General features: G+C 45.3%; 1 protein-coding gene across 1 annotated transcript; it reads right to left on the reverse strand.

The window, feature by feature from the left end:
* Positions 1–638: 638 nt before the first annotated feature.
* Positions 639–186426, reverse strand: EBF2 (EBF transcription factor 2). Its single transcript, XM_020282567.2, has 16 exons — positions 185715–186426; positions 183071–183227; positions 181963–182026; positions 181674–181729; positions 181103–181176; positions 174074–174142; positions 55964–56045; positions 40324–40441; positions 38655–38785; positions 37587–37713; positions 19428–19516; positions 18015–18080; positions 17755–17932; positions 15151–15336; positions 7764–7931; positions 639–3568 (listed from the first exon to the last, which is right to left on the reverse strand). The coding sequence occupies exons 1-16, from the start codon at positions 185843–185845 to the stop codon at positions 3537–3539; spliced, it is 1728 nt and encodes a 575-aa protein (XP_020138156.2). The 5' UTR covers positions 185846–186426; the 3' UTR covers positions 639–3536.
* Between the last annotated feature and the right edge of the window lie 101932 nt (positions 186427–288358).

Genomic DNA, 288358 nt, shown 5'->3' on the forward strand with positions numbered 1-288358 from the left:
ACCATTCACTCTATTCCAAAATTTCTACCATTTGTAGGAGGCCTGGTCCAGCCCTGCCTTCCCTGTAAAGAAGGAACCTTCTGTGACCACCACGACTCCCTCTGCTGTCTCCTCTGAGCTTCTACAGGTACGAGCTACCTTGTGTGTGTCGTCTCCTTCCCCGGGCCAGGTGTCTTGCTCCTTCCTTGTGATGTAAAAATAGGTGCCAAGTCTTCATGCCCCAGCCTGCAATTCTGTACCCAGTGTCTGACGAGTCAAATGAGAATATGTGTTCATTGAGCAGTTTCAAATCAGAGTAGACTGCCCACCTCGCTCAAGATTCCACACAGCCAAAATCTAACATAGCAAAAAGCATCCTTTGAGTTTTGGGTTTCCAATGAAGGAATTTGAACAGATGGATATATAGAGATGAATATATACAGAAAAATGAACTGAAGTCATATGTATTCCCTCCTTTAAGTGAATACCTTAGTAGGCTTTCCATGTAAACAAAAGTTACGGCAAGATTTCCTTAATCAGAGCTTGGGTCCCAGCAGTGATACGAAAATCCCCAAACTTAAGAAACAAGTCCCAAATTGAATTCCTACCACTTGAAAAAATAAAATAAAAAAAAAAAAAAAAACAGCAAGGCTCTAATCCTTTTTACAGTACAAAAATTTTATTTTTTTGTTAGGATAATTTAAAGTTTAAAACTGAAGTAGACATATTCATTTTACAAACAAGATATTCTTTAAGTAAGACCGTTAAAAACAGTAAACAAAAAAGCTGTCTTTACAAAAAGCTCTGTGCATAGCAACTTTATACTGTATATAACTGACAAAGCAAAACAATTAAATGAAACTATACAGTTTGAAAATGAGACCTTACTGTACAAAAGGTAGAGAAGATAATGGTTTTTAAACCATGCATATTGAAATGTGCAAAGAAAAACTGAAAAGAATTACAATGCTATAACAACAAAAAAATGAGATAAATAATGAAGTAAATTGTCCCTTTAAATGAAAAATCTTACACAGCTCCTCTTACAAAGATAGGATAGAATTTGTAGTTACCTATAGAAATACTCGTATTCCAAGTGGCACAAAAATAACCCGGGACTGGAATGATTCAATAGCAATGACTAAAGAGGACAGGGTAGCTTTCTTTTTAATTTATTAGTACACTAAAAATAATCCTTACACACATTTGTACAATTAAATAGATCTGTCGCTGCCAGGGTTCTAGCTGAATGGTCAAGGACGTCTGGGATTTAGTGACACGCATTTTTCGGTGTAAAGCTACCAACAAAGTCTACAATCATTTTGAAGACAGTACTGCACTCATCTTCATGCAAGAGCAAAATTCACAGGTTCTAAAAGCAATGCTACTTAAAAAAACATTTCCTTATGTTGGATTGGCTCAAATCCAGGTCTCTAAACATGCTTAATTTTGATCTGCCTTCACTTTTGGACGGTAATGTTTCTATTCCTCACCTTCTTCCCCTTCCATCGGGTTTTTCACTGGGGAAGTTTTTCCTTGTGTGTTTCTGTGTATTTTGGCGCTTTAAGCCCTGACAATGAGGGATTGTCAGCAGTAGTTACAAGCATGCCAGGTTTCCAAAACCTCGGATTCTCGTGCATAGAAAGGATATAGGTCGTGTTGAGTAATTCCAGAATGGATTAAAGGCAATAAGACAGTTGGAGGCTGGATAGTTGTGGGTATATATCAATGGGGCAGAAGAGAAGCAATGCTGAATTAATGAAGTTTTGCAAAATTGGCTCAGATGCGCTAAAGATGTTTTTCCATGAGTGCTGCGTCAACTTCTAACGTTGGAACCCCAAACCCAGTCTGTGTATAGAGTATACTGTGGTGCCAATGAGCCAACACGGAGAACCCTGACCTGGAAAAAAAATGGCATTCGTGTTGGCAATCCTAGTAAGTCTGCATACGTCTCTAGCATCACACAGGCTCTCAAGAATCCACCACCGTTAGCATCTACAGCAAGGTTTTCCCCCACAAAGAGCTAGTTGCAGAAGCACCAAGTGCCCATCAGAGGGCCCGGCAAGTGCACTGCTTAGAACGCAGATGCTCCTGATCTCCAAATCTCCCAGGAACCTGGATCTCCATTTCTTTGAACATCAGGAGAGGGGGTTTAGGGCTTTTAACATTCCTCTTCCACACCCCATCTCATTCTTGCCCGGAAACAGTGTCAAGTGGGATGCATATGTTTTGTTTTTTCAAGAGAGTCGAATGCCATGAAAGGGGAAATTTACAGAGAGAGGAAAGGACTTGGACATTCGAAGACCGACTTCTTAGGAGTCCATGAAAACAGAGGCATCTTCTCCAAATCCTGTCTCTCAAGTTCTGTGGGGCTTTATACCTCTGTACCGAACCAGGCAACCAAAGAGGAGGGGAGTGTATGGCTCTGTCAAGGACAAATTCCAAAGGGGCCCCTTGGTTAAGAAAGTCACGTGGCTTTGGCTCTTCCTGAAGGTGAGATACTTCTTCCTGGGGATGCTCAGAGCCTGAGACACACTAAAACATGGGAGTTCTCTGCATGGCTCAGGGGAGAATGTTGAAAGCTAATGTGAATTTTTAAAAAATATTCCCCAAGAGTGAATACCGAAAGGGACACATATGTTCAGACAGCAGCTGAGAATGAATTGATGGGTTTGAGTATTCACGTACATGCATGTACTGTAGTCTTAAGTTACATGTTCTTGCCCATGGGTCAATAAAATGATGGAAAAAGATGGGGATGTAGGATGGGGGATAAGAATCTAGGTAAGTAACTGCAATAATAATCACACACCTTTATAACTCGTTACTACAGGTTTGCATCATTTTCATTTTACATCAGGAAGAGAAATTCTTCCCTTCCAAAAAAAAGGGTCTTAATTTCTACCTCAACTTCTACTTACAATAAGTTACACGTTTATTTATTTAAATAATTGTAAAACATTTTAAAATTTTTCCCTTTTTTTGTTCGTTTTTTTTCTTTTAAAGAGATTAAACTATAAGCAAACACACATACAACATTTCATCATTCAATTCAGGTTTCATTTTAAGAAAGTCTTCCATGCTGGTACCCTGTTTTGTTCAATTTTTTTTTCTGCATAAACTAAATTGGTATCTGAAAGGCTTCATAGAAAATAGAAACTTTCAACATTTTTTTTCCTACAAACAAAAACAAATAGTATCCAAAATATTAAGCATTAATCGTTTGCCAATTTTTTTTCTTAAATATTTTACAAACATAGGAAGGTGGTTTTCATAATGTTCATAACAAAGAATTGCATTTCTGCTCTGAGCACTGACTACGTCAATGACATGTTTTGTCCTTGTCCCCAGGAGGGTCAGTTTGTGCAGCCACCATCAGAGCTACCAGGGGACGTGAGACCGAGTGAGACGCCGGCTCCTTGCCTACCCAAGTGTGTCCATCGTGTTCGTTTGGCGGGCAACACTCCCCCCCTGCAAAGAGCTCATAGTGCTTTCCTCGTTATTGGTCCATCAGAGTAAGTAGTTTTGTGCTATAACAAAGCAGTTCTTCCTCTTCTTTACATCGGTGGGACGACAAGTCCAGTCATGGCTGCAAGGAGAGAGTGACACAGGAATGAGCCTTGGAGACCTTGTACGTTAAAGGCTACCACATAGATTGGGAGGCAGGGAATGGGTAAGGGCAGATGTGATCCAGAGAGAGGGTGCCCTCAGCTTATGTAGGAACCGATTTTCCCCAGGGATAGCCTAGGAGAGGAAATCACTGAAATGCAAACATTGTTGAAGTTTCGCGCGGGAGGCCAAGAGTGCTTGTTTTGTTTCATATTAATGGGTTGTATTACAATTTAGTTTGCATCTATTATCTCATCTATACATGTGGGATATATTTTTATTAGACTAAAATAATTTCCAGATTATACTGTTGCAGATCACTTAGTTGGACCAGGAAAGGAAACTCTAGGTGCTGACTTTTGGGCATCAATGTAACAAATCAAACCTTCTTCTTCCCATCCTAGATTTCTTTATATTCATTCTAGCGTAAATTTGTTTTGTTTTTAACTAGTTCATCTTCCTTTGGCACTAAAATCTGCAGTTCTCCAGCACGCAGCAGGTATCTTGTTCTTCAAGCAGCCCTTCCCTTTCATTAGCTCCTTGGGTACTTCTTAGCCACCCAGGAAGGAAGGGGCTGAGGAGTTTTAAATGCAATAAACAAAGTTAAGAAGCTGAGTCCAAATTCTACTGCCTGAGAGCTACACCCACATTCACTAATGAATCCTGACCCACTAGCATAGGAGACTTTAGTTCCTAATCTGGGAGTCTCCCCCATCCCCAGCCTTCATCCTCTCTCCAAGTGCAGTAATCTACCGTCTCCTCTCTCTAGTAAGAGGATGCAGACAATGCCTGTCTGGGTGGAATCATGTCCAAGGTGTTCCCTCGATGTGACAAATGAACACACAGCTGAATGTATTCCTCTGGCCTTGGCTTTCAGAGGACGGGCCCATAGAATTTTCGCCTCCTTGGAAAATGGCAGAATAGTTTCCTTACATCTAGGGGTTCTCAAATATCATAGAAGCATTTTGCTGAGTGGTGCTTACTAAATTTACAAGCAAATGGCTAAAATTCTCTCTCCCCTACTCCACACCAGCCAGACCTCTCAGGCAAAATTGTCAGCCATCTATTTCCCTGCCCATACAGCCTTTATTGAATGTTTGTGAGATCTGGATTAAGGTCTTACACAGCTAGCAAAGCCTTAATTATTTTTGCCTGTATTACTATATATTGAATCGATGTAACTTTTCAATAAAGGTGGTTCAATTCCGGACACTCCCCGATGACTTAGAGATATAGCAACCCTAGTAATTATCCCAGAGTGTAGGAGTTTTTTCATTTTATTTTTTCTCCTGGAGGGAGCTGGAAAATGAATCAGACACACAGCGTATGATATTATCTCGACAATCTATACTCATCAACTGTAAGTGCCTGATTGACGAGGCAGAAGGCGGGACCGTGAATGTGGGTGTAGCTCTCCGGCAGTAGAATTTGGACTTGTTTATTGCATGTAAAACTCCTTAGCCCATTCCTTTTCATGGGGGCTAAGAGAAAAGTACCAAAGAAGCTAATGAAAGGGCAGAGCTGCTAGAAGAACAAGACCCCCTGTGTGCTGGAGAACTGCAGATTTTAGATATTTCTCCTCTTCCTAGTCCCACATCCAGACTAGGGGGTGGGGGGCAGATCTCTGCTGGGTGGTGACCCTGACTTTTCACTTGTAGAAACCACAGCCAAGAGGCAGAGAGCAGATAATTAACTGGAGGTAAAAGTAAGCATTTTCATTGGGGGATGAGAGATACTTAGCTGCACTTTGTCCATTTCCTTTATCTTTGGCATTTCATGGGAAAGCAGTAATCAGTCTTTGGCCCAGGGGAGAAGTAGGTACGGGTAAATGGGCAGTGGACAGTCAGAGCACAGGCTCTGGAGCCCAAACGTCTGGGCTTCGGTTCAAGTCATCGGCCACTTGTTTGGCCTTGGACAAACTGCTTAACTAAAGATGGTGATGCTGGCATGCCATGAAAGGAATAGTTCGCGAAAGGCCGTGTTCAGCGCGTTGCCTGTAGGTAAGGGCAAGTCTTTGTCGTGTCCTCTGCAGAGGAGTGAGACTGTCTCGCCTTCCGAGGGTGTGCAGAAGCCCTCCCCCCCGTGATCTCATTTTGGCTCTCACCGCCTGTCCCTGCAGAGGGGGAGCTCCCAGCTCGTCAGGCCCCTGCCATCCCGGGACTGTGGAGGGTGCGTTAGACCTCAGCTTGGTTTCCTCCTAGGACGGGACATTGAACTTCCGTTCACCTGGCCCAAAGTGGGGAATGGTAGAGGGCAAGACCTCTGAGGATAGCCTCATCCCTGCCTAGTTCTTCACAGCCACCTGTGGGGAGAGCTAGCGATTCTCTAGACTGAGCAGATTCACAGGGCCTGGAAGAGCCCGTCCAGGGGTTCAGACTCTAAGGTTTTACTCAGCGTCACTCTTTTGTTTCTCTACATATCACTTGACATTTTCACAGTTCTTTGCGAACTTGTTTAAGGCTACAGCCCTAAATCGGCAGGTGATTCTTTTCCTTCTCTACCTTCCCCTCCTCCTTTTAAAGGTTCAAATCACCAGAGAAATGTGGAGGGAACTGCGGGATCCCAAAGGGGGTTGGGACGTCGCAGTGACTCCACAGCAATGAAGCTAGAGCCGCTGCCTTCGTGGAGCTGAGTCGCGGCTCCTGCAGCCACACCCCCAGCCGCCTGACCAGAAGTTTGCATGGTTGGGGACCCTGGAGGAGGTCTTCTGGCTATTACCAGGTACAGCTGCCTTCCAGCTCTTCAGGCTGATTCAAACCTGACTTTGGTAACACGCAGGGAGCCCTGGGCATGTAGCAAGATGCAGAGTGAGGGTTACTGGCTGTGGGAGCCCATGAAAAATCTGTCCTGGCCGCCCTGGAGGGAGTCCCCCTAGACGGGACAGATGGAGAAGAGCTGAGATGACCCTCTCTGCTTCCTCATGACAGAGGCGGAAGGGAGGGCTGGCAAGTGGAGGTTTAAGTGAAACTGAACATGTTTGCCAGGAGTGAGGATAGGGCTGCATCCCTCCTGCCGTGCCCCCTCACCGAAACGGTTATGGGGAAGGCAGAGGCAGTGGATGTTCAGCCTTGTGAGAAAGTTCTGGGCTCATCCCCTAATGATGGGAGGGAAACCACTGGCCTCTGACGAGACACTTAGCTGCAGGCTGAGCCTGCTTCTTCATGGGTTAGACATGTGGATAGAAACCACTGCATATTTGATGGCTTTTTTGTTTCTAACTACCCCCACACATTGGGTGGCATGTAGAGCCAACAGCTGTGTCCACTTGGAAGTAAAGCGATTCTTCCAAGTGCTGGGTTTTCAGCTCTGGTTTTGACAGTTTCTGTTAAGTCGGTTAACTTCAAGGAGATGCCGTCGTCTCCAACAGGAGGATGGGACAGGACCCTAATGGGCCTCCCAAGCCACCAGGCAGATGCCGTCCCAAGGACAGCACAGCCCCCTCCCCCTCTGCTGACCTCACAGGCTTTAACCGAACTTCTGCCTTTCCTGGTTTATCCAATGCTGCTCGTCGTGAATGTTTTCATCTCGAGATATGAGGAACAGCCTAAAAATAACATGGGGTGCCACTGCTCAGCAATCTGCTCCTCTGCCGTGAGCTACCTCCCCTCTACCACAAGATGATCAGATTCTCATGTACTCAGCACATTTGTGTTACGTCATGTCATTTTATATTTTAGGACATTGCTCAAAAATGGGTGTGACGGGTGATATTAATTTTCATCCTCAGAAACAGTGTGCCTTTTTCTCTCTCTTTCCTCCCCTACCGCTGATCAGGCACCTGCTATCCACTTGACCAGCGTGCAACCAGAATTCTTGGAACTCGCTGGTCTCTGTCTGTACTTGCCAAGGGAACGTGCATGCACTGAGGATGGAAACCCGATCAGGGGAGCAGTCATCACTGTGTGGCATCTGATGGGGTAACAGGGCAAGTTCTGGGAAACAGCATAGAGCTAGGAATCCTGACCCTCCTGGATTGTATGCATGCCTCTGCGACCCGTGGGGTTTCCCCCCATCTTGCTCTTAGAGCACTAGCCCAGTTGCACTCCATGCCTCAGGATGAAAATGCCGGGGCATCTCTTTGCAGGGGAAATGGCTGGGGCTACGACCTGATGCTGTTTACTCTTGCTTGGTGGCCCATGGGCCCTGCTTACTCTCGCAGTGTTACCTCCGCTTACCTCTGAATCCGTTTCCATTGCCGCTGGAGCAGGCGGGGGAAGGGGAGCCCTGGGGCCTGATGACAGGGGCAAAGGCACTCTTCTGTTTGACAGCAGGAAAAACTGAAGAGGAAAACGGGAGGATGGAGGACGTGCTGGAAGATCCGACGGTGGGACTCGATGACATGACTGGAAAGCAAATGCACAATCAATCCTCCTTTAGTGACGGGGCTGGTCCGAATGTTAAGGTCTTTCTCCAGTATGCACATTTGGCACACGGTTACCGAAAAATTATTAATTTCCAGGCATTGATCCAGATTGCAGAGATTAAAAAATTGCAACAACATTCCCACCCTGTCCAGTGGGAGGAACAGACACAACTAGTACAGTAATGATCCTATTAGAGGAGTGTACACAATGCTAAGGCGATGGGCATCAGCAGTGACACTGGAACAGGTCTTAATTCATGAGTAGAAGTCTGGCAAGAGAAGACAGAGACCCAACGTGCCTGAAAAAAAAAAATCATCCTATCTACCCAGCAATGAAAACTGCTTAGTCACCCTCAAAAGAAGTCCTATCTGGGAGCTATGTGCCTCCCCGGTAACTCCTGTGACTCTGGAGGTTTGGCCTGGAGGGTTAATATCTTCTCTGAAAGTGCCATCTCTGTGGGCCACTTCCTCATTAAATGTAAAAGTTTATTAACATGTAGAGGATTGTTTCTCTCCCCCTGTACTTTCAGGGCTCTTGGGAAATAAAACTACAAGTCAGCCTCCCCTGACATAATCTTTAGGGGGGAAGAAAACACCAACATTAACATTAAAATGACTTAAGGGAAGCCAAAAGCTAAATGTCACAATTTCCAAGAAAAATAAAAGCAATGAAGTGCCCCACCGAGTTACATCATGAGAGAAGATAATTCTGTCTTCTATGTTCAACTTGCTCAAGAAAGGGGTAAACTAGAGTTCACAAGGGTAAAAGTCTTAGCACCTTATAGTACAAGGTCAAGTTTTAGGGACTCATTTGACCATAATTCCCAGAATTCAGAACTGTCCAAGTCCCATGACTTGGTAAAAGAATTATCGGAGGCTAACGGCAAAGCCCAGGATGAAGGTTTGCAGTGCCGCTGACTCCAGAGGACCAGCTACCCCACCAAATAAATTTTGAACGTGAGACCCTGAGTGAGCCTTAGGATTGAAACACTCCACCCTCGTTCACCTCTCCCCAGGAGGACATAAAAGAATTGTTGTTTCAGAGTTGAATAAGCCCATGCCCATTTTAAATGTTTTGCAAAAATTTTGTAAAAATGACATCCAAATTAATTTAAAATTTAATGCAGTTATTATAAAAATCCTAAAAGGAACTTTAATAATTTGCGTATTTCAACAATTTGTGTTTACCTGTTTTGAAAAACAGTAACTATGAAAGAGCTATAAAGTTTTCAGATATCAAAATGATAAATTTACACTAGTGAACCCAGTGTTGTACTTGCATAGAGACAAATCTTTAGAGCAAAACAGAGTCCAGACACAGACCTGCATGTAAATGAGAATTAATACTTAATAAAGGCAATATTTTATATTAGTGGGCAAGTAAATGCATGGAAAAATACACTAACCATTTGGAGACTAAATTTAGAGTACTTCCTTATGTTAAACACCAAAGTAAATCTAAGTAGATTAAAGAGTTGTTTGTAAAAGCAAAATTATAAAAGTGCTGGTAGAAATATTAGGACAGTTATAGAGTTTGTATAATCCTTTTAACCTCAAAGCCTAACTAGAAGCTCACAGATAGATTTGCCACATAATGGAAAGCTTCTGTAGCACATACAAAAAAGGTAAATGACAAATTAAGAAAAATATTTGCAATCCTTTAGATATGTTCATATCCTTAATAGCTAATAAGTTTTCATAAGTTAATTAGAAAAAGAGTAGCACCCTGATAGAAAAATAGACAAAGGACACAAAAAGTCTGGAAAAAGAGAAATGAAAATGTCCAAGAGACCCATGCAGAAACACTCAAACCGATTATTAATAAAATGTTAATTAAAACAGTAACAAGATGTTATTTTCCACTTACTAAATGGATAAAGATTAAGAAAAAATTAACAGGGCGGGGAAACATACTCTTTCTTTTCTGAGGGGAGAATTAACCTCTCTAGAGGGACTTTGGCAATATATATCAAAGTATTTTAAAATGTGCATATCCTTTGACCCACTAATTTAATCTCTAGAAATTAATTCCAAGGAGATAATCATGAATCTGCCAAAAATAATAGATTCAAGGGCATTTTTATAATAATGAGAAATTGGAAAATAACTTAAGTGACCCACAATAGGGTAAATTATATTATGCCTGTACAATAGAATGCTATGCAAACATTAAAACTAACATAATATTGTAAACTAATATTTAATCACATGGAAATATGTGCCCCCTCATATGAAAAGGGTGGATTACATAATAACATACGTCAATCCCATCTGTATATTTAAAAATGCACATAGCAAAAGTCCAGAAGAATGGGACACATATCTAAACTTTCAGTGATGGTATCTCTGGCTGATGTGATTATGAATATCCTTAAATTTATTCCTTTTATCCCTATTTTCAAAATTTTCTACAATGAATATGTAGGAGAAACCAGTAAAAGCCATTACATTTTTCAAAAGAGAAGAAATAGAAACAATAAATATAATCCTTAGCACTGAGCTTAATAGTTTTTGGGGTTTTTGTGACAGGGTCTCACTCTGTCACCCTGGCTAGAGTCCAGTGGCATCATCATAGCTCACTGCAACCTCAAACTCCTGGGCTCAAGCCATCCTCCTGCCTCAGCCTCAGCTGGTACATACCTGTAGCTGGCACTACAGGTACGCACCACCACAACTGGCTAATTTTTTTATTTTTTGTAGAGACGGGGTCTACCTCTTGCTCAGGCTGATCTCGAACTCCTGACCTCAAGCAATTCTCCCATCTTGGCCTCCCAGAATGCTAGGATTACAGGCATGAGCCACCACACCTGCCCAGTGTTTTTGAATCATTTTTCCCTCTACCATTTTACTGCCTATAAACAAAGTTGTTTGCTAACCCTTCTGATACAAAAAAAAAAAAAAAAAAAGACTAATAAATTCTCAAATTCCTAGGAGCTTGATGACTGTGGTCAACTTTGAAAGCAAATGTCATTCCTAATATTTGTTCTCCATTCTTAGGACGTGAGTCTTGCAGCACAGGATTTTATGGAGCCTGGCTTCCTACCTATGGCTTGGGAATTTTACCACTTCCACCCTGTCTTTCATTGGTCTCATGGAAGAATGTCATTGGTTGTGCATCACAGCAGATGCTGAAGCTTTCGAAATGTATCTATCCATGTCTCGAAGGCTATCCTAAAGTTAACAATGGCTCTCTCTGCATAAAAATAGAGTGCACCATTTTTTTCTTTTTACCTACACACACTTTGCAAATTGTCTGTCATGCAACTATGAACTATAGTAATAGGATTTTTTTCCCCAAAAAAAGTGCAATCAAAATGTTAAAAAGAGATTTCTTTCAATGAGAGCATGCTTTCTTTTAAAAATTATTTTCCTATGTTAATCCATTATATATAGCACATTATTTTCATATGTGCTATATTTTCTATAATCATTTAATCTTTTATAATAGAAAGTATCTTGCTATTTATTTTTGAAAATATAAAAAAATGTCAAAGCCCAGGGCATTATATCTCAGACTCTGTAAGTGAAGTAGGAGCCCTTGAGGTCGGGTCACAGGTTGGATACCTGCCTGCATGGACTCTGTCCAAACTGTGCATTGGCTTGGTGGCTGTTCTGCTTTGGAAGAAGTGGTCCCCGCGGGTGCTGCAGGCTTGTGGAGTAGACCGTCTTTGGGGACGGCAGAGCGCACCATTTTAGGAAAGTTGATCACACATATTTCCAATTGAGAATTTCTCTGGACATCTCTCTATGGACAGAGGCCAAAGGCAAGGCGAGCACATCTGGCCCAGAAATCTATGTGAACACGGGGAGTTAAGGAAAAACCACTTTTCTTCTTACAAGGATTGATTGGCTTACACGGTCCCAGCTGGAAGTCACCGGGCACATATCCTCCTTTGCATTGAGCCATTGCATTTGTTGGCGCTAAGGGGTCTGTCAGCATTTCATTATAACCCCCTATTGTCAGGGGTTTAGAATTCAGCCATAAAAAAAACTTGCACTGAGCTGGAACTTGGCACACACTGCTACCGCCAGGAAGTGAAGTTTGTATGTAAAATTGAAAAAACATCTGTTTGGCCATTTTGGAAATAGTGTGAGAGCAAAAGCAGTCAAGATGCAGGTTTTTGATACTCTACGTTGGCCGTAATGCAAGTCGAACTTGACCGAGAGGCTTGGCTCTATTTCTTTTTAAATGTGTCTGGCAAGTGATGGCTCCGTGGCATGGTCCGGGCGTATCAGACGCGTTGCAAACATAATATGAAAAGTCACAGGAATGTGTTTTCAGACACAAGCAGCAGAACTGACACGAGGTTTTCCCCTGGGCTTTTTAAAATATTTTCCGGAGAAGTTAAGACTTTGCTGGGTAGAAATATGGGTCAGGTGCTATTGTAATGAACTCCACCGGGTATTCAGTAGGAGAATTTGACTGTAATGAATGCACTGTTTGGAATCCCGTTCCCAGTCTGCAACTCCTGCAGACCCTACCTCCCATTGGAAAGTGCGAATGATCACACCAGATATGGTAGGAGCCGGGGAAGGTCCTCTGCCATCTTTCCCTCTCCCGGTTGGGCAGGGCGTATGCCCCTTCTCTTCTTTTTCCTATTCTATCTATGCTGTCTTGTTTTAAATGGTGATTTGGAGATTTGGCGTGTTGTTATTTTTCTTGCGGCAGTAGGTTTAGGTGGCCGTGAAAGCAGAGTGGAAGGAAATTGTCACCTGCTAGAATGAGAAGGGGTTCCTCCCTGCCCAATGAATTATCTAGTAAGAAACATTAAGCAATTAACACCCGAGTGCACATTTTCATTCATCTTTTCTCCCTGCCCCCTTCCTATCACACTTCATACTGCATTACTAAAACTTACCATTTTTGATCTACAACTATTTCATGTGGTTCAAACTAATACATACATAAAGGTGTGATTGGACCATATGAAACTGCCATTTTCGTAGATCAAAAAATAGTCAAATAGAGGAAATTTCATATGGTTCAGCTTAATAATACATTGTAAACATATTGAATGTTTCTTCTATTATCAAATAATTTAAAAACATGGTATTCCAAGACTGATGACATGTGTTCGAGTCCCATTTTTACTATTTACTGCCTATGAATCCTTAAGTCATTTAATAACTTCACCTCTTACAAGGAAACATGACAATGGCAATTATATCCATGTCACAAGTTTGTTATGAGGATCTGGCTGGACTCTGGAAGTGAACATGGTTTTAAGTTGTAAAAGAGAATGCAATTTTTAATCAATCTTATTGTCGACACCATTATGTAACATTATTTATGCTACGGATCTCTCTCTACGGCATCACTTATGGGGTTGTTGAAAATGTGGCCCCTTTACCACACCGGGCACCCTCTCCATGGGTCAGCAGGGAAAAGACCTCCCCAAGATGCCAGCAACAGAAGCATCCACATTTCGGAGCTACTTAAATAACATGTGGACATAAAACCTTATAACAAATAGTGTCTCTTTCTTTGCTTCAGTATCTTGTAAATCCAGAACCACATTAATGGCCACCTTGAATAGATCGAATGGCATTTGTGCTTACTCTTGGATTTATCTAATTTTCTTAAAAATATTTTTTCCTTTTGTCTATTTCTTATGAGATTCTGTTTTATAGATTCACATTCCCCATTTGACTATGATGATTCCCCCAAAACATTTTTGAAACATGTTAAGGTGAAAACAAGTAAAGAAAGAAATCAAGCAATCGTTTCTCTAGACCACGCTGGTCTAATTCATCTGGGCCACTGACGAGACACAATACGGAACTCATGTCTTTATAGTAACAAGATTGTAGTTGTATTAGAACCTCTACTGCCCTTTGCTACTTGGTACTGTATCTTTATCACAGTGTTTAGCGTTGAGTGCATGAATTGAACCAATAACCCAGAAATAACTCCTGGGCGTTTGGCCCCTGGGAGCCACAGGGCCAAAGGCAGCCTCTGTGCTGTTGCTTCCTGCGCCTGGCAGACACGGCTATCTGCTGCCCTTGACAAGTCCTTGTTCCTGGCAAGTGGGGACCACTCTGGGTGAAAGGTGCACAAGCCGCAGAACCTTGCAACAAGACCTAGCATTTCAAGAGCACTCCACTCAATCACCCAGACTCTCCATGTCAGCTTGGCCCCTGGCCCCAAGTATTCCCTACGTAGGTTTAAAAAACACATACTCTCTCAGGCTCCTGGGACCATTGTGTAAGTTCCTGGCGTAGCCCCAAAGCAACCCCAAATGAGTTTTCCCAACTTCCCAGAGCAGGAACTTTGCCGCTAGACCATAGATTAAGATGGAGAGGTTCTGTCTCAATATATCGCACGATTGCACGAAGTCAACTTCCACCTCTCTGGAGGTGCTGGAGGGAGGGGAGAGCCAGGTCACCAAGAAAAAAAAAGGAACATGGTGTGATACACAAAATGACTCAAAGGCATCAATTCTGTGCCCAAATTACTGCACTGCTATGTTCTAACTCAACGATCATGGGTAAGTCAGTTAACTGTCATGCACTGCAACTTTCTCGACTAGAACATGGAGATGACACTGCTGGCCTTGTTAAGTTCTTAGGAAGATGAAATATTACATCTGAAAGTGCCTAACGAAGGGTGCACATATTGTTAACTGAAACGGAATCTTAATTTATCACTCCTGTCTGCACGAACTACATATCCTTCTTTCTCTATAAGAAGACAGTCTGACTTTGTTGCCCAGGCTAGAGTGCCGTGGCGTCAGCCTAGCTCACAGCAACCTCAAACTCCTGGGCTCAAGCAATCCTGCTGCCTCAGCCTCCCAAGTAGCTGGGACTACAGGCATGCGCCACCATGCCCGGCTAATTTTTTCTATATATATTATTTGACCAATTAATTTCTTTCTATTTATAGTAGAGACGGGGTCTCGCTCTTGCTCAGGCTGGTTTTGAACTCCTGACCTTGAGCAATCCGCCCGCCTCGGCCTCCCTGAGTGCTAGGATTACAGGCATGAGCCACCGCGCCCGGCCATCCCAGAAGTCCTTAAGTAACCACACGAGCCAAAGTCCAGCTAAGGGAAAAGAAGGCAAGGCAGGAAGGACTTCCCGTCAGGAAATTACGGTGCTCCCTGACCACGTTAGGAAGATCTAAGAATGCAGTGTTCCCCTGCAAAAGCTGAAGAGTAAACCCTGGAGACAGACAAGCGTGGCGGGGCAGAGGCAGCACTTACTTCCGTAGGGGGACCCCGTGGGTGAGCCGTTGAGGAATCCCGGAGAGCCTGGCACGCCCAGGTTGGCCATGGGGACGTTGCTGTAGCCGTTCATGCTGTTGCTGGAGGTGCTGTAGTTGGACTGCTGAGGCGTGGAGCTGGAGGAGTAGCCCCGCGGGGAGATGCTGCTCGTGTTGCGGATGTACCCTTGACGACAGAGGGAAAGCCAGGTGACTCAGCTGGACCACGCAGGCGGCTGGCGCAGGTCCACACGCACCCAGGCTATAGGACAGCGCCCGCTGCCCCGGGCATGGGTGGCAAGTGTGCAATCCGCCGTCAGCCTTTCACATCCACCCACGCGAGGCCTGTCCCTCACATCTGCCCCTCCTCCTCTTTCAAGCCTGCACTCAGCACCAACAGCTCACACGGACCGTGTTTCCCCGAAAATAAGACCTGCCCATAAAATAAGCCCTAGCAGGATTTCTAAGCATTTGCGCAATAGAAGCCCTACCCCGAAAATAAGCCCTAGTGACGGGCGTGGCTACGCAGCGCATCTGCACAACCCATGCGTGTCGTCCCAGAGCGGGAAAGACGACGAGCAGCCCTTCTCATCTGCCCCGTGAGAGCTCTGTGGCTCCACATGAGAGACTGGGGCCAATGGTTCTAAAGGAAATAGAGTCGCAAGAAATTCAGGATGGAATTCAGGGTTTGGAGAGTTATGATGATGTTCTGGAAGAAGATGACTTAACTCTATTTGAATAAATGTAGATTGTTGCACCGTACTTAAAAAAAATAACACATCCCCTGAAAATAAGCCCTAGGTCATCTTCTTGAGGAAAAATAAATATAAGACCCTGTCTTATTTTCGGGGAAACACGGTAGGAGTGAATGACCAATGGCAGCGTGCAGTGCCAGCTCCCAAACTGTATTTCACGGGGCGCTAAGGTCCTGTGACATATAATTGGTGTCACTGAGAATAGCATTCTGCCATCACGTTTAGCTGGGCAGATATCATGCGCCGTAGCCATTTCTTGAAGATTCACATGGGAAAGGCCTAGATTTTCAATAAACTGGTTTCACTTTGCTAACCTAGTCTTTCACAAATTTCACCTACCATAGCAACTTTGAAGGGGGGACAGCAAAGGGAAATATCACTAGGGCCACTTGTAGTTTACGAAACACAGTTTTGGAAATGTTAGTTCAAAGTCACTGCCATGTGCTATGTGGGAGTGAGGGTCATTTTCATGTAAAAAGTATTGATGAGGTCGTCTCAGTGTGCTGTTCCTTGACCCAGGACTTTGAGACATCAGCGATTGAGGGGAGGGGACACTATGACTGGGACGGGAGAAGGAGTAATGTCTTCCCCATACTTCTGAAACCCCAGCACAGACACAGCGCCTAATCTATCCTGAAATAAATCACTCTGGACAACTGTTTCTAACACTATTTAGGAAACAACCCAAATTTATTGCCAAACGAAAAAGAATTTGATATATGGTCCATGGGTCAGTCCCATGTCTACCAAAAAAAAAAAAAAAAGTAATAATATGTTCCACCTACTCTTTTGTAAGAACAACTCACCCTGCACAAAAGAGTGAGGAATTTTCTTCCAGTGAATGAGTGAAATTAAACTATTCCAAGGCTAGGGACATAATTAGGAAGACTTGCTCCTTTTAAAAAATGTTTTATGATAGACATAGACTTTAATGATAAAATCAACCTCAATGAAAAAATTCTTTACATGATACTCTTTATATATATGTGAAAGCACAGTTGACTGTGTAAGTTTGTTGCTATGTATTTGTCTATGAGATAATATAAAATGGAAGACACCAGATAAAACCAAGCCATTCACTCTCGGTTACAGAGAGGGAGAGTTGAGTATAGTAACAGCAATAATCAGCCTCTTTCCATTATTCAACCTGATTATCACGACAGCAGAAGTATAAATTTTTTTCAATTACTACCTGTAAGCCTAGTTTCCCTAAGCCTAAACCATTCTAAATTCATAGTATTCAGTCTTATCCTTAAATATTTCCAGTCAATGAGATTCTACCTAAAAAGCTCAAAATCCAATATGGTATCATCTAGAGCAGGCGTTCTCAAACTACGGCCTGCGGGCCACATGCGGATGTTTTTGCCCGTTTGTTTTTTACTGCTGTATAATGTTGAAATAATCCAAACTACGACTGGATTGCTTGTGTGGAAACATACTCTGTGATGGCATATGACTCAGACTCTGACTCCTTCCATTCCGTGTGTGTGTGTTTGTGAATTTTTTTTTCAGATAGGGCCTCATTGTCACCCAGGCTAGAGTATAGCGTCATCATCATAGCTCACTGCAACCTCAAACTCCCGGGCCCAAGGGATCCTCCTGCCTCAGCCTCCCGGGTAGCTAGACTACAGGCACACACCACCATGCTTGGGTAATTTTTTCTATTTTTTTTGTAGAAACACGGTCTTGCTCTTATTCAGGCAGGTCTCAAACTCCTGACCTCAAGCAATCCTCCCACCTCGGCCTCCCAGAGTGCTAGGATGACAGGCGTGAGCCACCGCGCCCCGACCAGAACCAACCTTTTAAATACATAAGACGCATTTGGATGTGGACTCTGAGAAAGGTGGTACCTTGGTTATTTCCTTGTGTGGACTCTGAGATGCTGACCCCGAGCTGGCTGCCGTAGGAGTTGATGCCCATCATGCCCCCATGCGCTGGGGAGCTGGACAGAGCTGGGATCTGGCTGGGATTCCTGGGGACGCTGTAGAGGGCTTCGGCGATGTCTGCGGCTCGCTTCAAAATGATGTCCTGCAAAACGGCAGGCGGGGGTGAGCGTTTTATCCAGCCCGAAGGGCCAAAGGCAACAGGGTGCAAGATGTGAGCATCTCACCTGGTTATTGTGTGGTGTGCCGTAGAGAGCCTCCACGAGGTCTGCGGCTCTTTTCAACAGCATTTCCTGGGAAAGAAAAGAGAGGAAGGGGGTATAACTAAAGGCAAAACCCAAAATGGCAAGCAAAAGAAAATTACCAATAAAAACCAGGAGTCCACACACCCTCCTTCCCCCAAATGTAAATAATTAGCCAAGAGGTTCTATATTTGGTTTGACAGGTAGAATATAATATACATCTTTTTATAAATATGTATCTACATGAAATTCCCCTCTATAAAATAGCTCCATAACTGGGTGAGCTGCCAAAGCAAAAAAACAACCAAATTGAGGGTGAGGTTAAAATTAATAATGTCATGGAAGTCCTATTAAAAACTGCTTTCAGACCATTCTATTAAAAAATCCAGTACTCTAATTAACCAAATATTCTTAAACTGACTTGCTTTTAGCTGCTTGCCAAGGAGTTGTCCAGAGTACTGAAATTATCTTGGCAATGCCTTCTGCAAAATTTTCTTCTAATAAAGATGAATTCTTTCAATAATATTTCCCCCTGTTCACTTTAACCAGAGAGAATTAGTAATCACTAATCCCTTCCCTCTCATTTTGTCTTTTCCACCTCCTGTTTTTTACAGCCTTTTAAATTGCTATTAACCTACTTTCCAGATATCATCTAATTTAATGGTGGGGCTGGGGATTTTTCCAGGAAAAAAATAAAGGTGTGATGTAGAAGCAGCCGCGGTACTTAAATTTTATGCACAGTGCCGAAAAGAGAACACGGAGTTTTTATAATTTGTGTCTGTAATGTGCAAATATAAATGTAAAAATTAATAGTTTCTCATTAGTTGAATGACAATTAATAAATTGATGTACCTTTTAAATAAAGAAAGCTGACATCATGGGCTAGATTAATAATGTAATTTTCACAAGCAGGTTCATTTAAAACTCATGCATTTCATAAAAATCTCACAGAAATTTCATGTCATAATGGCATTTTCCTCTTCATTAAATACCTATGTACATAGTAGGCCCTCAATGAATAATTAATTGATTGTAGATTAATGGGCCCCTGTGATTATGGGTAAATAAAATCATATTTAAATACAAAGGAATAGAAGCTTCCAGGTCTAAGCAATTATGCAAATATTTATTTTTATAAAGTTGGCAATGTTTTATCAGCTGAATATGCCTATAGTATATCGGTTTTATAGGCCCAGGTTTTCAGACTTCCCATTCCCTCAGAGATTAATCATAATATATTTCATAGTTAGTAGGTATTTTATGTGCGTTTTGTATCTAAAACTTAGCCAAATTGCAAGGCCTAATTAATTTTAATGGGACTTAAATGGCTGAATTTGTCTAAGTTTGCTGAAATTCTACAGACAGGTTTCCCACATGTCAGTTTCCAAAGCCTTTTACCTTAGCTAATCTCTCAGGATCTCCAGGGTGCCTTGGGATGACTTTCTGCAGTCTCTGGAAGCCATAGTCTATGGTGGGTTCATTTAACGCTGAAAGATAAAAATCTTCTCCTTGAGTATATATCCTGGCCATAAAGCAAACCTGCTAATTAAGTCTTCCACAAGTAATAGAAAAAAATCTGATATTATCTATTTAGAATCAATACATAATGGGTGCAGTCACTTAGGGTTTTTGCTGTTGACATTAATTCACAGATAAATTTGGAATTCATAATAATTTCATGTTTTTCCATTAGAATAACATTTCGACATTTCAGGATTATTACGATTCTCTTATCATTTCTGCCTAAGTGCACACACTCGTAATTCGCTGCTCAATTTCAAATAATTAAAAAAAAAATTATATAATCAACTGTATCCCAATTGCTTATGAAGATAATAAACTACCTGTATATTATTTTCTCTCCTTCTCTCTCTTCTCTTGCCCATGTATGCCTTTATCGTCTATTAATTCTTCTAAATCTTACTTTTCATAATAATACTCAAATATATACATTTATACATATGCAAACCCTCTTGGAGCTTATTCTCATAAAACACTGTGCATATGCATAATGCTCTTTCACAATTGTAATTATATTGCGTTACACCTCCATTTGTAATAGGCCCTGCCACTATTCTGCAAGGTCCATGGGAGCAGGGCTCAAATTTTGTTTCACTGTTCTGTTCTTGTTAAGATAGGGCCCGGCACAGAGTCGGCAATTAGCATCAGTAATTGTACAACTAGTGAGTGAGTGAATGAAGGACATGCTTCAACTTTTCTACTATTCCAAAGAGTTTTCAGAGTTGATTCTTTTATTCTTTCTCCTTCTTCCTCCCTTTTTTTAAAAAAAAGTTTGTTGTTTAAATGTTATGGTTTCAAATTAATGCATGATCAAAGTAAAGAAAAAGAAATGAATAATAATCACCTGCATTCTTGTTATGCAGCAATAAACACAGAAGTGCGTATTTCCTTTTTAATCTTCCTTTTTGCATATACTCCTATAAATATCTGTTGCTATTATTCTATCAAAACAATACCTTTTAAGAAATTATTTAAAACATTAAATATAGAAGTAAAAAAATCACCCCAAAATCCCCCACTTAAGAGATGGCTTGGATTAACATTGCTGCTTATGTTCCAGATTTGAACACACACACACACACATATTTAAAATTGTTCAGAGACAGACCATTAGCACTGTTACATAACCTACTTTTTATCCACCTAACAATATATCATAAACTTTCCCCAGGTTATTAAATATTCCTTCATAACATTATTTAAAATTCCTGCATATTTTTCCATGACATGTTCTATAATTTATTTAAATAGCTTCCTAATGTTGGGTATTTAATGTGATCATAATTTCTCACTTTTATAAAAATCAGAGCAATAATTATCCTTTGCACATAACTTTAATTATTTCAACCAGCAAATTCCAACAGTTAGAATTACTGGACCAAAAATTATAATTTATATTTAAGGCCTTTTCCGCATTCTGTCAAATCACTCCTCAGGAGAATGTGTGGATTTATGCTTCCTCCAGCAATGCACGTGGCCATTTGAACTTACATTTCTTTACTCACTAATGAGGTTGAAGAATTTTCTCTTTTATATTTGCTGATCATTTTAATTTCTCCTTTTATAGATGGCTTATTAATACTCTCTGCACTCTTTTCTTTTGGGGATTAGTCTTTGCCTTTCAAAACTATTTTATGTATTAATTTTTTTAACACTGTCAACATGTTACGACGATATCACATCCCAATTTATCCTCAGGTGTTATATATAGAAAGGCCATGCTAAATCCTCTATCGGATAAGTACACTCACACACACACACAAATGTTTAGACATACATATGTGCATTCTTAAATTATTGAACCTATCTGGATTTATTTTGTTCTATAACATTATATATTTACATTTGCCACAACTTTATATTACAATTTTTTGAATGGTTTGTAGACATTCTGTTGTATTGATTTATGTTTCTATTTTGGGTGAGCATCATACTATTATGGTTGTAATACATGTTTAATATTTGATAGTATAAGTGTCCTTCCACAAATACACAATCTTTTTAAACTACATTTTCTCAGCTATTCTTATCCTTTTATTTTTCCAGATTAACCCTAAGGAAACTTCAAAAAATATTACAGTTGCATTAAACTTGTAGCTAGAGAGAAAACAGATGGTTTTGCAATACCAATATCCCGCCTTCTTTAAATTCTCTATTGAAGTGCATGTTACTCATCATCATACAGGTGCTACACTTTTTGTTTTTCATTTTTATTTTTTGCTATGTATTTCATTTTATTGCAAATATAATTACTCCATCGTATTTTCAAAGAGTCTTATTCGCGTCTAGAAACAGTTCTGCATTTTACGTATCTGTGCCAACAGTACATGCCAAGGTAGTATGTGGGCTCCTATGGTATAGTCATTAAGAGAATCGGCTTTAGAGTCGAGTACATCAAGCTGGGGTTGAATTCCAGCTCCACAATTTCTGTGAGCTGTTTAAAAATCCATCTCATGGGCTGGCTGTCAAAATGAAATAAAACCATTTATATAATGCTCCCTAGCACAGAGCTTAGCATAGAAAAGATCTTCACCAAAGGTAGTTCTTAGTTTGTAACCAAACCCCTGACAGATGTCACACAATTTTTTTTCTATCCATTTTCTTAGGCTTGTGTCTTCCTATAATATACACGTAATGATCATCTTATCTCCTTTCGCTAGATATGTTCATCGCATCTAGTTTTCTTAAGCCCGTTCTTGCATTGGTTAAAACTTGCCAAACAATGTCCCTGGGAAGAACACTAACATTTCACTGTCAAATGTGGCGTTGATGATTTGAGATAGTATTATTTATCACGCTTCATGAAGGGTTTTTATCAGGACTTGTTGGAATTTTAGAAAATTATAATCACATGAATTTTCTTTTTTGACCAGTTTATATTGTATTTCATCATATACTTTCTAATGTTTCACAATTAAACATTAAGTCATAGACGTGGTATATAATTTTCTTGGTATATCTGTGAATTCAATTTGTTAATATTTTCTTAAGACTACTGGTGTGAGGATTAAATAAATTAAGTTACTAAGAATAGTTTCTGGCACATGGGAACCACTCAACTGTCAGTAGTTATTGTTGATAGGGATTTATGTGCTCATATTAATAACTAGGAATGTGCATAGCTCTGTCCAACTTATGATTGGTTTTTATATTATACTAGCTTTGAAAAATAAATTTAGAAATTTTTTATATTTTATCCTATATGGTCTATAAAATTTATATAGCATGGGTAGTATCTCTTGGCTAAAAGTTTCAAAGAACTCTGGTAAAATTGCTCTTGTTGAGGTTACCAATAATATTTTAACCGAACCAAGAGGAACTTTTCCATTCTTTTCTTAACCCCAAATTGGCATTCAGTACTGCTCAGGTTCTCGACTTCTGGAAATACTCCTAACTACCCACTGGCTTTCCTGGACTCATACTGCCCACTTTTCCTCCTACCTCCCTGACCACGCCATCTCAGCCTATGTGGAGGACTGGTCTTTCTCTGCCCACCTTGTAAAAGTTAATGCTCCTCAAGTTTATTGCCAAGGCAGTCTTCTGCTCTGCTACACATTCTCCTGGACGATTTCATCAATGCCCCGCCATTTCCATGGCAAGCTACATGCGGATCATCACTAATCTTTAGTCCACATAGCCTGCTCTAGATTCAACCTTATATATCCAGCTGTTGGCTGGAAAATTCCATGCAGATGTCCTATAGATTCTTACCATCCAAGCACATGAGATTCTCAGTGAACAGCACCATCATCCATCTGACTACCAGTCAGAAACCTGTATTCACTCTCTCTCAATAGGATTCGCATTTTTCTAGAAAAATCATCCAGTTCAAGATTTTAAATGTTTTAGCATATATTCTATATAGTATGTGATTGAAATTTCTAACCTTCTATCTATAGTTCTATTCCTCCACCCCTTTTGTTGTAATTTTCTCAATAATCACGTTTCTAATTTTGACTTCCTTTAGTTCTAAGAAGAATATCCTAAAGTTTCTAGATAGTCAAATATTTAATTGTTACTTGCTCATTCTAGTCAAGTGCACTGGATTCAAAAAGGTAGTCTGCACAGTATCTGCTTTTTGGAATTTACTGAGTTTTTTTGTGAATTAATACATATTAGTCTTGTCTGCATTCTACGGGTAATGCTTTCATGTTTTATTTAAGATACTTTTGGATCACATTATTTAACATTCATGTTTGCTACTATAAATTTGTTTTTCCATGTTCTCCTTGTATTTCTAATATATATCTTTTTCTCTAGTAATTTGGAAGATATAGAACCTATTTTAAGAAGTACCTTTAGATTTCTAAAGGTACTTTAGAAATAAAATAAAAATATTTTTTCTAATTATTTGAATCTGTTGAGTTCCTCCAGATAAAAGCAATCTTGCTTACCTTCAACTTTCCCACCTCATTCTCTCCACTTTCACCTATTTGTTGACAGTGTATCATCCTGAGCTGATATTACTATTTATTAAATTTTTCTCTGTATTTTTTAGAAATGAATTTTCATATTAAGTATCATTTCCATATCAACAATAATATAGACACTCAATACTGAACGGCTTTCTCTGCTGACCACCAATCCCGTGATGCCCCAGCTTTCCCCTTCTTGCAATTCTACATGGATTCAGTTCACCAGCAGTCAGGTGGCGACAGTACGAACAAGTTAGATTCTGCCTGGGATCTTGAAACAGGAGAGTATCTTCCTGTCGTTCTCACACAGAAATGACAAGTACTGTGGATACAGAATTGGTAAGCACACACACATTCTTTTCCGTCCAAGATCCAGTTTCCGCTTATACCACTTATTCTCGCCCCTCAAGGTGGGGACAGGGGAAACTCAGGGTTCTTTTCTGAGTCTCCTCTGTCACATCCTACCATGCTGTTTTTTCTCTGGGGGAGAATGACGAGGCCAGCTGGAGTCCACAGGTCCTCCAGGACAGCCCTGTCTGCTCGCACCAGCACCATGGCGCAAAGTATCGCCATATTGGTGACACCAGCCTAGTTCCAAGCATTAATACCAGATTTCCTGTATTTCCTTATTTTTGTGTTTTCCTGACAATATCCACAGATATATTCTGGGGTTGGGGGGGGCAGATTAAACACTTGCACTTATATTACCATCTTACCCAGAAACACATGGAAGAATAGCTGGAATAATAATTGGAATCATTCTGTAACCTTTTTTTCTCCCATTTAGTGTTATAATGTCAGCAATTCTGAAAGCCTTTTGCTTTAGTAACAGGACTTTTAGTGGCTATAATATGCAACAATGAAACCTGCTATAACCACTGTTAGGATTTGCTGAAGGTTTACTATGTTAAGGGCACTTGGCTAAACCTTTTACGTACAGTGGCTCATTTAATTCCAATTATCATCCTGTGATGTGGGTTTTTATCCCCAGTTTCAATGCAGTTCAAGGTAGCAGAAGGCGGGGTCTGTGCCTGCTTCTCTAACTCCAAAGCCTCCACTCTTAACTTTTTCTGCTGCGGTTGTTCCTTCCACCCCATGTTCCCTCCCCACCTCCATGCAAAGAGCCGCAGACACAGCGGAGGGTGAAGCCCTGCCTGGGCCTCCTGATTTCTCAGCTGCTGAGAGCTGAAGGCCCCATGTGGTATCAACCAGCAAACGCAAACAGCTGCCGGGTACTGCCGGGCAAATACACTTGGTGACAGAACTCTCCAAATCCGTCACTGCCTCGTTTTTGTTTTTTAATATGCACTGTGTCATTACCCAAAGTGCGGATTTTCTTAGATGGAGAAAACTGAAAAATTATAGGTATGAATATGTTCGCAACAGGCTGAATGCAAATTAAAGAAATATCCCATAAGGTGGAAGATCTAACCCCTCCCTGTCTCCGCTGTCCTTGTCACTTCCTTTCCACGGGCACAGCTGCTTCCCCAGGCAGGCGCTGTGTCTCACCGAGCACTACGGGGAGTCCACCCATGGGCCCCCGCCATTGCTGCCATCCTCACCCTTTAGTCCTTCCACTGCTCGCAGGGCGACTCTCTGAAGCTGGGCTCTCACCAGCACACGGAGTGGGATGCAGGGGGCAGATTTCTTTAATGGAATTTATCACACGTCTGTACCCATTGTTCTCCTGATCGGTTGAAAACCTCTAGGACACAAGGATTGTGACGGGTGTATCTGCCCTCCTGTCCCCAGTCTCTAGCTCGTAACTTAGACATAGCAGAGTATCTTGGCCACACTGGGTGAGCGATTCATATTTTAAACTGAATAAGTAGATGAGGCACAACCGTCTATTTTGACATTGGTTGCTTTTCGGCAGGTCCCTGTCAGCCTTTGTGGGCACAAACCGTAGGATGGGTCCTGTCTGTATCCAAAGGGGAACAAGGACAGTGGAACTGTCATCTGTATGGACAGGGAATCATCACTCTCTCTCTCTCACACACACACACACACACACACATTTCATTTAATCAAGTCCACTTTTGAAATCGAAATCAGGAAGCTGAAAGCACCCGGGCTCTGTTTAGCCAACGCCAAACCATCAGAGGAACATCAGCCTGCAACACAAAAACCTCAGGGCTTGGCCACGACCTTTCCTCTGGTTCCAGGCTGACTTCCCCAAGGACCAGTTGTTTTTGCATCTTAAAGATCCAGCTCCACCTGGAATCCCGGCTTCCACCTCCCCGCCTCCCTGGGTGTTTTCTGGCTTTTCAGGCCTGGTGCGAACCGAGCAAACCTCAATTAGCTAATGAGGTGCCCAAGACCGGCACCAAGACGGTCTCCAAGGGCCGAGCAGGTCATTACCCGCCATCATCAGTGCAAATTTACGACCTCGCCTACCACACGGAGCGCGGGGCGCCGTGAGGTTCTGCCAACCCTTTGGCTGACACGGACACGCAGAAATGCTGGCAGGGCAAAAACAGAAGTAAATTAAAAATAGACTTCAATCTATAGGCTCTATTTATCTATGTCTTTCTTTAGCAATGTAACATTAAGGTAAAAGGTCATATCCCCACTGAAATATAATTTATATTTACCTTTTATTAAATAATTATGGCATGGCATGAAGTTAAATATTACAGAAGCTAATCAAGAGGGAATTCAATAGAGAAAACTCAGACATGAGAATTTCGTCTTTGCTATACATAGAATGTCTTAATCCTCCACTGGGAGTCATTCGGGTTTGCTTAAGGAGTTTAATAATACACATTTCAACTGCCACAGAATCTAAATCCCATTTGGATCAGCCTTGAAAAACTTTCATCAATACCCTGAGATTTCATAATATTTCTCCTGAGAGCCCGGATCTGATGTGTCATTTCTCACTTTGATTGCGGGTATAATATATGAGGTTACTTACATATCTTGGACCCAACAAATGGATACAAACTATAAGCAACGTGTGAATAGTTTCTTTCTTTTTTTTTTAAGTAAATAGTATTTAACTAAAAATATCTACTGGGAACCACTCATTTAAAAAAAAAAAAAAGCTGGCTGGTGCTCAATATTAATTTTCCCAAAGGATTGGTGAGACATATACATTCTATATAATTTTTGTTTTCTTTCCTTAAGAGGAGGCATGGAGACTAGATCACGCGTACCCCCACCTTATGCTTTTACTTCTATTCCCCCAAAATATAGAGGACACTGGCTAACATGGACAGGGCGCTCTTCGTTAGGGTTCTCGTCAGACCTCAACAGCTTTGGCACTGCAGGCAAGAGGTCACTTTGCCTTGGCCGACACAGGCACTAACCACAAAGATGGCAACATCAAGACCTGACTGATTTTCTTTGTAGAAATTTGAGAGGAGGAGAAGAAGATGACAGGGGGAGGAAGGTCCAATGAGGCCACTACCCCAGGGATGTTGGCGGATCCCACTGCTGGCCTGGGTTTCAGCTCTACTTGCCACGAAATATCCACGTGGCTCCTAGGATTCCCGTGGATCCTGCCAGTGGCCTTCAAGAGGCCGATGAATGTGGAAGCTCTGAGCCCAGCTGTTGGTTTGGGCACGTGCATTCATCTGCAGAAAGGGATCTTCGCTTTTATCACATGTTCGCAGAGGCCGAGGTCCACGAAGGGCGACAGCCCACGGAACCGATGATCCCCAGCATCCTAACCCTAAACCCCAACTTTCTTCCAGAAGAAAGGAGACCACTGAAAAGAATCACGCTCTTTGCATTCTAAAACCCAAAGTAAACAGAACAAAATAAAACCCTAAATTCTATATGATGTGACCGACAGATAAACACCAGATCAGAAGACAGACTCTGACATGCCACGGAGGAGAAAACCAGTCAGGAATGTCTGCCACGTGGCTTCGGTCAGTGAGTGACTCTGTCCGAGGGGCAAGAAGGCAGGGAAGCAGCCTGGCTTTGGGAGGAATTTAGATAAACACAGACAAGCTTCTGCCCTCGGGCCACTTTTAGGACTGCTCTTCCCTGACACAGTACTTTGATCCTACTTGTTAATTCCCACGAGGTCTGTCTTCCACGTGCAGTGAAGTTGGTTCCTCGCTCTCTCTCCCTCCTCCTCCTCCAAATTTTCTCATCTCATCGATGGTCTCCCTACTGCCCTACCCCTCAGGTGTCCAATATCGAAAGGCTACATGACATTAGCATTTTAGTGCTGGTAAGTGACATTTTTTTCATAGCATGCAATGGTGTGGCAGAGAGAAAGCTGGCCCTGGCTTGAGATCTGCCTTAGATCCCAACGCGGACGAATGATGCCACCTTCAGCCACTTGGCAAGATGGGGCTTTGGTTCATTTCTCTGCAGAGACAAAGGGTTGGGCTAAATGGCCTCCAAGCCCCCTTGCAAGCTCTCGCATTTTGTAATTCTAAGGCTATTATCTATTTGGAGTAGTGCCATTCTTTTCCGAGTAGGGATGGGTGGGGTTGAAGTCACAGGCTGTTGAATTAAGTTGTCTTTAAATTAAGTCGTCTTTAACCTCTGCTACATCGAAACCTCTCCCCACATCCATTTGTTTCAATGTAGCCAAAGTTCAGTGATACCAATTTAAAAACAAAAAGGAACAAAGATAATATAGGAACACCTTATTAAGGGGCAGTACCTGCCTTTGTGGACACAGGAGCAAGACTACGAGGAGAGAACCAACAGTACACAAGCGAAAGATTAGACCGAAGCCACTGATATTTAATTTTAAATGAAATATTAATTTAATATTTAATTATGCTTTGGTTTCCAGAAAAACTGCGGCAGCAAGACAGATTGTTTGAAGAAGGGAGTAATATTCGTGGTTAAGGAGACAACTGTAAAAAATTAAAGATAAATTTCAAGGGTAAATCTAAATGCCACAATGGAGCAGTTATGAATACGCTCCTGCTCTCTGTAATTTGTATTTAGAATATTATAGCCCAGAGCAGCAGTCCATTAAGGGGCCGGGACGTCTCTGGGGCTAACAACGGAGACATCATTCCTCACACTCAGCTGAAAGATGTATCTGAATTTCACAAGAGGTGTGGGCAGAGGCAACTTCGGTAGAAGTGCAAGGCTACCAGGAGGGCTGTTCACGCAACCTGTTTCCAGTTTAAACAGGCAACGATTGTGCTCGGGCCAGTTTCTGATGTCTGAATTGGGTATTTTTAACTAAAAATCAGATTCATTTCTTCAATGGGATTTTTTTTCAGGATAATGCTATATGGCGGGGGGTGGGGGGGAGGACAAAAGAAATGTGAAGTGGATGAGCTATTATCATTTGGAATACAGTTTGCACATCTACTCAGAGCCCCTTTATGAAGGCAGGACCCCTCCCCCTGTGCAGAGCCTGGGGGAGGAGGCTGTTTGGGGTGTGATTTGGGGGTCTGTGGAAAAATCTAGGCCCCCATTTTCTCCTCTCACCTGCTGCCTGTTCTTGGCCATTTCCCTGCTAATGAACACATTCTCTGAAATAAAGAATACTAAAACAAAAACCACGCATTTGTTCTTTGCTAAAGTAAAACATAAGAAATATTTTGGGAAAGGAGGTTACTTAACATGAATTCTTGGGTTTCTCAGCATCCTGTCTCCATTATAGACAGACTGTCTTTGTCAACCTTTAAGATCTACCGCACACCTTGCACACCACCTACGCTGCGTGCACCTGGGCCAGCTGGGTCTCTTCCCCTTTTAACACCTGCTTCCACCTGACCCCACTCCCACCTATGGAGTCCCTGTTCTTGGGCTGCTTTGGCCTTCTCTGCCTCCTGCAAAACTCTAATTTCTAGCCTAGACCCAGATATTAAGGACATAACGTGGCAGGTCTTTCAAGAAGAATCTACATTTCCCAGAAGGGAAGACACACAAGTCCACCGCTGACCCTGCAGCAGTGGCAGAGGAAGCCACTTAGAAGTCACCACAGCTGCCTGTATCCTCCTGCCAGATGCTCACGACATTTTGCTCACATTTTTATACTCATACCCATAAATGCTTTTGCATATGTATATAATTTTATCTTCCCAGTAAAGTAAGTATATCCCCATCTTTGAGGTTACAAAAATATGGTACAAAGAATAATTAAGTGATTTCCCCAGAAGCTGGAAGGCAAATCTCAGCCTCTTCGCTCTGTCATTGTCTTTCTTCTACACCGTGACAGCCTCCCAGGGCTGTCACTTCCCCCCACCCCAGTGCCAAGCTCTCCCGGGTTTAATAACAACGTGGTGTTCATAATCCTTTGCTTTCTGTAGCTTCAGTTATTCACGAGGAGGATAATTTCTATCACTTCTGAGGAACCCGAGGCACTTCACAGGCCCAAGTCTACTGCATCATGCTGAGATCATGAGAAATGTTCCCATGTTGCGATCTAGAAAACCGGAGCCCAGGTGAGGCATCCCCTATGCTCTTCATGCCCACCGGCCATGGCCTGTGTCCTGCGCAGCTCCCCGGAGCAGCAGCCACAGAGACGAGGCATCTGCCAAGGAGAACTAGCAGGCGAGGCAAAGCAGATGGGCTTGGTATCATTTCCTCTAATAATCTGCCCAGTGCTGGGAAGTCACACGGGCTAGTGGTTGAGGGCTGAACTCTGAAATAGGACAGGTAGGACTGAACCTAGCTTGGTGACCTTAGGGAGGTGACTTAATTTCTCTAAGCAGCAGGAACCTCAACTCTGAAATTTGAGATGCTCATGGGACTGTGGTCACGGACAAAGGTGGCAATGCTCACAGCTCATAGGACAGGGTCTGGCTCTATGTGCTCAGGAGAGGACAGATGTGATTACTGAATTGCTGTCATTTTCCTGACTAGTTTTGCCTTATGATAGAAGTTATAGGAGACTTCTTAACCAGCAAGTAGGAAGCACAGCAGCAACAGTGAGGTGCTCTGTTCCTCTGTGCTCGTACCCACATGCGTCATGCTTTGCCCTGGGTGCTGTGGGTGGTGCACATTTAGATGACAGCAATTCCACTCCCAAATGCCATGCTCTGACACCCTCTCCCTGCACACTCACCACTGCCTGACATCAAGATAGCCAAGAAGAAACTGTGCAACCTATCACTGTCATGCCACTGGGTGCCCCTACTAGGATAATTTTCCTGCACTACCAGTTCTCTGTGGAAAAGTCTGGAAGGAGAGCAGAGGAAAGCTCTCCTCTCCTCTCAGCCTCACCCGGCATGCCACCTCTACGTCTCCAGCCAGACAGAGGCAGCTGGACTTTTCCTGATGCGCTCTGCCCTCACGTGGCTCACCCAATTCCACAGCAGCAAGCTGCACATTCGCGACCCACGGTGGGGAGAAAATAGACCTGAAAAGTCACATGTGCAAAGAAACTGTGTTGTTTTTTAGAGCCCTGGTGTTGTCTGTGCTGTACATGGCAGCAGCAACCACAGGGAGCTGATCATTGCATTCTGGTTAATTACACCAGGTACCACCGATAGGCTTGGGTTCCTCATGGCAATGATGTCTCCTTGGCTACAGAAACTACTGACAGTCGGACTCTGGACCGCAGGGGGTATGTGGGGGTCAGGGGAGGAAGGAGAAGAGCTTCCCCAGAACCTCCCTTCCTGCCTCTTGTTTTCTGAATCTCCTTCTAGAAAGTTCTACCTAAGAGTGAACACTATGCTTGTGTTCATGGCGAAATGACCCAGTGTCAGCTAAGAATCCCGCCATGGTGTGCAGTGTTTTCTGAGCCAGAGAGTCTCTGCAACAGCCTCGTGAATAGAACTCGGGTCTCCCAAACTCATTTCTGTTTAAAACACAGACTCCCATACAACTCCCCCCCCCAAGAAGAGCAGGATGGGGGGGGGGGGCGGCGCCAAACATGTTTCTCATGCTCAGCCAAATTAGGGAAACGTCTATGGGTAATAGTATAATTAGCACCAGAGCTTTACACATGGAGAAAATGAGGCTCAGAGAGGCCAGGTGAGTTGACAAAGACAAACAAGCAATGGACAATATGGCCAGACCCCTTATTGTCCACAGAGCTCACTCTGCCCCACTAAAGCTCTCTAGCTTTCCTGCTTAATGTCATATGGAAAAAAATAAAAAAGAAAAAAAAAAAAATAAAGCTCTCTAGCTGTCAAGTTTTCCTTTTTCTCTGGAATCAAGATGATTTTCTCCACCTTGCTCTTGGAGCCGAGTATGTTGTTGAGGACAACAGTGGCCTTGGAACCTGCAGAGAAGCCCCAAGGTGTGGTTTATGTTTCAATTCCAGCCTTCCAGAGGCTGGGCTGGCTGGAAAGACAAGCACCCTTGTCCATCTCCCCTCCCCCCAGGGAAGAGGCCATGGCGGCCCAGGAGACCAGGTGGAGGGAGGGCTCAGCTCCAAGCAGAGCGGTCCCCCTTCAGTCACCTGCGAAGCCACTGCCTTTTCAGCCAGCGAACTGAGACTGAGTTGGCTCTTCAGGTCAGGGACTGCCTATTCAGTGGGAAAGGCCAGACCAGGCCACCAGCCCATCTCCTGTGGGCTCTGGAACCCTCCATGGATGACATTAGCTTCCTGTCTCCACCAACTCAAGCTGTACTTGGCCGGGTGATCTCAGGGCAGAAGTGTTTCTAGAGAGCGACCAGCCTCCTGCAGCAGCCTAGATGTCATCTGTATTTCCGGTTTCTTCTCTATTTATGAAAGAACAGACTACTGGGTCCCTGCCCTCCTCACTCCTAACCGCTGCCCAAGGTCCTTCCTTCTCAAAGGCGGTGCTCTGGAAGCAGCTTCACTGCCTGCCTGCCTGCCTCGAAATACTTTCTTTGTGCCTAAGACAATCAAATTTACTAGTGTGTGCTGTTTCAGTAGTTAAACATGTGAGACACTATTTTGTATCCTATATTTTATTATTTCAGTTTTTTATTAAAATTAATTTTATTAGAACATAATAGATATAAGCGACATGAAAAAACTTTAAAAAAATACCAACACCCAGAAACCATCATTGTTAACACTTTGGTAAGCAGGCTTCCATACCTTACTTGCGTTGTTTTGTACAACCACTCATTTTTCATATATATGTAAAATTAGATCATACTAAGCATACTGTTTTTAAGCTTTTGTTAAGCTTGTATCATAGCTGTCTTTCATGTAAGTAACTATCCATCCATAGGATTGTTTTTAATGTCTAAAAAGAACAGAGATGCTCCAGACATGGTGGCCCACGCCTGTAATCCCAACACTTTGGGAGACAGAGGCAGGAGGGTTGCTGGAGACCAGGAGTTCAAGACCAGCCTGGGCAACCTAAGTGAGACCACATCTCTCCCCAAAATTTAAACAATGAGCTGGGTGTGGTGGGGCACACCTGTAGTCCCAGCTACTCAGGAGGCTGAGATGGGAAGATTGCTTGAGCCCAGGAGTTTGAGGCTGCAGTAAGCTATGATTGTACCACTGCACTCCAGCCTGGGCAACAGAGCAAGACCCTGTCTCAAAAAAAAAAAAAAAAAAAAAGAGGGGGGATAAAGATGTCCTATTATTTATTTAAGGAATCCCTTCATGGACAGTAGGGATGATTTTTAATTTTCCACTACTATAACCAGTGTTCCAGTGAACAGCCTTCAGGCAAACTCAATTATTTCCTAAGTATACATTCCTAAAGGTAGACTTGCTGGGTCAAAGGGTACATACATTTTTATAGCTAGTACCATGCAAGTGCTCTCCTATAACCGTTTATATCCCTAGAGTGTGTTAGAAAGTCCCTACTGTCTTCTAATTTTGCCAAGTTGTATATTTTCATTTGCTTAAAAAAAATCTTTGCCAACTTGATAGGGAAAAATGTGATCTTCTTGCTGCCTTAATTTGCATTCATTTGGTTACTAATGTGGTTGAAATTTTTCTATGTTTATTGCTTAATTGTATTCCTTCCTGAATTAACTCTATTTGGGCATTTGTCTTTTCTTTTTTAATTTATAAGATATCTAATACCCACCTCTTTATCCACAATGTAAAACATAGTGGTTGACAAAGAGTAGGCATAAATTTTTCCTGAACAAATGAATGAATCTTTTTATACGTAGGATAATATGTCATAAACAGAAAATATGTTCCCAATTTGTCTTTTTCTTTTTAATTCCTGGCACCCTGACATGCAAACAATTTCCTTTTATGGAATCACATCCTCTTGTTGATGGTATCTGTCTTTACTGTCAATGTTAGTAAGGCTCGAGACTGTAGTTATTTTTTAGATCTATAATCTTTGAAGTTTTCTACATTTTTAATTAAAAATATTTAATTTGAATGTATTTTAGTTTATGATGTGAAATTATAAATCTAACTTTTTCTTCTAATGCTGAACTAGTTGGCCTAACACATTTGTTAATCATTCCCATCTTGTCCACATCAACCTGACCTAGCTCCTCCCTACACTAATACTTAAGTATTTATACACATAATGTGTGCAAAATCAGTGCATTTTTTAATTTTCTCTTCTGTTGCACGACATTTCTGTATGTTCCCACAAAGCCTCATATTCTTTTCATTACTGAAACTTAAAGTAGGTTTTAATATCTGCTAGGGCAAGGCTCTCTCCATTTTTCAAAATCCTATTTTAGCACCCTTCCTTTCCAGGTGAACTTTTGTAAAGTTTCCCCAAACATTTTGTTGGTATTTTGATTGGCACTGTGCTAAATTTATTCACTAATTGGCATCTTTACAATATTAAATCTTCCCACCTCTCCACCAGCTGGAAGTATTTTGTCCTTCCTCTGAACTCCCTTAGCATGTTATACCTTTAAAAAAAAAAAATCACTTTCTCAACTATACCCACCCAATTTTTCAAATCTGAAACCTGAGAGTTGTCCCCTTCCCTCCCCTCCCCAACCTTCACCCCATCCAATCCATCATCGAGTCCCGTCAGTGCTACCTCCTAAATTTTACCCACTGCAACCTGTCCCCACCGTGGGCACTCTGCTCTGAGCTACCATCATTCTGGCCCGGGCCACCACGTTGGCCTCCAGGTGACCTCCCTGCACCTACCCTGGCCTCTGAGTCACTCGGGGACAGCCCACGCTCCTGGTCCCTGTTACCCTGACCACTCCTTCTCAGTCTCCTTCACAGCCCTTCCTCATCCTCCTGAACCCCACACACTGGTGTTCTCAGGGTGCCATATTTAGGCTTCTTCCACCCTGTAGCTACACGTGCTTCCATGGCAACCCCCTCCAGCCCCATGGCGCTAAGTCCCGTCTACAGGCTGCCTGCTCCTCTGCCCAGCACCCTCCTGTCTTCCCACCCAACCCCCCTGCCCCACCTGCCTCATCTCCCATCATGCTCTCGGCTGACTCCATTCCAGCCACGCAACATCCTCACTCTTCCCAGCTGCGATAGGCTCAGGACAGAGCTGAGGATGGAAGGGGGACAGATTCCCACAGCTGGTCCCTTCCTGGGATTCTGGTCTCTGTTTGATGTCCCTTCTACAGAGGGGCTTTTCTGACCGCCCTACCTAAGGCCCTCCCTCACTCTCTTCCCTTACTGCTCACTACCTGAAATTACATCAGTTATTTTCTCAATTGTCTGTCTTCCCTCTATAATGTAAGCTTTATAAAGATGGGGAACTTTCCCTCTGTCACTTCTATATCCCAGAGCTGTGCCCACCCATGGCAGGCGTATAATAAATCCTAGAATAAATGAACTGTGTCCCTTTGAGAGCTAGATCAGTAACTTTTTCTACTGTGACTTCCATAGAATCTCCCACAGAGCCACAAAATTAAAAACAAATACACCAGAGATGTGCTTATCTCAAGAGAGAAAATTCAAAAGCAAAATTTTAAATACCTAAAAATCACCTGCTTCCTTCTACTCCTCGCTGACAACTAACCAGAGGTTTGCACTTTAGCAAGAGTAGGAATCCGAGTCCAAATGAGAGAACAGACTAGATATAAAATAACATTATTAAAAATCTGTAATATTCCAGATATACTTTCTTGGTTTATGTATTTCTTTCTCTTTGTCCCTCATGTCTATTTCAAAATACAACACTCTCACTGGTCTTTCCGCCTTTGGTTGTTCCCCCAATTAACTCAGTCTTTATATCAATAGCATTCATTTATCCTGAGATAATGCCTTTCAGTTACTCTCCCTCACACAGAATTCCTCAATGCCTTTTTATTTCTTGCCAAATCAAGTCCAAGACTCCCTTATCAGGTTTGTTTTCCTTCATTTCAAAAAAATTGCAGTAAAATACACATAATATAAAATGTATCATCTTAATCATTTTAGGAGTTCAGTCGTGTTAAGTATTTCACACAATTGTTACGCAGCCATCACCACCACCCACCTCTAGAACTCTTTTCATTTTGCAAAACTGCAACTCTGTACCCACTAAACAATAACTCCCAATTCTCCCTCCCCCCAACCCCTGGTACCGACTTTCTGCCTCTGTGAATTTGACTACTCCAGGTACCATACAAGGCTCTTAAGCTGTTTTATATTCCTGCCCTCCTGTGCCTAGCTCTTCTAGCTTCTAGGCTAAGTTCTGCCAAAGTGCTGCTATTGCTGTTGAGGCAGCTCTCTGTCCCTGTCCCAGAGGTGTGGCCTCGCCTCACACTGTGGCCCTTGAACATGGGATTCCCACAGCCTGAATATTCTTCCTTTTTCTCTTTACCCATCCAAATCCTCCCTATCCTTTCATACAGCCTACATACAGTCTTCAGTTTCTGGTTTTGGTTGTTTTTTTTTCCTATTGCCCAGGCTGAAGTACAGTGGCATGATCCTAGCTCAGTATAATCTCCAACTCCTTGGGTCAAGTGATCCTCCCACCTCAGCCTCCCAGGTAGCTGGGATTACAGCTGTGTGCCACCATACCTGGCTAATTTTTTTCTTTTTTCTCCTTTTTCATTTTTTTTTTTAGAGACAGGGGTCTCACTATATTGCCCAGGCTGGTATCAAACTCCTGGCCTCAAGTAGTCCTCTCACCTCAGCCTCCCAAGATGCCGGGATCATAGGTGTGAGCCATCATGCCTGGCCAGTCTTCAATTTCTATCTCCTTCTTGACACCCCACTCCTCTACTCTAGTCCGCACTAAACTCTCTCTTCTTGACACTCATATTCCATTCATTGGAAAAACCAAACATTTCAAACTGATGAATTTTCCAGCTGTTCTGTGCAATATAACATTGTCTCCTCCAAAAGTTTCCAAACTCCCACATAGGGAAGGGACCGTGTCTTAGCTATCAGCTGTACCCTCCACCTAGAAAAAGCCGCAGATACAAGTGGACACTCCAGAAACACTGAACTGATATGCAATTTTTTACTTTCAAAAAGTTTTAAAATATTTTGAATCATTCTGCAATGTCACTGGGAAACTTTCTTGAATCTTTTCAAGAAAATTTAGTGACAGCCAATGACCTTGGCTAATTTTTTTTTATCTGATTGCTTGCATAAAAGACTGGCCTGGCCTCGTGCCAGCAGAGTTACCTTGGGACAGGTGTGCTCCTGCAATGAGTCACCGTGACTACCTCTCAGATGATGCAGAAGTTGTTAAATTAAAATACAAATTCAGAATCGAGTCTACGCTTCTGCATTCAATGTCTATCACTTGGTCCACTCTTCCCATACTAGGAGAAAGATCTAGAAATCCGGGATGGTGATAAAGTGGGAAACAGAGCACAGGTGGACCAGAAAGCCAGCATCTCTTGGAATCCTTTTCCGACCTACCTGTGTAAATGAATCTTCCTGGGGCTCCTTTGCAGAACTGTTTGGATTTGTAAGATAATGTCACCTCCACTACTCCGGGGATGTGCCGGGGAGGGGTCTGCACTCTGATGGCGTGAGGAGTTATTAGCTGCAGAAGGGACACGCAGGGAAATAAAGGACCCATGAGACAAGCTGTCACTGCGGACACAGGACAGAGCAGCTCCCACTGCTGCTCCCTGGGGCTTCTCTCTGCTGTAGCCTCACGGTGTCCAAATGTGCCCCCCCCACCAAAGGGCCCCGTCCCCATGTCTCTCCTCTCTCTCTCTCACCCTGGGATCTCCTCCCAACCTGACCTTCCTGGGTCCTTTCCTTCCCGCAAGCCCAGCTCAAGTCCCTCCCGCCTCCTGCTGCCCACCCTGCTCCCACCCCTGGAATCGTTCCCTCCACGGAATTCCTATGCTGCTTTTGACCTCAAATAATTGATTTTGCCAAGCCCAACTTAGCACCGTTACTTTTCTTTTTGTCATGTGTTTTATGTGATTGTGAAAGTAAAATAAATCCAATTTACAAAATTTGGAAACTACAGAAAAATATAAAGAACAATACAAACACGACAAAGAAAACCAGGATTAACATTTGCTATGTTTCCAGTACTTTTCACACTGGATTTGTGTTACATAATGAGATTTTACATCCACAGACTGTGTTGTCCTGATTTTTTTTTCCCCACTTAGCACTACAGAGTAAACATATTCTTTTTCCTGTATCATTAGAATTTTATCAAAACATAATTTTTAATGGTGGAATGGTATTTCATCATTTATTTTATCATTCTCCTATTGTCCCACATCTAGGCTACTTCTAGTTGTTCACAATTTTAAACAATACTGCAATGGGTATTTATGTTTTTAAGGAATATGTCTCTGCAATTGTAATGACATCTATGTCTTTTTATATTTGGGGATAAAAAGTAGTAGGTACTCGATAACATGTGTTTGTGCCACCAGTGATCTAGGAATGACTAGTTTTCCCACATCCAAACAATCTTTGGGCCAAAGGAAATCAAGGAAACAAGTGGCCTTTGCCTACCTCGCTCCAGACAAGCATGGTCCCAAACACCACTTGGAGACCATCAAAGAAGTTGTCCCCAATGATAATGACCATGGCTCCTCCCGTGGTCCAGCCTTCACTTGGGCTGATGGCTTTGATGCAGGGGGTAGCTGAGAAGACAGGAAAGAAAAAGTCAGGTCTATTCTTAGGGCGTTGAAGTCGGGAGTTTTGGGGATGGGCTGCTCTCGAAAGCTGTTGGTCATTGCAAGAAGTCCAAGCTGAGCTTTGCTCACCTGCCACCATTCCCTAATTGGTTGTTGGTTTTCACCAAGCCATTAAAGCCTAATGAGTTGACCGTTACATACGAGAAAGCAAAACACTTAGCTAATTGTGCAAAGGGTGTTTTTAAAGCTCTGTTGTTTTTGCCCATATTTTTATAAGTTGATCACACTGGAAACGTGTAAATCCCTTTTCTCTCCCCACCTCCTCTGCCCCGAGATGTTAAGATTTACAAGGCCCATTAATGTGCTACAGAAAGAGAGAGAGAGAGACAAGGAGAAAACAAAATCCATCATAGTGGAAGGTTTTTTTTCCAGCTCTACCAAGAGATAATTTCTCATCACTCTCCTAACTTTGTAGGAAGGATTTTTCTCCCCTTCGCCCATATGTTCGAGGCCTCTGGACTTTGCATCCCAACAGGAACCCAATATGGTTTTCAGGCCATAACTAAAGTCAATCCATCACTCCATTTCCAAAGTTGACAGGGTCGAAGGTGGAGGAGAACTTTGGCAGGACTCCAAAAACATGAGCCCCCTTTGAACAGCCCGTCAATCACATCCAATCAGTCAAAGGAAACTGGATGGGTTCCTAGTTCTGAACCCTGGGATTTTCTTCTCCCCTTTCAGTGCCCACTGTGGGAGAATTAACACCACTCCAAATTCTTTACTGATTCAATCATTTTCTTTCAGTTCATTAATTCCTATTTAAAACGATACAAGATACATTTTAAGGGCAGAGTTGGGGTGGGGGGTTGGAGGGCACTCTATAGCAACACATCACGCTGAAATAGTAGCCTAATTTGACCATTCATTCTATATTACAAGGTCTTCCTGCACCAGTGAGTTGGGGAGCATGGAAGGAGGGGGGATAACTCACATGGAATTTACTGAGGTTTGTCAGTTATCCTCATCGATATACTTTAATTTTTTGGACAACTTGAAGTTTAACAGTGACCAGTATTTCTAATTACTTTAATGCACTTGGAAAACTACACAGAGCAGACCATGATTTCTTCTTGTCCAAGCAAACAAAAATCAATTAGTGTCAGTTCCATTCCGCACATTGTTTTGTTTCGCCCACAATCTGTTTAAGGGCACATCTGACACTTATTCATACATGTCTGGCACTGTAATGTTCCTGTTTAACTAAGATGTCATGGGCCTGTATTTGCCTGGAGTGCCCGTCTAGCAAAAAGAAAAACACAGAACCGAACGGAAGAGGCAAGAGAGGACGCAGCACCGGCTGGGAGACATGTGGGACTTATGACGACAACAGCATGGGCCGGGGTCCATGTTTACAACTTCATTTCGAAACCCACATGGTTTTGTGTCCTTTCTCCACTCCGACTCCAAGACATAAATTTGAAATTCCAGCAAGGAGGTGCGTGGAGACCTCACTTATCTACCGTGCTCGGCATGCACGGTCCTACCTTCCGAAGGGTCCAGTCTCCTTGCCCTCCGTCCGTGCTTGGAGTTGTTATGCACAAACATGTTGTCGGAAACAGCCAGGACGTGCCCATCCACGTTCACCGTCGTTGACAACACAACCTGCGTATTTGAAGCAAAAAAAGAGGGAGGGGTGCGGTGGGGTTAGTTTCACACAAAGTAGCAAATGCACCCAATTGCTGTTCTGCCGCACCTCCCCATGGCAAATGGGGGGGACAGGATGGAGCTTGGGGACGGGCAAGGGTCTCAGTCACCCAACAGGTTCTTCTCCTCCTGTAATTACAGCAGAGCTTTCCAGAAAAAGAGGCTGCCCTTCACCCGTGCATTGTTTCGTATCTGTGGTTCAAACCACGACCGTGTAGTGAAGTGGGGAAACTACCCACCCGCCTGCTGGGTCCAGAAACCTGGTTCACTATCAAAGAACCTGGACTACCCTTCCTGGCGGAACCGTCACCACAGGAAGCTGAGAGTGTGCCAGCCAGAAGCTAAGCTCTGAACAGCAGCTGCAAGGTCACTTCTCCAAGCTTGGGGACGGGGTCCTGCACTTCAGACCTGTCCTAACGTCACATTGGGCATCGAGATGCTGGCTGGTGAACTGTCTGTGGGTCTCCGCCCACTAGAGAGCAGCGGCAGAGATGCTTATAATTTGGTGAGAAGGCAAGATTGCTAGAATTCAGTGCTGAAAACGTAGGGCACGTAGTATCTAACAGGACGGGGGGATGGAAGGGGAAGAGCTTGGATTTGAAGTCAGAGGGAAATGAATTCAAATCCCAGGCCTGCTGCTCTTTTTAACTTGTAACCATGGACAAATTACTTAACCTTTTCCAATCTCAGGTTTTCCTATCTTTAAAACCTAAATAACAATGCCTACATCACAGGGCTGAATGAGATAAAATGAGGATAAGATGAGACACAGGTTGAGCATCCTTAATCCAAAAATCTGAAATGCTCCAAACGCCAAAACTCCCTTGAGCGCCAACATGACACTCAAAGGAAATTGCTCATTGGAGCATTTCAGATTTCATCCCACGGATTAGGGATGCTTATCCAGTAAGTATATAATGCAAATATTCCAAAATCTGAAATCTGAAGCATTTCTGGTCCCAAGTATTTCTGATAGGGGATTCTCAACCTGTAAATATATGTAAAGCATTTAAGCATGGCGCTTGGTGCACGCTAAACGGGGACAAATTTGTGTCCTAACTGCCTTGCCCCTGCCTTGTTTGACCAGTTCATAGACAGATGACATCACACATTGAGATTCTCCCATGGTCAGTTCTGGAGAAGGTTCTAGAAAGGACATAAGACTAGATACCAACAGTTAATAAGGCATGACCCCTAGCCTCAAAGAGCTTACTTTCAGGCTGGAGAAACACAGGTAACACGTGAAACACAAGTAGCACGCAGAATGGTATTAAATTGAACTCCACCACCACATGTGCCGCAGACCGGGGGTGTGGGAGAAGTCCAAAGAGCTGGAGATTAGCAAAGGCCGCCAACCGTAGCTGAAGAGAGCGGACCTGTGTGTACCTACCACCGACTTCCTTGGCCGGGGAAGATGAGCCATCTCAGATTGAGTCTACTTCTCAGCTCATGTCAGTTACGCACGGCAATTATTTTTTGAGAAAGGAACTTGTTATATACATATTCATGCATATGTATAGACCTATTGAGGAAGGGCATTGAATAGGTACATAATGAGGAGCCGTGTTTAAAAATGACTCTTGCTGCCTGCCCCCAAATTAAATTGGTTGATATTCTACTTGTAATTGTCCTGCCACTCCTTCCTTCCTTATTAAATAAAGGGGGTTAGGGGGGAGGGGTTGGTCCTGCCTTACCTCTTAATATGAAAGAATTAAGTGGCATTTTTATTATGAATCATTTCAAGCAAACAGAAGAAACAGGATAGCACAATGAATGCTCAGTACTCGCCATCCAGCTTCAAGAATTATTAAAATATTGCCATTTTCATTTCAAGCAGTCCCCTTATCTGAGGGGGGTACACCCCTAGTGGATACCTGAAACCTCGGATAGTGCCGGACCCTACCTACACTATGCTTTTGCCTACACATACCTATGATAAAGTTTAATTCATAAATTAGGCACAGTAAGAACAATAACTGATAATAAGAGAACAATTATAACAATATATTTCAATAAAAGTTGTGTGCAAGTGGTTTCTGTCTCTCAAGATCTTACTGTATTGTACCTTGGGTAACTAAAGTAGGGGACAAAACTATGGACAAGGGGGGACCCACTGTATACCACCACCCACTCCCTACCCCCTACTCAATCATGATGAAAGTCATAGGTTTGGGGTGGTTTTGTAGATAAAATTCGCATGCATTGAAATGCCCAAATGTTAGCTCTACAGTTTACACAATATAGACTATTTCCATGTCCCCAAACAGTTATCTTGTGTCCCATCCTAGTTAATCCTAGCCCTACTACTACCAAAGCAACGCTGTTCAGATTTTTTTTTCCCTAAAGAGAGTTTTTAGATGGTATCCAAAAATACTAAAATTTTTATATATTTTTAATGTAATACATTTGGGGGAATGCCTAAATCTCATAAGTCTACAAATCATCTCATATAGTCTCATGCCACGGGCACAGTAGCATATGCAAAATTTTAGAGGGACATGAGTGAGTTTCAAGCATCCAAGCCAATGGAAACTCACTGAGCTTCTACTCCACATCAGGTATTATGGACAGGCCCTGAGGATTCAAAGGATAAACTCAAGGGAACGTCAGCTGCCATTTCAAAAAATTATCAATATAATTGTTCACTATTCAGGGGTGTAGCCTGTCTAGCTCTGGGTCTGTTTCCAATTGTGTCCATGTTAACGTGTTAGAATCTGGGAAAAGTCCTTCCAGAAAGTTCCTATCATGTGGCAGCAGCCATAAGACGGAAGCATCCATCTCTCTCTGCAAGGGCACCAAAGCACACGTCCTTATCAGAGCCATCTCAGCAAAGCACAAGATCATATCAGAGTCGAGGGTTAAGGCAGAGCCTCCCGGTGACAGGGTTGTTCACCCTCCAAAAATGGTAGCAGAAAGGGGAAAAGAAAAAGAACTCCAACCATTCTTAGAGATTGTGTGTGTGAATGCATTTTCCAAGACATGACTGTCATATCTGGGAAGGAGCAAAAAGCAAAACAACAAAATCAGGAGGATATTTTTGGCTTTAATTGTTAATCAGCTGTGGTAGGCATGGTGGGGCAAACCCAGGAAGTCTGAGAATTATGTGGATGGAAAGAGCCTCCTCTCCGAGGCTGCTCTAATTCATTCCACAAGCTCCTTGTCATTCTGTCCATTAATACTCCTCATGCATTCCTGCCACAAAATATAGGGCTTTCTCGAGCCAGCTGATTTCATCATTGTCCGTTTGGGTGGAGTGAGACTCAGTTCCAAAGTGAACATTTCCCGAATGACATACCCCTGATGGTTCAGATGCACTTCATTATTTTCTATTAACAATGGAAATAAATTTTAATCTCTCCCTGGCTCGAGCTGGCCTCTCATGACAGCAAGGGAATTAACCTGAATTATTTCAGCGTCTGCAAAATTTATTACAAGATTTTAAATTATGTCCAAATGTATATATGCGTGTGCATGTATACATATAGATATGAGGCAAGTTCCAAGATTTAATATTCCAAGTATCTTAGACAGTGAGGTAGCTAGAAGAGCCTGCCAATTAAAGTGAGTTTGCAAAACGTAATGGATTCAATTCACAAACTCTGCAACATAAACTCAAGACGTATTTGGTGGTTGTTCCCATACATGAAGAGACACACTTAAATACTGAATTTACATGCCTTTCCTCTACTTCTGGAGAAATAAACTATGTTATGCAGGTGAAAATATATTTGGTAGAGTCAAAGCTTCAAATTTAACTTCCTTCACTGTTTTCTGATGAACGATGACAACACTGATATTATTCTATTCGGAGAAGTTAAAATTTCTGAATGTTTTAAGACTAAAGGAAGTGGAATGTGCATTCCAACATCATCACACTCCCAGGCCTTCCCCTTCCACAAGCCAACTTCTTTCCCCTAGTGAGTATTTCCTGGGTCATGAAGGCTGACCCTTTCCATCTGGAATCAATCAGTCAACCCCTGACAACTTCCTGAAACACCTCACTCCATTTCCTGTTCTCTCCCCCTTCCCGCTTTCCCCCTGGTTTGCTTCACTCTTCAAAACTGCAGGCCACAGCAGCTTGATGTTAGAGGGTCAGGCACAGTTAGACTCCAAAACACTACACAAGGACACCTTTGACCTTCAAAAATCTTTACATCTTAGCTAAACAAATCAAGGTCAACATTTCTTACCATTACCTTGTTAACTATTTGTGTGCATCTTTGCCAACGGTCTTCTAATCATATAACCATCAATACTACTTGTTCTCCTAAGATCAGAAAGTGATCTGCTTTAAAAGTAGCAAATTTAAGATGGATAAAAGGTGCCATGCAGTGGTGCCTTGAACTAAAAATTGCCAGCATTATAACAAACACATGGAGAATATTCCATACGAAAGAACTTCTCTGCCCCATCAACAACTCTCATCACCTAGACTTGTTACCTTCTCTTTTCTAAGGCTGTCAGACTCTCTTGGCACTGCCAGTCTGCTGGCACAGCCCTAAAGAATGCCAATTAAGAATACAGATGTCCACAATTTGTGTGGGATGGACCCCCAGTTTCTGCCGCTGACACCGGTGACAGTTTTCATTTATTTCTCAGAGTTGATATATCTGTATTTCAGCTCAAAGCTGTGATAGGAAAGCCTTTACTTCTGAAAACTAAGTCATGGTCGATGATAGCTCTCCTCCCCTGATTACATTTGAATTCAATGCAAAAGCAACAACCAGTTTATTTATGACAAGGTACCTTAGAGCCAAGGTTCCAAGAAAGAGAAGTCAGGATCGACTGAAATGGCTTGCATTTTTTTTTTTTAAGCGAAAATGTGGTTTGCACTTTTCATCATTTTTTATTTTGCTTTGATGGGGTCTCTAATCTTTGGTGAGGCCAGCTCAGTAAACACAGATGAAGTGGTAGGTTTCATTTTGAATCATTTCATTATACGGCAGCGTTCGTTGGTTATACAGACATAGAGACGTGAATAAAAAGTCTGCATCTCCCCTTGAAAAACACAAGGAAGTTTTTAAGCATGAAATCTACAAATATGTTAGCCGGTCTTCTAAAAGGACTCATGACATGGACTGGGCTTTCCCCAGTTCTATTTTTCTTCCTCATTACCCCAAAGTTCTCCCACGTCCCTCACGCCAATAATTTATACAAAGCAGGAGCTGAGTTGTAAAGAACTCTTTCCTGCTCATAAAAGGCCACTATGGGAGTTACCCTTCAGGTGGACACATCTGTTAATCTGCCTGTACAGCTAATTTTCCAGCAGGGGAGCTGTTTCTTTGGTATCAGAAAATGACAGCATGTGGCATAGACACTTTTACCAAACGCACTTATTCCTACCCCTTGGGTTATTTTTACACCTCATTGTAAAATGCCCTTGGCTTTTTGGAACATCACAGTTTGGGGGGTTTCATTTTTAATTTTTTTTATGTTTATCCTTCTCAAAGCTCTAGCTGCATGATTTAGACGAGTTACACAAGTCAGAGGAATGGTCAACTTGGGCTCTAGCCCGGCTATCCGTTTCCAGCTCACAACCAGGTGTTCCTGCAAAGACCTTAAGTCTCAAACAAGGAAGCTAAGAAGAAAAAGAGAAGTCAAAATGAAAAATGTGTGGAATGACCAAATGATCTGCTCCTTGAAACAGACGACAATTCCAGTGTCTGCAGTCACTAGAGAATAATTGCACCGGTTAGAAACCTCCCCATATGGACCAGAGCTCTTGCTTTGAAAACATACCAAATTCTGTCATTAGTCAGACACAGTTCCCCACCGTTTCGAAGAGGGTCGTGCACCCCCCGGCTGAATGTGGGGCCTTCGGTCGTCTAATCTCAGTAAAGCCATAATACGTAGCATTTATAGCACACTTGACGTTGAAGACTCTGATACCGTACTTATGAACATGCGTACACCCCGCTAAATAAAATGGTCTTGAAAATTCCTGTTATTCTGCCAAGTATGGAAAAAAATTCTTTATGACATTTTACATCTGGAAATGGAATTAAATTCATGATGTGCTTTTCCCTTATAACTGTTCGGTTGCTCTATATGTTATTTCAGCTTTACCAAAGCATAACTGTTATGTGGGATTTTATTTTCCACCTGTGGAAGGAGGAAAGGGACATGGAGACCATTAAAGGGACAGAGAATAATCGAGACAGACTTGTTGGCTATGGTAGGCAACCAAGCTGGGAGTCCCCCTATTATGAGAAGAAATACACACACACGTTGGGTTTTTATACACCCACTAATTCTCATAATTGGCAAGGTGAATCTAAGGGAACTATTCTGTCTAAGCCTCCATGAATTCAACCCAGGCTAACAACAAACAAATCAGCCACTGCAATTGGTTTCGCCCTACCACTTTATTCTTGGCACGTATCCTATTTTCAAGGCAGATTTAAAGCCCAGATTCTTCTTTCTTACTGGACTCCAGAGTCCTCAAAATTACCTTTAAACACCTACCCCACAAGCATGGGTTTTGTCTTTAAAAAAAAAAAAAAAAAGGAATTCCCAGAATTCTTATCGATGACTGTTGTTTCATACTCCCTAAGGCTAAATTTTCTGTTAAGTATCGAGTCCAGACAGGAGAACGCAGAGTGGACTGCCACGGAGACAGGTGTGGGGCGTTCTGGATTGTTCACGCCGAGGGAGTGGGGACTGTGGGGTTAAGGATATAACTCCCGAGAAAATACTTTCTTAAACAGCCAGACAGCGCTGTGTTTCCACCAGTCGTCCCAGGCACTGTGCCACATGCCGTGGAAGCTTCCAGAAAACAGTGTCCCCACCTCAAGGAGCTCACCACGCAGTTGATGACGCATAACAAACTCAGACATAACCTAAAATAGTACCATATCGCAATATGTCACTGGGGACTCCGCTGTGTGGCCATTGTATATGCTAGGGCCCAAGGATGACAAGAGTCGGCCTGAACAGAAGCAGACACAGTTTCATTAAGGAAGTAGGATTTGAGAGAGGCCTTGAAGAACTGAAAAACATCAAGTTATACAACTCGGAGGTACTGAGATGATGATTCTGGATTCTAAAAAATTTTTAAAAAGAAAAAATTTTTAAAAAATTCTAATCAGCACGAGTGGAGTAGTACACTCAAGAGCTTTCCAGCTGGTGTGTTTTGGCGAATTTGTCCTTAAGGTGAACACCTTTATGAGTTTGCTTTTAAATATCGAGTTGAAAATGTATGGAAATCAAGGGGCCGTTTTTGAAAAACAGGATTTTCATGTCATGGAGGAGCCTGAAGATCTTTCGTCTGCTCCACAATGCTCTGTGTCCCTCCATCTTGAAGGACATAGACACCTGAAACTTCCACCCCGCCTCATTTTATTCCACTGAATCCATCGCTTGTCCCTTCTAAAACGTGTGCCAAGTGGGCTGGTTGTGGTCAAGGAGCCGTATTTTACTAGCAAAAGCTTTGAGAGCCACAGGTGACCCTGACATATTTGACGCAGTTCTTTGGCTTGGCCAATCTCTTCCACCAAACTCTAGCCCCAGGGCACCACCACCCTCCTCCAATCACCTGTGCTCCGTCAAAACTCAGAAGCAGGCCAGGCAAGGTGGCTCATACCTGTAATCCTAGCACTCTGGGAGGCCAAGGCGGGCAGATCACTCAAGGTCAGGAGTTCGAGACCAGCCTGACCAAGAGCGAGACCCCGTCTCTACTAAAAATAGAAAGAAATTAATTGGCCAACTAAAAATACATAGAAAAAATTAGCCGAGCATGGTGGCAAGCCCCCGAAGTCCCAGCTACACGGGAGGCTGAGGCAGGAGGATGGCTTGAGCCCAGGAGTTTGAGGTTGCTGTGAGCTAGGCTGATGCCACGGCACTCTAGCCCAGGCAACAGAGTGAGACTCTGTCTCCAAAAACAAAAACTTGGGAGCTCAAAGGGCCGGGAAGCAGCTGAGGAACCACACACTCTTACTGCAGAAATAAGCAAGCTCTGCTTTGCAGGAAGTCCTGCATCTGACTGCTCCAGAATGGGTTCCGGTGTAGGTTTCAGTGAACACATTCCAGTCCCCCAAAATAATTGAGCATTTAGATTTCGTTTCCAGGTAACTGAAGTCTGACCTATTCTTTCCCGAAAGTTATTTAAGCAACTACCTGTTTTCATGCCCCTCTCTTCTCTCTCACAAACAACTCAAACCATGTTCCCCAGGTGAGTTAGTCAAAATCTGTATCACCCCTATTCCTGTCGCCATTCAAGACACAGAAGGTCAGGGGTCAGGGGTCAAAGTGGCAGAAGGTTGCAATGCCAGAGAAAAGCTAGAAGCAGCCCCAGAAAGCCCTCCTCGTGCTTAAAGCATCAGAACAAGTGAAAGATCCTCTGACCCTCGGAGTTTTGTGTTTTTTTTTTCCTGACTCCAAATAGATAATTATGATTTCTTAACTTGCACTCTCTGGTTTGTTTTGCCACCAGATAATGGACTCACCTGTTGATCAGAGAGGCCAGAAGTCGAGTGATTTTCATTACGTGCTTTACGAGCGCGGCTCGGTAGCACCGCACATTTCAGACGGGGACGAGCGCCCCGAGCAGCTGGAGTGGCTCTCGAACGGGGAGGGGACTTGAACTGAAGAAACCTGCAGGCAGCTGGAGCTGTACTAACTTTTACCATTTGGAGTTAATTTAAACTCTCGTTTCCCTCTTCCACGGGTGTGAGAGAAACATTCAACATTTTTTTATTTAAGGAAAATAGATGGTGGTGCCATTAAAAAGTTTTATATAAGAGCCGGGGGTTTAAAAATCATAAGGGGGTGCTGGCTGGGTGTTGGCCCCGTTCCAAGACGTGAGTAGCCGTGCCCTTTGCTCTCGCGCCACTTAGTGACACCGCCTGTCGGTGCGTGCCCAGCTGCGTGGACTGGGTGTCTTTGTCAGGGACATTCATTTCCCCTTCGCTCTTGTGCAGTGGCTGCGTCCCGCATGTCGCAGTGACAGGCACTCGGCCTCTCCCGAGAGCCAGCTACCCCGTGCATGTCAGTCCGTCCCAACACGGTCTCAACCTGCCTTCCTTCTGATCAGATCCTTGTGCCTTCAGCTCCCTTCTCTCCTGCACCGTGCCTCGATGGACAGGCCACGTGGTGTCCCCACAAGCTCCAGTCCCTTCCCTGATCTCTTTCAAATCCCCATCCAGGTGCCCTTCCAGCAGGCCCATCCTGGGCTTGTGTGCAACCTGGAGCCAGCCCAGCACCAACGCCTCTCCCAGCCCGGCCCCTGGAATGACTTTCCGTTCACCAGACACACACATGTCCTTCCGTACCTGCCGACGTCATATCCGGGGATGGGACCACCTGCGCATGTATCTCAGTCCTCTCCCCAGCATCACTGTGTAAATAAAAAATGGGCCGGGAATGGTGGCTCACGTTTGTAATCCTAACAATTCTCAAAGGCTGAGGCCAGAGACTCGCTTAAGGCCAGGAGTGAGAGACTCCCATCCTCTACTAAAAGTAGAAAAATTAGCTGGATGTCATGGCATGCACCTGTAGTCCCAGCTACTTGGGAGGCTGAGGCAGGAGGATCGCTGGAGCCCAGGAGTTTGAGGTTGCAGTGAGCTGTGATGATGCCACTGCACTCCAACCTGGGTGACAGAGCAAGACTCTGTCTCAAAAAAACAAAACAAAAAAAAAACCCCGATGATTTTGGTGGACCTAATCTATAAAGGAAGTGATTTAGGGGGTGAATTTGAGACACCCATGAGTCTCATAGAAAAGTTCAGCAAATGGCGGTGAGAATGTTTATTCTAACTACACGCAAATGCTAAGTTGGAAAGGAGGAGTTCATTAAAAAGGGTTTTGGGGTTGGAGATGCATCAAGGCATCGGGGCTACCAACTCCCGAATGCTAAGTCTGAATGACCTAATGCACAAGCCCGTGCTTCCTGCAGGACGGAAAACACCCCAGCCTGCTACCACAATCATGTCTTTTTAAAATAAAATCCTTTGGAGGCAGAGGGTAGAAACCTGGCACCCAGGCCTCTAAGCTCCCCAACCTCAAGTAAAAGATCCACCGACATTTGTGTCCTGTTGTAGAGGCTGGTGCGGGAAGCTGTGCAAGCTATCTGCAAGGGTGTCTACACTTGCTATTACTACCACAGTGGGCATCGCCTCGCGGCACACCACCCGCACCTGACCACACTGCTGAGTTCCGGCAGGACCCACAAACACAACTGGCACTGGGCAGGGGACTGTCCCGGCTCCCAGGACAGTCACTTGGAGACCACAGAGCAGCAGATCTAAGCTATGCAAACGGCTCGTTTTAGTTTGTGTATCTCCCCACTGGGATGAATGGAAGCCCCTCGAGGGCAGGAATGTTATCTGATTTGCTCCCTGCTGTATCTCCTGCACCTCGGATAGTGGCGTAGTGGCGGGCGTGGAATGTCCAATGGACACGTGCATCTGCGTTCTCCCTGTGCCCTGGAGCAGACCCAGCCAGTGAATGAGCAATAATAATTCTGTTAATAATAATCCTGTTTTTTTTAGAAAATCTGAATGTGGCGAATGACAGTGTGCCTAGCTGCCTTTTTCTGGCTTGATTTTCTTCGCATTTTACAACCGCCTGCTCTCCACCCACAATGCAGAGAAATAAAGAATGGGGTTCATTATGTCTTAACTGGCCTGTCAGCTGAAACTAGACATAAATTTCTTTCCCTCTCCTTCATTGAGCTGTTAATCTGGGTGTTTCACCTAATTGTTCCATTTTAAGGAGGGCAGAAGTGGTTTTGTGCATGCACAATTCATGCATTTAGATACTTTGGGAGTTCTGGAAATCATAACGTTTTCTTCCTTCTCTTTTTCTTCTTCCTCTCTCTTACAAATTTATTTAATAACAGTTTACGGAGCCCTATGGAGTACTGATATTGTGCTAGACATTGGAGAGAAATAAAAAAAATAAATAAAACATACCAATTACCCTCAAGCAGCACAGAGTCTATTGGAGAGACAAGAACTGCAAGACGCTGTGACAAGTGGCAGAGTAGAGGCGGGGGGGGGGGGCAGAGTGCATTGGCACAGACGAAGGAGCCAACAGCTCTGCTTGGAAAAAGTCAGAAAATGCATCACCAAGGAAGTGACACTCAGGTGTGGTCTTTAGTATGAGAAAGTGTCCCAATTTGGAGAGGGGTGAAGGGTGCCCAGGCAGAGGGGCGAGCATGTGGAAATGGCCCAAGATGGAATGGAAATCAGTGACGGGTGCGTGGTGGGAGTTGGGCAGGTGGGGGCTCCGGGAGATAGGTGTGACCGACGATTTGCTAGTATGGAGATACTGAGCTTTTAAAATCTGAGCTCTGTGTCCACAGATAGCAGATATTCAACGACATGTTTTAAAAGATAACTCTGGCACCGGTGGTGGGATGGGTTAGACAAGGAAGGAGTAGAAGTAGGAGCCCAGTGCAGCTTCTCAGGAGAGAGGGATGGACTTAGCAGACACTTAGGAGGCGGCAGCGATGCTCTGACAATGAAAGAGGAGGGAATGAATCAGGGAACAAGTACCGACTTCTGTTTTGAACATGTGCTCATTAGTCATCCGAGGGAAGATGCCCAGGAGGGAGGCAGAGCTATGTGTCTGCAGCTCCAGAGAAAGGTGAAGTCTGAGGCCACGGATCCAGGAATCATCCCAGAACAGATGGCACTTAGAGCCGAGAGAGCATCAGAAACGTTCTAAGTGGACAGACCCCCGTCGCTCGGGGTTAATTCACATTACAGATGCCTATCGGTGCTAGATGAATTTCATTTATTTTGATTAGGGATCCACGGAAGCTTAAGAGATGTTTCAAGAGCTTTGGGGACCCCTGAAATTTTAATTAAAACTTTGTTTAAATGTAGTCCTTTTTGTCAGGACAAAGACTACAGCTTTTACCAGATTCATAAAGGGGTCTGGGCCAAAAGGGGGTTAAAACCCACCGTGTTTCAGAAGTATTTTTCATGTCCTAATTCAGTTCAGGACTTGAAGTGAATTAAAGAGAGGGTTGGTTCAGGCTTGGAAACAAGTTTGATATCACAATTTTGTTCTCATTAGATCACTTTTAGAAAAATAGCCCAGGTTCTACCAGTGTTTTAGGGATGGGGAAGGAGGAAAGATGAAAGAGTTTGGTTGAGTTCACAAATTGGTTAGGAACGTTTCATATTTCTATCCCATTCATGGTAAATTCTCACAAGAGAATCCTTCATAGTAAATCTATGTTTGATCGTGTAATAAAAGCAGAGAATTGAAGAAATTATCCATATGGTTTAAAATGATTACCTCTGTCATTCGGAATGAGAAATACATTCCAGAGTTCCTGAAAGTCGCCATGCCTTCAGATGGGTCTTGCCCACCATGATTACATACTAGCTCTGGTCTTGTTTCATATTTGGAACCTGATCTAAGTTTCTTAATGGACCATGAGGGCACACAGCCAAGCCCATCTTCATAGTAGCCTTCTCCACGTGAGAGAGTTTTCACTGAAGGTGAAAGCAATATTCTTAAGAGAGTCTATGTATAGTATAAAAATTTCCAGGACACTATCAAGAAAGTGAAAAGACTTGTAACCACACCTAAACAGATTTAAAATAATAGAAAGAAAGTGAAAAGATAACCCATGGAACAGGAGAAAATATTTGCCAATCACATATCTGATAAGGTGTCTATAACCTGAATATATAAAGAGCTCTTATAACTCAACAATAAAAAGACTAGTCATTCAATTTAAAAATGGGCAAAGGCCTTGAATAGACATTTCTCCAAAGAGATACAAATGAGCAGTAGGTCCATGAAAAGATGTTCAACATTCATTAGTCATTGGGGATCAACACATCAAAACCACAATGAGATACCTCTTCACACCCATAGGATGGCTAGAATTTTTTTTTTAATGGAAAAAAGTAAGTGTTGGCAAGGAATTAGAGACATTGATACCTTCATACATTACTGGTGGGAATGTAAAATGGTGCAGCCACTGTGGAAAACAGTTTGGAAGGTCCTCAAAATGTTAAAGAAAGAGTTACCATATAACCTAGAAATTCCACTCTCAGGTGTACTACTCTAGAGAATTAAAAACATAAGTTCACAAAAAAAACTTGTACATGATTATTAACAGTAGTATTATTTATAACAGCCAAAATGTAGAAACAACTCCAGTGTTCATTAACTGAATAATGAATAAACAAAATGCCATATATCCACACAATGGAGTATTATGCAGCCATGAAAAGGAATGAAGTCTTGATATATGCTACAACATAGATGAACCTTGAAAACATTATGCTAAGTGAAAGAAACCAGACACAAAAGGCCACATATTGTATGATTCCATTTATATAAAATTTCCAGAGTAGATAAACCCAAGTAGATTAGTGGTTACCGGCAGCTGGGGAGAAACAGGAATTTGGACATATGGGGTTTCTTCTTGGGCTGATGGAAATGTTCTGGAATTATATAGGGGTTAGGATTGCACAACACTGTGACTATACTAAAAGCCACTGAATTGTACACTTTACAATGGTTAAAATGATAAATTGTATGTTATATGAATTTTATCTCAATAAAAAATGTAAAAAAAAAATTATCAGTTGACCAGAGAAATAAGACAATCATAGAATCCACAAACTTTAAAAATATAAATATTTTCCCTTGTCTTTGCAAAAGTCAAATACTTTCACATAGAATGAGAACTCCATAACTCTTTGAGATCAACAATATTTATTCTAAGCCAGTTAAATACTCAGGCACAATAAAAGTTGTAGTAAATAACTGAAGAAGGGCAGGGAGTATTAGCATGCGCTAGCTTTATGAAGGTACTTCTAAAAGTTGGGAGAAATAAAATGACGAGGCATTCTATCAGACAACACTTCCCATTTACACGAAAATTTAAAACTCTCTGGATGTGGTGGCAGAGAACAGGAAGGGATGAGAATCCAACCCGCCCACTTCTTTGCCCTGCCTCTGTTTCTTCTGGAAATGAAGCTGAGCTTCGGTCTTGCAGGCCCCTTTGGAATTCTTTTGAATTTCACTTTTCTTTGGACTGAAATTATTTACATTTCTATTTGGAATAAATACTGAATACAGTGAACAGTGAACTTCCATTGTGCGGGACCTTCCTGTTTGACCCCAAGAAGGCTGATTTTATTTGTCTTCCTACCACGCAGTAGGGGAAGAATCTACCTGAGAGAGAGGAGGGCTTCAACTTTTTAAGGGAGGCTGGTAAGAGTGTTAAATATTGTTAAAAAAATGTCCTGATCATAGCAAGACTATTTGATAACAATGATGGGGTTAAAAAAAAAATTTTTTTTTTTCAAAGTAACTCTCACTGGCCTTGCATGTGCCCATCTCCCTATTAACTCTTGAGTGACTCTGCTCTTGGACATTTGTCTATGGCCAAACCACAGGCGCTGCCTAAGACACCGACAGGACCAGCTACGTGATTTGCGGAGGCCAGTGCAAAATGAAACATACATGCTCCTTGTTCTGCAATTATTAAGACTTTCAGGAAGGCAAGAGCGAGGCATAAAGCGTGAAGCTGCTGCACACGCCACACGCCACACCCAGGGCGTGGTGGGAAGAGTTTGATCAAACGAGTCCTTCCAGCTCCCGGCTCCTGGCTGCACCCACCTCGTGCTGCAATTAGGGGCAAGTTACTTAACCTTCCAGAACCCCACTTCCCTCACTCGAAACTCAAGGCTAATAATCCCCATCTCTCGAGTTGCTGCGGGGATTTTTTCCAAATCTCAAGCTTGAATACTATTGTTTAACATGTTCTTCATTTTCCTATGGAGAAAGGGGGGTGCCAGGTATTTAGCCAGGGCGTGAATGGCACGAAAGCCATTTGGTGAATTAAATAGGGGCCCTTCCAAGCTCAAGGAAGGGAGCCGAGGGGGGCTGTTCTTGCCCTCGTCTCCGGCCCAAGACTCTTGCCTCGGTCTGTTTTTATTAGCTCGTATCCTCAGTCTATCCTCAGCAAGGGCGATGAAACCGGGGGCAGATTTAACTGCCAGGCAGCTGGGTCACAGTCCCGTGGGTCTTGTTGTCATGCTACGATCTTAAAGTGACCACGGATGCCTGGGCTGCTGCCTTCCCGAAGGCTCGGAGAGAGACCACTGAATAGTTAATCGGTGAAAAGGGGAAGACGGAGGCTGTTGCTTGCAGAAAACACAGAGAAGCTGCTTTGAAAAATCCCAAGGTGGCTGAATATCAAGAACACGGTTCCTGCTGTGGGCAGCTGTGTGTGCAGTGTGCAGCCTCGGGGCTTAAAATCAAATCTCCAGCATGGCTTGGTGCCTCTCCCCGTGGGCCTCTGGCATTGGAGAGAGCCTAAGCACTGCAAAATGCAGAAGCCCTCAATGCTAGTGGATGAGGGTTATCATTTACAGTCATCTTTCATATTGTTAGCAGTATCGGTGAATAATGGCGTTTAATAAAAAAATATGAAAGGAAAAGAGTGAGAAAGAGAGCAAAAGCAGGAGGACTTATTTACCGGGAGAGATCTGCAGGGCCCCTTACCTGAAACCGTCTCATGTCTCTCGGGTTTCCTGCTGTTTTCAAACAATTCTGATTGCACTTGAGGAAAAATTTTAAAAAGAATCTGCGAAGAGAAAGCAATGTGTTACATTTTTTTCAGTAAACATATTTTAAGGGAGACTATAGCTGCATTCTATTAGATTTGATTTGGAAGCGATTGTATTTCAGATCTGGGGAATTTCAACCTGCCCTGCCTGGGAAGGAACATTGCTGACCCCGTGCAATTTGCAAATTTGGATGTTTTCAGTCACCAAGCCCAGCACCCCCCCCCCGCCCCCCGCACCCAGGCCCCATCCCTGTGGGGGATTGTTAAGCAGTTCGAAAGCTGGGCTCTGTTTTGTACACCAGCCCCCCAGAGTTTCTAGAGCACTCGGTCTGCAAAAATGGCTTCAAACGCAGCAGTGACCCCTACTGTACAGAAAGTCTTGCTCCAGGGTTAAAAATGGGAGGATTTGGCTCGGAATTCCAGGGTTCCTCACATGGGAAGCTCTTGGCTGCCCACACACACCTTCATACTCACACACCAAGAAGACCTGACATTTTCGACCACTGTTTACAAAATCAGAAAATGGTATGTTACCATCCAATCATGAAGTCCAGCTACGCATGTATATGCCGGGGGAGGGGGGTATGATTAATAACAAGTGTGAATGTCTTTTCAGGCCATCTATAGATTATGCAGAAAAATACAGAGGCGCAGAATCGTGATCTCAGGAGATCATTTGTAAGATGTATTTTTTAAAACCAGTGTTCTCCTAAATAACCTGTCTGTGCGATTTTTAAATTGGGCATCTTTAATCAGATGACTACATCAACCAAGAAAAATGGCAGGAGTAGCCTTTCCAGCAATTCGCCTAGTTAATGTTTGAAATTCTGTTTCAAAATACAATAAGTTTTTCATTTATTTCACTTGCAGAGTCCTCTTCCTTAAAAAAAAAAAAAAATCCAGCTTTTGCAGTGCTAAAGTCCCAGGTGAGCGAGGCCTATTTCCCTTTCTGTTACTATGACAACGAAATTTTACCGCAGTCCCAAAGTCCCTTCAGAACTCTCACATCCATGCCTTGAATTAGAACTTTAAAGGAAAAGATATACATTTTCCCCAGGATTTACCAACAAAAATAAGTAGAAATCAACAATGCTTCCAAAAATTCTATTTTAACGCAAGGGTTGGCGAAACACTCTCGTGATAACCTTCTGCTTGCTTTTATTTTTAACAATCACACAAAAGGAGGAGAGAGCGCTCCGGTTAATTGCAATTTATCACTTTAAAAAAAAAAAAAACCTGATGAGAAGATAAACAGTAAATGGTAAGGGAGGGCAGAAGGGGAATTGACTCTTCGGAATATTTTCTGTATTTGAAGCTCTTCTACTATCTGTTTGCTAAAAAATATTTGGCAACATGCTCCTGACCCAATCTATGAATAAGGTTGGGAGTGAATTTGAGAGTAACAGCTAAATATTTTTTTTTCTGATTTTATAACATCTGCTTTTCGTTTCTCTCTTTCAATCTTTTATAGGATGGGGGGGTAGGCTTTGCACCGTGTGCCTGGAGGTGCCGGGGTCTTCATCGCAGGTACCTGCGGAGGGACAAGGCAGAGAGAACATGTTCTGCATTGCTTCCCAGCCACCACGGTGCTCGAATTCACAACCTGCTACCCCTTTCTGGAGTGCGGTGACATGCCTGCCCACGGTGATCGAAGCAAGTTAGAAAGAAATGGTGCTTTTGTTTAAGTAAAGATTGATCAGAATTCAAACATTTTATTTCTTCAAGGGGAAACGGTGGCTTACAATGCATGCAGATGCTCCCAGGAACCACTGCAAACTTGCCTTTCCTCGCTTTGGTCTCTTTCCAAACAATAGCACCCCCACCCCTACCCCCACCCCGCACTCACAATTTTCCCCCCACCACCCAGAGCAGTAATCCACACCCTTCCCCTACACCAAAGCCAAACGGAGCACTCGTTCTCATCTCCTTCTTGATTTTTACAAAGTTTTGCCACAACTGGACTCCTTATAACGATGCGTCGTGTGTGTGTTATACCCCCAGCTCCGCCCCCCAACCCCTTCTCCAAAATGTAGCTGGTGGAAACATCAACGTCCACAAAGGCATTATTACAAGGATGGGGTGCTAGGTGGAAAAGTGCAAAAGAGATAAATGTTTACGTCAAATCAAACTGATTTAGGGAAACATAGGGCATGCTGAAAGGCTTTATTCATTTTAAATTAGGATCCTTAAACAGTGATTGGGATGGAAAACACCCAGCTGTTGACTCTTTGCTGGCCTAGGGGCTGAGGGTGTAGTCTACACAGTCCCCTGCACACTGAGGACTTAGCATTCGGTTCACAAAGGGGACGTGGGGATGAAGGGGGCGTGGAGGGGAGAGAGAGAGAGAGAGAAAGAGGAAGACAGTTCTCTTACATTATAGAATATCTTCTAAAAGAAAGCACTGCTACTTCTAAATGGCTAGCACCAAAAATAATTATGACCTGAATTTATGTGTGTGTGTATATATATGTGTGTGTATAAATTTTAATTATTTATATTAATTCTGGGGCTTACCAACATCTCCAATTTTTTCTCTTCCTTTTACTGATGTATTCTGGTGCCCTCCCCTCTACCCTCTCCAATCCCCGTGTTCAGGGTCTTGGTGCAAACCCTTTGCTAACCATACTGCCCATTAGCCACGGGGTAACTTGCAGGGAAGAAATACTCTCAAAATCCCCTGGGTCCGGATCCCTCGAAGCCGGAGCTGCCTGGAAAATGTCAGCTCTCTCCACTCAGAAACGGGAAACCAAAATGAATTGCAAGATTCAGACCAAATGTGCAGCTTCTCTTCAGGACGGAAGTTATTCCCACCTTCCCCAAACCACACCGGCTACATAAATATCACAACCCCTGAGCATGCTGAGCTTTGAGAGGCTTCCCATCCCATTCCTTAAGAGTGAACTGTAGGTTTATCTTTGTTTTACGGATGGAGAGGTAAGGTCACACGTGAACTCCAACCCTCAGATTCCAATCTGGTCCCCAGGTCACCAAGGCAGCGTCACGTGCCAAAGGGCATTCCTTGACTCCACAAATACATACTCAGTGCTGCCAGTTGCTAATCTGCTAGCAACTGACGATGCAGCCACGTTGCCACACGTCGCCGGGCCTCAGTGTCTTCAACTGTTAAAAGAAGGGTTTAACTGCATCTCTAGGGTTCCTCCCAACATTAATATTCTATGATTGCAAAGAAAAATGTGCAGAGCTGAGAACCTTCTAGAAAGGGCTACAAAGGGGAAGCAACCACTAAAAACGTAAGACCATGACTCACTGACGTGCAAATAGGAGTGGCAGAGGTAGGGGGTGGGGTTCTGAGACATAGGTCGAGATGAGGCTGGGAAGGAAAAATAAACAAGGTGGGACATGGGCATCTGGGGTGACACCTTGCCCAGAGCAGGCAGTACCCCAAGCTGTCGGGCAGGTGGTTGGGCAAGACACCCCATTCCATTAGGATCGTGCTCTCTGGTGCTGAGGCAGGGAAGGTGTTCAGGAATATCACAGGTCAGAGCCATCTCCGTGCCTGCTCACCATCCTGTGTTGTGAAGGGACACAGGGACACAGGAGGGAGGGAAAGATGGCTGCTGAGTGTCAACGCTGCGCCACATGTAATGCTCACGGCCACCCTAGGAGTGACAAATCAGCCCGAGGCTGGGAAAAACAAAGGCCCCAAGGATTTAAGGAATTTGCCAAAGATCACATAGCTTGTGAGTGGTGGACACAAGTTCTAGAGCCCGGATCTTTCTAGAAACAAGCTCCATCTGGTGTGCTACATTGCCTGCACCAATGACACTGTGGCTATGGCCGCACAGCTGCTATGTGAACATACTGAAAGCCACTGCACTGGGCACTTCGAATGGGCGAACCTTAGGGTAAGTTGTAGCTCAACAAAGCTGCTTAAAAAAAAAAACCAAACTTCAGAATGGTCTAAAAAGGTACACATACAAAAAGGTGAAGGACACTGGCGTTTTGGAGAGACTGTAGCGTCCCAAGAGGAAAACATTAGGTCAAAGATAGTCACATGGAACTAAATGCTTAATGCTAAAAAATTCCTGCTGAATTCATTTATTTACTCATTTGATCAACACATATTGAGTGTGTTCTATGTGCCAAGAGGGTTCAGGCACAGGGGCAAACAAAGTCCTTGACTTTAGGCAACACCCAACGAAACCATTGAAATATGCTTCTCCAGATTCTGAGACGAGCCTGAAGACCCTGGAATCTCATACAGGGAAGATCCCAAGGACTATCTAGCACCCAAGAAATGCCCCTCCCAATCTCTAGAATACCAGAATACTCTGTACTGTTCAAGAATACAGTAAAAGCTCCTAGGTGGCTTAGATATGTCCCATGTGTGTCCCAAATAGGAATTGAGTTTTAAACTAGATGCACAGATTAGGTTCGGAGTCATGTTAAATCATAGGAAAGGACAACTAGTTAATACTGTTGCCACACCCTGGAACTACAACCAATGGTCTGACTATCACAAAACCCAGCACAATATTTCTCCAGATTTATGGACGAAGCCATTCAATTTGCCTCCAATCTAAAATCCAAGATCTAGTCCCTTCTTAAAAATTTTAATACCAACAAAATCCTTAGGGAAGCACTGTGGAAGGTACCAAGGCTTCTTTTAAGAAAAGGACTTAGGCATGGATACATATTGAAGAAATGTGAGCTTAGCACTAGTAACGGATACCATTAAACACAACCTCACTCTGTGCAAAATAATATGTAAAATACCTTTCCCTTTGAAACTTGGCTTTTTATTGCCTGAAAAAAAAAATCAAATTCTATCTAACCTGGAAAAAACTTTTGCTATGACATGGCCACATTTGGTACACCACAGAGATGAGAACACCCCATTCTCTCCAAGGACCAGGATCAGGGACGCTGTATCTTGTTTCCTTTCTCAGCCATGATGGGCACATTAGCAGGCTGGGTCACCAAAGCCTGAGCTAAATCCACAGCTGCTACAGCCTCACAAACCACTTGTACTTAGAGGTCTGTGTCCATCGATTTTGATGGAGACACCTTTTATCTAGATTAGCTGTTAAACCTTCTATTTTTTTTAAAGTCCAATAAATTAAAATGCAATTGGCTTTCACTGTTTGTGCATGCTTCTAAAAAGGAGATAGCCCCTTTCCCTTAAAACGCCCCTGCACCATCTCTGAGAACTACCCAGTGTAGGGATAGGCTGGGTCATAAAATCACATTTGAAAGGAGTGAGTGGTCGCCTTTCTTCTCCCAGGATCCTCTCCACAAGTTGGCATCCTTTGGGGGATCAGGCAACCCAAACTCCCCAACCAGCTGGCTGGTCACATGCATGAGTCCATTCTCTCACCCTGAGCATGTCCCTCTCAGGAGCTCACTCTGCTTTATAACGTGGGAACTCCCCTAAATGACTGCTTTCCGCCCGAGGCCAGTGAAAATCACAATGAGAGCGGTCCAGCTTTAAGCTAGGCCTTGACCATAAACATCCTTTTGAACCTTCCAACCACAGAGAGAACACACTTTCCTCCTTCAAGAGCCGCCAACAGAAGGCAGACCCGGGCAGCACCAAGTGAGGCGAAGGTTAGCGGTGGGCCCCAGCCTCAGTCTGGCGGACATCAAGTGTCCTGGGGAAATCTACTGATCGTTGAGGTGTCAGCCCAGGCTGGACAGGGCCCTGAAGCTTTAAGGGCCTTGGGGAGACTCTGACAAGAGTCCGTAAGAATGAAGAGCCTCTGGGAGGTCAAGTTCCCAATGGGCTCTCGCACGTACCACAGTAACGTGGCGATGGCGTGTCTGAGGACGCTTGGTGTTTGAGATCTGCCTGGCGTGAGGACGGTGGCTGGCACAAAGCCTCAATGAGATCCCGCGGAAAAGGTAGATGATTTAAAAGTTTTCACTAGCTGGCTTCTTTAGGCTTAAATCAAATACTCATTTTTGTAAGCTGATGTTCTATCTAGTTTATTTACTTAACCCTTTAAACTGCAAATATAAACACATGAACAGAGCAGGTACAGAATATTTAAGCTCCACAGACATTCCTAAGGCAGGGACTTTTTACCATTAAAGCTTATTCGAATAGAATATTTTAATGAAAGGCCATTTTAGATCTAAAAAAAAAAAAAAAAAGAAAGAAAAGAAAAAGGTAAGTTTACAAAAAATAATTAAGCAAAACATTTTCTTTCTTCCAACTACACTCAACCTCCCGAACTCCTCTTGGTTAAAAGACTTATGATGATGAAATAATAATCATAATGAATTATAGCCTATAGTCGTTCCGCTCATAGTATTTGCCACGTGTGATTTCATTCAATCCTCCCAACTCTGGGAGTGGGAATATTAACAGCCCCGTTTTGCAGAAGGGATAAACAAGACTCAGAAAGGTTAGATTACTCGCCCAAGGTAAGCCAGCTAGTTAGTGAGTAGAAGAGCTAAGAGTGGAACCCAGTTTGTCTGGCACTTAGCAAAATGTTTTTCTGGTGGGAGCTTGGCCAAGCTTCTTCTGAAGGACAAGGAGGGACACATTGCCAAGCAGCACCCTGTTTCAGGGGACAGGTGCCTTGATCTACGTGGGAGATCCTGTCCTTTGCTTCCTCTTGCTCTGGAATATGAGTGGAGTGGCTCTTTGCATTGCAAAACAAAACAAGCAAACAAAAACGTCTACCACTTTTATCAGGGACTGCACTCTCTAGAAATTCTGTGGCTATTTAGGAATGTGCAGAGGGAGATAATAAGCAAGTCTATCAGATATTGAGAGAACAAAACTCCTCGAGAACCCAAATGGTTCAAAGAGGGTTCAGCCCTCTGCAGAAAAATGTAAACGACTGCTCAAGTAGATGAGGAAGATTCGGGGCTATTTGTCCATCAAGATTATGGGACGGGGGCGGGGAGCTAGAAATCAGACATGTAACATAAGAAGTTGAATTAAATCTTGGAAAAAATTTTTTGAGCATCAAGTCACCAAAGCTAAATTTTGAAAACATTACCCAAGGGACAGAGCAGGATCTCCTATGATGGAGATTTTTAAGTAGACCAGCAAGCTAATTCCTTTGGCAGCAGATAATGTCACTTCTATATGTGGCAGCTAATCAAGATGTCCCTACCAACCCATTTCCACATGAATTCAAGGCTTCTGCAATGACGACGACGATGATGGTGATTGCTTAAAATTTATTGTAAAAAAAAATCAGGGACCTTCAGTAAAAATTAAACACCTTCCAAGGCCAGTAGTGAGGACTAGTTATCCACACAGAGTGTTTGGCTAAGTGCCTGGTACAAAGTAAGTTAGCCTCTTCACTTTTCACCAGGCATACTGTGTTTCCCCAAAAATAAGCCCTACCCATAAAATAAGCCCTAGCAGGATTTCTAAGCATTTGCGCAATAGAAGCCCCACCCTGAAAATAAGCCCTAGTGCTGGGCGTGGCTATGCAGCGCATCTGCACAACCCATGCATGTCGTCGTGGAGCAGGAAAGAAGACGAGCAGCCCTTCTCATCTGCCCCATGAGAGCTCTATGGCTCGACATGAGAAATTGGGGCCAATGGTTCTAAAGGAAATAGAGTCACAAGAAAGTCAGGATGGAATTTGGGGTCTGGAGAGTTATGATGATGTTCCAGAAGACAACAACTCAACTATATTTGAATAAATGTAGATTGTTGTACCATACTTAAAAAAATAACACATCCCCTGAAAATAATCCCTGGGGTGACTTCTTGAGGAAAAATAAATATAAGACCCTGTCTTATTTTCGGGGAAACACGGTACTTAGGTCCCCCCTTCCTTCACATTGTGCCTTTCTTGCCCTTAAAACAGCTCATTTTTATTCCAGAGGGAGTTGCCACCAATTCAAATCTCATCCTCCCTGGCCTGCTCATCTCTCCAATAATAATATGTATTCCACTTGAAATATTGCACTTAGTTTTTAGGAAGCAATATTAAAAGAAAAAAAAATAACACACGTGTAATTCATTCACTCCAACAAGACAGTGGGTTAAAGTCCCCATTCATCCCTGTTTCCAGTAAACTCTGGGCAGCAGAAGCATTCAGAGCTACGTGCATGATATGCTGGTTCCTAACCGGCAACAGGCTCCGTGGAATCATTTCCTGTTCGATGCTCACTCCAATGACAAGCTCCTGGAAGTGGCATTTTGGTTTGGCAATAGATTCTTCGTTACCCTTGCCGGGCACGCCGCCTCCCGAGTGGATCTGCTGTGTTCATTTAGGCGCCAGGAGGAAGCTCTTCCCACACTGTGTAAACCTGACTGCGTACCAACAGCTTCATTCCAGAGCCATTTCATGATTTCCCCTGAAGTGAATGTCTCTCGTAGCCCAACTGGCAAGCAATTGAGCGTAAACAGACGCGGAGGTGCAAAAACAGGGGCCCCTTTGATTCTCCACTTAGTCCTGACCGGTAACACACTACGGTTTCTGAGGACCTGGGGTTGTAGGTTGGGATCTTTTTTTTTTCCCTCTCTCTGTATTCGGACACATTTTCATTCTCCTGAATTCCATCGCTTGGCATAGTGAGGCTCGTAGGGAGAAAAAAAATCTCCAAGGAAAAGTCCTTGTGTTTTTGCAGTCAGATAAAAATCTGACACCATTAATGAAAATAATAATTGAACTCTTTGGGCCTGAATTGGAATGAAACCCACACTTAAAAGCATGTTTGTAATTCTAATTGTTCTCATAAAAAATGTCTTCAGAGGGCTCTTTGCAATGTGCATGGTTCCATCTCTTCTCTTTTTTTCTCTTTAAAATCCATGCCCTCTTTTCTCTGTCCCATCCCTTCCTCTCCCTTCTCATCCGGAAAAGCAAAAGGAACTGAACCAAACCGAACCCTGTTACAGGCTTCCTTCAGGAAAAATCTTTCAGTGAGACTTCAGAATCAGAATACAAATCTATTTTCCTTTTTGGTACCACGACTCCTTGGGTGAAGGAGAGAAATGAAGTTGTTAGGCAGCCATCAGCTTCCTGGGTCCTACCGTGCAATTTCCTCGTCACCCCTTCCCCATCCCTCCCCACCCCTCCCCTCCCCCTGTTCCCTGCCCTCCCGGCAAAGCTCATCTATGCTAGGCTGAGCACTGAACACCAATTACACCCAGAGCCCTTTGCTGCTGCCTGGTCCGCTGGTTTTACTGTTTTGCCAGATGGTTGAGGCCAATGTGTAAAACTCTCTACCCTACCATTAATTCATAACTCGGTAATAACTTTCCCACGACTCCAGGAAATTGACATGGAGTGCAAATGTGGATATTTGGAAAGAGAATCAAGGTTGGGCAACTATTTTACACCTGCCAGAACAGATACCAGTGAGGCAAAAAGACAACTCCTGTTTACACAGGCTGGGATGTCACTTTTGAAGGCTGGATGACCAAATATGCAACATTGGAGAAAGTTCAGAGTTTGGGCTCTTCCTTGCATTGCTTTCTTCTCTGCAGTTTGCAGTTTTATACCTATTGCACCTATGGGTTCACTGGCTAATGACCTTGAGTTTGAGCATCTATGTAACGTTATATTCTTATGACAGATTCATAGATTAGCAGATAGGAGCGCATTCTCTTGCTAAGACAGGACACCATCCAATGTTTGTTAGCATCATTAAACTAAAACTGACTTTTCACCTGCTCCCATACCATATGCAGCTGCAAATTTTTAAATTAAACTATGAAGCCATGCATAAATTTACATATATTACAGACTAGCCTCTCCATTTAACATGCAAATGTACTCCAATGTTTCAGAACACCTTCTGTCGCTAATTAATTTGCTGAATTATAATTAGACTAATCCTGCATAATTAATAAGCACAGATTTTTTTTTAATTTGTAAGCAGCTTGAGGAGATCATTCACTTCCTTCTATAAACTGCTAAGTAAGTGTTTAAAAAAATCTGGAAAGAACATGTGTGAAAAGGTATGTTTGATGTCGCATACAAACTCAAACTAGCGTGGAAGATACAGAAGTCAGTACTGATAAAGGTATATATTTGAAGACAACATTCAAAACAATCAAAAAAAAAATCGCATCCAGGGAATGGGGACTAATTCTCCCTTTGTCTTCTTGTATATAGCGCCTCATTCTTTCCCTTCTATCCGTCGGATCTTCCAAGATCACAGAGGCGGGAAAGGATTAAAGTAACCGTATGTTGTATTAGGAGACATAATGATATTAACACTCCACTGTATATCAAAACACTCTGTGCATGCTGGGTGCTTATAAGCCCCTTTGATGGTATTTGGAATCATTTTCATTTTGGCTGCCAAAAACACCCGCGATCCATCTAGTGGAAACAATTAAGTTCCATTAGGACTGTATCCATTCGGTAATGATTACAATGAAGGGTCCCTCTTTAATGCTGGAGAGGAGAGTCTCAAAGAAAAAGTACGCATCTGTGCGCTGCAAAATGTGGAACTACTGTTTTACAACCAAGCACGATGCTCAATTTCGACCCCCCAAAATAAAGCAGGATCGGGAGAGCTCAAGGTATGAGTTAGAGGACTTGCTGGAAAATTCGATTCGGAGCAGGATGGGAATTGGGAAGGCCAAGGGAAGCTTGATAGTCGTGCAAGTTGAAGAAAATGCTAGAAAGACAAAGTGGAACATGCATGTTCTGGCAAGGGGAACTTAGTCAACCTTCAAAGAGAGGAGAAATGTAATTTTAGAGGAAAAAAAAAGCTAAATCACTACACTATCAATGGCCAAAAGGATGGAATGTGCCTCACTTTCTATCGCTGTAATTCTGTGTTTTGCAGGGAGTGTATAAATAGAAACTTCTTCTAAAGAGTGGGAAACAGTTTCCCCAGGTTCATTACCATACCAAATACACCTTCTTACTCCTAGGCAGCCAACTTTTTTTTTTTTTTTTTTTTTTTTAAGAAAGCTAGCTTGGGAGTTGAGGAGAAAATTGCAAAGTACACTAGTACCTCGGAAGCCCTTGGCCAACGCCAGGAGCAGGTGCCAGGGATGCCGTCCCTGCTTTTTCCCTGAAAGACATTCACTTGAGCTGCCTCCCTCCCCTTCTCCTTATCTAGACGGAGAACCTGGGACAACCAGCCCATGGGGCTATCGCAACGACTAACTCAAGTGACAACTAACTCAAGTGCGAAAAAATATTTTGAAGGCCCCTGGAAAAGGCTGGAACAATTTTTTTTTTTTTTTTTTTTGAGCTAAGCAATGTTATTACTTGGATAGTTTGGAAACATGACACATGTTTTGGACTCTTTTTCCTAAGCCAGACCATCTCCTTGCTTCAGTCCCCATCTGAAGAGATTAAATGGTTCAGGAATTTTTTTTTTTTAAAGCCTACAAGAAAAAGCTTTCTGCGCCTTTAGGAGTTCCTCGGAAGGAACAGAACAGCAGCTGGGATACTACTACTACTAAGTGGCTAAAAGTATTTTCTCTCAAAAAAGTACACGAATGGCCACGGAAATTGGTAATAATGTGTTCGCCTTTCAAGAAAAATCATTGGAGTGTACTGTACTTTTCTTTCGGACTCCTCATATTCCATTCTGAATGGTCACAATAGAAAACCCGGTTTCTCTGTAGTTTGGAATGTGTGCGGGTCTGTTTTTCACAAGTAAAAAAGGGCTTAGTTGTCCAACATGGAGGGTCCTCCCCTCCTCCCTCGAGGTTTTGCTTTGGGTTGGGTTTGGTGCTTTGTTTAAGTTTTGTGGGGGGGTTTTGGATATTTTTTCAGCTTTGCCCGCCCAATTTCAAAATATGTACTAGTGACACAACACCAAGAGAAAGCAATTGTGACCCACGTGGAATCAGCTTCTGAGCAATTCCTGCACAGTTATTAGGGTGAAAGAGAAGCTTGGTGGCATTTAAACACTAAGGTGTAAAATAGTTACCAAAGCCACATCTTTGGCTAATTAATGGGTTTTTTTTCCCCCCTAACAGACATATTCCAGGAAATTTCTCTGATTTTATTTTTTGGCAGGAGGATGTTCCTCTGTGAATACCACCTCGAGTTTATCCTTGTGATTCATTCTCCCCCCCTCCTTCTTTCTCTCCTTTCTTCCCTCCTCAGTCCCCAAATTCTGAATGATGTGTTGTTGTGCTACCTAAAAGTTGGTGGGAGGCGGTAAGTTGGAAGGAAGGGGCAACGGAAGAACAGAAACCAAGATGATAATTGCAGCAAAGCTTGATGTTATCTAAAAAATATGACAGCTTAGCTTGCCTCCACTCCAGCCATGAAGATCCTTATTTGCAGTTAATGTAACCTTCGTGCCAAAAAAGGAAAGACGTGTAACCTAACAGGTAGCAGGTGGTACATATGGAATTATCATTGGCTATTAACACCAGGTCGGGTATCACATTAGCCACTTTCAGACTGCATTTGCCAAACCCACATAAAAATACAAAACCAGGTATTTCAATATTCTGTCACTCCCTCAGCAAAACAGATTTTCTTATATTACTCTTAGTAGAGTCAGCGGCTTTCATTAGACATTTTTTTTAACTTTTTTTTTTTTTTTCTTAAAGAAGAACTAAACCTAAATGACATAAAAGAGAAACTGGGACAAAAATCAGGTCAAGAATTTGCTACAAACGGCATTCAGATAAGGCTAATGATATTCCAGAGTGTTGTCGGTTTAGCAGACGATGATCACATCAAGCTAATCTCAACTTTCCATATATCCATACAGGTTTCTAGGAATCAGTCCCTTATTTTCAACTGTTTTGTTTTTTCCTCATTCAAACATTATTGATTCTAAAGCCTCTATCGACTCTATGGGAATTACCAACTCTTTGGAGATTTCCAAATCTTAGCACCAAAAATGGAGGCTTGCTTTTAAATGCCATAAGAGAATTTTATCTGTTTCACATTTATTTATTATCTGTTAACATCACTGTATTTAACACACTCTGGTCATTTGGCAGAAGTCACTACCTAGCCAATTGTCACTTTGCTTATGGGTAGATGTCCAGTCTTTAAAAAAAAAAAAAAAACTATGGCTCAGATGAAAAGTCTCCTGGGAGAGCCAGAGCCCACCCCAGAGCTGAGCCCTCCCCACCGAGAACAGAAGCAACTCCTGGGCCCTTCTTCTGGGCCACCCTGCACTTTCTGACCTTTCTTTCCATGCGACATCATATTGTCACTTGGCAATATGCTGCATTATTAGAACAAGGTGGACCTGAGTTGTCTTATTTAAAAAATGGAGGTTAGACACAAAAATCTCTCACCCCATTTGAGTTACAGAGATTTTCCACTTCAGGTTCAAAGAAAGGCTAAATGTGAATGGGGCAGGTGCATATGACTGCCATAAATCAGCCCAGCTTGCCTCAAACAAGAACCTGAGTTTGTGGTAAAGTTTCAAAAACCCTGACGGAGCCCAACCCAAGCATCAGCTCTCCAAATAACTTCCAAATAGATGGGATGGGTTTTTTTTTAAAAAAAAAAAACCTAATTTTGTGTTATACAATGTTTATAAGTCCAGATCATTTCTAAAGATTCGAGTTCATTTTAGGTACCTATTCCTACCCTTCATTAAATGAGATCTAGTCTTAAAGCCTGGTGGAGTAGATGTCTCTATACAGCATGTTTCATTTGAGATCATGAAATTAGGATGACTCAAATAAAGAAAATGTTTCCTGAGAATAAGAACATGATGGTCTATCAGATATCTGTAAAGATTCTAAACGTTAAAATAATTCAGCCACCCATTTGTTTTGCCAGAATAGGTATCATTATCGAGTCAACACATCCACACTCATGCACATAATACACACACACATATATATATATATATATATATTTCTCTCATAAAAAAACTATAAAAGTTGCATCTAGTCCCCAAAATTTGGTTAAGACTTTTGGTGCCATTGGCTTTCTCACTCTCCAAACTGTCTTTGAAAAAAGTGCTGATAAGCCCAATGAACCATCTCAAGTTCTTTTTCAAATTAGGCAGAGAATTAAATGATTCAAGTCTTAACATCAGTTCGAGGGAAAAGCCCGATTGACATGTTCAGCACCCAATAATCTGCAACAATGAGAGAGTTGGTTTTACTGACATGATTCTTTCTGATCCTGGAGTTCAGAGCTGGGTTCGTGGTTTGTCCCCATGCCGTGGATAATGGAATACGACCATTAGAGGGAAAAAAAAAATCACTTCCCATGGGGAATCAGCAGCTGACCTGGAAGTAAAACATCTTGGCCCTTCACTCAGAGGCCACGGAGACCACTCTGCTTTCTCAGGGAGTGGCCAGGCCTCCAGCGAGCAGCAGGACGGGCCGCAGCCTGGGAAAGAACGGGCCGCAGCTCCCTGGGGAAGGCGCGCAGAGGAGCCACAGGCAGAGCTGGCCAGAGAAAGGCCACTGCTCGAGGCCGGGTGCTCTCTGCTGACTCGGACACCAGGGACGTGACATCAGGCTCTCTCTGGCAGGCCCATCGGCAAGATCACCACGCCCAGAAATGGCCCAGAAACGCCTGGGGCCCAACACTGGGACAGGGAAGTCATCTTGTGTCAGGAGTGAGCTTGAACTATTGGCTGCCCATTCAGCCCATTCGAATTGAAGCTACAATTCCACCACTTCTGCCTTGAAATACAGCATAACCTGAGAAATCAGCACGCACCCCACGCCTTTTTTTAGTTTAATTTTTTTTTTTTTTACCATTCCTTAGCTTGCCAAGTGATCACAACAAAAGCATGCTAAACAAACAGCTAGGCAGCTGTTCTATGGCTAGAGCATTATATATATGTATTTTTTCATGATATATATTTTTATGATACACACACACACACAAAGGAGATTTCACCACTCCCAGGAACATGCCTGCTTCAAGTTATTTTTTTGTTTGTTTGGTTTTTTTAATAGTACAGGTTCTAAACTCATCAAAAGGTGTTCCTAGCTCCTTGCTTTGTTAGCCAAGGGTGTGGGTGAGCATTTTTAATTCAAGTTTGATATCATTCAGCAGAAAGGCCCGGTGAAGGCTAGTTCACACTTTTTCACAATTTGTCCTCACCTTGATGTTTAGTATCCTGTTAGGAATGTATCGTAACTTGAGGCTATTTTAATATCAGTAGTTGCCTAGACTGTAACAACAATTTAACTTTTATACTTTTTCTTTAAAAAGCGATAAAGCAGCGAGTGGATTGATTTGGTTCTGAACTCTATTTTAACCTAGGTAGAATGTTTACGTCTCTCCTAATGAGATGACTCATTGAGAAGTGAAGACAAATGCCATCTCCTTTGCATGAGATCTATAAAAATTAATCTCCCATGCTTATGTTTAATACCGATAATGTAATGTAGGAGGCAGTGTGACCTAGAGGATAAAATTTAAGAGTAAGGAGATCATGTTCAATTACTGCTTATATGACTGACAATATTTTCACCTCTCTCACTTGCCTACCATCCCACTCACGCACAGATCTTCCCTGGAAAATTGGGCAACACCTCTGAGAGACGCTGGGAGAACTACTTAGGTGCTTTGGGACACTACTCAAAACACCTTTTAGAACTTTCTCGTGCAATAGCAGATATCGTTAATAAATAGAATCAGGCTTTCCGAATAACCAGGACGTACTTATCAAATCGTCTTTCTACTTGGTACAAGTGACCCTCTCTGGAACTCAGGCAGGCGACCCTCCACCCAAAGGGTTCCCTTTATTTCTAGAGAATAAATTACACAGGAGGAGGACTCGAGGGATAGTAATTAAGGCACCCAGTGAAGGAGGGATCCATGCTTACACTTTAGGGGTTAAGTGAGAACCTGGTTACAGCAGGAAGGAATTCATGTTCCGTGTTCGGCTGTAAAATGAACGGAGAGTTCTGTGTTGGGTGTCTGAAACATCTTTCGAAACACTAAATCAATTTAATATCAATAATTGCCAGATAGATGCTAGATTAAATGAACCAACACAGATAGCTTTGTTCGCAAAGAAAACAGGGCCAAATGGCTTTCATTAGCATGACTAATCTCAAAGTTCTGTGGTTCGATGATCAGATGTCTAAGCCTGAATTTTGATGCTTGCCATGTATGATTTGGTACAAGACACTGTAAATCCAGCCATTCAGTGCCTTTAACACACATGCTGAATATGGGAGCAGCAAGGTGACTCTTACAGTGTCCCTGTTCTCTACACCTGTGCCCGCTGGTGCCTAGAAACACACCAGACACACAGAAAATAAGGACTTGCTCCCAATACAGGGCTTTTCCCAGACATGTTTTTCGGGGGCTTTGCAAACACCTGCTTTGGCCTTGCAGGGACAGTCTCAACAGTGGTTTCCAAAGCCAGACCTGTCCTCACAACTCTCCAACAGCTCTGTCCCTCTGGTCATTGTCCTATTGTTGCCATTACAAGACCAAATGGGGCCCTTACAACTCAGAAGCTTGGTGGTATTTTCACCTCGGGTCCTGAGAATGTTTCTCTTTTTTGGAAATTCTGACCAATCTACTCCCTCGCAACTCTTGCAATTTTGCAAAGTTATACCTACGACAAATCTTATCCCTACCTAGCCCTGTGAATTTCAGAAAACCAGGGGTGCACACAAAGAGCTGAGGACGGGTCTCTTCGGGGTGACCTGTGAGGGTGAAAGACTGCAGAACTGTAGGAGTCTTGGGTCCCACTAGGAAGAGCGTCTCATGCGGACGTGCAGCAAAGTGCTGGCAGAGCGCATGGAACCTTGCAGAGGGGGGCCCTGAGGAAGTTATCATTTATCCGCCTTCGATTCTCTAATTCCCGAGTCTAACCCCCCACCCCAGCCCACCATGACCTCACCGCCGCCAGTCCTCGTGAACACACTTCATCAGCTGCCGCTGTGGGGTGTGTGCGTGCATGTGTGTGCGTGCATGTGTGTGCGTGCATGTGTGCGTGCATGTGTGTGCGTGCATGTGTGTGCGTGCATGTGTGTGCGTGCATGTGTGTGCGTGCATGTGTGTGCGTGCATGTGTGCGTGTCAACTGCCAGAAACACACAACGGCTCTTCGGGGCCTCGTCACCGGGCAGCCGAGCCCCTGGACAGTCTTCATTGGAGGTCTGCACAAGCCTCGGGTCAGAGCAGCTGCCTGTGAGTCACGACAGGCTGCGGGGTCCCCAAATCCCTTCACAGCCCATCTGGGGCAAGGAGAAAGCAGTGAGCTTCTCATTTCCATGATAGAAAGGAAGATTTTTTTGTGTTTTGTTTTTTTGCAAAACCCTTACAAGCCCATGTGGGGAATGTACTTGAAAGGTCAAATGTGACTATCCCTATACACTTGGGTTTAGAAATTCACAGACTCTGATCACAAGCATTCCTAAAGTGCAACTGGTATGCGCAGGTATCAGCCAACTTTTAGCAAGGTTCCCCTCCCACCTTGTCTATTTCTTTCCAGGCTCCACCTGCCCTTGCCGTGTGCTCGTGATGCTGATTACAACGGCTCTCCTACTTTCCCAGTTTACGTCACTGCAATCTATCCCTCGAGTCCCCAACCCAACAGGTGCTCTGAAGAGTCTTGGCGCAACTATGTCACCAGCTCAGAGGGCTTGAGAGAACTTCAGCTCTTCTCTGGTGAGGCAGGAGCCCCAGGTGAGGGCTCCAGGTCCCCGGGTCCCAATGGGCCCCAATGCAATGTGTGAGGGGGACCTCACCATCCTCGGTCTGGTGGAGAAGTCAAGGGTTCCTGTGTGTTCTCTAGGCCTGAGTCCAAGGAGGCCACCTCTCCCGCCACAGATGCCACTGCAAAAGGCAGGTACTTAGGGAACATCACGTCTGGCCTAGAAGAGCCGCCTCTTACACCCACCTTTGCTGTAGCACCGGTCTTTCTTATATTCTTCCAGAGTCTGCTAAGAAATAATAAACTATTGCTTGAATGGATGGTGACCGAGTCTCCTAGGAAACAGCCCAGAAAGGTGGAGAAGACTCATGTGAGCTGGACTTTGGCCAAGTGGGCATATCTTTTTCTCTATGTCTCACCTTCTCTGACCCCAAGTGTGCCATGCTGAGGGTTTTTGCTTAGTGGGTAAGTCTGCCCTGGTCCCGTCTCCACAACACTCGCTGATTCCTCCACGTGTTCCACTCTGGCAAAATTCAGGCATAAAAACTGATATCTGACTCACAGAGGCTCCAGTCCCCTCCACAGCACCAGGCTATTTTTCCAAAAGCTTTTACCACCATTCAACCCAAACAGTAGTTAATTATTCTTCAGCAAGACTTGAGAAGTACGTGAGAAAGTTCTATTCATCACCTGCAAAGCAATCTAAAGTCACCAAACTGCCCTGAAGTTCTAAGCAGAGGATCTTAGAAGTTTCAGAGCACAAAAGAACCTAACAGTCCCAAACAGAGGGTCCCTTTCTGCCACGTGGACAGCTCCTGAGCTCCTGGTACGCATTAAACCTCATGGGGACAGGGAGAGGACGGGCAATATCCCTGTGATTTGTGCCCCTTCAGCCTTACGACACTTATTTTTACATATAACACTGAAATGTACTCGACTGGAACTTAAGTCCTAAACAGAGTGAGTTAACATGATTTTGTTATTATTATAGCCCAATTATAATGAAAGTGTGTCAAGTTTTGCAATTTTCTTTTCCTACTCTGAGAAATCCCCTACTTTTCTAGAGGGGTTACATAACTCCAACAAGAAAACCTTGTCAAGAATACAACCTGGCCTACATCGCCTCAGGAAAAAACCCAGAATGTATTTACTCCACTCGATGGAAATAGAAATGCCAAGAGCCAGGCCTGTCGTGTGAGGAGCAAGGCTCGTCTCCACTCCTGGCCTCCATGCAACGGCAGCCAGACTTTCCGGAGCTGCCAGAAACGGGGTTCCCCTAATTAACAGGGAAAGAAATAGGTTAGTATGTGGTATGGGTAAATGTTTTTCTTTTGGTTGTATTCAGTCAGAAAAAAAGAAAGCATAGTTAGTGTGGATTCCTGAAACATTGGCTCTGCTTTCTTTGGGCTCTTGGGCATCTAAGATGTACACGCTGAATAACCTCTTAGAAACCTAGTCTCCATGATCTTCAGTCTTTTCTGAGCTAGCTACACAAATGGGACTTGCTAGTATTATAGTACTATTATCAGTGCAAAACAAACTATGCAGAGAGAGTTCGATGGAACACAATACAACTAATGCTTACCAAGCGATATCCTCATATCAATTAACTCTTTTAAATGCTCACAACAATCTTGAGATAGGTAGCATTAATATCCCTATTTTACAGATGGGGAAACTGAGGCAAAAAGAGGTTAAGGAACTTGCACAAGGTCACACAGCCATCGGATGGCAGAGACAGGACATGAGCCGGGCACCCTGGCTCCAGAGTTTGCTCGTCTCATCAGTGCACTCACCCAGCTCCTGTTAGACAAAGTATTTGGTGTAATGTTTTCCTACCCAAAGCATTTTATCAGGGTCTATAGTGACTATGAACACTTAGTACAATGCTTATTGAGAGCAAACACTCAGTAAGGCTTTTTATTGTGGGTTTATTCTGTTTTTAAGGTAAGGAATTTTAATACTTATTCACTGTGCGTCTTCATTTCTTCCTATTAGATATTTTCTTTTCTGCTTTTGCAATCTTATAAGTTCTATTCCTCTTCTACAGCACACACAAATGTCATCTTCTTTGTGAGTCCCAACCCTTTGGCCCACACGTTGTCCTCCTTAGAAATCTACACACATTCGTCCCCCACTAAGCTCCCAAGCCTTACTCAGATCCACATATCAATAAGAAAATGTTGAGGCCGGGCGCGGTGGCTCACGCCTGTAATCCTAGCACTCTGGGAGGCCGAGGCGGGCAGATTGCTCCAGGTCAGGAGTTCGAAACCAGCCTGAGCAAGAGCAAGACCCTGTCTCTACCATAAATAGAAAGAAATTAATTGGCCAACTAATATATATATATAGAAAAAATTAGCCGGGCATGGTGGCGCATGCCTGTAGTCCCAGCTAGTCGGGAGGCTGAGGCAGTAGGATCACTCGAGCCCAGGAGTTTGAGGTTGCTGTGAGCTAGGCTGATGCCACGGCACTCACTCTAGCCTGGGCAACAAAGTGAGACTCTGTCTCAAAAAAAAAAGAAAATGTTGGAATCATGGTAGAAAGGGCTAAGGTTTACGCGTGAGAGAGGGAAAAAAGAAAAGGAGGGGGGAAAAAAGTAAGGGGGGAGAATTTGGGGAGAACACTGAAGAACGAGTAGCAATCTAGACTTTATGGTGGCAGAAGTGGGAGAAGGCTGGAGAACAAATCCACAAGTCAATATCTTATTCAGCGGATTCTGTTCAATTACTTTAACGTTCTTTGTAAAACACAGGGACAAACTAGAATTATTTTCAATTACTTTTGGCTGCTGAAATGTCTGGCTGTGACATTATGCTGAGGGAAGGACACATGGGCATTTGGTTTTATTCAGATGACACCCCCAAGGACCATCCGGGATCAGGCACACTTCTGGACCGTACTACTTATTTGGTACTTAATCTTAAACAGAGACTTGCATTATCTCAAGTAGTGTAGGAAAAACAGTTCTGGAAGATCTGAACTAGAGCCCATTACTGCATAACTGTGTGACTTCAGGTGAGTCACTGAACCTCTCTGAGCCTAATAATATTACCTATAAGAAGCAAATAAGACAATACAGGGGAAAGTGTGTTGGCAACTATAAAGTGCTACGTAAATGTTACCATCACTCAGTGCCTTGCAGGAACTCATTAAAATCTTGTTGACTGATTGATTAATTAACTCCAGCCAGCTTCCTTAAAAGTTTCCTCATTTAGATGAGAAGGAGAGAGCTACGTAAGCCAAGTGACATCCAAGAAAATCCATTTGGCTTTATAGCAACCTGGTCCAAGGAATGTTAAAGTTTATAAATTTACTTACAAACAAACCTCTCTCAATTGCTCAATGCACTTGACTTTGGTTGAGAAGATGAGATCCATCAGAAGAAATGAGACTGTCAGTTTGGTTAATGTCCAAAAATTTAAGTGAAGAAGTCAAGAACACCAACCCTCAGACCAGCTCTGCACACACAGTAGGCCTTTATAAACCCACTAGAAATTGCATCAAGTCTTAAGACTAGCAGTTCCCTCTTGGTGGGCACACTGGTCCAACTGCTATAAGATTTTCATGAAACATCTCAGAGCTTACATAGCCTCATAAAAACAAAAATGACTTGAAGCCGAATAGAGTTGAAGCGAATGAAACTTCAAACTAAATTTTTATTGAAATCTCCCCATTGTCAGCCGACATTTTCAATTTTCATTTCTCTGCTTCAGCCCATTTTGCCATAGAAACTTGGATGTTTTCATTGAACAGCAGCCAGTGAACATTGGACTGAAGGGGCACGCTATAAATTTGGAAAAATAAATAAATGCTTCAGAACTTCCACTTGAAAACCACAGCTAAAAATGAAATCAAATCTGACCCACCCCTTCTCTTTTAAATTGTGGGAACAGACTCAATCTGCCTCAATTTTTAAGGCCATATTAAATTTTATATATGAGCACCTTGGAGATCAATGCATGCCCGGTCTAAAGAAATTATGGCACCTTTGACTTGTGCAGCAAGGTTTGGACAGCTTGAACCAGAAGGTAGCATCCTCCTACCCCATGTGCCTTAATAAATATGTGTGCTTAAAAAGTAAAAAGGGAAGAAAAATTGGTTTATGGGCATAGAGAGAATAATTCACTCCAAATTGCTCCTTTGATGAATGTGGACAAAAGAATAAAATTTGTCACCCAGCTAATATTACCATCAATATTTTGTCCAGCTACATTCCTTCCAATTTAAAAACAGTTCAATATCCCCTTTTACCTTCAAGTAGCAGCACTTAATAAACAGTGATGGATGGTTTTTATTTTTGTTCGCATTTCAGTCTTCCCTGCTTCTGGTACAAGGGGACTATTTTGCTTGGGGGAAATGTAGATCTTCCGTCTTTCTTGCATTGGCATGCATCCCTCAAGGAAAGACGGCCATATTTAATTCATAACGCCCACCGGCTACACAAACATACAACTTCCCATCAATTAGGCAACACAGAGATGCTGTTAAAAATCAATGAGCTTATTATTAAATATATTTTTTTCATGTAGCAATAATAGTTATTGCTGCAGTATTGTTATTACTGCAACATCAGCTGTTCAGGCAGCTTTCAGAGAGTTTGATTGGCTTTGATCTTGCTAGCGAGGCAGTCTCTGAAACGAGCAATCGGGCGAGACTTCCCTGTTCTGTCGTCTGCCATGTTTAGAAGCCACCAAGAGAAGAGGGAAAATGTGTGCCGTGGTGGAACGGACCTTGGATTGGAGGTGGAAGACTTGGGTTCTAGTCCCAGCTCTGCACATAACTAGCTGCGTGACCTTAGGTGAGTCCCTCCTCCATGCTGGGCTTTTATAAAAATGAGAACATTATCCTATGTAGTCTTCAGGACCCCTCCATTCCAAATATTAGGATTCTTTAATTTTTTTTTTTTTTTGCTAGCAAAGGTAGAAATTGATGCAATTCTGCAACTCTCAATTGTAAGACTTTTTTTGAAAAAAAAAAAAGAAAAGAGGAGGAGGCAGAGTGGGGGATACTCTAAACCTGGAGCAGACATTAAACGTATCCAAAAACCAAATATGCTCATATCTGTGTTTTCATCCTCGTGGTGTGTTTATTAAAAATAATTTTGATATTTTGACACATGCCACTACTGTGGAAGCCTACTGCCTACAAACAGAGATGTTAAAACTGTGCCAGCACATGCAAAGGTTAAAAACAACATCGCACAGATTTTGGCAACTACATCATATGCTGTCTGGCCACAGCTGATCTGAACTGAGTACCCCGTAATTACAGGAGAAGGTGGAACAGGTTTGCTGCTAATTGGAAAATTCTGCAAATGGCAGCACTGAAGTAAATTGACAGTCGTTAGAATATTAGCAAAATGAGAGTACTGATTAGTAAAAAGCTCAGATGCAGACATTTTTTTTTTTACTGCCGGAATCTACTGGCAAATTGATAATAAAAGCTGAACTTAATAATAACAGCTGTTATTTGACCTGGTAATATTTTTTTTTAATCTGTTGCTGTTCCCAGACCAATAACACATAAAGAAGGTCTGTATCCACTGTTGCAAAATTATTTTGAATCCCAAAAGGTATATTCAAACTCGGTGAAGGCAAACTGTGCTTAAAGGGGCAACCCACCAGCAGTCACGTTCTGATGGAAGCTCATGCACTTGAAAAGCTGTGAGCTGTTTTGTTTTCGCCACCTTCCAACAGGTCTTGGTAGGCACACTGGAGTGCTAGGCTAATGTGCTCTTTTTAGAGCCGGGCCTGAATTCTATTTCCAGTTTGCTTTAAATCTGTGACTACTAAAAATGTCAGAGTTAATTTATTTTTTAAGTGGACAGGAAGGAAAGTGGTATGTTGCTGGACTCTGAGCCTTCCATCAGCACTTAGCTGTTGGTACTTACCGCGTTTCAATCATTACAGGCAAGGAAATACAAACGGGAAGGCCCTGGGAATGGACATACTGATTATAAATGCTGCCATGAACCTATGGAAAAGGGACTGTGAAGGCACCACACATATTGCACGCTATGGAGACACAGAGGAATAGACCAGAAGACTTCCATTTCAAAGTACTCTGATCCACTGCTGGTGGGAGTATAAACTGGTACAATCTTTTCCGTTGTATGGTAATATGGATCAAAAACCATTGGCCCAGTGGTTCTATTTTAAAGATTGTCCCAAAGAGCGAGCCATGGATATGCGCAAAGCTTTATCTACAAAAGATGTTCCTTGCAGCATTGTTTATAATTAAAACAGTGGAAACCACTGTTTTAATGAAATAGATAATTGACATACAAAGGAATACATAATTATTTAAATTATGTTGCAGAATCGTATCTAATGATACCAAAAGATAGTCTAGTAAGTCAAAACAGAAGACAAAACAGTAAACAGAGGATAATCCCTCTTTTGTTTAAATACAGGGAGAGAGAGAGAGAGAGAGAGAGAAAAGACAAGCCTGGAAGACAGCTAACCTACAGGATTAATGGTTATTTCTGAGCAGTGGGTTAATGAGTCATTTTCATTTTATTTGTCCATATTTTCTAAATTTTTTAAAAAATGAGCTTGCATTGCTTTGGTCAGAAGAAAATATATAAATTATTTTTAGAAAAAAAAATATCTCTAGAGGGTTTCTGTTGTTTTAAGTAAAAAATTCACTGTGTGGCAAGGCGAAGGCACAGCAGCAGCCCCGATGGCTTCTGGACCTAGAGCTCCTCGCTGCCTTACACGAGGGGCCTGTGCCTTCCATCGAGGGAAGGAGAATGGGGGCCGAAAGCGAATCTTAACGCTCCAGGTGAGGAACTGGCCTGCTGATCATGGAGAACTTGCACACACACACACACACACACACACACACAGACACACACGTATGCACAGCTTGTTTTTACTATCTACTCTCTGAAAACACAGGTCACAGCAATACTTCGGGCCCTTAGAAAGACAGATTTCCTTTTATGACTTTGGACTTCACACTCCAGTCATTTTGCCATTTTCTTTTGCCTTTATGATGGTAACACGGGACCGTATTCATTTTGAACTAGTGCAAGAGGGCGTCATCGCTATTTTCAAATTGTGTCTCTCCACCAGTCAATGGGAAGGGAACAGGGCTGGAGCCACACAACTCCGAATCCAGCCCACTCTGTCCGTGTGTGACAATGTCAAGTTCACGCCTAACTAGGTGCAGTCACGCTGCACAAGGCCCCGTTTACGGACCTCCGCGTGTTTAACCAAAGCGACGGCATGTGAGTGGCCGGAGCTCGCACGACACTCCCTGTGCTTGAGTGTCGGCCAGTAAGTTGAGCGAGGCTGCAACATTTCAGAGCTGCCTCGGAGCGCACGTACTCTGCCGGGGCAGTGACGGATGCCTTGTGTGTCCCATCAGGTCCACTTTTAAAAAATTCTTATTAATATCCTATGGCGCCGTTGCCAAAAACGTAAAATTCCAAAGGCAAATCCCCGAAGTTCTAGCGCTGCCAGAACTAGTACGACCGGGCTTTGCTTGGGGACTGTAAACTGCCACAGTTGCTTCTAGCAGGGAGCACAAAGCCCACCCCATTAGCTCCAGCCACAGGACCAAGCGACTTCCAAGCTGTTTCTCGCCAGGAGCGTGGGTGGGCAGCAGGCAGGATCCCAACGCGACAACTAGACTCAATTGACTGTAACCCAGAATTTTTTTTTTAAGTGGCTTTTTTTTTTTTTTGGACGGTGGTACCCAGGCCCCCCATCCTTCATGCTTGCTAGCAGTCATGCATCGGGAAAACAAAGCGACGAGGAGCGGAGAGGGGAGGTGGGGTGTTGTAGCAGCCAGTTGGTGCCAAATACAGTTAAGGGTGGAGAGGGAGGTGGGATTGGAAAAGGGGGGAAAAGCAAGTCACTTTCAATCAAGTGTCACACCTTTAAATAGTGGTTAAATCTTTGCATTATGCAGCTCATCCCTTTACAACATGGGGTTCCCTTAGAGAATTCCCTGTTTACACTGGGAATTCCTCCAGGGCTGCATCAATAAAGCTGAACAGATGTCAGGGTGGAATGCCAGCGGCAGTGGCTGTTGTCAGGGGTACTGGGGAGGGAGGCCCAGAACAATGAGAGACGGCATCTGCTACACAAAGCCCTTGCGCGTGGGTCAGGTTCTGCCAGTGTGTAGAGATTCCACCCTACCCTTTGTCTGGGCACATTGCCTTTCTTGTTTCCCGATGACAAGGGCTGACACATGTCACCCGGCCCTATCAGGAGTGTTATTTGTTTGCCACTTGCATATGCACCAGTGTTCCTGACCTCCCCGCGTCTCCCGAGCGCTCGGCTGAATGCAGCGAGCGAAACCTGGAACTCTGCAGCCCGGCCCCAGTCTGCGGTTTCATTATGCACTTGGAGTCGAAAGTGGGATGTAGATGTCCTTCTTTTTAATTAAAAACATGATTGATGAGACTTAACTGACAGTAGGAAATGCAATTTAAATATTCCTTAAAGAGGCACTAACCCTGTTGGCGTGGGCGAGGCTCGCTGCCGCGTTCCCCTCCCAAAGTTGCAACCAGCCCGGGGAGAAAGGAAATTAAAATAAAAGCCCCGTTGAAGTCGGGTCGGCCGGGGAAGGGTGGTAACGTTAGACAGCAACTGCAGCCGTGTAACCAGAAACTTCTGTGCATTAGGAGCTAACGTGAAGTGTGACTCAGTAATGGCAACGTTCAGCGCGATGGAAGGCAGCAGATGAGTAGGGAAGAACACGGTATGGAATCACGCGGAAGCAAGAAACGGCCCCTTCACCACGTTTTTAAAGCAACGACGTGATTCGAAGAGCTCTTACACCGAAACTCTCCAAGTCCAAACTGCCCTGAAAAAGTCGTTTTGTTCCTCACTGCTGTGTTGCCGAATTTCTCTGTCCTTGGGTCTTCTGTGGGGCTTTCCTTAAACTGTCTTTTAAAAATAACGTACTATTAAAAAAGAAAAAAAAAAAAGTTCTCAGCACCCTGGATGGTTTCAGCAGTTCTAGGGCAAACAGGAAAGTGGCCACCACTGTTTTGTTTTTGCTTTTTTTCCAAAGGCCTCCTCTGATTTGTTCTCTCAGCGATTTTGCTAAGTTATTCCGGAGAATTATGTGAACCAAAGGAGACAGTATTATAGAAATCGTGAGAACCCCAAATTGCAATAGTCGGGGGCAGGAGTGAGTGTTCTTAATGACAGAGGCTTCACGTGGTATTTTCAGTCTACAAAATGATGCATGAAGCTGACCTTGGCCTGTACCAAATCAGTACAACTTAAATACCAACAACAATAGCAGTTTAGAATTTATTTTTAAACTAGATCTCTGTTATCTTTCTTAGTATCATTTACAAGAGAGTTTTTGTTGTTGTTGTTGTTGTTGTCATGGGATGTTTTGTTTTCCATGGAAATAATTATGTTCTGAAACAGCAACTTTGAATTAAAAAAAAAAAAATGTTAATAGTTTCCTAAGCATATATACCAGTATAGCCTTGTCTACACTGTGGGGGCTTACTAAGAGTATAATCTTCATATGTGTTTCATGCCTAAAGATCTTATTCTGGAATTTCCAAATACCCTAAAGGGCAGCAGATACCACACAGTATAGTTCTTTTGCACTTAATTCCTGATTAAGAACTGATAAAAAGAAAGACTTTTATTGAAATGCTGGGATTAGAGGAAAGGCCGTTACAATTGGAGCTGATTTTTTGGTAAGTATGAAACTAGCAAAGGTTAATTAGAATTGTAGCAACGAGATGTAAGATAACAGATTCTGATCAATTGATTAATGAGATGTCAGAAGGTATAAGAACCCACCTTCGGGAGAAATATTAAAAATGAAATGTATGTGCAAAGTCACGATGTCTTCCCTCTTAGTTTATTAAACGAGCAGCAACTATGGATGTTTTTCCACTGGTGACAGTGTACAGAGATTAAGACCTCCACGTCTACCAAAAGCAGCACCAAAATCTCACCCAAGTTTCTGCCATCCAAAAATTTTCCCCAACGCCCATAGAAATGAACAAAGTCTCTAAATCGAGATCCAAACCCTCAGCAGTCTTCCTCTGGTCCGTTTCTGTCTCCTACGGTATTCCCTCTGCTTTTTTTTAAAGAGTAACTGGTTTCAAAACTCTGGATTTGAAATTATTACAATAGGGCATTTTTAAATGCCCATTCTGGATTTATTGATGCATCCGTCCCATATCAATTTCACCGCTGACATGGGCGAACACAGAAAGGCTCTGGTACACGTTTTTCCTTCCTCATTTGACTACACTGGGAAGCAAACAGACCTTCCTATTTGTGGCATAGATGTTCTTTGTCACAATAAAACACACTATATTATGTTTATATATGTCCTTCAGGCATGTCACAACAGTTTGGCATTCTGCACGGCTCCACCACTGTGTACATTAAATAGTCATGTAGTTACATTAAACAGTGAGGAGTTCACACTTCACAAGCACTCAGTGTTTTAAAACAGATGTGGGCTGTCTGTTGTCAGACTCTCGTGAAAAGCTTAGAAGGATCTTGGTGGAAACGCAAATTCCAAATAACTGAGGGTTCCCCAAATTTTCCACCCAAGTTCCCTTAACCCCACCCCCCAAATACTAGAGGATGTGAGCGAGAGAGATGTACAGGGAAGGAAGAGAAAAAAGGAAGAAAAAAAAGCAACAACTTTTATGTTTTATAGTACAGAGATCTGAAAAAAAAAAAAAAGGGATTCAGAATTCGGAATAGTTTGCGGCATGGAATATTTTGAGCGGGGTGGGCTCGCTGGGGTATCGTGGGATTTACTGACAGGAGAATTTTTGACAGTTGATGGACAGATGAATTCTGTCATGGAAGCGTTAGTCGAAAGCGGCAAGGCCAGATGGAAACTCACAGCTTGTCTTTAATATTAATTTTCTTTTTTTTCAAGAGATCAGAATTCCCTAATTCCCTAAAATGTTTCAATGCATCTTGAGGTATTATTTTTCAGATGCCTTTCTCCACCTACTCTTAGTAAGAGTGTTCCTTTGTGTTAATGTTATTTTTCCTCTCTTACTTTGAAAAAAAAAAAAAAAAAAAGCCTGGTTTTGCCTTTTTTTTTTTCTTTCTTTCTTTTCTTTTTTCTTTTTTTATTTTTGTGTGCTCTAGCTGGGCAGCTGTTAAAATTCTTCCTTCATGTACAACAAATATAGAAGACAGATACCTTGACTGTGTAAGATATTAATTGCAAATACGACAAACAGTCCTGATGTGGGGGGGGGGATCCTTAGAGGGGGTGATGGTAAGATGTTCTCTGTGGCTGAACAGAAGGTAAAACTCTTCATGCTTCCAGAAGGATGGAGGGGACCATTGCTTTTAGAGTGTGTATCTTCTGGACAGTAAGAATGAAGTCATCTCTCTGTTTTCAGGGATGCAGTGGGAAGACCACTGGGCTGAGACTTCCAAGACCAGACTCTAGTCTTAGCTCTACCCAGTTAGCCAAATGGTAGTGCACAAAACACTAGAACTTTCTGAGCCTAGATTTCCTTACTTACAAAAGTGGCTGGGATTAGGAGGGGGACAGGGAGCCCTAAGTGATATGCACACGTCTCCCTTTGGGATGCTACAAAATCTACAGGAAAAGTTGACGATTCACATCAATAAGTCAAGGATTGTTGACAGCTGAGCTTCTCAGAGACCTGGGAACCCCTCCACGAAAGGTCAGGAGGTGGGACAAGGCCCCCACACTCAGCCTCTCCTTTTCTAGGCTGTTCTGCACACACATAACTACTGTGCATTTTTTTCTGTTGTGATGACCTCATGGTTAAGACAAAAATCTAAAAATAAAAAAAATCAGTGACCAAGGATAATATTCCATATTCGAACAAAACAAAGCTCAAATTCTGCCAACTTTTCCATTCTGTGATCTTTTTTATTTTTTTCCTAGTTCCTTTCTTTTACATCACTGGGTTCATTTGAGTTGAGAGCTTGGAGATATTTAAAACTCAGAGATAATTTTTTCTACATCTGTGTATTATGTGTTTTCCTGATATTATTTCATCTTTTAACATAAAAACATTCACATATGACAGCTTCCCCCAGAGTTTCCTGATACATCACTTTGTTTACATGTTGGGTCCCCATGTTTGTGTATTTCACATGTGCACATACATGCACATGCGTGTTAAAGAGTTAGTCTGCATGAGCCAGAAAAATCTTTTCCAATTAATGTCATGAAAATAACTGGCTAAACAAAGGAATTAAAAACAAAGCAATGGATTGTGGTCTGTTGGTAACATGAAACAGGGGCTTCCGTACATAAGCTGAAAGCCCATGTCTGAGGCTCAGGAGGGTAAACCAGCAGCCCTGGAACCTTGAGGTCTCTAAGTTCTCATCACACTCCAGTGTGTCCTCCTGTGTGACCAGGAACCAGTCACTTAAACTTTTGTTCTTTCTCCTTATCTGTGAAGCAGGGAGAGGCATGAAACAGAACTCATACAAATAGCTTTCGATTATTTAGGGTTCTAGAGGACAGAAACAAGGACCGTAGGCAGTATTTACCAGAGAGCAGATCTGGCTCAATATGAGGGGGAAAAAAAATCCTGTAAAAGTATAACAGTGCTCAAAATCAAAACAGGCTGCCTTGTTAGGCATGATTTCCCCATCATGATAACTAACCCATTGTCAAGGTGTCATAAAGAGAATTTCAATGTGACTCAGCAGGCTTAGATGACATCTAAGCCCCTTTTTATAATATATGTATTTGGTAATTAATTATGAGACACCTAGCTAGCCAATAGGGTGTTTCACAAAAATACTTGATATCACCATAAAAGAATAGACTATTAGAACCAGAAGACACCTCAGGAAAACAACTATCTGGGTTCCATGCAGGGGCTGCTCCTTTTCCCTTTGAAATTTTTCCTTCCAGGATCTCTGAACATTTCTCCCTTAGTTTTGTTATTTGCCTCCCAAAGATATGTAATATCAATATTATTAAACACAGAGGCTCATATTAATGAGAGGTATGAGAGGCTCCTTTCCATCATACCAGAGATGGAAAGGAACCTCTGTGGTCATTTCCTTCCATCCTTTCATTTTACCAAAAAAAAAAAAAAAGAAAGAAAGAAAAAAAAAAAAAGGCAGCCAATGCTTGCAGAAGTTGCTGTTTCAGCGGGCCATCCGAAATGAAAACTTTGATTCCTGCCTGATTCCTCAAAGCTCTTAAAATAAGCAACCCGCCCACTTGACCAGGCAAGTAATGATTTAAACCAGGTGAGTGCAAGAATGATTTCATTCATTGCATTTTCCATGTGCCTCTTGAGGGAAGGCATGTGGAATATGTATATGGAGAGAGAGAGACCCCCAATCACCAGTACCTCCCCCTCCCCCAGGACACGGCAGACCAGTAAATGTTTTTTAGCTATTTGCAAGGCTGACGACAGCAGGGATTATTTGTCCCAAGTGCCAAACAACTTCATCCTAGAGGAAATATTTGACTCTGGCAAGATTTAACAACAATAAGGACCCTTTTTATTGGTGTGGCACTGTGTGTCTAAAACATGCTTTCATGCATTAGTTCAGGGGGGAGCTGACGGAGTATGACACCAAACCCCATGAGTAGGAGCAGTGGAAGGCAAGTGATGGCAGGAGCAGTCCCTGCGGCCTCCCATCCCCCGACCCTCCAATGCTCCTGAGCTGGACGGCCACTGGTGTCCCCAAAGCCATTGCTGCTCCCATCCTTTCTGCTCACCTTTCCCATCTGACTTTTTGGGGAAAGAGATGATAGCACCACAGCAGCAGCAAAGAAGCCTAGAAAAGAAGGGGCAATGGAGACCATGACCCCCATCCTCAGTTTTGTCATCCCCTAGTCCGCGCCCTAAGCCATGGAGGAGCATGAAAGACCCACAGACTGATCAGAGGGACCCAATAGCAGTCCCGAGCCACTGGCTGCTGTCCGAGGGCCTGATGCACGTCCACACGTCCTTCTGGGGCTGCCCTCTTCCTCCCTTGCTTTACAAAACCTTCCCACTCTCCCCAAAATGATATTTATAACACGGCGAGAAATTTGTTAGGGTGCAGCGGAGATGTCCAAAGTGAACTGTTTCCATGCCTAAGAGGGCCCAGGGTTCTAGTCCATTTTAGTCCACATTGTGGCCACATTATGGATAGCTTGTTCAGTCCACAAATGTTTACTGGAACATCTGTTGCTTGGCAAGCACAGTGCGAGAGGCTGGAAATAGAAAGGCATGCTCCTGTCCTCAAGGAGCTCATTGTCTGGTGAAGGGGGTGGACACTGGAGAGAAAACTGTGAGGTGAGGTACTGAGTCCCCAGACAGCCCTGGAAACACGTGCGGGGACAAGCCCCACCCGGGAACACAGAAGGGTCTCTGAGCACGCCTTCCAGTTTGAAAACCAGTCATTTAAAATCCTCCTCCAACAACCTGGATTCTTTCTTTAAAATATTTTTTTTAATTTGTATAAATTTAAGGGGTGCATATGAAATTCTGTTGCATGTATACAACGCACAGTGACCAAGTCAAGGTACTTAGAGTGTCCATCACCGGATTCTCATATAACCCTTTCCAGGGCGCGTCGGGTGTGTGTCTCAGCCGAAGGGGGCCTGGTTAGAGAATAATCTAAATCAGGAGTCTTTTCTTGATGAACGTGCAACTGAATGACTTTCAGTACAACGTCTGGCCACCGCCAGCCCTCGCTCAGTGGGGCAGATGAACCCACAGGAAGGACCAGACCTGAACCCTGTTATGTTGTGGAACGTTTGACTTGTTTAACCTTTTTAAGATGTTGTGCATTTACGTTGGGTTAGTTTGTAGGATGCTTTTTGGAGACATTCACAATTTGCAGTTTTGAGAACAGATACCAAAAAGCATTTTCAGTTTGGAAAAAAAAAAAATACTGTAATAATAAAAAAAAATTATGCTCAGGCCCAGGAGGTGACCACCAGGCACTGGCACAGTGTACATTTGTGCATTCATTACTTTGCCGGTGCTCTGGACACACACCCAGGTGTCCAGCCAGACACTAGGCAATGTGACACTACAGTGGCTTGTGTTTCCTGTCTGTTTGCATACACGCTTCAGTCTTGGGAGATGTTGAAGGATCTTATTTACTATGTCCTAGTGCCTGGTGTGTGTGTAATGCATATAGCATATATGATGTATAATATGGAATATATAGAATATGTATTAGACTTCATAAATGCTTGTTAGATTAACACACTCACCACTACGCATTAAATAATTGAGGCAGCTCCTCTCCAAGACCCTTGCTTGGATGTGGGCAACAGCTCTAACTTTACCATCTCTTCCCTTGGCTTGCTTTCTTGTATCCTCAAAGCTCCCTTCAAACCCCTACCCCGAATTCTTCTCCCCCTTCCAGGCAGTTCCTGGGTCCTTAAATAGTCCGCAGGCTGGTCCGGCTGCCATTGGTTCGGGGAGGAGAGACTCCAGCGGAGAGAGAGTCTCCAGGCTGCAGCGCCCTGGAACTCCACTGTTTTCCTTCTCCCCTTGCCGAGAGCGGCGTTCCTCCAGCACTTGGGGTTTCTGCAGCCTTTTACAGTCATTAGCAAACCGCCCCGACGTCCCCGTGCGCTCATCCCCGCTTTCAGAGAGGCTCCGTGGGGATTAACTGCTGTCTAAGGTCACCCCGGGCAGCGTCCAACCCCAGCCCCCTCCTCAGGCGGCTTCAGAGATACTTATATGGCTAAGTCGCTCTTGAAGCAAAAACGGAAAGGCTCTCCCAACCCGACTTAAGCCTAAATTGGAGATGCTACATGTATCTCATTCCCTTGACAGTTAAGTGAGGCGTTGAGGGTGGCCCTGGTGCAGAGTGGCTGTGAAACGTGGAACACCCCTGTCCCTGCCGGCTCCCCCACCTCCCAGCCCCGTCTTTGGCACCCAGAAGTTAATGACTATTTTCTATGCTCTCCAATCATTCAAAGGTCACTGGGAAGATTTTTTTGCGTGTAAAGGACAGGAAGACACCTCGTTGATGGGTATGTTGCATGTGGTCTACTCAGTGACACAGAAACTTCCTTGAGCTCAGGGTTTATCTACATGAAACCTCTGCAAAAGCTAGAGTTCATCTTCCTGAGCAACTTCATGGGGCTCTTCTCTCTCCAACTCTATAGGATATGCATTGAGTGAACAGTGAAAACATTTGTTTTTTCTATGGCACAAAATTGTTCAACTAGGAAAAACTTCAGAGGCCATCTGGTTGAAACATCTCATTTAAAAATGAGGGTTCCTGACCCCTGGTTCTGTGTCCTTTCCCTCCCACCCCCCGTGCCATCCTGCTGGCTCAGAATCCTGTATGTGGCTGGCCTTTGAAAAGCTACATGGTGGCTGCTTTGGTTCCAGAGACCTTCTCCATGGGTTAGGTGACAATGGCCCATCCTTTAAAACAGGAGCTATGGGGTTTAGCTTGGGAACTGGACAACCACCTAAAAAATACAGTTCTTACTAGTATAATTCCCAGCTGAAACACCAAAACATGATAAAAGGGGGCCTATTTTGATCTGGAACATTCTTTCCCCCTCCTTGCAGGCAGTAAATAGAGCAGATACCAGATAACCCCTAAAACTGGCCTGTATCACGAATGTCTATACCTTCTTTCTGCCAGAGGGAAAAACACCCAAGAGAGAACAGGGTGGGCACCAGCCTCACCACCGCCAGCCATGCCCTGAAGTGGGCTCTTGCTCCTCCTTTGGAAAAAGACTAACTGAACAGGTGAGCTTCAAGAAGAGGAAATCTCCATAAAAAAAATTCATCTCCCTAGAATGTTCTCTTTGATTTATGCTAAGCACATGTTATTTGCTCGGCTCGTGCTTGGTGCTGTACAGAGACAGGAGGGAACACGAGGCAGAGGTCCAGCTCCCAAGGGAGCTACAAGTTCATGGAAGGAAAAGGTGTAGACAACATAGAGATAGAAATAAAGTTATGGCCTAAAGTCTGTAAACAGCTTTGTAACCTAGCAACCCACAGAAGGGTCTTCCTCATCTCCAGGCTCCAAAGAGCGTCTATACCTGCTTCTCTTTAGACGTTCATGATCTTTCTCCTTAGCCCCCATTGCATTGCCTGGCGTAGCTGGCTCAACCCTGATAAGACCAGTTTTTTGCAGCCACAGGTCAGAGTACACAGCTGGAATTCCCCTTAGCATCTAGCACAGGACTGTACATACGTGGTCGGCCTTCATAAAAATATATGGTGACCCAATTATTACATGTAGTAGTTTATCCAGCTACGGAGTCAGGGATGTTCTGATACTGGGCTCTCTGGTAGGACAGGACACCTTTTTCAGGCGTGCTCTTGAACAAGTTGCTTAACCCTTTGGGCTTCAGATTTCTCAAAAGTAAAACAAAGCAATGGACTAGACTAGATGTCCTCAAACTATGGCTCGTGGGCCACATGCCGCCCGCCGAGGACGTTTATCCAGCCCACCGGGTGTTTTTGCCACCGCTGCCTGTCCTGCTCAGCAGCCGACTTGTCCCGGGCCCACAGTGCGCATGTGTGGAATGTGCGCCGCACTCTCCAACGGCCCTCCAACGGTTGAGGGACAGTGAACTGGCCCCGTTTAAAAAGTTTGAGGACCCCTGGACTAGACTATAAGGCCAAAGGGTTTGATACGTGCCCTTCTTCCACATCATAATTCTTAAAGCATGTGATGATTGTCATGGTGCTCTTTTCCTCCACCCCAGACTCCTATGCTCCCAGTTTCTCCTGTCACCTGGTTTCATGACCTGCATGACTCCAAATGCTTCCCCAATTTGTCTGTATTCTGCTGTGGCCTCAAAGCTGAACCCAATACCTATGTCTTATTTTGCATGTTTCTAGTAGGCTGTATCTCCCCCATCCTACAGTACTAGGCTATATCTCCCCCATTCTCTATTTACGTAGTACTGTAGTTCACAGCCAGAAATTTCTAACATTTCTTCCCCTCTACAACTCTGCAGGTTGCCAACTTTAGGGGCAGCTGGGCTAAGGGAACCTAGACAAAGATGCTACCCTCGTTGGTATTTTTCCTGCATTTTCTTCTCTGGCTCTTGGCTTGGATGAAACTTCTTGTATCACCTGATTACAGAAGCAAAGAGTCTGCCCAGGTTCACCCAATACCGAAGGGGTCTCTTGTCCCAAAGCAATGCATGGGAGGAGTGGCATCACTCACACAGATCAACTATTTCTTTCTTCCTCCTCTTTATTTCTCTTTCAGCTTGAGCTATATTTGGTTTAGGGGGAAAATCAGAGCCCATGGAGTTTGTTTCTGATAATACAATCCTTTCAGGGCCCCTGAATAATGAGTAACTGGGATTATTTAAAAAAATGCAGAGTTGGAGGGAAGGTGCTTCTGGTTTGTTAAATTTTAACATGGGGAGGGTGGCTAAGTTGATTGGGGGAGATGGAATTCGTATTCCTGGCGCCATATAAGCATTCAGAACTCCGAAACCTACTAAAACGATCTTTCATTCCAAAGGTGGGAGAACCTTTATATTACTAAAGGATGCTGAAGTGTGGTCTCAGAACGAGCAAGGGATGGTGACTGAAGGACCGTCCAGGGTGACTCAGAGAGCTGCCTGTCGGAGCACCAGGACATCCTCACAGACCTAAACCACCTCTGCCACTGTCTGGCATGATGGAGAAATGCCACCACCATCAGAACAAGTTATTTCTGATAAAAAGTTCTCCAACCCTCAGAATCTCCTGCTAACGTTCTAAGCTCACTTAGAATAGCCAAATCCCCTAACCCTTTCTCATCCAGCCCTGTATGTGGAATGAGGCAATAGCTACGAAGAAAACCCCTTCAGGAGCAGGATGCAGGGACTGTGAGCACAAGAGGCGGCAGGTGAGGAAGGTGCAGATGGAAGAGACCCGTGTGCAAACACCCTGGCTCTCTTTCATATGACCTGCCCCTTATTCATGACTGTACCTCCAATGGCCAGCATGGCATCCCACCCCTTATCTAAATATCCTTGCAGGGAGAGAACCGATGAAGAGAAAATGGAAAAGTACCAAAGGCTTTCCAGTTTTGCCAACACTCACCTGGTATACGGTGCCGGAGGGGCAACTGCCACTAATGGAAAAGATTCATTCCTCGGGACTCCACAGAGATGGCATCATTTGCACCCTCCTCTGCCCTCTACCCATCCCCTCTCCCCTCCCCAAACCACCTCCTGTTCCTGAGCTACCCCCCACTGAATGACACCACCCTCTACAACTGCCATCAACAAGGGAGAGACCTAAAAGACAGCCCAGGCATCTCCTCTGCCTCCCTTCCCCAGAGAATCAAATCCCAATGGTTCCACTTTAAAACCTCTTTCCAGCTCGCCCCCTACGCCCTGTACCCACCGCTACTGCCCTCATTTGGGCTCCCAGCATCCCTTTTGTTTTTTGAAGTAACTGTTATTATGTCTACTTGAGGTTTACAACCTGACGTTATGGGATGCACAGAGATGGTGGCAAACAGATGACTACGTCCATCATCTCACTCACATAGTTACTTTTTTTGGTGACATGCAAGCAGCTACAATCTATTTAATAAAAATCTCTAAAACAATACAATTTTATTCCCTTTATTCTTTGTACATCACTTCTTGCCAGAATGATCCCCAGTTGCCTGCCCTGCCTCCAGGCTCTCTCCCCGACACCCGGTCCATGCTCCACTCTAGCCTTAGTCAAAGGCAAGTTTGATCAGGTTATATCCCCACTTACCATGGGGATATCCCACGGAGCACTACTCAGCTCTAAGAAACAACAGTGATACAGCACCTCTCGTATATTCCTGGCTAGAGCTGGAACCCATTCTACTAAGTGAAGTATCCCAAGAATGGAAAAACTAGCACCACATGTACTCACCAGCAAATTGGTATTAACTGATCAACACCTAAGTGGACATATAGGAATAACATCTATCAGGCATCGGGCAGGTGGGGGGCAGGTGATGAATATATATATACATAATGAGTGTGATGTGCACCATCTGGGGGATGGACGCGCTTGAAGCTCTGACTCGAGGGGAGAGGGGGGCAAAGGGAAACATACGTAACCTCAACATTTGTACCCCTATAATATGCTGGAAAAATAATAAATAAATAAATAAATGAAACAATTAAAAAAAAAAAAAGACTCTCGGTCCTTGACTACCCACCCTGGACACCACTGCATTCAGACCGACTCCATACACCCTTCTTGGCCTAAGACCCCCGTGATGATCTGGCTTCTCCATCCCTCCCCAGCCTCAGGGCTTTGCATGCACACACACACGCACGTGTGCACGCACACACGCACGTGTGCGCGCGCACACACACACACACACACACACACCGTGAGCCCTGTTGGAAGTTCTGCAATGCCACACGCTCTCCTCCTTCACACCTGCACACAGGGAGTGTGCCCCTTCCCCTGGGATGCTGCTCCCGCCTTCCATGCCCAGGTGACACCTCTTCCTTCTTGCCCCAGTCTGGGCATCACCCACTCCGGGAAATTATCCAAGATTCTACTTGTTTCCCAGGCAGCGTTTGATGCCCTTCCTGTAAATCTGGTGCAGACCTCTGGTAAATACTGACGTGCTCTCGAGTCATTTTTGATTTCTGCACCTTTCTCCCCAGGTGGAGAGCAAGACACTATGACACACAACTCTTTCCGCAGAACAGAGTCTATTACATGGAAGATCTAAATAAATAAATGTTTCTGAAGGGCATGCATGATGCCAGAAAGTTCTTCCAAAGGGCTTTAGTTGGCAAGCATTCATTCATTCATTCATTGAGTCATTCTACAGGCCTCCTCTATGGCGCACACAGCATCACATCAGAGGCTAACCGGAAGGAAACAAGTGTTCTAAATGACTTGGCTTCTCCTCGGGCTGTCTTGAAGAAACCAAACATGACAACAACAGGCGGCGTCTCTCCTGCCACAGACCCCTGCCCCAGAGCAAGAGCTCTGCGGATAAATGAAAACTGTGACTTGTTATTTCTCTGGAGAGCAGGTGTTGTCACTTTGGGGAGCAGCTGTATGACTTGGAGAGCAGAGCGTGGAAGGTGACACTCCTCCAGATACCCTTCTGATCCGGGAAGGCACGCAGCTCTTCCCTTCTCCCTCTCCAGGTACAACGCCTTGCGAGGGACGGGCCCAGAGTCCCACTCTAATTATACCCCGCTTGACTAGGAAATGGAATTCCTAATCGCATTCCTAAATCTCCAACTGACGCGCGACATTTATAACTACATTAAAGAGGAAATGCTCTTTGCTGTGTGCCTGCACTCAGGGTAATAGCGCAGTGAGAACACCGTGGAGGGCCTCGGGCCCTTCCCAAAATGACGGAGCAGAACCACGACTCATAAAGCAAAGGAAATGGTGGCTCCCTCCTAGAGCCTCCAAAAACACAAGGGAAATAAACGGAGCCTTAACTGAAAGATGAATATATCTCACGGAACTGCCGGGTTTGGGAACTCAGGGAGCGCCAGAGTCTAATCCTAAATTGGCGTGGACTGCCTCACTTTTTCCTTATCTCCGCAAGACGGGGCCAGCGAGGGTGTGGCTTCAATGCAAACTCCAGCTGTGGCTGCAGACCTCAGGGCGGCTGGGGGTTGCTACAAGTCATCCAGATGCACACCAGTAATCGTGGGCTAAAAAAAGCACTAGGACTTGCACAAAGAAACTGCCCAACTTTTCGAACATTTGCAGTCATCATCGCCACCATCACCTTCATCGTCTCATCACGATCGTCACCCATACCATTACTGAATGCTTACCACGTGCCACGCACTTCCCAAACACCATCTGTACATCATTCAATCCTCACAACCACCCATGAGGTACATGACCATTATCATTCCCATTTTACAGATGAGAAAACTGAGGTACAGAGAGGTCAAGTGACTTGCCCGAGATCACACAGCTAGAAAGAGGTGGCACTGCAGTTAAAGCCACTTGTGCTGACTCCAGCTTGTTTTATAACTACTACCACATGCAGCCTCCTCTATGTCTCAATGAACAGTTATTAAAAGTACCCCCATAAGCATGTTGGCAGTCTGATCATTTTTTAATATTTTTTAATATTCAACAGGGGTCCTCTTCTGGTTTGGAGAAAACCAAACCACTCAGAGATTAACCACGAATTGGACTAAATGAAAAGGTTGAGAGAGGGTCGCCCTGACAAACATCCTTCCCACCTGTGTTCAAAAGTCACCTGTCAGTGATCCCTTCGGTGGGGTTCAAGGTGGTCCTCTTCATGAGGTTTTTATAAAACACAAGAACCCCTGAAAGGGCAATGTAAGAAGTCACTAGTACCTTAGTATGAATGAGGTTTCCAGATCATGCCTTCATGATCAGGGAAAAAAAAAATCAAGGACATTAGAAGGACGGTATTACAAGTGGAGGATCACAGGAGTGGGGAGAAGAAGAGACAGGTGGCCCGAAAGGATGGAAAGTGACCACTCGGGGAGGCAGTCAGGGAAGTCAAAAATAAACTTGGCCTCCTTCATGGTTTTGCCTAGAGCTGGCCCAGGGACACCCATCGGTAGGGTGACATTTTTGGTAGAATGTTTTAAATCAGATAAGGGCTAAATCATTGTTTCTAGAAATAAAAACTCTACCAATAAGCACAAGGCCAAGGAGATCTGGGATTTCACCTGAGGAAGACAACATTGCAAAGCTTATTCTAGAAATCTATTAATGAATGTCCTCTGAAGACCAACTTTGATAAGGAGTGGCTCATTTCAGATACCACCCTGCTGAGGTGGCTGTTTTCCCTTTTCCTCCCTAACTGATAAGTGCTGGAACACTCGCCAGGGTCCATTACTTTTGCAAAACCCCCTCCCCTTCCTTGGAGCTCAGTGACGGGCTCTCGAATTCCATATCTTGCTAAAACAAGATGGCCGCCCTCACCCATGCCGGCCCTGTATGAGATAGTCACGCTTTCATTAGAAAGACTAGAGATGTGCAATACATTTGGCCTCATTTTCCACTTCCGGTAAAAGGCTGGGAAGCACAAGTGGAGTCTTTGCATAAAGGATGCACCGGCAACACAGGGGGCCTCAAGATCTATTAATAAATGCTGCCATGCTCCAGAAAGTTCCTGGCTCCTGAGGCAGGTAGCCAAGCCGCTGTTGACCACTGCCTTGAACATCTCATCTAGTTGGATCAAAGCAGGGGGACAAAAGTGACCATTCTGCATCTGAGTATTGATGCAGGACAGTAAGATTTACTGGATTCAGGTGAATGGTGGGAGGTAGAGTGGATTAAAGTCTGTTAAACCACAGACCCAGGGTCAAAGACTTCCCCCTAACTGTTCTGCCTCAGGCACAGAACCACAACCTTGGGGTCTGGGCAAGCTTTAGGCAATCTTTTAACACCTTGGTGCTCCAAATCGCACCAGAAATGTATAATTCACAGGCCAGTAAAAGCTGTTAACAAATGAGGCCAACCCTCCACAATTTCAACACAAATTCAGTAAAAGAAACCAGAGGAAAAATAAGTACAATTCAAAATAAAATGAAAATTAGAGGGTCCTCCTCCTCTTCTTCCTCCTCCCCCTCCTAGACGTCCTTCTTTTCCTTGAGCGGATACTCCAGCCCCAGGACAAAGTAGTGTTTATAGAATTTAAAGGGAAATAAATAAATAAATAATTTCTCTGTATAGCTTTCTCCCCAAATGGAAAATCAAAAATAGATGCTACTTCCCTCGTTTTTCTGATTTGGAAACAGTTTGGCATTTTTAGAAATTAATTTTTCCGAGCAATTAAATGAGCCAGTAATTTGATATCACCATCTTCTTTCATTATATATAGAACGCTGACTGCTGCAATGACACACAACCTCATTTTCATTTATTCTTTTTGCAAATTTAGTACTCATAAATAGGTGTCGGAGCGACAGGGCCAGCGCCTAGAATCTTCCCTGCTGGCCGGGAGGGAGTCTGAGAAGCGGTTATGTGAGCTGCAGTCCAGCCCGTTGGGGCTGGGATTACCAGCTGGGAGAGCAGGATCAAGCCCCACAACCTACAGCCCTTTTATTCTCCACTCCAGAATGCTCATCAGCCCACCCAACTGAACATGATAAACGGCGCCACCACAGGGTGGAATCCGCCCCCTCACTTCCCAGTGGCCACCTGGTATTTCTATGATGCCTCTGTCCAAAGAATGTTTAAATTCTTTCCAATCATCCAACTCAGTTCTCCAGCCCTTTTAGGCAGAGATGGATCTCTGACAACTGGAAACTCACTTGGGAGGAGAGAAGATACACAGAGCAGAGACTTTCTGGGAGTTTTCACTGCTCTGTAGCTAAGGGCGTATTGCTATGTTCCACCAAGGAAAGAATGAGGTTGGAGATGTCTTTCCGCTCTGTGTTCCCAGGAAGATGTGAAAGCACCACGCATTTCCCCCGTTGTATACATGGGTAAACAAAGGCACAGAAAGGACAAGCAATGGCCTCGAGCATGCACCCAAAGAGAAACAGGCAAGGTCAAGGGTACCATTCAGGCTTCATCAGAAATGATACCTTTCTTTAATCATTTTTTTTAAATATGAACACATTAAACAGTGTTCAAGGAAGACTCTTAATAATTACGCCAGGACAACAGGTGTGTAAACCAGGACTGCCCAGGGAAGGTGGGGTCACGTGCTCACTCTATGTGTGCGGGGATTTTACAAAGTGCTGGGAAATCTTTAGCTTAAGAACGATTGCAAATCCTTTCAGCTTGTGGCTCATCCCCACCCTGCCTTGCTAATCTTGCCTTTGCTAGTCTCCTCCCTAAGCCCCCATACCTAGATATCCTCCCCCCCAACTGCCCTCCATCTATGCCAGAGGTCCCCAACCTATGGTGAGTTATCTAATTATTTCATTAAATCTTATAATGTAATAATAATAGGATTAAAATGCACAGTAAGTGTAATGCACTGGAATCATCCCGAAACCATCCCTCCCTAACTCCCTGGTCCGTGGAAAAATTATCTTCCATGAAAACAGTCCTTGGTACCAAAAAGGTTGGGGACCACTGAATTCTATGCAAATCCTGTATTTTATTTAGAGCCCAAATGAATGTTCATCTCTCCCACACAGCTCTTTCTGTCTATTCCAACTCATTCTACTTTTTCCCATTTCTGGATTTCCTTAGTATTTATTGTATCAAATAACATAGCTCTGAACTACAGAATCCTTTGGATTTTTTTCCTACTCATTCTGTAAATAGGAGGTCCCTTTCCCAAGTAGGCGCCAAGCTCCTGAAAGGCTGGGATCTGCCTCGTACCTCTCTTGCATCCTCTACGGGACAGCCTCACACCTTATTCGGGATGTTAGAACAGGAAAACAAACTTTACAGAGACCACCTAGTGCAGGTGCAGGCCAAGAATCTGATCTCTAAAGGAAAAGCCCCTTCTCTAACACCCATAGCCCTAACAAGGCCTGGAGTAGGGACCCTGCTCTGTACCTCCATGAGACTGGACAGCACACTCCACTGTGGTGTTTCCTGATCATAATGATTGGACTATGACGACTTGTCTACTTAGCGGTCCCTCCACTCTCCTGGAAAACCCTGGAGGACAGAAACTCCACTGGATGAGACTGGTCACCATGTCCCCAACGGCTGGCACATCCTAGACACTCAGAAAATGGGGGTAGAATGAATGACTGAAGGAATAAATGAAAACATGGTTTTCCTTAAGGTAATGACATAAGCATTTGTCAGATTTAATTGGATTTCTAAGATTGAGTCAGGAGAGCAGAGAGGGGCTCTGCTCTTCCCTGGACAAGTCATAGGAAGTAGAATGGGCTGGCCGAGTCGTGGCTTCTGCTTGCCTTCCAGACTGGACGGTGGGACTCGTTCCCACTGACCCTACAGTTCCACACCATGCATGAGGACAAAGACACAAAAGCCAAAGTCAGGGCAACTGATCTGGGGTCTTGGCTCTTTGCCAAGTCTCTCTATCACCATCAGCAAGACATCGTGCTGGGGACTCATGATTCCCCAGCAAGAGTAGGAGAAGACTGGTCCCAAGGGCAGTGGGGACGTCCCTCCTGGCTCCAGTGCCACTGGCTCTGAAGCCCACTCACTGAGCACCCCTCCAGGTGAATGACGGTCCCTGGGCAGGGGGACACTCAAAGGCCCCTCTTGTGACAGTCAGGGACCCACAGCTTAGCAGACAGAGCCCCTGAGTCTCCCTTCAGCTGCTAGGAAAGCGAGCCTCCCAGTAGCACATTAGGTTGCATATTAAACAGATGGGATGCAGATTTGAAACCTCTTAAAGGTTGGGGCTTTTCCTTTTATTTTTTTTTTTTTACAGGCTGCTGTCAAGGTGTGTTAGTATCTCTTTATTTAAACAAGCTCCTTAAGTCTTGGTACACAGAACTTGGACTTGAAAAAAAAATGAGTAGAATAAATAATCTATCATGCTAGCAACATAATTATAAGAACATATGTTAGCTCGAACTAGCTATATTCTAGTCATATTAAGGGTATGTGTGGGAGAGAGAAGAATGGCAGGAGAGTCTCAAAATAGCTCAGGCGGAGGAAGAGTGATATCGGGCTACTTGGGGACCCAAATTGCTTTCCCAGAGCCTCCATGCTGCCGTGCACGGCGCCCCAGAGGGCTGCTGTTGGTGGCTTCCTGCTGCTAAATGTACCACCTGGTCTGGACTGCCACTGGGCACCTTGCCACTTGGTGGCCCCTTCTTGGCACACGGGCCAGAAAAGGGAGACAGGTGAGTCCTGTTCCTGCTTGGCCACGTGCAGGGACACTCAGAGATAGCACAGGTCCAGGGAGACGGAGTCCCACAGGGCAAGTGCAGTGGGTCTTGGGTCTCACAAATGCCTCATGCTCTGAGACACCAAAGAAAAAACCCACGCATTTTGTTCCATGGCCTTCAGCGAGGGAATCAACCAGGAGGGAACGTCATGCTATTTCCCACCTGTAGACTGTACTCACCATTCAAGGCTCTTCTCCAGGAAAGCGCCCCCACTCACCTCCGCCATTGCCCAGCCTCCCCAGGGAGCCCTTGGCCCCTCTCCGCATCCCTCCCTCTGTGCAAAAGCCCTGCTGGTCCCCAGAGCAGCGCGGGTCCCCTGGGCATCTGCTGCCATAGCACCCCGCAGACCTGGAGGATGCTAATACTCATCGTACTTTTAATTACACGACGGCTGCCTTCTCTTTCCGCCAAGGCAGGAGCTGTGCCTATTTTGTTCACCATGGCGACCACGGCTGGCTGGGGACCCAGGGTCGGAGCTGTGAGGACACAGAAGAGCCAGCTTGGGAGGTGGCAGCTGTAAACACAGTGCCCGCCCCAGGAGCCAGCCAGCGCTGGGAGGATCAGAAAAGGCTCGGGGAAGAGGCACGGAGCACACCCGGGAAGAGCGAGGAGAATGTGGCTGCAGCAGACGTGAGAAGCCAGGGCAGGTGACAGGGAGCACCTGAGCCTGGCCTGGCCCAGAGACAAGGACACAACCCGCCAGGGCCACCTTCCCTCCGCGGGCACTGAGGCTGCTTGGCTAGGCAGGTATTAGGCAGAAGGTCAAGTTTGTGCTTTAGGAAGTGAATTCTGGGGTGCAGAAGAGCCTGGTTAGTTGGGAGGCCGTTACATTCACCTTGGTGACAGACAGGTGCCTAAATGCGGGTGGGGGCCTTGGGAATAGAGGAGACAGGAGTCCCAGAGGTATTTTGTGGGTGGCATTATGTATTTTGTGAACCTCTAAGCAATTTGGGGGAAGGGGAATTCAGGGCCTCAAAACTAATGACCTAAGAGAAATCTACTAACTATTTACTAATATGTCACAAGTATATACTCTCATGTCCAGGAACATATAAAAATGAAAACAGATTTTTATAAAAATAGCTGTAAATGTTATTTTAACACATTTTCATGTAGCCTACTTATTTTTTTTTACACATTGACTGCCATACTAGAAAAAAAATTTTTTTTTCCTTGGGGGCCATGGTGTTTTATTAAAACAAAACCATCCTTCATATGTGTTATTTTTCTGTGTGGGGGTTATATGCAACTCGATCCATGTTTTGAGAATTGAATTGTCAATATTAATTGTAATGATAGGAATATCAACAAGTTAGATTTTCACGAAACAACTGCATGCAGGGTTTTGCTTCACCAGGCCCCAGGATCAAAACCGGCCTGAGTTAAATACAACTCACATGGCAGCTGATGTGTTGAAAGGAGAAGAAAGGAAGGAAGTGATGGAAGGAAACAGGAGTGAGCTTGGGAGAGTCGCCTGCTCATACTCTCAATAGCTCCATCCACAAGCCATGTTCAAGGGTATTTCTACCCAACTACAGTTGTCGAGGTTGGCTCCTGTTACAGCTCTCATTCTGGCTGCCTCTAAGTGCCACCTTCTGTATTTGGTGAGCATAGATAAAACTGAGGTGTCAATATACCTCTTTTCCCCCCAAATAAGCAAGGTACCGAATGGGCAGGGTGAGTAGATCAGCACACACATGGGGTGGGGGCCATCCGGGACGGGGGCTCTCCCAGGTAGATGGTGCCACTGTGACAGGGACATTGCAATGCCCACCCACCCTCCCACCATCGCCTAATTTTCACCTTTCAACGCTAACATTTAAACAGTCTTCTCTCCCAAGGTGACACACAATCAGAAGTGAATGGAATCCAGACTGTTATGTCAACAGCACTGATACTAAAAACATGACATTTGCGATTATCCCCAAGGAAACAGTGCTCATCAAGTGGAGGAAACCAGACTGACATATTATCCGCTGTGCATTCACCAATATCCATATTGATAGACTGGAAATATTTGGCAAGGGCCACACTTATTGCTGTGCCTCACACTGCTTTTCAAACATGGGACAGAGGAGTCAGACAGGCACCACTTTCACTGTTTGAACTCCTAGGCTCAAGCGATCCTCCTCCCTCAGCCTCCTGAGTAGCTGGGACTACAGGTGTGCGCCACCACACCTGGCTAACTTTTTTATTTTTTGTAGAGATGGGGTCTCACTATGTTGCCCAGGCAGGTCTTGAACTCCTGGGCTCAAGCAATCCTCCCACCTCAGCCTCCAAAAGTGCTGGGATTACAGGCATGAGCCACTGCACCTGGCCCCCTTGAATTGTTTAACTACACCCAAGGCTGGACAAGAGATAGAGGGGACCAAGGTATGACTACAGAGGTCACCTTCAGCCTGCCTGTGAGTTAAGCCAAATAAGATGGAGTTAAACTCCAAGCTTGTCTTGAAACACACAGATAGCCTTCAACCAGACAGGAGTACAGCCCAGAGGGGAGCAAGAGAAGTGGCCAGAACCTTCCTTCCGCAGCCCGCAGAGAGAGTGGGTTTGTATGGAGGGTCAGATCTTGCTATGTGTCTTTCTCATGAACTCCCCGGACAATCACAAACCCACATGATGATTCCGGCTCTGCAGAAACGTTCCAGTTATTTCTAACTAAAGAGGAATTTAGTGGATGCAGGTCCCGATCGGACCCCAAACCCAGCCCATCCAGCACCCTAAACCCTCTCTGCACTGACAGCCCAGTCTGCCCAGAGCAGGAAAAGGTAAAAGTAAATAAACGCCGCCTTAATCTCCCCAGTAGATTGGAACAATCTGAACCAACCTGTAATTTCATCCAGACACGCAGGGAGAATTTTGAAAGCTTTGCTCAACATCAGTGCGCCTCCACTCATTACGATTTCCCCGGCATTTCTTTTTTCTTCCTCCTCCCTTCTCCATCTGCACTTTATTCAACGAACACATCTGCATTCCTTCTCTCGCTCTTTTTTTGGCCAGAAACTCTATACAACCTTATCACTGACACCTCTCCGCAGTTTCAAATTCCAACTCTGTGCCAAATCCCCATTTCCTGCTGCTTAATTTCCATTCATTTACTCTTGTTTTTGCTTCTTCTGCCCTTCCCAGCATGGACCAACTCCAGCCCAGCTTCTTCTAATTTTTTAAGGAAGGCTCCCCATTGAGTGCTATTGGAATATGAGCCTTCGCTGTGTGCAAGTGACTGGCCATTGTTTATACTACCTAACAACAGTTGCCAGCAGAACTGTGGCTTTCCCTTTCTTTGTTTCTCTCCCACAGTGTGTATACTAAGGCCCAGGAGAACTTTTCCCCACATATGGTGACCCAGTAGGTCTAGTTTTATTATTACTTCAGTAGAATCTGAAGTAGCCCCTCTTCTCCATTGCTTTTTGACAGGAAAAATAAAATCGGGTCTGGAAGCTTTGTTTACCCAACTTTAAGTGGTGTGATCTCGGCCTCAGCTTATGCAAAACTGCTGTCAGGACTGGGTCTTTGAGCCTCCAGGTTGAGCCCAGTAAAAGGACAATGACAAAGCACGAGGGTTGGGTGGGGGGGGAGGAAGGAGTGGAGGCTGAAAGTTTTGCAGAGGCAGAGGAGGAACGGCCACTCAGGGCTTCTTGGGCTCAAGGCTGTCTTTCCCGTGTTGGATTGCCCTGCAAAACGAGGAGCAACCTAGGACTGGTTTTCTGGCTTCCAGCAGTGGAGCAACTTGTGGGGTTTTTTTGTTTTTGTTTTGTTTTGGTTTTTTACAAGCGAATGAATTGCAGTATGAAAGGTAAGCACCATTTTTCTTCCCACAGTGGGTTTGGTTCTAGTCTGCTGTTGGGTTTTATTGTCTTTCTGCTAAATCCACAGCTCAGAGGCCAGCTCTGTCCCTCACACTGTAGACATTTTGCCAGAACTGCAAACGTCTCTGCCCCAGGTCCTGACATGTCTGCTCCTAAGTTCTGTTTCCCCGTCCTTTCCCGCTGGGTTTCATTACTTCGAATTCAATCTTTGTAGTCCCATCGAAAACGGGGCTAACCTGTTCCAAACACAAGGGCCAGCAGTCACAAGCAAGGATGCCTCGGGAGCACATGTCGTCGAGGGGCCAGAAAACTGTTCACCACCCCCAAATGTTTTAAGGACGCGGACATTTCTGATTGTCTGTCATCCCATTTATGTCTGCTGCAGACCCTAAAATGTAGAGCCGCCTCCCTGAAATCCCACCACACCAAGATTTCTTTAGGCCTCCTGACCCTGGTCTTCTCCCGTGCTGGGCTCCTTCTCTGAAGCTGCATCCAAAACCTTTTGTGTCCAGAAGGAAACTTCCATCCCACAAAGTCTGAAATGTCCCCGAACACATTCTCCCTCTCCCCAGCATGCAGAGCAAGCGCGTAACATCTCAGGCGAGCAGAGGAAAGGCGCTTCTTGCACGGGTTTTATGGTACAGATGTGCAGTGCCCCTCAAAGACATTATTTTTCATTTATTTACTTTATTCACATTTGAAGAGCAAAGTTATTCTTCCAGTAGAGCAGAGTGGGGTTATCCTCTTGACCCAAAGCAAACCAACCGTCTCTCTAGTAGCATAATTCTCACTTGTATAACGCCAAAGACCTGAAAACATTTGTCGGATTTTTTAAAAAGTCAATGTGTGCACATGTGTGTGTGTGTGCGCGTGGTCAGTTAGTCTCAAGAACAGGAACAAGAATGGGGTAATACTGCTCCATCCTACAGATGAGAAACCAGCAGTCCAGGGACACACCCAAGGCCAAGCCTAATGCAGAATAAACACAAATAATCCAAATCCCAACCCACTCGGCCTTTCCTGGCTTCTGGTAGGGCTAACCCTGGAACCCACCTACTTTTTGTTTTATTTACTTTTTAGTATCATGGTACATAATAGACATATCTCTCTATAGGGTACATGTGATGTTTTGATATAGGCATCCAATGTGAATTAATCAAGTCAGGGTAACTGGGGTATCTATCGCCCCAGGCATTTATCATTTCTTTATGTTAGGAACATTCCAATTCCACTCCTTTAGTTATTTTAAAGTATCCCCTAACTTGTTGTTGATTATAGTCACTTTGTTGTGCTATCAAATATTGTTCATTCTATTTAACTATATTTTTGCACCCAAGAACCATCCCCCACTTTATCCCCTGCTCCCCGATACCCTCCCCAGCCTCTGCTAACCATCATTCTACTCTGTGTCCATGGGATCCATTGTTTTAATATTTATCTCCCACACACGAGTGAGAACATGTGAGATTTGTATTTCTGTGCTTGGCTTATTCCACTTTATATCATTGAACCCACTCATTACCCGAAGGCATGATTTTCACGTGTCTGAGGAGGGGAGGAACAGGAAGGACTTCACCGGCCACACACAGAACATGAGCATCGGCCTCACTTTGTTGCTCCAGCCCCCGAGTCTCCGAGTCAGGACAGGCAGACTGAGCCCTTGCTCAAAAGTGAACAAAGACTCAACATCATGGCCTCATGTGAGCTTCTGAGTGAAGGAACGTCTAGCATCAGAGGGGCAGTTTATTCTAGAGAAGTGAGATTCCAAATGAAGAACCAACTCTGCCCTCAGGGCCAGTGGTGGCTTTTGTCCCAGAGCTCAGCACAGAGCCCCTAAAAAGCAAGCTTTTAACACTGGAAGTGCTGCCCATTGCTGGATCTACCTTTGAGAACCACCTTCACGTGCAAATGCTCAAAGAGCCAGAATAAATATTTATTGGATCTCCCCAGTAAAATACATGGATGAGGGATCAAAATCATGGGGGTGCTGTCTGTCACGACAACAGTCGATATGAGCCCCACTGAGAAGGTTCAATTGACCGCACACTTTCTGCTTTGCTGGGGACACCTGTGAATGCTTCTCGACCTAGATCAATTAATGAAAGAAGAAATGGCCCACTGAAAAATATTTTGCATATTCAAGATCCTTTACCCTTTGACAGTGTTTCTTCTCTGCAGCATCATCAAAAGGTCTCCTGAGAGATGGGGTTGTTGGGTTGACCTGAATTCTTACTAGCAGTGAGGAACCACTGGTAGATTCTTTAGAAAGTGAGAATGGAATATATAATTAATTAAGTCCATTTAAAAGAATCTTCCCCCATCTCTTCCAGTTCCCTTGTTTGAGACTCTTAAAACTATGGGCAAAGATGGTACTGATATAAATGCATATACATAATATATAGACATATTTATCCACCTATATATAGAAGGGCTAAGTATGTATTTATAAATATGTATATTGATCAATATAAAAACAGATCCTCAAGGCTCTGATTTCATTGCATGTATGGAACATGGTGGGAAGAGATGTATATATGTATACTACATTGCATTGTATACACAAAAAGGAAAACTAGCAGAAAGTTAGAATTAAAACTCAGAAAGTTAGGGTGTGTGTGAAACAGGCTTGTGTGATATACTACAGCAGGATCCTTTATATTATTCTCTCTATTTTTATGTGTGTTGAAATTTCCTATAACGGAAAGTTTGAAATGTAAACTTAAAAGATAGGAATTCAATTTCCCGGGTGTAAGTAAAATGAATTTTATAATTTATTATTTATGGGACATTTCAAACAATCAGCAGCTTGGATAAAAATCCTCATTGTGCTGCTTTTCCTAAACTGCTCCAAAACACAAATTTTTTTTAACAGAAAAGAGTAATGAGACTTTTCAGAAGGGGCCCACATACCAGAGGAGTGCACTGCTCAAAATGGGTAGAAAATGAACCAAAGGGTAGCATGTCTTCTCCCTTCGATGGAAAAGTATGTTTGCCTTTATCCTTATCAAATTAAAAGCTCATTTTGAAAATTATCTTTCTGGAGATGAGAGCCTCCCCAAATTGTCCCTAGAAAATTCATAAGCCGAACAATGTTTTACATAGTTCTAGAACATTCTTCCACCCGCTGCCCAACTGACCTGGGCATAGAGAATATAAATTCATCAGAGTAGCAAAATTTAACACAGATAACAATGGGAAGGGGGGGGCGTGCATTCTGAATGCCAAATCAAATTCTATTTGTTTTCTCTCCATGCAAATACATATTTTGAGTGAACATGTTCCTATGCATGAAGAGGAAAACAAAGAAACAAGGAGGAGGTCCAAATCTGGACTCCAAATCCCACCCAAGAGCCATTTCCATGAGAATCGTGGGCAGTGTGAGCACAGGGTGTTGGTAGCTCTCAGATACACCTGGTCTTCTGTGGACCCCGGTTGCGAGAGGGCTGTCTTGGATAACAAGTTAGTCCCAGGATAACAAGCCCCTCCAGAAGCAAGAAGCATTAGCCCTGATGTAAATATGCTGAGTCCCAAGAGACAGCTTCCAACTTCCAACTATTACCCAGACATATCTGAATCTAGCCTCTGAACCTAAGGCCATCCATCTATTATGGATACCACCATGCAATTTCTTGGATCCACGCAGCCTAACCAAAAATTTAAGAAGGAAAGAAAAAAAAAAAAAGAAACCCTGCAAACGTGTGACATCAACATGTTTTCCTCAGCTAACAAGCTCCTCTATTCACCAGCAGCCAAAAATTTTAAGTGGCTCTTAAACAAAGACAGCCCAGCAAAGAATAATGATGTCAAACCCAAGCCATAGCTGTGGTGTGAACACGAAATCTGCAGGACCCAAGTTGAAAATGATTTACAGACAGTTTGATCAGAGTCAGATGGAACGTGGTGTCTTACTGGAGATAAGCCAGTGGCTATCAATCCAAATCCCCTACAACAAGTTATGTCATTAGTCAGAATCAATACATTATGGAGACAATTTTCTCTTTTGTCTCTTGGCCCAGGGAATTTTTCCGAGTTGAGTTTCATCACCAGATTGCAAGGTACTTGCATTACAAAGTGGCTGACAAGAATCACATCCGAGACTCCCTCGCACGGCTCCTTCGCAGGGGCAGGGGAAAAGTTTAAGGAATAAATCCAATTAGACATGGGAGTCTCAGAATAACAAGTCCAAGGCCTTTGTTGGCAGGCTTATTTTGAACCCGTGTAGCCCATTCCTGTTGTTTATATCCCTTGTAAGGGCATGACTTTAGGATTATCAGGTGTGAAAGCAACACAGAAAAGACATGCCTAGTCCCAGGTCCACCCCAGGAGTGACCACGTGGTCACCTTGGCTTAGCCAGGACATGGGGAAAATGACTTCCTGATGAAGACCGAAACCTCTAGCCTTTGGCCAACACGTCACCTTTTTCTCCTCCCTGACACCAGACAGCCTGATTTACCTATAAAGATCTTCATCCACCTGCCCTCTTCTTTAATCTCTAAAGAAGAGCCACGGTGTCTTTAATAGGTGGGCAGTTCTGTAAAATCTTTCCCAAGTGCCAACATGTGGACAGTACTTTTTCCATCATTAAATGCTATCAAGGATATTTGGCATCAAAGCCTCAGTTGCTGTCCTTGTAGGACCTTCCAAAGCCCTCTTAGGGGGTATGATTGAGACCAGAAATGAAAACATTGGGAAATTAAATAAAATGCGGGTCTCATTTTCTTTTTGCCTTCCAGCTCTTTCTAGAGAAAAATCCTCTATTCTCTCCCATGTGCAACTCCAACACAGGATATTTTTCCAGCTCACTGGTATTTCATAAACACCATTTGTTGTCATGTGGTTAAATTAAAACTGAGGATATCAAACATCAAACAGTATGTTAATGTCAAGTATGCTTGAATAAATAGTAAGAGTTCAACTGAATGGAATATGTGGATTGCTAGCTAATTAAGCAAGAAGCAGGTGTGGAAAAAAATCTAATTTAGGCAATTTTTTATAATTAATAATGTTTACTTGTAGTACCCTTCTAATGGGGCTCTGGTTTAGCCTCTTGTGAATTGCTAGGAGTTTACTTCAGTATTTTAAAATTATAATTGAATGGAGAGTTTTACGAGATATCAGGTTTCCTTGCTGATGAAGCGCCGCTGTCTACATGGAAGGTTCCTGGCAGTACTTTGTATCAGTAGGATCAATTAGCAAATCATCCCAGCAATTAAACCCTAAAACACACACACACATGCACCCCAGACCTAAAAGTGCTCTTGCATGCCCCAGCACAAGTGGAGGGAGGAGTGAATTCAGATGAACCAACTTGAATGAGAACATTGTACTCGAACAATCATTGGACAGGACCCTGAGGGCTTTGCTGGGTGTCTGCAAAGAGCAGTGACAGAGAACATTTTGTTACAATTAGAAACAAAAAATTACGATCCTATCTAAACTGTCCTGGCAAATTGCACGCAACCAATCAATTAATCCAAGTATACATTTAAGGTTGGTTTTCTTTCCAAAAAAAGCCAAATGGAAATAGAGGAGGAGAAAATGGCCACAGATGTGAAAACAGACCTGGAATATTTCATAGACGTGACATATCTACTGCATTTAATTAAAAGAAGAATGTATGAGAACAATGTATCCTTCTCAATCCCGGTCGAGGGAACAAAACAGGACTGGATTAGATAGGACAACTGTAATCTCCAGAGACAGTCCCATGTTTAATGGGAGCACCACATGTTTGATATGTAGGGAAGTAAGTGGGTGTCCTGGACGCGATCCACTATTCATCATGATACCGCAGCCCTGTTCGTTCCCAGAGAGGAGACTTAAAACCATGAAACCATATGTAGAATATTAAAAATCATTTAACATTAAAATGCACATTAGGAAGGCATGCACTTCGGACAAGGCTGCCGTCCAAGGGAGCTCTGAGAAATCCCCAGTTCAGTAGACAACTGTTGCGAAGGTAAACTAAGTTGTCCATATGGACGTACACGCGCAAACACACACAAGTGCGCGCACACACACACAGAGGGACCGTCACAGACACTTGGTCCTCATCCCTGCAATGCTGCCTCCTATCACCGTTTTCCTTACTGATTTCTGCAGTGAGGTCAGTATCAATAATTGATGGAGCTATGATATCTAGAGCATCAGCACATTAATTTGTAGTTAAAGATGAGAAACACCAGTTCCTCTCCCACCACCCATCATCTGGTATTAAATCATACACACGCGCACACTCACACACATTTAATACATAGCAGATATTAAATTGTTGCTCAGACAGAGTCAATAACCTTACTATATTTTCATGGTCTTTTCATTGACACTGAATTAATCACAGCCCTCCTCCTAACCACATGGAACTTTATTTCCCACAAGAGCAATGTTTACTTTGGTTTACTCTGTTGGAACTTGGAGCACTCACTCAAGTCTATAAAGATTTTGTGTAACGTATTGTTAGGCAACGTTAAAGGCGCTCACTGACAGGTCTCGCCTGAGGTTGCTTAGCTTGCATGCAGATCGTGCAGGCTTTGATCTCATGTAGCTCGCCAATGAGCACAACGTGGAGTGTGGCTCCAATGTGCATAGAAATGCTAACGACTTTGGAGATCGAGAGTTCTCTTTTATTTTCTCGGTTGCCAAAAATAATATATAGAGTGAAAGGCAAATGCAACAAACCTAAGCATGCACCCAGGGGGCATCCTATCTGTCAACTTCTAGCAGGGGATGACAGACAGCAGAGATGGTCCCAACCCAAACTGACTGTTGGCAGTTTGATTCCTACCGGTCCGACTAGAGACACAAGGACAGACAACTCCTGGTGTTAGACAATGCCACCAGAGGACATGAGGGCCCCAGTTGAAGGGGACCCACCTCACCCACAAACTCATGGTAAGACCCTAGAGTCATGACGTCAGCCAGTTGCGTCGGTCCCTGCAGGGTGGAGGATGGAGAGGGCATTTCCCAGACCAGCAAGCATCACATCCAGCGAAGCGGAGAGAAGCCCAGTGGTCTGTGCCTGACCAAGCACGGGGCACTGGCAAAGTGCTTCCTGCCCTCCGTCATGCCGACTGCAGTTGGCCACCACTCTCTGTGGACATGGAGACTCTCACTCGGGAATGAGCAAATGTACAGGAGGCACGTCACCTCCCTAACTGATCATTTGGGGCGTGGGTTGCAACAGAGCAAGGAGGAAGAAGAATGAGGACGGTAATGTCCAGCCTTTGGTACACATTCTACCCACTCCCGGCCAGGCTGGCTCCTTCTCCAAGGCAAAGAGGGCTTGTGCGCAAGGCCTGAGCCCTTAGGGACAACAGCAGCACTTTTCCAAGTCAGGAGGGGGCTGCCTATGCTTCTGTAGATTTCGATTGGTAACTTGGCAACTTAAGAACAGGTGTATTTGGTATAAGTCACTCAGCCCTGCTCCTGGCCACAAGAAGGTGGAGAAAAGAAGGGTGCAGCTATGTAGAGTAGGACAATGCTTTCCTTCCTCATCCTGCCCACCCCATGCCCGAGTCTGTCCTTGGGACCCAGAGGAAATCACTTCCTGGATGCTGCACTCACCCCACGCCTTTGCAAAGAACAACAACACATCCACCCAGGGAGAAAGAAAGGGAACTGTAGTTGCTATGAGGTGATTGCAACCTGAGAAATTTGCTGTTAACTCTAAGGGGGCTTTATTCCATTTCATAAAGTATGAAGTTGGGGGGTTTCTGAGCTGTCTTCATGAGCAAACCTAGTTCTTTCTCAAAATCCTAATGAGAAGCTTCCTTGGCCTGTGTCCTCCCTGAGCTCCTGAAAGAAGCCTCAAGCCTGTTCTGTCTTCTCCTGCTGCTTCAACCTTGACTTCTGGGTGATAAGAAAGTCAGGAAGACGAGGCGACCCATAGACCTTCTTCTCCAAACCCAGAGAGCCAGCATGCGAGAGTGCACAAGAGGGCAAGGGGGAGTTCTCCAGGCCAAGACAGTGAAGCTACAACCACAAGCCCTGGAGCCCTTCCTGTCACACGGCTGGCCAGAGGTCTTTCTCTGTAGACTGTCACTAGATGGCCTGCCCAGACACCACCCCTCAACATGCATAATTTCAGAGCCAGTCTCAACAACAAATAGAAGTAATCGTGGACAAGTTGCCATAGATAAAGCTACAGTAGATGAGGAGAAGGAGGCTAATAAATAAATTCATTATCAGTGATGACGCAAGGAAATGCAGTTGGGTCTGCGTATTTGGGAAATCAAACCTCCGATGAGTGGGGCACACGACATTACTGGAGGCTGGAAAGGAAAAAAATGACATATGTTTATTAAATCGTTGCTAAGAATACGGGCTAGAGGCAAGAGCTTGGAAATCTTCAGTTAAGCTGTAGACATCAAGATACACAGAGAAATGGAGCTCTTCCTTGGATAGAGATCTGGGGTGTGTGTACGGACACTCCTCAACACACGACGGGGCTCCATCCTGATAAATCCATCAAAAGCTGAAAATATCATAAGTTAAAAATGCATTTACTGCACCTAACCTACCAAATGAACATCATCGCTTAGCCCAGCCTACCTTAAACGTGCTCAGAACACTTACTCTGTCCCACAGTTGGGCTAATCATTGACCACAAAGTCTATCTTAAAGTGTTGAAGATCTCAAGTAATTTAATGAATACTGCACCGAAAGTGAAAACAGAGTGGTCATGTGGGTACCTGAAGTACAGTTTCCACTAAATGAGTATCAATGTTGCATCACTGTAAAGTCAAATAATTGTCAATCTATGTGTGCTGGGCATGCTGGGTTTGAGTCTATGTTCCCTCACTTAGATTTTGGGCAAGTTTTTAAGCTCTCTAAGCCTCAGTACACACATATATAAAATAGGAGCAATCATAGGACCTGCCACATAGGAGTGTCATTGAGAAGATTCAATGAGGTGGCCATCTAAAGTAAAGCACTTAACACAGTGCCTGGCACGCAGAGCATATATACTCACAGTATGCACTCATGTATTACGTGACTACAGTATGCACTTACAGTATGCATCTTGACTGCAAGCATCAGCATGAAAACTTTTAAAATATCCCAAAACTATAGGTTATATTCAGAGTTTTTTCTGTATACTGTTGGAGCTGTTTAATGAAGGACAGGACACCAAACAGCTACTTAAGAATTTCATAACGATCCAATAATTTCACTTCTGGGGATCTCCCCAAAAGAACCAAAAGCAGGATGTTGATGTGACATTTATAGACCCATGTTCATAGCGAGATCGTTCACAATTGCCAACAGACAGAAGCAACCCAAGTATGCACCGATGGATGAAAGGATAGAGAAAATATGGTGCAAACTATATAGCGGAATTTAATTCAGCCTTAAAAAAGAAGGAATTTCTGACACATGCTACAACGTGGATGAACCTTGAGGACCTAATGCTAAGGGAAATAACCCAGTCATAAAAAAAAAAAATTACTGCATGATTCCATATGTGAGGTCCCTAGAAGAGTCAAATTCATAGAAACAGAAAGTAGAATGGTGGTTACCAGGGCCTGGAAGGAAGAGGAAGTGGGGGCTGCTGTCTAATGGGCTTCAGTTTGACAGAAAAAGTTCTGAAGGTGGACGGTGGTGACGGTTGCACAGCAGTGGAAACGTATTGGACGCTACTGGACTCTACCCTTAAAAATGATTAGGATGGTAAATTTTAAAGTACGTGTATTTTATCACAAATAATTTTTTAAAAAACTTAAAATGGTAAAAATAAAAAAAAAAAAAGAATTTCAGTGAATCACACAATCCGAAAGTCCCCTTCAAATGGAGATAAATGGTCACTGGCTTCTGGATTCTCCCTGGATGGGAACTCCTTCTCTTAAGACATCCTAAAGCCCAACCTCGGAGAATAAAGAATTGTCTAAAAAGATACAGGTTCGAGTCTACATAACGACAAACTCCATCAGCGAAAGTTGGCAAATGTCTCTCTGTCCCATATGTAAGTTGCTGCCTCAGTGTCTAGAACTGGCTCCGTTTCCAGTGCCGTAGCCTGGGAATCAGGAATAAAAGAGTTCATTGAGCTTCTAGAGCTAGAGCTAGGGAGGCTCTGAAATCAATCACTGTTTCAGAAAACCAATGACAATGGTGACTATCGTGTGTGGTGGTCTCCCATGTTTCTGAGAATAGGGGCGGGGGGCGCTGACCTGCTGGGGCCCTCCAAGTCCACCAGCCCTGGACTCTTTCATGGCCAGCAGGAAATACAGTATCAACATATATGGAGCGCCCACCCTAGGAGGACACTTTCTAACCTGAGACTGTAACAGAGAGCATGCCCAGTGAAAATGTGTTTGCCTAACCAGGGCATATCTCAGGGCATAGCACACTGACGCTGCTGTTGTATTATTTGAAATTTCCTTCTCACCCACGAGTCTCCTTTGAGACAACGTGGTTAAAAGCTCAGCCTTGGGGGTAGGTTAGATCTGTAACCAGGGGCAAGGAATTGAAACTCTCCTGGCACCATTTCTTCATCTAAATAACGCAGATGACAACATTACCTATTATTCCTTGGGGTTGCAGTAAGAAGTCAATGGGATGATGCGCAAAGCAGGCTTGATACGCTGCCTGATACACAGCGAGTATCAGGCATGATTATTAAGCATCCCTTCTGGTCTGCTTAGAAAGACAAGAGCCCTCCCGACCCGGCGAGGCTGTTGCAGAGGGCTGCAGCCGGGCAGGGCTGACCACAGGCTCCGGCTCCCAGAGTAAGCAGGAGTCAGCCTCTGGGTTGGCTGGTGACCTCCCCACCCTAGGGTGGTACCAGACATAAGTGAAAGTCTGTCCCCAGCTCTGCTATTCTCCTCGACAGGAGCCTTCATCTGCTCTGCCTTCTGGGAGCCAGCAGCAGCCTCGGAGCCCGGCGCTGAAGCAGGTGCGGGCGTATTTTAAGCTCCAGCAAATAACTTTAATTGAGCTCTCCTTAGACATATGAACCCACAGCGCGATTTTTTTTTCTCTTCTAATAAAAAAAACGACCCACAACAAACCAGATGGGTCTCAGTCCCTCCCTGACAAACCCTCCCCACCCCACTCTTCGGGCTCCCCTAATAAATCTTTGAACTTCTACAGAAATTACCTTTCTTGAAACGGGTATTTTATTTGGTGGCAGGACCATCCCAAGCTGCCTCTGCAGGCCCAAATGTGGGTCAGAAGAATGACACAGGCTGCAGAAATGAGTCTTGGTGGTCCTGGCTGGATGGGTATGTGTGTTATGCCTCATCCAGAACTTTCTAGGGCCCCATTACTTCCCTATGCCTGCTGCCCTCGTGCGGGGTGGCTAACTGCTCGCCCCATCTCTTCGTGGATTTGCAACCTGTGATTTTATCCATGTCACCTCGACAAACGTTCCCCGTTGGAAGGTGCGGACCTTCCAACGCACCTGGCTAACCTGGAAGGAGCGAGATGGAATTCCCTCCACCGAAAGCCAGCTTAACTCCTTGGCGGTGTGTCCAGAAAGAGTGATGAAAAAGAGAGCCAATGCCTCCTGTCACCAGCGGAAAGCGTTAGAGGCATCCCGGCCATCAGTTCGCTCGTTTTGCAGGCGTGTGTGCTCTGTGAACGCCCTAGACGAGGATGGCAGCGGGAGCAAGAGGGAAACACGACAGTGTGAATAGATTCCAGATCCCACCTCCCCGAAAGAAAAGACCTCAAGAATCGCCCAGAGCAAGAGCGCCGGCGCTGCGCCCTGGGTCCTGATTTATGAGCGCTGAATTATTGGTAGGAGGGCCCAGAAGGAGTCGTTTACAACAGAAATTATTGCAGGCAAATGTTGGTTGGTATTTTAAATCACTCACTAATATTGATAGGTTAATGCCTGTCACACTTGCTTAAGGGTCACGGAAAGGAGGGGGAAAAAAACTTTATCTTTGGCTTTTTACTGGCTAAATATAATAATAGATACACCTTTGTGTGTGTGTGTTTTTCTCAAGCAAAGCCTGCTGTATTGTGTATGGTTTTCTGAGTCACTGGCTGTAGTCTGCATCTGGATTGTAAAAGGCTGATTTGCAAAAAAACAAAAACAGGGCACCCGTCTAGGGAGGCGGGTGGGAGCGGGCTCCAGGGCTCGCGGCGGCCCCTCCAGGAGCCCGGGCTGTGCAGAGGCCGGGCGCCTCGGGCGGCCCAGGCCAGATGGCCGGGGCGTATTGTTCCCCTTTCGGTGATAGTCCTGCTGTGGCAAATAAAATTAAATCAAAAGGTTAGTGCTCTGCAAGGGGGTGGCGGAGCTGGCTCCAGCTGACAAGGGCCGAGGACCCCGGGCAGAGAGTGGGGACCTGAGGCTGCTCCCCACAATGCAAAGGGGAGACCTGGGCTGCAAAACTCAGTAGAGAGAGGAGCGTGCTGAGCCTGAGAGGGGCTCAGACAGGCTCTCCCTGGCGACACGCTCACAGATCCACTGTTCTCTCCTTCTGTGGGACCTCAGGGACCAAAGGTACAAGCTTGGTCCGCCCAAGACCCGAGATTAAGGGCGGCACGGTCGCTCTCCTTGAGTCTGAGATGGGAAGAGCCACCTCGTCCCCTAACAAACAGGACATTCCTCGAGGGGCGGATTTGGCGAAATTTTTGGAGGGAGAGGGGGGTTGGTTTGGGAGGGTCAGATGACCCACCCTCGTCACAGGCAGAACTACAGTCTAGAATCAGGGCGGGTAGCGCAGGGTCCTTTCTGATGGGCACGAAACGGCTTTTAAGCCTGACTCAAAATCCCTGGATTATTCGCAGACCGCCAGAGCCAGGAAGGACTTAAGAGACTGTCAAACTCCCTCCCCTCCACTTTGCAGACTGACAAGGAGGAGACCAGAGAGGAGAAGCGATTTGCTCAGGGTCACACTGCAAGACGGTGGAGCTGGGACCCCCGTCTGGCCCGGGGGGGCCACGATGTGCAGTGTCACAGGTGACACCAGCTGTATTTTAAAGCATGCGAGAGGATATTTCACATTAAGAACAAACAGGTACCCTATGAAATCACCTCTTTCATAAATCACGTTTGAACTTGCCTTACCTTTCAAAATACATTCCCCTTCCCTCCCCCACCCCCCAATTACACCCCCACTCCAAGGATCGAAGCCTTTGCTTTTCCCTCCTCCACCCCCAGGCCCTGCCCTGGGCTCCACGTGGACGGCATGTTTCTGTGCTGCTTTTTCATCAAGTTTCCAAAGCACGGCATTTACTCACCAGGCCGGGGGCTTCCAGGTTGTGCAACACGATTACTCGGGCTGCAAAGTGTTTGCTGTTTACCTGGGAGACCCAGCCTGTCCTTCAGTGCCAGCTGGTCTCTCCGGTAAACATGAACTTGGACAGACTTTAAAAATAAATAAATAAAAGGTAAACATGAAGATATGTATTTAGGATTTTTTTTTAAATGCTGATTCCGTCCTTTTATACGTAAGCCCCTTTCTCCTCCCTGCCTGGCTTCGGTCCCCTAAACAGATTATTATTTACGCCATTTCAGATTATTATTTACGCCATTTGTTTCCTACCACACTGGACGATTTGAGTGCACAGTTAAGCAATATTTTGACTTCCCTGTGAAATTTTACTTAGTAGGAGATGGTATTTCCAAAGGTACCTAAAATCATTGATGAAACACATTTTTAATGCAAGCTACATTTCAACGAAAGCTGATGTACAAACAATAACCAACTCTCAAATCACATTTCCATCCTCAAATCTGTCTGCTTAGTTAGACGGTTTTACCACCTTGAAGCTAGTCTAATGTTCTTCTCACTTCGAGCGGAAAAACCTGCAGAGCTCTCTGCTCGTTTCCAAAGAATGTGAGGTCTGAGAACATCTCTGTCTACAAGAGTTCCAACTTGAAATTACTCCAGAGATTTTACAATGCTCACCAAAGATAAGGATTCTCACATGGGGAGAGGCGGGGGAGAGCATGTTGTCACGTTCTGATTTTACGGGTGAGCTCCCCGGGTGAAGTGACTTGGGTCACAGATGGAGCAGGCAATGCCAAGGCTGGGATCCAGGACTCCTCACCCAGTGCTCTTGCCAGCGCCTCCCACTGACTTCCTATCACCCCACTGATGACTGGAGCAACCAGTGACTTCATTCTGCAGGCCTGACTGTCACCATACAGTAGGAGTCAATAGGCTATCAAAGTGCAATGCATCCCCTTCTACTAACTATAAGCCAAGGCTTCAGCTAGAGAAATACCCCAGTTTGAGAAAAATCTCTGATTTGGAGATTAGTAACTGCCTAGAGCCAGAAACTTGGTAAAATCTTCGCTTCTCCTTTTAATGTTGTATGAACTAACCAAACAACTGAAGTAGGATTTTGCTATTCAACTAAGTGATGTGCATGGTGGCTCACGCCTGTAATCCTAGCACTCTGGGAGGCTGAGGCAGGCGGATTGCTCAAGATCAGGAGTTCAAAACCAGCCTGAGCGAGACCCTGTCTCTACTATAAATAGAAAGAAATTAATTGGCCAACTAAAAATATATAGAGAAAAAATTAGCCAGGCATGGTGGTGCATGCCTGTAGTCCCAGCTACCTGGGAGGCTGAGACAGGAGGATCGCTTGAGCCTAGGAATTTGAGGTTGCTGTGAGCTAGGCAGCTCTAGCCAGGGTAATAAAGCGAGACTCTGTCTCAAAAAATAAAATATAAATAAAAAATACATATATCTCAATTAATATTTTTAAAAATACTTTTGACAATATACAAAGACATGAACAGTAAAGAAACTCGGACTTGGACTGTACAATACCACCTCTGCTCCCCTCCTGGCAACCTTCCCCACCCCCAGCCTCGCCCACCCGCACACTCTCCACTCCCACCCTAGCCAAAAAGAGACAGTTTTCCAAGAACTGCATCTTTCTGACATCTTGTGCGTTTTGAGGTCCGGGGAGACTTCCATTTTCCACACTCAGCACTTTGCAGGCCATCGGGGTCAAAGCACCAGTATTCCCAACAGATCCCTGATAGTTCATCCAGAACAATCCGGCTACCGGCTGCTCCGCCCCTCTTGTTACTGAGCTGACACCAATGTCTCAAATAAGCGTTACCTTTATTGTTGTTGTTGTTTTCTACCAGAAACACAAGGCAAAAGGATGAATCAGAGAGACCATGGAGTTGAAGCCGTTCCGGCCTTGGCCCTAAATCCCATTCCTAAAACACCATATTACGCCCAAGTTAGAAAAAATAAAATGAAACTTTACATCCAGGTCTCAGAAGCTCCTGTTAACACAGGAACCACTGGGCTGAAAATCACATCCTCGGTTCAGCCCTGTGGGCAGGGACTGCAGGGGAAAATGAAAGAAACGATACATGTCTCAAATTTTACAGCAGTTTACATCATGCAAAACTCAAAGGGCCCTGCAGGTTTCGTTCTCAGTGATGTTTAGTCGGACAGAATCAGCAGGCTCGGGAAAACACTCCACAGGCACATAACCTAAGGTAGGCGAACATCGAGAGCAATATCAGATACCTTTCTGATCACCTCTTTATGATCAAGTTCAAAGGCAGATTTTTCCGGTTAAATAGTGTGACGGGATGAAACAGACATCCAAGCATTTATAAATTGACTAATATGCTTTGCAGGTTATTAATAAGGCTGATCATATACTTTGGCTTTATTAAATGAAATATTTAAAATATATGGAATCTGCTCTTTATTTTCAGTTTTAGAAACCTAGCCATAGGAAATATTTCTATATAAACAAGATTCTAAGATCCTTTCATTTTTTTCTTGCCTAACCCAAAACTGGAGGATTATGTTAAATGAGTATTTATATTCCCAAGCAACATTTAAAAAAAAAAAAGTTTTATTTTCATTTCTACAGTAACTCTACGATATCCTGAGTTATAAAAATTATAGTGCACACAATTACTGGGGAGGGTTAATAGGCAGAAAATCATCACAGAATCTAAAAATTCTACTGAAGCAAAGCTGGTAACTAGTGATTTCAGATTTGAATCTGCACAGCTGCCAAAGGAAAGTTAAAAATTGCATTAAAGGATGACCAGCTGTGGTCAAAACCATGCTGCAATATTAATCTTTATGAGCATCTTCGATAGGATTCAAACCAACACCAAAAATGTCCAGAGAGATCCCTCCTATAAAAAGAGCCAGAGTTACCATGTTCTTAGGTTTTGGTCTTCCTTAAAATAAAATAATAATAATAAATTCAATTGCATGAAAACCCTCCTCTGATGAAAATCAAAAACTCAACTCTTGCATCATGCTTTTTATGAAGATGAATTAAAATGTCTTCATTGCTTTTAAAGGATGTGGTTAAAATTATTCAATTATTATTGAATCTAGGTCTCAAAACCACTTGCAGCTTTTTTCCATGTTCTTCCACAGGCTATAATGGAGATCCTTAAAATTCTGCCAATTTGGCAACAGGTCGAATAGATGGTTATTAAGCACTGCTTGACTGTTTAGCTTTCTAATTTCCATAATATTTTGCAGCCCCCTACAGAACCCCAACTACCACTCACCATCTTTAGAATCACTCATAACGTTCTGGGCAAAACCTTACGAAAATGACACAGAGTTGGGGTGAGCTGCCAAGATACAATATATTTCGACTAAAGGCTGACAATATTTGCAAACAGTTTCCTGTATTTCTTCTCTAATTATTTGTTAATCTGATATAGTTTCCAGGGTTTGGAATGTGCATGCCTTTTGTATCCTAAAGAGATTAGGGGCTTCCTGGAAAAAAAAAAAAAAAAAGCAACTTATTTTCTCTAGCCTGAGTGTCACTTAACAGCTGAAGGTCTTTTAAACCTTTAAGTAAACATAAATGTGCATACATTAGTGGCGCTTGTGTTTGGGGGTGGGGGGGTTAGAAAGAAAGACAGAAGAAAGAGATTGGCCTTTTCCCCGTAAATATGGACTCTTAAGCCTCTAAATGATTTGCCAAACCGAATCGGATAATCAAGGGTTTAAACTTTGCCACTCTGGGGTTAATGTGAAAGGCTTGTCAACATCAGATTGTTTAGACATTAGAAGGAGCACGCCGTGCACCTCCTTTTAAACTCCGTGTTCGCTGGAGTTGCAGCTCCCAGCAAATTTACCCAGCTGTAAGTGATTCCACATGTGCCGCCGTGACAAGCTTCAGTCTCAGGGTACTTATTCATTTCACATTAAAATCTCATGTTCCCAGGTCTGAGCTGTTATCTGACTGAGATCTGATTAGGGAACACAGCAGAGAGGCATTTCCAAACCCAGAGTCTGCCCTCGTTCCCTGGCACGGAGCTCTCACTGTCAGGCCTGCAAGGGACCGGGGCCAGGGGGTTGCGGCAAAGGGTGAGGCAGGGGCTCAGGGCCACCTCTTTAATACACGCACAGGTCGCGTGACCCTTGTGGATGAGGTACGATGTTGCAGATTCCCCCACGGGCTGTCTCATGGAATCCCACATGGAGCTGTTAGACACCCCAGCCATGCTGAACCCAGCTCCTGCACCTAACACAAGCTTTCTCCCCACCCCACAAGTTCAAGGGGTAGGACCTGTGACTTTGCACATCGTCTACACAGCACCCCACGTGCACAGGGGTGCTCGGTAAATGCACGATGAGCGACGACTGCTTTGCCAAGCCCACACAAGCCCTCCAATTCTTTCACTTTCCTCCAGCCCACGTCCAGACCACATCAGAAGACAGCAAGTAGCAGGGCAAGGGAGGAAGAGAAAGAAACGGAAAGGAGGTAGGGGGGAGTGGAGAAAGCACCTCATTCAACCGAGCCTGTTGTCCTTTGTTCCCGGGCACGGCAGCGCCGGGCGCACTCTGACTTCTGGCATGAGCACGGATCATTCCCCGTCAGTTTTGACTTCCTTGCTCGAAGTGCAGAAGTACACATGCTATTGGCTGACAGTTTCTTCCATGACATGTGTCAAAGACACATTTTTCTGGCTCCAGAAATATAAGGTGAGTTGGGGACGACAGACAGAGACTACAGATGACGGAGTACCTGCGGGGAGAACGCTACCTCGGTGACGCCCACAGAATGGGGACAGATTAAGGATCACTATGATTTTGTTAGTTTCCCCTCTAGCCAGGCTTTTGGTTTGATTTGGGCTTTATTGTAATTTTTTTTTTTTTTTTTTTGCCCTACCATGTTGTCACTTTGAAGAGGGAGCCAGCACCATGAACCCCCAGCTGATCGACTGTGGTCACAGGCTGCTGGGCAGCCCCAGAGCCCGTCAGAGGCTCCTGTCACCGAACCCTCATCACACTGGAAGCCCCAGAAAACATGCATCGAATACTGCAGCCCCCTCCCCGCATGCCCAGTCTCCCCCCAAGAGGAACAAAAAAGAATCACTCAAATCCCAGATTCAAAATGAAGAGGATTTAAAAAGTCAGGGAAGCCCTAAGCAAGCCCACCTTTGGGGGCTCAAGTTGGGGGAAATGCGGCCCCCCACCCCTGCTGCATGGAGGGAGAGAGAGCAGCGGCATTTGGTTTGGTGGTGGGCAGATTTTCTTTTATGACTGTTAAACGCCTGCCTTTCTCCCCAAGCAATTACAGTGCTGTTCGCCATCAAGGTGGCTGTTAGCAGCGGATCTCCAAGTTGCTGCAAATAAATCAGAAATGCTATTGGCAGCTGGCTTGGAGAGTGGCCTGGATGTCCATCTTGATCCTTCCATGGTGGTGGTGAGAGGCATCGTAGCCATGGCCCAAACCGAGCTGCCTCTTGCAGCCAAGGAAAACAGGGTGCCAGCCAGAGAAAAATGAGCCCCACGTTGGGTGAAGGAGGGAAGGTGCCCTTTGACCTCTCGCTGCAGGTTGAGAACCGAGTGCGCCTAGGAGATGTGACTTCCCCGTACTCCCCCATGGCACATGCTTTGCCCAAGAACACATGACCAAAGCGCCTTCCTCCAGCGCACCAATTGGTACCAAATGCCATCCTTACGGCTAATTAGAAGCAACACAAAGGGGTGATTCGGTGCACGGTGGACTCAACACGCGCAGCAACGAAAGCTTGTAAAAGACGACACTGAGGACGCGTGTTAAACACTGAGGGCAAATAACGGGTCTGACGTTGGGGATTTCACTCTACAACCTGCAGTGGCTTCAGGCTGCAGCACAGGCTGCTCAAACCTTGCAGCATCTTTAAACTTCTTGTGACATGGAAGGTTCTCCAAAGACCGGTACCCACCTTCCCCCTTCCCACGCACGGACGCACGTGCACCTAGAAAACGATGGCAAGATTCCTGTGTGGTTGCACGAATCCCTGTGCTGCTGGTTCTGTCATTGTCACCCGCCGGGGCGCACTAAACCCTTACCGGCAAGTTGCTCTATGTCCTGCAGATGCAAAAAGCATTTGCTCCATGACAGTGTTTGGGGGTGAAATAAAATGATGTGGGCAAGCTGCCAGGGGTATGTGGAGGCCAGGTGGGCCGTGTCCTTGGAGGGAAGTGCATGCTGGGCTCAGAGACGGTCCCTTGCACCGGACAGGCTCTGCGTGCCAGCTGCAGACCCGCGCCCTGCCCCCGGCCCTCGAGTCACATTGTGTCATGCCACACGGCATTTGGATCAGGCGACGGCTGTGGCGTGCTGCGTCATATTTTTAAAAGCCCGTTTCCCTGTTCAAGGGGGAAGCAGGTGGAAGGCAGGACCCCTGAAGGGCAGATACTCTGAAAGGCCCCACAGGCAATTCTCCAATAAAAGAGCGAGCGAGGCTGGCACGCCTCCCAAACTTACAAATTGACCTTCTCTCTTGATCTGAGACTTAATGCCTCCAAACCAAACTAATTCCAAAAGTCACCTTCTCAACTTCTCTCTGCGCAATTTTTTTTTTTTTTTAAAAAACAAATGAAGGCTCAGGTACAGCCTCCCCTTGCAGCCCTTCCGACGTCCTTAGCCGCTCAAATTAAATCTGAATGGTTCGTCTCTTTTTATTATACGATGGGCCATATGTCACCAAAATAAAAACCCAGCTGAAGGCCCAGTACAGATAAAGGGCATGAAAGGCTGTTCCGGCCACAAAACAGAGACCCTGTTTAAATCTTATTAAACAATAACACCCACCCAATCATTCCCCTCCCCTCTCGCTTTGGAAATAAAAAAAAAAAAAAATTCAGGAAGGAAATTGTGGTTAAATCATCTCATAGTTTGGCAAAAACTTCTACCTCTGAAAAATGAAAAGCAAAAAAAAAGACTCTGCTCTGTGCTGGACTCACACAGGCTAATAAAAAGCAGGACTGTACTGCTCTGCGCTGTAGCTGTCAAATTCTTAGCAATGAAATACAGATCTCGACTCCCTGGAGTCCTACCCCCTCAGACCACCAAAAAACGGAACGGCGGCGGTGGGAGGGGAGCCATTTGTCCTCTCCCCGTTCCGGAGCGAATCTTGTTTGTTGCTTTGTTTTATTTTTAATGTTTGTGTTTTGGCCTGAACGTCTCTTTTCCTGAATAAAGTTTCCACCGTTGTTATAAACACGGTTAGATGCGGGAGGGGTGTCGGGGCTGCTTCTTTAGAGGGCTGTGCCTCTGTTTCCTTGTTAAAGACGCTCCGTGGTGACACTCAGAGAAGTCTGGACATGGCGGCCACGGTCCGTGTGTCAGAAGGAAAGAAAGGAAGGAAGGAAAGAAGGGAGAAAGATCAAAAAAGAAAAAACATTTCCATTTCACAAGGTCCCCCGGTGGCCTCCAAACGCTCCTCCTCCGCCATCAAAAATTCATAAAGGGATCAGCATTCTTCCCCGAATGGATCCCAGTGGCACCGTAGACCTCGACGGGCAGAGAGGCAATAAATATCGAGTTATACACCTCCAGGGAAGAAAGGGCTGGAGACTGTCTCGAGCCCTCCACACGGTCCCTGGGGGACCCGGCTCCAGACTCAAGGTCCAGCACAGAAAGGAAATGGGTCAAGTGTGTCAATTTCTAGACCGATGACCTTTGACTTGCTTAATGACACTGGGAGGCCACCACTAAAAAAAAAAAAGATGCCAAATGCCTTGGAGGAGAGTAGTGGGGGAGGGGCGCAGTCAAGAAAACTGTGACCACAGCGCCTTGGTGGGGGCCGACCCCTCGCCCTGGGGGAACCATGGCCTGTCCTTGGGAAGATGTGGCCAGCTCGGCGGTAGAAAGTCCACGAGTGGAGAACTTCAACTACCATGTATTTTTGGTCCCCAGCTCCGGGAATGGCTCAGCTTCTTCTGCCTGAAACTCGAAGAACGTGTCTTGTTTGTTTCGCCTCCAAGCCTGGCCCACCCACAGCCCTCCCCTCTCACTACCGCGCCCCCAAAGCCACTATCTTCACCGTCCCTGAGGACCCTTGCGCCTCCAGCTGCCACTGCCTTTTGCACAGAACAAGGTGGTCTTGATGCTTCGCAGTCTTGCATCCCACCCGTCTCCCGTGCATTCTTCACCTCCCGACTTCAGACTTCCAACTGCAGGACTGGCCTATACCCTCGGCCAGATTCCTGTCCCCATCCCACCTCTCCTCCCCATGCACTGCGTCAAGCATGTGGCATAGATGCTCTGCAATCCGTGTTGATTGGTGCAAAGCAAAACGGAGAGTCCAAGTTGCAAAATGAAACATATAGAGCAATAAACATCGGGGAGGAAAGCATGAACCAACACAGCCACACAACACACACCTGCGTTTTCCCAGTTTACAAACGTGTGCAATTTTTCAGCCAGCAAACAGGACATGGATTAGGTGCCCAGTTCTCTTTTCCTGAAATTGAAGGATCTAGATTTAAATTTTCAAAATCATCTCAAAGCTAAATGCAAACTAAGTCTCACAATTGGCTAATAAAATAGAATAAAATTGTCTACAAACCAGAACACTTTCAGGTAGAGTCTAACGCAGCTCATGGACTAAGATTTAAAAAGGGCAGTTGGCTGCATTGGTCCCAGAGGGAGGTTTTCTGCGGTTCCAGCCCCTCATAGTACATATAAAGTTGACCCAATTAGAGTTTGGATTTGGGATGGGCATTTTTTAGCTCTCTGCACTCAGGCACCTGGGCTTAAGTTCCCATTTACGCTTCAAAAACAGTTGAAGCTCTTCAACTTTCCCATACTCTGATTTTCTGAGCTCAGCTTTCCCATACTCTAACTTTCTGAGCCAATTCTGTGAGCTATTCCTTCAGACATTTGCTAAGTGGTAAGTGGTGAGAAACGGCCGAGAACACCCACACTGAACTGTGCTTTCTCGCAGCTCCCAGAACGCCGGCTGGGTGGGATGGAGTCCGAGCGCTCTCGTCAGCTGCAGCCCGCGGCACAGCCCCAGCCGGGGAGCAGCGGCCCCACTTCCTCACCCCTGCACCCTCCTCCTCTTCACTCCTTGCCCTGTCCCCCGCACTTTTGACCCCCCACGAAAAAGCGGGCCTGAGAAGTGAAAGGTGAAACTCGGATCATTCCCAGGGGAAGAGTTTTAATGCAAAGCTCCATGGGTGAAGACCCTGAAAGAAACTGCTACCTAAAAGGAGAATGGGGGGCGGGGGGGTGGATTATGTGCAGATTGCATTGATCTGCCTTTACACCATCCTCCAAGACCATTAAGACTACTCTGTGGCCCCTAACCTTTTAGGAGTGGTAACACACTAGCGCTACCTGATTTTACCAGCACCTCCTCTCCCCACCTCCACCTCTAGAGTGGAGGGTGGGGGAGTATTCTATTCTTTTTCTTTTTTTTAGAAACAGAGTCTCACGGCTCGAGTGCCATGGTGCAACCATAGCTCACTGTAACCCTGAACTCCCGGGCTCAAGCAAGTCTCCTGCCTCAGCCTCCCAAGTAGCGAGGACTATAAGCATGCACCACCATGTCTGGCTAATTACTTTTTTTTAAAATTTTTTTTTTTTTTTTTTTTTGAGACAGAGTCTCACTTTGTTGCCCAGGCTAGAGTGAGTGCCGTGGCGTCAGCCTAGCTCACAGCAACCTCAAACTCCTGGGCTCAGGCGATCCTCCTGTCTCAGCCTCCCAAGTAGCTGGGACTACAGGCATGTGCCACCATGCCCAGCTAATTTTTTGTATATATATTTTTAGTTGTCCAATTAATTTCTTTCTATTTTTAGTAGAGACGGGGTCTTGCTCAGGCTGGTTTTGAACTCCTGACCTCGAGCAATCCGCCCGCCTCGGCCTCCCAGAGTGCTAGGATTATAGGCGTGAGCCACCGCGCCCAGCCTTTTTTTAAATTTTTTATAGAGACAGGGTCTCACTATGTTGCCCAGGCTGATCTCAAACTCCTGGCCTCAAGCAATCCTCCCACCTCAGCCTCCCAAAGTGCTAAGATTATAGATGTGAGTCGCCACACCCAGTCTTATTCTTTTTTTATATGGTTAAGGTTGATTTATGCCATGTCATAACATATATCTAACACGTTGTATATAAATGTGTGATTATATTTCTATATATTATCTTTATTATATTTTTACATTTCTACTTCTAAGGCTTACATTTGTAGGTAAAAGAGGTATGATAATCTTAATTCTTAACAATCCACCTGACCTATGCACAGCAGAACCAGGAACCACAGGTTCATCTTCTCCCAATGCATGAGTAAGTTGTTCACAGCATTTTTAGTAGTCAAAAGTGAGGGAACTTCCATATACCAAAAATAACGTAGAAATGTTAACATCAATTCTGTCGCAACTACCCACTCAGTGGAATGAACAGTATCTACCCATTAAAAGTGGAAGAAGACTGTATAAGAGCATGGAAAATACGCATCTTTCAACATGAAAGTTAAAACAACAGCATGCAAAACCGTGTGTACTTTAACATGTGTAAAAACACACCTATAAAAAAAAACAGAAGGGGACACAAGAAAGTGAAAATAATTATGCTGAAGTGCTAAGAGTTCTAGTGATTTTTTTTCCTTCTATGTTCCAGACGTTTCTGTTTTACTATTTCCTTTTATAACTTAAACAAATAAATAAACAGAAGTTCCCCGAGTGTAAATTTCACTGTAGCCTCCATTAAGAGGATGCCTTTCAATCTCTTCTCTTCTTCCCTAAACATCCACTGGGACCCAATTTGGGGACTGGGCTTGGGGCTCCCAATACTGCCCAGGGAGCTGGAAGGCACGAAAAAGCCCTGGACGTCCGAGCCTCGATCTCCCAGCTCACCCCAGCCGGCCCCGCTTCCTGGGCGCTCCAGCCGCGTGCTGCCGCCTGCGCTCGCTCGTCAGGGGCCTCTCGGCTTATGAATTATGAAAGCCCGCTGGGTGTGCCCACTGGTGCATATGGATCAGCTGAGCCCGAGTGCTGGACACAAAACAAAGGACTTCCCCTCTTGGTATCAGTGTCGATTTAAAAATCAAAAACTTCGCTTTGTGAAGTTTCATCCTCCTGTGTCAGTGGGGTGCTATTTAAAAGATACCCGAAGATAACCGTGCAATGAGTGCTTCCAAAAAAAAAATTAAATCTAAGCATTTGCCTTCATGGTGGGTGGATAGATGCATTCCCTGAACACCGGTCACGCTGCCGGGTGCTGGGCTCTGTCCTCCAATGGCCCGTGGTGGCCGGCGCCAGGGTCAAGGAGAATAAAGCATACATGAAAAAAGGTGTGTGCTTGTGTGTATTTACACATGTACGTGGGTATAAACTAGAATCCAAATAAATTACTTCTGGAATGTGAAATTGAGGAGGAACCGGGTCTCCCAAATCTGCAGACTATAAAAGCCCAAGCATTTCTGAGCACTGCAAATGGCTGTGTCACTGTGACAATATTGGCTGACAACATGAGTGTCAGATGAACACACAGTTGCATTCACCGTATAATTAAAAGCATATGTAAATAGACCCCCAAATCCAGGTTTGCCAACATTTGCAAGCAACCAGGCACAGAGCCCGGGGAAAATCCATGAGACCCATTAGCCTGATTGCACCTCAGAAACCCTCAGTTTCCAGGTGATGAAATCTGCCCGATATCCCTTGATGGCTACATTTTGGGAACAGCCCAGGGTTCTTCCTTCCCACTGAGCCCTTTAGATTTTTACAGAATGAGATTTGCACAGCTCAGATCTGCAGCTACCCTGCCTGGGTGTTCTCGGAGATTTTTATCCACCCACCACCTGAAACTGAGAAACTTCTCAAAAAAAAACATCTCTTGCCAAAAAAAAAAAAAAAAAAAAAATCATGGCTCTACAATAAGCAAAGGAAATTGTATCTTTCTTCTGTCTCCAGAAGATCTTAGGGACAGTAAACTGCTCTTGAGCAAAGCAGGGGGAATTGTTTTATATTTGCAAGGTGATAAAAGAGCTGAGGGAAGCATAGGCTGCACCCGGGAGGGATGTTAGCAAGCTGGGAATTAAGTAGCTCAGGGGTCCTCAAATTTTTTAAACAGGGGGCCAGTTCATTGTCCTCAGACCATTGGAGGGCCGTTGGAGAGTGCGGCACACATTCCACACATGCGCACTGTGGGCCTGGGACGAGTCGGCTGCTAAGCAGGACAGGCAGCGGCTGCAAAAACACCCTGTGGGCCGGATAAATGTCCTAGGTGGCCCCCATGTGGCCCTCGGGCCGTAGTTTGAGGATGCCTGAACTAGTATAATCCAAGCTTCCAATGAGTTCTCCAAGTCCTCCAGGGCTCCATGGAGCTGGAAGTGCCCTTTGAATTGGCTGGGAATTTAGCTGCTGCCTTCTCTGAAATACCCAGTGGCTACATCCAAAATATACAGTGCCACAGCAGATTTCTTCACATGTGATACACACACACAGTTTCACCATCAGTAAACTTGGACAGAAGGCCTCTGGAGAGCAAGGCAGGAGACATGGTCTGCAGACCTGGAGAGGTTTCCAGAGAATGCCAGGCACACACCTGAGACGCCAGACTTCCCACCACTAACTCGCTGTGTGACCCTGGGTAAGCCACTTAACTTCTCTGAGTTGCAGTTTCCCCCTCTATAAAAAAAAAGGTGGCACCAGATATGTAGTAAGGGTCATCCTAAAATCCCTGACATTCACTATAAGGCCACTCATGGTCCAGCCAGGAGGAGAAACTGAGGGTGACAGGAAGTAACGGGGAATCTTGCTATTTAAAAAAGTAGGTGGGGTGTTAGAAAAGTTTCATGAGCTTTATGGTCACGTGTTATGCAGCCCTAAGATATGCATTTGTTTCTACGACACATATTTGTTGAGAAACTATTGCATGCTGGGCACTAACCATGGTTCTTGCCCTTATGAAATTATGGTTCATCATGACAGTTGTCTACGAATAGATGCAGCATCTTCCCAGGGGCCCCTACTTGTCAGGCTGGCCCATCTCCCTCGCCTTTGTTCACGCTGCAGCCCCACTGGAATGCACCCCACCCGCCTAAATCCTACCCATCTTTCAACTCCCAGCTCCTGCAAGAAGGCCGCCTCTATCGTAACTGCACGCTGCTCTGCCTTCTCTCCCCCCCAGGCAGCAGTATTTACAAAAGCATTGTTGAATGTGAAACCACAAACTTTCAAATTGCTGTTAAGGGCCCCCAAACTGTCACCCTCACTAGATTATGAACCCCAGAAAACAGGGACAGAGCCTCCGTTCTTGTCATGTCCGCCACAGCATCAAACTTACCAGTTTCCCAATATGTACCCCTTGCCTAATGCCTGACCATATGAAAATCGCAGTTAAACTCCATGGGCTGCTTTCTGGTCATCTGAGAGTTAACTTTTATGACCACTTTTATTTTTTAAAACATCGTTCTCAGCTGGATTACTCCACTTTCTTCATGTGGCACACCAACAAAAACAATTAAAAAAAAAAAAGCGGGTATATATATACATAATGAGTGAGATGTGCACCATCTGGGGGATGGTCATGCTGGAAACTCAGACTTGTGGGGGGCGGGGGGAAGGGCATTTATTGAAACCTTAAAATCTGTACCCCCATAATATGCTGAAAGAAAAAAATAATAATAAAGCAAAAAAAAAAAAAAAAAAAAGACCGTTTGGGTTTGGGGATGGCACGTTAATGACTCTGTGGTTCATCAATATCACCAACAATACTCTGCCAGTTAAAACAGGCATGGCTGGAGAACCCTCCTGAGATTGGAGCTGAAATCTGTGTTGACGCTAAGCCAGCAGGTGTCAAGCCTCTTCAAGGAGCTGAACTCTCTTGATGAAGAAAATCACACAAAGAAGCCTAATGCAGAGAAAGGCTCTGCCAAAGCCAAAGTGGGGAGCCCGGACCCTCGCCCCATTCCTCTGTGGCTCTTCTCTGGGACCCTCCAAGCTCTGCTAAGCTCAACTCAAAATGACTGCTCTAACTTCACCCTGGAATCTAAAAAAACATCCATAATGATTAGTATCTTTCTCGTAAAAGTTGAAGAAGAGGGTAAGACTGTAAGAGTCAAAGGTGAGGACAGGGAAAGAGAGAGCAATGGATCTGTTTTACTGAAGATTCATATTTATTGGGTAATAATCTAAGTTATATATGATATGTACGTGAACATCCAATATATACAAATGTTTTACGTTAAATAAAACATGAATTGAGACCTTAACTATGTGCTCCAAACACTGTCTGATACTATTATTTCCCCCCATTTTACAGATGAGAAAACTGAGGCACACAGAGGTTCAGTCGCTTGCCTGCGGTCACAAGTTGGCAAGTAGGAGAGCCGGGAGTTGATCCCAGGCAGTCTCAAGAGCCCTCCTCTTAATCACACTCTACAGCTGGGTCTTCAAGCCATTCACACCTTCAAAAAACCACCATCATCTCACTTTCCATTTGCTCAAGTTCTAAGAACTTCCATGCGTGGTGTCGTATCTGTGCCTTGCAACTATTACGCATAAGGATTATTGCTTCGGTTCTTCCGCTGAGGAAACTGAGGCACACAAAGGTTCAATGTTATCCAGAATAACACAATCAAGCCTAAACCCAGGTCTCCCGGCTTCCAAGTTCAGCGCCTCCATGCCCTACTGCTCCTCCTAATGCAAACTTGGCGAAAATCCCAGCCTTGTTCCAACGCCACTCCAGAAAGCTTTCCTGCTGCTCCTGAGAAGTTGATGCTCTTGGGTTTCAAGCCTTATCTTGGGTTATCCAAGTAGTAGGTGTGTTTCTACAGACACACAACCACACAGGTATAGGCTACAATAATATTAAATAATAATACTCTTGAGAACGCCTACCAATTTGCTAAGTTTTCATTTTATGGGAATCTCATCATTCACTGCATTCTTTCATAACACAGGTACACTGCGAGGACAGCCTAGTGATGTCCAAGGGCTCTGCAATGGACCTAGTCCCTCGGGATTGCCCGCCCCTCCCAGCCTCAGACTTCTTGTCCCTAGATCCATTTGGCCACTCACTGCATAGCGGGTCAGGAAGTGTGGATAGGTGGGAAAATAGGGAAAGGGGGGGGCATGTGCGCCCACCCCAGGGCTCTTAACACAGTTCTGAGAGCCCTGGGCTCATCAAAGAGCTGCCCACAGAGCCACGACCACCAGAGACAAGCAGACGAGCTTTGATCTTCCCAAGGCTCCATCAGCCCCTGTGCCCCCCGCCACTGGTGAGACCCCACTAATGGTGAATTCCCCCCACACAAATATTCTCCATGATCACACATGCACACATGTAGACGAGTTTTATTAGTCCATGTAATATGAATGTTGATGCACATGCTAAGAAACATTTTGTAATCTGCCAAAATTTATCTCTGGGGTGTTGCCATGGAGAGACATTACACACTGGGGGAAAGAAACAAGATAACCAGGAGGCACGATCTCAGCTTTCAGTCAATCAGCAAATCATCTGCTCATATTTCTGAAGAAATTCTACAGAGCTGGCATTATGCTAAGTAATAGAAATGACCTAATCCAGCCAGGAATGTCCAATCCCGCTGGAGAGAGAATTATAACAGTAACCTTATACAGGTCCCATGGTATTTTCTATTTTACCAAATGCTCTCTCAAACACCATCTCCGGCATTCACAAGACCTCTACCACTATCCCCATTTTGCAGGTGAGGAAATTTAGGCTCAAAACTGATTTGCCCCAAATCACATAACTAAAGAGTGGAAGAGCGAGAACTTCAACTCCAAATCCACAGCTACTTCCAAGAAACCACGTTGGTTCTGCAAAAACAAGACTAGCACGTGAAAACTAAGCTAGCAGCATCATTTCGTCCAGTTATCTTAAATGAACTGCGTGGTAGTCAGTTCTGAGGGACAGCTGTGATGCAGAGGGACAAGCACTGGATTTAGAGTCAGACAACCCAGGCTCTGTCACTTGCAGACAAAATGTGAGACCTGACACAAACGCCTTAGCCTCTTTGAGCCTCAGTGTTCCATCAAATGGGGGTAACGCGGACCCCCAGGGGGTTATTCTAAGGCATAAAGGCAATGCCATATGTGAAGATGCTTTGCGAACAGACAAGGATTAGCTGAATATGGCTCACTAGGAGTGGGGGCTGGGGCAGGAGGAAGGGCCCCCCTCTGCTGGGGGTTGACAGGTAACAGACTCATGGTGTGGGCCAATGCCACGTTAGAGCGGCTTTCCCCGTCTCCCATGTGACATCCAGGGCAAGGTTTTGGCTCTCAACACATCCAAACCTGGGTTATTAAGATCTATGTCGTAGCAAACTTGTAAAAGAGCAGGACCTCATCTCATCCACTCTGAAGATGGAAAAGAGACACGATTTACGAAGCACGTTATTTGGCACGTGAATCTCCGATTCTTTAAACAAGGGGTCCTCACACTTTTTAAACAGGGGCCCAGTTCACTGTCCCTCAGACCGTTGGAGAGCGCGGTGCACATTCCACACATGCGCACTGCGGGCCCAGGACGAGTCAGCTGCTAAGCAGGACAGGCAGCGGCGGCAAAAACACCCAACACCCGGGGGACCGGATAAATGTCCTTGGCAGGCCACATGTGGCCCGTGGGCCGTAGTTTGAGGACGCCTGCTTTAAACAAACATCCACCTAAACATGGGGTTTCAGAGGCTACAGACATGATGCCAGCCACATGGGCCTGGGGCACGTGGGGAATGAGTGAAAAGGATTCAGATATGTGACAACCCAAACGGCTTGCAGACAACTCTCCCACATCTACAAAGTAGTTTAAGTTTCTGACCCAGTCTCTCTCCAGCATGCCTGCAATGGAAAGGCATCGCTGCATGTAAATCACAGGAAGACGGGCACCAGTGGCTCCCTTTCCACAAGCTAAGTGTACTTGGCTTTCTGGATAAAAGGGCCGTGGGTGGCCTTGTAGCAGCAGCAGCAGCGGCAGCAGCGCAGACTTGCCAGGAAGCCGTCCTCAGAGGGTTAATGGTTTTCCTCTCTGCCAGCTCACTTGGCCCAGGGGGCAATGTCTAGAGCCTAAAGCTGCATAGGATTAGCCCAGGATTCAGCACCTGGTGGCTCTCTCCTGTCATCTCTTCCTCCCAGATCCAAAAGGAAGCGAGATCTAATCCGCTTGCACACAGTAGGTGTACAATAACATCTTACTGAAACCACAGCTCTGCACAACCAGTCCTATGACATAAGTGTCCAAATACATGTACATGCATGTAACACATGGGTGTACACACACACAATCAATAGACCCATTTCTGTGACAGCACGTCTTTCCTCTGAGTTTGAAACACCCTATTTATTTATGCATATATTAAATAATAATAATAGAAGAAGAGGTCTAGAAGTAGGAACTTTATAAGACCATCTATAATGTGGCTTCAAACAGAAAGCTTAAAATGCACAATGTTGAGTGTAATCCAAGAGCCCTCCCAAATGTCAAACTGGAATGAAAAATAAAAAGCCAGATTTCGTCAGCTTGGGGCCAAGCACTCGCGTCCAGATTCTAAGACTGTGCTGTAAGAAAATAGCCTGTTCCCTTCTTATCCCAACAAAATCTCCCACTTCCCCAACGGGACGCGAAACCTCCGCGTTTTCAGGCCAAGGAAAGGGGAAGGGGCCGTCCTTCCCACAACAACAGACGAGCCTGGAAATATCAAATTGAGTCAGCCCATGTCTTATTAGACACAGCTTAACAACTCTGAGTTTACAAAACTCAGCCAAACAGCACCAGGCTTCAGCATAAACTTTTGCTAACTAGCCCACATAGTTCCCATATGCTACGAGATGTTGTCTGAGCCAACTCGGTACCTTATAATTATAAACACACGTCTTTCAGCTCTTCTGAGTATTCTTCCCAGGCAGAACGGAAATATGTCACTTAAATTAGCACTTGGAGTACAGAGTGGGTGCCAAATTTGGGTTAGCACAAACAGGATAAATAAAGCAGCACCAAATTAAAATGGTAAAATAAACTTCTTTCTGCTCCAGTGGAAACTGCTAAGTCCTAGCTGAATGGCAGCTAATGGGTCTGGGGAAAAGGATATCCCTGAAACTGTAGCTCTTGGCTTTTGAATACTGTTTTCTCGTCCAAGGATCTCGAAGCAATTTCTTGCAAAACTCGAGTCGTGTGAAGAAAAAAAAAAAGTAGATGCGATTTCTTTTGCAAAAGCTCTGCCGTCATTTTTCTCCACCATTCCCTTCCAATAATACTGGGAAGGTTTATATTTTTATCCTTATATAACTCACGAGGAAAGGGAGAGCTTGTAGAGGAATGAATGAGGGCATATAGGTGTGAGATAACTTGGCAAAAGCCACAGAGCTAGCAAAGAATGCAGAAGTCCGATCCTAAAAAGTCCTGCAAAGAGAAGCCCTTGGGCCTATTCTGCATAATCAGAGCTACTACTTATTGAGTGCCTACTGTGTGCCAGGGACTGATCTGGAAATCTTTTATATCCAATCTGGCTTTCTTCCCACCACAACACTGTGACAGAGGAATTATCATCTCCATTTTACTCATGAATCCTGAGCATGCTCTGGGAACAAAAAGGGGCCAGGGGCTGGAAACGGGCACAGAAAATAGAGGACAGGCAAAAACATAGCAAGCTTTTGGAGAGAGTTCATAGCAGCTTCATTCACGATGACAAACACCAACCAGAAAAGGGAGAATAGCTAAAAAAAAAAAAAAAAAAAAAAAAAACCACAGCAGAGTCATTTTATGGAATATTACTCAGCAGTGAAAAAGGAACACCCAGTGATAGGAGCATCAACTTGGTGAATCTTTTGTTTTGTTTTTGTTTTGTTTTGTGACAGAGCCTTGCTCTGTCACCCAGGCTGGAGTGCAGTGGCACCACTTATAGCTCACTGCAACCTCAAAGTCCTGGGCTTGAGCGATCCTCCTGCCTCAGCCTCCAAATAGCTGGGACTACAGACCTGTGCGACTACCCTAGGCTAATTTTTTGTAGAGACTGAGTCTTGCTCTTGCTCAGGCTGGTCTCAAACTCCTGGGCCTCAAGTGATCGTCCCACCTCAGCATCCCAAAGTGCTAGTACAGGCGTAAGCCACCCTACCTGGCCACAACTTGGTGAATCTTAAAACCATTTTGCTGAGTAAAAGAAGCCTTCTAGAAGAGAGTATCATTCTCTTTGGTTCCATTTTTATGAAATTCAAGAACAGGCAAAAGTAATCCGTAGTGGTAAAATATCAGAACAGTGGTTATCTTTAGAAGGGTGAGTAAGGGCGGGGATTGCTTAAGAAGGAACAGGAAGGAACTTTCTGATGTGACTACAACACTTGATCTCGACAGGGCTGTGGGTTACCCAAGAGTATTCATTTGTCAAAACTTATCAGATCTCGTACACCTAAGATTGTTGTGCAGTAAATTTTACCTAAAAGAAAAACAAGGATTACAAACAAATATTGAATTCTAGTTAGCGATATACATATTGAAGTAGTTCGGGGAATGCACTGATGACTGGTATCTAAAATTTGCTTTGAGAGCATCAAAAACACCATACCCATTGATGAATAGACAGACAAACAGATACGTGGCTGTCAGGCCACCTCCACTGGGTGGTGCACTCGGTCGGAATCCAGATGAAGAGAGTGGAGCGGAGTCGAGTATCTTTTGTATTAGAGCCGGGGACCCACCAAGCCCAAAGGCTAGAGGCAACACGCACCCTGAAATGGTTTTCAGACATTTCTGTTTAGCAACAGAATTTCTTTACATAAAAATTTTCCATCTAATAAGGCAAGAAAATATAATAGGCAAAAGGGGAGCTGTACTGGTCAATGTGGGGGGCACAGGGACGAGCCCCGTGTGAATTGACCCGGCACCTCTCTCAGCCTCCCACCCCAGTGCCAATTCCAGGGTCTCTGTAGATGCTGAAGGCTCTGTGTATACTAAATACAGACTCCACTGCACTAAAAAGCAGAACATGAGGTCATGATTCTGCTACTAACTAACAGGTGACTTCAAGGAAGCCACCGAACCACCCAGCACCTTACTTTTCCTATCTCTATGTGCACTGTCAACCATTCCGGGGTAAGAGGCTCCAAGGAGGCATCGCTGTATAACTTTTTAAGCATTTTGCAAATGCCCAGCTATTAGGCCTCCTCTTCCCTACAAATTTGCCACATCTGTTAGCAGAAGTCTGGTCCTAAATGACCTCCAGGTAATAGCCCCTCTGCAGTCTCTCCTACCTTCTTATTATGAGGTCCAGAAAGACAACAAAAAAGAAAGATGCTCACAGCAACACCAAAAATTACTTCTAAAATGTATCTCAAGTTCATCCACTTCTTCCCATCTATGCCGCCACCCCCCTGGTCTGAGCCATGCTAATTTGCTTTCTATACCTCTGGAAGAACCACCTGAAGGTGCTCTCCTAGTTGCATTTCTGTTACATCCTGTCTCAAGCTGCCTTCCCATCCATTCACCACACAGCAACCAGGGAAAAACCACAGTGGCTGTGTGCAGCACAAGCTTAAGCTGCTCTCTTAGAGCACAGAGAGGAAGAACAAAGAAATGCAATGGAACGAGGACAAAAAATGACATAGAGAAATATTTTTCTGAGTCAAAGAAACACATGCAGATTTTAAAAGTTTATTATGTATCGGGCATAATCAATGAAAATCAAGGTACTACCAGACTTTCCCATCTCCACATTAAATGCTGGACTATACTGGGCATAGTCTAAGTAGTTTTAAGTACAAAAGGGTATATGACCCAAGAACTTTATAGCTAATATTTTATAAGTGAAGACCTTAGATAAAGACTCTTAGATATTCACTGTCAGAAAATACAGCACCTTCTTGACAAGAAAATATCCTTCTTGACAGGATTATTGAAGATGCAATCTAAGTCCAGAAAAATGAAAAATAAAAACTCAAAAGTGCATATATCTTAATGCCAAGAGAAAAGGAATGATGGGAAGGCAAAATTGTGCAAAATCATTTGTGTCAAATAGAAAGATGACATTTCATTCATGAATGACAATAACAGAAATACAGGCTAAAAAATATTTCTGAGAAAAACTTTAGCCAATAGTAAAATTTTAAAAATTTCAAAACATTTGAGAAGATTTAGAGTAAACAAAATAAGGTCTGTATACAAAAAGAAAGCAGGTTAAGTAAACGGCAAGGAAATATAAAACAATAAAAATGGAACAAGATGATAGATACATGACCAAAAGTATCAGCGACAACAATAAATGTAAATAAGTTAAACTCTCCTATTAGAAGGGGATTGAAATATTCACATTAGATCCAAAATATATCCAACTGTATGCTATTTAAAAGAACACTCAGATGTCCCATAACTCCATGATTTACTAAAAATTAGTGAATTGCACACTAAAAATAGATGGATTTTATGTTATTATGTAAACTATACCTCAATAAAGTGTTTTTTTTAAAAAAAAAAAACAAACACTCAAACCAAAGATTAGGTGTAAAAAGATGTGCAAAGGATTATGAGGAAAATGTAAACCAAAATTAAACAAGGATTACAAAACTAATAGTAGATAAAACTAAAGGCAAAACACAGAACTGGATAAAAAGGTTAATTTTATAAAAAGAGCTAACATGATAATAATACATAGCAATCATAAATATAAACACACTACATCAAAGTATATAAATTTTAAAAGTATTAGCATTACAAGGATAAATTGGCAGAAAAATAATTATAGCTTGAAATTTTAACATACTCTCCTTGCTCTTTGGCAGATAAAACAGACTCAAAATACATATGGCTGGAGAAGATACAAATAACATTAACAAAATTGCATTGTTTCAGGATCCCAAAAGGCATAAATTGTCCAAATCACATTGTTCTAACCAAACAAATTCAATAATTTAAGATAATCTCTTCAATTTTAACAAAGAAAATTAGATTATCAAATCAGTCACTTAGAAATCAAAACTGCAATTTGAGTCCTTATACATAAATGACAATTAGAAAGAAAAACATTAAAACTGATAGACATTCATGGCCAAAATGGTACGCAGAGGAAAATGCATAGCCCAAAATGCTTTCTTTGATTTAATAAAGAAAAAAAAAGACTAAAAAATAAACTAAAAATTCAACCCAAGAGACTTGAAATAAACACACAGAAAGCAGGAAAATGGTATGAACAAAGATGAAGGCAGACCATAATTAAGCAAAACTGATGAATAGAATTAAATAATTTAAATATAAACTAGAAAAGTTTCTGCCAAGGATAATAAGAGGACGGAGAGGGCAAGAGTGTGAGAGAAAGAGAACACAAGTGCACCTATGTCGTTGGGAAAGAGGAACATTAGGGACTTGACCACAGCTAAAATGGAGATTTAAAAAATTGTGGGGGAACACCATGTATAACTATGTGCTAATGTGTATGAAAATGTTGACTAAATCCATTATTTTTAGGAAAATACTGAGTTTTAGAATAAAACTTTTTTTTTTTTTTGAGACAGTGTCTCACTTTGTTGCCCAGGCTAGAGTGAGTGCCGTGGCGTCAGCCTAGCTCACAGCAACCTCAAACTCCTGGGCTCAAGCGATCCTCCTGCCTCAGCCTCCCAAGTAGCTGGGACTATAGGCATGCGCCACCATGCCCGGCTAATATTTTTATATATATATGTTAGTTGGCCAATTAATTTCTATTTTTTTTATAGTAGAGACGAGGTCTCGCTCAGGCTGGTTTTGAACTCCTGACCTTGAGCAATCCACCCACCTTGGCCTCCCAGAGTGCTAGGATTACAGGCGTGAGCCACCGCGCCCGGCCGGAATAAAACCTTTTTGGAAAGTGTCAATGATTGTTATAAAACCAAAAATGTTTCATCAGACAGCCGATGAGCAAAGACGGGCTCCAATCGTGGAGACTCACAGGTTGTATAACTCAACCCACTGCCTCCTGCCCATCCCACGCTAAAATACACCCTATTTCGTGCTGTGGTTTCGTTCCACTGAGATTGGTAGATCCCAGAACTGTGATCTCTCAGATGATTACTAATACCACAGTTCATACAATCTTTTAAAAAAATTCTTGTAATCAAACAAACCAATTCTAACCATCTCCATCTGACATGGGGTATGACAGAACATTCAAATTGGGGGCTGGAAACCTGAGTTCTAGTCCTGTTCTACCACCAACTATAGTGTCAATACTACCTTGGAGAAGGCAGTTTCTCTCTCTGGCCATCAGTGGATACATAGTGCCCAGTTAGAATATGCTGGGACCCCCACATAGAGCCAGTATTCTAACAAACCTGAGAAAAAGAACAGCAATGTTGGTTCCAAGAGCAGTTTCCTCTGCATATGTATTTCTGCCTCTTCCCCACCCCTCTGCACCGCCACTGCCACCCCTGGGTCATGGCACACCTACCGTGCAGAATAATTAAGTGGAGAGACGTAATTCTATTCGAGCACGGCTCACAATGTCTGGAGGGAGATTGGACTTACAATGTCAGGCAGTGGGAGGAAAAAGAAGAGAAGTGACCAAACGGGTGTGAAAGAAAACAGGCAAGGACATCATTATAGAGAGAGGAAGGAAGCCAGCTCCACAGCAGAAGCGAACTTGGGCTTCCTTGCACTATTTCCAGCCATACGTGAAGGAGGAATGTCAAGTCTTCAAGGAGACACAGGCAGTAGGAAGAAAGACTAAGAAAGAGCATTGTAGGTGGCTCCGTTAGGGCCAAATGGCTGCACTTTGAATAATCTCTGTGTCGTAATCCAGATGGATTATTCCACGTAAACTCCTGTTGGCAATGTTCTACTTTCTCCCCATTTATTTGCAGTACTTTCGGGGTTGTGTTTCACAGTGTCATTTAATGTCATTTTATGACTCCCTGGTTGTAAGTGTCTGAGTATTACCAGGGCTTAGAGATTTACAGCCTATTTTAAACTCAGATAATGATGTTTAATTTGTTATTGGCTGTGTAAAGGTTAACAAAGAAATAACTCAAATTATCATCTCAGGGATAACACATTACAAGAGGGCAATTAAGCGCAGTACCTGGCATTACACAAAAGATTGATATCTCGTTACAAGAGTGCAGATGAGTTCAGATTTCACAATACAGGAAATACTCCCGTCACCATCATCGCTCTTTGAGTAAACAAATAGTGGGTCACCCTCGATCAGCACCCACAGTGAGGAACTAGTAGGGGAAGAAAAAACTTTTCAAGAAAAGAGAAAGACTGACGTGCAGCCAACTCCTTGCAGAGGAGCTGGAGAAGAAAGAGAGAAAATCAGTATCCTAGAGAAAATTAGATTGACGTTACTCAAGTAAAAGATTAGGTTCCCTCTTAGTTATAAACAAACAACGCTAACAGGCAAGCAAAACAGTCAGGCCTCCAATAGGCCCTTGAGAAGCAGCAGCAAAATAAATAAAAGCATCAAAGCCAAATTGTTATTAAATTGTCCCTGAAATGGAAAATGAAAAACAATCTATGGCCATGATCATTTCTGTCTATTTTCTTCTCCTTAAGACACCTTTCCACGATGATTTGGTCCACATGCCGTGGATTTGGGTGCCAATAAAAATATAAATAAATAATATTTTTTCGAAACTCATCAGATAAAGATATATTCGAATTTCCCAGGCTTCTCTGTCTGGAGTCAGCTAACAAATGTAGCATGTCTCGTGAAAATTCTCATCTGACAAATGTCCTATTTGTCTCCTCCAAAGAGAACTTCCAACTTTTTTTTTCTATACTCATTTTCCATCCCTTTTCTTTTCTTCCCTTTGCATTCTTGGTATCTCTATATCTGGGTTTTCAATTTCCTTCTTCATTTTTCTACATGGATTCCAATTTCTTTTCTTTTCTTACTTTAGATCGTGTCTTTTTTTTTTTTTCCTTTTTTGTCTTTGCATCTCATCTTCCTAAACCTTCCACCATGTCTGCACATGTTCCTCTGCGAGAGTTTCTCCTCTCCTTTCCTCTCCTGTCCTGTTCAGTCTGCCCACCCAGTTCTCTGTCTGGTTTTTCCCCCATCACATATTTCAGCAATCCTCTATCTTTTTTTTTTTTTTTTTTTTGCTGCTCACCTCTCTACTCCCAGCTGTGTGGCTCAAGGCCCTTCCCCATTCAAACTAAGACATCTAAACAAAGTCTCTGAAATGGACGCACCCCAGTTCACATGACCTCAAAACTCATTTCAGTAGCGCCAGCAACTCAGAAACAACGGGCCTGCCTCCTACCCCTGGTAGAAAATGGAACAGCCAGAAACTCACATAAGCAAGCCATGAAAATTGCAGAATTGTCTCAGGATATTTCTGGAGTCCTACAATCTCCTAAGTTATAGTCAGAGGACAGTCTGGCATTTTGAGACTTTGCTCCCAAATCCTACTCCCACAGGGGACTTGGAATGGGCCCAGCCTTCTGTTTGGCTTTGTGTCATCAAAGGGAAGCAATAAAGGGTGGTGTGTATGGTGTTCACTGGGCATCACATGTTTTGACTTGCCCAATTGCAAAGCAACGCAAATGCTAGCAACACCACCATCATCGGAATCGTCCAGCGGCATTTATGAAGCACAAACATGTTTCAGATCTAGTGGTAAGTCTTGGGGAAAGACATGGTCACCACTGTCTCAGCACTTACACCCTGCAAGCCACCACCAACAGCAATGTTCACCAGCACTGAGGCCACACTGTATAAGAAGAATAAGACAAACTCAGTAACTAGCCTCTGCTGACACATAAATAAACTCACTATTCATTTGTTCCTTTAATCAGCTGGCTGTACCTTGGTTCCATAACCCCTAATAAGTGGAATTGTTAGCGTTTCATAAGGATGTGTACATCCTAGTGGTCTCGAATGTCACACCAGGGAGTGAAGCCCAGACAACGCTGTCACATGGAAACACCTGGGATCAAGGGATAATGCGTTAGTTAAGCAAACTAACCTTGAGCCTTTGGAACTGAAATATCAACAAAAGGATAAAATACATTTGCAAATTGTTCTTCCCTGCGGACATCAGCCAGGCGTTTGTTCTTTGGCCAACAACAATCAACAGGCATAACATAACCATAAAAATGCCAGCCAAGGAGCTAATCCAATAAATAAAGAAAAATCTGACAGTCGTGCTGGGGAAAGTGAGCAACGAATTCAAATAAGCAAGTGGAGGTTGGGGTGACAGTTGAACCTACCTCAATAAGGGGGTGCTAACCGCTAACATAAACTTCAGATAGAATGCCGTCTCTAATACACGATTCCTAGCACTAGAACCAACCACCTGGCATCTGGGGTACCTAAAAGGATGTGCTAAAACATATTGCAATCAGTCCTAAGCACATACTAAGTGTCAGGCACCAGGCTTGGCCATGGCTCTCTGGGTCTCCCAAGGGCCAAGTCCTGCCAAGCTGCCCATCCAGGACTGGAAGGGATGGGAAGGTAGACATGGGTCAGTGTCTCCTAAGACTGGCTCCTACCTTTCAACAAAACTTACATATACTGAGAGATAAAGGAGGAGGGATGAGGAGGAGGAAGGAAAAGAGGTTGATGGAAAGGGATCTACCTGGAAGATATCTATTAAGATGCCTGTTAACATCTCACTGAATAGATATCTACATAATTACCAAATGTGACTCATGGTTAGTCCTAGTGAGTGGGCTCTTTTTCGCCCTCACCCTATCTATAAATTTTGAATAGTCTTTCTCCTTTAAACATGGATCACGTCTGAAGGAAAGTAAGTTCGCTTACATTTCTAAAAAGAACTTTCCAGCTATTTTCCCTTCCCCAAGCAGCCTCCAGATCCCAATGACGGTGTTCATGAAGGCGCCCCAGAGGCAGGCAGGAAGGTGGGTGAAAGGGAACCGGAATACACTGAACTCACTAAGAACAGGGTGACAGACAAGACAGCTTCCTTTCCGACGCACAACACCCAGAAAGACCTCGGTGCCACTCGACTTTAGCACAAACAAAGCGAATGGTAAGTTCAGAAAAAGGAAACTGGGGACCCAGGGCCACTCTGCCTGAAGGGACGGCAGGTGCCAGCCCAGAAAGGTGCCCAGGGGTGGCCCGAGCCTGTGACCTCTTTGCCCAGGGCCACGGGAGAAGCCTGCTGGGGGTGGGCAGGTCTGGGCAGAAGGTGGGCTTGATGGGAGATGGATTCCATTTGGTTGCTGGGTTCTTGGAAAAGGGTGTGAGGGCGAAAAAAAATTATTGATGAACTACTTTGTCATCGTTAAGAGTATCGCTGACACGTTCCCAGCAGGCTGGCTGCGGGCACCGAAGGCCTTTTGTATCCCAGACATGTGCTGCGCGTTAGGTAAGGGGTGTAAATTATGCCAGGCCCGGCTCGTCGCCGGGGCTCTGGGCTGAGCACTTCTCGGCCTCCTTTTTTTGCCTTTGTGTTCCGTTTCCCCACGGCGCTTGCCTCAAAGCAAGGGAGCTCCTCGGAGAGAACATTAACAGGCAGAGGCTCGGGCTTGGAGTAAATATTGCAGGATGGAAATGCGGAGGGAATTAGACTTCTTTTTCCTTGCAGGCTTTGGAGTGCTGGGTGAGAAATAAATAATGAGGGTAATAATGGGCCGGCTGCGTCTCTCCCCCTGGGTGTGGAGCACCTTCTAAAGTCAGAGTGTGGCTGCTGGTGGCTACAGTTTCAGTCTGGACGCCAACGAGATAGCCAGCCCTGGTCAAGGCGAGCAGGTGGCCCCCGGGACGGTTCCCAGACAGCCCCCACCTGGGGGAAGGTCTCATCCCTGTTCTCAGCCTCATTTTGCAGACAAGGAGCCAGGGGAAGGCATGTGGTCCCCGTCTGTCCTCCAGGACACTATTCTGAGTCCTCACCCTAGGCTACTACGCTCCTCCCTCTCCGAGTCTTTTGGAACTTTGGGTGAAATTGGAGCTGCAGGGTTCGCGTGCCCTGCGCAATGCATCCCTAAGTATGTACTGGGCACCGAGCCTCTGGGCAAACCTGCTAAAACATGGCCAGAAACTTCTAGGCCCTTCTAGAAAAGAGCTAGAATGTCCCCACCAGCTGCTGCGGCTTCTTCTTCCCCATCCCTATCCAGTCACTGCTGCAAAATTGTTTTCTGTGAGCAGGAATTTTCAGAATTTCTCTGATAGCTTCCTCTTTTCCTGCTACTCCTAACCACCTCCCCACACGAGAAGGACGAAGGTCACTGACAGTTATCTCCACGTGGTCAAAGGCGCAGGTCAATCAGTCTCCTACGCTGGGACTTCTGGAATGAGACCCGGCTTCAGGAGGACGGAGCCTGCACGGTGGTCTTGAAGAGGTCTCAGAACGCCGGGCGGAACAGCCTCCCCCTGGCTGTGACTCCAGGCAGAGGTGCTGGGCGCACGTGCTGAGAACTGCGAGGGCAAACGTTAGTGACCCTCCCGCCACCGAACTCACACGTCCTCCCATCAGGACTATTATACAGCCTTCTCCTAAAACACCGTCGCTCTGGCGAAGCACCAAGAGAACAATTAGGGATTAACCAAAGTGCTCGCTCTTGCCAGGCAGAGTTTGGGCTCTCGGGGGACCAGGGGCAGTTTGTACCCAAGCTCTTTGTCTCTGACACTCCCCTCATCTTTGTTTTCCAACTCATTAGGAGAGGCGTTTTCCTTCCACCGCATGGAGGACTTTCACTTCTAGGTGTCGTTTAATTGCTGAATTAGTATGAGCCCCATGTCCAAAGGCCTGAGGACCATAGTGACATGTTTTTTCTTTAAAAATAAAAAAATTAAAGCTACTCAAAATAAACATCTACATGTAGAGTTTATTGTTACTATCGGTTCCAATACTTATAAATCCTTTCCACGTTGTGTCTTCCAGGAACATAATTTTGACCCCAATGAATGATAAATCTTTAAACTGACTACCTTTGGTAAAATTATTGCAAGAAAAAATGAAGAGGGTAGAATTTTATATAATTTATGTTATGTTGATGCCCAACTTCCAAATTGTACTCCAAGTATAATTTACTTCAACTACTGAGATATAAGCTAAAATCAAGGTGGGACTGTGTGTGGTGTTTCACACCTGTAATCCCAGCACTTTGGGAGGCTGAGGAGGGAGGAATGCTTAAGGCCAGAAGTTCGAAACCAGCCTGGGCAACACAGTGAGACCCCCCCCCCATCTCTAAAAAAATAGTTAAAAAATTAGCCAGGCTTGGTGGTGCATGCCAATAGTTGTAGTTACTCAGAAGACTGCAGCAGGTGGGTCACCTGAGTTCAGGACTTTGAGGTTGCAGTACCCTATTGTCTCACCTTTGCTCTCCAGTCTGGGCAACAGAGACTCTCTAAAACAATTTTGAAAATGTGTAAAAATCAAACTGAATCAAATCAAAGTGGCCCCTTATATAATGCTTCCTTTAAAAAACTATTCCACCAAAATTAGTCACACAATTTTCCAAAACATAACAGTCCCCTAAAAGGCGCATAACCTCAACATTCCAAATGGTAACTTCATAACCAGGGCGGAGACATGGGTGCCATAGCTCACCCCGTAATATAGAGCCTATTCATAAAGAACAGAATTATCTTTAATTTCTTCATTTATTTAGAACAATGAGATCCACACACAACAGTCCCATGAGATCGTGGGTATTCCTTTGAGATAGACAAGAGACAAGAAAATAATTGAGGTATAAGAAGGAAGAAGCACCTGCCCAGGAACACAAGTTCAATGGCAAAAATCAAATTAAAGTGCAAGACCTTTCTTTTTTCCATCTATTGTGCTTTCTAGCAGGTCATGGGAAAAGCCTGTGGACCCCTGCTAAGAAGTTACCTGGATGTTAGAGAACATCTGGGTAATTTTTTTTTATAAGCGGTATTTTCTATCTTGATGTCCACAGCGACAACTTCATTATGAGACAGAGAGTAGCGTACCGTGGGCATGTTTAATAGAAAGAGTTTTAAATGACGCTAGGAAAGACTCGTGCTCTGAAGCAGTGACTTCAAAGCACGAGCCTTTTCTCAATGTATCACAATTTCATTACCCATTCTAACATGGTCAGGGCCTTGCTGTAGCTATCTCCATTGGCATGCTGTCTGATTCCTCCCCAGCACAAGAAAAAAATTCCCTTTCTGCAGAATAAAGACTCATTTTCACAAAGGACAGAGACAAATCCAGGGTGGGAATAAAACGTTAAAACATACTCTAGGGCAGGTCGAAAAAAGATGATCCAGGTGATACTTCTCAGAAACATTGCTTGTAATTATGGTAGGCATGGGGGGAAAAAAAACATAGAAAATAAAAAATAGATCTAGAGCTTTAATCACACCACCCCTAACCACTGACTATTTTAGCTTCTCTGCTTCCTGCATGCACATATTCAGGTATATTTTATAGAGTAGTAATCTATTTTATAAATATAAATTGCATATATGCATATATATTAACACAGATATATGCATATGCATATATATATAGCTACAATACACATTCTTTTTTTTTTACCAAACATTTTCCCACATTGCTAGACAATCTCCACAATTCTTTCCAGTGGCTGTATAATAGTGCATCAGATTGCTGTGCCATCATTTGCTTAGTCATTCTCCTCTTACCAAACTGTTAGGTTGCTCAGGTCTTCGGTCTTTGCTGCTCTAGATAATAAACAATGGAATGAACATCTTCATGAACACAGGGCTTTTGTTGGTTTTTGTTTTTGTTTTTTTCTTTTTTTGGTTGCATCATTCCCTATGAGCCTATGTTTAAATAAACAGCCTTCCATATCCTTGCTGATGAGAAAACTACACCGTCCAGCTAATCACGTTTCCGTGACACCATCTCCTTGCCGGGGTGCCCAGCGGGGACACGGTCAAAGCAAAAATCAGAAGCCACTAGCAAGGCTGATGTTGGCTTTAGTGGGGCAGGGCGCCATGCCAAGGCCTCTTCCCTCGGTTTCTAAGGGACTGGAAATAGCAGTTTAACTTCGGCGTTCTGTCTCCCCAGAACCACAGTCGCCTCTTTTCCCTTTAGAGGTCGTGGGACCCGGCGATATCGAATGAATATAGCAGGGCCCGCTGGGCATGTACTTTTCGGTCCACAATCTGATATAGGTACTATCAGAAAACCATATTTACATTTTCACCTTTATGTGTAGTCTTCTCACCAGAAGGGATAAAGAAGTTGTTCTCTCCATTACTGAAGGAGCCAGCTCCCCCAGACAGCCACGGTAGCAAAGATAATTGAGTTAATATGCAGAAGCTTTAAGAAATCATCTCAGTGAGAAAGGGAGTATAACTTAAAGAGAACTGTTGCTTCTCCTTGCTCTTTTGAGCCCCATTTCTACCATCTGATCATTTCCACCCTGCTGTTCTAAACGACTTGGTCAACAGGGAGAGAGACCCGCCCGCCTCTCGGTGAGTGGACAGGACGCCAGGCGGTGTGTCCTGCCGTCCACACGGACTCTCTCCCCAGCCTTGATCACCCCCGTGTCCTCTGACACCCTCCATTCATGAGACGTGACTCGCCGTGCTCCCTGCGCCCCTTGGGAAACCAGAGACGCAACCTGTTTCATCATGTTTTCCTGCCAGTGCTGCTGTTGACTGTTTGTTCTCTTCTGTTTCATGTGAGTTGTCTTTTGCAAAATCGCCTAACCCAGGCTCCATTTGTAAAAACAAAAACCAAAAAAAAAAAAAAAATACAGATATATAAAGAAATGGATGAAAACTAAAACAGCCCCATATAGAAAACAAAAGCACGAGTCCAGGCTGCTACGGGTGGGTTACACTGAGAACAGGAAACGTCTAGAAGACAGTAGCAGTCGACATCCCTGCACAGAGGCTCTGAGCTCACACTTGGTCTCCAAGCCGTGGAGGGGGGGCCGGGCTGCGGTGCTGGGATCGCCCTGGATTGTTCCCGGGTCAGACTCAGATTTTGATCGCTTTATAAAGAACCGTTCCTTTCCCATAGGCTGGCAACTTCCGCGCGCACACACGCCCCCCTCGGAGAAAGCAGCCACCGGTGACACACACAGACCCGGCCTGACGCCACTTGAAAAGCACACGACAAGCACCGCAGGTTTTCCTAAAACATAATTTGACCAGAGATCTCAGCGTTTTTCCCGGAAAAAGAAGACATCACTGCATAGTTTCCAAGTGAAATAGTTTCAAATGTCCTACATTCGGGCTATTCGCAGAGGCTAATATTTGAATCCACTTGGGAGACTCTGTCCCCAATTCCGATGCAATCATCATGACCAGCAGGGCCTGGGAGATCTTCGAGGTCACTATTAGTTTTCACCAATTGCGTCCAAGCTGGACTTAAGCGATCCACGGGGGTGGGTCTGTTTTTTCCCAAGCAGTATTTCAGCACACTGTATAAGCACAAGGCAGTCCTCAGGAAACCTACAGAAAATCACAATGTGCATGTCTGCATTTGCACGTTTTCTCCTCCTTTTAGCGCAGTTCCCTTCTCTCTCGTGTCCTATTCTGCATTTGACCATTAATCCTGCAAAACACGTTCTGCCTTGATCACTGTGAGAAACCTCAGCTGAGAAGGACCTGGTAAGGCCATGCTCCACGCCCATTCAACTAATGCTTAAGCTACTGTTGAAGAGCAAAAAGTCAGCCTGTTGGTGCCACAGAGAGACAGACCAGGTGGAATCTGAAGACTGAGACAGTATTCAGCCCATCAACCAACTAAGTTCGTGGCCAAAAGAGTCACTGACATCACTAATTAATAGAGAAAAATTCTCTATTGAAAGGTGGGTAGGTGCTGTCAGGAGAAGAAATTAAGGCTTCACATTTTCTTTCTTTCCTTTTGCTTGAAATGTTAATGCCCATATTAAATTAGCAGCATTTTATCATCTTTGCTTTTCATATCCCAGACATTTGTTTCCTTAGAAACTAAACAGAAAGGGGCAAAAAAAAAAAAAAAAAACTTGCTCTATATAGAAATACATAGTTAACTGTCTATCCCTAGAATAACCAAATTATTCCTAGCCCTGTTTATTGACATCTCAAAAAAAAAAACTAAAACAAAAATAAATACAATAATAATACATGCTATGCACGTATAAAATTAGAGGCAAAAAATAGTTAAGCCAAGAAGTGTGTGATATTTTTTGTACAGCATGCTCACAAACCGAAAACAAATTTTTGATTGCTTATATATTCTGAAGTGTTTCCTGCCTACATATCCTTAGAAATCCCAGGAGCTTCCCTGGACACATGGAAAATTTCAACTTGAGCCATTTTTAAGTTATCCATGAGTAAAAGGGGAAGAAAAAAAAAAAAACATGGAGTGGGTGTTTGAATTTGTCATAAAAAAAGGAAAAAAGTTATTGAGCTCTTTCTTTGCCTTTCCTTGAGTTACTTCACAATGGCTGAACACACTTTGCCCAAGATTCTTCTTTTTTTTTTTTTTCATTATTTTTCAGAAAGAAGAGAATCATTTTTGTGCTCAAGCCAAGTATGAACATATTCGGCGTGTTCTACACAAGTGAGCACCGGGGAATTCTGAAGGCAGATCTATGCGTTACCGTAAAACCAGCATGACTGGACACAAATCAAATCACACGTCATAATGACAAATAACTGCAAGAATTATAAAGCATGCACATCCTTAGTATCCATCTGCCAAAACGAATTCGATTTTTTAAAATTATTTTAAAGTATTTAACATAGAAATAATCATCTAAAAGGTAGAGATCATTTAATGAAATGCAGACTCTGCAAAACACTGGCAACTTGGGTATTGGCTAGAGTTTTCTTCTTCCGTCCGTGAATGTCTAACAAATACTGCCCTGAAATTAAAAGTATCCTAGAGTCTTGGCAAACCGCATCTGAGTGGTAACCGGTATAGACGACTAGCCATCGTGTGCCAGTAACAGCCAAGCAGAGAGGTAGAGAAATTCTGGAATGTTTTTAAAGTAGAAGAGTTGAACAAAAGTTAAGTAGAGAGCAGAAGATGAAATTGTTTTGCAGGGGAACACCCCAGTCAGAAATTTAGTGACTGGCTGCGTTTCCTGAATCTCGCATAAATATCTGAGGAGATTGCCGACACCGTTAGCCAAGAGGAAAAACATGCATTTAAAGAACAAGGAGAGAAGCCAGAACATGAAATAATCATTTCGCTGGACGCCCTCCACTTCAGATACCGTTGGCTGAAACTCCTACTAAGAAAGAACAGAGAAAATGGATGAGAGATAATGCCTAGCCAGGAAGGGAAGAAACTTTGCCTTTATAAATAAACTTGTCACAGAGATAGGCCACACATCAGAAAGGAAAGTGGGGGGGGGGGGGGCGCAAAAGGAAAAAGAGCCCGCGGTCACGGAGGCCCTCTGTCTCCTATCTAGGCTGGTACAGAAGGGAAGGGGAAACCCAATATTAGCATTGTCTGGCCATGGCATATTTTTTTTCCCCTTCTCATAATATAACTTAGTGAATATGTTTAAGAGAGTGTCTGCTGTTATTGGTCTAATGAGCTAACTCTGAAATCTGAGCTAACGACAGCTCCCTAGCGGCTGCTCACTGTTCCACACACCGAAAGGAAACTCCTTTCAGGGCCCATCAGGGCGAACCACTGCTGACAGCTTGGAACGGCACAACACACAGATTTATTTCACAGACAGCCACAGACAGGAATTTAGCACCCTGTGCTGGCCTCCTGCTTAGTGGAGAAGGTGTTAAAATGCAACCATGCAGAGCTCTCCCTTGAACAAAACCCAGTAGCGACTAATCAAGCGGTCACCCGTTCCCCGGCAGAAAATACCCAGCGACGCGCAACCGAGCACCGAGCGGGGGACAATCCTGACAGCTGCCGCCCGGCCGCCGCGCTGCAGCTTGAGAGCTGCCTCGGAGAGCTCTAAATATTTTGCATGACCTTTCAACTTACAAATTAATTGATTTATAAACAACGGCAAATGTTATTTATTTATTTATGACATCTTGGAATGCCTTGCCTCCATCGGAGGGCACGGCGCTGAAGAGAACATTCCCCGATGCCTGCGGCTCCGTCAGACCCAGACGGGGGCTCTTTCTCTCTTTCCTTCCAGAAGGTTCCATGAACGGGGAAACCTAACAGGCGTGGGCAGAAGTGGGCACTGATGTGTAGATATTTACCTGCCCGCACTAAAAAAATAAAAACACCCATAAACATATTGGTACCTACAGAAAATAGGCACATAAACTTTGTTTTATATGCATGCATGTAAACATATAGAGCGTGACAGGCACGTACACACACGTGTACATACACATCTCTAAGGTAACCTCACCTTCATACTTGTAGCGAAAGTTAATAACTCCACTGCTACAGACTCTAGGCAAATGCTCAACAGCTGATCGACTTAGCTCTTGAGGGGTAAAGGCAAACTATATTTATCAAAGCAATAGGAATTGCACCCCGGTAACTTGGGGATGTTCCCAAGGACATCGCATACAGTCCGTAATAATATTTATATTGATTGTGTTGCTAATCTCACTCACACATGCTATGCTTTCTTATTTTTAGGTTGCGTTTAGGAAACAACCAACTTGTTCTCGTCAAGGGAGGAGGAAAAGGAGTACAAGGAAGAGGAGGAGGAGGAGGAGGAAAAGGAGGAAGAAGAGGAAGAGGGGGAGGAGGAGGAAGAGGAGGAGGAGGAGGAATAAGAGGAGGAAGAGGAGGAGGAAGAAGAGGAGGAGGAGGAAGAAGAGGAGGAGGAGGAGGAAGAAGAGGAGGAGGAGGAAAACAAGAACAGGACCATTTTCCTTTCATGTTTTCTGTGTTGGGGATGTCCCTCTAGGTCCCTTTGTTTTAAATTCCATTTCAAATGGCTTTAGGCACTGTCCATAAACATCTCTCTCCCTGCCTCAATTCTCAAAGTTTGCCAATAGTAAACATTAATGCCAATGGCCAGTAAGACACTCCCTTGGCCCAGTGCTGTGAGCGCGGCCACGCAGCCAAGACGAAGGCAGAGACACTTCACCTAAAAGGCCCACCGGCTCCCCAGTAGGTCTTTAATAAGCTGACACATTATGGGATGGCGCCATGGACTAAAAAGGACCTTGAGCAAGAACTGGATGCGTCTTTGCCACGTCAAGTCCACGTTCATTGCTACCACTCCGTGTCATCCTCCCTGTGTAATTGTCCGATCTGTCAGTAGTCTTAAGGGAGAATAAAATATATTTGGACTTTTTTTTACAGCAGCGTATCATCATAGTTCTGGGACCTGCACGCAGCCAGGAGCATCAACGTCGCATGGATCATAACCAGACGCCCAGGCAAGCGTCCCCTGGTGGGCGCCTCCTCCACGCCAGGCAAACCTGGTCCCACCTCGCCGCCGCGGCCACTTTACAAAGGGAGCCTTTAAATAACCCAAGGCTCGGAACCCGAGGCGGGAAAAGAGACTTCATCACCTTAGAAAGCCAATCCATCTGCTCCTGTTGCAAGAGAGGAGAAAAAATGCACGCCCTGTTTATGTTTCTACTTCTCCCACTTCTTTGCAAGCGTATCCTTTCCCTAGAGTTCTTGCATCACAGATTTGGGTTAAAGGAACAGGTTTTATTTTTGTCCTTGCAGTCCAAAGGTGGGTCGGTGGAGAGGAAGCCACAGGAAAGACGTAGCAGAGAGATTTTCGACGGGAGGTTGCCTTTGCTAGGTAGAGAGAAACATGCATATGGAGGCTCATATCATACTCAGCAGTACACGGAACATTAGGGTAAGTGTATTTTTAATTTATGTGAAAATAGGGGTTCGTAGGAATTTTATACAAGGAAGAATGCAATGGAAAATATCTAACTTGCAATCGCTGGAGAAATTTGTCTCGGTCCCAAGTTAAAAATCACCTAAGCGATTCCTGATGCATCCAAAGCTTGTTTCTCTCACCGTCATTCTTATTCTCACTCTCTTCCCAGAGTGCGTATCTCCTATAGAAAACAGGCCCTTTCGTTTACACTAAGTGTGTTTGCATTCCAAGAGGAAATCTATTAAGAAAAAGATGAAGTGTGAGCTGAGATGGGGAAAGGTTCTTAACTTTTCCGCTAATACACAGTCACCGTTTTACGTACGTATGCATGCTCTGCCTCTGAGACATTTTCCGTATTTGTGGCATTTGCCAGATTTCAAACAGGTGGACCTAGCAAGGCACACAGATGCCAGAAAATGCTGTCCCCGTCTCCTGGCTCCCAGCGCGTGCTAGGTACACTCCCAACTTCACCGCTGACCTTTTCTGTGAAGCGTTACATAAAATCTTGCATGGTACAGACCTTCTGCTATTCATTCATTAAACAAATATTCATTGATACCTACTATGTGTTAGCCATTATTCCAGATGTTGAGGATAAACCAATGAAGAGAGAGACAAAAACCTCTGTAGCTTAGTGGTAGGAGAGAGGGGGCGTGGGTATAGACAGACCAATCAACAAATAAGTGAGTAAAATATTTGGCATCTTAGTTGGTGAAGTGTTATGACGATGATTAAGTCAAGAAGGGAGTAAGGAAGGACTGGACGGGTGAGGGGTGCATCACTGCGGCAACGTTTAAGCAAAGACCCAAAACGCCACACTGAAACATACAGTCCCAGTGCACCGAGGTGGATCAACCGATGAGAATGACTTCTGCACCCTAACCAGTGAGCCCATCACTCCCTGAAGTCGTATCTGCTGAGCGTCTGCTCTACGCCAAACGCATTGCAGAAGGAATGCTGGGACCGTGTGGACGCGGCTTCTATTTTGTCTGCGGCTCTAATCATCTGTCTTCTCCCTCCATCCTGCTACTCCCTCTCCCTTCCTTCCTTCCTTCCTTAAGGCAAAGACATGCAGAGTGTCCCACGCCAGTACTTGGGATTTCTCATTTCAGACACCCCCACATAGCCAATCGAGGTGCTCCGGTTATAACAATCCTGATTCCCTGGCTTTCTGATCTTCACTACCCTCAAATCTCGTTTCCACTCACTACTAAAAAAAAAAATCAAGGCACGCCACAACAAGATGACTCCGTGCAATCTTGTATCACAGGTAAAAGAAAACCTTGTCGATATGAAATCAGACAGTGTAAAATCCTCTCCCCGAGGAACCTGGCATTATTACATCCCCCATCAATCATGGCATTGTTCCTCCAACAACTGTATCAGACGCAGCGTTCTGTCACCCCGCCAATCCGGCAGTCTCTCCTCCTGCAAGCCGGGGAAGTCAGATACCAAACGATACTGGGCCCACCAAAATCTAAACTCTTCCAAAACATTTCAAAGCCCTTGCTTGTTTCCAACAATTATCTCGACTCTCAAAAATTCCAGGACTTCAGTATTATGGGAAATAGAATTTGACCCATGCATTTATGTATGGCCTGTACCTATACATTTATGAGAAAATTCTATGAGTTTGATATAGGCATATATGGGGAAGTACCATATACACATTATAATATATAATAGAAAAATATGCTATTGGATGGCATATACTTTAAATCTTAACTGATCAAAGATTTAGCTCCCAGCCCAGACATTCCATTGAATAACAGGTAACAATTCCTCCAGCCCATATTATAGATCTAGGCATTGTTCCAAGTACCCAGATATGGTAAACAGATATACCAATAGGTCCAGCAAACTTCTGCCCTCTGATTTTACTTTTTGGGGGGGGGGGTAAAGATTTGGGGGTTTTGTTTTTTTAGATACTCCCAAAGTGAGTTGAAATTATAAAATCAAACTGAAGCTTAAATATAGATACTTGGCTGAATTTTGCATTTGCTTTTTTTTTTATCTCCTTGTGCAATTAGGAAGAAAATATTTCTCTCTCACACACACACACATACACACACACACACAGAAAAGTTGACTTTGAAGGTTTCAGTCTCCTTTAATATTTTCCCTTTGTCCTTGCCACTGATAACCCAACACTAGTGACAAGAGGACCTTGCCTTGGGCCCCGCGTAGAAAACGCCTGCAGTACATCCACCTTATGTACCTTATTTATAATCCTCTGTAAATTTGCCCAAAAGTCATGAACTACATAATACTAATTCTTATAGGTTGACATATTTCCCTGATCTTTCATGAGCCACATGGGGAAACAGTTTTCTCCTGATCTGAATGAAGAAGAAAAACAGTGATCCTAATCAACCATTTGCCCTTAGTGGCTTCCCTAAACAAATCTGGGAAAGCGCTTAAAGGCTTGGGAATAACCATGACCCTGCCTGATGCACTGTAATAACCCTACCTAATTATACTGATATAAAAACTAATTGGAAAGATAGCAAATGTCAGGGTAAGATGCAAATCGTAGGGTGTTAATTGCTGAACAGGTGCTGGAATAGAATTAAATGAGCATTCTGATTAAAAGAGTAGAGGGAACAAATGTGGACCCCGATACAAACTTGGCCATGTGACTTCTTCGGCGGTCCATTCCACCGGGGAAAGGTCGTGGTGCTGTGACCTCTGTTTTGTGATGGGTAGGCCAAGAAAAGAATGGCGGCCACGGAAGAAAAAACAACCCGGCCACAATAGCAACATGACTTCCAGAACTGACTGGCTAAGCGTGAGCCCCAGGAACCTACAACGTGTCTTAAGAGTGCTTCAGTACACCCATGACCCTGGATGGAATCAAGAATGCATACATGCTCCCCGGTTCCTGGCCACAAGGCCACACCCTGTCACCTTGAACCATATCCCTGCCCCCTCCCCCAAAGTACTACTATAGAGTGAATGTTGTTAGGTACTCACAACACATTTGTGGGCCAGCCAGGGAGTTGATTAATTAACTGAATCAATAGTTTCATGTGCCTTCAACAACTTGTGGTAGCCCAAGAGCAAGGGCATTGGGGTGGGGTGACATGGAGAATAAATCTGAGGCTCCAATTGCTATAAGTCAGCCATTCTTATTGCAAATGGTATCTATTGACACTCTAGCAACTCAAACTTTAAACTACATACATACATACATACATGCATGCATGCATACATATATATATATATATACACACACATATATATATATATATATGACTGAGATTTCCTCCTTAGCCTGGTCTATCAATGAAGGATGCTTCTTCACAAACTTGTGGTGACTTGGTCAAGCCTTTGGCCAACCATCATTAAATTCCCTGACATGTGGCAAAGCCTAGACCAACGGAGCCTACATTCTCAAGAGAGAAGGGCCCCTGGGGGCAGTGGCTTTAAGTAGAGAGCAGCTCCTTAGCTCTGACCTAACGTGGCCCCTTCCTGACATCACGATGGCAATGCCTCTGCCACCTACAGAAGCCCCCACCCCACAAGAAATGCTCTAGGTCGAGGCCCTGATGTTTTTCCCAACACATCGCCTCACGTAACCTAGCGGGGAATTATTTCATTTCCAGGTAGAATGCTGCAGCTTAAACATTCTTTTCTCCCAGTGGTTTGCAGGTCTTTGAGGTTTATGCTGCCAGAAACCCAAACCGGCTCTTTGGTGCAGGGAGAGGGAGGCAACATAGTCTCGCTCTTTCTGCTGATTTTTCCCGCTCCACCCCATCCCAGCGGAGAACAGCGACCCCTTTACGATGCTTATTCCACACCAGGGCCTCTTTATCTGGCATCTACCAACTGCACACCATTCTGCCTATTTATATTTGGTTTTAGTGACATAGACTAGGAGTAGCAAGGAACAGACAGCCCCAAAGTTAGTTCTTCTAACCTTACTAAATTTAGGGCATAGAGCTGATCAACCTTGTTTGCATTCATTCATTCTTTTTTTCTTTTTTTTTTTTTGTATTTAACCCATTTGGCCTCTACTCATACAAGGCCAAAGAAAATAATATGATGGTTACATTAGACAATGCTCCAACTCAGCAATCCTGTTTCAAAGTACAAACGGAGGAGGGCCCAAATGCTTTAAGAGGGAAATGTGGCTATAGGAGGCCTGGGTGAGATTTCACCTTGTTTATTTATGCTTTTATAAGGACACTGAGAATACTCATAAAACAGGATGGGAAAGGGAAAAATTTTGTACCAGTATAGAGATGGGTGGGTAGAACTTCCTCACTCTTTCCTTTTCTTTGATCTTAAGAAAAGTCACTCTCTCTTGCTCACTTTCTCTTTAAGGAACAAAAATAAACTGTCTCCTGAGTAATAAAGTCAAGACACATGCCAGTAAAAATTGGTTAAGGTCATCACTTCTGAAGGTCAAACGAGTTTTAGACAAGATGTCATGTGGGATCACCATTCAGCACATTTAGTTAAATGGTTAAAAATAATAAAAAATAATGACAGTCATAGAGTTGTGTGTGTGTGCTTTTTTTTTTTTTTTGGAGAAAAAAAAAAGGCACACAAGTCAGAAAGAAAATGAGAGAACCAGATGTCTGGAAGGAATGCTGGGAAATGCTTAAGGAAAAGATTTCTCCCACCCCCAAGCAAAAGCTTCCCCAAGGATCTTTCGAGACTAGCTGTCAGAATCTGAAGCCAACGCAACGTCGTATATCATTTGTGTGTCTTGCTGCGCGGTTCTTGCATTTATTTATTTTATTTTAACAAAAAAAGACCCAATAGGGAAAACGGTTTTTTAAAAGGAGGGCAATTCAAGTGGACCCCAATGCGAAGATTCCCCGGGTCCCTGGCATGCCCACCTTGTCTCGACAGCCAAAAGACACCAGAAGTTGCGTGGCTCTGAGACTAGATTGGAACAGAAAGAGGCCAGCCTCAACGCTCGGTTTCCCTGAAAATGATAGCATCGATGTAAGCGAGGAGAAGACGCCTCGATCTCTCCAGCCAGAGGAAGATCCCTGTTTTGGACACAGCAGAGCACGCACAGGTCAGAGCCAAGAGGCTGCTCCTAGATGCAAATGAGCCCTCCTGGGATGCCGCCTCCGTAGCTCCAAAAACAAACCCAGAATCCACACGGACGGCTCGGTCTGGGTTCCAGGTCATGTCCCCTCCTGTCGCAGGGCCACGTGGGCAGCCAGGCCCGGTCCCTTTCACGATCCCTTTGCTTTCCTAGCCCACAGCTCACCCCCCAGAACCCAGAAAGGCCTCCCACGTGCCAAAGGATGCTTTAAGACTCCAGGGAGGCCACTGCGGGACTCAAGTTCCACGTCCTGCTCGTTGCCAGCGACAATTAGAACAATCTGAAAATGTTCCTCCCAGGAAAATGCACTCCTTTTTTGTTGTTACAGGGGTGTAAACGCCAGCCAATCTCTTTTGGCACCCAGTGCCGTAAGAAGTGGTTTCCCTGTGCCACCTCGCGACAAAAACGCCCTCAGTGAGCGTCCTCCAAGGACCGGCTCTGAAAGGGGCTTTGCGTATCAGGTTAATGCACGCACTTGGCACGGCCCAACTTTCGCACCGGGGCTCTGGGGTATGGGGTGATAAGAGCCAGGTTCTGTTTGTTAACGATAAGGCAATTATTTCTGTGGTACTTCATAGAAGGGGAGGAAAAAAAAATCTTACAGCAAAGATTCAAACAAGGGTCCCAGGGGAGACAATGAAACTCGTAGGTTGGAAAAGTTTTTTTTTTTTCCTTCTTCTTCTTCACAGAAGCAAACAAATGGGCCATTGAGAGCCAGAGCACAGCCAAGGCTAAGTCACGGACAAACACACTGTCGGTCGGCTCTCGGCAACTTAGGGAGGGGAGGACACGCAGCCAGAGGGAGGAGAGACAGAAGACATAAAAATGAGAGGAAAGGAGAGAGAAAAGGAAGAAAACAGAAGGGAGAGGGAGAAAGCAAAGGGGTGAGAGACAGAACAAAGAGGTAGTGATGGAATCAGAGGAGAAAAGGAACACAATGTGTCCCTGGTGGCGCTTCCCGTGTGTTTACAGACTGAAGCCCATGAACTTGGGGGAGTAAATATTACATCTTATTCTCACTGACCCCTAACCAAAATGTACCATTTCCTCCCATTTTAAATGTACACAAGCCACAAGCGTGTATTATGGGTTCATAGTATTCACTAAACCATCAGTGGAGTCCATGGCAAATATAAAAACAGATTAAGAACCCCCAAACACTGGAAATGTATTAGGCATCTTCTCCCTTTGCAAGCAACATAATATTTCAGAGGATAGGTATGTGTGATCTTCGGTTTGGCACAGAGATCCTTTCAAATTATTTACTTCCTTGGGTCGGGCTTTCTGCCTTGAGGCCACGGTTTCCTAACTTTCCCTGGAACTCTCTAATGTGCAACAAGTTGAGGCATCAAATGCTAGGAAGCTTGTAGGCAGTATGCCTGGGGCCATGGCACTGGATGGACAGCTGAGAGTTGGGGCCACAGCTTTGCGGGGCAGGTCCAGCACGGTAGTTCTGCTCAGCTGGTTCCCACTAGGCCTGTAACACTCAGGGGGAAAAAAATGGTAGATTGTGATGTCCCAAAGATGCATGTCTCTAAAGTCTCATTTTTAGTTTCCTACTAGGGAAAACAAGCTGAAGAAACCAAGCTACACTTCAGACTGAATGGATGTCAAGCAAAGCAACTGGGCTGCTTCTGCTCATTCTCATTCTTAGAATTCCATCCTGGGTTCCCAGTTCCATGGTACTGCCCACCTGCACTCAGGGCAGACTAGTATCCAGAATTCAATGCACCCACCTCATGACCTATGGGGCAACCTGTTAGCTATGGCCCTCTGCCACGTGGGGAGGAAGCAGCTGAGCCCACGCCCTCCAAGATTCCCACCTCTTGTTCTGCCATTACAGGGAGATCATGAACTCACCACTAGCTCTGTCTCCCATGGTAGCCAGGTACTTAAATTTATTATTGTACCTGCTCTCTGTTTCAGAAGTTTCTAGGCCAAACTCATCTCCCACCCCATAAGGCAGGGAGAACTTAACTGCAACCTGAAGCTACCTTTGCCCTCAGATGTCGAGTGTGACTCACCACGGTTAGCATCAGTAGCAGATCACACCATGAAAAATTATAGAGATTAAAATTACTCTTTGAAAGTATCAATAATTTGAAATATAAAAAAAATCCAAAATAAGTTTGTATGAAAAGAAACTCCAGTATTTATTATCCTGGGGTATTTAAAAAATTAAATCCTGAGTAGAATAAAGGAATCAAGAAAAAAGCAAGGGAGTGCAAAGGGTTAAACTGGATTAAGTTGGATATCTTCGGAATGGGAACCACACTCAAAACACCTGCTTGACCAGGGATTAAGAAATGAGGCAGCAGCCACGTTCAAGGTGGCGCCAATTTCGAAAGACATCAACCACCCCTCTTATCTAAGGAAGGGAATGTTTTAAAGAACAGGATGGATCTTCTCAGAGAGATCCTTATTTGTCCACAACTCCACTGCTCCACCTCCTCTGTGGAGAAGGAAAGTTTCTACCCAGCAGGAAGAGATGGGGGGGGGGGGGCTCAAAGGATAAGGTATGCCCACGTGCAGGCAGTGCCGGCCCTCGGGGGTACTAAATAAGGGTCAGGCACAGGATGGACAAAGATGGCAAAATGGACCCAACCAAACCCCTACTCACTTGGGCTTTCCTCACTGTCTAGTTCATTTGCTTCCAACCTCAGTGATGGGAGTTAGACAATTGCTTTAAAAACTCAGAAGCCACCATAAAAATAGAAAATTACTGCTTCCTGTCATGACCAAATATTAAACACAGTGCACACCTAATGACTGGATCCCTCCCCAGGGAAGAAGCCTTATGAACAATAAAATCCCAGCAGACTTCCACTGTTTGGGCTTGGAGGTCCCATTATGGGCTCACTGATCCAGTACAATTTACAAGCTCAATGCAAGCCACTGGAAGTGAAAACCGCCAACCCTGAGTTATAAACAACGGGACACCTACAGGGAAACCAGCACTTCATTCCTCATCGGGGAGGGAAGAGAAGAAAGGGAGGACTTAGGAGAAAGGGATTAGGGTGGGAGTTGCAAATGGAAATGTTTCTGATTGCCCAAGTAGGAATCAAGGTCAGACGCCCCACTAGATGTGCAGGGCAATGGAGAGAAATCGAGAGAGACCCCAAAACAGAGGGCAGGAAGGAAGAAAGAAGAACAGAAAACAAAGGAAAAGGGAGGTTCAGACAAGGGTGGTGGATTAAAGGAACGCAAAGGAATTTTAAAATCTGCCATCCCTTTTCCCCATGGGTTGACTCCATGTGACATCAAATTTTCGAAGTTAGATTTTTTTTTTCCTAAAGTTCACCAAGTTATCCGGATCCATTTCTAAAAAGGGTGGTTCCTCTCCATCCTGTGACTCACCATCTGGATGATAAAATGCATCAGCCACTCTGCATTTACTTGGGCAAGTGTCAAGTGAACGGTTAGCGTTAAATCGAAAGTCAAGTCTGGCTCTTGTTCAAACGTCAGCCACGACCGAGCAGGGAGAGCGGAGCTTCTCCTTTACCTTTAACTCTGTGCAATTTATCACTCAAGCCTAAACAATCCCACATGTTTAAAGTGCTGAGGAAGGAGACTTAGGGAGGGCTGAACAAAGGCTTTTAGGGAAGTCAGGCTGAAAGTGCACGGGGGACGGACAGTGGACCCTAAGCAAAAGCAATCCAGGGAAGGTGACAAGTCCATAAACCAGGGTCTAGACAGAGCATGAGACCAAGGCACTGGGAGGTGACAATAAAGGAGGGAAGAGACAGAATGTGGGGGTGGAGGGGCTGGGAGGAGAAACTGACAAAGAACATTAAAAATGCTGATGGATCCCAATAATGTTTTCTGTTCACCTCTCTGCCTTGTAAATGAATCTCCTACTACATGTGAATCAACTTCTGTATAGATCAGAATGCAAAAATGATGAACCCCACACAGAGAGAGGAAAACCACAAAAAAAGGAGCCGCACAGTATGTGCTGATCAGCTCCAAGGCTGACCACGGCCACCCACCATCTCTCCTCCCTTCCAGCCCCTGAGAAGGGGCCATTATTTTCCTATTCTCCATGTAAGAAACTAGGATTCAGGTAGGGTTGCAAATAAAGTACAGGATGCTCAGTTAGTTTTAAATTTCAAATAAATGATGAATCATTTTTCAGTACAAGTGTTATACACCCCAGATATTACCTGGGACAGACTTCTGCCAAAAAATGATTCATTGTTTTATCTGAAATTCAAATTTAACTGGGACGCACATTACTGAAAAAGAAATCATTCCTGTTTATCTGTTATTTAAATTTAACTGAGCATCCTCTATTTTTATTTGCTAGATCTGGCAACTCTAGATTCAATGAGAGAAAAGAAAAGAAATGAATGGGTGAATGAATGAACCAATGGTAGAGGAGTCGTCAAACCAGTTGTAATGCCAGATTTTTACCATAGTCATTATCATACTACAAGAATAATAGCCACTCCAGTCCCCAGCCTGCAGGTCATAAATCTATTTCCTGTGAGTATCTTACTTCTGAAGTAAGAAAATGCCTTTTTTGCACAGAAGAAACTGGCTACACACAAAATCACTGATTGTAGTGAAGCAGAATGCCATCAGTCTGGGCCACGGAGCGTGTCTGGAAGGTGATGAACCCTCCAAGCCTTCAGTAAACCTTCCAAGCCCTCGGTCCTGTTAGCAGCTTCATAATTCGGTAACGACCTGTTCTCTGTGAATCCAACTGTTCCTCCTGTCCCTCTCCTTGCCAAGAGCACCTCGGTTTTGGGTCCTGGGAGCTGGAGACCTTGTCCCTAATCCCAGTTGAGTCTTTGACCTGCCACATAGCTCCTAAAATGGCTAATCTTCAACTGGAACTTCTCAGAAATGTAGGAGGACATCCCCAGTTTGTAGCTAAACTGAGTCATGTCATTAGTTTTCAATAAACCAGGAAAATGTCATGTGCAATTGTGCATAAAGCACACACACAAAAAAATCTCACCACTTGTCTCCTTAGTGATCCACGCCAGGGCTTTGTTGGAGGGGATACAGGTAGTTGCAGCATTCAGAGGTGCAATGGCCCTGACCCTAATCTCACTGCCATCTTGGGAGTTCTCTTTTTTCAAAGTCCTGGCTCCTATGGGCCTTAGAAAAACAGAGGTGTTAGCCCCAAAGTGATGGCCCAAACTCCAATGGTCCCATCCCTGCAAATTCCTCCATTCTTGCTGTCCTATCTGTGGGATTAGGAATTTCTCCCCTTACTTCCTTCTCAAAAGCTCTTGTTGAATGGGAACAATCACAGCATTTCTCCTCAACTTTGGCTCCTTGGTGGTCTTATAGGGGAGGCAGGAAAGCTTGCCTTCACTGGACATTTTGAGTTTAGAACAAAACCCCCTGGAGGACAGTCACTTCGTCAGTGACCCAGTCCAGACTACTGAAATGCTGACTCCTTGATGACTTGAGCCTAGGCTGGCTGAAATGCTCTGAGCCTCTTGTCACTCAAACAACTTTCCTTTCTGATCAAATGTCCTCTCCAACTGCAGCTCCAGGTCAATGTGAAGAAGCAAGCAACAAATAGCAATTCTCAAAAGATCCTAATTAACAAAGGAATAATCTAGTCAAATCCTGGTGGGTGGAATCCTAAATCTGCAAATCATCTGCAGATAACTTCCCTCTCATCTCCTTGGGATATCTGTCTCATTTCCCAACCATGTGGCCTGTTAGTCTCTTGGCTGGGTCAAAAATAGAGCCAAAGAACTTACCCAGCCCTGCTCACTCAAATAATAAAAAAAGAAAGAAAATAGCTGGAAGTTCTAGAAGGTCCTCTTTGGACAAACATGTAGTCCCAGCTCGAGAACCCTTGTTCCTCCCAAACCCAGTTGGACAAGTTTGGAAAGAGATACCTTTTCTAAAAGACCAACACCTATTTCTTTCTTCCACCATAGCACGACGTTAGAGTGCTGCTCTTCCACTCCTCCTGCCTCATCCACTTGCTAGCAAATCTGCTCTGTAATCACGTTACACAATTTTACAAGGAAAAAGCTGGAACATACCATTATCTGTTCTGAATAACCACATACATCCCACTGGTCCCCTGATTCTCACTGGGAATTGATCCAGAAGGTCTTAGGCAAGGACTTTGAATGAGTTCTGCTCGTCATGGTGAACTGGTTTTGGCCTTTCTCTCTCTTTTCTAAAGAATTACTTGTAAATGGTTCAGATTCTGGCTTTGGAGTTTCTGCTCGCTCACAAACACCCAGGCTACTGAAACATTCACAGATTGCCAGATGGTACAACAGCAGTTCTTTGCAAAGAATCTGAGCTTCCCAGGGAACAAAGGGGACATGTACTCCCGGGGAGAAGTGGCAATGTCGGCGAAAGCTCTGGAGTGGAGGGTGCATTGGGGGAAGGAAAGTGGGGTGTGAGAAGGTGAGAAAATGTACCCTTCGCCACCAATGACTGAAAAGAGAGAATTCGACAGGAAAAAACTGACTTTCTAATAGGTTCTCCTATTTCCATTCTTCATTTTCCAATCCATCCTCAAAGTTCTCTCTCCAAAATATCAACCTCAGCATGAAATTGTCCTGCTCAAAATCCTTCTACATCTTCCATCGTCAACAAAGTAATGTCAAAATATTTTTTTGCACGGGCATATAAAGTCCCCCAAGATCTAGACTCAAATAATCTTTCCAACTTCTCTTATCACTTCCCCGTATCACACATATCCATGTATCTCTGAAACTGTGAGAAGATTCAAGAAATTCTTTCCTTTCCATGGACCTTTTCCCTACACTTTCCTTCTGGAATGCTGTTCTGCCCAGAGTGTACATGTTCAAGTTAAAACCGTCCCCTCGCCTAACCCTGCCAAGATGGAAGTCAGCTCTACCTTTAAGATCTTCCAGGGTCTTATCCTTTTATCTCTGTTATGGTGCTTTTTGCTTTCTACATAGTAGCAGGGTTGTATCTGCACGTCTTCTGTTTTTCCACGTAAACTACAAGTTCCCAATGGGAAAGCTTTGTGTCTTATATCCTTCAGACCACTTCGCAAGGCCCATGACATAATAGATCTTCAATAAATATTTACTGAATAAGGAAGGATTCATTCTGCCTTACAACCCTAGATGTCTGTTCTTGGCACCGTTTTGTATCTATCTGCCCCTGGAGGTAGGATCGCTAAGCAACTGTCAAATACAAGCAGTTACAGGAAAGATCCCATAGGAACTGACAAAGGACTTAGTCACCCAAACTCTTCGATGCTTGGCAGCCAGAGATTAACATATCAACCAATATATACTGAGCGTCTACAGCAGGGGTCCTCAAACTTTTTAAACAGGGGGCCAGTTCACTGTCCCTCAGACCATTGGAGGGCCGGACTATAGTTTAAACAAAAAAACTATAAACAAATTCCTATGCACACTGCACATATCTTATTTTGAAGTAAATAAACAAATGGGCAAAAACACACGCATGTGGCCCTCGGGCCATAGTCTGAGGACGCCTGGTCTATAGTATACAAGCCACTGCATAGACACAGGATAATAACTGCACTATTTTTAAAGCATTTGTTGTGTCACACACTATGTGGGTGTCTTACATGCACTGATATATTTAATACAACTCAAGTGGACATGTAGTATTATAACACCATCACTTAGCTAATAAATGTTGGAGTCAAGACTTCAATGACGGCCGGGTGTGGTGGCTCACGCCTGTAATCCTAGCACTCTGGGAGGCCGAGGCAGGAGGATCGCTCAAGGTCAGGAGTTCGAAACCAGCCTCAGCAAGATCGAGACCCTGTCTCTACTAAAAATAGAAAGAAATTAATTGGCCAACTAAAAATATATAGAAAAATTAGCCGGACATGGTGGTGCATGCCTGTAGTCCCAGCTACTTGGGAGGCTGAGGCAGGAGGATCGCTTGAGCCCAGGAGTTTGAGGTTGCTGTGAGCTAGGCTGATGCCACAGCACTCTAGCCCAGGGCAAAGAGTGAGACTCTGTCTCAAAAAAAAATGAAAAAATAAAAATAATTTTTAAAAAAAGACTTCAATGACAGATGGTCCAATATCTAAGAATTATAACACAGTCGGAAATGGAAGGCAAGCACAAACAGGTAAAAACATAACAATATCCATACATCTGAACAACAGAAGGCATATGTGATAAATGTCTAAATGTCAAGTGAAAAGATTATAGCTACAAAAATTGATACCTTTGATGAGGTAGAATCTGAATTAGATCTTGAAAAAGAGGTGGCATTTATATTGGCACGGAGCTTGGGGTGGGTATTCCAGGTGGAAATGGTGTGTACAAAGAGAGAAAAAGGAAAATATTCAAGGCTGTGTGTGATGGAGTAGGCAGTTCACAAAGAAAGGGTGGAACTAGAAAGTTGGAACCCCCCCACCATCCACTTAGACTTTGGAGCACTTTGCACAGTTTGTAAATATATATTCGTGTGTGTGATTATTGAAGCTGTATGCGCTATGGGAAGAGGAACTATGCCTGTCATATTTCCTACTGATCTCTGCCATTCACAAATATTTGCTCAATAACCTAACAACACAAGGAATTACTAAGTGAACAAATGATAGAATGAAATTGTGGCAAATCCAAAAACTCTGCAAGTCTAGGGAGGCTGATTGGCCAAGCAGAATAAGTGTAATTCTTAAAAAGGAACTGCAAGAGTGAACTCCACAACTGCAGAAGTGAGCTTCACAACTGTGCGACACAACTTTACTCATGAAGAGGAGAGGCATTTTCTTGGACAAAATTCGGTTTCTTTCTTTTAAGACTTGGCTCCAGCCGTCATCCAGCGAAGAGCTTCAATCCATAGGGACCATTTTTTTCTAGACTAGCAAGTAGCAGAGTTCCTTCTCCTACCTGTCTTCCTGAAATGGCCAAGGAATCTAACAAAGGTTTCTCTAGGAAACAAAGGAAGGAGAACATGAAAGAATCATGCATTCACGTTGGATAGATGATCTGTGGTTTTTAGTGAGAAAATCTAAACCCACCCTGAGAGAATAGAATTTTCACTTAAAAAAAACCAGCCTGGAGCCAGGCTTTTGTAACCCCTTCACAGCACTAGATTCCCCAACGCTGGAAAGGGAGTGCCTGGGCAGAGAAGATGTATATATTAATAGCTCCTGTAAATTATTGATGGGCAAGGATGATGAATTAGCACGCCTGGTCCCCAAACCTGGGCCCTCAGCTAGAATCAGGGAAATTTAGTGCTGGGAGGTAACATAAGATTACCCATGACTCCAAAGCACTTCATGTTACAGATGGGGAAACTGAGGCTCAGAGAGGCGGCTCATGGTCTCTGTAACATTAGACAGCGAGCTAGCGAACGGCCTGAGTCCAGAAGTGGGTCTCCTGGTCCTAACCCAGAGTCCTTTCTGCTATGTCACTCCCTTTCTGTCAAGCCGGGGACACGTTGAACGTGCCTTGTACAATCTCAGCGTGAAATGACACTCAGGGGCCAGCAACGCCCACCACTTCCCAGAGGACAGATTCCCTAAGAGCCTTTCCATCTTCAACAGCTCTAAATTCTGGAAAGTTTTTCCTTCTACTACACCAAAATCTTTCTCTCTGTAACTTCCACTTGTTGACTAAATTCCTATTTCCCCACTGGTAACTGGCTACGTGACCTCGGCTGAGTGAACTAGTGCCTTAAGACTGGCTTTTCCTTTTGTAAAATTGAGATTTTTTTCCAACTGTCAAAGATTAATTAAGATTATGTAATTACCACAAATGTATTAGCACAATGCCCAGCACACAGTAAGTGCCAATTAAATGCTAGGTAAATGTTTATTATCCGTCTTATCCCAGAGCCAGAATCCTTCGTTCAGGAGATGTCACTGCTGATGTATCTGGCTTGATCATTTCCAGGAAAAGAGAGGACATGGTTGTACCTGAGTGGCCCAGGACTGCAGGTATGCCGGGCCTTATGGACGTAAATCCTTCCTAGAGCTCAACTCCAACTGCTACCCAAATACTATTTCTGTGCTGAAAGTGAGAGCCGGATTATAAGCAGAATCCACACTACAAATCAAGAATAGATGACTATGAATTGGTTTGCTAAATTAACCAAAAGGAAGTGTCCTGAGTGTTCAGAATTGATGCAGTATTCTCCAGCACATGTGGCAGGTTCGTAAGGTTTTCACTTCTGCCCAGTGAGTCTCTAAAAGTTCCCATCCCCCAAGGAACACCTCATCCGAGATAAGTGATAACACTCAAGAGAGAGAAGTAACGAGTTTGGCACAGAGGAAAGAATATCCACGCATGTGTTTCAATAGAACAAGGTGGTCTATGAGGCAGAGACAGGCAGGAAGAGGCTGTGTCAGTTGGCAAGGGAAGGGCCAACGAGAAGCCCAGACCCGAGGTGAGAGTAGCAGGCAACAATGCTACCAACACAGCAGCAGGAGAAAAGTTCATTAGAAAAAAAAAGAGTCATACCCATTAGGATGACCTCTAGCAAAACACAACACGGAAAATAACAAGTGTTGGCAAGGTGCAGAGAAACTAGAACCCTTGCCCATGCAATGCTGGTAGGAACATAAAATAATATAGCTGCTATGGAACATAATATGGCAATTCCTAAAAAACCTGAAAATAGAATCACCATAGGATCCAGCAATTCCACTTCTGGGTATATACTCAAAAGAACTCAAAGCAGGGACTTGAATAGATATTGGTATATCCCATGTTCATAGCAACATTATTTCCAATAGCCTAAAGGTCAAAGTAACCCAGTGCCCTTTGCCAAATGCATAAACAAAATGTGGTCAATACATACAATGAAATGTTATTCAGCCTTTAAAAGGAAATTCTGATACATGCTGCCACATGGAGCATCCTTGAGGCTATTATGCTCAGTGAAAAAAAAGCCAATCACAAAAAGACAAATACTGTTTGATTCCACCTCTATAGTCAAATTCAGAGAGACAGAAAATAGAGTGGTGGTTGCCAGGTGCTGGGCATCGGGGTTACAGGGAGTTGTTTAATGAGCACAGAGGTTCAGTTTTGCAAGATGAAAAAGAGTTCTATGGATGAATGGTGGTGATGGTTGTACAATGTGAATGTTTTTAATGTCACTGAATTGCACACTTAAAAATGGTTAAGATGGTCAATTTCACATTATCTGTATTTTATCACAATTAAAAAAAAAATTTTTAAGGGAAAATAATGTCAGGAAACCAACCCCACAGTAAACAACTAAATTCCAGATATTTTTGAGTAAACCTTTTGAAGGATGGTCATTCTGTTATTTGTTTGGCTTCTTGAAAAAGGAAATAAACAAAAACACATTCAAAATGGTCCTCTTGGGAACAGAGCTAAGAGACCAATGTCCCAAGACAAAAGACTGGGATATTTCACATTTAAGAAATAGGTTGGACCTGGTTTTGGGGGGGTTTTTAATAGAAAATACCATACCAGTATGCACATGGACAAGGGCAGCCTACAAAGATTCAAAAGGAAACTTTGCCCTCTCTACCCACCTGACTTATGGGGATTGCAAAAGGAACAATAAGGACCCTTCTTCCTTCTCCCATGTCAGTGGGACTGTTCCTAAAATCCTCTTCTCATGAATCACCAAGCTATCCTGAGTCCCAGAGATCAATGGATATTCAGAAGAAGCTTCCAAATAGAGGAGAGTTTGAAGACAGCACAGCCCATAACAAACAAGGTTGAATTAGCGCTTCCCTACGAAACCACAAATGGAAGTCAGTGTGAGCCTGTTTATTGTTATTTACCACAGAGTAAATAACATCTTTATAGATAAGATCTGGGCTAAAATACATCTTTATAGGCAAGATCTGGGCTGAAGACCACAGTAAGAACTATGTTTCACCCTTGTTTTTGTTTTGTAACTGTTCCAGTATTGGTTTGTCTGGATAGGGACTTTGGGTTTTTGCACTAAAATTAATAATCACTACTCCCCACCACGCACACGCTCGCGCTTGTATACAGAAGGTTCTTCCACGCCCTCGGTGCAGCAGCAAGTCCCGTGGGGCTACGTGCTGGCCTGGCTTTTCGGAGAGGGGCGTGGTTGCCCAAGAATTCACAAAAGCATGCTGAAAAAAAAAAAAACAACTGAAAATAAAAACTAAATTTCTGTTTCTAGAGAGATTAAGGCAGGGAGTAATTTAGCAGGGAAAGAAAAAAGGCTCTAAGGCTGGGGCTTCGTCTTAGGAAATGAAGAACCAAAGCCCTAGTGGGAGGTCCCTTATTGTAAACTCCAGTGATTTTCAATGAAGGGGACACAAGGTATTACAAGCTATTTTTGTGTTTCAAGTAGCCCGTCGGAAACTGAGTATGTGCTGGGATGGTCACATGGACTCACTGAAAAGGCAAGCTGTTTTGTGTTTCGAGCTGGAAGCCCCTCAAGTCCGTGTAGTGATGCCAATTGTCTCATCCCAATCAAAAACTCTACTTGGCCGCTGATGACATTAAGGTCACATCAGAGATGAGATTTTTTTTTTCCCCTTCCCATCTCTGATTAATAAAAATGAAGCACAGCTGCATTATTATTGCCTGTTCATTGCAGTTTGGGAGGCAGAATCTTACAAAACCGTGGGCTCACCAAGCAAAAAATATAGAAGAGGCCCACGGTGGTCAAAAGTTCGGGACCCATCCTTATGCCTCTCCTCCCCCTCCCCTGAGCATACACAATTCCAAGGGAATAAACGGGCTTGTCTCCAGCCAGGGTGGAGCGTGCGTGTGGTGTGAGGAAACTCAAAGAAAGACAGTGTAAATTAACTGCATCTGGTGAGGTTAGGTGAGAAGGCAAAGGAGATAATTAGTTGGCATTATAGGAACAAGGGCGAAGAACAGAGTTCTATATTTACTCAGAGGAAATCCAAAGTAGACGACTTTGCACCCGTTTGGTGCTTGGGAGGGAAGCTGACACCTCTAGCCTGGCAGACCTTGAACCCGGAGACCAGAGGCACAGCTCGGCCAAACCCCTGCATGGCACAAGGCAGACTTCTCACCTCCAACAAACGGAGCCCAACTCGTGCCCTTTCACTTCCAAAAATGAAAGCAAGAACGCTGAGGGAAGCCCACAAAAGACATTCAGGGGCAATGAGACAAGTTCTCAGTGGGATAACCCTTCCCTTCAAATAAAAGCCCTACCCATGAGAAAGCCAGACAAATGCATCTGTTTATAATAAAATGGATTCTCTTAAAACTTGATCCTGGTCAATTTATGGCACCCTTTGGTACGGATGTTGCCATGAGTAGACGTGCAACATTTCGGAAGTAACGCGTATTTTGAGTGATGCAGAGACAACACTGGGCTGTTGTACTGTGCATAGGACAGTAAAAATAAATGCCACAGTCACATAAAACCCCATATTATGCAGCCAAGACACAATTTCCACCATCTCAGAAGAATTCAAGGCATTCTAGCACCAACGAGGAGGGCAACTAACGTGAAAATCTTTTCTCTCCGTAGATGCAAAGAGACTGCTTTCTTTGTACATGTAACGTGTACGTTACGTAGGAAGAAAACATGAGCATATTCGGCTTTACCTGTGGATGCAGGTTAGATGTAGTTCTTTAAAGAATGGCTAAATGCAAAGTCATTCAGGAAGATGTGTGCTCATGAGATGCAAGGTGCAGGTGAGCATTCGCAGCTTTGCAAACATTTCTAAAGCTGGTTTATGGGGTGTTTATTACAAGAAAAGATGCAACAGTCTTGAGGAGCTAGCATTAGTGAAAAAGACTAGATGAAGATGGTGAGCTCATTTTACACCTCAGAAAGGACAAGACCTGAGTCTAGGCTGCTTTCAGACCCTCCCAGCTCCCCAGAGGACCTGGAAAGCAGGGAAATGAGTAGATTCAACTCGTCAGTTGCGACAGGGAGGGTGTTGAGAGAATGAGGTGGTGGCCGTGGAGGGCAACACCAGTGAGAAGGGAAGACAGCTGTGTTCTAGCGCCAGCTCTGCCCCACCCAGCTGTGCCACCACAGGCACGCCATGCCACCACTCTGGGTTTAGTGTTTTCATCTATAAGATGAGAAAGACGACAGACCCCAGAGTCCTTGCAACTCTGTATATTTAAGTTCTCTGCACTGCCAAAAAAACCCCACAAAAACAGAGCAACCCCAAATAGCTCCCTAAAATGCAGCTCAATAGAACCTCCTAAAATGGCAAAGACACCATATGCATCCAACAAGCATTTTATATCTGCCTGTCACCCTCTTGCAAGCATCTCAGAGAACACTGCAAGGCCATTGTTGATATTTCAGTAGCCTTCTGAAGCACTTCCCAACCCATTATTATACCACTGAAGATCAGAGATGCTGAGGGCTTTGTCCAAGGTCAGAAGCTAGGACAAGATCAGAATTCCTGCCTCCTCAATTCCTAAGGCTATGCTATACTTTGCACGAAGAAACCAAGCTGGCTTTCTGGGAAGAATGCCAGAGGTTCCATCCTCCCAGCTGAGAATTCGTTGGAATATTGGAATAACAACTTTGGAGACTGCAGTCTCTCCAATCCATTTCAGGACCTGGCTAGAAATACGAAAACCCAAAGAAAGAAGCAACAGGGAATTATTCCGTTTTTTAACGAAAGAGAAAAAATTAGGGGTGGGAATACGGGGTTTCTTTAAAAATTACATGATTGCTAGAAGTTAATTTGGTATTTCTTCGTTGGTTTGTAAGTTCTGTTTCCAATCACAAAACCAGACAGCTGAGGATGGCTAAATCACATTTCAGTGAATTAGCATCTTGTCCCAAAGAATCTTTCCCATTCTGAATATAACAGAGAACCCAGAACGCAACCCTCCATGGTATAAAGAAATCTCCTCCATGCAATAGAGAGCTTGTCACAAGCCTTAACCGTAATCTAAACTGATAGTCTCTAAACCCAGCAGCAATCACTGAGAAAGACAGAGAGGTAGCCGCTTAACTTGGGGTACACTGCCCCTTCTAGAAAGCTGAGACCACATCCTGCCAGAGGAGAGAGATGGCATCATTGACCATTCTTTACCATATATGTGCGCCCCTTATTAGGCTGAAGGGAGTGCACCTAGAACAGAATCCACCGTAGACATACATGGTCCAAAGGAAGATTCTAATTTCTACAAAAGGCCAACCGGCACGAGGTAGCCCTTGCGGGCCCAGCTTACTGTCTTGAGATAACATGAAACCAACCTTACGGCAAAGCCCCAAGTGATCAGATCGGTACTCAGCGTTGAACTCCATGAAATAAAGAAACCAACAACAACAACAAAAAATCACTTTGTTCCCCTACCTGTCGATGATGACAGGGTCTGAAGGAGTCTCATTTCGGTTTCCACAGCTTTTCTTTTCACAACATCGACTGCAGATTGGGAAGGAGCCAGAAAAGTAAAAGAAATATGTTAAACCAAGAAAATATAATGAGCACACAACGTAAGAACGTTCATAAAAACGAATCTGTTCGCGGTAGCTTCCCAACTATAAACTGCTTGAGGGCAGAATTTGTGACCATGTTTTATTAAAAAAATCAAATCAAATCAAAAACGCTGAAGCAGAAGCCAAAACATACTCATTCCAATCCTCACTCTGTGGCTTACAAGCCGACTGGTTCGCAGCAACTAACAACTTTCCCAAAAGCCGTATTTGTAATCTAAATCACAGACAACTGGATTTTAAGATCTATAAGGTCACTTCCAGCTTGCTGTTCAATGATTTTGTGAATGTATATTTTAGGACTTTGTATCTCAATAAATATTTGAAAAAAAAGAGGGGAAAGAAAAATGTGCAAATAGACCACAAGTAGATGCCTGGACTTCTATCAACTTTATTTAAATAACACCTTTCTCCAGAGAACTTGGTGTACTTGCAAAATATGTATTCATTCACTCTTTTCTATCATTTTTCTTCCAAAGATAAAGGGGGGAGACCAGAACTATAGTGTATGTTTTCAAACAGGAAGAAAATGAGGCAAGGAGCTGTAGGATGATATCTCTGATAATTTTCACCAAGTCTGGAGCAGAAGTGGTACTCTTACCATCTGCAAGTCCCAGTCCTGAAAACTCAACTTCCCAAGACTTCTCCCCTCACAAAGCACTGGGTCGTAGACAGCCCCTCAATAAATGCCAGTGGGATTGGCTGAGGGGAGGAGATCAAGGAAACCCTTTAGAGTAATTTACAACATATAGAAAGTACTCGAAAGGTGAGCAGAGAGCAAAACACTCCAACCCAAAGATATCGGTTGAAAATACCTAGGCAAATGTGATAAGGGCACCTGAAGCCCGGTGGCAGGGAAGCACTGGGGAATCACCACCCCCCACCCTACCAGGTTGCCCATGTGCTGTCTGTTGGGTGTCACAGAATTCTGAATACCCCTTGGCTCATTCCAGGCACATGGACCACTAATAACTGCAGTTGGTTATAGAGGTAGCCTTGACGTGGCTTTCAAGAAAATCAATCTCATCCGGGCGCGGTGGCTCACACCTGTAATCCTAGCACTCTGGGAGGCCGAGGCAGGAGGATCACTCAAAGTTAGGAGTTCGAGACCAGCCTGAGCAAGAGCAAGACCCCATCTCTACTAAAAATAGAAAGAAATTAATTGGCCAACTAAAAATATATAGAAAAAAATTAGCCGGGCATGGAGGCACATGCCTATAGTCCCAGCTACTTGGGAGGCTGAGGCAGAAGGATTGCTTGAGCCCATGAGTTTGAGGTTGCTGTCACGGCACTCTAGCCTGGGCAACACAGTGAGACTCTGTCAAAAAAGAAAGAAAGGAAAGAAAGAAAGGAAAGAAAGAAAGGAAAGAAAGGAAAGAAGGAAAGAAAGAAAGGAAAGAAAGGAAAGAAAGGAAGAAAGGAAGAAAGGAAGAAAGGAAGAAAAGGAAGAAAAGGAAGAAAAGGAAGAAAAGGAAGAAAAGGAAGAAAAGGAAGAAAAGGAAGAAAAGGAAGAAAAGGAAGAAAAGGAAGAAAAGGAAGAAAAGGAAGAAAAGGAAGAAAAGGAAGAAAAGGAAGAAAAGGAAGAAAAGGAAGAAAAGGAAGAAAAGGAAGAAAAGGAAGAAAAGGAAGAAAAGGAAGAAAAGGAAGAAAAGGAAGAAAAGGAAGAAAAGGAAGAAAAGGAAGAAAAGGAAGAAAAGGAAGAAAGGAAGAAAGAAAGAAAGAAAGAAAGAAAGAAAGAAAGAAAGAAAGAAAGAAAGAAAGAAAGAAAATCATTCTCATCTACCCTGGTTGGAGAACATGCCTAATAAATGTCAATAATCACCAAACTATATGTGAGCCCTGCCCTTCCCATGACAGTTTCTCTGGAGCTTAAGTCTGATATGGGGCCATAGAAAGTTTGCTAAACTGAGAATCCGGGTTCCGGCGTCTAAGCCGTCACCAATCAGCTGTACGAATTTGATCAAATCTCTTTAACCCCTCTGGACTTTTTCTTCTTTACATATAAAATAAAATTGTTGGGTTCATTATCTCTAGAGTCACTTCTAGGTTTAAGTACGTGTGGCTATGAGATCCCATGAGCACCCTTTGAAAGTGACAATAATGTAAGGAAATGTAGAAGCCACGTGGTAGCAGGGACCCACAGGCCTAGCACCACCAGCCCAGTCCCGGATTTGCTTTGTGGCTCTCTGCAGTGCATGTGTCCCCCTCTCTGATCCTCTGCAGAATTAAACATAAATAGATATTTTTAAAACATCTAAAACCCATCTCTTTCATGCAGGGATGTGTGGATTAGTCAGCGAACACTTCTACCATCCTCGGAAAGGGAAATATACTTGAGAGACACTAAAGCATTTCACCAAAGGAGCACAATGAGGTTTAAGAAATTTAATCAAATTAGTAGGAAGGAAAAGAAAAATGGTCTCAACTTTCTTAAATACCAGAGTTCGCCACTGGGACTTTCTGAAATAATATTTGCCCTTTGAAATTATATTAGGTCTTAACTTTTAAAATTTCAATCCATCCCAAGATTAACACCAATAAAAATGCAGGCCAGCTGCTCTCCCACCTTCCAAAGCTCTCGTCTGTCTTCCCAAATCCCTACCCCCCCACACCCATTTCTGTCTCCCACCTCTCCTCTTTCTGAAATATCGCTTATGTCAATGCAATACCTTCGCAGCTCAGGCAAACCGCTTTTCCTAGCAATGCAATTTCAAAAGGCCCATACATGCTTGTCACCCAAAGACCTTCAAGCCAGGCTCTCCTTTGACATCACAGCATGTCAACCTAACCCCAAATATGTGTGCGATGCCAGGTACAATTTAATTACAAGAGTGCGCACTGTCAGAATGTGCCGAGCTGTTTAGTTTGGGTAGGAAGGATTCTGAGGAGGCAGAGCAAGTTTGCAAAACTGCTCAGCTGAATTCAGCTGCTTTCCGTGGGGATTTCCTCCGGAGGAAAAGAAAAACAGATTTAAAAAAACGTAAGCCTGGTGCTGGTCTGACACAACTGTGGGGAATCAACTCGGGAGCAAACGACAAAGAGAAATGCAAAGGAACTTTAGGATTCAGTTCTCCATTTTCCAACAGTAACATATTTGCATATAATCACTAAGGATAATATTCACCACAGAAAATACATAGAAGACACTTGGCTATGGAACTACAACAGCAAAGGCATAAAAATAATAATACTTGGTTATATTGGCCCCATTTGAGCCCTTCTTAAAACTTCTCTGGGTCTCTAAGTTAGCCAAAGCAAATTCTTTTTTCTTTTTCTTTTTTTTTTTTAAAGAAAAGATCTCATTAATATGATCCAGTTATTCTTTATGTTGTTTCTTAAATGACATTCAGTCCTCATGCCAGCAGTATTAGCACAAGCAAAGGAAAAGGGGGGACCTCAGATGTTTAGGAACCCACATTCCCCAAACACTGAGATAGCTGACGCCAAGGAACTGGGTCCCTGAATTACCCAGATGCCAAACTCAATTCTCCCTTCCCTCTGCTGTATAGACAAAGCCGGAAGTGACCAGCTTCAGGTTCAGCTACTTTAGTTAAAAGGCTTTTAGGATTCTTCTCCAACAAGCAAGTCTCTAATTCTGAAGTTCCTGATAAGTGGGTTTTTTTAATCAAAAAATGGGGGGGGGGAGAAAGAAAGAACTGAACTTGGCAGTAGGTTAAGACTGTGTTCGTAACAATCCCAGAGAGGCTTGGAGGTGTCCCCCCTTTCCTGACCAAATGAATGAAAATGAAAGCTGGTCCTCTGTTTCTGTCTGGCTTGGTTTGGTTTATTTTATTCTACTACTTATTTGGAGAACCTTTTATTTAAAACACTCTCAATGCGTTCACAGGCCTCTTTCGGTTCTACCTCTGCCTGGTGTCTTTTTAGAGAGAGAGAGAGAGAGAGACTAAAACAAGTTGAGGGTGGGCAGAGAGGGAATATGAGAAATTTTATCACAATCTTGAATTGTACCTGCATTTTTCAGAAAGGACAAAAAAAAAAAAAAAAAGAAGGATGAAAGCTGGCTTGGAGAGGAGGGAAAGCCCTAGCCTTAGACAGAGGATGACCAGTTAGCCAAACCCTGGGTTACAACAAGCTAAGATGTCCCTTTCCCCTCCAAAATCGTTTTTTTTAAAATGCAACCCTCAACTTTCAAAAATCTGTCTCTAATTTCAAACTCAAATAAGCGCACAGCATGGTGGCTTTTGTTTTGTTTTCTTCTCCCCAACTCCTCCCTGCGATTGCATAACAAAAGTGTCTAAATTCACACCATCTGGCCGATAAAGACACTGGCCCCACTGCCCGGCTGGTCCATCTGATTAGTGCCCTGTCTAGGCTGCGCCTTGTGGCGAAAAGTCACAGCTGTGGGGTTTGCTCGCGCTCAATACAACTCTGTTATTAGCCAGCTGTAGGCCTTGAGACGACTTCTGTTCAAATTATAATATCTTTTAACCCTCTGAGCATTGAGGGCTCAGGGGTGGCTGGCAGCGACATAACAACTAGATTTCTCCTTGCTAATAATTGGCAAAATGAACCAAAGCGGGGGAAGAGAGGAACAGAGACAATTGTGGAAGGGAGAAAAAGTTATTCCTAAAGAGATTTATTTTGTCCCTTTGTTTCCTTCCCCCCTCAAAGCTAAACACCAATTTAGGAGCCTTTTACTAAAGATTACAGAACATTAAAAGCATTCGGGGGAGGTGCCCAGGTATGTCAAATAACACCATGCAAATGAAACTAAGTACGTGCAATAACCTTTGAGATACAGGGCATCAGATTCATTCCAAAATCATTGACTGCTACCACTGGCTCTTAAAATGTGAGAGAAGGAACGCCCCCGACCCCTTCTTAGAGAATTAACCAGCTCTGACAGATTGAATGAGAACTTCCCTTTCAGATGCATCCAATATTTGCCTTCACCCATCTCATTTACGCACACACACAAACACACACACACTGCAGACAGTACCCATCCAATGGATCATTTATTTACCCATAATTAATATTTGTTTTAAATCCTAGTTTGGGAAGAAAATAGCAGAGCATCTTTCCCAGGTCTCCAACGCAGAGAAGTTACAGTACATTAAATTTTTATATTGTGTTACTAATGCAGACTAAACTAGAGGCTTTAAAAATTGATGCCGCTACTTAAACTGCATAAAATGAGGAGGATTTGATTGGGCTTAAAAATAAAAATGTCAGCCTTAACTACAGCTGGATGGGGCATGCAAGTATTATTTAAAGTGAAAGGTGTAATTCATTAGACCATGGGCTATTTTTTTGGTTTTGTCTTGTCTTTGCTTTTCAGAAGATATCTCTCCAAACTAAGCCATTTAAAAGTATAGAGAGGAATTTTTTTAAAAACCTGCCTTCAATTAACCAACCGAATCAAAGCATTCTGAAATATTTAGTCTAGGTGTTACATGCAAGTGCATCTTGGAATTGTAGTTTTTTTCTGAACAAACCTATCCAGGGTTCCTGGCATAAGGAAGTATCCATCTCCTTACTCCTTTGCCCAATGCCTTGCCCAGCTACTCAGGCAAGGAAGCTGAAGCCACTGGCAGAGTTGAACTTTGCATTTGGAAAGTTTGTTTTTCTAATACTTGGTCAAAACCAAAACAAACATGCCTGATTGTTATGGTTTCTTCCTGACTAGGTTGGGGAGAGAGGGCTTGGGGAGCTGCCCATTAAACAGTCCCTACAAAATCAGATGGGCTGCAATTACCCAAAACTAGCAAGTCTGGAGTTGGAATTACCCAAAACTAGCAAGTCTGGAGTGTGAAGACCTTCGGGAAAGCAATAGCAGGGCAAGGAAGAATTGAGGCTGTCCCTCCAATCAGAGGTTTGGGAGAAAGAAAAACATGTATGGAACATTCAGATTTTTATAGTAAAATAACCACACTCTTTCCAGAGTTTCCTTTTTTATAGCCTTTCTCATTCGCTGCGGGATAGCCAACACCCAGCCCAATACCAGCACATACTAGGCACTCAATAAACATTTGTTGAAAGAGTAAGCGTGAAAAAATCTACTCATTGGACAATACAAAAAAAAAGAGGGAGAATAAGTGTGGATATATCTCTTCTGATTTTTTATTTTCTTCTAGTCAGGAAGAAAAGGGGTAATACACGGGACTCCGAAAGGAAAAACAGGAAGGTGGAAAAACAGGAGTAGACTGCACCTTTCACAACCCGACCATCAGAATCCAGCTGTTGCTTCGACCCCATACCTGCCAGATGGGACCCTCCCCCTTCGGACCCTCCCCCTCCCACAGCTGGTGGGGACCTGGACCCATCTTTCTACCCGGTAGCTCCTCCTGACCTAAGAAATTCCCCTGACACATGAAGTCACAGGAAAAGCAGCCTCCCCAGGAAGAAACCACCCCCATCACCGGCAGATGCCTAGGGTGGGGAAATCCCCCCCCCAAAAAATGGGCCACTCAACCCTCTGGTGGTCCCTGGCCCAGACTGTGAGGGCTTTGACTCAGTAACTCCACAGGTGGCCCGCCTGGAAGTCTAGCCCCAAGCAGGCCTGGCCAGAACTGAGCAGTCGCCAATGGGTTCAAGGAAGGTCCTGGATCCCAACCCCCTCCAGGCTTCCGCCACAGACCAGGGGCAGTGCCAGGGACAGTGGGGACTCTGCAGGTGGCCGAGGAAACTCCTTCCATACCTTAAAGGTGGACTCCAGAGTTGTTCTAGGTTTCCTTTCCAAGTCCTAATGGATATGCCCTAAGAAACTTGCCTTATAGGAGACTAATGGTGGTCCTGCCCCCAGGCCACTCCATCCTCCAGGCCACCCCGCTGCGCCCTCAGCCCTGAGAGTCAGTCCGACGCCGCCCCGCAGGCCGGCTCACCTGCCCCGCCTTCCAGCCAAGCCCGGAGGAGAAGGCGCTATTACCTGCACATCACTTCGTGCGTCAGGAGCACTCGGCACATCTCCGGATTCTTATTCTGTCCCTCGTAAGCTATGGGCTGCGAAGGGGGTGCAGGCAGGAAGAGAAGATCCAGAGGGTGTCGGACGGACAAAGAGAGAGGGGACTTTAGAACAAGCACAAAATCGTCTCCCCTCTCGCTACCCTATGCCACCCGAGGACTTCCCCGCAGCAGGGGGCTCCGGGCGCTTGCGCGGTTGGTTGACTCAACTGAAATTAATAGAAAAGTTCGCCCGGTGAGGACAAGTTCTTAGCAAAAAGGAAAGTTTGGGGGGACTGAATGCCCCAATAACTGTTTCCTCTCTTCATCCTTTTTTTCACCTGCCCCCGCCCCCAGTGAATTCCCAAGCCAGGTAGAACCAGGTCAATTGGCGAGACTGAAAATAATTATCCCTGAGTGGACAAGGTACAGGGTGGCACGGAGCGGGGTGCGGAGTCTGACCCAGGAAGTCGTGGAGAGGGACGGTTGGAGACTAGGGGTGGGTAGAGGATCAGAGAGAGACAGGCGGGGAAGAACCAAGTGGCTTCCAGGCTCACCTGCTTGGTGACGGAGTCGATGAGTCTGACATAGAGGTCCTGCTCCGTGCGGACGCCTGCGGGGAGAGAGAGACCCTCACGAGTCAAGGGCAGAGAAGCCCCTTCCCGGCACCCCAACTGGCCGCCGCGGGCTCCAGGCTGAGCCATCGTGGAGGCAGAGACCTCCCAACCCCTAGCTGCAACCAAGCCTCCCGCCGCCTGATCGCCCAGGTCCAGCCTGGAGCGAGGTCGGCGGCGGAAACACGTGCGCCTCCCCCGCGCAGAAGCGCGCCGCCCGCCGCGCGCTCACCGTTGCTGTAGAGCAGCTGCAACTTGTAGTGCGTTCCATTGTTGGTCTTCTCGTTGCCTTGTTCCTGAAAAGAAAAGCAGCCGCGCTGGATTCCCTTGCTTTGCAGACTCCCCCAAATGAGGGAAAGAGGAAAGAGGGGACCGCACGCCACCTCCCGCCGCCTTCCTCCCCATCAAACAGCAGCTTTGTACAACGCCCACCAGTCCCAGGTCAAAGGGCAGGAGCTTTGCCCATAGGTGGCTGTCCTCCGAAACTTGCCAAGGCTCCCCGCTACTCGACCCTCTCCAGCCCTCTGTCCATCTTCCTTTAAAATGTCCCCAGAAGTGGGGCCCCTGAGCCACGACAACTGGACAACGTGCCAAAGCTGCCTTTACACAGGCGCCACCAACCCATGAGGCTCTGTCTGTCCTTCGGAGCCCCTGGCACTTGGAAGGGCAGCATTCTGACCTGTCCCCGAGGACTGAGCCTGCGGGGGCTATGAGCTCAGGGACCAAGGTCCAGGTTCAAGAGGGACTTTGGGAAGCGCCTGCTCTAAACCGCGCATGGTACAGCTGCGCAGACTGAGACTCAGAGAGGGCAGGGGATTGTCCTTTGGTCGCTATCTGTTTAGGTGGACTGTCCTTCACCTGAGATCAAATCCAGCCGCCAGATCCGGGCTTGAGTTTGGAGGAGGCGCTGCCTTACCGAGCGAGAGCAGGGCCTGAAGGCGGCCGAGGCTGGACTGTGGGTTTCCATCTAGTACGGATTTGACCCACTATGCTGGCGCTGGCAGGTGCAAAATAATTAAAATAATCCGAGAAGCGCATCAGCGGCCTTGGGTGTACTTTTTAACTACGGTCTAGTCGGAAGGGCGTTCGCTCCTCGGTCAGTCCACAGCCAGGTGTTGCTAAAGCCCCGCGGAGCCAGGGCGTTCCTGCAGCGCCAGCGCAGGAGCACGGGTGGAAGGAGTTTCGGGAAGCAACTGATTTAGAGGCTGGGGGTGAGAAGCCTCGATTTCTCATCCCTGATGATGCAAGTGGAAAAGTGTCACGAGTGACAGATGCAATCTTTAGTGCTTTGCAAGGCGGGAGTTATCAGGCCGCGGGGAGGGAGGGCCCGTTCTGCTTACTTTGTCGTTCTCCACAAAGTCCACGAAGGCGGTGCGCTCGATCTCCACCGGCTGCCCCTGCCTGTCGTAGAGCGCCAGGACGAAGTGAAAGAAGTTGGATTTCCTCAAGTTGGAGGGAGGCTGCTTCTCAAAGTGGGCCCGAGACAGGGCAACCCCGCTGCGCAGGAAGAGACACGGGGACACCGGACAAGGGGAAGGAGAGAAAGATACCGTGTTACTATCGAACTCGTGCGACACTGCAAAGGGGCAAAAGTCCAGGCCCCGAGTCCAGAGCCCTGAGCCCTTCCAGTCTTTTTTTCCATTTGGATTAAGAATTGGGGACTCCTTAAAAGAGTCGCAGTGGCCACAGGGGTCTGGTGGCAGAACTGACACCTGGGCCACCGCCACCACCCAGTGGTCCAAGCTCCTAGCACCCCACCAAGAGCAGTTCACCTTCCGGCCTTTAGAGGAAACTGAAGGACCCCGGCTGCAAACCAAGGCCTGGAGGGTCCTCCAGGTGGTGACCTGTGTCCTATCCAGTGGGCTGCCCCTATCCTCTCCTTACGTGGCACAGCCGCTGGATTACAATGCAGAGCTAGGACCTGGGTTAGTTAGAGGACTAAGTGCCTCATTTGCTTTAGAAGAAATGACCCTTTTACTCCGTCATCATTTGAGTTACCTGTTCCCGAGCCACGGCCCACAATGCCCCCCAGGCTAACTCGGAAAGGCAGTGGGCAAGAACCCTGCTGGGGGCTTGAGGGGAGGAAAGGCGGATAACCCGGTGCCCAAGTCTCGGTCCTACAGACCTCACCCCACTGCTTCCCTCGCTCTTCCGAAAAGTTGTGCCCAGGACAGAAGCAGGGCTGAATCCCCACAACCAGCACCAAGAGTCACAGGCCACTGCCAAGGACCACCGATACCAGGGACCCTTGCCCCTAGAGCTGCTGGGCGTGGAGAAGCCAAAATGTTAAGCAGAGAACAACACCCTTGCCTGGGGCCAAGGCAATCCCCACTCAAGCTGTGTTTGCCCGCAGCGCCAGCCAAAATCGCTGGCCATGAAACCCAAGTTGGGGGACCCGGGAGGCGCCCTCGAGCGTTTTGAGTGTGTGCACTCACTTCCCTGTCGACCTATCTCGGCCCGGGCCAAACTGGCCACCAGATCACATTTAACAGAAGACGCGGGGCGCGGGCGAGCGCACAGACCGCGGGAGCTGCCGCGGCGCAGGGGTTTCCCAATCTGTACCCTGGTGCTTGAGCACTTTCACTTTTTTGAAGGGTGTAACACATGGCTACAATCCCCGCGCTCCGACGCCTGTTCCAGCTTTAACAAACTTTTTGATTACGGGAAGGGAGGAAGGTGGGAAAGGCGTCCTTAAGGAGCCTGGTTAAGGAAATAATGGCGCGGAAGCGGCTCGGCGGTGCTGCTAGATTTCCCTCGGCTTGCAAGCCCAGCGGGTCCCCAGACCTCTTCGGGAAGCCACCGCTTCGGGAAGCCAGCGCCGCGATGCGCCATCTGACCGACGGATCCCAGCGCATCCCGGCCCGGGCGAGCGGGAGGGAACCGCCGCCGGCCCAAGTCCGGGAGCGATGTGACTTCTAATTCCTCTCCTCCGAGGGTGGCAGACGGTTCGCTCTACCCGGGACACCTGGCCTGTCTGAAAAGGGGGTAATTTCCATGTGGTGCTGGGCTTTAAAGGAGGATGGCCAGGAGGGCGGGCGCGGAGCCGAGAGCCGTGCGGGAAGTTCGCGGGTTCTTCGGAGGTAAGAGCGCTGCCTCTCGCAGACAAGGACGAGGAGGCCACAAATCCCAGCCCAGCAGTGATGAGGAGGGAGTGGGACCGGATGTCCTCGTAGGCTGGCATGCTGGACCTGGTATTTACTGCCCCGGCACGCGGACTCTCAGGAACAAAATCAACTTCAGGGACCGCAGAACTAGAGGCTGCCGATCCCGGTGCCTGCCTGGCGGTCTCCTTCCCTCGCCTCTTTCTTCTTCCGCAACTCCTTCTACTCCTTCTCCTCCTGCGTCCTTGCTCTTCTCTTTCATCTCTTCTCTCCCCCGTCTCCCCGGCTCCGAACGTCTGGCCCCCAGTTTTATCTCTGAGCCGGGACCCTCCAGCCTGTCCGCCCTCCCTGAGCTGCGGGCCGCCGCGCCTTCCCCGGGAGCCGCCCGGGCCGCTCGCGCTCCTCTCGCCGCCGCCACCATCTGGTCGCGGGGCTCCAGGACTCGCCCGGCAGGATGCGGGCGGAGAGGCGCTCGCAGGCGGACTGGCGAGGCCCGGAGTGGCCGGGGAGCCGCTCTCTGCGGTCGGCGCCGGTCCGCGCGCTCCGCTCCGGGCCGAGGCTCGCAGGGCTGGGGGCCGAGCTGCCAGACGGTGGATGCTACTTGTTATTTCCCTGCCAGAGAGTGGACTGTGGGGCAAGGAACACAAACGACCCAGGCAGTTGAGAAACTCCAGTGCCGGCTGCGGGGTTAGGGGCCCCTGCCCGCAGCGACCCGCTTGCCCGAGGGCGAGCCCCAGCGCGCGCGGGCCCGCGCGACAGATGGGGGCAGAGAGCGAGAGAAAGAGGGAGAGGAATAGGAAACAGGGGAGGGGACACACGGAGAGACAGGCACAGTAAAGCCAGCGACTTGGAGAGCGTAATGACCGTGCGGCCGCCCGGTTACCTCTGCGCGGCGACGTTGGCGTCCACCACCCCGACATTGCGGACCCAGGACCTGACCGAATCCATCTCGGCGCCCAGCGACTTCTCTTTCAGAGCTGGTCCTCTTCCTAAAGTATCTTGAATCCCAAACATTTAAAAAGTGTGTGATCCTCTGCTGTCGCTTTAAAAATAAGAGTTACAGCACAGTCCTGCCTGTCCCCAACGCTGCCAGCAAACCGTCTCCTCCAAAGCAATCCAAGAAAAGCGGCCAAGTGCCGAAGTTTGAGTGTCTCTCGGAAAAAAATAAAAATAAAACAACAACGATGATGATGATGATAACCCGTCCCTCGCTTCCCTGGCGGGGTGCGGGCTGCCCGTAGTGGAAGTTCAGGTTGCAGCCTGCGCGCGCTCGGCTCTGCCGTCTCAGCCCCGCGCCCTAGGTCGCTCGCATCCTCCCAGGCGCTGCGCTGCCTCCTGCGAGTGCTCACAATTTAGCAGCATCACCTGTTCTGGGAGAAACTGGAGGAGATTGATGGCTGCCTAATCTCTCCCCTTCCTCCTGGTGCCCCCTCCCTGCTCCTCCCCACCGCTCCAATTTAGAGAGAGAGAAAAAAAATCCCCAACAGGATCAGTTGTAGAAGGAAGGGGAAGACCCGGAGCCGAGAGGAGGCGGTGGCTTCGAGTGCCGCGGAGCCGGGCTGCAGCGCGCGCGGGCCCCATGAATGGGTTACTACAGCCCCGGCCGCCGGAGGCGGAGCCGCGGCCCGATAAGGAGCCTCATTTGCATGGACGCTCGGGATTGGCCGGCGGCGGGCGAGCCGGGCCGACGTCCTCCGGCGGCGCGCGCCACGCTCTGCGTTGCCGGGAGTCCGGGAGGTGAAAGGGGACAGAAAGCTGCGGGCGCCGAGTCCTTGCCGGGACCCCAAGTGCGCGCGCGGGATGGCGGGCGCCCCCCCAAACCCCGCGCTGACTTGGGGCGGCGGGGCCCGCCGGCTCGGCCTGGCTGCGGGAGCGGGCAGCCTCCGTGGATCCTGCCTCTCGATGTAGGTTTTTTGCAGCCTGCCGGGGGGCACGTGCGTTCCCGGGGTTCGGTCTGTGCGCGCGTTGGGGGAGACGCGGAGAGTGTGGCCACGTGTACTTATGTCCCGTGCAAACGTCCCCCAGAGCACGCAGCTCCCCGGACGGCTCTCCCAAGTCTCCCGGAGCCCCGCGGCGACACCCAGACCTGGCGTGCGGTTGGCAAGTGGTGGGGAGAGGACGCTAGGGACGGAGGCGGGGGCGAGGTGCGGACGCGCGAGGCTCAGGTGCTGTTCAGATAAGTACAGCGCCGCGAAAACGCTCGCGGAGCCTGGGAAGACGCCCGCACCCGGGCACGTGAGAGGTCGCTGGCAGCTCTTGGCGGGCTGGGCGCAGGCCCGCGAGCGCCCCTCCTCTCCGCGCCGGTCCCCGGGGCCCCAGAGGCGGGCGGGGATCGCGGAAACTTCGCCCACGGCGCGGGGTGGCCGCGGGCTGGTGGCCGGGAGGCGGCAGCAGCAGCAGCAGCGCCGCCAAACAGCTGAAACCCTAGACGGCTTTTTCACTACGCCGGGCAGCGCGCGGCGCCTATTAAAAAATCCTCCTGGCTGGGTGTTATTTTCTTGCTTCTCCTTTTGTATTCTGATCTGTGCATAGATCTGCCGCTGAAATGTAGAACACCAGCGCGAAAACAGATTTGGAGACAATGAATGCAAATCTGTGCTCAAAGGCCATCTGCCGTGGAGGAGACAATCAGCTGTTCGCAGTGCGAACGACTGCGCCCCAGTCCCCTGGCCTCATTACGGAGAGGGCATTTGCGAGAGCCTGCATCACATTCGGGAGACCTTCCCCCACGTAGGCCTCAGATTCGAGTGTCACTTGACTCCCGAGCAGACCCCTTAGGTGAAGGTGAGCGCTCGCACGCGAACTGCGAGAGTTTGCCGCTAGAGGACACAGCGCCTTGCAACGCGTCTGCCCGGGCGGACTGGAAGCTTGCACTTTCTGAAAACCCGGTTTTCTTGAGAAAGAGACCCGTCCTCGCCTCCACCCCACCCCCAAACTGCGTGATCGCGCTCTGGAAGCGCTAGTTTCCACTGCGGAGATTCGCTTGAAAGCCGACGGGGGTGGGGAACGGGTGCACCGACTTTTCTCTGCACAGACCCAAGGTCCAAGGGGCTGGGTCGTTGACTTGGGAGAAGATAGAGAAGGTTAAACCCTGGCTTCTGGGTTGTGTTAACTGGAGTACCCCGACCTCAGGGGTCTGGCTTGGTCCTGCCTGTTGGACCAGAAGGGGCGGAGTTCGCTGTGCAGGGCGATCAGAAAGTGGAACCGGTGGGTTGAGTAAAAGCCAAACAAGACGGGAGTGTCCAAAGAAAGAAGAGGGCGGGTGGGAGAGAAATTTGTAGAGATGAAATCTACTACCCTGATTCAACTTGGCAACTCTTTTACATGCAGGTTTTACGGATAATGTCGGTCTTTGCAAAAACTAACCACCCGGAGTCTTCTACCCTCGCCCTTTCTCTTTATAAATCTCTCCGGACCTCAAGTAACTCTCCCCTACTTCTTCCTCAACTAGAGTCTGCTCCCAGCAAGGCCAAGACCTGAGGTTCCTTGGCGGCGGGTGTGGAACAGCCGTGAGCCCTTTTAAAAAAGACGTGGGGATAAGCTCGACTTTCTTTTTCCAAAGGGCCTTTGATCGGCTGCACCTAGACCCTGCCCAGGAAAGGTGCGCAGCGCACCCGGAGGGGCCGCCAGTCAGCTGTGGGCCTGGGTCTGGCCCCGACAGTCTGCCCCTTAGGCTCAGGTTGGCTGGGGTTAAAGGGCAAAGCCGAGGTCGGGGACATCGGCTTTTCTTGCCCATAACAGCTGCCGCCCAAATTATGCCCCTCAGGAAGCGAATGAATTGCTCCTTTCTCCCAGCTCCCTGCTGCCCGCCCCCAAACAGACGGCAGCTCACGGAGGGCGCCCTTCCCCGCCTCAACCCCCAGAGACAAGTTCAGGGGCCGGGTGCCCCGCTGGGAGACCATTTGGGGAGCCTTAGCCCCGAACTTTGACAGCGTGGGGGCCGCGCCGCTCTGGCCCGCTGCGCTAGGGGCGCCCTCCCTGCGGCCACGCTGCTAGGGGCTCCGGGGTGGCTGGGCGAGGGCGTCGAAGTTCCCTTTTGGCCAGGATTAAGTTCCTGTGCGAGCTCCAGAAAGAGGGGGAGGGCTTTGGGGCCAGCAGGGCGGCGTTTCGGCCAACCGAGGTTGGGTTAAATGACGTTTGTATAGGTTTTGTGGAGGAGTCGGCGCAGAGTCGGCCACCAGCGCCCAAAACACACACACACACCAAAAAAAACCAGGCGTTGGTTGGGGCTGGAATGAGAATCGGCGGCTGCGCCTGCAGGGTCGCTCCCATCTCTGTCGCCTCCAGCTACCCGCAAACAAACCTCCCTTTGCAACGCGCGGCACGACTCCCGCCCAGAGCAGCGCGGGGCCGGCGGGCGCAGCTGCGGCGGGGAAGCCCCACCCGCCCCGGGGGCCCTGCCCGCGCTCCTCCGGCTCCGGCCGGCGAGCTTCGTTCCACTCCTCCCCCGGGTCGAGAAAAATCCAAAACGAACACTATTAAAACTCTTCACGACAGTCTATTTACTCTAAACTAGGGTGGTGGCGGCGGCATTGCGTCTTTTACTCTGTCCTGTCCTTTGCTCACCTTACCAAATAAGCCCCCGCGGTTTTTTCCTGTTCGTGTGTCACACCTGCACCTCAGTGTGCTGTGTTCACTGTCCTCCTAATTGGCTCTAACGTCCGATTGCCCAGCCTGGTCCGGTCCAGTCATCGTGGGCACCAAATCTCTCCTTCCGATCAGAAGTTCGGAAACTTTTCTTGGAAACTGCTCTCCAGGGGCCGAGTTCTTGTCCGGCGGGGCCCTGGGGTGAATTCAGAGGTGTCAGAATACACCCTCGCCAAGACCTTCACCCCCACTCCCAGATACACACCCGCCGCGCCCAGGTCTACGCCCCCCAAGCACAGAGCCGGACTAGTACCCGGGGAATTCGATCCACAGGCACAGCCAGTCTGGGTTTTGTGAATGAAATAAGTGGCGGTCCCCCAGCCTCTCTTCGGATGTGGATTTTCCAACTTGGGTTGTTTCTCTTTTTTTATAAGTTGGAACCTTTGCTCTTCATTGCCCAGCTAGAAATGAATGGCTCTGCTCACCGTCTCTGGGTCCCGCAGAATATCTAACACACAATTCTTCCTAAAATGATTTCTTAAAATATTCAACTTCATTAACTCTCAACTCCAAATTGCAACTTTGGTATTTTCTTCCGGAAACTAGACTTGTATGTTCCATAATGCGAATTCCCTAGAGAGAGGGGGGAAAGGAACTACTTTATTCATAAAGGCACGGCAAATATCTCACGAGGACTCCACCATCGATACCAAGCAGTTCCCTTTTAGAACAGTTTGGTAAGAAGTGGATTCTCTTATTGTTTTATTGTTTTCAAAGTGAGGGAGATTCGAGCGGGCACAGCTGCAGAAAGGAAGAACGTTTTGTACTTGGGCGATGCGTCCGGGTCACTGCAATGAGTTTATCCAAAACGGACAGAAGGAACTAGTCTTTCCACCCCAACACTTCTACCCCAACACTTGGCAACTCCAGAAAGTCTTCCTCCTCTTTTCTTCTTCCTTTTCTATCGTCTGCTCCTCCTGCCTTCTGCCTTCCCATTCAGAAATATCCTTCCTCCCCATTCCCTTGCTCCCGGTGCAGAGCGAGCCAGGGGCCCTGAGCCCGGCAGAAAAGTGGAAGGTCAAGGGAACAAAGTCTCCCAGGGAGCGCCAGCGGCGGCCCGTGGGGCGTGTGTGTTGGGCGCAGGCCATGTGGACAGAGCAGTGACTTGGGCGGCTTCAACGCAAACCTGGGGACCCGATTTCCCGGGTGGGAGGAGTGGCATGCGCGTCAAGCCACCTTTGGGGCCATGCTGGAGTTAACCGGCCGGTTGCCCTCCCTTCCGGGAACCTGTGTAGGAAGGGGGTGGCATCTACCTCACCACGGTACTTAGGGCGCAGCGATGTGGGGACAAATTGATCCACATTAACAGGCCTGATTGAGCAGGTCTCCACGAAAGGTAAGACTGAGAGGAGGGCGCTAACGACCCCAGGCAGGACTTTGCCTAGCACTTTCTGGGTACCAGGCACTGCCAACACCTTCTCACCCTTAAACTTGACAACACCACTAACACTACTTCAAGTGGGATTGATTTGCCCCTATTTTACAGATGGGCAAAATGAGGATAGGAGATGCAAGTGACATCTCAGCTGGTAAATGGGGTACAGTGACCCTCGCCAGTCTTCCACCTCCAATAGGCCACAGTGGCGTACTGATGCAATCGAAGGCCTTCAAAAAAGAAAAAGTTAAACGTGACTTTCCTCCTCTCTCTTTTTCGGTTTCTTAGCTCAGTTGAGGGCAGAGATCGAAGAGCTGCTTTGAAACGCCCCCGTTTTCCCGGTGCTCCCCGCCCCCGCCAGCCGGCAGGGGAAAGCCCGCGGGACCTCCCGGCTCCCTCCCGGCGCGCGGCGGAGGTGTGAGCGATGTGTTGATTATTCATATTTTTGCCGAGCGCACACGCTGCCGGGCCGGCGCCGCCGCATTTCACACGTAGGCTCACGTGCACACAGGTGCTCGCGCTCACACGGGCCTGGCGCGCCCTGGGGCCCCGGGGCCGCCCTCAGCGGATGGCAGAGAGGTGACAAAAGGCTCCCACTCACTGCCCTCCTCCCCAGGCTGCCTCTTCCTCCAAGCTCGCAGAAACACACCCTTCCCTTCCAGACCCACCTTTCCTCTCCATAGAACACTTGTCTTCCCAACTCCCCTCTTTGGGGAGGAGGGTGTTGGGGGAGGCAGCTACAAATATGACACCATCTAGAATTTCATTCCATTTGACACTTGGCGATCTCCTCCAACACGCGTGTGCGCGCGCACGTACACACGCGCACGAGACCCTCAGGTGGCAAAAGAGAGAAAATGAGGAAGGGGCCCTTGAGTACAATGCATGCTTTCAGGATGTCTTTAACGTGTAAAGTGGACTTCTACCTGTGGGGTCTCCTCAAACCCTGCCCAAGGCCTAGAAATTCCACTTGTGGCCCATGGAACCCCACCCCACCCCCTGCCGCACCTCCCAGGAGCTGGACAAGCATTTGGGCGGCGTGGGTCCAGGGCTCACGGGGAAGCTCAGGGATCGCTCTCCAGGCTGCTCAACTCCTGCCCTTGAAGGGGCGACACAACTTCTCCTTACTCTGCCCCTCCCAAGGAAGAGCAGGCAAGGGGTCGCCCGATTTGGTGTGGGGGGGTGTCACCGCCTCGGGACAGTCCCAGCGGCGAGAAGCGGGGCAGTACTGGCCACGCCACGTAGGGTGTGCTGGACAAAACACGCAAAAACCCACAACCCAGCACTTGCTGCGGGTCTGACCAGGGCCAGTTCTGTCGTCCCCATCGTCCCCGCACCAAGAAGAGACTCTTCCAGCTTTGGTGTCGGCAGATCCAGGTCAGAGCCTGGCGTTTGATCTTACTCCTCTGAGCCTCAGTTTCCTAACCAGTAAAATGGGAATGTTAATCCTCTAAACCTCAGTTTCCTTACTGGCAAATTGGGGACATTTATTCCCCAGAGCTTCACCCGCCTTACAGGTAAGACGATAGCTTAGGTGAAAATATCTGGCACGTAGTAGGTGTTCAGTAAATGCGGCTTCCCGTGGGCATCTGCATGTGTAAAATGAGCATGGTTTTCTTGCTTAGTGAATCACTGGGTCCTTGGGAGTCCCCTCCTTTGGGAATGGATGTTTTTTTCCCCCTGACCTGCAGTCCTGCCTTGCTCTTCCTTACAGCTACTTGGCTTGGCACAGCGACTGGTTCGTGCAGTATTTCTTCTTTCTTTAAAGCAGAGTTACGTGCAAGAAAGCGCTTTGGAGCTGTTTGGCGCCTGCAGATGTGAGGAGGCATGGAAGGCACCCTCCTCGGGACCTTTCCCCTAGAGGGAATGCCGCTTCCTTCCTGGGAGTGTGCGCTGGGCTCCGCGCCGCCCTGCGCGCACCCACAGTCAGCAGGTCGCACCCAGAACGCCAGTGCGCTTCGTGGCGCCACCGCTGCAGGTGGCCCGGCGTGCTGAGAACGGTCGGTCGTGGACCTCACCAGAGGACTGAAGAAGATCGCGAGGAGTTCTGGAAAGGTCCTTCGGTGTGTGTGACAAACACGGTGGATTAACGGTTCCGAGAGAAAGCGCCCTCCCTCCGCAGCAAGAGACGCGGTCTCGGGAGAGCTGAGCTCCCCGGCAGCGCTTTCCAGCGTCCGCATTAGACGAAGCTGGGGAGGCAGGAAGCTGGGAGCAATGACTGAGCCAGCCTGGAGGTGGCAAAAAGGAAGGGGGGAGGTGGGAAAGGGGGAGAGGTTCCACAATTTTCCATTCCACAGAACTAAAGTCCCCTAGGAGCACCCTTTTTATCTGCACCATTATGCAAAGGCAATGCATGTGTATTGCAGGAAAAATATACAAACAAAAACAACAAAAGACATTCATAACCACCTCTAACTTCATCAACATAAATAACTATTGTTATTATTTGGGTGTATTTTCTCCCAACCTTTCTTTTATGCATATTTCTGTATACAGTACTGTAAATGGAAGCCTAGACTCTATGCTGACTCTATACCTTTTGGCTCACCTCATGTAGCGTATTTTTCCACACTGTTAAATATTTTTGTATGGTAACATTTAATATTGGCATAGTGTTTCATTATCCATACCATAAATTGTTTGAGCAATCTGTTATCATTAGCCACTTAAGTTGTTTCTGATTCTTCACCATTAATAAACAACACTGTGATGAACATCTTTGTAGCTGTAGCTTTTCACATAGCTATGATCCTTTCCTCAGGATAAAGTTCTAGAAGTAAAATTGCAAAATCAAAAGTCATACATGTTTTTAGGCCTTTTGACAGATTGACAAACTGGCCCCTTAAATAAAAGACTAAATTTAAATTCCCACCAGCAATACCCGAGACTGCCCTTCTACCTTTATTCCCAACATTCTTCTATCGCTGAAGTTATTTTTTATTTTAAAAATTTGCCAGTTTGATAGATTGGAAATGTCCTCTGGTAATTTTATTTGTATTTCATTTACATTTTGTGCATTTCCAGTTAGGGAAAATTGTTTTTCATACCTTGTTTGGTCTGTGTACATCTTTGGGGAGTTACAAGTTCTAATTTTATTAAAGATAGTGAATTTTAATTTATCATATATGTTGAAGATATTTTTCCATTCTTTGCTTTTAACTTTGTTTATGGTAATTTTTTGGCAGCGAAAAATAGATGTACTTCATTTAGAATGTTTTCATCTGCAAATACCAAAGTATGTGACTAATGATGGTTTAAGCAATAAGACATTTAATTTTCTCACACAACAAGAAGCCTGGAGGTAGGTGGCCCCAGGTTAGGTGTGGAGCTCACAGATGCCACAAACCACCCTGGTTCTTTTCCTCCTCACTGCACCATGTTCTGCATGTTGAGTTTCAAGTCTCATTGTGGTAAGTAAGGTGGCCAATGCAACAGTCATGTGCAACAATCATAGCACATGTTCAAGGCAGGAAGCAAGAGGAACAGAGCCACTGGCAGCCTTTGTCATTGTAGAGCAAAGTAAAAGCTTTTCCAGAAACAGTCCTTAAGTCTCCTTGGCCTGAACTGAATCACGTGGTCATGTGGATAGTCAGATACAATGCTGGAAAAGCAGGTTCTGGATCCTCTATTGTGAGGAGCTTCAGAGGTGGGAGTTGAGAATGGCAGTTGGATTAAGCAACTAATCAAGCCATACACAGAAAAAAAAAAGGTCTTTAAATTGTATGTAGTTAATTCCATCCACGTTTTCCTTTTCAATATCCACTTTTTGTGTCATTTTCAGGTAATCATTCCTCATGCCAAGATGATTTAAATATGGACCTATATTTTCCTATGACTTCTCTTTTTACATTACAATTTCTGCCCTAAGTAAATAAATTTTTTCTTTATGGTCTTGGGTTCTATTCACAACAATAAACATCAAAGTTTAGAAAGCTAATTTAAATAGGAGGTTAATTATAGATACATTTACATCTTTAATTCATTCATTCCTTTATTTAAAATTTTGCTGTTTATGTATCAACTATGTGCCATCTGGAATTTATTTTGGTTTATGTTAAGAGTTGGAAATTAAACTTCTGTCACTAACTTGTTAGTTGAACCAATAGCATTTATTAAATAATTCATAACTTCCTGTAAAATGTGAAATGTTACTCTATATATAATCTTAACTGTATGTGTTTTTTAAAATAAATATTGAGATTTTAAAATTAGAATTGGAAACTTATGACTCATTTGGAAAGTAGGAAAACCAGATGCTCCTTAGTTCATGCATTTTATGTCCTGCAGTAAAATTTTGTAGTATTCTTTATATAGCTCTAGCAAAAATTTTGTTTAAATTATTCCTAGGTAGCTTGTGAATATATGTTTTTTCTATTATATTTCCTGATTATTGCTAAAATATAGGGAAGTTGTTTTTTATTCACTCAGTCATCTTAGCTCTTATTATTTGTAGTTTCTTAAATGATTCAGTCAGACTTTCCAAATAGATAACTATATCACCAGCTTAATGATAATTTGGTCTTTTTCTTTCCAATACATACATCTTATTTATTTTACTTGTTTGATTGCATTGGCTAAGATCTCTAATACAATGGCAAGTAGAAGTATTGGAGATAAACTTTGTTTTATACCTGAATATTATGGATAATTTTGTAATATGCCATTATTATATTGACCATTGGTGTCAGATATTATGAAATAATGATTTTTCTTAGGTTACTAAGAATTTTGATCGCAAATAGACATTGAATTATATCTAATATGTTTTAGCAATTATTAGGATATAGCTTTTCTCCTCTGTTATTGTTATTAATTATATTAAGTCATTAAATATGAAATGTCTAATTTTGAATCAAGTGTAGTTTATTATATCTCAAACAAGCAGAAGCATAATTAAGCAAAATATGTGCCTTAACTAGTGATACAGTTTTGCCATCTTTGCCATGTAGCTTGTTTATACCAGCAGCCAAGAAGCCCGGAGAGCACAAGTGGCAATGGAATCAGGAAAGGCATTTCGCACAGCTTGTTGAAAATTGAATATTTTTCCTTGCAAGAAGTGGTCCAAAGCCTGGCAGAACTGGTAGTCAGTTGGTGCAAGGTCTGGTGAATATGGTGGATGACAGAGTTTCAAGGTCCAGCTTCTGTAGTTTGAGCAGCATTGTTTGTTCAACGTGTGGTAGAACGTTGTCTTGCAAGAGGATTGGCCTGTCTCTGTTGACCAATCTCAGCTGCTTAATCACAAGCATCCTGGTCATTTCATCCAATTGGTTGCAGTAGACATCCGCTGGAATTGATTGACCAGGTTACATGAAGCTGTAGTGGATAATATCAGTGCTGGACCACCAAACACACACCATTAGCTTTTTTTGATGAATATTTGGTTTGGGACTGTGTTTCAAACTTTATCTAACTATTGTGCCTAATGCTTTCGATTGTCAAAAGAAATCCATTTTTTCATCACACACAATACGGTGTAGAAATGGTTCACCTTTATGTCATGACAGCAAAGAAAGGTGAGCTTCAAGACGATTTCTCTTCTGAAGCTCATTTAATTCATGCAGAGCCCATTCGCCTAGCTTCTTTACCTTGCCCATGTTTGAAATGGTCCAATATTATTGGAATAGTAATGTCAAACCTTGCTGCTAATTCACACATAGGTTGAGATGGATTCGTTTCCACTACAGCTTTCAGCTCATTATTATTCACCTTGGTCTTAGGTCACCTATGTGGCTCATTTTCGAGATACCAGAAGGGAACTTCTCAAACCATTGACATACTGTGCATTCATTGGCCACATCCTTCCCAAACACTTTGTTGATATTTTGACTTGTCTGCGCTGCATTGATTCTACAACAGAACTTGTATTCAAAAACACCACAAATTTTTGACTTATTCATGGTTTCATAAAAACTGCTCTAAAAAATGTGAAAGATTATCACAAACCAAAATGTGCTAAAAGACTGAGGATGTACCTTCACAATAAAAATAAAACTAGATGTGTCAAAGTGAAATGTCAGAGATATCAACTCTAAAACTTAGTACTTAAAGAAATTGGACATTTCATACTTAACAATCTATATATTACTGATATTGACCTATCTTTGCATTTCTATGATAAATCCAACATGGTCAATCATTTAATCATTTATCCATTCATCAGAAATTTATCAAATACTCACCTTGCTGGGGATAGACACTATGGTAAACAACACCAAGTTCGTGCCCTTGTGAAATTTATATTCCAGTGGAAAAGATAGCATGTGATCTACAATTTTCTATTGTTATTTTTGCAGGTGTGTTGTGTATTTAATTGCTTGACAGCTGTCATTTATTTTCACCCCCTCTTATGTACCTTTCTGTCCTAGAGGTTAACTTCTTTGGTGTTCTGTGGGTCATACCAGAAGGTCCTGCTTGGAGTTTGCCTCTCCAATTCTTCCAATACTTTTGCAATCTTCAATTCTCTTCATCAAATCGATTTCTGCTTATGATGTTCAGAACAGTTTATATTCCTTGCACTAAACCCTAACTAGCACATTTTATTTCAGTATCAGGGTTATATAAGCTCTATAAAAATAATTTCTATCCTTTCTTATATTCAGATTTAGGATCTATAGCACAAGATCTATATTGTCTTTCAATGAACAGAATTTGCCCATAGAGTGTTTGATAAGTTATCTAATTCATTTGATGGTTATTGATTTATTCAGGTTTTCTATTAATAATCTCTTCTTGAATATATTTGGGTAATTTTTATTCTCCTAGAAAATTATTTCATTGGTATTGTAAAATGCATTACCATAGAACTGTTTCTGCTCTAACTTTAATTTTCTATATCAGAAATAATTTATTTCTCATTGCCACAGTTGAATATTTGCATTTTGTGTTCTGCTTTGTATTTATTCCTCAAGAGGTTTCTAGCTTACACTCCCATCAACAATGCACCAGAAACTTGATAGTGCCTGACTTTCTAATTTTGTCCAATCTAATGGGTATAAAGATATGTCTTGCTGTTGTTGTAATGTTTACTTCTTTGATTGCTAGTAAAATTGAGCATCTCTTCAGATACTTTTTAGCCATTTTGGTCCCCCACCCCAACCCAGTTAAGCATTTATTTATAGCATTACGTGTTTTTCCATTGGGTTTTTCAGCTCCAGAGTTTATTGTTGCTTTTGCTTGTGCTGTTGGTGTTGATGACTTACAGGAGCACCTTGTATGTTTAGATGTTAATCCATTGTCAGCTTTAGATATTACAAATATTAATATTATAATATCTCTTAACCTGTCATTTGTGCATAACTTTGTCAGTTGTTGATTAGAAATGCCTTATTTGTATATAGGCAATCCCCTCCATTTTTGTGCTTTGCATTTGATTTAAAAAGTCTTTCTGCACCCCCAAATCACAAAGAAATTTCCCTCCACTTGCATTGTAGTTTTTTCTTCCATATTCATGTGCTTTAATCTCATGCATGTGTGATTAACTTGTGCCATGGTCTAAAATAGTGGTCCAGATTCTGTTTTCTCCATTCATCAAGCTGATTTAGCCATCACACCTCACCATGTTTTGTAGCATGGTAAGAAAGAAAATTGTACTAAGTATGCTTTGGAGAACTTTATGTGATGTAATTTGCAAGTCTGTCTGGAAAAGTTACTGTTCTTGAGCAATTTTTTGATAGACTTTATTAAGACTAAGAGCATCTTCTAAGAAGTTGGTCTTGAGAGGACCCTGATATTATTAACTGGCACTCCTTTATTTTATTTTTCTGTAAATTTCTCTTCCAAGAGAAAAGTCTTTGAAATGGCTAGCTCAATAACTTTCCCCATGGCAAATCTGAAATAAAGCTTTGACATGTGCTTGTAATCTTTTCTTTTTTCAGAAAAGTTGCTTTAATAACAACCTATATAGTCTTCAGTTCTTCATTTAGATACATTTCTTAGTTAAGAGCAGTATTTAAGTCAATTTTCAGAAAGCACATGAATATGAAAGAGAAAACTATAATAAAAGTCGGTTTTCATTTTTTACAGAGATATCACACCTCCACCATTACAGTTCTGCTTGTAATAATTCCCAAGTAACCTTTAGAATCATTTTATAGAATGTTTAAGTGTTAGCTTCCCAGCATTTTTATTCTCATTGAGAAGACAATTGCTTAAAAGTCATTTAAAAATATTATTTTCCAATAGTTCTATGTTGGTTCACCAGATTGATCTCTTTCTTGAAACTACCAGTTCTCTTTATCAGTCGAAGGGCTTTGCATATCAAGTGCTTGCTTTTCCTACAGAGGGGAGTCAATTTGAATTTTCAGGGCAAGCTACTTAACATCTGCAGGCTTTAGTCTCTTCATCTGTGACATGCAATAATGATCTGTTTTAGCAAGTTTTTATTCTGTTTTCAGGTAATGAGAGCTGAGATGGAGTCTTGGATGGATTTTTATTAAGATCCTCCAGGCCTCAATGAAGGAAGCAGAGAAACATTTAGAATGATCATGCATTTTCATATTTATGTCTGAGAGTTTTATTTCATGGTTAGTATAACAACCCAGTATTGACTGGCACCGATCTTTTACTTAGAGCTCTTCTGTCCTCTTTTGGGCCAACCCCTGCAGTTTCCACATTGTGTACAGGTGCATCTCCAAACAGATGAATATTACTACGAGTGTCGGGGCAGTCTCTTCACCCTGAGAATCCCACCGTGCCCAGCGCACAGCTCGAAGGCACAGGTGGAACTGAAAGCTCCCCACCCCATCTCTCCGTCCTGCTGCTCTGGGTTAGGGCATGCTGGTGGGGCGACTTCCACTGGTCCCTAGGTACCTTTTCATCTGTAGAAAATACATGAAATGAACACAAAGGAAACACCTGTCCCGGCAGGTCCCCTCAATCCAGTCGCGCCTGCAATATGTCTCAGAGAAATTCCTTGAAGTTTATTGTATGAGAACGGCACCTTTCTCTAGTTTCCAGCAATAATGGGTTTTCTTATTATAATATTCCTTTGGCAATTTCAACAGGAATTTTGAGCGTGGGCTCAGAGGATTGGAATCTCTTATTCAATTCTGTATTCCCAGCACCTAGTAAAATGTAATAAGCATAAAGAATGTGTATGTGATGAAGAAGAGATGAATTAGTAGGACGATCACATAACTTAGAGTCTAAACCAGGAAACTTTTGAGAATGAAAGGGGATACTGACCAGGTGGGTAACCAGATTAACAAGAGTAAAAGAGGGCTGTCCCCAGAAAACTGGGATATATGATCAGCATATGCATAAGGGAAATGGGGGGAAAGAGAAGTGGTAGGTGAAAGAATGGTAGAGAAAAGGACACGCCTGCATTCCTTGGGAGACTGACTCTGAGATAGAGCTTGGTGTGTTGGAAGTTTGTTGAGGGGTGCTCTTATCAACAGTAAATAAATAAAGTGAGAGAAGTCAGATTGGGCAGAGAGAGAAGTTAGCTGTGATGGGGCAGAGGACCCCGAAACTGAGATGGGTCTTCAGCAATATCCCAAATCTCGGCAAGGAGCTGGATCTGTGCACTCCGGTACCAACTGGTCACGGGATGTACGCTGACATCGAGAAGGTGGCCCAAGCTTGGGTGCAGCAGCGTCCTTCCACGAGGGTCCATTCTCCTGGAAGACGCAGCAGTGGCTCAACAGCCAACATGCCCAGCAACTGAAGGGAGGAGTGCTCAGACCCTAAGGGACAACCAGAAGAACTCAGCCCAGTGTCCACTGTAGTCCACCTTTGTGCTGCTCAATCACCTCCGTTGTAGAGTGAGTTTGCCCCATCTGGGAAAGCTCCTACGGGATTCCGGATGGTCTCCTTTTCCAGGGATACACAAAAAGGTGGCAAGTGGGGCAAACCGCAGACCTGCCCCTACAACTGGACTCAAAGCCACAGCTGATCCTCATCACCTTCCTCCAGTCTAAGGTCCCTTCTCTCCCAACAGCACGTCTGCAGGTCGGGGTAACTTACCTGGCAGGTGACTCAGAACCTCATCCAGGAGAAGTTTGGGTCTATGGTGGCCATGCTTTCAGGCTGTGGCTGTTGAACTTTCCGTTTGCCATCAGGATTGGGCAGAGGAGTACCAAGGGGTCACCCCTCTGCGTCACCTAGGAGCCAAAGCTCATGTAACAGCAGCCCCACCTGCTCCTGATAATCATGGTCAACTACCCTGGCCAGGTGACCCCTTTATTTGGCTGCTGGTCTCTTAACACAAGGAACCCAGAATAGGCTAACAGTAGCCATAACTTAAAGGGGTTCTTGCCGTTTTCCCTGCTGGAAGTATCCCCCCTGGAAACCAGGACCCCTAGGCCCATCTAGAGTTTCAGGGACCAGCAGTTTAGGTTCCTTATGTGAGTCACTGGAATGAAGAAAATGGGGCCACTCCTACGTCCACACCACGTTCCCCAGCCCTATATATTCCATCTGTCGGGACCATAGCACCAGGCATTGATTAGGGGGTGTACTAAGTCCTGGAGGATGGCACCCCAACCTCATGAGATCCCATCTCAAAGCTTGTACCTCCATCACTGCAAGGCCACTAGCTTCTGGGTGGTGGACACATGACAGGGCCAGTGGGTTCCACGCTCATATCCCCACTGTCACACCTCCTCTGTGGGAAAGGAGGTCCCCTGGTCGAATGTGATGTTTTGCAGGATCCCGTGCAGGTGGGTGAACATTCTGTAAGCAATCAGAGCATCGTGCTGGCTTTAGCACTACAGGCAGGAAAGGCAAGTCCATAACCCACAGTTTATGTGTCTATTCTAGTCAGGATGAATCACTGGCCATTTCCTACCAAGTGGCAGGCTGGTCTAGTCCAGGGCAGCTGCTGTCCTGGGGGCTCAGTGCTGGTCTCCTGCTGGCAGGTTGGACACCTGGCGGGGGCAGTAGCTAGATCAGCCTTGGTGAATGGACATGCATACGATTGGCCCCATGCATCTTGGCCACCGGGGCCATGCTGTTCATGTGCCCCTGTGAAGGTGCATGCAGAGGCTGGCTAATGACAACTGGCCAAGTCGTTACGTCTGCTTGGTTAAGTGCCCCTTTCCTATCAGATGCTCTCAGGTATGTGTTAACGTGTGACACTGAGATCTTCACACTTCATACCCACTCCAGTGGGTCCAAGCACCTGCCTTCTTCCCAGTCCTCTTTGTTCCCAGTCTTTCTCCTTCCAAGATGCTGAGAAACCAGCTACCTCCTTCTGCCCACTCATCTGCATATATTCTTATTTTAAGGATGTCGTTTCTTTCTCTATGCCCAGATGCACTGCCCAAAGCATTTCCCCTGCCACAGTTGTCCAAGGCCACCCCTAAGCAGGGCTGTGATGAAATGCAATGTATTTGTGACCTGTACCACACGCCATGCTGACCCATCTGTGAAGCACTTGGTCTTTTTCCTCCTCCATCAACTGTTGCATCTTGGGAACAACCCAACCCCATGCAGCCACAGCTGTGAGCTCAGGGAGAGGCAATGGCACAAAAACAGTGCCATGCTTAGGGGAGGTCTGGGCCATCAACACATGCAGCTTTCTGATGCTCTCTGGCCATCACTTGTAGAGTAAGTTTGCCCCATCTGAGAAAGCTCCTATGGGATTCTGAATGGTCTCCTTTTCCAGGGAAACACAAAAAGGCAGCAAGTGGGGCAAACCACAGCCCTGCACCTACAACTGGACTCAAAGCCACAACTGATCCTCATCACCTTCCTCCAGTCTAGGGTCCTTACTCTCCCAAACAACATGTCTGCAGGTCGGGGTAACTCACCTGGCAGGTGACTCACCTGGTTCATGCCCACCTGGATGGCCCACTTCCATCTCATCTGAGACAGTTAAGATCCACGGGAGCAAGAGTCGTACTGGGGAGTGCTCTCACAACCACAACTTGCAAAGAAGCAAGAGAAGTAGAATTGGTCTGCAGGAGAAGTTGACTTCAAAGAATGCCGGAGCTGGGAGAGGGCCCTTTGGAGAGGTTTGGAATCAAAACAAGGGGCCAGGTCTTCGCAGGTTGACGTTGGCCAGTCTTGGGTGCAGGCTGCCCCTGGGGAGGAGACATAACCTTCTGAGTGAGGCGGCTCCCTTTTGGCCAGCACAGTGCTCTGAGAAAGGCACAGCTGTGAGCCAGCAGTGGCTGTCGTCCCTCCAAGCGGCTGGGGACTGACCATCTGTGTGCTGAAGGGGGTCCCACCACAGTGCCCACTGCAGCCTGGGTCGCTGCTTTCCTGCCAAGAAATCACAAATTCTGTTTCCTCTTCTGTTCTCTTGGAAATTACCAAGAAAGTCCATTAGCATATACTTGAACAAAAAAAGAGGCCTGAGCCCTACCCTTGGGCAGTTGGCCTATTTGTACCTCTTCCTTCCAATTTCCTTTGGATGTATCACTCCTCTCCTTCTTGCTCCTTGCTCCAATTTGTCATTTCTTCCCTTTTTTTTTCTTAACCCTCTCATACCCTCTATCCAGATAAACATTATTTGCTTGAAGGCAAGTGTCATGGGTTGAAGTATGTTCCCACCACATGTTTTATGCCCAAACCCTTATTATCTCAGAATGTGCCCTTATTTGGAAATAGGGTCTTTGCAGATGTCATTAAGTTCAGATGAGGTCAAGTTCAGATGCACCCCCATCCAATATGACTAATGTCCTTATAACAAAGGGAAAGAAATTCAGACACAGAGACACACAGAAATGCACAGAGAACACCACAGGAAGAGGGAGGTGTAGATCAGGGCGATGCTTCTACAAGCCAGGAAATGCTAAAGATTCCTGCAAACCACTGGGAGCCAGGTGAGAGGCACAGAACAGAAGGAACCAACTGGGTGGATACCTTGATCTCAAACTTCCGGCCTCCAAAACTGCGAGACAATTAGTTTCTACTGTCGAAGCCACCCAGTTTGTAGTACTTTGTTATGGCAACCACGAGAAACGAATACAGCAAAGTTGCATCAAGTAAATAAAGTCTATTTAGAGAGTAAGGAGTTTAGCAGATTGGCATGTCCCACCCCCAGCAAGTGGCCCTGTCCAAGTTGGAGACCCGAGGGAAACAGCACCATGTTCTCAATTGCATTTGTCTGGTTTGAATCACAGAGCAAAGCTCACCTAACCATGCCCAGGGTGTGTTTGATAAAGTGGGCTGGCCACGGTGAGTCTGTGGGAGAACAGTCTTGGATGCTCATGTGCTCCTTCTGGGCACTTCGTGAGCAATGGGACTCCCCTCAGGGATGCAAAGATTTATGCAAAAGAGAGAGGCCGAGAGATGGGAGTGGGGGCGGGGGGCCGGGTAGGGACCTTCACACTCGTGTCTCCAACTCCTGATTGTCAAGACATCTGTTGCTGGCAGCATTGCTATCGCAGAGAACCAAGTCCCCAGACACCCCCAAAGTGTGCGGTTTGCACACACGCCTACTGTCCTTCCACCCTCTCTCGGCTTTTACAGATAAAATGCAGAGCCATGTCCAAGTACCAGAAAGATCCATTTCTTAGATCCCTAGTTAAGTACCCAAGAAGAATGGGAGAGATAGAAAGCACAGAACACTGAGAACAAACAAGCTGCATTAGGGTTGCAGGTTCTAATATTGTCAGAGCACTTTCTCATCTCTTCTCCCCTATTGGACTTCACAATATCCATGCAAGTTAGAAAAAAAAAAGGATTATTCCCATTTAGCAAAGGAAGAACTGGATCACAAAGAAGTAAAAAGGATATGTCAAAGCTAAACAACTAGCTAGAACCAGGCTTAAAAAGTTGGACTCTGTTTCAGATCATTAATTCTTTTTTTTTTTTTTTTTTTTGAGACAGAGTCTCACTCTGTTGCCCAGGCTAGAGTGAGTGCTGTGGCGTCAGCCTAGCTCACAGCAACCTCAAACTCCTGGGCTCAGGTGATCCTCCTGCCTCAGCCTCCCGAGTAGCTGGGACTACAGGCATGCGCCACCATGCCCAGCTAATTTTTTCTTTATATATTAGTTGGCCAATTAATTTCCTTCTATTGATAGTAGAGATGGGGTCTCGCTCTTGCTCAGGCTGGTTTCGAACTCCTGACCTCGAGCAATCCAGCCGCCTCAGCCTCCCAGAGTGCTAGGATTATAGGCGTGAGCCACCGCGCCCGGCCAGATCATTAATTCTATAGCCACAAAATGGGTCTCCAACATTGTATTATATTATGAAATAATGGCTTCTGCGATTCATGTAAAAATGTTTGAGCATTCCATCAACCTCATCGATATCAGTTAGGAAGGTTAAGAGGAGAGTCAGTGATTTTTCTCAATCTATTATTCACTGAAGGTATATATGGTGTTTAAAAAGATATTCCCAAGTCAGTTTTTATTCCTAAGCATTACTAAGCTTTTAAAAGCCTTACGTGTCAAATTTTTGTCTATAAAAAATATTGCCAACACCATGACTTTAAAAGGGCAGCAGTAGAACTGTTAGTTGTGCAGTCAACTGCACTGCATCAGCTCTGTCTTTGCAACTACCCTCTGTAAATAAAAAGAAAATGTAGTCACTGGGAGTTCATGGAGTTGATGATTCTATTTAGAGCTTTTTCCAAAGGTAATGAAACTGCACCAGCTGATTGGACTGAATAATAACCAAGAGCCAAGAGAAACACGGTTTTGTTCCCAAATGGATCAGGGAGAAGATTCCCCTGAAGGCGGCCGTGGAAATAAACCCTGGCCCACAGTCTTATGTCCTAGATGGAAGAGGGAAGTGGCATGGAGCTACTTTTAGCCACAATTGAATATGCCACACAGCACTAATCCCATATTTCTTCTCCACAGCGTCCTTATAGCAGCAGTATTGACTCTAGCAAGCTCCTAAAACTCACTGGCTAGACACGTGGCATTCAGAAACTTAAGTAAAGTTGTTCTCACCTGTGGTTTGCCTAACAGATGCCCACTTATGGGCATGAGTAGGGAATGGTGTGGTAGTCATTGCAGACTGCCACCACTTGGCTTTTTTTTAACCAGTATGAAAAAAAATCGGAAAGTCCATGAGCGCTAATTAAATAAAAAATCTGGGACCGGGCGCGGTGGCTCACGCCTGTAATCCTAGCACTCTGGGAGGCCGAGGCGGGCGGATTGCTCAAGGTCAGGAGTTCAAAACCAGCCTGAGCAAGACCCCGTCTCTACCATAAAAATAGAAAGAAATTAATTGGCCAACTAATATATATAATATAAAAAAAAAATCAGCCAGGCATGGTGGCGCATGCCTGTAGTCCCAGCTACTTGGGAGGCTGAGGCAGGAGGATCGCTTGAGCCCAGGAGTTTTAGGTTGCTGTGAGCTAGGCTGACGCCACGGCACTCACTCTAGCCTAGGCAAGAAAGCGAAACTCTGTCTCAAAAAAAAAAAAAATCTGAAGATGTACATTTGGTGATGATGAAGACCAAGATGGTGGTCAGGATGGGAAGAACTTCACGCTTACGAAGCCGCAGACCTGGATTTCATCCTGGCTGCACCTGCTAGCTTTGTTTTCCTCCAATATTGTTTCTAAGACTCCAGCCCTTCCGGCCATCTAAAAATGCCTGAGGGTCTGGGGAAGAGGCTGCAGGGGGGTCAAGGCAAGCCCATTGGAATATGTATCCTACAGGCAGTGGTATCTCCCCATACCATAGGGAGCAGAGATCTGCATGTTTGATATTTCACACCTATTGTGGGTTAAGACTATACAAAGAACTTAAATCTTCCCCACCTGATCCATAAGAGGGCAGGAAGCAGAAGCATGGGGGTGGCCATTGTGTATTAGGGGCAGTGAAGCCATTCAGCTGAGCCGTCCAGTATAACGGTCATTAGTCACATGTGGCTTTGAGCACTCAAGGTGTGCTTAGCACGAAGGAGACACTGGATTTTCCGTCTTATTTCGTTCTAATCAATTTAGATTTAAAGAGCCACGTGTGGTGGGCCAGCGCTGAGTTTGGAGAAGAGAAATAACAGAGCCAGCAGAATGTTCCTATTTCTCAGGGGTCTTTGATGCGGAGCTTCCCCTTTGAGTCTTGTAACATCACACGTGGGGCAGGATGAGCAGACGATATTATCCACGCTCTGAGCAGACATAAAAAAGATAAACAGGCTCATTTAGAGTCGAGAGGTAGTTTACAAGAGAAGCATGCCTGCAACTCACAGTTTCTGACAACGAGCTCAGAGCTTTCTCCCTGCTATCCGTATAATCATGCTGACAACAATACGTTAGCTGCGTAATTAATACTACCGACTGCTGGCTAGGTGCGAGGAAGCTCTTCACACCTGTTGCTCCGTGCTTCCCAGAAGTTTGTATGTTGTAGCACACACAGAACGACACCACAGATCTGGGGTAAGCTGGGTAAACTCTGCTCCTCCTACACCCCATCCGACGCAATCCGTTACACTCGATTTACATTTTATAATTAAGGTAAAAATAAAATGCAGAGTAATAGGGTAGATATTAAATATTGACTTTGTAGAAAACCTCCAAATGTTTCATGAGAAACTTGAACTTGCTTCCTTGACTATATCTTTTTTTTGGCAGGGGGAGAGGGTGGCTTAAACTGCAGATATTGGTTTTTATTTGGACTAATGTATGGGGCACGTGTGAAATGTTGGTACACGTATATAATGCATGCAACCCATGCAAGTCAGGGTCGCTAAGGCATCCGTCTCGCAAGCACAGTACTTAACTATATTCACCCTACTCTGCTGTCAAACATTGACCATCTCGTTTTAGTGTTCAGTTTAATGCTTGACACGGCTTTGCACCATTCCCGACCCAACCTTTTTATAAGGCGAGCGCTTGAATTCTTGATGTTTACCGGCGAAGAGAAATTTTGTTCACCTACATAAGTAACACAGTTCTTAAACCACTTTTGCAACCACTCAGAAATGTGTAAGAGTTGAAATTATCTAAAGAAATTCTATTTCAAGGATCTATAAGGCCTTTGGCTGACAAATATTACCATTAAAATTTTTATAATAATGTTGGTATTTTGAATGCAATCAAATGTTTTCCACAGTGAATACTTCAAAATCATCATAATGAAATTCTAATTTGTAGAGCATACGTGCATTGTTAGAGCTGTCATCCTGCAGCTAGCTTAGGTGACACTGAGAAAGGACACATTGGCCACAGACAGAGTATCTGATTTGGGTAAAGGTGGAGACTTTTTGACCCTCATCTGGAGCAGGGCACGCCAGGGACACCTGTGTCCCCTGCCAGGCCACCTCCCGCCAGCACCTTGGAGCATGAACTGCTGATTTTGGGGAGTTCAGGCTGCATGACCGCCCTCAACACATTTCAGCGGAGCCAGTGCCATGTCACCGGCCATGCTCAGTCCCTGCAGACAAAGCTGGCTCCATGGGCGTGCAGCCAATGCCATCGCACGGGCCACGTACTCAGAAGAGCCCTGCGCTTGGCTCAATGCTCTGCTGTCACCATCTTGAAATTCCTAATGATTTTTTTTAACGAGAGACTCTGCATTTTCTTTTCACACTGGGCCCCATCAGCTACGTAGCCAGCCCTCCTGAAACTGCTCCTGACCTCAGGCTGGTGGCCGGGGCCTTGAGGGAGACCCTGGCCCCTCGGAGGGGTGTACTAAATCACAGCAAACTGCACACCGGCACACCGGTTCGGAAGCTCTGCAGTATCTCATTGCATCCTTACAGCAACCCCAGGAGGCTCTTGCCATTAGCATCCCCATTTTAGAGATGAGAAAATTAAGGCTTAGAATGGGCCAAGTAACCTCCCCAAAGCCAAACGGCTCAAGGGAGCTGTTAGATGCAAACACAAATGTCCGACTCAGGGACTGAGTTCCAAAGCCCACCAGCTTTTAGTCCTGCGCTTCATCCACTGAATTTCAGTTATTAATACTAGAAAAAATAGCAAGGAAAATGACATGTCTTATCAGCTATAAACATAAGAAAAGACTCAAAGGGCTACTTTGAAATAGTTATTTTGAACAATGACCTTGATATGATGAAACTCAAAGGAATGTCCTAATTTTCATACATATAAAATATGAACTAAAACATGTTCTGGCTCATTTGTGGCATCTCTATGATTTTAAGCATGAAAAGGTGATCAGCATGGACAAATCTGGGCTCATGAGAATGGAACAGCTTTTCCAGAAGCCTCCCAGGGAAGGGACCGCAGAGCTCTTGCCCACGCATGGCAGCTCCTGCTCACACCGTCCCAGCACACATGGGCCCCTGTGCCCACCTCAGCGTCTCAGAGTCAGCAGCATCCGCTGGGCAAGAGTTGGGGGGGCTTTTCTGACCTGAACACAGCCCTGGGAAGGTCTGAGATGGGGCATGTGGACATGCACTTGCCCTCTAGCCATATCCATGTACACATACACATATAGGAACATGCATATACACACAGACACAGAGACACACATACACATGTACACAGAACACATGCACACACATACATGCACACATACACATATGCACGCACACATGCATGTGTGCACACATAAACACATGCACACACGAATACACATACACATATACATGCATACACACATAGACATATGCACACACATACACATATGCACACACATGCATATATACACACACAGCTCTGGTGCAGGCCAGCCCTTCCCCGGGAGCTGTGGTCAGCTCAGCGTGCTCACCGCAAAACTCAGCACTTTTTCTTTGACCCTTGGTCTCTGTACAAAAGCAAACTCCTGGCCACGTTGGGCCTTCCTTTCGTGACTTGCATGCAACTTGCATCGAAATGTTGTTGCATGGACTCTTGGACTTGACTGACATCAAGTGCAAGCGGCTGATGTCACTTCCCCTGTGAGTGCTGCAGACATCCTTGGTGTGGGTCGTTGGTGCTGGCCACCCTCAGAGGCCCAAGCCACCCTGTCCCTCTCTGCAAGGTCCCCGGTGAAGGGCCTCGGCACAGCCTGCCTGGCTAGGAGGACGCGGTGCTGTGCTGCCCGCAGACTGAACCCCCCTCTCCAAGCAGCCCCGACTCCCCCGGCTGCGTTCACAGGCTCCAGACTCTCCTGAATCACGGAGCCTTGAGGGAACAAAGACTTTTATGACAAGTTTTATTAGTGATGCCTCCCGTGCTAACTCTCTGAGATGGGTCAATGCTATTAACCCCATTTTACAGAGAGCGAAAGAGGCCCAGAGGGGTCAAATGCCTCCCTCAAGGTCACACAGCATGTGTGGGGCAGAGGTAATTAGCCCCAGCCTGCGTGTTGGGCCGAGGCACAAGGGGGACCCCAGGGAGGCCACTCTCACAGCCCTGGAGCTCAGACTGCAGAGGGCCCGAGATGGGCACGGGGCAGCACCCACCATCCTCACTGCTGCATGACACCCAGGCCGCCCGCTCTGCCCCGCCCCCGCCCCCAGCCCCCACCTTCCTTCTGCTCTGGAGAATGTCCCCGTGCAAAGCTACAAAGGACAAGTGGAGCTAGCTGGGGCCGGGGAGGGGCACAACAACTGCTCAAATGCAGCCATGTCGTGGCTTGTTGAGAACTTCAGTAACAACCAAGCGCGGTGGCTCACGCCTGTAATCCTAGCACTCTGGGAGGCTGAGGCAGGAGGATCACTTGAGCTCAGGAGTTTGAGAACAGGTTGAACAATGACAAGACCCCATCTCTACTAAAAATAGAAAAATTAGCCAGGCATGGTGGCACACACCTGTAGTCCCAGCTGCTCGGGAGGCTGAGGCAGGAAGATCGCCTGAGCCCAGGAGTTGGAGGTTGCTGTGAGCTATGATGAAGCCACTGCACTCCAGCCTGGGCAACAAAGTGAGACTCACAGAAAAGAACTGCACTAACTGTTGGATCTCCTGGAATCATCAGCCAGAGTCCAAAGGCAGAGCAGAAGGAGACTGAATTATACTCTGTCTCGACCTCCTTCCAGCGGTTACCAGGATGTGCAGGTCTCCCCCATCTAAATCACTTGCCCCCACGGAGAGGGCTGGGGGACACCACGCCACCCACTGTAGGTGCCGCTCCTTCACTTCCCGGCACTTTGCACGTGGCTGGACACACGCAGGAGGCTTGCACCCACTTGTAGAAAGGAAATGAAAGAAGGCGGCCGGGGAGAGACAACAAATATGCAAGCTGGGAAAACACAAAAACCAAAGACCACAAACCTCAGCTCAGAGAGCAGGTCCCCTCGGCCAAAGCACGTGTGCACGCCTGGCTCTTCCAGGGAGCCTGGCGACGGGCGAGGCCGCAGACGTGTGCTGGTGACGGGGCGTCCTGGGATGGAGCCCAGACCCTCGGTGAGCGCCGCCGAGCTTGTGAACTTCGGCTGCCAGAGGCGCGCGCCTTTGCCAAGGCCAACTCGCCCCTGCCAGGTCTGGGGGTTCCCGAGGATAGACAGACCCGGATTCACGGGCTTCTCCGTGTGGACGGAAAGGAACACACCGGAAAGTCGTCTCCAGGCGGCCTCGATGTCTCTCTTAAAACCCCATCTCTCCCCCGTCCTCCTGGCCTTTCTTCCCACGGGTCCCCCACCCCTGCAAACTGCACTGATCTTTATTATACGAGCCAGGAAAAGGTCTTATTTTCTAGTTGATTTGAGGCAGGTTTCTGTTACTTGCAGCCAAAAGAATCCTTATGATTTACTTGCTAGGGTCGCTGGGAGGTGAGATCACACGCGCAGAGCACTTGGCCCGGTACCCGATAGGCTGGAAACCCCCGTGCACGGCCATTGTCACCGTCTTTGGCGGTAGTGCCGTGGCTGCTGGTAAATACACACGTCGCACTAAAGCAAACCGCAGCCTCGGCCAGTTCCAGTCCTCTGGCCGTGAACACAGGCCATATGCTTTCGCTTTCCAACCTGTACCTCCCTCTAAGCCCACCTCGATCGCAGCGCTCTGGAAGCCCTCGAGAACGACGGCGCCCCCTTGCCAAGCTCTCTCCGCCGAATTCGTGTTGTCTCCTGTGTCTTCGTTTCCTGCCTCGGCCTGTGACTGTGATACAGCCGTGTCACCTGGGGGTGCGGCACAAGCTGCAGGGCTGGGCACGGCACAGCCCTCTCGGGCGTGTGGGCTAGGCCCTGGTGCCCACGTGGCAAGAATGCAAACTAGAACACAAGCTGTGAAAGCAAAGCCCAGGGAGTCTTTCTCTATAAGACCCACCTGCTGCTGAGCACACGCAGGAAGGGAACTGATATATACAGAGCACCCGCCGGGTGCCTGGTGCCCGGTGAATGCTTTGCCCACGTTGTCACCTTGTTGTTTGGTGGTTTGTTTTTGTTTTTGGTTTTGGTTTTTTGTTTTGTTTTTGAGAGAGTCTCACTCTGTAGCACAGGCTGGAGTGCAGTGGCGTGATCAGAGCTCACTGCAGCCTCAAACTCCTGGACTCCGGCGATCCTCCCGCCTCAGCCTCCTGAGTAGCTGGGACTACAGGTGTGCACCACCACGCCTGGCTAATTTTTCTATTTTTTTCTAGACACAGGGTCTTGCAATGTTGCTCAGAGTGGTCCGGAACGCCTGGCCTCAAGCGATCCTCCTGTCTCGGCCTCCCAAGGTGCTGGGATTACAGGCTTGAGCCACCGTACCCGGCCACATTAACTCATATCACAGTTGTACAAGGTGGTCATTGTGTTCTGTATCCGTCTGGCTACACCAACGTGGCAATAAAAATAGTCATAATAGGAATTTTAAAGACTATATATGCTCTAGCTTCAACTTCCCTGGGAATCCCATACCATTCCAGATGCCCTGCTGCCCTCGGAGAGTTGTGTGATCCCCCAGAACTGAGTTGCTGCCACCACCCCCTTCCTTATAGCTCCACGTTCTCCTCAGTCCAGCCTCTCCCCATCGCCGCCCCCAAACTGCTTCCTGCAAGGGGAGTAATCCCAGCACAGCCCACCCGTTCTCGGTGGGCCCAACCCTAAAGAACAACGTCCGTCCCCTTGGCAGGGAGATTTCCCCTCTGTGAGCATAGCCCTGGGGTGTCCTGTCCTGACACGCCTGTTCTCCCCTCCCCCCAGGTACCTTCACCTCCTCTTTGTGTAACCCACAGGTTCCACACTAGGAACACGACACCCCAGCAGTGCCTCTTGCCAGACCTCCCTCCCACCCCCAATGCTGCTCACCAGCTCCATCCTTCCCACTAGGGCTCTCCTGCTGAAGCTGAGTCTGCACCATGCTACGCCCTTGGACGATGACCTTCAGCTCTTCCTATTGGTCCTTTCTTAGTTTTGGCAAATGTACCGTGGCCACGTGCGATGCTAACAGTAGGCACAATGGGTGAAGGGGATGCGGAACAGACTGGGATCACAGAGTCACGGAACCTTAGATTGGAAGGAGACCTTAGGATCACTGTCTCGTTGAAACTCTGATCCAGTGTAGGAACACCCATCACAGTATTTTTGGACAGATTATCATCTAGTCTTTGCTTAAATGTTTATAATGATGGGAAGCTCACTATTTCATGAGGTGCCTGGTTGCATTTTAAAATAGTTATTAAATGGTTATTAAGTTTACCCATCGGTCCCATGAACTAAACTCCCTGGACGCAAGGTAGTCTTGTTTTCCTCCTCCCCCCTCCCATCTTTCTCAGACTTCAGCATCAGATTGGGTCACTCGCCATTGGATTCCACCAGGTCACTCGCTGTTGGGTTCCACTGGGTCACTCACTGTTGGATTTCTTCTCTTTTGAACCCCCCAAAAATACTTTATTTACTCTTCTTACTCACTTATCTCTTGGCCTGTTCATTCATGCATGCATGCATTCATTCCACAACATACCTTACACCCACACGCTGGCCCCACGTCTGTGCTGGGAATGAGAGACAGAGCAGAGAACAAAAGCTGAGTCCCTGCCCGGGGGGAGCTTGTGAACACCCAGGGAAGGCAGCCACTAAATGCTGGTCACCACAAAAACATGATGTGTGTTAGAAAAGGACAAGTTCAGGAAGCTTGGAGAGGATGGCAAGAGGGTCTAACCTGGGCCAGGTCAGCTCTCTGAAGAAGCAGATGACACGTGCCGGCAGCTGGGCAGGAGGGGGTGAGGCTGCTCCGGGCGGCAGGGACAGCAGGAACAGGGGCCCAGGGATGAGGCACCTGAAGGAAGCCCGCCATGGCCAATATATAGAAGGTGAGAGGGACAATAGTTGGAAAGCTTGGAGGGCTTTGGAGAGCATGTTACAAATGCTGTTTTAATCTTGAAGGTCATTGGAAGTTGCTAAAGGGATTTAAAGAAAAGTGACAGGATCAGCTTATCATTTTTGAAACATCTCTCTTGTGTCCTGCCTTTGTTATGATCATATTTATAAGTCTTCCCACTGCTTCCTATCCAATTTTAACTTTCTTACACATGGGTCTTTTCCCTTTTTAGCCCCCTTTTACTGTGGAGTCCTTAGGCATGGCCCCTGACCCAACGTGGACGGCAGAGCAGGTGCAGTTGTTAACAAATGTTTGTGGAACTGGATTTGGGGAATACGGTATCTGCAATCACTGTATACTGGAAGATGAAAGCTAATAACTTTATAGGTTATAAAACCAAAAGGAGCAACAGAAAGTTTCAGTAAACGTATTTGTTTACTAAAGTGTTAGAAACTAGGAAGCACTCCTTAAAATCGAAAGGGTCTTGGGGCACATTAGTTAACCCCCAAGAGAAACGTCTTGAGAGTAACTCCTGCCTGAATACCAGACCTGTGGGGTATTTACGCACGATGCCTCCTTTAGGCACCCATGTGCCTCGTTTCTTACTTCTGACAAATGTACAGGATATTGTAAGATGATAGCAATGGGAGAAGCTGGAACTACATGAGAAATACACTGGAACTCTCTACTATCTTTGCAACTTTTCTGTAAATCTAAAATTAATCTCAAAAAAAGTTTACTTAAAAGGAACAGGAGGGAGGGCAGATCGGAGATCCCCACATCTCCAATATTAGGTCACATCACTGGGTATAAGACCAGCTGGGTCAGGATGTGCAGTGAAAGGAACCCCTGAAAGCCCAGCCCCAGAACAGAGGAGCAGATCAGAGAGCTGAGTGAGAACTGCATCTGGAACCCACTGGAACCCACTGGAACTGCTGGCCCAGTGCTGTTGCCACCTTAAGAAGCATCTCCATGAATGCTAGGTTCTTAACAACTTAGTATGCCAACATCTGTTTACATGTGGATGGGAGTGTGCCGATGGTATAGAATAGCTCTTTCACACGAGCCTGCACTGATATACATAAGTCATTAAATAAATAAATGCACACATGGGGGAGAAGGGGCACATCTTCCCTACAGAGGAATTTCAAACGACATATGTGGACACCACCCCTCCAGGAAATGGAGCTTCACCCTCCACTGCTTTGAGGCTGGGCTGGAATCACTGACTCGCTTCTGAAGATAAGAAAAGGGGAAGAGAATAACTCGACAGTGGAGAAACTTGCAAACGTGACCTTGACCAAGAGATCTGGTCAGCATCCCCCGAGACGTCGGTGTCCCGTGGAAGTGACATATCCTCTGCTACACTGGGACGAGGAGGGCACTTCCCCTCCATGGCTTCCTCTCCAAGACCCCGTAAGCCCAGCTGAATCATGAGAAAGATGTTGGACCAACCCAAGTTGGAGAACACTCTACAAGATGCCTGACCAGCGAAAGGTGGTCATGCTAATAACCTATCTAACAGAGGAAAATAAACTATCAAACAGAAAGTAAGAGAAATAAACTCACAGAACAACTAACTGCCCTCTGTTTTAATTAAAACGCCTGTGGCCTAACCCATCATCTCTAAGAGTTTCATTGTCTCAGCCTTGAAGAGCCCTGAGTGGACAATAGGGGTGGGAACTCCCTGCTCCAGCTCCCTGCCTCAGTTTCTGCAAAAAAAAAAAAAAAAAAGAGAGAGAGAGAGATTTCAAGAACTCAGGTAATCCAGCCTCACAAAGGGGAGAATAAGAAACATCTGCAACAGCTTTCCACCACTTTTGTTATTGGTCTCCTAAAGCAGAGGGGGAAAATAAAGACATCTTTACCTTTTATTTTATTTTATTTTATTTTATTTTATTTTATTTTATTTTTTGAGACAGAGTCTCAACTGTGTTGCCCAGGCTAGAGTGAGTGCCGTGGCATCAGCCTAGCTCACAGCAACCTCAAACTCCTGGGCTCAAGCGATCCTCCTGCCTCAGCCTCCCGAGTAGCTGGGACTACAGGCATGCGCCACCATGCCCGGCTAATTTTTTCTATATATTTTTAGTTGTCCAGATAATTTCTTTCTATTTATAGTAGAGACGGGGTCTCGCTCTTCCTCAGGCTGGTTTTGAACTCCTGACCTTGAGCAATCCGCCCACCTCCCAGAGTGTTAGGATTACAGGCATGAGCCACTGAGCCTAGCCCATTTTTACCTTTTAAAACTCCAAGTGACTGTTCCTCAACTGCTTGGCACTTTCACTCCTTAATTCATGGCTGTGGCCTCTCTTTTTCTTTCTTTCCTTTCTTTTTCTTTCTTTCTCAGAGAAATAAACTTTTACTTCTGCATATCCTAATCACCCTGTGAGAAATCTTTCTCCCCCCACATACAAATTCCACGCCCTTCCAACCATCATCCTTAAGAATGCCAAGGTCGTGAAATACAAGGAAAGACTGAGAAACTGTCACAGACCAGAGGGGACAGAGGAGACATTACTATCAAATACGAGGTGGTCCCCTGCACTGGATTGTGGGACCAAAATGGAAAAACTGGTGAAACCCACATAAAATCTGGGGTTGGTTAACAGTACCACACCAATGCTAGTTTCTTAGTTTTGGCAAATGTACCGTGGCCATGTGAGATGCTAACAGTAGGCAAAATAGGTGAAGGGGATATGGAAATTCTCTATCTCTGCAGCTTTTCAGTTAAATTTAACATTAATCCAAAATAAAAAAATTTTTTTTAAAATAAGATGTATAAGAAGACATAAACAAAATCAGACACTAAATATTTTTTGTAAATTGTGACAATGGTGAATGTTAGTGATTGATAGTCTTTCCCCACCACCACCCCAGAGAAGACCTTGTGGAGTCCTGGGGCTTTCCCTCCGCTAACTCTTTGGAAGCACAGCGTAAACTGGATCGTCCTAGCGCCAAGTCTGTTTTCGTTCTTTAGATGATGCAGATTGTTGGTGAAACTATATTGCAGGTCGTAGCAAACAGGGCAGGGGTATCTCAGCCCTGGCTAGAGCATTTATCCACAACCTGATGTCATCCTTGGATAAAGAAAATCCCAGTCCCTAAAGCAGAGCTGAGCTGTCTAAGAGACCCAAGGTGCTCACGGCAAGGAGAGGCGGGTAGGACATCTGGGGACGTCTGCAGTGACATTGCCCCTACCCCGTGTGCCTTCCGACTTAAGACTCTACGTTTATAAAATTCATAGTTCGGGGGATCATTCTCATTGGCAAAGGGACTTTCCTCTACAAAATAAATAAATGTGGAACGAGCACCTCTGATGCATCTGAACGTTTGTGTGTGCATTTAACACGCACATATTGGCACTCTGTGTGCCGGGCAGTGACCCACGGCATTTATTACTATATCCTGGCTGGGGAGTCAGGTTTAAACATAGAAATAAATGGGAAAGATGATTTCTGGTGACAGTAGTCTGCTAAGGCTGCCAGAACAGCGTACGGCAGACTGGGTGGCTTCAACGGAAATTCATTCTCTCACAGATCTAGAGGCTAGAAGTCCAAGATCAAGGTGTCGGTAGAGTGGGCGTCTTCAGAGGCCTCTCCCCCTGGCTTGCAGATGGTCACCTTCTCGCTGTCCTCATGGGCCTTCTCTCTGTGTGGCATCCCCAATGTTCCTTCCTCTTCTTATAGTGTCGCCAGTCTCATGAGATTAGGGCCATACCCTCACAACCTCATTCAGCCTTAATTACGTCCCTGAAGACCCTGTCTCCAAATGTAGTCACGTTGGGGGTTAGGACTTCCACATATGCATTTGGGGGGAAGCAGGGGACACGATTCAGTCCATCACGCTGGCACTGATAAAGACTACGATGATGACAAATATAAGATCCAGAGTGTGGTCCTAGGAGGAGGGTTTAGGTGGGGTGGTCAAGGAAGACCTCCCCAAAAGAGCTGAGGCCCGACCCGTGTTGGCCAACGCGCGTCATTTACAAGACAGGCTGGGATCAGATGTTCATGCAACTTAGATGGCGAAAGGGTCACTCAGTTCAGCTAGTCCAAATGGCTCATTCTGCAGACTGTTAAAGTCCAGAAAAGATAAACAGTGACTTACAATTATTTAATACTTATAATAAGCTTGTTGTCGTGGAAGTCTTTGTTTTAACTTTTTATTATGGACTATTTCAAACATACACAAAAGTAGCCTCAAAAGCATAATGAGCCTTTATTCATCGTCAAGACTTTGCTAATCTTTCTTTTCTCTCTCTCCCTTTTTTCTTTTTCCCAAGAATATTTTAAAATAAATTCCATGTCTTGTTTCACCAGTCAATATTTCAGCCTAGGTCGCTAGCTAATAAGGAGAGTTCTTTGTTGGCATGGTTGTTTTTTTATAGCTAGCAAGGCAAGTATTGCTATTATTCACCTGAGTGAAGAATCTGAGACCAACCACCCCCCCACACCAGGGGTCCTCAAACTTTTTAAACAGGTGGCCAATTCACTGTCCCTCAGACTGTTGGAGGGGGCCGTTGTACTGTGGGCCCAGGACGAGTCGGCTGCTAAGCAGGACAGGCAGCGGCAGCAAAAACACCCAGCGGGCCAGATAAATGTCCTTGGTGGGCCACATGTAGCCTGCAGGCCATAGTTTCAGGACCCCTGCCCCACCCCTACACACACACACCCCAAGACCTGGCTAATGTCACATTGCAAGAAGAACCAAGTCCCAGAACTGTTGTCCAACTTTAATCAGGGCTCTTTCTGCTACGCAGCTAATAGGGTAGGAATCACTGCCAATAATGTAAAACTCATCTCCCTAAATGTGTAATGGAATTAATGAGTTTACACACATCTCTTTAGGAACACAGCTAAATGTTATATAAATGAGGGAACCTGGGTTTGTTTTTTGTTTGTTTGTGCCTGTTTGGCAGGGGGGAAAGCTAAGTATGCAGTGGCAGAGAGAAGGGAATTATTCTAGCAGAAACTGAAATATCTAGGTGAAGAATCAATAGGCCTTGTGTTAATTCGCCTCTAGGATATTGGCATTCGTACCAAAATCTGTCTCTTTGCCAAGACCGGGGACAATTTGCCTGGATTGGGGCGCCATCTAGTGGCCATTTCCGCACTCTCCGGCTCCAGCGCAGACTAGCGGCGCCCGCCCTGAACGCAAGATGGCCTGCGCGGCCTCCCCGAGTTTCTGGAGGAGATGCCTCTGGCGTGAAAGCTGATTTGAGCAGGAAAAGCCTATTCCAGTTTCTCTTTTCATGATTTTGAAGATGTAGCTGCATATCACAGACCATTTGGATCTGCTCTCCTTAAAACTTCAGTTAGGAGCTCTAATTCCAGGGTTTTGGTTTTTGTTCATATTTTTTTTTTTTAACAAGTGTCTGTTGTTCCAGAGAGAGAGAGAGAGAGAGCGAGCGAGTCTGTCTGTCTGTCTGTCTGTCTGTCTGTCTGTCTGTCTGCATGCACAGATTGCAGTGGGACCAGGACACTACCACTCCTAGAGCAGCCAGTGCAAACAGGACCACACCCGGGACAGCTGATACCACGTCCCAGCATGTGGGCTGGGGTGCTGTGATGTGGTCCATTTTCTCAAGCCAGGGCTGACGTGTACCCAAGTTTAATCTTTCCAGAGGCTCACGCACCCCCTGCAGTGGCTGTGTCACTGCCAGGGACTGTGGTCACAGAAATGTGTGACTTCAGAGGTTAAGTTTCCCGGACATCTGTAGCCTGCAAAATTACAAACACTCAGGACACTGGAGAATGGATGATGCCTCCAGATGGTTAATCAATCTGGTAAATGTTATTAGTACTTATCCTCCAACTGGGGTCCTTCGTAGAAAAATCAAAGTTTGGATGACTGACATTACCCAACTTCAAGACTTACTGTAAAGCTGTGATAATCAAGACAGTGCGGTATTGGTGAATGAATAGACCAGTAGATCAATGGGATGAATAGAGAGCCCAGAAATAGACCCTCGCAAGTATAGTCAACTGATATTGTACAAAGAAGCAAAGGCAATACAATGGAGCAAAGAAGGTCTCTTCAATAAATGGTTCTAGAACAAGTGGACATCCTCGGGCAAAAAAAAAAATTCAGAGCAGACCTTGCACCCTTTATAAAAATTCACTCGACATGGACCATAGACCTAAGTGTAAAATGCACAACTATAAGACTTCTAGAAGACAACATAGAGAAAACCCAGATGGCCCTGGGTATGGCAATGACTTTCTAGATACAATACTAAAGGCATGATTCCTGAAAGAAAAAAAAATTGACAAGCTTGATTTCATTAAAATTTAAAACTTCTGCTCTGTGAAGGACAAAGTCTAGGGAATGAGAAAACAAGCCACAGACTCGGAGAAATATTTACAAAAGACTCATCTTCTACAGAACTGTCATCCAAAATATACAAAGAATTCTTAAAACTCAAAAATAAGATAATGAATAGCCAAGTTAAAAATGAGCAAAAGACCTGAATAGACACCTCACCAAAGAAGATATACACAGGCAAATAAGTATATAAAAAGATGCTCAACGTTATAGCCATGAGAAAAATACAAAGTAAAACAGGAATGAAATACCACTACGTACCTGTTAGAAGAGCCAAAATGCAAAACCCTAACAACATTAAATGCCCCATCTACCCCGCCTTGCTTGGCGCAAGCCATTCTCGCCCACCTTGCTGCCCCCCAAAAAGTCCCATTTGGGAAGTAATGAATCTTTTTATACCCTTTTGGTGTGTGTGGCATCTGCAGTCTTAACGTTGAAACCTATTTCGAGTGGGGAAGCTGGCCCTGCCCTCCATGAAGCAAGTGCACAACAGGTTGAAAATAAAAGGAAGGAAAAAAGGAACATGTATCCAGGAAGCAAAGGAAAAGGACGAGGCTACGCTGTTATGAGACGACATAGACTTTGGGACTGTGTTATCAGGGATAAGACGGTCATTTCATAATGACAAAAGGGTTTATTCATAGAGATTACAGAACAGTCCTAAATAGGTATGCATCTGTATCAGATCTTCAAACCAAATTAAGCAAAACCCAACAGAACAAAAGGAAGAAATGGGCAAATCCATGATCGTAGTTGGGGATTTCTAACACCAGTCTCAGTAACAGAAGCAGCAGACAAAAGTTTAGCAAGGATATAGATTTCAACAGCACCATCAACCAATTTGACTTAACTGATATTTGTAAAAGAGTATATCTTATAACCACTTAATGTGTATATATTTTTCAAGTGCATATGGAACGAGCATTAAGATAGAACATTTAGTGGGCCGTAAAATAAGTGTCAATAGTTTCAAAAGACTGAAATACAGAGCATGTACGATGACTACAATGAAAAATTAGGAATAAATAACAATGATAAATCTAGAAAATCCTCAAGTATTTGGAAATAAAATAATATATTCTAAATGACCAATTAAATGAGATAATGAAATAAATGTTAAAAATTTCACTGACAATGAAAACAGCATATCAAAACTTGTGATATGTAGCAAAGGCACCAAATTATTGGGAAACTTCAGGGTTTTTTCCTTTTTTTTTTTTTTTTTTTTGAGATAGAGTCTTACTCTGTTGCCTGGGCTAGAGTGCCGTGGTGTCAGCCTAGCTCACAGCAGCCTCAAACTCCTGGGCTCAAGCGATCCTCCTGCCTCAGCCTCCCAAGTAGCTGGGACTAGACGCATGCACCACCATGCCCGGCTAATTCTTTTTCTACATATTTTTAGTTGGCCAATTAATTTCTTTCTATTTATAGTAGAGATGGGGGTCTCGCCCTTGCTCAGGCTGGTTTCAAACTCCTGACCTTGAGTCATCTGCCCGCCTTGGCCTCCCAGAGTGCCAGGATTACAGGCGTGAGCCACTGCGCCCAGCCAACATAAGGTTTTAAATATTTATATTAGGAAAAAATAAGTTTAAAATTAATGATCTATGCTTCCACCTTAAGGATCTAGAAGAACAAATTAAATGCAAAACAAGTTCAAAGAAGGAAATAATAAAGATAGCAGAAATTAATGAAATACAAAGCAGACCAAAGAAACTGAAGCCAAAATTTGGATCTTTAAAATATCAATAGGATTGACAAACCTCTATGAAGATTAATCAGTAAGAGAGAAGATACAATAACCAGTAATGAAAAAATGAAGGCTGCTGTAAGATTCAAGAAATAATACAGTAATAAGGAAATATTAATAGTTAAATGACAATAGATTTGACAACTTAGATGAAATGTGAAAGTTCCTTGAAAAATATAACTCATGAAAACTGACACAAGAAGATATAGAAAGAATAGCCCTATATCACAGAAATTGAATTTGTGATGAAACTTTCAGTAAATTACGTAAACTCTAGGCCCAGATAATTTCACTAAATTGGTGAACTCAATTGTTTATGGAAGAAATAATACTAATTTTAACAATTGTTTCAGAAAAAAAAAGAGCAACAAAGAGCATTTTGCAACACATTTGGTAAGGCCAGCTCAACACTGGTATCAAAATCTAAAAAAAAAAAAAAAATCACTAAAAGAAAAGAAAATCATAGGCTAATCTCCCTGATACACATTTCAAGAAAATAAAATTACAGGCCAGAATTTTTAAGCTGGCAAATTGATGACTGCAATACATAAAATGATAATATACCATGACAAAGTGGGGTTTATCCCAGGAATACAAAAAGTTTAACATTCAAAAATTAATTTCCCTTTACTGTTATTAATTTAATATACCTTTTGTTTATGAATACTAATAATATAAGAATAAAGGTGGTAGCATGCAAACAGTAATCAAAAGAAACTTAGAATGGCTATACTAACATGAGACAAGGTAAATTTCAGAACTATTACTAGTGAGGAAAAAGAAAAAATTCATATTGACAAAGGAAACTACTTATCAACAAGATGTAAAAAGTATCTGAAATAGGTTTGTACCAAATAACTAAATTTAAAAAACAAATGAAGCAAAAAATGAAACACTGAAAGGAGAAATCCACAATTAGAGGAGATGTCATTATTTGTTTTTCACTAGTTCATAAAGTAATCATGTGGAAAATATTAGTGAGCGAATAAAAGACTGGACCAACACTATCAACCAATTTGATCTAATTTACATTTATAGAACATTTCACCCACCCACAAAAGAACATACCTTTTTGTAAGCGCACAATGAACATTCACCAAGATAGAACATATTTTGGGCTGTTACACAAGTCTCAACAAACTTGAAAGATTAAATTCAGATTGCATATATCCTCAAACCACAGTAGAAAATAATTAGAAATAAGTAACAGAAAGATATCTGTTAAATCTCAAAAGATATGGAGAATGAACTAAATAAAATGAAAACACAAGATATAAAATTTATGGAATGCAGCCAAAGCAGTACTCCAAGGGAATTTAAGTTATTTATAATTATAACGTACTTATAATTTTTATAATTATAATTATTTAGAAGATTAAAAAAACATAATTCAAAATTGATCAAAGACCTAAAATTAAAAGTTAAAACTATCAAGCTCTTAGAAAACATAAAAGTAAATCATAAAAAAAATTTAAAAAAAAAAAGAAAAAAAAAAAAAAAGTAAATCATGACCTTGGATTGGGCAATGGATTTTTAGATATGACACCAAAGCCCAGGCAACAGAAGATAAAAATAGATCAATTAGAGTTTATTAAGAACTTTTGTGCATCAAACGATACTATCAAGAAGTCAAAAAGGCAACCTACTCGATTGGGAAAAATACTTGCAAATCATATTTCACATAAGGAATTAATATTCAGAATATATAAAGAACTCAACAACAGCAACAAAAATAACCACAGTTCAAAAATGGACAAAGGACTTGAATAGACATTTGTGCAAAGAAGATATACAAATGTCCAATAAGCATAAGAAATGACGCTAAATATCATTCCTAATTATGGAAATGCAAATCAAAATCACAATGAAGTAACACTTCAAACTAAGATGGGTATAAAAATATATTTTTAAGAAAAAAAAAAAACAGAAAACAATAATCATTGGTGAGGATGTAGAGGAATTGGAACCCTGCTCACATACTCCTGGTGGAAATGTAAAATGGTGCAGCCCCTGTGGACAATACTTTTGGCAGTTAAGAGGTTAATCATGAAACTACCAGGTGACCGGGCAATTCTACTCCTAGATATATAGTCAAAGAATTGAAAGCAGGGACCTGAACAGATATAGACATGCTAGTGTTCACACTAGCATTATTTACAATAGCCAAAAGTTGGAAACAACAGAAGTAACCTTCAACAGATGAATGGATAAACAAAATACAGTATATACATATGGTGGAATATTATTCAGCCATGAAAAGGAATGAAATTTTTTTTTTTTTTTTTTTAAGACTAGTCAAGTGCAGTAGTGAGGAGGGGGGAAAGTAGTAGAACAAGGAGTTCAATCTGTAACTGACTGTGAACAATCACGTGAGATAACTCACTACCTTCGGACCAGCCAGGAATGAAATTTTTATATGTGCTATACTATGGGTGGACCTTGAAAATATGTTTAGTGAAATAAGCCAGATACAAAAGGACAGATACTATTCCACTTGTAAAACGTATCTAGAATGTCAAATTCATATAGACAGAAAGTAGAATAGAGGTTACTGGGGGTTCGGGGGAGAGGGAAATGGAAGAATTATTATTATTTTTAATGGGTACAGAGCCTTTGAACAATGTCAAGGACAGATGGGGACAGGCATCTCCGGGTGGTTGAGGTTCAGGATCCCCAAGTACAGTTGCATGTTGAGCACTGCTCAACTCCAGGAGGTGAGATTCCTACTGAAGTCTACAGGGATGGAGACATGCAGTGCAAGAACTACACGGTCATTTGCAACCACTCAGCCAAGGTAACGGCAAGGACAAATGCCAGATTAGAAGGTCCACCTTCTGGGAGATGACTTGCCCAAGCTGATGGCCATTCTGCAGTTGGACGCTGTCTCTTTGTGAGATCTGCAGGCCCTACGTGCTAATCGTTTACTCACTGCAATAGGATACATCCCAGCACTGGTCCCTTTTACTTATAAACTATGGGGACTGCTATAAACACAAGCAACATAGGAGAGCAAAACTGAACAGCTGAGACATCTTACATGGACTAAGCTAAAAAAAAATTATTAATTAAAATAGAAACAGCAGCAAAAAATGAGCAAATAATGTGACAGGAAAGTCCAAAAAACATGGCAAGCTCAGGAGTGATTAAGAAAAGCATCAATGTTGGGAGGATGGGACGTGGCAGCAAGAACTTAGGGTGGCAGAGCTGTGTGGGCATCTTGGGGTCAGGCAAGAAGCCCCAGGTGACCAGCTAGTGACTAGGACTCCAAGAAGAGAAGCAGATCCAGCCTCTTCTTAGCCCTCCTGCCCCAGAGCAAGGAATTGACAAGAACCAGACAGGAAATCAGGATATTTACCAAGTTCCTCCAAGCTTCTTCAGGGAGCTTGAAGAAGTAGGTAAAGAAATGGAAAAACCATGGAAAATGAGCCAAGAGGGAATCATCCCAACAGCATGGATTGTGTCTACACTGGGAGAAAGGAGCTCCGCGAAACGCAGCCTGGGCTGTTGGGGATGAGGTTGTGGGTATGATTCCTGAGTTAGGCCCATACCTGAGAGTGGAAACCACCGTCGGGCCACCGGGAAAGACATTCCGGGGGAATGCGGCAGAGAATGGCGCCACTCGTGGTTTGGGTAAATATGCAATGATGGGCCTGAGAGTGGTCCTCGAGAGAAGGAAAATGCAGTTCTGGAAGGAGACACAGTGAGGAAAAGCTACCCCATGAGTATCCACATCCTGGGGAAGTGAGTAATAGCCACAGAGGTGTCTGACCAGAGAGCAACCCCAGCAATTTTAACTGGAAGATAAGGGAGGGAGGAGAAGAGGAGAGAAGAAAAATGAGGAGGAGGGAAAGGGGAAGAGGAGAAAGAAAAGAGGAGGAGATGGAGGAGGAGGGGGAAGGAGAAGGAGGGAGAAGAAGAAGAGGAGGAGGAGGAGGAAGAGGAAAAGGAGAAGGAGGAGAAGGAGATAGAGGAGGAGGGGGAAGGAGAGAGAAGAGGAAGAAGAGGAGGAGGAAGAGGAGGAAGAGGAGGAGGAGGAGGAAGAAGGGGAGGAGGAAGAGGAGGAGGAGGAGGAAGAGGAGGAGGAAGAAGAAGAGGAGGAGGAGGAAGAAGAGGAGGAGGAAGAGGAAGAAGAGGAGGAGAAAGAGGAAGAGGAGGAGGAAGAGGAGGAGAGAGGAGGAGGAGAAAGAGGAGGAGAAAGAAGAGGAGGAGGAGGAGGAGGAAGAGGAGGAAGAGGAGGAGGGAGAGGAGGAGAAAGAGGAAGAGGAGGAAGAGGAGGAGGAGGAAGAAGGGGAGGAGGAAGAAGAGGAGGAAGAGGAGGAGGAGGAAGAGGAAGAGACAAGAGAGAAGTGGAGGATACACATCAGGAGACCCAGGAGCTAACTCCCTTAGACACTCAAGGTCTCCCTCTCCTGAAGCCGTCATTAGTCTGAGCACATGCAATATGGTGTTTTAAAGACGTCAATACTATGAAGTCTTAATTTGTTGAAATTCCTTTCTGTTCCAAGGCCTTTCTGCAGCATGGATTACTACTACCTAAACGAGGTCTATTCAGCCGTTGAGTGCAATGCGTCTCCCAGGTTTGGGGCAGAAGTTCCAGTCCAACAGAGTATGACGGGAGATGCTATCACCCACCAGGTCCTGGAACATGACGTCTGCTGGGCCGCTTGCCCGGGCTTTGGCCTTGACTTTCACCCCATTTGCCCTCAAGGCCTATGTCCTGCGCTGCACCGAGCCTGCTTGGCTCTGGCCCCAACGCCTCTGTCGGTGCTCCTCATTCCCCCGGGTGTTGACGCCCACACCCACCGCCCCTTTCCCGCCCGCACCAGCCGTGGGCGGGGTAAGGTCGGGCATGCACGCCTGTTCCAGGACCCCAGCACGGCTCTCGCCCACGCCACGCTGTCGCCTGCTGTTTGGAACTCTGGCTGCCACACGCCACCCCTTGGGTTTGACATCCAAGTTTTGATGCTTCGCACAGTCAGGCCTGAACACGCCATGCCTCTGAGCCTCGGTGCCTTGTCCCACGCGTCTGTATTCGGTGGCATGGTCTCTGCCACCGAGCCAGCGCCCCTTCCAACTGATGACCCACCCCTGGGGACATAGAGTGACACCCACGGCAGCTTGTCCCACTCTATGGTCTTGCCACACTGCTCCAGCCTTGCTCTATGTCTCCCTCAAATCAGGGTGGCACAAGGGTTACATCTAAATAAATGGATTTTTTAAAACAGCAATCTGAAAAGTCCAGATTATTTCCAATTTCATAGTTGCTTATGAGGATAAATAAATATATATACACATTTATGTCCTCAGAACAATAGACAAATGCAACTGACAGGGCTGCGTGTTCTCTGACGGGTGGCACCCTTAATTTCAACATGGCCCAGTGCCATGGCAAGAAGCGCCACCTGGCAGGGAAAACGCTGTCTCAGGGAGGTACAAAAAAGAATAAAATGGAAAGAGGAGGAGATATCTATTACTGTTATTAGAGATGTTTAAAATTTTACAAGAACGGCCGGGCGCTGTGGCTCACGCCTGTAATCCTAGCTCTTGGGAGGCCGAGGCGGGCGGATTGCTCAAGGTCAGGAGTTCAAAACCAGCCTGAGCAAGAGCGAGACCCCGTCTCTACTATAAATAGAAAGAAATTAATTGGCCAACTGATATATATATAAAAAAAATTAGCCGGGCATGGTGGCGCATGCCTGTAGTCCCAGCTACCCGGGAGGCTGAGGCAGAAGGATCACTCGAGCCCAGGAGTCTGAGGTTGCTGTGAGCTAGGCTGACGCCACGGCACTCACTCTAGCCTGGGCAACAAAGCGAGACTCTGTCTCAAAAAAAAAAAAAAAAAAATTTTACAAGAACAAATTACTGTCATAAAAACAGAAAAGAAGGTGAAGGTACAAAATCATTTGGGGACAACTATTTGGAACCTTTTTGGAATAAATATGTGAATATATTTGCAGGTAGACAATGATGTGCTTTGTGAGGGTGTTACATAATTGAACTTTATACCCTCTATTTTTAGGCAAATGTGCAAATTACAAGAACTTATGATAGTTCTTTAGTGAAGGAAATTACTTTCAGCATATGTCAGGCAATCAAAACAATCTAGGCTTCATCTCCTACTTTCTATATCTTCCATACAGTGATTATGATTGTTCACAGTCATGATTCATAGCAGCTCTCAAGTGGTGCACATAAGGGCCACTTTTTTTTAAACGTGGGAGTTTGTTTTAAAATCCAGATCTTTTGTCTCTAATCCAGGAATTTGGATTCACTGGTCTGGATTAGGGCCCCAAAATCATTTTTAACAAGCACACTAAGTGATTCTAATGCACGTGGTTTCTTTTCCAGGCTTGGAGAGATGATTTAAGGTCATTGTAAGATGTCACAGTTTCTTCTGACTCATTAAAGAAGAATGAAGTTATTTATATTCAAATGCATTTTAATGGTTGGAAAGCAAGCAACCCTTAATGGGAGTCACCTGTAAGGGCTCTTAGCAATCGGCACACTTGATAGGACAAAACAATTCAATGCCTGGGCAGGTACGGTAACAGGTAGCCCTGAGTGCCAGGAACAGGGCTCTAGAGTCAGTATTCCCACTGGGAGCAAATGCATGGAGACTTGCTTCTTGCCGGCTGTCTACCTGCCAACTAAGCAGAGCAAGTGTTAGAACATGTGTGTTCTTGGTTCTCCTCCCACAACTGAAGCCACTTACCCCATCTGCAGGTCCAGTTCTGTGCCCTCCCTGACCAGACTCAGCCATTTAAGGAGTCCCCTAAGCACTAGCAGTCAGAGGGGCGAGTGCTCCTGACTTCTCTGAATATCTCCCTAAGGCTTTGATGAGAACACTGGATTCTCTCCAAAGCAAACCGACCAACTCAGAGAGTGCCAGCTCTTGACTTTTAGCCCAGTCTTATCCCAGGAAGCCTCCAGCCCTTCCTCATCAGCCATTAGAGCAGCGTTCTCAACCTCAGCTGCCATTAGAATTATTGCTGAAGATTTTACAAACCCCCATGCCCACTCCCATCATAAACAAAAATTAACTAATGGATCAAAGACCTAAACACGAGACCGAAAATTATAAAACTCTCAGAAGAAAACGTAGGGATAAATCATCATGACCTTGGATTTGGCAATGGATTCTTAGACATGATGCCAAAAGCACAGTCAACAAAAGAAAAAAGAGGTAAAGAGGACTTCATCAAAATTAAGAACTTTTGTGTGTCAAAGGATACTATCAAAAAAGTGAAAAGACAATCCACAGAATGAGAAAAAAATATTTGCAACTCATATATTTGATAAAGGTCCAATATCCAGAACTTATAAAGAACTCTCAGAAAAAAAAAGACAACAAACTCAATTTAAAAATGGGCAAAAGACTTGTATATTTCCCCAAAGAAAATATACAAATGGCCACGATGCTCAACAACATTAGTCATTAAGGAAATGCAAATCAAAATTGCAATGAGATACCAACTCACATCCACCGGGATGCTATAATTTAAACAAACAAACAAAATAAACAAGAAGGGAAATAACAACTATTGACAAGGGCGTGAGAGAGAAATTGAACATTGCTGGTAGGATTGTAAAATAATGCAGCCACTGTAGAAAACAGCTTGTCAGAGCCTCAAAAATTAAATACAGAGTTGACACATGACCCAGCAATTCCACTCCTGTGCATATAAGCAAAAGAATTGAAACCAGGTATTCAAATAAAAATTGGTACACGAATGTTCATAGCAGCATTCTTCATAGGAGCCAAAAAGAGGAAACAATTCAAATGCCCATCAGTTGATGGATAACAAAATGCGGCATATCTATGCAATGGAGTATCATTCAGCCATAGAAAGTAATGAAGTACCAATACATGCTACCACACGGGTGAACCCCCCAAAACATTATGCTGCGTGAAGGACAACATACACAAAGTTAAGTTTTGTGTATGATTCCCTTTAAATGAATTATCCAGAATAGGTAAATCCATAGAGACAGAAAGCAGAATTGTAGTTGCTGGGGGTGGGGAGAGCAGAGGATGGGGAGGGGTTGCTTAATGGGTACATTCCATAACCGTGGCACTACATAGAGGTAGTGGTTCATAGCACTGCAAAGGTACTAAACGCCACTGAATTGTTCATTTTAAAATGGTTCATTTTATGTTATGTGCATTTTATCTCAATTTAAAAATTATGGCTGGGTATGGTGGCTCATGCCTGTAATACCAGCACTTTGGGAGGCCAAGGTGGGAGGCTTACTCGAGCCAGGACTTCAAGACCAGCCTGGGCAACATAGCGAGATTCCGTCTCGACAAAAAATTAGCCAGGCATGGTGGTGTGCACCTGTAGTTCCAGCTATTTGGGAGGCTGAGGTAGAAGGATTGCTTGAGCCCAGGTGTTGGAGGTTTCTGTGAGCTAGGCTGATGCCTCAGCACTCTAGCCCGGGCAACAGAGTGAGCTATGATTGTGCCACTGCACTACAGCCTAGACAATGGAACAAGACCCTCTTTAAAAAAAAAAAAAGTAACTAAAACATCCCAATGCCGTACCCTAGATCCACTAAATCTGAATCTGGCATCAGTATATGTTAACATGCAGGTCAGGTTGAGTGCCATGGACTAGAGAGTCACTGGCTAGTATACGTCCTGCCCTTCCTAGAGTCCCGGTGGGATTTGGAATTGGTGCATTTGTGGGGTAAAAGCGTGCAGGCATCATACTATTCTGAGTATACAACCGGCCTTTTGTCTTGGCTCCCTTGCTCCTCCAGGGTTTGCCAATCCCCCTTCAAGGGACCGATGGCCCTGGAGGAGTTTTGCCTGCATCTCAGTCAGCTGTCGCCTGTGTGGTTCTATCGGATAGCAGGGTCCAAACTTCCAGAACCTTCCAGAACCTTCCAGACATCCCTGCTGAGAGACAGACATAAGAGTGAAGCTGTCTTAGACCCTCCAGACCACTGGCTGAATACCAGTATGTGACCCACGTCGACGCCACGTGGAATAGAAGAACTGCCTGGCTGAGCCCTGCCCAAGTTCCCGACCCACAGAACCATCATCATGATAAATAATAAAACAGTTCTCTTAAGCCACTGAATTTCAGGGTCGTAGTTACACAGCAACAGGGAGCTGGAAGACAGATCAAGGGAACAACTGATGCAAAGGGCCTGAGGCAGAAACGAGCCTTGGGGTGTTCAAAGGACCAAAATAAGGGCAGTGTGGCCAAGGCTAACGGGGACAGGGAGGAGGAGGTGATGGGTCAGGCGGGCTGAGCAGGGCAGAGGGTGTGGTGCCCGGCGGCCCTGCCGTGGGCGACCGTGGGCGGGTTTTAGGAGATGGGCGCTGCGGTCTGCAGTGGGGCAAAAGTGGACAGAGAGCAACCAACAAGGAGGCTGTTGCAACGGGCAATTGTTCCTGGCTGGGAGTTTGGCCGAGTGTGTGGAAACTGACCTTGCAATATTGCCATCGGCTCCTGACTTTCGTTCCAGCTCAAGCAACTTAATCTTCTGCCTTGCGTCTCGGTTCTCCCGACCGTGCCTCTTTCGGGCTCAGCTGCCCCACGGTCGTCTTTGGGGCCAGCCTGCTCAAGACAGCACCAGCCCTGCTCGCCTTTCTTCCGTGTGACGAAATAGACCTGTCCCCCTTGCAAGAGTCCGGGTGCAAGCAGCCAAGTGCGGCTGCGATGGGGCGGTTGAGGCCGCCTTGTCCTGGGGTTCGGTGTGAGGAACCTCCCTGGTCAGCTACACTCCTCAATTACGAGCGTTACCAGGAAGAAAGGCGATGCTTTGGCCGCCGTTGCCTAATTCCTCCCTCTCGACTGAATTCAAACTCAGGCCAGAAAGAAGGGAACTAGTTATTGGGAGCCTGAATCTCCAACACCTGGGGTCCCGCCTGGGAGTCGCGGTCCTCGCGCCGCTCACTAGTGTTCCCAGTGTCACCTGCCCCGCACCTCTCTGCTGGCGACCACCTGGGCACCAGCTGCCTCGCACCTGGATCGCACATTTCCTGGCCCAGATTTTTCCACCGCACACGACAGACATCCACCAGTGCCGGCGCCTGCCGGCTCCTCTGGGTGGGTCTCCTAACAGAGCTGCCGGCGCCACGGCCCAGCACGGGCCACCCCAGGCCGGAACTGGCAGGACTGGACTTTCTTCCACTGCCGTCGGCGGGGCTGGCTCCTTTAGGTCTGTCCCCACGTGGACCGCACTGGGTGCGTCTTACTCCCACTGCCCAAACCCACAGCCTGCACGGGCCTACGAGCTCCCGTCCTCGCAAGGCAGATGAGAGGGGACAACACGGTGCTCCGGCTCCTAGAGTCCCTACCAGGTCTCAGCTGTGTGCCCTCCGGCTGGATTCTTACTCTCTCTGTGCCTCAGTTGTCTCATCTGTAAAATGGGGGTGGTGCTCATCACACCTGCCTCATATCTCTGTGAGCATTGAAGCAAGCTCTGTAAAATACTCAGCACCGTGCCCGGCATGCGATACGAACTTAATAGATATCAGCTGACATTAGGGACGCCCCCTCCTTCTCTACTGTCAGTCAGTCTGGAACGTGGGTGGAAAGAGGTGACGGGAGAGGGAAGAGGCCCAGAGCCACTCTAGAAGAACACGGACTGCACACTAGGACTAGAGGTTTCCACGTCTTGTGTCTCTGACACACAGCCTGGCGCCCAGCACACAGCCGCGCTCAGCAGTGGTTGTTGAATGATTCCAATAAGCATCCATCGAACAATGAGGCATGTGCCTGGGGCCGTCAGCTCACAAAAACTCCAGGCTGGGGACATGACCAGAGACCGCAATCCCCTCCTCTTCCCGGTTCCCGTGCAGGGCCAGCTGGGGCAGCTCTTCTGGGCTGCAGCCCAGCCAAGCCCCTAGGTGTCAGCCCCACGCCGGGCACCCCCGGAGGCAGCGCTGGGGGCAATGCTGCCTTCCTGGAGGGCCGGGGTGGGCATTGTGAGGAGAAATAGAAACCTGCGGGGAGAAGGGAGGTGAGCCAGGCCTTCTTGTTTGGGGAGCTGGTGCCACTTCCAAGGAGCAGTGTGGCCGTGAGCGATAAGGGAGGCATTTGAATGGCTATTGTGCTTCACTCTGCGCAACTAGCGGGGTTTCTGCAGAGTCCTTTGTAACACCAGGTGGCAACGATTATCATGAAGTCAGAAAGGGCGAACAATGAAGCTCTTCCTTTCTCGGGGTTCCTGTTTGACTGGAACTTTCCTTCCATCCAACAATGCCCACCACTCGGTATCAACAGAAGCACAAACGTGTGAATGGAGAACACTGAGGACAGAGTCTCAGGCTCTGGGTTCTCAGCTCTGCTGCTGGCCTGCTACTCGGGGCTCTGAACAAGCAAGCCATGCCCCCTGCCTCTGCCTCAGTTTCCCTCTCTTGGAACGCAGAATTTTTTTTTTTCTTTTGAGACAGAGTGTCACTCTGCTGTCTGGGCTAGAGTGCCATGGCATCAGCCTGGCTCACAGCAACCTCAGACGTCTGGGCTCAAGCAATCCTCCTGCCTCAGCCTCCCAGGTAGCTGGGACTACAGGCACACGCCACTGTGCCCGGCTAATTTATTTTCCTATTTTTTTAGTTGTTTGGCTAATTTATTTCTATTTAAGTAGAGACAGGGTCTCGTTCTTGCTCAGGCTGGTTTCAAACTCCTGACCTTGAGCAATCCTCCCGCCTCGGTCTCCCAGAGTGCTAGGATTACAGGCGTGAGCCACCACACCTGGCCCAGAAGGAAGAATTTATAATATACTTCCACCTCCCTTTTTCCAGGTGGGGAGGGGTCTGCCCTGGGGTGCAACAGGATCAGCTGGTCCATGCTATTTTTAAGCACCTGCCCTGCCTGTCTCATGTGGAGTGTGGCCTCCTGACATCTTGAGGTCCTGAGGTCCCAGTGGACGCCCTGGAGACAGCACTTGCTTATTACCTGGCTGTGGCTCATTAAAGTGATAAGATCTCTCTCACCTGAGAATCTTGCGCCCTCATTCTTGAGGCTTGGCAGCCCTCAAGCCATTCGCTGATGCCTCCCTCAGCTCTTGGTCTGAGCACATTTCTCATTTGTTCTTCTTAATCACCCCCCACCCCCACCTCTTACTCTCACTTCCGGAAAGTTCCACCAGCCCTTGTCACCTGGTGGTGGCAGAGGCAGGAAGACAGAGCTCCTTCCCAGAGCTGGGGCGGTGCTGAACTTTCCTTGTGAATGCTGCCAGCCAGACAAGCGGGCTGGGAGTCACCATGGCAGGGCACATGGGAGCGGGGGCGCTGTGTGGGTGCCGGCTCGCACAGAATCCAGGGGCTCTGCCTCCCTGGAGCTGCTACTAGAACCGCAGGGAGGCCGGGCGCGGTGGCTCATGCCTGTAATCCTAGCACTCTGGGAGGCTGAGGCCGGTGGATCGCTCGAGGTTGGGAGTTCGAGACCAGCCTGAGCAAGAGCGAGACCCTGTCTTGACCAAAAAAAGAAAAAAAGACCCTCGGGGAGTTGTGGCTGCAGCGAGAGTGCCAGCTCCCCGCCCTCTTGGGCAGAAACCAGGCCCGCTGGCGGGAGCTCTGCAGCCTCCTTAGAACCCACGTGCGACAGGGGAGCTCTTCTTCCCTGCACAGGCCACCTGGCATTTTGGTCTTTGTCGTTTTTGATTATTTAATGGGCTAACATTGGAGGTGGCAGAGCTTTCCTGGAAAGAACCAGATGGTAATATTCGAGGTTTTGTAGGCCACGTGGCCTCTGATGCAGCTGTTCCGTTCTGCTGTCGTGGTGCAAAAGCAGCCATAGGCAGCGTGGAAGTGCATGGGCGCGGCTGGGTTGCAATAAAATTTTATGTATGGACACCGAAATTTGAATTTCTCTGAAAGGCCATTTCTGCCAATGGTGATGTTAGAACATTCTATTTTGATGAGGAAATAGTGAGATCATCACAGTTGTCACTGACACGTGATGGCTGTGTTAGCAACAACCTTGACCAGCGGCCAGGCCTTGGAGGGCTTGAAACACTGGAGGAGTAATCCGTTTTCCTAATGCTATTTAACTCCTTACGCTGCCGTTTGTAGCACGAAAAACGTGTACGTGTGTGTGCGCATGCGCGTGTGCATGTGAAAGAGACAGAGAAACGAGGAAGGTGGTCGTGGGTGCATGGGGGGCTGTCTCCCCTCTCCTGCATGCACGAATCCAGTTTCTGCTCTGTCTCAGTTTTCCATAGTGCCATCTGCAGACCACCATAATCTGTCACTCATGCTCAGCCTGTAGACTCTTCCTCTAGAAGTCAAACTGGCTACAGTGGTCAGCCATTAGAGACCAAGGCAGAGACCATAGCCCCAGAGTCCCAAGAAATTACACAGATAAAAATGGAGAATGAGCACAAATAGCCTGTTAGAGGGAAAAAAAAAAAGGATATTGCTCTAATTCAACACCATTCAACAACATCTGACTTATTTTTTAATCAGATATTCGGGTGTAGATCAAAACCGGTAACAGATTTTTGCATCCCTTTTCCCTGCAAAATCCTATCTTGCATCTTATTTTTGAAATATTAGGGGTATAGGAAAGTGCACTAGTTTAAATGTAACACGTCTGCATGTTACATGTTAGCCCAGGGAGTGGAGAACTGCAGCCTGTGGGCCAACTCCAGCTCACCGTTTCTGTACAGCCTGCAAGTTAAAAATAGTTTTTACATTTTTAAATGGCTGAAGGGGAAAAAATCAAAAGAAGATTTCTGTGACATGTGCAAGTTATATAAAATTCAAATTGCCGTGTCCATAAATAAAGTTTTATTGCAACCCAGCCGCGCCCATGCATTTCCGCGCTGCCTATGGCTGCTTTTGCACAACAGCAAAAAGGAATAGTTGCATCAGAGACCATGTGGTCTACAAAACCTAAAATATTTACCATCTGGTTCTTTCCAGGAAAACTTTGCTACCTCCTATGTTAGCCTATTAAAATAATCAACAACAAAATCAAAGTGTTGCTGGCATGATATTATTAGGATACACATGAGCTATATAACTGCATGTCACAGAGCATAAATACTCCTAAATCAAGAATCAGAGAAATAATCACCTTTTCTCTTGATTTTCTTTACCTACAAAGAAGACCAGAGACATGTGGCAAAAGCCTCAGAAAACTCAGAAGAAATCACACACGTTGTGTAGTGATTGGAAAATCATGTCCAATGCATTCAGAGGTGCCAGAAAAGCTTGCTTTTTTGTTTTCTATTAATATAACTGTCATTAGGCTTTTCCTTGAAGTAGAAAAAGGAAGAGGTCAGAGAGGAAGAGGGTACAAATTTGCCAGCTAAATATCTCCCAGTCTCTTCCCATTTCACGTTGCTTTCATCGGGTTACTTTGGTCTCCTGCTGGGAAAATCATCGTTCAAGATGTCTAAGCTCATCCTCCCTCACCTGCCCTTCAGTCAGTGTAGGGAAAAGCTTCCACGAGGGCAGCCTCAGGAGGGGAGGTCGCAGATGCAGGGGCAGGTCCTGATGGAAGAGTCAAGAGTTCCTTGTTCCACCGGCCGCCCCACCCCCACCCCCACCCCCTACTGCGCCATCTTGGCTCTGTCCCACCTCGCTGGTGTTGCCAAGGGTCCGAATCCTAACAACGTCCTCCTGCCTCTCGGATCCACCCACAGCCTCTGCTATGGGGTCACAGCTGCCCTGGGAGGCCCCGTGGCAGACGTCCTGGCTCTTAACTCGGCTCCCTTCTGCATTCTCCTCTGGGACCACACTGCAACCTCTGGAGTCTTTCTGCGCCACAAGGAGCCAGCAGTGCTTGGAGACGGCGCCATCGCTGCTCTCCCTCTGGCCTCGCCCCTCGTTCCGCCCTTTCTAAGCCACCACCTGGCTGGCACCATGTTGCATGCGGCAGTTCTCTGGGACTCGATCTGAACCTGGAAAAGCAAGGCATAAAGCCACTGCCCTGGGATCCCCCAAACTATCTGGATGTCTCTAAAACTGCCCGCTTTTGTGGCGGGGTGGGGGAGCCAGGGTGCAGCTGCATGGTCATTTCACCTCTTCCCATGCAGTCTTGCCCCCTTTATGGAGCAACTCGAGTTCCCTCATCCCAGGGTCCACATGTCTGCCTGCCAGCCCAGCTCCCCACACATAAAGGGAGCTTTTAAAATTCAGAAAGTAAACATTTTCTCTCTCCATAAAGCCTGGCTTTCAAAAACTGTTATTTCAGTATGGAACCAACAAAGTCAGCTTTGAAAAATCGAAGCCCGTCGGTGACCTTCTCATTCCCGGCCCTGCGCACGCTGCCCTGCCTGGTGGATGGGCGCGGGGCGTGCGGAGCCGGGGGAGGAAAGCCACGGGAGCCACGCGTGCAAGCCCCTTCCGCCTCCCATCCGTGGCACGTGGCTCCTGGCTTCCCGGGCAGGAGACTCTCCGCAGGCCCCTGCCGGAGGCTGGAGCTAGAGGGCCTCGCACATTTGGGAGTCCTGCCGGTTGGCTCAGCACCTAGGCAGGGCTGACTCAGCCCTCACCGATGACAGGGCAGTGCAGCTCTCCATGGCAATGACAATAACAGCAACTAGGTATTAGATAATTAGCGCGTGCTTTACTATGTCTTTTTCAGTTAACTTTAACAACCTATTACAGGTGCGAAAACAAGTTCACAGGTCGCACAGGAGCTTGATCAATCAAAAATCATCATCGAAACAAGGCAGGGCGCTGCTGCAGAGATTCCTAACCAAGAAATGCAAACCTCCTGCTGGCGCTAAAGTCTCACTTGGCAGCCTTCCCAGCGGGGCTGCCCCTGAGCTCCTCCCCTCCCTGCCGGTCACAGTCCCACGGGTCAAGGGGACTTCAGCTGGAGAGCGAATGTAGCCGGCCACTTCCCGCCAGCCACTGCCCCGCCATCACCCTCTCCTCTCTGCTTCTTCCACCCTGTGGACCTCAGCCACAGGGGCAGATTTAGCCACCCCCTGGGATGTGATCTCCAGGGTTTAAAGACATAAGCAGCAGCGACTTCTCACAGGATGCCTGGAGATCCTAGCTTTAGTGCCTGGTCTCACGCTGGGACTGCCAGAAGGAAGGTGCTGACACAGGGTCCCTTCCCTGCATATGGAGTTCACTGCTCCTGTCTTCTCCTCTGAGTCTCCTGGCTGACATCTAGCCTGGGATCTCAAGCATAGACACAGGACCAAATGCCCTACTGTTAGCCTTCCAGCCCTTTCCCGGGGGCCCAGGAGCCCAACCTGATGTCCTTCTGCCCCCAGCACCCTTTGATGCTGCCCCATACCTGGAACCCTTCCTGCCATACTCCCATCCCAGCCCTTGCTAGGGCTCTGCCACCCGTGGACACGACTCTGCCTCAGTCACTTTCCTCCTGTGCATAAGATCCAGGCAAGCAGGGCCATCCCTTCCATCCTTCAAGCCCTAGCCTGCTCTCCACAGTAATTAATGCAGTGATGAGTGCATGGCACTAATAATTAGAGCAATTGCCTTTTTTTTCACACTTTCACAGTATCTCATTTGATCCTCGCCACAACCTTGTCAGGCAGGTGTTACTGTCATTCCCATTGCACAGATGAGGATGTGTGAGGCCTGTGTCACACACCTGGAATGAGGCAGAACCGGGTCTTAACGCCTGTCGTCTCTTACCCAACCACAGCGCCCCCAGCAGGGGGCTCACAGGCCTGCTGGCAAATTCCCCGAGTAAGTGTCTGGACAAGTCATACCATTTGAGAGCACAGTGTCCAAAGTGCTTTAGCAATTCCTTTAAAAAGTTGCCAGGTTTTGTACTTTTTCCCAAAGTGTTTTAATGACCTCACGCCCATGAGCCAGGTGAAGGTGCAGGATTTCAGTAAGATTCACAGAGCAGGTGTTCTTGTTTCCTGTTTCACCCAGGGAGACACAGAGAGGATCATCATTCTCTAAGGGTCCAATCTGGGTTCCTGGATGGGAAAGGGAGACAGGGAGCCCAGCTAGGGATGGCCCAGACCCCTTTAGACCCCCAGGGTTATATTCGGAGCCCAGGGGCAATTATAAAAGGTGTGAGATGCAGAAGTCTAAGGCAGGTGCATAGATCTATAAAGGAAAATAAAAATCTCAGGACTGTGTCCCCAACTACTTATGCAAAAGGGAAGGTCAAGCCTGGAGGCTGAGTCATGCAACACCCCCTTGCAAGTGAATAACTGTTCCTGAAACATTATGCATTAAAGGTGCAAGGCCTCAGACTTCTAGGAAGGGCTGCTCCCACAGATCATTCATAAGAAAATTCCTTTCTGGCCTCCTATATGCAAGGACATGCAAATTGTACCTTTGGGTCTGCAGGCTAAGCCTAGCTCCTAAAACCAAAGTCTGTTTGGTATCACACTAGTAATGTTGATTATAAGTTTATCTTCTCAGGTGCAGAACAGAGACAAGACAAGATCAATCGTTCTTCCACCCACCCAGGGACATCTACATAATAGAAGCTTCCTTGACTCCCTTTTTCTCTTCTAACGTTCACCTTACCTTACATAAAATGTAGATTTCCTGGGCATCACAAGAATGTAACCACTTGCCTTGCTGCCCACCTCCCTACCCCTTCTCTGTCTGTATGTCCTGTCCCCTTTGAATACTGAGTTCCCAAATCCCCCCCCTTGGAGAAACAGTCACGGATGCATCCGTGTTTGTGTTCTTCCTGGCATGCCCTCAAATTCTGGCTTAGCAAACCTCTACTGATTGAACCTTTGTCTCGGTCACTTACTTTGGGTTGTCAGATCCAAACAGGCAAAGCGAGGCAGATGAGCCAAACTGCCATGCCAGGCACATTGGAAATCATAGGGAATCAAGGTAAAACAATACCGATTGATTGATTGGAATTTCTGGAGTCAGAAGCCAGTGCCCCGCCAGTGTACCTGTAGACAGCTTTCAGTCTTCACAATCGGACCTAACGTTCTGATGAACACACTAGTGCAATCCTCAGGTCACTACTACGGGTCCGAATCCAGAGCCTAGCGGAAGACCAAGGGTGGATGGAGTCCTGGCCATTATTCAGGTGGCTCTTTCCACAGGATGATGTGCTTGCTCTGGCCCAGTGGGGACAGAGATGAGGGGACAAGGAAAGTGGAAGCCGTGTGCGTCCTACAGCTGACTGAGGCGGTGGTTCTCGTCTTTGTGGAGAGGCGTGAACACGCCAGCTGAAGATGTCGTTTTGGGAAAAGATCTTATAAGACCCAGGGCAAGGCCATGCCACTTCCTGGTCCAGGTGTGAAGGCCACAGTGGCCATGGATCATGGAGTCAGAGGAGCAGCGGCAGAGCTGGCCACACCCACAAAAACAGCCCAGAAGCAGCGTTTTGTGCAGGAGGGGCCCCAGGGGCAGAGGAAGGTGCTGCCCCCCAGTGGGTTACGGGCTGAGGGTCCCCCAAGCAGGCTGGAGCAGAGCAGAAGGGACTTGTACCTTTGCACATGCGAGACACTGGCAGAGACCCCCAAGAACTGACGGGGGGCACTGAGGCAGGGGCTTGAGGTCCTCCAGGTATGCAGGTGACCGGGGAGTGCAGGAACCTGGGGCATCAACATTAGGGGGTTCTCCTCTGTACCCACAGGCCAGGCGGGCTGGGAAGAGTCAAAGCTTTAGATATTTTTCCTTTCGAATTATTTTCCTGGGATATCTTCCCAGAAGCAGGATTGCTGGGTGAAAGGGCACCACAGTTTTTTCCCTGTGGAATTCCCAGAGCCAGTTCTCAGGCCCAGCCACCAGGTCCTTCTTTTCTTCCCAGCCCCAGCGCCGGGGACTCGCCACTGTCATCTGCTCTCGGGTCCTGCCGCTCTCCCCACCCCACGGCGAGGCTCCGGTCCGAGACCACCCGCCCAGCCCTGTCCCCTCCTTTCTCACGACCCCTGAAGACAAACTCCTGAGCCTTAAGCATCACGACAAGAGCACAACAAGGGAATGACTGAAAAAAGCAAAAGCATGTAAACGTGCAAGTCTTACCAAGTTTTTTTTTTTTTTTTTTTTTTTTTTTTTGAGACAGAGTCTCGCTTTGTTGTCCAGGCTAGAGTGAGTGCCGTGGCGTCAGCCTAGCTCACAGCAACCTCAAACTCCTGGGCTCAAGTGATCCTTCTGCCTCAGCCTCCCGGGTAGCTAGGACTACAGGCATGCGCCACCATGCCCGGCTAATTTTTTTTTTTTATATATATATCAGTTGGCCAATTAATTTCTTTCTATTTATAGTAGAGACGGGGTCTCACTCTTGCTCAGGCTGGTTTTGAACTCCTGACCTTGAGCAATCCGCCCGCCTCGGCCTCCCAAGAGCTAGGATTACAGGCGTGAGCCACAGCGCCCGGCCCTTACCAAGTTTTGATAGCCATAAACCCTCACTTATAATCCCCGGATCTCCATCCTAGATGGAGATCCACCTGAGACACCAGACGCTCTGAACCCTGTTAAGGGCTAAATCTAGGGTAAACCCCTCCTCAACAGGTACAATGGACACCATTTGGGTGATGGGCACACTAATAGCCCTGCCTTAAGCATTATAAAAGCTATCCACGTAACAAAAACATTTGTACCCCCCTAATATTTTGGACAGGGTGGCAGGGGCATTTTGTGCCAGGCAGCAGCATCACGGCCTTGCCAGGTCAAACTGCAGGTACACAGGCCAGCCCAGAGTGAGGTCCACAAAGGGACACCTGTAACCAAAGAAATGGCACAAAAATAAAATCTTCCCATTCTCTGACCCCCGTGCCCTGCCCTACTCCAGCTTTATCTGTCTCCATTTTCTTCTGAGAACGACGTACTAAAGAACTGGTCCTACACATTCCTGTTGACAATCCTTCCTCCTTAGGATCGGAGCAGGATGCTGGCAGCAGCCACTCCTGCTGTGGATGGGAAACCAAGGACGATGGGAAGTTTTTCTCTTGTTAATCCATCTTTTGTTACAGAAGTCCATTTCAAGTGAGAGCCTATGGGGCTGACCCTTCCTGTACAAAATGGAACACAGAGATTTGGGTGCTTACGGAACGGCAGGAAGGTCTAAGGAAGCAGAAGTCAGAGAAAACTGTGACTGGCTGTTGGGAAATGGCATGCAGACGCTGTAGGAAGCTGCCAGGGACAGTCTTGGCTGCCTGAAGCGCCAAAGCAACACGCAGGCTCCCTCTGAGAAGCTGCTACGTGCCTCACGCAGCACAGAAAGCAGGAACTGCCACCTGCCCGCGTGTCTTCCCCTCCCTTCTACCTTCCTAATCTCACACGTGCACTTCTCACGGGCAGAACCTAAGCCGGAACTCTCATGGCAAGAGATTCCGGGGAACAAGTGCTCAGAAGGGCAAAGGTGGTCGTGAGCTGACAGCAGACCTTCTAAATCACTGAGGGGCGGGCATCATGGAGAGCGATACAGTCGACTCCCACTATGTCACAGTCACAGTGCATAAAGTTGCCACAAACCCTGACTTAGCAGACACTGAGCCATTGCTCCTAAGGGAAACACAGGATTAGAGGCACGTTCATTAACTGATCAATACACAACCTTGTTTTATGTGAGTTTCCGTTTGAAGGCATCTTACTTAATCTATGTTGCTGATTCATTAACATTGAACTCATGGCCAATAGCACTATAATTCACACCTCAATGAAGCTTAGCTAACACGTGTATTTTCTCAAATAAGGTACATTACAGACTTCTTGCACTTAGGAGCAAGAGGCATCTCTTCCTTACTATGGTTGGGGACCATTGAAACTGTCAAATCACCAAAAAAAAAAAAAAAAGGCACAGAAATGCAAAACATAGGAAACTAAATAGACCTTGAGAAGGGTGCTTGTTTGCAGCCTGAGAGCTGAAACTGGAAGGCAGAGTGTTACCTTGCTGTCCCCTAGCTGAGAACACGTGCATCAGGCAACCCAAATTTTCCACTGCTCTGTGTATGACCATGGAACATCATGAGGATTGATTGATTTTTGAGGTTACGAATAAATTTTAGTTAGTAGGTGAATTTGCTACTATAGTATCCACAAATAATAAGGATCAACTGTACATATAATGAATGACAAAAAGTAAAGGAAATAAAGCACTTAGATGGACGATAAAAATAAAAGACACATGCAAAATATTCGGTGTTGTTGGCCAGGTGCGGTGGCTCATGCTTTAATCTTAGCATTAGGGGAGGCCAAGGCAGGAGGATTACTTGAGCTCAGGAGTTCAGGAGCAAGAGTGAGACCCCATCTCTACTAAAAATAGAAAAATTAGCTGAGTGTCATGGCCTGTGCCTGTAGTCCCAGCTACTCAAGAGGCCAAGGCAAGAGGATCCCTTGAGCTCAGGAGTTTGAGGTTGCTGTGAGCTATGATGACACCACTGCACTCTAGCCTGGGTGATAGAACTAGATCTTATCTCCAAAAAGACAAAAAAATTGTACTTGAAAGAACAAAAATTAAATTTTATTATAAATCTCTAATAATTTAAATGGCATATTAGTGGTACAATAATAGAAAAACAGTCAATGAAACAGAAAACACCGTGTGTGCTACAAGTAATCTCCAGGATGACATTATCTTTCTGGAATTTCTCTCCATCTCTTTGACTTTTTTGAATCCTGTCTCTTCCCTAAGGACATCAATTTCTTAGAACCCTTTTAGTGGAAGTTGCTCATTCACACATATGGACAGCAGTGGTGGTATTAGCATTCTCCTAACTCCCTAAGAATGCTAACAGGATGTTATTTTTACCTGCTCATACTAAATAACTTTTTCCTTGTTTAGGTGCAGGCTACTTTGTTATTCCTTCTTTTGTCCTTTTCATTAATATTCTGCCAAAGTGCACCCCATGCTTCTGCACTCACTGAGCACCGTAACACCTGGTTGAGTCTTCCTCGCTACCTCTGCACCTGCTACCGCCTGAAACGCATTTAACATCCACATGGGCGGCGCATCCGACACTAGCCTCTTGGTCCTTAACTCAATGGCGGTGAACTCCAACTCCCTTCCTCCCCTACCATCCTCTGCCTGGCCAATCCATCCCTTTCATCAAGAGGAATCGATCTGTCTCTAAGACCTTAAAATCCGACACTTCCGTCCATGACCACAATCTCCTGCCTTCCTGCTTTTCCACCATCTCTCTTCCAAGTCTACTCTCTTATTTCACGGCGATCCCAAAAGAGTCACTTGAACCCTGCAGTTCATTAAAGACTCTCAACCCCACCCGCAATGACTGCCTTTCCTTTTGAACTTGAACCCACGTGGTGTACAAAGGCCTGGTCCCTTGGCCTCAGTGTGGGACGATGATGAAGTTCCATCCCAGCTTCAGAGCTCCCTTTGTTCCCTAGAAAGCAGACTCAGAGAAAAAAGGGAAAAACTAAAACATTAAACTAAAAATAAACTAAAATAACTAAAAAAAATAAATAAACTAAAAAAATAAGATGATAATAATAAAGACCTCCCCCTTGGGCTCATATGCTTCCCTCTAAACTCCTTCCAACCCATCCTCTGCAATGCAGCCAGGGTAACCCGTCCAAAAGACAGTTTCCATCAAGTTGTTCACCTATTTTTTTTTATTTTAGCGTATTATGGGGTTACGAGTATTAAGGTTACATATATTGCCCATGCCCCCCTGCCCCCTTGAGTCAGAGCTTCAAGCATGTCCATTCCCCAAATGTTGCACATCTCACTCATTGTGGTTGTATACACCCATCCCCTCCTCCTCCCTCCCACCCTCCCGACACCCGATAAATGTTGCTCCTATATGTCCACTTAAGTGCTGATCCGTTAATACCAATTTACTGGTGAGTACACATGGTGCTTGTTTTTCCATTCTTGAGATACTCCACTTAGTAGAATGGGCTCCAGCTCTAAGTTGTTCACCTGTTGATGAGTTTCCGTAGCTCCCTCATCATGAAGCCCAAAGCCACTGGTCTGGCACAGGAGGGTCACCATAATCAGGGCCAGCCTCGACCTCTGGCCACTCCCCTGTCATTCCTCCTTCTCCCACCACACTGACTTGCATAACGATGCTTCCTGTCCTGAGTTTGCATATCCTGCTCTCGCCGCCCACGAGGCCACCCCATTGTCCTTATTCTCTTGGCAGACCTACTTCCGCAGGCAGCACTGATGACTACTGCCCGAGAGTCTTCCTTGTCCCTCGTCCCTAAGGCACTCAGCGCCGTGTGTGGACGCTATTCCCATGTGAGAGTGCCCTGCCGGACAGCTAACACAGCGTGTTCAGGGAGACGAGGATGGCAGCTCCGTCCCTGTGTTGTTGTGCCTGTCGCACTGCACACGGCACAAGCAACGCTGGACAGGCACAGCCGGGCGACATGACAGGAAGAGCGCTGGGCTTGGACTCTGCCAGAGTGGATCCCAGTCCCACATCCGTTACCTACAGGTGCGGTGACCACGGGCAATTTTCTTAACCTTTCTGATACATATTTACTTTCACCTGAAAGTAGACATAGTGACAGCTTCTCTTCAGGGTAGCTTTAACGAGCAAATGAGAGAAGAATGTGGAATACACAAGGCAGATCCTGATGTACAGTGAGCGCTCAGTGAAGTGAGGTTTCCTCCTTGTCTCTCTTTCCTCCTTACTTTTTGCCCTCTTCTCCTCCCATCCATTGCTTTTTTCCCCTCTTAGTTCTCATCTCCTCCCCTTCTCCTCCTCATTTCTCTGGAAACACCAACAGGAAGAAATAAACCTGACTTATTTGGACCTAACCATTACCATCTTCAAAGTGTTCCAACTCCCAGCCCGTGATTCAGCCGAGGCTCACCTCATTGCTGCTCCACCTTAGTAAATAGTTGACCTTTTAGCTCATCTGACAAGGAAAGGTTGCTAGGAACAAACCATATGTACTCATCTGGGTGTGTCCTGGAGTCTTCCCAAGGAGGAACCACCAAGAATCCAAGCACTTCACTTAATAAGTCTTGGGGAGAAAGAAGCTGTGGAATTTCTACAGCCAAACCCAACTCCATTCTCAAAGTTACACTCAACACTGGCATGGCCACTGAAACCCAGATGCTATTTAACATCATGTCATTTGTACCAAGGGAACCTATAAGGAGTTTAAAATTATTCCAGCAATTCAGAAAAGAAAATGGGCTGGATTTGGACAAATCACCGATTTACAAATTTCAGCTAGATCTAAGCCTATGCTAGGGTTTCTCTGCCTAAGAATGTGACTTTGCTGCGCTGCCCTGTAAATTATATCCTAACATACAGACAAAGATGACATTCAAGGCTTAACATGGAAGAAAGATGCAGTAACAATCGTTACTGTTAGAAGTGAACTAGAATGGTATAGTAGGGTGCAAAAGAAATTTAAGGAAACAGAAGGATAGAAGAGACTCCTCACTATCTTACCCAACTCCCTCCTGTTTTCTACATGAGGCATAAAAAACAACAACAGTAATTATGGCAACTCTGTAAGGAATATAATCCAATTTCTATTTTACATATTAGAAAACTGAGACTCAGGACGATTAAGTGATATGTCCAAAGTCAAACAGGTAGACATTAGTCACATCAAGGTTCCAAACCAGGTCTGGCTAACTCCAAAGCCCATGTCACTTCTGGTCTTTCAGGCAGTCTCAAATACAGCATACTAAACACATATGAAACGACCCCACCAGGTTGTATGGGTTTTGTCTAGCTTTCTTGGTCATCACCTGGAAGAGAAATATTGTACAACACCCAAAACCACTAAGAGAAGACTTCCAGTTTCCAGTCCAGCATGTAAGGAGCTTTGAAATTGTCATGCTGTACTGACAAATAAAAAGCTAGACAGACTAAAATTCAACAAGTCTTCTTGGATTTATCAAAAAAAAAATAAGGCCACAGGTCAAACGTCTTGGAGAAACAGATAAGCAGGGAGAGACAATCTCAACTTACCTGAGTGGAAACCTGTAGCAGAAACCTCTCAGGGAACAAGTGCTGAGCTGAAAAACCTGAAGTATAAATGATGAATTGCTGGAGGCCCAGAGTGGACAAGTGTGAGAGTTAAAAATCTCTGGGGTGTGGGCCAAGTCTTAGAGGGGAGTGCCCACATTTCTGTGAGTTTTACCTCCAGGAGCTCTATCAGGTTCTCATAGTGAAGATCAGAGAGAAAATCTGTCTCCCCTTCCCCTACTAGGAAAGGGAAAGAAGAACCACCATGAAATATGCCAGAGCACTCTGTTCTTCTTCACAAGGTCTGCCCTCCAGATAACCTATTTTACCAGATCCTGACCTGCTAGGGTATAATCAGAGTCTAACCTACTTGTATGGAAAAAAAAAGAAAAAACCAACTCTAGCTCCCTCCAGCCATCCTGTCTCACCTGAGAGAGGAAAACTGAGAAGCACTAAAGGTCTGTTTACACAATATAGCATGTCCACCTTTCAACAGAAAAGTACAAGGCATACTAAAAGGCAAAAACATAGCTCAAGAAGAAAGAATGAGCACTGGAACCGGACTTAGATATAGCAGGGATGGTGGAAATGTCTGACCATCAAATTTAAAATAATAATTATGAATACGATAAGGGCTATGATGGAAAAAGTATACAGTTATGTAAGCCACACCCTGGCTTTTTAAGCTTTTTATGACAAAGGGACACACTTCACTTTTCACATTTCAACTTACAGCTAGAGTGTACCAACACACACACACACACACACACACACACTCACACACACAGAAGAAGTGACCAAGCAAAGGAAACACACTGGGTGAGGGGCTGGCACAGGTTGCAGAAGTGATTTGCAAGGAAACTGCAGGGCCTTGTGCCATATGACTTTGAGTTTACGGATTTATCTATATAGACATATCCCTTGATAGAGGTCTCACACACAGACATGGATGGGGAGCTTTCTGTCTAGCATCCTTCTAAAGATGGATCTGGTGGTGAGGTTTGGGGGATCAGTAGCCAGTTTCCTTACCAGGCTAACATGTGATGTGCATTGGGGCATTATGTCTGGAAGTTCAGCTTCAAATCTATTTTTCTCTAGAATGTCCTAAATACTGTAAGCGACCTAAAATCCTTTAATAAATTTGTTTTCTTCTTAACAAATAACAAAATTCACTCTGGCTCATTTACTAAGAACCAGAGCCAAGACGGTTTATATAAAAACATGTTATTTAGAAATAGGGAAGCATTAGAACCAGATGTCTCCTATCCCCCCCCCCAAAAAAAAACAGAAATAGAAACATGAGACAACTATTAGGGGAACAATGGCTAAAAGAGTTCAAAGGGGTTGCCTCAGAAGTGGCAGTCAAGATTAAGGAGGGGTGGACAGAGTTGATATTTTTTGTTAAAAGCCTGGTAGTACTAGATGAATTTTTATTCTATTTATATATTCCTTTGATTAAAAAAAATTCTAATAAAATCAAAAAGCCTTAAGGGAGCCATTAAGAGAACATCATCCACAATAACAAATCTTCAGGCTACCAAATGCAGAGGAAGACATTTCACAATGCAACACAGCAAGTGTCAGAGGGTTCTGATTCTACTTGATCTAGAAGATGCTTCCTTTCCACTCCAAACATCCAGAGCAGTGTCTGTCACTCCTTGTCCACCACAGAGCAGAATGCAGAGACGAGTCCAGCTCTGCTGTGGCTGCAATGGTGGCAGAGCAGGCAGTGACAGTGCCATGACAGCTTTGCAACACCAGGAAGCAACTGTGAAAGACAAAGGAGATGCTTTGTAGGCCACTTGAGACCAGGGGTGTGAGACAGGATCAGAGCTAGACTAGGCAGACATGGACTTCCCTCCACCATGTTTGGCTAAGGGATTTCGCTGGTGCTCCAGGGAGAAGGGACTAGAAATTAATAGTAAGGTTACTTTGTGGATTACTCTATTTACAGATGAAGAAACTGAGACTTGGAAAAGTTAAGCAACTTGCCCAAGTCAATCCGATTGTTTAAGAAGAAAACAAACACACATCAAGCACTGCTGTCAGCCTGGTAATTTGGAAACATCCTTTTGGAAACTAACATTCTTATTCAGATTCAACAAACATTTATTGAGCATCTACAACATTCAGCCAAGCTAAACCCTTGACTAAATGTTTTTGCACGTGTTCTTGTCTTTGAGCCTCTTAATTCTACTCTTTGGCATCATCTGAAACACAGTTTAGCAGACTAGAAAAGCCATATTCATGAAGAGGCTTCTCACAACATTATCTGTATGGAGATAATTAGAAACAACAGAAATATCCAACAAGAGAGAAATAGCTGGGTAAATTAAGGCTCATCTGTTAAAGGCATTTTCTGTAGCCAATAACATCAACTTTCATAAAAGTTATGTAGAAAAACAACAAGACTCTAATTCAATGATAACCTTAAATACAAAACAATTGCATTGCTCCATCATAACTGTAGAAAAAAATATATACAGATGTTCCTCAACCTACAAGGAGGTTACATCCCAATATATTCATTGTAAGTTGAAAATATCATAAGTTGAAATTACATCTCACACCTACCTTCCAAACATCACGGCTAAGCCTACCTACCTTAAACATGCTCAGAACACTTTCAACGTGGTATTCAATAAACTACACGAGATATTGAACACTTTGTCATAAAATAGGATTTGTGTTAGCATCGCAAGAGAGTATCCTACCATACATCGTTAGCATGGAAAAAAAAATCAAAACTCTAAATTCAAAAAGTACAGTTTCTACTGAATGTGTCTGGCTTTCGCACCATCATAAAATCGAAAAATTGTAAGTTGAACGATTGTAAATTGGGAATCATCTGAATATATACAAGGTCAAGACTGGAGGTGAACTAAAATGAAAATAGTTGCTTTAAGTCAGTGAGCTTGTGTTTGATTTTTTTTCTCTCCTACTTCCTTTTCCCTTCCTTTTCCTGTCCTGAACAATTCAGTCCTAAAGCCATTAGGTGGGGCAGAGTAAAGTAGATGGGGCAAGGTGGGTGTGGGGCAGGGGGTATAGGAGCAGAAGCAGAGCCCGAGCAGGCTGAGAAGTACATACATGCAGAGGGCTGCTTGGCATAGGGTGCCTAAAAGGAAATAAAAATAAACCCACAAACTCTGCTTTTCTCTACACTATGCACTTCTGACAACAAATGTGTAGATTTTTTTATACACCGAGCAATTCTCCAATGCTCTGCCAAAACCAACTGGGTGTCCTGCATTGCTGACACTCATTGCCTGGAGTTAACACCTGCCGTGGTTTTTTGGTCTGCACCAAAACTCATGTTGAAATGTGATCCCCAGTGTGGCTCTGTTGGGTTTAGTTAAGAGGTGGTTGAGTCATGCAGGTGGATCTCTCATAGATAGATCATGGTCTTCCCTGGGTGGGAGAGGTGAGTGAGTTCTCACTCTGTTAGTTCCCATGAAAGCTGGTTGTTAAAAAGAGCCCGGCACCTTCCCCCCTCTCTCCTACCTCCTTTCTCGCCACGCGATCTTTGCACACGCTGGGTGGGTCCCTTCACTGTCCACCATGAGTGGAAGCAGCCTGAGGCCCTTATGAGAATCATGAGCCAAATAAACCTTTTTCCTTTATAAATTACTGCTAATTCATAGTTTGCTTTATAGCAACACAAAACAGACTAAGACGGCATCAAACTCTACAAGTTAAAGGACTCAGTCCCACAAGAGTGCCCTGTTTCAGATGCCAATCACAAGTCCCAGGCTAACACCTGCACCCCTGCTGGAGTCAGCTATAAATCCAGAGTTTCCACAACCCCGTCCTCAGGTTTGATAATTTGCTATACCAGTTTATTATAAAGGATAAGACTCAGGAACAGCCAAGTGAAAGAGATGCATAGAAGGTATGAGCTTTCATGCCCACTCTGGATGTGCCACTGCAAAGCACCTCCGTGTGTTCACCAACCTGGAAGCTCCCTGAGTCCCATGGTTGAGAGTTTTTATGGAAGTTCCATGATGTGGGCATGAGCAGTCACATCATGGGCCATGGTGCAAAGAGCTTATTTTTCCTGATTCATTTGACAGTGAATTGCTGACATACTTTATCATCCCCTTGATACATGTAAGCTGAATTGTATCCCCTCTAAACTCATGTATTGAGGCCCTAACCTCTAGTATCACAGAATATGTCTGTGTTTGTAGATTGGTCTTTAAAGAGGCGATTGAGTTAAAATGAGGATGTTAAGGTGGTGCCTAATCCAATATGACTGGCATGCTTATAAGAAGAGATGAGGATACAGACACACACAGAGGGACGAGCATGTGAGGACGCAGGGAGAAGGTGGCCGTCCACAAGCCAAGGAGAGAGGCCTCAGGAGAAACCAGCCCTGCTGACACCTTGACCTTGGACTTCCAGCCCCAGAACTGTGCGAAAACAAATATCTGTTGTTTAAGCCACCCGGTCTGTGATACCATTTTGTAAGCTTGCCTTGGATTAAAACAAAGAAAAAAAAAAACAACAATTAAAAAAAATGTGCTTGAAGGTCATTCTTGTCTTCTTTCTGTAATATTCTAAGATAAAATGAAGGCAAGAGAGTAATCATGTTTTATAAAAATTCAAATGGAAAAGTGTTAATTATATACCCAACATGATAGAGTTCAGTTATTTTTAAAAATATTCTTCAGTAGAATACTCCATGCCTTGGGGATGCCGGATATATGACTTATGGTGCAATAGACATGCGTTAATGCCAAACAATGCAATCACAGTGGGCGCGCCTGTTTCAGATCTCTGCCGGGTTTCCCTTACACAGTTAAGCTCAGGCATTTTCCAGGATCAATGTGTTCATTTCTAAAGTGGCATCTTCCATCATTTTATGGCTCCTTCCTCAGGCTGCCAGCTGTGTGAGCCTCCCACATAGCCACAAAGTCTATTAACTAGCAACAGAAGGAAGGGGACAGAAAAGGGAAGTAGAAAGGAGAATTCAATTGCACTTTACTGGCTTTTGCCAAATTATGACAGTGTGCCATATGGTGTGAGTATGATAGGGTTGGAGCTGGAGAAAAGCAGGTGGAGTTAAAGGAAGAGGAAGATGGGACAGGATAAAAAAAACCTAAAGAGTGGCATGTGAGTGAATAAAGGGACTGCAGAGAAATGAAACTTCTGGGGAATACTGAGATTAGCTGTAGAGCCTGCCCGATACCCTTGACAGACACTGTCCCAGGTTCTCACTCACCTGCTGGGACCCCTTGTACTCCAGCAACGTTCCTTGATCAGAAGAATGTTCCTTAGAGGCCTCTTGCTCAAGTATATAATTCCACCATAAAAGAGGTAAGTCAGTCATTGGCCTAATCATTGCATTTTAGGTTTTCCTTTTAAAATATATTCAGGAGAAGTAGTGAGTTAAGACTTCCCTGGGTAAAAAAAAAAAAAAAATACAGATAGAAGGAAACACGGTCTCGTGTTCAGTAGTACCCTAGGATGACTATAGTTAACAACAATTTATTGTATATTTCAAAAGAGCTAGAAGAGTAGAATTGGAATGTTCCTAACACAAAGAAATGATAACGCTTGAGGTGACAGATACCCCAATTACACTAATTCGATCATTACATATTGTATGCTTGCATAAAAATTTCACATGCACTCCATAAGTATGTACAACTATTATGTATCCATAGATATTAAGAAATTTTTTTAGGCCGGGCATGGTGGCTGATGCCTGTAATCCTAGCACTCTGGGAGGCTGAGGCAGATAGTTTGAGCTCAGAAGTTGGAGACCAGCCTTGAGCAAGAGCGAGACCCTGTCTCTCCTAAAAATAGAAAGAAATTAATTGGACAACTAAAAATATATAGAAAAAAATTAGCTGGGCATGGTGGTGCATGCCTGTAGTCCCAGCTACTTGGGAGGCTGAGGGAGGAGGATTGCTTGAGCCCAGGAGTTGGAGGTTGCTGTGAGCTAGGCTGATGCCACGGCACTCACTCTAGCCTGTGCAACAAGAGTGAGACTCTGTCTCAAAAAAAAAGTTTTTTTTTTAAATTTTTAAAGACTTCTACTGTCAAGACATCTTAGTGTGAATCAGTTCATGACAACAATCTCTGCAGGACAGCTGCCTAAAATCAGGTCTGAGAGAAAGGCGGAGAGTGAAAAAGCACATTTAATAAGAGCTGGGACTAGCTGCAGGCCCACTGTTTCCCTCTCTCTCTCTCTCTCTCTGTGACTGTGCCTCTACTTCCCCGCCACACCCTCACCAATGGCCAGGGGGCCTGCATCAGACAACATTTCAGCAGCACCCTCTGTATTTTCCAGGTCTTCATTTATTCTTTCACACATCTGAGGACCCATCCCACTCCAATCTCTAACGCAATTAAGATTCTATCTGTCCTGTAAGATACAACTGCAATGTCCCTTGGTCTAAGAAGCCTTCTCCCAACCTTCCCCTACTTCCCTGTTTTTTGTTTATCTTTTAGCACCTTATTTCGCCATCTAGTTGTGTTCTTGTCAGTTCTCCCATCAGATTGTAAACCGCTTTAGGGCATGCAGGCTGTCTTGTTTCTCCTCTCAGACCTAACTCCCACTGCACTTCCTGCAACATGCTAGCATTTAATAAATGTTTGCTGAATTAAATACACTCAGAGTTAACGAGACTTCTGATTTTCCAGGGCCTTATTTACACATTCTTTTCCCACTACGGTGTAAGAAGGCATGGAACCAAAAATTCATGGGAACAAGCCTCTTCACGCCATCAAATAAGCTTCAAAAACATTACTTGGAAAGCGTTTTCCCATTAAACGGAGAGAACAGATCCAAAGGCAGTAATTCCATCCTTGCATACCTAGTTAGTTAAAATGCATGCACTTTGGTGCCATGGATTGGAAAGTCATGAACTTGAAAAGCAGTTTCCCCTTCGCTTTGTGCGCTCTGAATTACATTTCCTTTCCCACTTCTTTAACATCCATGACATCCAGAACAATGCCAGGAAAGGGCCCTGGGGGTGCCCGTGATGTTATCAGCAGCTGCAGGGGAGCCAACCTGGGAGCCTGAACCGGGGTCCTGGCCAGAACCGCAAGCACATTGTAAAGGACTGAATTTATCCTACTTATTTGTTATTTGAACTGGGCTCTGATTAAGGAGATTTTTCAAACCAATGCACCACCAGAATTTGCAACCCTAAACGAACGCTGTCCCCTCTGAGGTCCACATGCTCGTTCCATGTTGCTCACAACAGTTTGAATCAATCTCCCCTTGGGCTTGCCTCTGATTTGTGTCACACAGCCTCTCTTTTGAACCTGAAATAGCATCCTCCGGTTGTTACTCACCTCCTTTCACCACACTTCAAATGATGTGGAGCTGATGGCAAAAATAAAATCTGCTCTAAAGTGACAAAGAGGCACGATCACTGGGGATAGATGCTGAGGATGTGCCTCCGGCACCAACGTCTACAGAGACAGTCGCCTGGGAACAAGCAATGGGGGCACTGAGCTGATGCCGTCAAGGGGACATTACTTCCTTAGATATACCGAGTGCTGGCGGTTGAGTTAAAAGTCAGGCTCCTCCCCTTCATCTGTAAAATGGGCCCATCTGTGAAAGAAGAACAATGATCTCTAGGGATTAAATAAGAAGGAGATGTGAAAGGTTTTGTTACTAAAGAGCAGAACATCATTTGTCCATTCATTCATTCATTCACTCGCCTCCCATTTATGAAGCACTAAGCAAGGGTCAGTGTCACTAAGTGTGACACTAAGTGAATGTCACTCCAGGAGCCGAGGATGCAAAGAAGCTTGAGATTGGGTTCTTGCTTTCTCAAAGTATTCAGAGACTGGGGAACCACACCTAGATAATTTCCACACTCTTTTAACGATTTAAATCCTTTCAAGGAAGCATGCTCAGAGGAGCCTGGAAGCGTGTAGGAGGGAAGCTAAGCTTAATTAAATAGGGTGGATCGGAGGGGGCTGGAGGAGCAGGATGGACTTTCCGGAATAGAGGAAACCCACTATGTAAATACAAGCACCAGCTGACTTTAAGGCAGATCACATTGCAACATCCTCATTCCAGGCTAAAATATCCTAACCCTCCAGAAAGAGTATATATAATGTTCCCAAAGTCTGCTAGAGCACCAACCCTGATCATACAGGCAAACAGCTACATAATTAACAAAACGTAAGTCACTCTGCTGTTTTATCTGCAACAATGTAAAACATCCTAATATGGAAACAAAGATAAGCAATGTTTGTCTCTCCCTGGGATCTACCCCCGGGTTAGACCATCCCCTCCCGACCTCCCCCTGCCCCAGTCCAGGTGGGCAGATGGGGAGGAGCTGGGTTAGACCATCCCCTCCCGACCTCCCCCTGCCCCAGTCCAGGTGGGCAGAGGGGGAGGAGCTGGGTTAGACCATCCCCTCCCGACCTCCCCCTGCCCCAGTCCAGGTGGGCAGAGCAGGAGGAGCGGGCGTTGTTTCTACCTTCTAATTGCACTTCCCAGCGGGGAACTACCAATTACCTGGTTCTCAGCCTTGGCACGCAGCCTCCTCCTTTTACCACTCACTATCCCATATCCCAGTCTGGCGTCAATCCCACAAGGAACCCAGGCCCACATCTATGAGATTTCAGCCATTTCACATAGCCTGGTGGCCATCTTGTCCCTGTTCTGACACCTAGCCTTCCCATTTCTTCTCTTGACCTAACCACCAACTCATAACACATTTCAAGTATAACCACAAAATTTTTAAATATATGCTATTTATAGAACTGGGAATTTTAAGATGGATTGAACATTTGATATTAGGGAATTATGTAATACTGCTATCCTGGTTCTTTTTTTTTTTTTTTTTTTTTTTAGAGTCCTTATCTTTTGAAGATAGTGAGATATCTATGGATGAAAATGTATGATACTTGAGATTTGCATCAAAATAACATGAAAGGGTAAAAATGGGTAAAACAAGATGAGCCATAGGTGACAGTCAGGTGGCAGGTACGTTGATGTTCATTATGCTGTTCTCACTACTCCTGAAAGTGTTTAAAATACTCCACAAGGAAAAGTGCCTTTGAAGAATAATAATCCATCCTCTTGGCAAGTGAGCTGACTCTCTCACAAACCTTTATCCAGAAGAGAAATAGATCTAGTAGCAGCAAACCCCTGGAGCTGTTCCTGTCTATTAATAGTTAGGAAGTGCTTTGAGGTTTAAAGATGAAAGATACCATATAATTGTAAGGGATTATTGCTATATTAGAATCAAACCAATTACACAGTAAATTTGGAAATCCAAACCTGATCACCACCTAACTCAAGATTTGGGTCAAGTGGAGAACGAGCTTCCTGAGAAATGTCCATAAAGGGCCAAGGATCAAAGGTTGATTCAATGACATTCTTCCCCATAGAGGACAGCTCTTTACACACAGCAGATCCGAGGCAAAATCATGGAGAAAATTAAGTTCACCTTAGTGTGACTCCCTCCCCTTCCCTTTCAAGACACGGCTTCTGCCACTCCTATTTCTCCTTCTAAGTTTCTAACAAAGCCATGCTAGACATGAACACCCCAAAATTCTTCTTCCACTCAAGACTTCATTCGTTCGTGTTACCTAGCAAACACTGATTGATGCCTACTGTATGCTGAGAATATGGATATGAATGAAGTTCATCCTGGAGGAGCTCATAGGCTACCAGGGCAGCAAGGCATCCAAGGAAATAATTACAATGTGACCACACAAAGAGCAGGCCAAGTGCAACAGGAGCTGAACAGGAGGAGTTACTCTTTCAAAGCGGATCCAGGGAAGCCGTACAAGGGCAGTGACATTTAACCTGTCTCTGGAAAGAAGAATAGCTGCCATCAGAGGGAAAAGATATTGAAGGCAAGGACCTGACACAAGCAAAGTCGTGAGAGGGCCTGGAGACAACTTGCTTGTGGATGGGGACGGTGAGTTTGGAGAGTTACATGGTGGAGCCGGATCTTGAAGAGCCTTGTGCCCTGCATTGGGGACCTTGAACTTTATCCTGGGGACCCCTCGATGCTTTCCAAAGAGACAGATGCCCCCTTCGGATCTGTGTTAGGACTGTACATGTGCTTTTTATGGACCATGTAAGACTATAAACTCTTTGCATAGGTTTATTCTATCTCATATCTCTGGTTCCCACAGCACAGATTTAGACTTTTTGCAAGGGTCAGACTTAAAGTCAGTAAGTTCCAGGGTTTTTTATGTTTATATATACACAATGCTTTGGAAAGGAGCCTGAAGAAGTAAAAAAAATAAAATAAAAGGGACTCTTTCCCTTAAGCGTAGCCTGGCAACATGAGTTAGTTTAACCTTTATTCCCACTCAGAACTCTGGGTTGTTCTTCTTCATAAGTGTCCCTTGAGAAAAATTAAAAAGGGAGTTAGAGATCAGTAAACCTGTCCTGGACATAGGCATTAAGACTCTGGCTGGGTCCAGTGGCTCATGCCTATAATCCTAGCACTTTGAGAAGCTGAGGCAGGAGGATTGCTAGAGGCCAGGAGTTCGAAACCAGCCTGAGCAAGAGCAAGACCCTGTCTCTACCAAAAATAGAAAAATTAGCTGGGCATGGTGGCATGCACCTGTAATCCCAGCTACTTGGGATGCTGAGGCAGGAGGATCGCTTGAGCCCAGGAGTTTGAGGTTGCTGTGAGCTAGGCTGACGCCATGGTATTGTAGCCCAGATAACAGAGTGAGACTCTGTCTAAAAAAGAAAAGAAGGAAGGAGCAAAGGAAGGAAGGAAGGAAGGAAGGAAGGAAGGAAGGAAGGAAGGAAGGAAGGAAGGAAGGAAGGGAGGGAGGGAGGGAGGGAGGGAGGGAGGGAAGAGAAGGAGGGAGGGGAGGGAGGTAGAGAGGGAGGGAGAGGGAGAGAGAAAGAGAGAGAGAGAGAAAGAGAGAGAGAAAGAGAAAGAAAGAAAAAATAGTAACTATTGTGATGGATATGCTAATCAGCTTGATTGTAGCGATTATTTCACAATGTATACATACATCAAAACATCACGTTGTACACCTGAAATATACACAATTTTTATCCATCAACTATATTTTGATAAAGCTAGAGGGAGGAAACTGTTTCTTCCATTTTTTCCTTGACTGCTCCCACCCACAAAAATCTCTCCTTCCCTCAACTCCTCTTATGCTTAAAAACAGAACCACACTTTAGTACATAATTATATCCTTCCTTTATTTACTCACTGCCTTGTGTGTGTCATGTCTCACCAGCTAATTAGTAAACCCATTAAGTGCAGAGGCGATCTCTATACGATGCTGTGCTCACATTAGGCGGACTCATTCACTAATTCCTCAGGTATTTGGGGGACTATGTTGCAGGAGCCAAGGCAGCAAAGATAAACAAGACCTTTGCTCTCATGGTGGGGAGACAGACAATCAAATAATCACATAAATCAACGTACAATTACACCAGACAGCCGCTATGGAAAACAAGATGGCAGTTCCCCCCAAAAAAAGTGAAAATAGAACTACCATAGCAATCGCACTCCAGGGCATGTCCCCCAAAGACTTATAAGCAGGGTCTCTAAGAGATATCTGTACACCCATATTCATAGCAGCATTATTCACAATAGCTGAAAAGCAGAAGCAACCCTAGTGTCCATCAATGGATGAACGGATAAACAACAATGTAGCGCATATGGAAAACGGAATATTCGGCCTTAAAAAGGAAGGAAATGCTGGCACATGCTATAACATGGATGAAGCTCGAGAACATTATGTTAAATGAAATGTCAGTCACAGGAAGACAAAATGCTGTATGATTCCACTTCTATGAGGTCCCTAGAGTAGTCAAAATCATAAAGACGGAGAGTAGATGGGGCTGGGGTGGAAGGAAATGGGGAGTTGTTGTTTGGTGGGTGTAGAGTTTCAATTTTGCTACATGAAAATAGTTCTGGAGACAGACAGGGGTGATGGTTGCAAAACAATGTGAATGTACTATACTTACTGCCACAAAAATGTGCGATTAAAATGGTAAATTTTATTTGTAAGTGTATTGTACCACAATTAAAAGTAATTTTAGAAACCAAAAAGGAAAACTACACCAGAGATAAGAGCAACAGAGGCGAGGACGGGCTGTCCTGAGGAAGGGATGGGTGAACTGAGTTCTGAAGGCCGAGGGCTGCTGAAGACGGCCTTCCCCGCCTCTGAGGGTGGCCGGTTGCACCGAGCGCTGGGCTGGGAACCCAACCCGAGCCGCCTGGCCCAGGCCAGCACTGCCAGGCAGATGTCCCTCCCCAGGGGGAAGCCCGCTCAGTAGCCCTGTGCATGCGGGTGAAAGAGCCCTGTGTCAGGAAGCATGTAAAGGGGCCTCCACCGCTGTGTGACGTGTGATGTGACATCATTGACTCATGCACTCTTCAGGTTTCATGCTACTTTGTTTTCCAAGGGCTAACCCAGTGGCTCTAAACCCTTGGCATGCCAAAGATTCATCAGAGGAGCTTGTTAAAGGCAAATTCCTAGGCCCTAACCTCCCCCACCTCCCACCCCAATTCGCATTCAGTAGGTTTGGCGTGGAACCCAGACATACATAATTTATTTTATTTTACTTTATTAATTTTTTGAGACAGTCTCGCTCTGTTGCCTGGGCTAGAGTGCTATGGCATCAGCCTAGCTCACAGCAACCTCAAACTCCTGGGCTCAAGCGATCCTCCTGCCTCAGCCTCCCGAGTAGCTGGGACTACAGGCATGCGCCACCATGCTCGGCTAATTTTTTCTATATATTTTTAGTTGGCCAATTAATTTCTTTCTATTTTTAGTAGAGATGGGGTCTCGCTTTTGCTCAGGCTGGTTTCGAACTCCTGATCTCTAGCAATCCACCCGCCTCGGCCTCCCAGAGTGCTAGGATTACAGGCGAGAGCCACCACGCCCAGCTGACACACATATTTTAAATATTGTGCCTCCTCCAAGTGACTTTAAAGCAGACCTCCCAGCGATCACATTTTGTGAGATTCTGGCCTGGGTCTATGTTGACTTTGTAAGCCTCAACCTCCCAGCTTAGATCACTGTTATTATTAATCTGCCACTCGTTTGTGCAGAGTTGGGAACTGAAGTGTTTATTTCCGAATGGCCTCACCATCTGAAGAAAATAAACAGTGAACACATATATTCACACGATGCCTATATCCCAAACTACTTTGCAGACAAAATTCCCTCTGCAATTTTCTTGGAAACAAGGAAAGACACAGTCAGCCCTCAGTTTCCAGGGGAGATTTGTTCCAGGACCCCCCAAAAATGCCAAAATCCAAGAATGCTCATGTTCCCCATATTAAATGGCATCGTGTTTGCATAGGACCTACCCACATCCTCCCGTACATTTTAAATCATCTCTGGATTACTTACTAGACCTCATGCAATACAAATACTATGTAAATCATGATTATAGTCTATTGTTTACTGAATAATGACAAGAAAAAAAGGTCTGTATATATGTTCAGGACAAACACAATTTTTTTTTCCTGAGTATTTTTAAACCCGAGGTTGGTTGAATCACCTGTGTAGAACCCACAGTCACAGAGGGCCAACTGTATTTTAATGTCCTAGTCTATAAATAGATGCGTGAAAGCAGGCACAGGCAGCGATATAAATTATCTAAAACACAGGAAGGTGGCATGAGCTCTGGCTCTCGGCCCGACTTTCTAAGTGCCAGAATTGGGCCAGCCCACCAGCTCTGCAAGGCCTTAACTCCCTGGAAGCAAGGCTGTCAAAACCACTCAGTGAGAGGCATGCACGGGTCATGTTTATGGGCTTGTTAGCCCAAGCTATTAAAATGTGTTCCCAGCAATCATTATGAGGTCAAATCTGGTGTGTTTTGCACTCCATCAACCTGAAATCATTATATCCCAGTGTCGCCCTGCAATGAGGACCACAGTGACCCGTGACCCTGCACAGGTCTAAGGGGAGATACCTACTCAAAGCTGAGGAGGATCATTCTCCGTTCTGTGTGGTTATACCATGAGGACAACTTGGCAGAATCTTTCCTCATTGAAAATTGGTAACATATATATAGTAATGATGGATTATTAAATAGCATGTTTATTTTATAGACCCAAGCCTGCCATTTCCCGATCATGACAACAAGTGGGCTACTTGCCCTCTTTGCCGTCACATGACCGTGTCCATTTCACCAGGGCTCTCGATGGGGCGGGATACGGGTATAATGAACACTTGTGCTGAGTTTGGGACAAAGAGGGTTCTGTTCACAAGGATGGGCCCTTTCTTTGTTTGATCTGGACCTATTATTGCCTTCGTAGAATACGCACTATCCAGACTTGCTTCATTTCTACTCTAACGCTTTCTAAAATATTCACTGGCTTGGCCGCTCAATCTTAGTGCTCAACCTTTACAATTTCTTTCACGTCTTACCTCGATGTTGAGTCAGTGAGCAACCTAGGGAGAGTGGGGATTTGATTTGAAGCCTCCTGATTCTTTCTACCATAATGTTCCACATGTAAAAGTCACCTTACCCCAGAAGAACTGGACATTTTTAATAATATTATGATACAGGCAGGATGATGGCTAAGTGTTCTCAGAGTCTGGTTTCTGTGTTGGCACCCCAGTTCTAGCAACTGTGCTTTCACCCACAAACTACAGGAAGAGTAAGCCAAACCTGTAAACATAGCAAGTATATCTGTCTTGTCTCATCTCATGACAAGAAATCCAGAGGGAGGTTGGCTCCAGGTAGCTAGTTAATTAATGCCATTATCAGTGGTCCATGTTCTTTCCATCTTTCTACCCAACTCCAGTCACTGCATCCAGACACAAAGTCCAACAAAAGAAAAGCTGATTAAAAGCTGATTAACATCTTTGAATCTAGTTTTCTTTTCTTTTTTTTTTTTTTTGAAACAGAGTCTCACTCTATTGCCCAGGCTAAAAGTGCCATGGCATCAGCCTAGCTCACAGCAACCTTAAACTCTTGGGCTCAAACCATCCTTCTGCCTCAGCCTCCCAAGTAGCTGGGACTACAGGCATGCGCCACCACGCCCGGCTAATTTTTTCTATGTATTTTTAGTTGGCCAATTAATTTCTTTCTATTTATAGTAGAGACGGGGTCTCGCTCTTGCTCAGGCTGGTTTCAAACTCCTGACCTTGAGCGATTCGACCGCCTTGGCCTCCCAGAGTGCTAGGATTATAGGCGTGAGCCACCCAAGCCTGGCCAGAGCCCAGTTTCTTTATCTGTAAAATAGTTTTATCATCTGTGAGTACTTCACAGAACTGTTGTAAGAATTAAAGGAGCCTTACGAAAAACACATGGCCCAGAGTAGATCCAGTGTTTGTGAAGTATGGGAAGGTGGGGTGAGGTCTGACCAGGCCTTCCTACAGGGATATCTTTTAAGTGAGGAAGGGCGTGAGCCCTGGAATTCTCCAACCTGGATGTAAAATGTGACACCACCACTTGTCAGCTGAGTGACTTTGGTTAAACAGGTTTCCAGACCTGTTTCCTCATCTGTTGCAGGAAGATAATAATAGCACATAACTTAAAGGGTTTGGGGGAAGTTAAACAAAATGATGCATACACGACGCACTCGGCCTGGTACGTGGGGACCATTCAACGAACATGAACAATTATTTTTACAGTAAGCAGGAGAGCAAAGAAGGCCATAGCTTGGTGATGTCAGCTGAATTTACTGGGCCCTAAAGATGCACTTGGAGGCTGGGTGCAGTGGCTCACGCCTGTAATTCCAACACTTTGGGAGTCCCAGGCAGGAGGATGGTTTGAAGCCAGGAGTTTGAGATCAGCCTGGGCAACATAAGGAGACCCCATCCCTACAAAAAGAATTTCAAAATTAGCTGGGCATGGTGGCACAAGCCTGTAGCACCAGCCACTATGGAGGCTGAGGCAGGAGGATTGCCTGAGCCCAGGAGTTCGAGGCTGCAGTGAGCTATACTCACGCCATTGCACTCCAGCCTGGGTGACAGAGCCAGAACCTCTCTCTAGAGGAGGGGGAAAAAACCACTTGTAAAGACTGTCTCCCTTGCATACCAAAGTGAAGGCTTCTAACCCAGGCAGGTGGTGAGCTTGCATATAGTCCCAATTACTCAGGAGGCTGAGATGGGGCGTGGGGAAGAGGATCTCTAGAGCCCAGGAGTTTGAGACCCCAGGCTCAAAGTCGTAGATAAGGTAGGTAGGTGAGACCTGAGCATTAGCATGCCTTCAAGCCGTCAATCCCCGGAGGGGAGGTTAAGCCTGTGTTATGGGGAAGCACTGGGAGGCCACCTGCCCCAGGCCAGGCGGGGCGGGGCGGGGCTGGGCGGCTAGGCAGGCGGTGCCCTTGGGCATCACGGGTGGCAGTGTGCTCCGGGCCACCAGTCGAGAGGGAGAGGCAGGCGTGGCCTTCCCGCTCCAGACCGGACTTCCGTGCAGGGCCACTCTGAAGGCCCACGTGCACCCGGGGAAAGGGTCTCGGCGACGCACCAGACAGCCCCTCGGCCACCTCCGCCCCGTCCCCCTGCAGAGCTGCAAACAGCACACGGAGTTTTAGAAGCTGGTTTCCAACCAAAATCCTGCGTGGAAAAGCCTCCGCTGCGACTGTGGGCGCTGTCGCCTGCTCCTTGCACTCAGAACCGATTCTCGAATGTGCTTTTATTTTAATTGACTCCGTGGTCAGCCCTTGGTGCTGGGGACACTAGGGAGAGGCTTAAGGGAAGAGTTAAATGGCTTTAAGGATGGGAAGTCAGGCTGATTTTGTTTGTGATTCACAGTGTGTGTGTGATTCACAGCGAAGTGCATGTTTTGCTCCCTGGGAACAAGATGATTTGAGGCTTCTGCCTGATGTCGAGCTATCGCCTTCTGGCACCTCTGAAAAGCAGTTATTTCAGAGGCAAAGGGTACGGGCTGCCTGAACACAAACACAAATCATTTGAAGAAGGCAGAGCGCTGCCGTCCTAAAGACGTGGGGTCCCACAAAACCAGGTGTGTGGCTACAGTTTTATGACCAGAACACTGACAGTGGAGTTCAAAGTCCTGGGTTCGAATCCCCTCTCTGCCATTTACTAGAATTAGTTACTCAGCTCATTGGACTTTGCAATCATTGTGAGTACCAGATGGCCAAGCAACACCCTTCCTCAAGGTATAATAAAAGGATTACTTATTTCTAGATGGCCAGCCATTTAGAAACTGAGGCAAAAAAAAAAAAAAAAATCACCCATACTGATATCTTGTCTTTGTTTAAAATTTTGGTAATTTTCTCATCACTGATTTTATTTTTGCATTACTTTTAATTATTTTACATATTGCATTGAAATATCATTTATCTTCATTACTCAGTTGGGGTGTTTGGGGGACCACCCCCTTACATTGTGGATAAGAGTGCCTCACTCCACCTCACCCTAGCCCAAGGCCCTGATTAGATAACATAATGTATGCAAATGTGCCAAGAACCCGGTAAACTTTCCATTATGTTTGCCAAAAGGAATGCATAGAGACTTTGGGGCTGAAGTTGGGGGCTGGGCTATTCACACTCTGGATCCTTTGACACTAGTTCATTTAGTACCCAAAACAACTTTGAGTTAAGTGGTCATTTCTCCATCTTTCCCCAAGGCTACATAATGAAGCTTGGGGAAAAGATTCTTCCTGGAGAGAGAAGTGGAATGGCAGAGAAGAATGATTAGCAGTATAAGGTAGTCACTGAAATTCTTTCACATGTCAGTTTCCTTTTTGGAAAATGAAATACTATTATGAGGGCTTGATTTTTAAAAATCCAATATTCTGGCCGGGCGCGGTGGCTCACGCCTGTAATCCTAGCACTCTGGGAGGCCGAGGCGGGCGGATTGCTCAAGGTCAGGAGTTCAAAACCAGCCTGAGCGAGACCCCGTCTCTACCATAAAAATAGAAAGAAATTAATTGGCCAACTAATATATATAATATAAAAATCAGCCAGGCATGGTGGCTCGTGCCTGTAGTCCCAGCTACTTGGGAGGCTGAGGGAGGAGGATTGCTTGAGCCCAGGAGTTTGAGGTTGCTGTGAGCTAGGCTGACGCCACGGCACTCACTCTAGCCTGGGCAACAAAGCGAGACTCTGTCTCAAAAAAAAAAAAAAAAAAAAATCCAATATTCTTTCTAACCTTGGAAAAAAAAGTATTTAGAGTCTAGTAGTTTAAAAAATAACTCCTTGATATGTAGCATCTTATAAATGAGCTGTCTGCAGAACAGAATTGGTCTTGGAGAAAAAATAAAGTAGAATGGATGATGCACTTGCTTGTTTCTGAGAGTTTTAATTGAATTCGGCGACTGGGTTGGTAAGGACCAGTTTAAAACAGCTTCCACTTCAATTCCTCAGGGCACCTCCTCCTGCCATTCTTGTCCTTGCATTCTCTGTTCCTCCCCTCTTGGAAAAAGGAACAAATTACTGAGTCCTTGCTATGTGCCAAGTCCTATCTTAGGGGTTTCCCATGTGTTACCTAATTTCATGCTAAAACAGTGCTGTGAAGTAGACAATTTTTTTTTTTTTTTAAACAGACTGTCACTCTGCAGCCCTGGGTAGAGTGCAGTGGCATCAGCCTAGCTCACTGCAACCTCCAACTCCTGGGCTCAAGCAATCCTCCTGCCTCAGCCTCCCAAGTAGCTGGGACTGCAGGTGTGCACCACCACACCCAGCTAATTTTTCTATTTTTAGTAGAGATGGAGTCTCACTCTTGCTCAGGCTGATCTGGAACTCCTGAGCTCAAGCGATGCTTCTGCTTCAGCCTCCCAGAGTGCTAGGATTACAGGCATGAGCCACCACGCCCAGCCAAGCAGACATTCTTATTGTCATTTGAAGGATAAAGATACAGCCCAGGTTCACCCAAAATCTAATGGCTGTCCAGGACTTAGCCAGGACTCCTGACCTTTCTCCAACCCCTCACCCTAATCACCAACTTAAATTCTGACTGCTGTTCTGCCATAGCCGATAATCAGATTAGCAGATAACAGGCATCTTGCAAAATGTTGTGACACGCAGATGCTCATTACCTTATTGATCTTCATTTATTTTGTTTGAAAGGCAAGAAGTTCCATGTTTTATATGAAAGGTAACATGAATCCCCTATGTTCCAAAGGAGAGAACAGAAGTATCTTGAGATGAGCCCTCTCTGTCATTATAAGTTCCAAATCCCAGCTCCAAATACAGGTCCAAATCCCACAAGAACCCTGTTATTCACCCAGAAGACCCCACTACCTGGAGGGGTCCCCGTTTCTTTGGAGCTGCTTCCCCTGAACAAGATGAAATGCTCCGGTTCTGCCACAGACAGCAAATATCAAGGGACCAGATAAACACCCAATGCTCGGTGATCAATTTCAGGAACAAGAATCATGTGTTTGCAGTTCAGAGGGCAGATCTGACAGGAGCTCTGTGCGCATGCGTGTGTGGTGGGGGGGTGGGGGGGTGAGAAGGGAACGAAACATGTGAGAAAAGAGCATGAGTGGGTAGGTGGAAGAATGACACCATCTCTTCTCTTTCACTTTGGCCTGGGATAAAAAAACAGGAGCATCATCACTTCTGTTTGCCTAGGTGCAAGATGCGAAGACATTAACGACAGCTCCTGCATAGGGTGGGAGAACACAGCAAGGGAAACAGCTACGTGGCCACTCCAGAGTGGAAAATGTGAGCGAGGCTGCAATTTGCCTGCCTTAAACGTCCGTTCTCCCTTGCCTCCTTCTTATCAGACCCACAGCTTTTAGCTGAGCACGTTGCTGCTTAAACACCAGAAATTTATTTTCTCATAATTCTGGAGTCTACTGGCACAAGATCAAGGTGTCAGCAGCATCGATTTCTCTTAAGGTCCCTCTCCTTGGCTTGGCAACAGCCATCTGCTCCCTGTGTCCTCACACGATCATCCTGGTGCCTCTCTTTGGTGGCCAAATTTCTTATTCCTACAAGGACACTGGTCACCTTGGATTAGGGCCAACCCTAACCGGCCTCATTTTATGCCTCTTATACAACTATCAAACCAAGCCGAACATACACAGTAAGATCAACCCAAAATATAAAACCAATAATATTTCAATGAACAGTATTCATTTAATATGATCAATCATGCTTTGCTAAATTAACTCACACCTGTTGTAAAATAAGACCCTGTAGCTTCAGGTCCAGGTTTTTATTTAAACTTGTCTATATTTTGACTTCCATAATAATGAGACAGAGCGCCTCTATTTATGTAATGTGTTGTACGCAATGGCATTAACAATTTCAAGACTTTGTTTGCTACTTCGAGATAATCCAACGCCTTTGCTTAACCCAGACTCTGCCAGTGGGCAGTCTTCAACGTTAATTTAAAGTGGTGTCATTTGATCCTTGTGAATCATCCTTGTTCCCTACGACATGAAGTTAACATTGCAGTTTTATTGAAATATGCACTAAATAGGTTTCTAATCCAATTATTACTGGAATCAGTTACAGAAAATGTCTCCATGGCACATTTACTACTGCACTTACAGGTAATGAACTGCTGCCAAGCTCGAGTGCTCAGAGACGGGCTCTACACAGAATATCTGATTGTTCTGCAAATATAAGACTGATGCCCTGACCCAGGGCTTTCTGACAGCGCGTGTCCGTTCCACCTTAGGACAAGTAGTAGCTTCAGCCACGTCCCCCCAGCCCCACTCCACTTTTCCTATTTGAACAGCTGGAAAACTGTCGGTTGTAGCCCATGCTGTGACAGTATTTGAGACAGTGTGCTGTAAACAGCTGAGGTTGTGGTCCTGGAGTCACAATGCCCGAGTTCGAATCCTGGCTCCACATTTTACAAGCCCTGTGATCTTTGGCAGGTTACTAAGTTAACCTCCCTGTGCCGAATCCCGCTGCTGTTGGGGATGTGTGGCCTCCGCGTGGCACAGATTCAAACACGGACACGTCCGATCATTCAACTGAAGCAGCAGCACCTTCCTGAAGCTGTCCCCTGCACACCCACCCTACACTGGCTACAGTTCATCGCTCTCGTCCAAGGCAAGTGTGCCCTGTGCGGTCTTCTATGGCTGGACATGTAAACGTTAGTCACACTCGTATGTTGGTCTCCACCAGTTAGACCACGGTTTCCTTCCGTCAGAGAGGGATTCTGACCAGTCTTTATATCCCAGTGCCTGGCACGATGTCCAGCCCATAGTTTCCAGCAGTCAACTGTGAAAGAAAGACAGAGAGAGATGGGAAGGAAGGGAGGGAGGGAGGGAGGGAGGGAGGGAGGGAGGGAAGCAGGGAGGGAGGAAGAACAGTAGAAGGAAGAAAGGGGGGAGAGGAGGAGGAAGGGAGGGAGGGAAGCAGGGAGGGAAGTAGGGAGGGAGGAAGAACAGTAGAAGGAAGAAAGGGGGGAGAGGAGGAGGAAGGGAGGGAGGGAAGCAGGGAGGGAGGGAGGGAGGAAGAAGGGAAGGAGGGAAAGAAGGAGGAAGGAAGGAAGGAAGAAAGGAAGGGAAGGAGGGAAGCAGGAAGGGAGGAAGAAAGGGAGGGAGGGAGGGAAGAAGGATGGGAGGGAGGGAGAGAAGGAGGAAGGAAGGAAGGGAAGAAGGGAGGGAGGGAAGCATGGAAGGAAGGAGGGGTGGAGGGAGGGAGGAAAGAAGAACGGGAGGGTGGGAGGGAGGGTAGGAGAGAAGGAAGAAGGAAGGGAGGGAGGAAGAAAGGAGGGAGGGAAGGAAGGAGGGAAGGAGGGAGGAAGGAAGGAAGGACAGACGTACAGGCAGACGTAGGGAGGGAGGGAGGGAGAGGAACTCCACTACCCCAGCCTTTCCAGGGAGATTTATATTTTTAAGAGACTTCAAATCTTATAAATAAAGCCCTGCCCGTGGACCAGTAGGCTTCCTCTGTCAGGAAGGGATGCTTGGGTGAAGTAGGAGCAACAGGGTGATGTGCTAGAACCTGCTCACACTGTCCCCCAAGAGCCAATTATGCAGGACTCTTCCCAACCCCACATCTGGAGTCAGAGCTGGGAAGCCTGGAATGGGCAGTGGGACCACAGAAACGTTCCCGGGAGCCGGCTGTTCAAGCCTCCCAGCACACCGTGGGCAACACGGCTCCTGCGTGCCTCTGACAGCAGTGGAATGTCCCGTCCTGAGTGGTAGAAGACCTTTCGGCTCAGGGGATCTGAAGGGACAGGCACCAGCAACCATCTGCCCATGGCGGAGGCTGCCCCTGGGCGGGCACCAGCACCCCGTCCCCCTGCCCCGTGCATCTGCAACATCCAGCCCTGGCCACGGTCACATCTCTGAGACCACACCTTCATCATCCTCATCCAAGTCATCCCAGAAGCATCCACGGAGATGTTTGTCTTGCTATTGCCGATTGTTTCTTATGTATTACAATAAAAGTCAACTAATAATATAATTGATGACGTTAATGACTTACTAGTCCTAAAGCCAGACAACAGAATGAACTATGTGCTTAATATTTTTATGAGAGACTGTGCACGTGACCTTGCAGCTTGGTGCCAGTTACATTTCTATTGACATAGAGACCAGGGACAATCAGGACATTTATCTCACTTAGTCACTAGTCACTGCAGCCCCCAACTTACCCCTCCCTCTTCCCAAAAGAAATGAAAAAACGTTTTCATTATAAACTGATATCTGTTGGTGAAAGCAGCTATTTTTTTTTTTTAAAGTGATGTCATAGAGCCTAGAATGCTACATTGTTCTGGTTTCAGAAAACACTCAGAGGACTCTTTAGTCATTGCTGGTGGCTACATGTTAAGGGAACACTAAATAACCTCCCTTCCCCCACCTCTCATCCTCTCTAGTCACTTCCAGAACTGTCATCGGACACCTAGGGAAACTTCTGTACATTTATATTTTTTCATACCCTCCAAATAATATATGTTTTCATATAGCATACATGCATATAACTATCACATTTGTCCATTAAAGGACTTCAGATTACCATTTTTTTAACTTCACCTCAGAAGACTATTCCTGTTATATAAGATTTTTTTTTTTTTTTTTGAGACAGAGTCTCACTTTGTTGCCCAGGCTAGAGTGAGTGCCATGGCGTCAGCCTAGCTCACAGCAACCTCAAACTCCTGGGCTCAAGCGATCCTCCTGCCTCAGCCTCCTGAGTAGCTGGGACTACAGGCATGTGCCACCATGCCTGGCTAATTTTTTGTATATATATTAGCTGGCCAATTAATTTCTTTCTATTTATAGTAGAGACAGGGTCTCGCTGTTGCTCAGGCTGGTTTCGAACTCCTGACCTCAAGCAATCCACCCGCCTCGGCCTCCCAAAGAGCTAGGATTACAGGCGTGAGCCACCGCGCCCAGCCATATATAAGAATTTATTTGTATATTTAAGTAACGTTTCCTTGTTCTACAAACCCTGAATAAATCCCAAGCACTGAATTATTTTCTAGGGGATACCCCTAGGAATAGAAAATGTGATTTTTTAAAATTTTTTACATAAAAGAAATAAGAAGAAAAAACCCTGCCCACTGAAAAAAGAAACGTCAATCACGTAGCAACAAATATTTATCATCTCCCTGTATTGCACTGGAAAATTGCCTTTGGAGAATCTGTTTTCTAACTATACTCTTTCAAACAATGTGAAGAATAATTCGGGCTTTTGCAAGAATGACATTTTGTATGAGAATCATAAATAAACCTGGAGTTTGATCTTAGCTGGGAAAATAATTTCAGTATCTCAAATGCCTGTGACCCAAACACCTTGTCTAACATGCAGGGCCTCTGTGTTTGTGTGACCCCGGTGAGGTGCATATTATAGGCATGAACTGCTGCTAAATTGAATTAGTGTGCCTGCGACAGGGACTGGAGGGGCATCCCGGAAAACTCACAAGCAATCAATTAACCTTGCCTGAATCCTCTTTAATGTGCTTCAGGTTCAATTTACCACCATACTTTCCTCCCACTGCACACACACTCACACACACATACACACACACACACGTGCGCACACATACACACACAAATGCACTCACACATGCACATGCACTCTCCACTCCCTTTCTTCCCAAACCTTTTACCACCTACCTTCAGGCATTCCCACTCCACTGTGATTGCATTTTCCTACATTTGCCTTTTTAGCCTCTTGCTTGAGTGGATCCTCAGCCCTTGGCTTTGAGTGAAACCCAGCTGTCTCCTGAACCTCAGATGCAGCCACTCAACCTGCTGCACCATGAAGACTTGGGATCTGGAGAGGGCCTGGGGCCCTGCTCACAAATCTGTGTTGCTCTCAAGTCATTATGCCCTAGCTTGTGTGCAAAGACGCATGGCATCTGCCTCCGTTGGTCAAGGTCATCTACTCACGTCCTTGTCCCTCCTGCTCATTGGAGACCACTCCCGTGACTCAGTCTTTTCCTAATTTGCGTTGAGTTCCGCTTTGCTTTGGGTAACTTCACAGTATATTCCAGCAAGCTGGCCAACGCCTCAGTTTCTTGGAGTTGTCATCTCCCACGTCCTCTCTCCCTAGCCACTTCTGAAACCCACACCTGTCCAACCTCTCATCCTACTGTGCACTCTCATTCTCCTACGTGTCAGTGCCTGTGCTGTATCTATTGCAGCTAATCTGATTAGCCCAAACCCTAACAGCTTAAAACAGCAACAACTCATGAACTCACAGTTTCTGCAAGTCAGGAACCCAGGAGCAGCTGAGCCAGTTGGTTCTGGTTCAAGGTCTCCCGGGGGTTGCAGCCAGGATGGCCGCAGGAGCTGGAGGGAGCCACTTCCTCAGTAGCTCACTTACACCCTTGGCCAGGGAGTGCTGGCCGCTGGCAGGACGGCCTGGTCTGTCACCGCGTGGACCTCTCCATAGGGATTCCTGAGTGTCTTCAAGACATGGCAACTAAGTCCCCCCGGAGCAGGAGATCTGATTGAGAGCACGCTGAAGCCAGACTGCCTTTTACAACCTAGTGACTTCTGCGTGCTGTCGGCGTTAGGATAGAAGCACTGAGTTCAGCGCACGCTCAAGGACAGTGGAATTAGGCTCCACTTTTGGAAGGGAGTGACAAAGAATTTGTGGACACACTTAAAGCCACCATAGGGCCTTTCTTTGTTCTTCCCATTACACCTATTCTTTGATTCACTGAGAGTTTCGAATCCTCAAATTTTCTAATTTATCTCTCTGGGGCCCCTTCTGTTTTTACGTCCTCCTGCATACAGTCTAGACCCTATCCGGCCCACGCGTTCAACTACTCTCTTGCCAATATCCTTACTCTTTCGTCTTCCTTTTATGGCTCCTGGGGGATGGGGGGAAGCTTCGGTGCCAAACAGTTCCCCACCCAGCCTCTGTCACCAGACAGTGAGCCCCGATCGAAACGATCACCCACGTGTGCAAGCAGGCGTCACTGTGTGGCCTCGGTGTTCAGCAGGCGCTCAGCGTTGCATAGTAGCCTTCTGTTTCCAAGTTGCCAGTCCCCACGGCGCCCATCTCAAGCATTGCCTGGTGTACCCCAGCCACCGTCCATGCCACAATCGCATTCAGCCTCGGTTCCTCAGTTCCTGGACCCCGGACAGTGCCCCCCATCCTGCTCGGCCTCCATTTCAAACCTCCACACACAATCCTGCGTTTGCTCCTCCCCTTAAAGAGGCGGAGAAACGCCTGGTCTGAGACCCAGCCCTCCGGGCAGCAGGTACTCGAGGGACACGTGTTAAGAAGAGAAGAAACGATGAACCTGAACTCCAGGTCCTGTCACTTCCCCGTCCTTCCACTCCCCATCTCAGAGACCTCACCGCCTCTCTCCTCCTCCAGCCTCCCTGTGCGGACTCCACACCGCATGTAGAAGTGCTGCTCAAGCCTCTTCCGTCTCCTTTGATCCACATCCTCTTTGGGTTGATGCGCTGTTTCCTCTTCGTACTTGATATTTTCAAAAGAGGGACAGGGAGGTCCCCACCTGCTCTCTCCCCTCCTTGCTTCCTTCCTTTCTGGAAGCCACTCGTCACTACACTTAAATGGCTCTAGCTGAGGCCACCACCGTGGTGCTGAAGCCGTGGTTGCCTCCCTCCTCATCTTCAAGGTCCTTGCAGCATTGACACAGAGGGCCACAGCCCCCTCCCCCGGTTTCCACGTCTTCACAATTTCCAGCCACGGCTGCCGGCCTGTGAGTGCCGATGCTCCTCCAGGTTTTCTCTGTAGCCCTCCTTCCTTCCTAACCTGCAGGCGCACTCATGCCCAGGACTTCAAACACTGCGTTGTGGATGAATAGCACGTTTATATTCCCAGCCCCTATTTTTTCCCCAAGCTTCAGTCTTGTGCCACCCACCAGACCTGTCGCCATGCAGACCCCATAGGCCCCAAACACTCAGCAGGGAGAGTGGCTCAGAGCAAGAGCTCTGGCACAAGCGGTTCGGTTCTAGTCTTCACTATACCACTTCCTAGCTCGGGGCTCGGATACATGACTGAATCTCTGTGAAATTCAGTTTCCTTGTCTATAAAATGGGGGATAAAGAGAGAGCCCAATGCGTGAGGTACCTGGGTGAAGCAGACAATTCACGCAAAGTTCTTGGTGTGCCATCTGACTCAGGGCGCCTGAGCCTGGTAAATGTGGGTTGTTTCAGTGTGAGGATGAAGTGAGACAATACGTGTCGAGCAGGTGGCCATGGTCTGTGTTGAGAAAACATTACTTGGCATCATCACATCCCAACTTGACCTTGTCTCCCTGGACCTCTTTGCCTCACTCTGACAAGCTTGCTCCCTCCCGAGGCAGTAGGGCCTCTGGGGTCCCGTTCCCAACTCCCAGATCCAAGCAATTGCCAGGTTCTAGCTGTTGGGCCGTAGGACTCCCTCTCTCACCAGTTTGCTTCTTTCTTTTTTTCATTTTATTTATTTATTTATTAATTTATTATTTATTTTTGAGACAGAGTCTTGCTCTGATGCCCAGACTAGAGTGCCGTGGCGTCAGCCTGGTTCACAGCGACCTCCAACTCCTGGGCTCGAGCAATCCTTCTGCCTCAGCCTCCCGAGTAGCTGGGACTACAGGCATGTGCCACCATGCCTGGCTAATTTTTTCTCTATATTTTTAGTTGTCCAGCTAATTTCTTTCTATTTTTAGTACAAATGGGGTCTCACTCTTGCTCAGGCTGGTCTCGAACTCCTGACCTTGAGCAATCCTCTTTCCTCAGCCTCCCAGAGTGCTAGGATTACAGGCGTGAGCCACTGCGCCCGGCCCCAGTTCGCTTCTTTCTATCCCTGATTCTACCCCACAAGTGTCTTGCTATGGACTGAATGTCTGTGTCCCCCCAAAATTCATGCGTTGAAATCCTAATGCCCAAGGTGATAGTGTTAGAAGGTGGGGGGTGGTATTCGAAGGTGGGGACTTTGGAAGGTAAGTAAGTCGTGGGCATGGAGCCCTCAGGAAATGGCATTAATGCCCTTATGAAAGAGACCCCAGCGAGCTCCGGAGCGCTCTTTCAGCCTCTGAGGACACAGCAAGAAGATGTCACTTGATGAACCAGGAAGTGGACCCTCACTAGACATCAAACCTGCCTGTGCAGTGGTCTTAGCCTTCCAGGCTTCTAGAGCTGTGGGGAAAAACAAGCAGCAGAAGCCCACAACAGCAGGCAGGTCTCTTCCTGGGCTGCAGCAAAACCTCCTACCTGGTCTCTCTGCCTCGGGCCCTGCCCCTGGCCAATCCATTCTTCACACTGCAGCAGAGCAATTGTCCGAAATGCGCATCTAATCAGGTGATTTCCCCCAGGGCTTCTCATTTTCTCCTCACCTGCCCTAGGGCAGAAGTCCAGAGATCTAATTGGATTGCAAAGCCTGTTCGGTGGTAGGAACTCTGCTTTCCTCTCCAGAGTCCACTCCCAGCCTCACGTTACTCTCAGCCTCCCTGCCCAGTGCGTTTTTCTTAAGAATAACAATACAGTGACTAAGAAGCAAGCTAGTGGCCAGTACGGAACTAATGGGGTAGAAAGGAAGAAGGAAGAAGAGGAAGAAGGTCTTTCCAGTGTGGTCCGAAGCTGAGATGGCGGCCAAAAACTCATTCATCAATTGCCACATCGCCCGCAATGCAGGTAACACAATGGGGTGACAAAGACCATGAATGAATGCATCAGACATTCAGAAAAGGGGAGTCCAGTATAAGACAGGTTAACCACAAAAGCCGCCGGCCTGTCTAGTACTCTCATAGATTTCTGGATTTTTGACTCCTCTCTCTGGAATGAAATGCTTTGTTATGAACCTTTGCAGCCACGCCCATCAAGAGATGATGGAATCCGTGTCCCCACCTCTTCAATCTGGACAAGTCCTTTGACCTCCACCCAGAGAATGAAGTGGGGGTGCCTAGGCTTCCAGAGGTCGACTCTCTTGGAACCCTACTGCTGCCATGTGAATTAGCTTGGGCTGACTTGCTGGATGATAAAAACACCCAGCCCACTTGCCCCGCCAGCCCAGCCAATGACTAGAATCCTCTGCAGCTAATAAAATGCATAAGGGAATCCAACTAAGAAACAGAAGAACCTTTTGTCTGGGCACAGCACAAATTGCTGGTAAGCCAATAGTGAAATAAACACATGGGCGTTATTTTAAGCCTCTAACTTTCGGCACCGTTATTATGTAGCAATAACTAATGGATGTAAGCATTCTAGAGCTTCAGTAGGAGTCTCAGCCTCCTCATTTGTAAAACTTGGATAATAATTTTTCCCCTACAGGCATGGGGAGCCACTGAGCAAACAGGAGACCTTCAATAAATGTTGCATCAGAATAAGCATCAAAATCTAAAACCAAGGCCGGGCGCGGTGGCTCACGCCTGTAATCCTAGCACTCTGGGAGGCCGAGGCGGGCAGATTGCTCAAGGTCAGGAGTTCAAAACCAGCCTGAGCGAGACCCCGTCTCTACCATAAAAATAGAAAGAAATTAATTGGCCAACTAATATATATAATATAAAAAAATCAGCCGGGCATGGTGGCTCGTGCCTGTAGTCCCAGCTACTCGGGAGCCTGAGGTAGGAGGATCGCTTGAGCCCAGGAGTCTGAGGTTGCTGTGAGCTAGGCTGATGCCACGGCACTCACTCTAGCCTAAGCAAGAAAGCGAGACTCTGTCTCAAAAAAAAAAAAAAAAAAAAAATCTAAAACCAAGGATCACTCATTCCTTCTGAGAACATCTCTCGTCCTCTGTGCAGCTCGTCTAAAGGAAACAAAGCCCTCCTGCTTTCCAGCCAAGCAGGCATCTCCTGCCACTCGGATACTCTAATGTGTCTGTTCACGACACAAAACCAGCATTCCCAGTGACCAGGTCTGATCTGTTCAGCAGCGGGCAGATTCTGCAGGATGGAACAGTTTTCTGTGCAAGCCCAAGTGAGTTTTAACGATGACAGGTTGATTTTTGCTTCCTGAAAACAAACATAAATTGATGAGACCTTAATGAATTCTTTCTCCCATTCCTGTTGGGGGGGGTCACATAATGCTTTCATCACACCGTGAATAGAAACTGTTGCCAAGCTCTCTGATACCATGAAGGCACTGGATTTCCCCTGGTGAAGAACTGCACGTTTGCTCAGTGAGAGCACTTTCAGGGGCGAACGGAAACTGTCTGTTTCCACTTTAGTTGTCAACAACTCCCTCTCCAACCTCTCAGACACCGATCAATCAACAAGGATTTGTTTAAGTGAGCTATCTGCACCGTCCTAAGTGCTCGGTGGGGAGTGAGAGAGCAGAGTCCATAGTCTCTCATTCATTCATTCATTCATTCATTCAGCAAGTATTCATGGAGCACCTACTCTGTTCAAAGCACTATCCAAAGGATTTGTGGAACATCTTTAAACAAAACAGAAAAAAAAATCTCTGCCCTCTTGAACTTTTATTCTCTTTGGGGAGAGATAAAAAACCATAAATCTAATGAGTAAATTATATCATATGTTAGAAAGTTTTAAGTGCTGTGGAACAACCAGGATTGAGTGAGGGGATAAGAAATGAGGAGTGGACTATGAATATCAATTTAAAATAGGGTGCTCAGGGTAGGCATCTTGTCAACCTGGGTTGATAAAACCACACGGTCATGGCAGCTGAGATGGAGAAAGCAACTGTGGGTCCAAGAGATTGGGGAGGCCAAGAGACTGTGCAGAGGGACATAGTATATTTCTAAGATACCACTGCTACACCGGAGCCAGCTGATACGGCTCTCTAGAGCCAATTATGCATGTCCCCTCCAAACTCAGTGTTCAGTGTCGTCATGTTAAGTAGCTTGCAATTAATCATGTTGGGAATATCTACAGCACGGAAACTGGCAAACCCTACAAATCAGGACGGACCTCTTTTTTTTTTTTTTTTAAATAAGAGTTGGGTGTTAAACATTTCTTACTTAGCATATCACTGAGTGGACCCCCACCTCCAACTACACCTTGAGAGGGGTGTGATTGTCCTTTAATAAACATAGAGGGCAATTAAGTGTCACATTTGTAAAGGGAGATCACTATACAAAGTGTCTGTGGAAAGCTCTTGGGAAGAGGGTCTCTTGAAGGAGGCGCTGGGTCGAATTTGCACGACAGAGAAGACAGAGTGGATATAAAGGGGTGATTGAGCAGGCAAGGTAGAGAGACTGGGGCTGACGTGGTGTCATAGAAAATCTCCCCCAAGAAAACACCAAACTGATATTTTTGTTGTTGTTGTTGTTGTTTTCTTTTTTATATATATATTTTTTTATTTTATTTATTTTTTTTTTTTGGCCACTGTGTTTAGACGTCGTTTTTCACTCCTCTGCGCTCGTCTGGCTCTGATCTTGTGCACTGTCTATAGCACACTCCTCTCCCTGGCATTGCTGTTTAACTCGCCGGTGCTGATATTTTTTCTCTCTGCAACCAGGTTGAAGCACCCTAACAATGATGTGTGGCAGCTAATGATTGGGTTATGTTTTGGCTTTCTGGCAGATAATTGGCACCAATGCTATACAGTACGATGCTTATTTCCTGAGATCTTATGGGGATAAATGTATCGTGGCAACTTTTCTTGGCCAACAGTACTCAATTATTAGAAGGTTTGGTATATCTGTCTAATCAGTGGAATAGGTAGTCATCAACAACAAGGTTCTTGAGTGGAAACTGGTTTTGGGGGTTCCCCCTCCCCCCTTTTTTAACACAGGGCGATGCAGATCGAAGGTCATTATTTTGTGACGTTAGTTTCAGATGGATGGTCATTATCATGGGGCAACTGTGGTTTTTTTTGTTTTGTTTTTTTTTTTGTTTTGAGACAGAGTCTTGCTTTGTTGCCCAGGCTAGAGTGAGTGCCATGGCGTCAGCCTCGCTCACAGCAACCTCCAACTCCTGGGCTCAAGCGATCCTCCTGCCTCAGCCTCCTGAGTAGCTGGGACTACAGGCATGCGCCACCACACCCGGCTAATTTTTTCTATGTATATTAGTTGGCCAATTAATTTCTTTCTATTTATAGTAGAGACGGGGTCTCGCTCTTGCTCAGGCTGGTTTTGAACTCCTGACCTCGAGCAATCCGCCCGCCTCGGCCTCCCAGAGAGCTAGGATGACAGGCGTGAGCCACCGCGCCCGGCCTCCAAACTGATATTGAATTCAGTGTCTCACAAGGTGGGACGGGACGCTTTCCAAAATTAAACTAAAATTATCTTGTCTTTCACGCCCCCGCCAAAGTCATGCCTAGCTTTTTGAAATCTCTGCAAACCTTGATGAACATGGTCCACACGTATCTTTAGGAACAGAATGTAGGCTCAGCATCTGTTTTGTTGGAGTTCTCTGAATTTTTCTCCATGGAAACATGAGCTGGTAAATAGAAACTAAAACACTGAATGTCTGGGTTCCTTCCCTGTCCCTGTAACTAACTGCTTTTGCACAGTGACATCAGGCAAGTCAGCTCGATGCCGAATTTCCCCACTTTAGTTTTTTGGGGATTTTTTGGTTTTTTTGTTTTTTTTTTTTTTGAGACAGAGTCTTACTCTGTCGCACCGGCTAGAGTGCCGTGACATCAGCCTAGCTCACAGCAACCTCCAACTCCTGGGCTCAAGCGATCCTCCTGCCTCAGCCTCCCAAGTAGCTGGGACTACAGGCATGTGCCACCATGCCCGGCTAATTGTTTCTATATATATTTTTAGTTGGCCAATTAATTTCTTTCTATTTTTAGTAGAGACAGGGGTCTCGCTCTTGCTCAAGCTGGTCTCAAACTCCTGAGCTCAAACAATCCGCCTGCCTCGGCCTCCCAGAGTGCTAGGTGGAATTTTCGCACTTTAAAATGATCACAGTCTTCACGTTGGCAAATAAAGATGAACAATAGCATCCTTGGGAAATATCCCAAGCGCTTTTAAGAAAGACATAAGCAATTATATACTTATGAGAAATAGGGTCATATTATTCTTACTCCAAATATGAATACAAATGTCTTCCAAAGGCTCAAAAGGGAGAAAAATCTCTATTAATTCTTTCTGCTGTCGAGGAAGCCCCCTCCCCAGACCCGAAAGTGACAAAGGGAATGGCCACGCCAGGCTGGGGCAGGCCCACCTCCAGCCTCTGGTTGAGAACATGAGGCTCTCTAGTCGTGAGAACATGGGCATGAAGGTGACGCCCCGCTCAGATGCACGCATGACACCGCGACGCTCGCTCTCTCAGATCTCCTCCCTCCCCAGCGCTGTTCCCTCCTCTCTGACACTCCAACCCTGCTCCAGTCTGCCAGGCTGCTTTGTCCCAGCTTGTACCCGGCCCCTGGCACAACACGGCAGGTCAGTGGCCCTTTAAATCCTTGGTCACCAACATCGAACAGGAAACGAGACCACTCAACAAGGTCACGATGCTTTCTAACGTGACTTTTGTTCCCCTCACCACAAAAGCTGTTTCTTGCCTTCTCCACACCTCCCTGCCATCCTCGGCTAATAATCTTAGCTCCCCCCTAATCTATAACATAGACCCACCAGGCCAAAGTGTCCTCACCTTCCCGCCACGACATGCACAGACCCACCTGCCACCAAAGCCATCTCCTTTCACTTCTCTTGCAAGGAAGGAGGAGTCGCTTCTACCTCCCAGAACCCGGTTCCTCCAGGGGCGTCTTCACTCCCATATCCCCTCATTTCTTCAGGGACCCCAGACCCTTGCTGATCACCCCTTTCTCTTTAGCCTTCCACCTCTTAATTATTCCTGTGAAGATTCTAAGTTGTACTAGTCACTACTGTCTTTCATATTTAACTTTTCATTTATTTTTAAAATATTATGTGTGTGCGTGCAACACACCCGTGTGGAAGTGTGTGTGTGCACGCAGGAAGGGGGGGAGGAGTGAAACAAATACTGAAAAACGCTAGAAATTGTTGAATCTGGGTAAAGGGTATATCAGAGTTTTGTGCCAATCTTGTAACTTTTCTTCGAGTTTGAGGTTATTCCAAAGGTCACTTCCTCAGGGAGGTCTTCTTTAGCTACCAAATCTAAAGTAGTTACCTGCTATTATTTTCCCCCCTAGTAACCTGTTCTTTTCATGTATAGAAGTGACCATGCTGCAGAGTTCTAGACTCACAGCAGCCGTCTCAGCTGTGTCCCATCCGTGACTCAGACATGACCACACCCGCCTGAGAGACAGGTGAGCGTGGACCCAGGCCCAGGACTTGGGGGGACGCATGTGATACCCATACCTTGGCCACAACATTTACGGGGACATCAAAAACTCAGAAGTCAAGATAAATAATGTTCTAATATAAAATTTTAAAAAGACAAAAAACCCATGGTGAACAAAATATCACAGTTTTAAGTAAAGACAAGATCCAAACCTGTGCCTTCATGACTCTCTTTCTCACTCACCTTGTCTTAATCCTAATGTTTCAATAAAACTTTATTTATAAAACCAGCTGGCTCATAAGCCACAGGCTGCCATTTTTAGTTTATTTAATATCATGTTAAAATATTAATCTCGATGGCTGAGGCTTTGGGGCCCCCTTAAATTTTATCTCACCTTAGTCCCAGCTCTGGGGGGACCCATCTATCATAAGTGTGTAGGAAATGAGAAGAAGAGCACACGTTTGTTTGCTCGAAGATAATGGGCTACCCTTGGAGAGGAGGGGCACTTGTGAGCTCCCAAGTGTGTGTCGCTCCGACTGTCGCTAACCTGGTTGATTTAAGCACCCCTCCTTTGCGTCTCCCTAGCACCCTGGCACCCCCACGCTCTCTTTATACTCTGCAAGCTGCAATATTTATAAATTATACCTCATTGAAAGTGTTTATTTATAGGCTGTGCACTTATTAAAGCCAGATTGCATCTTTCATCCTTAAATCTGGAGCCTGAGCTATAGGAGATATAATGAGGCGCCCGAGATTCGGAAACTGACCTTTTTGTGAGTGTGACCGGCTGCTGATCGATGGACTTCCTGCATCCGTTTCACTGAAGGCCCCTCAGTCTGCACAGCTGTCTGTTGTTGGGGGGAGGTAAGACGGGAGGAGATGAACAAATCTGCAGGCATTCAAAGGCCCTTTGGGGAATCAGCAAATGCCCTGAGACCCCAATTCCTTTCTTTTTGAAGTTCAACATTATTAGGAAGTCTCCGATGAAGTAGACGCTGGTAGGAAAATCCCCAGAGGTATGCTGCCGTAGGGAGAAGAATTCTGAACTGTGGCTGGACCTACAGTTCCTGAGGATTGCTGGTTCTGAGGAGTGTGGCTAATGTCGTGAAACACCCCCAGATCCATGCTCCTTGGCAATAGCATCAGGCTTGGGAATAACACCTGAGCATGTACATGTGAATTAAATTCACATGTACAAATAAATTCAAATGTTAATTAAAAATTAAAAGAGCTCTAGGCTTACAGTCCAAAGTCCAGGCACCATGAGCACAGGTGAGAGACCTGGACAAGTAACACCTGGCTCATGTGCTTAATGAATGAGCATCCACGGGAGTGGGTAGGACCGGTTTTCAACAGCAAGTGAGGCTGGGAAGAAGCAGCGTCAGCAGTAGTCTAACTCCACTGCGGTTCTCTCTGCCCGGTAAAACCAGAACCAGCCTGGCATTTTGGGCTGAGCAGGTGTCTGGTGCTCTTAGACACATCAAAGGTGCCTGCCTGGGTGCTGTGGCTCACACCTGTAATCCTAGCACTCTGGGAGGCCGAGGCAGGAGGATTGCTTGGGCTCAGGAGTTCGAGACCAGCCTGAGCAAGATGGAGACCCCACCTCTATCAAAAATAGAAAAAATTAGCCAGGCATGGTCACACTTTCCTGTAGTCCCAGATACTCAGGAGGCTGTGGCAGGAGAGTCACTTGAACCCAGGGGTTTGAGGTTGCAGTGAGCTATGATGACGACACTGCACTCTAGCCCAGGTGACAGAGAGAGACCCTGTATCAAAAAATAAATAAATAGATGCCTCAAAGAAGAGAAGGTGCATTGCCTGCTAAATTGGGCTTATGGGATCTTGAATGATTAATTGGAAAAATGAAGAGATGCGATCACATTTGCACACCCAACCTGCTGACATAGGTCATGCTAGCGTCAGCAGATATTCGATGAAAGCTTGACACATGGATGCATGTTGTACTCTCTTCTGCCCCAGTGCCTAGGTCCACTTTTTACGCTGGAGGATTTACCAGTTAATTAGAGGAGAAGGGGCTAGCTAATGAGAAGGAGGCAAAGGTAGCTTAGAACTGTGATGATATCTACCAGCTACCAGCTTCCCTTAGATTGAAAAAGCTCTTATCTTCTTCATCAGGGACTATATGTTTACATACCATCTTTCCTCAAATCAGCAAATATTTATTGTGCGCTTGTGCAAAGTAAACCTTTGCTCCAAAAGGTTTGCCTGTTGAAGTGTTTAGAATTCACTCTCAGTACTGCTTCATTGCTATGCAGGATGAATCACACACAGCATTTCTCCGCAGTGTCAAGTAAAGAGGCTACAGTAGAATAGAGCCCACATATCTGAATACCTAGATTTTCTTCCTTGTTTAGAAACACAAAGGTCCTTTCATAACCAATGATATTCTTTGTTCCGGAGTTATCTCCAGTCATCCAAAAAATATGCAGTGATCTACAAGTGGCAGACCCAGGTCCTTTGGGGTCGATTATACAATTTGGGAAGTCCACTTTCAGAGACAAAAATACAACTAAAAGTAAATATAGGTATAAAAAATGAATATTTAGTCAAAATGAAAAAATATAGCACAGCGAATAGCAGTTTTTTTTTTTTTTAGACAGAGTCTCACTTTGTTGCCCAGGCTAGAGTGAGTGCGGTGGCATCAGCCTAGCTCACAGCAACCTCAAACTCCTGGGCTCAAGTGATCCTACTGCCTCAGCCTCCCTAGTAGCTGGGACTACAGGAATGTGCCACCATGCCCGGCTAATTTTTTCTCTATATATTTTTAGTTGGTCAATTAATTTCTTTCTATTTTTAGTAGATATGAGGTCTCGCTCAGGGTGGTTTTGAACTCCTGACCTCAAGCAATCTGCCCGCCTCGGCCTCCCAGAGTGCTAGGATTACAGGCGTGAGCCACCACGCCCGGCCACGAATAGCAGTTTTTTAAAACTAAGTCAATAAAACCTGACCAAAAAAAAATCCAGAGAAGATAATACAATATTTTGAGCAATTTGCTGCCCAATATCCCTCTATAATACATCTTTCCTGCATTTTTTCACTGCATTGTCTTTGATCACTTCTTTACAGGACAGCAAGGCAGATGGGACGGACAGCAGTCCTATCCAATTACAGCTAAAATACCTTCATTTTGAGAATTTTGCTGAAGCGTATGCACACGTTGCCCTGCAGCTGAAGCTTCTTTAGCTTGACGGTAGCTCTTCCTCCGTGGTGACATTTCGTCGGCTCCCACCCTTTCCCACATCACGTTTCTCGCCTCAGTTTCCCAGGTCAGGGTGCTCTCTTGTGTCCTCATGTAGAGACTATGTTGCTGCCAACTCGACCCAGAGCTCAGACCTCCGCTTTCCTGGCCCTGGTTCCTGGGATGGGCTCCTGCTTGCTTTCTCCCTGCTGTCTGTCCTACTCTTTTTTTTTTTTTTAATTTATTTTCTTTTTAGAGACAGAGTCTCACTCTGTCACCCAGGCTGGAGTGCCGGTGGCACGGTCATAGCTCACTGCAGCCTTGAACCTTTGGCTTCAAGCCATCCTCCCGCCTCAGCCTCCCAAAGTGCTGGGATGACAGACGTGAGCCACCGCACCCAGCCTATCCTCCTCTTGACAGTCGTTTGTTCCACAGCCAGCATGGTGGTGGGTCCACTTTCTTACAGAAAGCCGCTTGGTCCAGGACCATCACTGCCGCTGCTGGGCTCTGAAGACCAGCTGCCCCTGACTCTCCCCTCACTCGTGCTTGGCTTGCTAGATTAGGACCCAGCCGCTCCCTCTTAGAAATGCTGATTGCTTGAATCTCAGTGGAGCCCATCATGTCCCCTGGGCCTGGTACCTTGGACTCAGTTCCTCAAAGCTGGGTCCTTAGATGTCTCCAACCATAAACTCTGTCTTGGCTTAATTTCTGAACCAGGCACAAGTGATAACGAAGGAAAGATTTAGATAACCTCAATTCCACTCCACTTCCCACCCTAACATAAGTCACCTCTCATTCCTCTCCAACCCCCTGACAACCTGGCTTCCAACATACTTCTGTTCTACTCCTGTAAACCCATTATCTTGAAGGTTCCTACTGTTGACACGTAACAGCCTCTGCAACCCTCATCCTCTTGGATTTTCTGCAGTATCCAAACTATTGACCGCCCCTCCTTTTTCGTTGGTTTTCATACTACCTGCCATCCTCACCTACCTCTCCCTCACTCCATTTCTTCCTTAGTTTCTATTACTTCCCCACAGATCTGCCTCTTAGTTCTCATCTTCCTAGTTATCTCCCTTGCTTCAACAATAGCCCCTAAAGCTGGCCCCTAAATCTACCTCCCTGGCTCTGGCCTTTCTTCCAGTCTCCAGCCTGTATTCCCGACAGACCACATGCAGGTCCCACCAGGCTTCCAACTCCTCACACCGAAGCTGAGCACCTCCTAATCTTCCCCTAGCAAATGCTCTTCTTCTGGTGCCCCTGTCTTAGTCTGTTTTGTGTTGCTATAAAAGAATGCTGGAGACTGGGTCATTGATAAAAAAAAAAAAAAACAGGCTTATTTAGCTCACAGTTCTGCAGGCTCAAAAGTTCAAGGGTGTGGCCCTGGCTCCTGGCTAAGGCTTTTTGTGCTACATCACAATGTGGTGGGGGTAAGAGAGGGAGCAGCCCCAGGCAAAGAGAGGACAACCTTGGGACGCCAGGGCTGTATGACAACCCACTCTCACAACAACCAATCTATTCCCAAGAGAAATAATCCAGTCTCCCGAGAGAGAGAACTCACGTACCACCCCAGAACTGCAGCAGGCTGTTCATGACGGATCCGCCCCCATCTGACCCGAACACCTTACACCGAGCCCCACCTCCCATCACCACCACCTGGGGATCACATTTCAACATGAGTTTTGATGGGGACAAACAAACCATAGCACCCCCATCTCCATGAATGGCTTAACCACTCACCCTGGGCTAGGAATCTTTTTCTCATTTCTCTCTCCTTCCATCAGCCAACCTGCTAGATCAAATCATGTCGAGTCTGACTCCACAACATTGCCCAGGCCCATCCTGTCCATCTGGCTTCCACCTCCCTCTCTCCAGTCCAGCCACCAGTTCTTCCTGTGAAGATTTTCACAGTGGTCCCCTAATTGATTTCCCTGCCTCCAGGTAATCCTCAGTCTAAGTTTGACTTTCATTAAAAAGTTCATGTGAGGTCGGGCGCGATGGCTTAGGCCTGTAATCCTAGCACTCTGGGAGGCTGAAGGGGGAAGGATCGCTCAAGGTCAGGAGTTCGAGACCAGCCTCAGCAACAGAGAGACTCCGTCTCCACCAAAAATAGAAAGAAATTAATTGGCCAACTAAAAATATATAGAAAAAATTAGCCGGGCATGGTGGCGGCGCATGCCTGTAGTCCCAGCTACTCAGGAGGCTGAGGCAGCAGGATCGCTTGAGCCTAGGAGTTTGAGGTTGCTATGAGCTAGGCTGATGCCATAGCACTCTAGCCTGGGCAACAGAAGTGAGACTCTGTCTCAAAAAAAAAAAAAAAAAAAAAAATTCATGTAACTTTTCTATTACAAAAAAAAAAAAAACACAAAAACTTTCATACTTAACAAAAAAAGTCCAGATTCCTTGATGTGGCTCTGAACATCCCCTTAATATACCCCAATTTGACTTCCCTGCACATCAAGATTGAGTTGCCTGTCCACGCCCACCCTCCCCACGTGCGGTCTCATCCTGCAAACCAGCCAGTCTTACTGCAAGGGACCTGTCCCTGGCGCCATGGCGTTGGCCTGGGGTGATGTACGTTTGGGGGATTACTGTATGGTTCACATGCATTTGGATGGAGACCCCCCCTTCCCTATTAATCAGTGAGTTTTCCCAGGGGGAGTTAGTGCATCTTCCTTCTGCTGTTTTTCTCTGTACTTGGCACCGTTCCGCTGCTCTCAGCAACTGTGCCTCTGCTTGTCAGCTGGGGAGGGCTGCTGCTCAGGATCTAGAAGACCGTGGCGCTCACGTGGGGCGGCAGGCTGCTCGGGAGAAAGGTCCCGGGTCTGCCATCCAAGAGACGGGCTCCAGACTGAACGACGTCATTTCTTACGGCTACGACTTAGGGCAAATTCCTTGCCCGTGCCGAACCTCAGCTTCCTCAGCAATAAATCAGAAAAATCGTCACTAAGAGTAAGTGACTTAATGTGTACAAGAGTGTGTGGACCCAGAGGCTCGCAAATATGGGTTGGATTCATTGCGCTGCCCCTGCCGAGCCCAGCTCTGTTTTGTGTTTTCATTTTTGTTTTATAACCTGGGGAAAATATGATAATCCAAAACTTTGTGGTAGAATGAAAAACACTTTTAGAATCTTTCAAAAAAAAAAATCTTTGAGGGGACAAAATGAGTAGCTAACATAGAAAGGTGGTCAGTGCTATAAAACTGTCATTACAGTGCTTATGACATCGTATTGTAATGCAGGCAGTCTCCAGGTTACGACCTGATTTACGGCATTAGGTCCTTATGAAGGGGCTCCCAACGCTCCCCATAAGGATAACTCATAATCAGATAATTAAATTACCGATGCAGGGGCTAGCTTCTTTCTCGCATGTAAACAAACCCGCGTGGCCTATGCGGTTGGTCGCACACCGTCTCTACGCCAGCTGCGGCTGGTCTCAGAGAAGGATCGAGAAGCAGCTGATGGAAGCACAACTGCACAAAGCATCAGAAGATCCAGAGCCAAGAAAGTTCACGATGAAAGAAAGAGCTGAAGCTTTCGTCTCATTCGAGCAGGGTTTGCTAAGCTCGAGGAGCAAGATCCTAACGTTGCGCGGTTTACAAAGGTTGACCGTGCGGCTACTGAGAACATCAGCTGCTACGAGGCCATTTATGATGAAAAAAAGAAAAGGGCTGTGCAAACAACCCTAGACACCTTTTTCAAGAAAGCGACTTCAGTGGTCAGCTCCCTCCTCCAGCAACAGAACCAAATCCTGACTCTCCGGCACCGTCTCCATCATCGCCTTCCCATTAATGTCAGCCTGACTTCAAAAATGCCCCTGCCAGCAAGCGGGACATTGGTGCAACCTTATGTAAGTGTTAACCTTTAATAATCTTTTTTGCAATTTCTCCTATCTCCTATCTAAAGTTTTTGTTTGAGTCTGTTTTTCTGTTCTGTTTGTTTGAATTAAAAGAAAGAGTACAATAGTTTCTGTAACTTATTATTACAGGACAGGGTTATTATTATCGTTACAGCATTACACTGTGTTATTACCACATATGAGCCATTATAGTATTGTTATTATTATCATTACCGTATATGCGCTGTTCATCCGGGATCCGAGTTACATGCAAATCCAACCTAAAGATGTTCTCAGGAACCTATCTCCTCTGTGACCTGGGACCGCCTGTGATTTATGGTCTCTCCCCTGTGAACTTCTCAAGGGAAATGACTGTGACCTTTTATCCTTGGCACCGACTACAGTTCTTGGCATGGCATAATTCACATATGTGTATTATCTATTTGGAGAACAATTTGCAATATCTTTCACAAATTGCATATACCCTTTCACCTAAATATTCCGTTTCTACGAATTTATCTTATAGATAAGCTTGCGCAAGTGTGCAAGTAGATAAGTACCCATAAAAAATGTGGTTTGTGGTATCGTTTGTAATAGCAAACCCAACCGCACCAACCAGCCAACAAAAAATACTTTAAATTAGAGATCCAGTTAAATAAATAGGTGCACACCAAGGAATACTATGTAATGATAAAAACTATGCAGTAGATATCTCAGTAGTGGTGTGGAAAAGTGTCTAATAATGTATTGTTAAATAAAAGAAGCCAGCTGCATGGTGCACATATATATATGTATACATCATACATATACACACACAAGCACACAAGCTTGTATATGCAAGATTTACTTCCTGAGGGATATACAGGAAGTGTTTCTAGTGGTTCCCTCTCTAGAGGTGGCACTAAGGAATCAGAAAGAGGAAAAATGACTTCCATGTTCACTGCTTATCCTCCAGCACATTTGCAACTTTTTGCCATAAGCAGGAATTAATTTTGAAAAATAAAATTTGAATAATAAAATAAGCAAGTAAATATCTGCTGAGTAATCCCGCTTTGGGCCCCTCTGGGCAGACTTTGTTTATTTGAACATTCATTTCCATCAGCGTGGATAAAGAAAGTGATATATGTGTAGGCTCCTTCCTTTTCCCTTGATGTACGCTGGAAGACCATAAGGCACAATTTAGGGAACACTCAGTTGCACAGCAGGAGTCTC

The sequence above is a fragment of the Microcebus murinus genome, chromosome 24 (genome assembly GCF_040939455.1).
Source record: "Microcebus murinus isolate Inina chromosome 24, M.murinus_Inina_mat1.0, whole genome shotgun sequence".
NCBI lineage: Eukaryota > Metazoa > Chordata > Mammalia > Primates > Cheirogaleidae > Microcebus > Microcebus murinus.

What these genes read in the sequence shown, in the direction of transcription:
- EBF2 (XM_020282567.2), bottom strand. Translation starts at nt 185,845, where the DNA reads ATGTTTGGGATTCAAGATACTTTAGGAAGAGGACCAGCTCTGAAAGAG. An exon ending in ACTTTGTGGAGAACGACAAA is followed by an intron (nt 182,027 to 183,070) that starts GTAAGCAGAACG and finishes TTTTCTTTTCAG; the next exon opens with GAACAAGGCAACGAGAAGAC. An exon ending in AGGAAGATTCATTTACACAG is followed by an intron (nt 19,517 to 37,586) that starts GTAGGTCGGAAA and finishes TTTATCTTTCAG; the next exon opens with CGTTAAATGAACCCACCATA.